General features: G+C 46.4%; 10 protein-coding genes and 1 non-coding gene across 28 annotated transcripts; 5 read left to right on the top strand and 6 right to left on the bottom strand.

Annotated features, from left to right (window-relative positions):
- Positions 1 to 4,931: 4,931 nt before the first annotated feature.
- Positions 4,932 to 104,368, top strand: Ptpra (protein tyrosine phosphatase receptor type A). 7 transcript variants are annotated; one of them, XM_075962170.1, is made up of 23 exons: positions 4,932 to 5,229; positions 17,191 to 17,405; positions 47,726 to 47,804; positions 47,924 to 48,262; positions 55,086 to 55,112; positions 61,815 to 61,899; positions 63,077 to 63,150; positions 63,492 to 63,628; positions 76,161 to 76,251; positions 78,057 to 78,133; positions 80,142 to 80,178; positions 81,524 to 81,621; positions 83,409 to 83,528; positions 84,311 to 84,477; positions 85,145 to 85,280; positions 86,347 to 86,496; positions 88,219 to 88,312; positions 88,562 to 88,638; positions 89,033 to 89,167; positions 93,830 to 94,107; positions 96,595 to 96,730; positions 97,807 to 97,884; positions 103,023 to 104,368. In XM_075962170.1, the coding sequence occupies exons 2-22, from the start codon at positions 17,385 to 17,387 to the stop codon at positions 97,879 to 97,881; spliced, it is 2,433 nt and encodes an 810-aa protein (XP_075818285.1). In that variant the 5' UTR covers positions 4,932 to 5,229; positions 17,191 to 17,384; the 3' UTR covers positions 97,882 to 97,884; positions 103,023 to 104,368. The 7 variants fall into 7 exon arrangements, with proteins under 7 accessions (XP_075818285.1, XP_075818284.1, XP_075818283.1 ...); XM_075962169.1 differs by lacking the exon at positions 103,023 to 104,368 and adding an exon at positions 102,726 to 102,990; XM_075962168.1 differs by lacking the exon at positions 103,023 to 104,368 and adding an exon at positions 101,285 to 102,482.
- Positions 104,369 to 104,995: 627 nt separating this feature from the next.
- Positions 104,996 to 106,606, top strand: Mrps26 (mitochondrial ribosomal protein S26). The gene is made up of 4 exons (XM_075962175.1): positions 104,996 to 105,264; positions 105,354 to 105,500; positions 105,603 to 105,726; positions 106,175 to 106,606. The coding sequence occupies exons 1-4, from the start codon at positions 105,053 to 105,055 to the stop codon at positions 106,292 to 106,294; spliced, it is 603 nt and encodes a 200-aa protein (XP_075818290.1). The 5' UTR covers positions 104,996 to 105,052; the 3' UTR covers positions 106,295 to 106,606.
- A 1,012-nt stretch (positions 106,607 to 107,618) lies between these two features.
- LOC142845267 (U6 spliceosomal RNA) lies at positions 107,619 to 107,722 on the top strand. Its single transcript, XR_012909836.1, has one exon. It is a non-coding gene; the product is annotated as a U6 spliceosomal RNA (small nuclear RNA).
- Positions 107,723 to 125,283: 17,561 nt separating this feature from the next.
- Oxt (oxytocin/neurophysin I prepropeptide) lies at positions 125,284 to 126,169 on the top strand. The gene is made up of 3 exons (XM_075963831.1): positions 125,284 to 125,482; positions 125,742 to 125,943; positions 126,027 to 126,169. The coding sequence occupies exons 1-3, from the start codon at positions 125,363 to 125,365 to the stop codon at positions 126,080 to 126,082; spliced, it is 378 nt and encodes a 125-aa protein (XP_075819946.1). The 5' UTR covers positions 125,284 to 125,362; the 3' UTR covers positions 126,083 to 126,169.
- A 3,427-nt stretch (positions 126,170 to 129,596) lies between these two features.
- Positions 129,597 to 131,693, bottom strand: Avp (arginine vasopressin). The gene is made up of 3 exons (XM_075963833.1): positions 131,531 to 131,693; positions 130,143 to 130,344; positions 129,597 to 129,825 (listed from the first exon to the last, which is right to left on the bottom strand). Exons 1-3 carry the CDS (start codon positions 131,660 to 131,662, stop codon positions 129,653 to 129,655), a joined length of 507 nt encoding a protein of 168 aa, XP_075819948.1. The 5' UTR covers positions 131,663 to 131,693; the 3' UTR covers positions 129,597 to 129,652.
- An 11,802-nt stretch (positions 131,694 to 143,495) lies between these two features.
- Ubox5 (U-box domain containing 5) lies at positions 143,496 to 185,240 on the bottom strand. Of its 7 annotated transcripts, XM_075962178.1 has the most exons (7): positions 182,192 to 182,292; positions 156,594 to 156,753; positions 154,304 to 154,398; positions 152,342 to 153,527; positions 147,694 to 147,855; positions 145,289 to 145,544; positions 143,496 to 144,116 (listed from the first exon to the last, which is right to left on the bottom strand). In XM_075962178.1, the coding sequence occupies exons 3-6, from the start codon at positions 154,355 to 154,357 to the stop codon at positions 145,336 to 145,338; spliced, it is 1,611 nt and encodes a 536-aa protein (XP_075818293.1). In that variant the 5' UTR covers positions 154,358 to 154,398; positions 156,594 to 156,753; positions 182,192 to 182,292; the 3' UTR covers positions 143,496 to 144,116; positions 145,289 to 145,335. The 7 variants fall into 7 exon arrangements, with proteins under 7 accessions (XP_075818293.1, XP_075818294.1, XP_075818295.1 ...); XM_075962179.1 differs by lacking the exon at positions 182,192 to 182,292 and adding an exon at positions 185,146 to 185,240 and having other exon boundaries at positions 143,496 to 145,544; XM_075962180.1 differs by lacking the exon at positions 156,594 to 156,753 and adding an exon at positions 185,146 to 185,166 and having other exon boundaries at positions 143,496 to 145,544; positions 182,192 to 182,289.
- Positions 166,880 to 182,282, bottom strand: Fastkd5 (FAST kinase domains 5). Its single transcript, XM_075962184.1, has 2 exons — positions 182,192 to 182,282; positions 166,880 to 169,793 (listed from the first exon to the last, which is right to left on the bottom strand). The coding sequence occupies exon 2, from the start codon at positions 169,601 to 169,603 to the stop codon at positions 167,306 to 167,308; it is 2,298 nt and encodes a 765-aa protein (XP_075818299.1). The 5' UTR covers positions 169,604 to 169,793; positions 182,192 to 182,282; the 3' UTR covers positions 166,880 to 167,305.
- A 3,348-nt stretch (positions 185,241 to 188,588) lies between the features above and the next one.
- Positions 188,589 to 198,976, bottom strand: Lzts3 (leucine zipper tumor suppressor family member 3). 3 transcript variants are annotated; one of them, XM_075962187.1, is made up of 5 exons: positions 198,844 to 198,976; positions 193,657 to 193,819; positions 192,705 to 193,181; positions 191,566 to 192,357; positions 188,589 to 191,166 (listed from the first exon to the last, which is right to left on the bottom strand). In XM_075962187.1, exons 2-5 carry the CDS (start codon positions 193,726 to 193,728, stop codon positions 190,468 to 190,470), a joined length of 2,040 nt encoding a protein of 679 aa, XP_075818302.1. In that variant the 5' UTR covers positions 193,729 to 193,819; positions 198,844 to 198,976; the 3' UTR covers positions 188,589 to 190,467. The 3 variants fall into 3 exon arrangements, with proteins under 3 accessions (XP_075818302.1, XP_075818300.1, XP_075818301.1); XM_075962185.1 differs by having other exon boundaries at positions 191,503 to 192,357; XM_075962186.1 differs by having other exon boundaries at positions 191,503 to 192,357; positions 198,848 to 198,959.
- An 8,831-nt stretch (positions 198,977 to 207,807) lies between these two features.
- Ddrgk1 (DDRGK domain containing 1) lies at positions 207,808 to 219,899 on the bottom strand. The gene is made up of 9 exons (XM_075962228.1): positions 219,741 to 219,899; positions 218,622 to 218,828; positions 217,246 to 217,358; positions 216,975 to 217,076; positions 213,670 to 213,792; positions 213,285 to 213,323; positions 209,033 to 209,089; positions 208,564 to 208,612; positions 207,808 to 208,238 (listed from the first exon to the last, which is right to left on the bottom strand). Exons 1-9 carry the CDS (start codon positions 219,829 to 219,831, stop codon positions 208,072 to 208,074), a joined length of 948 nt encoding a protein of 315 aa, XP_075818343.1. The 5' UTR covers positions 219,832 to 219,899; the 3' UTR covers positions 207,808 to 208,071.
- Positions 219,900 to 222,001: 2,102 nt separating this feature from the next.
- On the top strand, positions 222,002 to 238,820 carry Itpa (inosine triphosphatase). 2 transcript variants are annotated; one of them, XM_075962189.1, is made up of 8 exons: positions 222,164 to 222,314; positions 224,519 to 224,576; positions 224,672 to 224,736; positions 225,168 to 225,241; positions 227,723 to 227,754; positions 229,270 to 229,385; positions 236,869 to 236,945; positions 238,190 to 238,820. In XM_075962189.1, the coding sequence occupies exons 1-8, from the start codon at positions 222,249 to 222,251 to the stop codon at positions 238,296 to 238,298; spliced, it is 597 nt and encodes a 198-aa protein (XP_075818304.1). In that variant the 5' UTR covers positions 222,164 to 222,248; the 3' UTR covers positions 238,299 to 238,820. The 2 variants fall into 2 exon arrangements, with proteins under 2 accessions (XP_075818303.1, XP_075818304.1); XM_075962188.1 differs by lacking the exon at positions 224,519 to 224,576 and having other exon boundaries at positions 222,002 to 222,314; positions 238,190 to 238,432.
- A 3,786-nt stretch (positions 238,821 to 242,606) lies between these two features.
- Slc4a11 (solute carrier family 4 member 11) lies at positions 242,607 to 255,508 on the bottom strand. Of its 3 annotated transcripts, none has more exons than XM_075962191.1 (20): positions 255,359 to 255,508; positions 254,091 to 254,153; positions 250,257 to 250,421; positions 250,121 to 250,170; positions 249,636 to 249,867; positions 249,474 to 249,555; positions 248,519 to 248,642; positions 246,382 to 246,585; positions 246,212 to 246,305; positions 245,992 to 246,117; positions 245,800 to 245,913; positions 245,581 to 245,713; positions 245,270 to 245,343; positions 244,486 to 244,738; positions 244,224 to 244,330; positions 243,974 to 244,142; positions 243,713 to 243,886; positions 243,334 to 243,529; positions 243,092 to 243,261; positions 242,607 to 242,983 (listed from the first exon to the last, which is right to left on the bottom strand). In XM_075962191.1, the coding sequence occupies exons 2-20, from the start codon at positions 254,134 to 254,136 to the stop codon at positions 242,914 to 242,916; spliced, it is 2,583 nt and encodes an 860-aa protein (XP_075818306.1). In that variant the 5' UTR covers positions 254,137 to 254,153; positions 255,359 to 255,508; the 3' UTR covers positions 242,607 to 242,913. The 3 variants fall into 3 exon arrangements, 2 of the variants coding, with proteins under 2 accessions (XP_075818306.1, XP_075818305.1); XM_075962190.1 differs by having other exon boundaries at positions 255,249 to 255,508; XR_012909709.1 differs by having other exon boundaries at positions 242,866 to 242,983; positions 243,092 to 243,278; positions 255,249 to 255,371.
- Between the last annotated feature and the right edge of the window lie 8,269 nt (positions 255,509 to 263,777).

The following is a 263,777-nucleotide window of genomic DNA, read 5'->3' on the forward strand; positions in this document are numbered from 1 at the left end:
GTTATGTGGGTCAAGAAGCAATGCCTATACCTGGCTTGTAGCTCTGGATATCCCTGAAAGAAAGCTCAAAGGCTGAGGGGGACTTGGTGGCTGGGGGCTGAAACCACCTGAAGGCTTGCTCATTTTTATGTCTGGTTGTGGACCAGAACAGCTACAGCCCGGTGCACCTAACAACCAAGGGCAAGTATGCTCTGCGGGTAGCCAGTGGAATTTGTCACCTTTCTTAATCTAGCATTGAAGTCCAGCCTGTCCCACCACATTCTGACTGTAGTCTTCCAAACCTCCCTCACCTATTGCAACAGGAAATAGTCTCACCTCTTGATAGGGAGTGCAAGGTTCTGGGAAGATTGTGGTCCATTTGAGGAGTAAGTTTGACTTAATCTTCTCTTGGAACAAGCAGACACCTCCAGGGAAGGAAAAGGACCTCTAATTCTGGACACATTCTCTCCCCAGTCAGCCTCACAGGTCTTCACTGCTCGAGTATCTCCTGATGCCCTTTGGAAGATTGCTGCAGACATTTGAGCTCTTAGTGAAAAGCAGTTCTTTCTGGGAAAGAAGAACTAGCCAGTGCTTTTAGAGTGTACATGATAAAGCCTCACTCCCAAAGTAACATGCAAACAGTAAACAGTATACCTGAAATCATAGAAATATACGAGAAATTACAGCAATGGCATATGGATGCAGTTACAATCTCATAAAAAGTACATGTATAAGGCACTGGACTTGTCCATAGGGAGAGTTATTAAAGATTAAAAGCAGAGGACTTTGCGTGAATGCAGCACATACCAGCCAGCCCAACTGAGCCCTTGTCATCTTGACACACAAACATCACTGTTAAGCCATAACCTTTCCTTTTTCATACACTATATTTTGATCATGTTTCCCCTTCCCAACTTCTCCCAGATTCTCCCCACCTCCCTACACATCCAACTTCATGTTCTTTCTTTGTCTCTCCCTTAAAACCAACAAAAGCAAAAAAGGAAAATCAAGACAAACTAAAAAAAAGAAAAAGAAAACACCAGTAAGATAGAAAATACTAAACCAAAAAGTTCATCAAAAAAAAAACAAAACGGGCTGGAGAGATGGTTAAGAGTACTGACTGCTCTTCCAGAGGACCTGGGTTCAATTCCCAGCACCCACATGGCAGCTCACAACTGTCTGAAGATCCAGTTGCAGGGGATCTGACACCTTCACACCAATAAACAATAAAAAATACTTAAAAACAAAAACATGGAGTCAGTTTTGTGTTGGCCACCTACTCCTGGACATAGGGTCAGCCCTGGAGTGAGGTGGATATACCCAATGACACTTGATTTGAGAGAACAGATTTTTCCTTTCCCAGCAGGAATCAATTGCAAATAGTTCTTTGGTTAGGGGTGAGACTGTATACTTACCCACCTCAGGATATACGTAGATCTCAAAGTGCACATTTACTGAGTTTTCACAAGTGGATACACTTAGAAATATTTTTTTAATTTTTATTTTTTTAAGATTTTTTTTATTGAGAAAAAAAATTTCTGCCTCCTCCCAGCCTCCCACTCCTTCCCTCCTCCCCTCACTCCTCTTCCCGTACCCCCACTCCTCTCCTCCTCCCCCCACTCCTCTCCCCCTCGCTCTCAAGTCTGAAGAGCAGTCAGGGTTCCCTGCCCTGTGGAAAGTCCAAAGTCCTCCCCCCTCCATCCTGGTCTAGGAAGGTGAACATCCAAACTGGCTAGGCTCCCACAAAGCCAGAACATGAAGTAGGATCAAAACCCAGTGCCATTGTCCTTGGCTTCTCAGCAGCCCTCATTGTCCGCCATATTTAGAGAGTCCGGTTTTATCCCCTGCTTTTTCAGTCACAGTCCAGCTGGTCTTGGTGAGCTCCCAATAGATCAGCCCCACTGTCTCCGTGGGTGGGTGCACCCCTCTTGGTCCTGACTTCCTTGCTCCTCTTCTCCCTCCTCTTAGAAATATTCTTATCTAAAAATTAGAGAAGTCCTTGTTTTTTACCGCAGCGTAGTACTCTAATGTGTATATATTCCACATTTTCTTCATCCATTCTTCCATTGAAGGACATCTAGGTTGTTTCCAGGTTCTGGCTATAACAAATAATACTGCTATGAACATAGTTGAACAAATGCTTTTGTCATATGATAGGGCATCTCTTGGGTATATTCCCAAGAGTGGTATTGCTGGGTCTAGGGGTAGGTTGATCCCGAATTTCCTGAGAAACCGAAACACTGATTTCCAAAGTGGTTGCACAAGATTGCATTCCCACCAGCAATGGATGAGGGTATCCCTTCCTCCACAGCCTCTCCAGCAAAGGCTATCATTGGTGTTTTTGATTTTAGCCATTCTGACGGGTGTAAGATGATATCTCAAAGTTTAGGATTGTGGTACTTGGGACTAATTCAAAGGCAGAATACTTGCCAAGCATTGACTCTCCAAGTTCTCTATTCCTTTTACTGCAACGTAAAAACCAAAAGTAGGAACTTTTTCTTCTATTTGCTAAACTGAAATTAGTATAAATTGTCTTCTATCTTGAGAATTGTACAAGCAGACCCGTGTCTGTGGTCTTGGGTGGGATCAAGTCTTATCTAATGGACTGGGCAAGTATTCATTCTTGGGACCAAGAACAGAAACACTTCTAGATTGTCTGATGGTGGCTATAGTGTGTTAGGACAGAAAGCCTGTATGCTCTTAGTTACAAAACTTGAGCCAATGACCCTCAGGAGGTGAACAGTGGCCTGAACAGCACTTGGTCTTCATTTATTTCCACTCTCATATTCCCTGGCTTCAGTTTCGTGTCAGCACTTCAGCGAACATTCTTGTGAATTTGGTGTCCGTCTACACCCCAGAGTGGGGCTCCTGAAAGCCGACATCTCTAACTCGCTCCTTGTGGCAGCCAGCACATGGTCTACACCCGGGATTACTGAGAGGACAAACACTGTGTCCCACTCTCTAGACAGAAAAGTGGCTGGAGGGGGAAGTGACTTTCTTTAGGAAACAGTTAACCCCGTCCTCCAGTCCTGCTACTCCAGCTCTCACCTGCAGGTGTCAGTGCCATAGGGAGCGGGGGGGGGGGGGGGGGGGGGGGGGGGGGGCACCAACTTAGCCTTCTCTTGTCTCGCTCCTCTTTTTTTGTCTCCCAAGACAACTCTTGGCTTTGCTGATGGGGTAGGGGTTCTGAAAAGGACCAGGAGTCAAGTAGGACAAGAACTGAGCCAGTTTCACCAGGAAGGCAGCTAGGAATAAGACTCTGTTCTTAAACAAAAAACAACCCTCTGTGTAGTTGTCTACAGTAAACCTTCCTACCCAGGGTGGGTCACTAAAGAACCTTGGTCTGAAGTTCTGTTACCCTATGCAAAAAACACACTGCTTGACTATCATATAGAGAAAAGAAACTTGCAGTTTTCTGAGAATGGGTTACTTTGCCAAGCTGCATGTACCAGGAAGGTTCCAGGAAGAGTCAGGTAGGATCGGGTCATTCACCACAAGGCAGACCTGAAAATCCGGCACTCTGACTTCCACAGCTTACCGCAAGTCCTCCCAAGTGTAGTCAAATCCAGCAGTGTCCTTCACGTGGTCTCATGGAGAATCACTTATTCTATTCCTTTTAATTACGTTACCAAATATTAGTATGGCAAATCCTTTTATGATGCTGTAAGTTCAAATAAAAATAGAAATAAGCAGTGTAGGTTAGGTGTAGATAAGGAAAACTTGATTGATAGGGTTTACTCTAAGGCCACAGGGCTGCTCTCATAGCTAGCCCCTCCTGCACTTAGTGGTTTTCAGATTTTTTGCTTTGTGTCGGGTTTTGTTTATTTTCATCGAGTTCTAGTACAACACCAGAACTTTCATTTAGTTCCTTTTCGATTTTTTTTGTGCTGTGTATTTGCATCCCTGATAGACTTTGTACTTCCCAGGAAATCAGCGTCTTGGACATGTAGGAGTGGCTGGAATCTGACATTTAGGAGACTGGATAGAGAGGTCTCGGGTTGGCTGTCTCTGGGATGGCCCCGCTGAGGGAGAACCTGAGTCACAAACGTTTAAGTCTTACTCAAGGAGGAGTTTTACTACCTACGGGAAGGAAGTTTAAAGAAGGCCCATTTCAATGCACATCCCCAGGCTCTGGCTCTGGTAAGCACACACTTATTCCAGAGTTCTAACTTGGCGCCCCAGGTCTTGCAGCAAGCGAGTTCAACTGGGAACCGCTACCTCCAGAAGCACCGCCAGATGGCTTCGGAGCTCTAGGCGAGGGACCGCCGCCCAGACGTGTGAGAACAGTGTCCGCGCCCCTGAACTCAGGGCTTTCGATCTTCGCCTCCACCACCAGCAATATATCAAAAGGCATCTTCCCCGCCCGCGGCAGAGCACCACGTGCCGTGCTTCGGCCCAGTCTAAAAAGTCAGGCCCAGCATGCACATCTGGAAAGCAAGAGAGATTTCCCTGGGGTTCGGGTGGGGATGATGTGGACTGGTTTATTTAAGATGACATTCGCAGAGCCAGACCCGTCCTAGGGACTAAGCAAATACCTCTCTCCTCGCAATTACATCCTTCGTCCTTTAAGCATCTAGCAGCATGGGTGAGGGAGAGTTCACGGACGAAAGGATCACGTTTGGAAAGGGATGGAGAGGTGGCTTTCAAGTGCCTAAGCTCCCCAGCTGGAAGATACTGGAGTGGCTGTGCCTGGTGTCAGTTTCCTCATCTGTAAACTGGGAAGAAAGCCCATGCCCAGGAGCCTAGGACTGTAGCGAGGTAGAAGACGTTGCAGCCAGGAGACAGGCGCCTCCGGAGGACGGGGAACGTCTAGTCTCCACCCGGAGACCCCCTGGGCTCCTGGGGAACTCCGCGGCGCAGCCCGGCGCGCAGGGGTGGGGCCCGCGGAGGCGGAGACGCCCGCCCAGCGTCAGCGAACCAGCGCCCGTCTCTCAACGGCCAATGACGAAGCGCCTTACAGCCCAGGCCGCGTCGGGAGTGAGGCTGCGGCGAGCGAGGCGCTGACAGGGACCCGCGGGGGTATCTAGCACACCGACCCCTGGACCACGCCGCCATCGCAGCCTCCCGCTCAGTCCTCTCTCCGCTGCTTCTCCTCGCCATGGAGGCGAGGCCGCCGCCGCCGCCGCGGGGCTTCGAGCAGCGGACCGGGCGGCGGCCCTGAGGGGAGCGGCGGGCCGAGACGCCGCCGCCGCGGTGCTGAGGCGGAGCTGCCGTGCGCGTCCCCCGCGGTCCCGCCCAGCGCCGGGCTCGGTAAGCGTTCGCGCCTGCCGCCGTCGGGTGGGCTAGGGAAGGTTGGGATGGCCTGGCCGCGCGTGGGAGCGGTCCCTGGATCCGTTCCCGGAGGAGCGCCTCCGGCTTGTGCATCCTGGCACAGTGAACAGGGGGAGGGGGTCCCGGAAACGTGCGGGACACGGACAGGCTGGAACTTTGCGGACGTCCTCCTGAGGCCCTGGCCAGGGCGCTGCTGTCCATTCTGAAAGGAAAAAAAAAACAAAAAACAAAAAAACGTTGAGCAGCGAGAACGGTATTTGCTCAGGTCCATTTAGTGGGTGGAGAAAGGTGGCTCACGCAGTGATCATTTCCACCCCCTCTTAAAACCCCTTCCTGGTCCTACTCCCCAGCCCTCTCCCAAGCGCGATCGCAACTGTTGTGTTTGCTTAAGAAGGAAAATATGGACTCAGAGCTGCTCAGAATTCAGAACGAGCCACTTGGGAACGCACATCTCTTCTGTTTACTTTCAGCAAATCTTAAAAATTGCCACTTGGTGGGGGGAAGGGACTAACTCCTAATTGTATCTCCTAAAAATAAAAACCATAGAGGCAGAGGTTCGAGTTTTTGTTGTTGTCAGTGATGATGTTTGTAAGACAGGAAAAAAAGAAATGCTCCAGCTCTTCTTAGAGTAATGCTTGCCAAAGCCCTTGGCCAGGATAGGGAGTCCCTGTTGAAAGGCAGTCTCCTGTCCCCGGATATGGCATCTCTTGTTACCTGTTAACTACTGAGGCAGCCAGAGAACCAAAAGATGGATGAGGATTGACAGGGACGGGATAAACATCCTTCTGCCTAGATCCTCCTTTCAAAACCATAGCTCTGACGTTGTCATTTGTGCTCTTAAAAATTCCCTCATTTTCCTCCGCCCGTGAGATGAATGAAACCCCTAATGCGTTATCATTTTCTACAAGGCTCTTGACAATGTTGCCTAAGCGAAATCTTTTATGGTTTCCTGGGATCCTTTCACTTCCTTCTCTTCAGCGCCGTTGTTAGCCATTCAGAGCTGTTTGCCTGATCCTTCATACTTGTGGCGGTTTTTGGTGTTTTTTTTTTTTTCTTTTCTTCCCCCTTTGGCTTTTCGAGACAGGGTTTCTCTATAGCTTTGGAGCCTGTCCTGAAACTAGCTCTTGTAGACCAGGCTGACCTCGAACTCACAGAGATCCGCCTGCCTCTGCCTCCCGAGTGTGTGCCACCACCGCCCGGCTTGGTTTTTGCTTTCTGGTTTTCCCTTTTCTCCCACCTTTTCTTGCCAGGTTCCTGGCTTTCCTTCAGAGCTCTTTTCATTTGGGAAGCTTGAGGACAGGGACGTGTAGGTTCTTAACCACTTGCCAAGAGCAATGTTTACTAGTGTTTTTCCTGAAGGCCTGCTTGGAGTATGGGCTAGGACTTTTATATTCTAATTCCCTCTCTCTCCATCTCTGTGGCACCCAGTGCCCAGAAGTAGTCATCAGGGAGAGACTGGTAGGTTTTATGTCCTACTTCTAATCTGTCCTTGAAAGGCCAAAAACTCAGTTCCTTTTCCCCTCTCTCTGCCCCGAGTGGCCTGATAAGCTCACTCTAAGGCTTGGTTGGATCCAGGAGACTAGTCACTGGGTACCTTTTAGCCACTGACTTAGTATGTGGGTGAATGCAGAACCAGAAAAGCAAACCCCTTGATTCAGTACATTCATATGCCACCTATTTGCCAGACAAAGTACTTGGGGTTCTAAATGAAAGTGAGAAAGTCATATTCTTATCTTTGAGAAGATTATATACCAATGCAGGACGGGTAGATATAAACAGTTACATCATAGGTGCTATTAGAGTAATAATAATTGCTGTTTTCTATTGCCTGTGACAGACTATATAATAAATGCCTTACATGAATTATCTTGCTTCATCTTTTCAATAATTACAAGGGCTCCCTCCTACTCTGCGGGACTAGAAGTGAGTAGACAGGCGAGGAAACAGAATTTGAATCCTGACAGTCCTTCCTCATTAGCACAAAGTATTGTTTACTCTTTGTATCGACATTTCTTTTTTTTTAATTAATTTAAAACGTGTGTGTATATGGTTGTTTTGCCTGTACATATGTCTTTGTACAACTCATGTGCCAGGTGTCTTGGAGGTCAGAAAGGTTGTTGGAGTCTGTGGAACCAGAACCGTAGACCACTGTGAACTGCCATTTGGTTACAGAGAATTGAACTCAGGTCTTCTTGAAGAACAACCAGTGTTGGCATTTCTTATTTTGTTATTCAGCTGTAGAATAAGCTGCTTTGTTATACATAGGACTGTTACATGTATTTGTAACTAGGCTTTATGTTAAACATTTGTTTCTAGGTTTTCTCTTACAAGAATACAATGAATATCCTTCTAGATATTTTGTTATATGTTTGTATATACAATTAACTGAACAATGTATTTTAAGAAATGGAGCTATTGGATCAAAGACCTTTGTGTAGTTTTTATTTGTAGGCATACCAACAAGTTGCCACCTCTTTGAAGTAGTGCCCATTTATTCTGTCCCCTAAACTGGCTCAGTAAATGTAAATCAGAATATCTAGAAGCATTATCTGGGTACTTTTCCTGCATACTATACCTGTTTCCCTCTCCTGCTCCAGCCTAGTTCAGAAGCAGTCACGTGATTTGTGCAAGAAGATCAGAACTGGATGATGGTGGCTTACTTCCTATAGCTCGGGTGTTTGTGTTTGTCTAGTACCATTCATTACTGGAGGACCTCAGCATCGGTTTGTAAACATTGTTGCATTATTTTTGCATTTTCATGTGTTTCACTGTTTCTTGGGATTCTAAAAGTGCCATCACAGACAAATGCTATTCTTTATTTCTTAAAAATATATGCCAGGCAGTGATGGCACAAGCCTTTAATTCCAGCACTCGGGAGGCAGAGGCAGGAGGATCTGAGTTTGAGGCCAGCCTGGTCTACAAAAAGAGTTCCAGGACAGCCAGGCTGTTTATACAGAGAAACCCTATCTTGAAAAACAAACAAACAAACAAAAACAGAAAGAAATATATATGTATAGGAGCTAAAGAGATGGTTGTTTGGTTAAGAACACTGAGTGCTCTTGCAGAAGACCAGACTTTGTTCTTTATTATGCACATCAATTGGCTGACAACCGCATATACAACTCCAGCTCCGAGCTCTGCCGCCTCTGGCTTCTGAGGGTACTTCACTCATGTCCACACACACCATTAAAAATATTAAAAATAAAACTTTAAGAAAAAGAAATATACTAGCCATTAAGAGTGAGCGCTGCGATTGCAGAGAACCAGACTTTGGTTATCAGTATCTACATCTGGCAACTCTCAGCTGCTTGGAACCCTAGCTCCAAGGGATCGGATGCCTTCTGGCTCTTGTGGGGGTGAACGTACGCGCACACACACACACACACACACACACACACAGTATTTTTAAAATTAAATAAATAAGCAAAATAAGGTGGATAGCTCCTAAGAAATGACACCTTAGGTTGTCCTCTAGCTTCCATCGACACAGATATATGTGTAGTTTTATACTTCTACCCATATAGGTACACGAAGAGACTCCATTCCTTGTCTCCCCGTGGGCAAACTAGTCAGGTTATCATTCACTTCTTATCTTGTGGTAGAGTTGATGACTTGAGGATAAGTCAGCGTGCTCTAGAGGAACAGAACTTACAGAATGAATCTCTCTCTCTCTCTCTCTCTCTCTCTCTCTCTCTCTCTCTGTGTGTGTGTGTGTGTGTGTGTGTGTGTGTGTGTGTGAAAGAGAGAGAGAGAGAGAGATTTATTAGAATAGCGTATAGGCTGTGTTCCAGCTAGTCTAGCAATGGCTGTCTACCAACAGAAGGTCTGGTCTAAGAGTCCAGAGGTTATTCAGTCCACAAGGCTGGATGTCTCAGCTTGGCTTCAGCGTGTGCCAGAATTCCAAGGAAGTAGGTTCTAATGCCAGTGAAGAAATGGATTTGCCACTGAGAGCAAGCAGGCAGAAAGCTTCCTTCTTCCATGTCCTTTAGCCTGCCAGCAGAAGGTGTGACTCAGATTAAAGTCGTTCTCCCCACTTCAGATGATTTAATTAAGAAAAAATATCCCTCCTGGTGTACCCAACCACTTGTGTTTAAGTTAATTCCAGATCTAGTCAAGTTGACAACCAATAATAACCATCACAACTTCCATAATTTTTATGCCAATTTTTGCTAGGCTTGGTAGTACATACCTGTAATCCCCAGTCACCTCAGAGGTCGAGGAAAGGGTTAGGTAAGGACAGCCTGGGCTGTATGATGATACCCATTTAAGAAAACAAAACAAATAGCCAATTTTTTGCTGCCTAACAAAGAATATTAAAAAAATATTTGTGGCTGATCTCTTCAAGTAAGGTGGGTTTTTAAGGAATGTTTATTAGTTTTTATTGTTTTATGTGTACGTATGTACAGTGTGTCCATGCAGGCTGTTAGATCCTCTAGAGCAGTGGTTCTCAGTCACTACTGTTGTGCTCTCGTCTCCCTTCAGTACAGTTCCTCATGTTGTGGTGACCCCAACCATAAAATTTTTTCGTTCCTATTTCATAACTCTAATTTTGCTACTGATATGATATCTTAATGTTAATATCTGGTATACAGGATATCTGATATGCAAACCCCAAAGAGGTCGTGACCCACAGATTGAGAACCACTGCTCCAGAACTGGAGTTACTGGCAGTTGTGAGCAGGCAGATGTGGGTGCGCCCTCTGCACCTGTAGAGCCTTCTGGCCCCAGTGGTGCCTCATCTGGCAGTCCCATTAGCTACCTGAGAATGTTCGTTTCTCCACATCCTCGTCAACATTTACTGTCTTTGTTTTTCAGCTCTTGTCATCTTAGTGGCTGTGAGTGGTTTTGATTTGTGGTTTGATTTTACAGATCCAGAATGCCACTGTGAACTGTTACGTCTTTTTCAAAAATTCTCAGAATTTTACATATGAGGAACTTGTAGCCCAGGCTGGTCTTGATATTTAAGCCTTCTGAGTGCTGGGATTGCATGTATGGATCATCACACCCAGATGTGTGTGTTGCAGGGGGTATTTGTGTTACTGTGTGCATGTGGGTCTTCAGAAGTCAACATTGGGTATCTTCTGCACTGTATACCGTTTTTAATGGTCTCTTACTGAACCTGGAGTTGACAGGTGCCAGCCAGCGAGCTCCGAGGATCCACCTGTCTCTCTGTCTCCTCAATGCTGCAATTACAGACACGTGCCACTGCGCCCAGCTTTTACATGGGCACTGGGGATCTAAACTCAGGTCATTATACTTTCGTGTTCTGTGGCAAACCCTTTACTCATTGTGCCATTTCCTCAACCCTATATCCAGAATTAAAGCAGAGTGTTTATGTCATTGAATGAGAGACAATATCACATCACAGAGCTCCTTCCTTTTGGAACCATGTTTATTGTCCATTATAACCAAGTGTTGACTTAAAATCAGACTTCTGCACTGCTTTGTTAAGGAATACTAGAATGAAAGTTTTAAAAGGATGACAAAATAGTTTAGTAGTAGAGTGCTTGTCTGGGTTTAATACCACCAAGGAAAGGAGAGGAAAAGGGAAGGTAGGTTTCAACCATAATGAAAAATATTTAGTTTCAGGGATCACATAAAAATTTTTAATTTTATTTTTGTTATCATTGTGAGTGTGTTTGTATGATGCACGTGAAGAGAGGTACACACGCCACAGCACACATATCAGACTGCTTTGTGCAGTAGACGCTCTCCTTCCTTTACATGGGTTCTGGGATTGAATTCAGGCCATCAGGCTCGCATGGCAAACACTTTACAGCTTGAAGGCTCACATGAAAACATTTAAAAATTTTTTATTTTATGTGAATGAATGTTTTGCTTGAATGTATGTCTGTGCATCAGTTGCATGCTTGGTGCCTGCAAAGGCCAAAAGAGGGTGTCAGATTCCCAGGGCATCAGACCCCCTGAAATTGGCAACTGCATTTGGATCTGTTTTAGTGTGAAGGCGTGGTGATGCATCTGGGACATATGGACCAATATGAGTAAGCAGGAAAAGTGTTAATGGTTCTATATTTGGGGACCAGGTGGTGGCATAGGCTTTTAATCCCAGCACTTCAGGAGGCAGAGGCAGGTGGATCCCTGTGAGTTCAAGGCCAGACAGGTTTACAGAGTGAGTTCCAGGACAGCCAGGGCCGCACAGAGAAACCCTTGGGGGGAAAAAAAGAAGAAGAAAAGTACCAGATTTTGGAAGAGAGGATTATTGGTGAGTGGAGCTTCTGTGTGGAGGAAGAAATTGAAATCCAGCTGTTAGGAATTGTGGTTTCCAAACATTAACTGATGAACTGATACTGCCCATCAGTAAAGAGAATGGATGCCTTTCAAGTACTGTCACTGGAGTGATGGGGACAGTCCAGGACTTGTGATGTTTGAGGGCTGCATATTTCTACCTGGGTGCTTTTGTTTCCCTTCGTTCTTTTTCTGTCTCCGATGATACGCAAGGAGTGAGGCCTGTCAGTAACTTGGTGCCTTTGCCTGTACTGTGGCTACCCTCCCGTGTTCCCTCCTCTTGGCTGAGCCTTCTGGTTTTGTAGCAAGGCCTGAATTCACAGTGGCTCCCAGATAGAGCTTCTCTTTCCCAAGCCTAGTGTTAGCTAGAGAGGGTTTTCTGAGCCCTTAAGTCTGAAATCCTAATAGTTGAGAAGCAGCAGCAGCCCAGGGAGGTTGTCTGTGGCTCAAGTCCTTGCTTCTGGTTTAAGAGGATCCGTTTGTTTCTGCGGTGAGCACTCGGGGCTGTAGTGTTGCTGGCAGTAGTTGTCACCGTGAGTAACTAGGGTGCAGGGCATTTCAAATAAAATAACATGTGGTTTTGTTATTTTTACTAATTTTTTTTTACATTTTGAAATTATATGCATCTTTAAGTAATTATTGCTTTTATATGTTAAAAATATGTAGAGAATTATAGTAAAAGATAATTCCTCTTTCCTCCAACCTCCAACTTCCCTTTTACAAGAGCATCCTTAGGAGTTTGGGGAGAAAGCTCAGTCAGTAAAGTGCTTGCTGGGCGAGCATCAGGACCTCAATTCAGTTCTCTTGGATCCAGGCGGAAAAGCTAGGCATGGTGCCACATACTTGTAAACCTGGCGCTAGGGAGGCAGAGACAGGCGGACCTGCTGCCCTACAGGTTGCTTACTATCATTCATACTTAGTTTTCAAAAGTTCTGTTTTGAAGGAGCTGTCTTGGAGCAGACAGTGGTGAGAGCAGACAGTTCTGTGTGTGGATTGGGAGGGGCTTTTGTGTATAGGAGGGCTGTAAAGGAACTTAGTAAAGTGGCAGTAATGTCCAAGTGTTCTTTAGTCTTGTTGAATTGTAGTTATGAACAGTAGCTTTATAGAAATGGGGAAACTTAATAAATGTTAAAATTTCACAGATGAAATTCTTTCAACCCCCTTGGTCATTGAATTGAGCTTCCCAAGTGGTTTCAAGTGCATTCGTTTATCTATACATTCAAGTCCTGCAGGCACAGCCAGTACTGTCAGGGTGAACCACCTTCACAGTCTCCTTAAGAGTTGAGCAATCTGACTGTAAGGAGTTAAACTTGCAAAAGCAGCAGAGCGGGTTCTGTAAGACCAGGTCTTTTTGTTGGCTAGACCTGAACCACCAACACTTAAAAACACATCCTAAACCTAAAAGTGTTAGTACTGTAGATTTGAAATACTTTGTTTTCTTACTCGCAGCTTGTCTTCCAGGGTTGTAATGTCACTCAGCTTTGGAGGGCAGTTTACCATCTTGAAGAATCAAGGTTATTGGATGGAAAAGACAGGGCTATGATTACAGTAATACAGTGGCTAGGTGTCTGAGACTGGGAGGAGAGACTGGGTGCTCTGTTTATAGGGACATGTGACTCCAAGGGTGGCTGTCTTGAATGTGGCTAGTGGTTGTGCTCTATGCTTGAATGATCACAGAAATTGCTTTTTTTTTCTTTCCTGGTTTTAACAGAGGAAAATTGTAGGAAGGGTCATGTAGGGGGAAAAAAAGGGAAAAGAATTTGGTAAATTAGCAAACTATAGTGTTTACATCTGGAACAGTTTTCCATACATGGCACAGGCACACTGTCCTGTTTTTATCTCTGGTCTCTCCTCACTTTCCTCAGGCCATTTCTTTGACCATTCTTGGACTTACTTAAGTCCATCCTCAGCCTCATGTTTTACCAAACACATTCTTGGAAGGACATGAGTATGTCTATGGTTTCGTGTTTCTTGTAAATTAGGGGGAAAAACTGTCCTTAGATCAGATTTGGTTGATAAACAACAACTTGTTTGTTTTCCCTGTTGAGGTGTTTCCCAGACACCTGCATCAGACTCAGGACGGACCTGTTTTCTAATCTTTGTCTTGATGAGTGGAACAGCCCAGCAGCTACCCCGGAATGTTAGATGTTGTTACTCATATCATTGGTAATATGTTTTGTCTCTCATATTTGCCAGCGTGGGTCTATTTCTTGTGACCCCATCTATGTTTCCCACATCAGTCTGCAGGTAGATATGACATACACATTCTCTAATCATTATTCCTTCCTTGTTCCACATTCTTGATTACATGCTCCCTGGAGAGCTCTTTTTGGTTTCATGATCTAATCTTAGTACTTCATGGCTTAAAGTCTAGACTCATTCACAGAGCAAGCTTTTTTTATTCAACTTGGCTTTTTTTTTAAATTTCTTTTTAAGCAGTTTTATTGAGGTGTTCTAGTTGGTTTCTGTTGCTGTGATAAAACATTCTGGCCTAAAGAAACTTGGAAAGGAAAGGCTTTATTTAGCTTACACGTTCTCAATATAGTCCATCACTGAGGGAAGCCAGGGGAGAACTCAGTCAGGATCCTGGAGGCAGGAAGTGAAGCAGAGACTATGGAGGAGTGCTGTTTACTGGCTGGCTTTCTTGGATAACCTAAGATCACCTGCCCAGGGATGGCACTGTCCATAGTGGTTGGGCTCTTCCACATCAATCATTAATCAAAAAAATGCCCCATAGACCTGCCCATAGGCGAGTCTGATGGAGGCAATTTCTCAATTGAAGTTCCCTGTTTGCCAGGTGATTACGGTTTATGTCAAGTGGCAAAAATCATCACATGAGATATAATGATATGCATTAAAATGTATTTGTTAATTGTGTACAATTTGATGAGATTTACTATGTTAAATGGTACAGTCATCACCATAATCATTGTAAAAGACGTGTCCACCACCTGGAAAAAATTTCCTTGGGTGTGACTTTAATTTTTTTATTTTTATTTTTGTAGTAAGAACACATAAAATGGGTTCTGCCCACCTGCGTTTGTAAGCACATCACACAGTGTTGTTGGCTGCAGGGACTATGCTGTAAGCAGCTGTCTACTATCAGGGGGTTTTATAAAGTTTCAATGAAGGATGAATTCGCCCCAAAGCAGAAGCATTTTCTTCACTGTCTGTATAGCATATTATCTCACTTAGCCCTTTCACCACTCTACAGAATCAGATAGCAAGGCTGAGAAGGGGAACTGTAAGTGTCTGGGCTGGGTCTTGGACTCGTTGCTACCCAACTACAGAGTTATACTTGTTCTCCAGTACTAGACCTCCTACAAGTGTACAGAATGGTATTCCCTGTAAAGAAATTTATTTGAAAAAAGGGTCCTCCCGGCAGATTAAGATGTGTGAAGATGAAATTATTTTGAGTTATTCTGGTGGGCCTAAGTACTCTTATAAGAGACATACAGTACACACAGGTATGTGAAGAAGGAAGCAATATTAGAGTTGTGTCAACATTTATTTTATAAAAATAGATGGTCTTGCTGTGTAGTCCAGACTAGCTTCAAACTCTGTCCTCTTCTGTCTACCTCCCAAGTGCTGGGATTATAGGCATGAACTACTAAACTCAGCTTCTGACAGTATTTCTTCGCTGCTTCAAGTCTGATCTCAGTTTTGGTTCTGTGCTATTTTCTCTTTTTAAGATTTATTTTATGTTTATAAATATTTTTCTTGCATGGATGTATGTGCACCACATGTGTGTCTGGTCCCCAAAGAGGTGAGAAGGTCATTGGAACCCTTGGAATTGTAGTTACAGAGGATTGTGAGCTGCTGTGTTGGTGCTGGGAACTAAAGAACTCAGGGAGATGAACCTGCATTTAACTGCTAAACTATCTCTGTAGTCTGATGTGATTTTTTTTTTTTTTTTGGTCAGGTTACTTTATCAAATTGTGTGGTAGTCCATATACTTGTATGATAATCCACACAACATGTAGATTAAATACTGGCCTTAGAAAGAATTTTATGGGGCTGGAGAGATGGCTCAGAGGTTAAGAAAACTGGCTGTTCTTTCAGAGGTCCTGAGTTCAATTCCCAGCAACCACATAATGGCTCATAACCATCTGTAATGAGGTCTGGTGCCCTCTTCTGGCATAGAGGTGTACATGCAGGAGGAATATTGTATACATAATAAATAAATCTTTAAAAAAAAAAGAAAGAATTTTATGGTCTACAACTTCCTGACACATACTTTCCTGAGGCATGGATTTACATTCCGTGTGCATTGAGTTTGATGGCTGCAGAACTGAGTTCACTTATGTTCGCTGAGCCTTGGTGGCTTCACTTAAAGGACTAAAACTTTCTGTATGGAAAGTAATGTTTAAAAAGAAGTCACCCAAAGCCTGTGCACCACACCTGAAATTCTAGCTCTTGGAAGGCTAAGGCAAGAAGAGTCCCATGGGCTCCCATGGGCTCCCATGGGCTAGAAAGTCAGACCTTATCTTAAACAAACACAAGCCATCCATTAATTCTGTTTGGATATGCTCCTCAGGATTTGAAGTTTGCGGCTAGGCCTGGTGGCCTATCCCTACAATCCTAGCTCAGGAGTCTGAGGCAGGATAGTTAATCCAAGGCTTACCTGGCATGCAGTAACTGCAAGGCTAACCGGACCAAGTTATTGCCAGAGATAGCTAGAGGTGCTCTTCAGTTGAAGAGTACTTGCCTAGCATGTTCAGTATTTCGTCTCTACCAGAAGAAACAAAAGTGTTTGAAGGAATCTTGTGTTGTCAGACAATATTCAAATCTCAAATGCTGCCCTACAGTACTTGAAAACTTTGACTTTTGACTTTTAATGTTTTTTAATTTTTGAGCTAGAATCTTGCTATATTAGTAGGCTGGCCTCGGACTTGAACTTCCCTATCTTGGCCTTCTGAGAGCTGGGATTACAGGCATATGCCACCTAACTTCACTTTTCTTTTTGTTTCTTCCTTTCTATATTTAATTTATTTTATATGTATGTGTTTGACCTACATGTATGTCTGTGCACTGTGTGTATGCCTGGAGCCCATGGAAGTCAAAAGAGGGCACCAGATCCTCTGGAACTATAGTTACAGATGGTTGTGAACCACCATGTAGGTACTGGAAATCAAACCTAGGTCCTCTGCAAGAGCAGTAACCACTCTTACCCAAAGAGCCATCTCTCTAGACCCCTCTCCTGGCCTTTTTGTTATTTTCTTTCTTTCATATACTGAATTTCTTTCTTGAGAACAGAGGTGTGGTTACTTGTTTTAAGTCCCCCCCCCCTTTCAACTCTAACATGATAACTAGTAAGCATGAGTGAGTGGTTTACTCCAGTAGAGCCATACTGACCCCACCCCACCCTGGGTACCATGAGATAGAGTAAACCGTACTCTTTCCTTTTTTCAGCTCACTCAGTAGCTCAGACTGGCCTAGTATGATTTTTGCTGCCTCCACCTTCCCAGTGTTAAGATTACAGGTATAAGCCACTGCTTGGCTTGAACCAGTACTCCTTCTGAAGGAAACAGCATGACCTAATAATAATAAGCATGTAATTTCCGGGTCAGTCCAACAGGACAACTCTTGAAAACAATAATTGTAGAAAAGTTTCATTTAAAGAAAATTGGTAGACATTAACTTGCTACTGAAAATGATTTTGATTTTAAAGTTGTTCGTTCTAATATTTTTCAGATAGTAACTTAGGAAGGCTGTTTTGGGTTTTCAGCCCCTGCTCATTTGGCTCCATTGCTGTGGACCTTTGGTGAAGTATAACTTCATGGCAGCCAGGAAGCAATGAGTGGAGTGACAGAGTCAGAGACAGGGACAGCGTATCTGCCCCAGTGGTCTGTCTTTCCTGTGTTCCAGCAGGAGCCCTAGCCTGCCAGATGGACCCGTGCACCTCTGCGGTGAGTCTTTTTCCCGTGGTTGCTACCATGGCAGTGATCTTGGAAATGCTCTTACAGCCACACCTAGAATTATGCTTCACTGACCCTCAGGTGTCTCTCAGTCCATCAAATTGATAAGTCGCTCTCAAATTGCATTGATCTCTTGGTTACAGCCTTTGCAGCAAAAACTAAAACTAGAAAACTTCTTACATCTCCACCTTTTTTACTTCTGGTTTAGGGACCATTCACTGTTAAGCCCCCTAATTGTCATGTTTCTTTGGTCTCTTTTTTTTTTTCAGAGAATAGCTCTTTGTTCTTCTTTTTAGTAATTTGACTTTTTTTTTTTTTTTTTGGTTTTTCGAGACAGGGTTTCTCTGTGGCTTTGGAGCCTGTCCTGGACCAGGCTGGTCTCAAACTCACAGAGATCCGCCAGTCTCTGCCTCCCTAGTGCTGGGATTAAAGGCGTGCGCCACCATCGCCCGGCTAATAATTTGACATTTTTTAAAGATTTGTTTTTACTTCCTGTGTATGAATATTCTGCCTGCATGTGTGCCTGATAAGACTCCCTCAGAGGAGTGTCTCAGACTTCCTGGAACTGGGGTTATGGACAGCTGTGAGCCACCATGCAGGTGCTGGAAGAGCAGCAAGTACTCACAACCACTAAGCCGTCTTTCTAGCTCCTGAGTGAAACAGCCTGGCTCTCCTGGAACTCATTCTGTAGACCAGACTGGCCTCAAACTCACAGACATCCACCTGCCGCTGCCTCTGCCTCCAGAGTGCTGGGATTGAAGGCGTGTACCACCACCACCGCCCAGTTGATTTGACTTTTTTTTTTTAAGTAGTCTAATTATTTTGTAGGATTTTCCTAAATCTGAATTAGTATGATTCCTCTCGAATAGATTTGAGGATTTATTTTATTTTTGGTTATGGGTATGTGTGTGTGGGTTTATGCACGCACGTGCGTGCGTGCGCGCATGTGCGCGCGTGCGCGCGTGTGCATGTACCCATGGAATCCAGAGAAGTTGGGTTTCCTGGAACTGGAGTTACAGGCAGTTACAAGAATCAAATTCAGGTCCTCTGCAAGAATAGTGCGTACCCTTGAGCACTGAGCCATCTCCATGCCCTCTCTACATCTTTGGCAGAATACCACAGATGTTGTGTTTGTCACGGCATTATACCAGGAACACATGTCCATTTGTGCAGTTACAGGTTGTGTTCAATTTTATCACAGTCAAGATGTTGTCTCATAAACTTTTGGAAAGTTAGCTGAAAAGTATTTTTGTGCTTATTGATAAGTAAATAATACCATTTTGTGGGAGTAACACTTTGAGGTTATGTAAATTGACTGTTTCAAATTCTGACCAACAAATTTTAGTACCCATTGAAGATTTGTGACTGAATCTGTTATTACTGTGGTGGTAGCCAGATGGCAAACTAAAAAACAAATTCATCATTCTTCATTCATCTGGCGTTTCCTGCGAGAAGCTTTCACTTTGTCTTTTTATTTGTAAAATTACCGACATGGTTTTCTGTCTTATTTTATTCCTTTTTGAACTTACTTTGGTGACCAAGTTGTCCTAGATTTAGCCAATGTAACCCTTTCAAGCTTGTGTCCTTCTTGTCATGTGCTCATTATGTTTTCTTTTTGGCATAATCTTGTCCTGACTCAACCATTTTTCTTTTCAAGGAACTTTGGTTCTTTTTAGAGAATATAGTTAGGCATCAAATCTGTGCTCTGCGTGTGCTTCTTGCACCTAGGACGTGATTTCCCTTACACCCTGAGCCCTGAACTACAGTTTGTTTTTGTTGTTGAGACAGGGCTCAGTTATTCTGTAGCCTAGGTTGACTTAGAACTTGTAGCAATCCTCCTTGCCTCAGCCTCCAGGTCTGAGTCGTTACCGCACCTGGCTATGAAATTGTTTTATTAAGTCCCTGGGATCTAATTAATAGGGGTAACTGAGTAACTGCCCAGGTCAGCACCACTAAAACTTCATTATTCTGTAGTTTTCCAAAAGCAGGATGCTCAGCATGCTGTGCAAAACCAAGTGGAAAACCACTAGGTTGGCCATAAGGCAAGGAGCCAGAGACAGACACGAGTGGAAATCATCTCCATAGTGGTGGGAAGATGTTAGGTCAGTGTGTATGAGGGCATTCTAATTTGATTTGTGCTTGCCCTCAAAAACAAAGATGGTATGAATGGGAATAACCTTGGTTCTAATTTTGGCATCTGCTTTCAAGGTGCCAGATGATTAATTACAGAATATTAAGATTATTACAAATAGATTTGTATGTCTGAATATACATGTGCATATAAATAAATAAATAAATAAAGTGGAAGGCCATTTTCCACAGTAATACCTCTAATTTCATTCTAACCTGATAGAATTGTTTCTTTTTTTTTCTTTCCTCTTTTTCTGACTTTGACAAAGTACATCGCTCATCCTTTCCACTACAAACCATATAGATCCCAGTCTTCTGTCTATAAGGCAGTCTCCTTGGCCACCCCACAGAATACCCCCTGCAAGTTTGATAATCTATTTTTTTTTTTTTTTTTTGGTTTTTCGAGACAGGGTTTCTCTGTAGCTTTGGAGCCTGTCTTGGAACTAGCTCTTGTAGACCAGGCTGGCCTCGAACTCACAGAGATCCACCTGTCTCTGCCTCCCAAGTGCTGGGATTAAAGGCGTGCACCACCACCGCCCGGCTTTGATAATCTATTCTTACACACAAACTTTACCCTATCAACCATTAATCAAGAAAATGCCCTGTTGTTGGCTGTTTTTACTCTTTAGGCTTTTGGGGGTCCCACCACCTAGCTCCCAAATCACACATGGAGGCTTATTCTTAGTTGTGAATGCTTGGCCTTAGTTTGTCTTGTTTCTTTCCAGCTTTTCTTAAATTATCCCATCTATCTTTGGCCTTGAGGCTTTTATCTTTCTCTATTTCTGTGTACCTTTACTTTTCTTCTTATCCTGTGTCTGGCTGGGTGGCTACCCCCTGAAGTCCTCCTCCTTCCTCTCAATCCCAGATCCTCTTTTATTTATCAGATGTTTATAACAGGCACAGTTAAGCAAATGCAACATAAACAGAAATAAGACACCTTAAAATAATATCCCCACCAGTGCCCCGCGGGCACATTCACAGGCCATTCTAATGGCAATCATCCCTCAGTTGAGGTTTCCTCTTCTCGTGTCTCTGTAAAGCTGACAAAACGTATGGGCACAAATCCCTGGGAAAGATTTTGGATTTGGGATTTGTTGAGACAAAAGCACAACTCTTGTTTCAAGGGGAAAAGAGAGATTATTCACTCTGGAAACACAGGCTTAGGTTGCCCCAAATTCCATGTTCCAACATGGAAGCAGATTCATCAAGTTTTCATAGTAACTAAACAAAGAAAGTCTTAAGTCAAAGCGCTTTTCAGATACATTAGTTGAAACATTAGGCGAGTATTTATAACACAGAGGAGAGTCTCAGTTGTAGGCGCAGATGCTATCTGAGAGCATTCTTGGCCCTTTGGTTGGTAGACCTAGGGTTTTATTAAATTAATACATTCTAAAGGTTTGTTTATTTTATACAGATATTAGGTTTAACTTTATTTGTTAGTGACAGCATGTCAGGTCTGACACAAAGGGGCACAAGGAGTAGCTATTTTGTAAGTTAACAATAGCTCAAGATAAATTTGAATCTGTCTCCCCACCTGCCCCATTTCACCTCCGTATTACTGAAGTTCTTATCAGTCAACCAGTCTTTGCAGACACAGCTCTTTCTTAGCTTGCTTTCTGTTGTTGTGATCAAGACCATGACCAGAAGCAACCTGGGGAGGAAAGTGTTTATTTGACTTACAGGTTACAGTCTATCACAAAGGGAAGTCAGGACAGAAACTCAAGGTAGGAACCGTGAGGCAGGAACTGAAGCAGAGATCATGGAGGAATGTTATTTGTTAAATGTGGTATTAATGCCATAGATGGACAGACAGCAGCATGTTAGGGGCCCTAAGGAGAGATCGGACCCATTTGGTTGGTCCCTTCTCATACATTCTAGAGGAAATACCATGTGATTAATGGGCAGTCCATAGTACATACTTGCTGTCAGGCTGTCTTTGGTTCCTGGCAGGCAGGTGGGAAAGGAGTCTGTTAGTCTGGGGCCTGTAAGTAAAATAACTGAGAGTGGAGAGAACAAAACAAGTTATTGGAAGAGCTTTAAAAAAATGGCACAAACCTGGCTATTCCAAACTTTTGTTTCTATTAGGTGGAGGGGCAGGGAAGGTAATTGTCATCTTCTTTTCTCTGCCTTAGCATACCCCCCTTGAATATCAAACCGGAAACCTTCCACCCACCACTTAAGATGTGGAAGTAGGAAGATAAGGAGTTCAAGGTTACCTTTGGTTATGTAAGAAATTCAAGGCCAACATGAACTACACTAAAACCCTGTCTTAAAAACAAACAAAATCGGCCGGGCGGTGGTGGCGCACGCCTTTAATCCCAGCACTCGGGAGGCAGAGGCAGGTGGATCTCTGTGAGTTCGAGACCAGCCTGGTCTACAAGAGCTAGTTCCAGGACAGGCTCCAAAACCACAGAGAAACCCTGTCTCAAAAAACCAAAAAAAAAAAAAAAAAAAAAAAAAAAAAAAAAAAAAAAAAAAACCAAACAAAATCAAAAACTAAAAGAAGAATGTAAATGAGATGAATGTGGTATGGCTTATGTTAGGAAATTCCGGTATTTTGATGAGTATATTGAATATGTCATAACTGGGAAATTCTTCAATTTTGACATTTTACAACATATAACACCTGAAAGAGAAGGCCCTTCTAGAACACGCAAGAGTGTGTAAGAATTCAGGTGTTAGTAACATGCAGTTGAACAGTAAAGATACTAAAAAAAAGCCAGTAAACATTTTCTTCATTTAAGTATGATCCATAAAGTAATTATTAGTATAGCTTGTATTGCTGTTTTTCTTTTAAAGATTGAAACAAAGCCAGGCAGTGGTGGTGCACACCTTTAATCCCAGCACTCGGAAGGCAGAGGCAGACGGATCTCTGTGAGTTCGATGCCAACCTTGTCTACAAGAGTTAGTTCCAAGACAGGATTCAAAACTACAGAGAAATCCTGTCTCTAAAAAAACCAAAGAAAAAAAATTTAAACAAAAAATTGTAAGACCCTCCCCTATGGTATTAATTTGAACTTTTCCACAAAGCACCATACACTTTCTCCACAACTTGGCTTAGGACAGGATGTTTGCCTGGGATTGTTGTATATAATAGGCACATTAAACCAACTTAAATTATTCAAAAGCACTCTCTCTCTCTCTCCTGCTCTCTCCTTTCCTTTTTTTAATTGAGGGAAGCAAAATGCTGGTTTCCAAGGATACACATTCTCTCTTGTGCTGGTTTCAGATTGTTGTAGTCATGGAAACTAGGCTAGTAAACTCATTCTTGGCAGCTGGTGGCACTGGTCTGATCTTTTCTTTAAAATGCATTACAATTACAATTTAAAGTAATACATTTGGGGAAGATTAGTGCCTTGTGATTCCATGTCATCCTTATGGGAATCAGGAATGTTGTTGATTTAAGTTAAATAGTAGAAAGTGTCTAAGTGAAACCTCAGTGATTTAACTAAAGGTGACTATATATTATTTAAGCAGAAGAAGTTAATATTTAGTCTTTTTATTTATTGTATTTTATTTGTGTGTGCATATGTATGTGCATGCATGTACTCTGTGTTTGTGTGTGCATGCACACACACATGCACATGCGCTGGGAGGTTGATACAGGGCATTTTCCTTTATTGTTTCTCCACTTTATTCATGAAGCAGGGACTCAATTACATCCAGAGTGTGCAGATACAGCCATTCTCTTCCTCTTACCTAGGTAGATATGATTACCATGTCCATCTAGAGTTCATAGAGGCTTATGACAGCAAAATGTGTGGTAGGAACTGTTTCAGATAGCCCTGGCTACCTAAAGCTAGGGTAGTCCACTGTTATAATTTAGTCAAGGTGTCTATAGAATGTTCAACCTGTCTGCTACTGAATTAGGGTAGTCCAAGGCTGTTTGACTGACAGTCCTTTTGCTCCATGGCAGTAAGGGGAACTCCAGTGGCTGTCAGCTAGGGAGGCAGGCTGCTTCATTCTCCTGCTTTGCTTATTGGTAGGGGAATGAATGAGTATCAGGAGATTCAGGAGTGCTTACAAGAAGTTAAAGAACTTACCATTAACACTAATAGTGGTTTTAGCATTCTTAACACTGCCCCATACCCTAGGGAGAGATGAGGTCGTGTGTCTGTCACACCCTTATGTAACATCTTTTCCGTAATTGTTGGTGGGACCTGTAAATGTGATGGAATTTTACTACAGTGACTATGCTGCATTGCTTCACATTAAAGGAATTTTACAAATGGAATTAAGTTGCTAGTCAGTTTGTTTTGAGACTGTCAAGAGGAGGAGTATACAGCTGGGTCTGACCTAATCACATGAACCAGAAGTCAACATCACAAGAAGTCAGATAATTTTAAAAATGTGAAGGATTTGAAGATGGAGGTTATATGTGAAGAATGTCAGACTTGTTAGGCTCTGAGAATGGCCTCAGGCTGAGAATTACAGAAATAGGGACCTTGACCCTACAGCTGTAATGAAGTGAGTTTTGGTACAGCCTTATGATCTTGGAAGAGTATCCAAAGGTCTGGCAGGCATATTGAGTTTATCTTTGTGAGAACCTAGCAAAGAATCCAGCCATGCAGTACCTGAGCTTCTGACATCTAACTTTATAGTATATAAAATGAATACACTATCAAGATGATAAAGGCTTTCTCTTATTAATTTAATTAGGTTTATTTTATTTTATTTTATTTGTATGAGTGTTTTGCCTGCATAGTGCCATAAGAAGGCATCAGGTCTTCTGGAACTGGAGTTATCAGTTGTTGTGAACAATCATGTGGGTGCTGGGTTCGTAACCCAGGTCTTCTGCAAGAATAGCAAGTGCTCTTAACCACTGAACCATCCCTCCAGTCCCGTCATAGCATACTGTCAAGTTCACGGTCAAGTACCCTTTAGCTTTCCTTTATCAAAATAGTATTGGCATTCTCTCATGTATATTTCACAAGCACTTATGTATTTATATATGTATAAACATAGATCTACTGGAAATCTAATTGAGATTGCACTTAATATATAGATAGTTTGGGGTTGCTGCCTTTGCAACAGTTTCGAGGGTATTTGTGTTGTTTGTTTGAGGTGAAATCTCCTGATGTAACCCAGGCTGACTTAAAACATAGGATCCTCTTGCCTCAGCCTCCTGAGTACTAGAATTACAGCCTGAGCCACCGTGTATGATTTGAGTCTTTTGATCTTTGGGGAGATTGAGTCACTGTTTATTTAAGTCTTTAAGTTCAGCAGTCTTATAGTTTTCTCATACAGGTTTGCATGTCTGTTGTCAAATTTATCCCTAAGTATTTTGTTCTGTGTTATATATGGTATTTTTATTGTACTTTCTAACTGTTCACAGTTAATATATATATACAGTTACTAATAATGTATAATTATACATTGACCTTGTGGTTTTTGATAAACATTCTATCAGATTTATTTGTGTAGTATTTTTTTTAATTTTCTTGGGGGCTTTCTATGGTATATGCATATGTGTCTCTCTGTGTATGGGATGTGTAGTACATTGCCAGAGATTGATTTCCAGGGTCATTCTCATTGCTTTCCATCTTTTTTGAGACACTTTACTGAACTTGGAGCCATTTCTGCTAGTCTGGCTAGCCAGCAAACTCTTGGAGCACACCTTTCCCTGCCCAGTCTGGTTTCTCTGGAAGAGCAGTCACTGTTCTCTATGTTATGTTTTTCAAAGTGTGTTAGTATTTATCCAGCATTTCCAGGTCTTAGTCGCCAAAGAGTTTTAGTTCATTTTCTAGACTGCTGTATTGCTAGCTAGAAAAAAATTAAAGCTATGTGTTTTAACGGCTAAGTTTCTTTATTAGTGTGTATGTCAGGTTTGTACAAAAAGTACTTTTGCCCCTAGAACCGTCCTGCTGGCCCTTAAAGGTTGACTCTAGCATACGGAAATACTGAGTATCAGCTGAAGTATGAAACTACTTTTTCCGTAGTCTTCTATTTAAAATTCTATTTTTAAACAACTCTTGTTCAACAAGTAGATCCAGAACCAGGTTTTCCTGTCTGCTTTCTGAGGAAGCAAAAATTGCAGAAAATTTTTCAAGAACAAAGCCAGTGGTTGCTATAGTAAGCCAGGAACTTCCTGTCGGTGGCTCTGCCGACTGGAGGGAAGGGAACCATTGCATGCCACTATAATTTGCCACAGTTTTCTATTTTTGAAAGCTGGAAGCTGTGGGCTGCAAACAGATTGGTTCCTCCTATTTGGTTTATTTAAATAAATAACAATTGAAAAATCCTTACTAGCTGTATACTTTGTGACAGTTGTGGTATAGTGGAGTTGAGCTTTGACAGTTTACATTCAGCTCCTTTAGGAGAAAGCCCTTTCTCTCAGCCTTAGTGGCCTGCCCCAGTTTAGTCTTCCTGCCCTCAGAGACAGCATGGATTGTGGAGTGGGTTTAACAGTTGAGTTTGGGTCTCTGGGTCTGCACCTGCCGGCTGTTTGTGGACAGTTGTGCTCTGCACCACAGTTTCTTTATCTGAAGAGCTGCAGAATGAAGTAGCTAAACAGTGTGTGTGTCATAAGATACTTTCTTACTTTGTTTTGTTTGTTTTTTAAGACAGGGTTTCTCTGTGTAGCCCTAGCTGTCCTAAAACTCACTCTGTAGACCAGGCTGGCCTTAAACTCAGAGATCCATTTGCCTCTGCCTCCCAAGGGCTGGGATTAAAGCTATATGCTACCACCACCTGGCTGGTTATCAGCTACTTTTTTGGTTTTTCTAAATTTTAACCAAATCTCAAAGTTGTAAGTAGAAGAAGATGTCAGAAAATAAAAATCAAAGTTGTTAAAGCATTCAGTAGTAATGGCAGCTATTTTTTTTTTACTTCTTTAACTTTTTTTTGAGCTATATCTTTTTCTCTGCTCCACTCCCTTCCTTCCCTCTCTCCTTCTACCCTCTCCCATGATCCCCACACTCCAATTTACTCAGGAGATCTTGTCTTTTTTTTTTTTTTAACCTCTCATGTAGATTAGATCCATGTATGTCTCTCCTAGGGTCCTTTTTGTTGCCTTGGTTCTCTGGGGTTGTGAATTGTAGGCTGGTTTTTCTTTGTTTTATATCTAAAAGCCACTTATGAGTGAGTACATATTATATTTGCCTTTTGGAGTCTGAGTTACCTCACTCAATATGATGTTTTCTAGATCCATCCATTTGCCTGCAAATTTCAAGATTAATATGGCAGCTATTAACTATGCTTAATAGAAATATGCTCCATTTCTGCCTAAGCCTTTTTTTCCATACATTTTAAATTTTACAGTTTCTCTGGGTATAATTGTTCATGCCTATAACTTCAACACTTGGGAAGCAAAAACAGGATAATCTTTAAGCCAGCTTAGGCTATGCAGTGAAACACTGTCTCATAAAAATCATTGTTGGTTTTCTTCTCCTTTTAAACCTTACTGTCAAATTCAAGAATAAGCTAAGCTTTTAAAAAAGTCAGCATTAAAAAAATATTACAGTTAAAGTGCTTAAACTACTTACTGAACAGCCGTGAGAACCTAAGTTCACTTGCTGTTGGTTTTTGCTTAGAGGATAAGGAATTGTTTTTACAGTGTGTGTGCACTCACAGGTGCATACATGGGGTGGGGGTGTGTATGTTGGAGGAGTTCACATACATACACATGCCTGTGGAAGTCAGAGGACCGTCTCCTGCGTGATTCCTTAGGCACCTTCCACTTGTTTGTAACAGGGTCTGCCAAGCCAACAGACTCCACCTTCCTACCTTAAGAGCTCTTTCATCCATCTTAGATTCCTTTCTAGTCAAATCAAACACACACATGCATGTGCACACACACAATCTAGGTACTGTCTCTAAGAGAAAATATATTCCTCTTTTACATCTGGTTTATTTCATTTAACACAATGATTTCTGATTCCATCAGTTTTCCTGAAAATTACATGATTTCATGTGTGTGTGTGTGTGTGTGTGTGTGTGTGTGTCTGAATAAAATTTCATTGTGTATAGTGTTCTATGTTGCATTTATCTGTTCATCTGATAGTGGACTTCTAGGCTGGTTCCATTTCCTGGCCATTGTGAAGTGCAGCAATAAGCATGAATGTGCAAGTTTCTCTGGTCCGTGAGCTTAAGAGCCCTTTGAGTATACCCAAATATATCTGATACAGGTTATAGGATAGTTTGATATTTCGGTTTTTTGGAAACCCTCCACACTGATTTCCATAATCGCTGTACAAAGTTGTCATTCTCACTAGCACTATTAAGGATTCTCTTTGCCAAAATCCTTGTCAGCATTTATTGTTGTTTTGTTTTCTTGATGATGGCCATTTTAACTGTGCTAAAACGGAATCTGAAGCAGTTTGAGTCTGCATTTCCCTGATGACTAAGGATGTTGAATACTTGTCAAGTATTTTTACTTCCTCTTTTGAAAACTGCATTCAGTTTGTTAGTCCATTTATTTATGTGTATTTCTTTACTTTTAGAGGTTTCTATTCTGGTGTTTTGTTTTGTGAGACAGGGTCTCACAGTGTACTCCTGACTAACTTTGTAGATCAAATTGGCCTCAGACTCAGAGTTCTGCTTTTCTCTTCCTTCCAAATGCTGGGATTAAAGGCATGGACCACCATACCTGGCCTTATTTTTAATGGTTTTTGTTTGTTTGTTTAGTATGTATGGGTGTTTTGCCTGCATATATATCTGTATACCATGTGAGTGCCTGGTACCTGGGGAAGTGAGTTCAGATCCCCTAAAATTGGATTAGCAGACAGTTGTGAGCTGCCATGTGGGTTCTGGGAATTTCTGGGTCCTCTGGAAAAACAGTTGGTGCTCTTAACTGCTGAGCCATCTCTTCAGCACCCTACTTTTAGGTTTTTGAAAAAGGGTTTCATGTAGCCCAAGCTGGCCTAAACTCTGTGTAGTTGAGGATAATCTTGAACTCCTGGTCCTTCTGCCTTTATCTCTCAAGTGCCTGGGAGTACAGGTGTGAATTGCTACACCAGTTTATATGTTGTTGGGAATCAGACTCAGGATCTAGTTAGTGCATGCTAGTACCAACCAAGTTACATCCACAGCCATGCCCATTTATTTTTATTGACTTTGTTCTGACAATTTTGTACACATATATAATGCATTCCAATTATGCTTATCCCTCTCTCCCTCTGTGTCCCATCCTTATCAAACCCTCTTTTCCTCCCTATAATTCTCATTCCCATCTTCATGTCTTTTAATTTTTGTATCGTGACCCATTGAGTTTTACGAGGGCCATCTGAATAACCACAGGTGTGGAACTATCCAGCAGAGCCTGGTGGGCTCAATAGTGGGTACATATCTGAAGATGATGATGACCTCTTCCCCAGAATCCCTCAGTTTTTGGAAGGGAGGCTCATGAGGTCAAATACTGTGTAGGTCCACTGTCAGCAACCACAGCTTTTATGAGGTAATGGTTGGAATGGCTGTGCCTTGCCCAGAAGACAACATTTTACAGCCTTTCTCCTTGTCTCTTGTCATATCTTCTCCCATGATATTCCATGATAGTGAGTGTTCCATTCAGGGCTGAGCAGTCAGCTGTTTCCTCATTCTCGGCCCCTTCAACAGCCAAGGGTCTCTGCATTCACTGCTGTTCCTAGCTAATGCTGAAAGTAGTGTCTGTGGGTGTGAACATGGACGGTTAGAAGGCAGTCTCATGCCGTGTACCGTAAGTTCTGCTCTAGGGCCTGTGACTTCCCTAGCCGTGCGTATTTGACTAGATTTAAAGAAGCAGTTGTAAGTTCCCTCCTGTGGAGTAAACCTGGGATCCAGTCCTAGAGCAGTTAGTTGCCCCCATGACAGTTGTGCTGCGCTTGCGACAGTGAGCACATCTTACCTGGTGAGTACTATGAGGACAAGATGTGCTTGGGGAGAAGGGTTCTTATTGTAGATGTGAGGGAGAGAACAGCCAGACATCTGAAGAGTCCAGAGCAGGAAGAGACAGTAGTAAAAATCCTCAGTATTGGGATTAAAGGTGTGAGCTCTGTTTCTCTTTTAGACTGATTCAAGGCCCAGGTGGCCTTGAACTCACAGAGAACAGGCTGCCTGTGCCCCCAAGTGCTGGGATTAAAGGTTTGTGCCACCACTACCTGGCCTCTATGGCTAAACTAATGGTTTAGCTCTGCACTCTGATCCTCAGGCAAGCTTTGTTTGTTAGAGCACAAACAAAATATCACCACAGTGTATGCTTTTATTTAACTTTTTTATTTTATTTAATTTTTATTTTATTTTAGTATATGGGTGTTTCATCTGCATATATGTCTGTGTTCCACATGTGTAGGGCTAGTAAAGGTCAGAAATGGGTATCAGATCCCCTGGAACTAGAGTTAGGGATCATTGTGACTCCCTGTAAGGATACTAGGACCTGAGCCTGTGTCCTCTGCAAGAACAAGAAGTACTTTAACCTCTGAGACATCCCCCCATTTTTCTAGATTATTATATAAGTTTTCAAAATACATCCTAATAATCATCTATATTGATTAGAATATATAGTAATTCCCATTCTTTTATCTTTAATTTTATTGAGTTTTTTTATTAGTCTGTGAGGTTGTTAATTTTGTTTATTTAATATTTTTCTTTTTTGTGTGATGTGTATGTAATTGCTGGCATGCACGTGCTATAGTGAGCATGCGGCACCAGAAGACAACTTGGGATTCAGTTCTCCCCTTCCATCTTGTTAAGGCAGTGTTGCTTTTGTTTCTGCTGTGGCTTTTGCATGCTCCAAGCTAACTTGCCCATGGGTTTCTAGGTGATTCTTCTGTGTGTGCTTGTATTGTTCTTTTAATCTCCATAATTAATTTCTGCCCTGACCTTTATTATGTCTTACAATGTAAGAAATTTGGGATTTAGATTGTTTCAGGGTTTTTTTTTAAAGCCCTGTGCTGCATCGTTCTGTTATTTATTTGTGATCTTTCTGTTGTTTTGTTTTTGAGACAGATTCTCACTTTGTAACCCTGGCTAGCCAGACACTTTTTTGTGTAGACTAGGTTGGCCTTGAACTCATAGATATCTGTCTGCTCTCACTCCCAAGTGCTGGAAGTGAATAATGTATGCAACCATGCCTGGCTGATTTTTGTTTTATTTTGTTTGGTTTTTTTTTTTTTTTGTTTTTCGAGACAGGGTTTCTCTGTGGCTTTGGAGCCTGTCCTGGAACTAGCTCTGTAGACCAGGCAGGTCTCGAACTCACAGAGATCCGCCTGCCTCTGCCTCCCGAGTGCTGGGATTAAAGGCGTGCGCCACCATCGCCCGGCGTTGATTGTTTTTTTAATATAAGCACTCATAATTGTAAACTTTCCTCTTAGAACTGCCTTAGCTGTATTTCAAATTTTGTAGTAAGTTTTGCTTTCATTTTCATTTGACTCGAGGACCTTTTTAATTTCCTCCCAGATTTCCTTACCAGTCATCCAAGAATAATTTGTTCAGTCTTTATATTTTTTTTAAATGGTGTAATTTATTTATTTATTTTTTGGTTTTTCGAGACAGGGTTTCTCTGTGGCTTTGGAGCCTGTCCTGGAACTAGCTCTGTAGACCAGGCTGGTCTCGAACTTACAGAGATCCGCCTGCCTCTGCCTCTGCCTCCCAAGTGCTGGGATTAAAGGCGTGCGCCACCATCGCCCGGCTAGTCTTTATATTTTTATAGTTTTTATGGTTTTCCAGTGACTTTCAGTTTTATTGTACTATGAGCTGATAAAATAGAAACATTATTTTTATTCTTTTGTATTTGTTATGACTCAATTTGTGATTTAGAATGTAGTTTGTTTTAGATAAGGTTCCATGGGCCATTGAGAAGAATGTAAGTCCTTTGTATTGAATGGAATAGTTGTGTATCTGTTAAGTCCACTTGATCTGTGGTGTAGTTGAATGGTTGTTGAATTTTAGTTTCCGTGACCTATCTGAAGATGAGAATAGGATATTGGAATTGCCCATTATTAGTGTATGAGGACCTGTCTAATATTTTATGTCAATTACTGTTTGTTTTATGAAATTGGTAGGCTCAGCATTTGGCACATGCATACTTAACATTCGTCATACTTTTTTTTTTTTTAGTTTGTTTGTTTTTTGAGACAGGATTTTTTTCTGTGTAGTCCTGACCTCCTGGAACTAACTCTGTAGACCAGGCTGGCCTTGAACTCACAGATCTGCCTGCCTCTGCCTCCCTTAATTAGTTGTCCTTCTGTTGCTGTGACAAAATATTGACTGACATGAACCAGTTTTAGGAAGAAATAGCTTATTTTGGCTCATAGTCCCAAGATACAATCCACGCCCAGCAGCTTGAGTTTTAGTTGATTCTGGATATAGTCAAGTTGACAACCAAGATTAACCATCATAGCCTTAATCTTAAATCTCTTGTTTTTCTTTCTTTTTTTCTGGTTTTTGTTTGTTTTGTTGTCATTATTTGGTTGGTTGGTTGGTTGGTTGGTTGGTTGGTTGGTTGGTTGGTTGGTTGGTTGGTGTGTTTGATTTTTGTTTTTTCGAGACAGGGTTTCTCTGGCTGTCCTAGAACTAACGCTGTAGACCAGTTAGGCCTACTGAACTAAGAGATCCACCTGCCTCTGCCTCCTGAGTGTTGGGATTAAAGGTGTACACCACCACTGTATCTTGTTCTAACACATTTTTATTATGTGTAAGTAGCAGATGATCCTTATGGGATACTTGAGTAGTGTAGAAATCTAACTAAAATTGCTAACATTTTGAATATTTTTTTATTTCTCTATCAGTGTACATATATTTAATATTCAATGTGTTAGTTGGGTCCCTGAGAAACAGATAGTGGTGACCCTGGAGAGAACATGTTGAAGTGTTGGAGTGGACGCCTGGCAAAATCTGCCTGCCCAGGCTACCTGACAGGAGGGAAATGCTGAAGAAAGGGGTCTTCTAAAGAAAGGAACAGTAGAATGCTCTCAAGCTGACCGTTTCCTCACAGCTGACAGTTCTTTTTGTGTGCAGGAGGAGTATGTTCATGTGGATACATGTGTGTTTATGTGTGTGTGGAGTCTGTGCAGGAGGAGTATGTTCATGTGGATACATGTGTGTTTATGTGTGTGTGGAGTCTGGCAGTCAGCTTTGGATGTTATTCCTCAGGATTCATCTCCTTATTTTTTGAGACAAGGTCTCTTACTGACCTAGACCTCACTGAACAGGCAAGGCTGACTGTGTGCCCCAGAGATCCACCTGTCCCCACCTCTCCAGCACTGGGAATGCATATAACTACCGAATTTGGCTCTTCTATGTGGGCTCTGGGGAATCAAAGTCCAGTCCTCATGCCTAGACAACCGACATTACCAATGGAGCCATGCCCTCACCTGAGTCTTTTTCATTAAGAGGAACGTACTTGGTATCTTTGTGTCTCCAGTTGCCACAAAATTTTGTGTCCTGCATTTTCTAACACGTGCACTTATTTTGAGGCTTCATCAATTTGTAAAATGTATATGTAACATTCCTACAAGAACTTAGCTTATATATCTGTTCCCTAGGTTTCTAAGTTGTCCATATTAGTAAAAGCATAGCAATGAACATCATTGTATAAGGTTCTAAACTTGATAGGATTGTTTTCAGTAGGTTCTCAGAAATAAATAGACTGAAGAATATGAAGGCTCTGGGGCCTTTATATGGAAAGGATATCTCTGTGTGGTGTTCATATATCAATAAAAGGAATAAGCAACTTGTAGCATCAGGACCTCGTAGACTTTTTGTTCTTGTTTTAAACATTAAGACAGGGTCTCTAGCCCAGGCCTGCCTTAAACTCCCTGTGTAGCTCAAGATGTCCCTTCAGCTTCTGATCATCTTGCCTCTGCCTCTCAAGTCTTAGGATTATAGATGTGAGTAAGTCACCACACTATGCGTGCTGGGGCCTCATGATGAATTGAACTGTATCCCCTCAGTAGCCTTTGATCACTATTTGTAAATTAAAGGATATATTAATTCAGTTCATTATCATCATGATGTGTGAACGTGGCGACATTCAGGCAGACATCTTGATTACAAGGCAATAGGAAGTGAATTCAGACACTGGGCAGTATCTTAAGCATAGGAACCTCGAAGCCTACCCCTGAAGTAACACACTTCCTCCAACAAGGCCACACCTACTCCAACAAAGCCACACCTCCTAGTAGTACCACTCCCTATGAGCTTACAGGGGCAATTACATTCGAACTACCATATGGTTTTTGTTGTTGCTCTTCTTTGTTATTGTCTTTTTTGTTTGAGACAAGATCATGCTATGTGGGTAGGTAGGCCAGCATGATCAAACTTGTGATCCTCCTGCCTCAAGCTTTCCAAGTGCTGGCATTACAGGTATGCACCATTACACCTGACTAGATATTATTTCATTAGATATTTGTTTGATTATTTTAGTTGTCTGTGATTTGAAAGAAAACATTTAATCCAAGCTGTCAAAAAGGAAAAAAAAATGAGGCTTAAAGAGATGCATAGATTTATCCTGGGTCACTTAGCCTGAAAATCGATTTCTGTCTAGTGCAGGCCTGAAAAGCCGTGACATAGACATCTCAAGGCAGGAAAGTTCTTTGTTCTAGGGCACTGTCCTGTGATTTATGAGATGTTTAGCGGCATCCCAGGCCTTGACCTCCCCACATGTCAGTGACACAGTCCTCATGCCTTCGTGTATGGTGTTCAAAACCAACTTTAGACATTGCCTGCTGTTGCCAATGGCTAACGGCACACGAACAACTCTACAGCAACACAGTCCAAGCTTTTGAACAAGCAAGCAGTGCCAAAGACCTGCTTGGAACGGCCAATTTCTTGTGAATTCAGTTCTCCCGAGCTCCTTAGTGTTCAGAGCTATTAAGATGGCACTGTGCTCTATAGCTCCTAGAATTGTAAGCATGCCTTTATGAGATAACTTGTAAGGGTGCTGACTTCCCTAGAACAACAGCCCATGGTATTTAAATAAGTTATTTTATGTCTCTCATGCCCCTCTTTGGTAGTAGTTGGCACAGCTTGGGGGAGTCCCATTGTTAAAACTAGTACCTGGACATAGGTGTACAAATGTCTGTGGAGTTGACTGCTTTCAGCTCTTAAAACTGAAATCGTGGATCATACAGAAGTTCTGTCATCCAGGAATTTTTTTTTGAGGGACTACCACAATGTTTTTTTGTAGTGAATGAACTAGTTTACATTCTTCCCAGCAGTGTTGTTATTTTGTTTTCTTTCATGTGTATGGATATCTCCTGCATAGATGTCTATGCACCAAATGTGTGCAGTGTCCAAGGAGCCCAGAAGAGAGCATTGTCTCTCCAAGAACTGGAGTTACAGGTTTTTGTGAGCAACCAAAGGGGTGCTGGGAACTAAACTCCAGTCCCCTAGAGAGCAGCAAGTGCCCTTAACCACTGAGCCATCTCACCAATCCTGCAAGGTTGTTTATAATAGCTTCCATAATTCTTCCATAATTACATTTATACTGTTGGACTTTTAAGTAAACTTTTTTTGCTTGTTTTACTTTTCATTTATTGAAAATAGATTTTTTTCCATACAATATATTTTAATTATAGTTTCTTCTCCCCCACTCCTCCAACACACCTCTACCCCCATCTGAATCCACATCCTCTCTCTGGCTAGAAAACAAACAAGCATCTAAAGAATAATAATAAAATAAAAACAAATCAGAATAGAACAAAACAATAAACAGAAGAAAAAGAGCCAAGGAAAAGCACAGAAAACACATATAGGCCAGAGACATGCTTTTGCACACACGGGACTCCCATAATTTAAAAAAAAAATACACAACCAGAAGCCGTACTATATATGTGCAAAGGATCTGTAAAGTTGGGGGAGGGGGCTACAAAACATTATGAGACAAAGAAACTTCAAGATGTGTGTTCCATCTGCTGATGGGCGTGGGCCTGCTCTTCAGAGTGGTTTGTATCTCCAGTCAGTCTTCCATTGGAGAAAACTATTTTTTCTTTTGCGGGTGGTTTCCAGTTTAAGATAGCTTTGGGGTTAGGGATGGGGGCTTGTGCCTCATTCTCCTCTCAGCACAGGAAACCCTCTCTGTTGTCGCAGTCTGTGAGTTCTTACGTGCATCGGTCCTGCTGTGTTTAGAGGCCTTGTTTTCATGGTGTCCTTCGTCCCTCTAGCTCTTACACTCCTCCCACCTCCTCTTCTGCAGGGCTCCCTGAGCATGGACAGGAGGGATTTAATGGAGACATCCCATTTAGAGCTGAGTGTTCTAAGGTCTCTCACTCTGTAGACATTGTCTGGCTGTGTCTCTGTATTTGTTCCCATCTACCGCAGGAGGGTGTTTCCTGGCTGAGCAAGGCACAGACCTGAGTCTTGCAGAATATCATTAGGGGTCATTTTGTTGCTACGTTCCTTTAGCATACAGTAATATTTGGTTTTCCCCTAGGTCCCTGGCCTGCCTAGTCTGAAGTTTTGGCTATAGCAGTGATCAGGATGGGTTACATCTAATGGAGTGGGCTTTAAACCAGATCAGATACTAGTTGATTAATTCCACAAGCTTTGTATCACCATTGCACTAGCACATCTTATAGGCAGTTCACTTTTCTAGATTGAAAGATTTTGGTGTTTACCTTTCTTCTTTGGTAGTTTACAGAGGCCCCTCCAGTACCATGAACACTAGTACATACATATGAAGGCTCTAGGTTGGCACATGCTCAACTTCTTTGTGTTCACTGGGTTGTATAGGTGTGCTGCCTTCAGTCATAGGACCTTAAAGTCAGTTTTTAGAGAGCAGCCAATAGCTTTGGCAATAGCCTGTGTTGTTTAGGGGTTCTCACAGGGCCCCTTTGACCAACAGCTAGGTAAGATGGGAGCCATTTCCTGTACTGGAAGCTTCATGTGGTGATGAGAGTTGGGCCTGTGTCACTCCTGTTATTTGGCAATTTCATTTAGATCACCTTCATATGTGGTTATATTGTAAGAAGCTTTTACTATATTAGGCTTCAGTACAACCCCTCAAATGGATGTTAACTTTAACCATCCCTTCCCATAGTCCCTCTTTAACGCCCCCCTTCCTTTCCCATTCCATTTTATCCCCCCAATCTTCCATCAGTCCATAACTATCCCCTTCCTAGGGAAATCTATTTCTTCCCCTTAGTCCCTTACTGTATATCTAAACTGTGGTTAAACAGATTATAACTTGCTTATCAAAGACTTAACAGCTAATATCCATATATAAGCAAATGCATAGCATATTTATCTTTCTGGATCTGGGTTAACTCGGGATGATTTTTTTTCTTACTCTGACTATTTAATGATTCTCTTTTTTAACAGCTGAGTAATATTTCATTGTGTAAATGTACTATATTTTCCTTATCCATTCATCCATTGACAGACATCTAGGCGTTGTTTTCAGTTTCTGGTTATTATGAATAAAATAGCAGTTAACATGGCTGACGTAGTGTCTCTGTAGTAGGATAAAGTGTCCTGTGGGAATATGTTCAAGAGGTTTTTTTTTTATTTATTTATTATATATACTGTATTCTGCACCAGATCTCATTCCAGATGGTTGTGAGCCACCATGTGGTTGCTGGGAATTGAACTCAGGACCTTTGGAAGAACAGGCAGTGCTCCTAACCTCTGAGCCATCTCTCCAGCCCCTGCTCAAGAGTTTTATAGTTGGGCCCTGAGGTAGATCAATTTCCATCTTTCTGGGGAATCACCACATTGATTTCCATAGTGGCTGTACAAGTTTGCACTCCCACCAGCAATGAATGAATGTTATTCCACATCCTCACCAGCATGAGCTGTCATTTTTTTAATTGATCTTGTTTGTTCTGACTGCTGTAAGATGAAATCTCAAAGTAGTTTTGATTTGCAGTTTCCTGATGACTAAAAATGTTGAACATTTCTTTAAGAGCTTCTCAGCCATTTGTATTTCCTCTTTTGACAATTCGGTTTAGATCTGTACTCCATGTTTTTAATTGGGTTACTTTTTCCTGATGAACAGTTGTTTTTTAGTTCTTTATATATTTTAAATATTAATCCTCTGTTGGATATGTAGTTGGTAAAAATACTTTCCCTGTCTGTAGTCTGCCACTTTGTCAGAATTATGTGATCTTGCCTGCAGAAGTTTTTTTTTTTCAGTTTCATGAGGTCCCATTTATTAATTGTTGTTCTTAGTGTCTGTGCTATCAGTGCTCTGTTGAGAAAGTCTTCTCCTGTGCCAGTGAGTTCAAGACTATTCCCCACTTTCTCTTCTGTCAGACTTAGAAGAAAGAGTAAATGAGTCAGAATGAAGAAAAACTGTTCACTTTCATTTCCAGGTGTTATTGACTAACTGAAATACTTGGGCAACATGGGAGGTGAGAAAATGCCTGACATACAAGCTCCTCATGTTGCCTTTTCCTTTGTATCCTCAGTTCTCCAAGGTAACACTGGAATTTAATAGAACAGATGAGTAAAGGAGTGTTTGAAATATCTTGGACTATCATTGCTTTACAAGTCAAGCTTACCATCAGTTTACTTAATTTTATTTAATTCCAGGAAGAGATTAAGAAAGTACTTTCTTTGGTGATATTACTAGCCCAAAACTGCTCTGATCGGCTACAGAATTTAAATTTCCCCAGGGCTTGCTGCCAAACCTGATGATCTAAATCCAATCCCTAAACCCAACGGAAGGAGAGAGAGCTGACTCCCGCAAGTTGCCCTCTGTCCTACACATGGATACTTGGCATGTACACACACACACACACACACACACACACACACATACACGCACACACACGTATACACACACACACACACACACACACAATCAGTCTGTGAAAACTTTTCCTTCCCTCTACGCCCACTTTTCACTGAAAAGTTGAGAACCTTGGTGAGTGTTTTCTGACCTCTCTGACATGACAGGGAGCAAATGGGAACCAGTGAAGTTATACTTCCTGTGCCTTAATTTCTCAGTTATTGTATAAGGTTTTCTTTTTCTAGAAAGAGACTGATGTGGAATGAAAATGGATTCTCATCAATAAAAGCAGAGCTGTAAGTGGGTCATCTGACTCTGCCTTTGTGCTCCACATTCACATGGTTATAAAAGGCCTTTCATGAGTTTTCTAGGCTTCCACTGCTGTCAGACTCTCCACGGGCATTGTGAAAGAATTAAGCTACCCACCCCTCCTCCATGCTGGTCGCATGGGCTCTTTCTGGGGCTATTTACAGACTACTTTAGCTCAGCAGGAACTGCTAACACTGAATCATGCACTTCTTTGAGATTAGTGTCATAACCACCAAAGATGTCTGCTGATATCTAATAGAGTGGCTTGCAACCTAAATTTTACCAAATTATTAAGCCATGACTTATTTGTATTAAAATCACTTAGATATAAAATTTGTCTATAGGTAATTTCTGTTATCAGTTGGATTAGAAATTTATGAAAACTTCAGATAACCTAGGTGTATACTCAGAAATTAAAAAGAAACTTGTCTGCTGATGAGATGGTACACATCTATAATCTCAGTACTGAGGAGACAGAAGGAGAAGGATCAGGGTGCAAGGCTGACCTAGGCTATATAGTAAGCTCTTGTCTCAAACAAACAAACAAAAACCAGGAAGAGTTACAGCACTGTTCAACATTGAAATAGTTGTTATTTCAGGTTTTTTGCTGTAGGAGTAGCAATATCAAGGAAAGTATAGAATTTAGAAGGGATCTTTGGTAAGTATTTGTAACATAACTGAGTAGTAAAGTAGCTGTAAAAGTTTGACTTCTGGGGGCTGAGAGGTGCCACCTACGTACTGTTCTTTCAGAGGACCTAAGGTTGATTATTAGTACCAGCACTAGATAGCTCACAGCTGCCTGAAACTCCAGCACCTCCTTCCCGCCTCAGTGAGTACTGCACTTGTGCACAAACCCAGGCACAGACCACACAACACATTACATTTAGTTTAAGAAAATAAAACCTTTATTTGTTTGGTTTTTTTTTTTGTATTTTTTATTCTGTTTTGTGAGACAGGGTTTCTCTATGTAGCCCTAGCTTGTCATGGAACTCACTATATAGACCAGGCTGGCCTCAAACTCAGAGATCTTCCAGCTTCTGCCTCCCAAGTGTTAGGATGAAAAGCATGTATCACCATGCCTGGCCCCAAAACAATAAAATCTCTTTTAAAAGTTATTTACATTTTATTGGCATCTGCATTCTGTTGATGTCTATACTTTTACTATACAAAGTTGGTCATACTGATTTTTCAAAGGTATTTTAGCCACCTTTGTATTCTAAATCACCTGTCACCCACTTCTGTCGGTGCTGCACTGATTCAGCAACTTAGCCATTCTCTTGCCAGTGCACTGGTTTTTACTATTCTAATTTCCTATTATAAAGGCAAAGATCTCTAGTGTTTGCTAGACATGAATAGAAGCCACTTTGGTTTATTTCTGACTTTCAGAGGAATGTTCTCAGTGTTTCCCTGTTAACAATAATTATGTGTTATTTTATTGGCTGGTTGATGGATTGGTTTTGTTGTTGTTGTTGTTGGTTTGCTTTGGTTTGGTTTAGTTTTTCCAGACAAGAGTCTCTCTGTGTAGCCCTGGCTGTCCTGGAACCTTTTTAAAGGAATTTTTCTTCTATTCCTATAAGGATTTTGAGAAATCTTAAATTCATATTCTTTTATCTGTTGTATTTCCGTATCTACTAAATATATGATCTTCTTTAATTTGGGTTAATTATATTGTCTTTGTTTCATTTCTGTTTCTTTGACAAAATACCTTGACAGAAAGCAATTTAGGAGAGAATGGGTTTATTTTAGCTTATAATTCCATGTTATAGACTATCATTGTGGGGCAGTCTAGGCAGGAACTTCAAATAGCTGGTCATAGCACCAGCAGTCAAGAGCAGAGAGAAATGAACGTATGTTCTCAGCTCATTTCTCTGCTTTTAAGCAGATCAAGGTCCGGTATGCCTAGGGAATGGTGCTACCCATAGTGGGCTGGGTCTTCCCACATCAATTAACTTAATTAAAACAGTTTGCAACAGACATGCCCACTGACCAATCTAATGAAGACAATTTCTTGTTGATACTCTCTTCCTAGCTTATTATAGATTGTACTAGGTTGAGGTCTCAGTTAGCTTTCTGTTGTTGTGATAAAACACTGTCCAAACTTGGACAGGAAAGGGTTTATTTTACTTACGCTTCCAGGCAATAGCCCATCATCACTGAAGGAAGTCAGGCCAAGAACCTGGAAGCAGAAACTAAGAGGCCATGGAGGAATGCTGCTGTCTTGCTCCTTATGGCTTTATTTAACCTACTTTTTTGTAGCGCACAGGACCTCTAACCCGGGGTCCTATCACCATGGTGAACTAAGCTGTCACTCATCAGTCATCAATCAGAAAATGGACAACAGTCTTACCTACAGGCCAACATGATATGGACAGTTTCCCAACTCAGATTCCCTCTTCCAAAATGACTCTAGCTTATGTCAAGTTGACTTAAAACTAGCCAGCACAGTTCGCAATTAAAACTAACCAACCATCACATATATTTATAGACTTTAGATTAAAATATCTTTTTAAAACATCCTTAAATATCTTAGATACATTCAAATTGATCATGATTAACTTTTCTGTATTTTACATTCAATTTGATTAGTTTTCAAATCATTTGCCTTAATTTTTGATAATATTAGTTGTTTCATATACTGTGTCTAGATGCTTCTAGTTTGCATTTATCTTAATTTTGCCTTCTGTTTTTAAGTTTATGTATGTATGTCTGATATTTCACTTTAATAGGCATGTGCTGGAATTTACCTTTCCCAGATGATTTAGTGATTCTCACTTTTTTTTCATGTGCTTAATTGCCTTCCAAACACCTTCTCTCATTGTCATTTTTTGGTGTTAGGTCTAATCCAGAGCTTTCTTTTGGGTGGGGGACGAGGGAGGTGGGGTTTTTTTGTTCATTTTTTTTTAAACAAGGCTTCTCGCCAGGCCATGGTGGCGCACGCCTTTAATCCCAGCACTCGGAAGGCAGAGGCAGGCAGATCTCTGTGAGTTCGAGACCAGCCTGGTCTACAGAGCTAGTTCCAGGACAGGCTCCAAAGCCACAGAGAAACCCTGTCTCGAAAAACCAAAAAAAAAAAAAAAATATATATATATATATATATATTAAAAAAACCAAAAAAACAAACAACAAAAAAAAAAAACAAGGCTTCTCTCTGTAGCCCTGGATGCCCTGGAGCTTGCTCTGTAGACCCAAGTGCTGGGACTGAAGACGTGCACCACCACCGCCCAGCTGGCCTAGGATCTTAAAGAGTGCTAAGACAAGAGCTCTGCTGCTGTGCCCTTCCTTTTTGTTCTTGTTTTGTTTGATTTTTCAAGACAGGATTTCTCTGTGTAGTTTTGGAGCCTATCCTGGAACTCACTCTGTAGACCAGCCTGGCCTCAAACTCACAGAGATCTCCTGCCTCCGCCTCCTGAGTGCTGGGATTAAAGGTGTGTGCCTGGCGCCCTTCCATTTTTATTAAAGTATCCAGATCTGGAAAGCAACCGTATATTAGCTAAAATTTTCTAAGATTTTCTTCCAGTTTATGGCTTGTCTTATTATTCTACCTATTCTGTTTTTTAAAATGTTGTTTTATGCCAGGTGTGGTGGATCTCTGTGATCTCAGGACCTGCCTGGCCTGCATTGTCAGTTCTAGGTCAGTCTATGTAGAGAGATCCTTTCTCAAAAAAAAAAAGAAAAACAAAAAAACAAATACATGAATAAAATACTGTTTCTAAATAAAATTCACATTGTTGTGCAGCTATCACCACCATTTGTATCTAAAATTTCTCCATCCTCTTCAGCTGTGCCTCTGTACCCATTAAATACTGACTCTCCATTCCTTCTTCCCAGCAGCCCTAGCAACTATTGCACTTCCTGATTATGATTTTTACTACTCTTAGATTGCACAGTATTTGGCCTTTCTTGCCTGACTTTCTGTTTGTTTTTGTCTGTGTATAGATTTGCAGTTCTGGGAATCTAACTCTGGCTTGCTCTACCATTGAACTACACTCAGTGTATAACCCATAACCAGACAAACAAAACTGAACAGATACCTGCACCGCAAACACTTTCCTGATTGAGCCCTTTACCCAGCCTCAAGCTTTCTAGTTGTAGATCTCACATTTAAACTCATTTGAGCTAGTTCATATGTATAATTAAAAGTAAGAGTCCAATTTTACTCCTTTTCATATGATTATAGTTTTCAAGGCGCTATCCTCCTCTACTGTTTGTGTGTGTATGCGTGTGTGTCTGTAGAACACCCATCAATGTTGGATTTTCCTCTTACTATTTATTTATTTGTTTGTTTATTTTGAGACAATGTTTCTCACTGAACCTGGAGCTCTCTGATTTAGTTAGACTGACTGAAAACATCTGGGTTTGATCCCCAAAACTAAAAAATCATAAATACATAAATATAAATTCAGGCACATGCCCTGAGTCATACCAAGTGAAAAAAGCCAGAGAGAGGTCACATATTACAGGATTCCCAACAATAGTAAAACTCAGAGTCACAAAGTACAATGGCAGTTGCCAAAGCCTGGAGGAAAAAGTGTTGGAGACCTTCCTTAGAAGCACTTCAGCGTTCTCATTATTCTGTTTTCTCTCACCAGCATCTCTGTGTTCCCCTCCCACCCTCTCTCAGTGGCAGATATCAGTTTTCTACTTAACATTCACCTACTTCTTTTTGTTTGTTTGTTTGGTTGGTTGGTTGGGTTTTTTGTTGTTGTTTTGTTTTTTGTTTGTTTGTTTTTGTTTTTTCAAGACAGAATTTCTCTGTGGCTTTGGAGCCTGTCCTGGAACTAGCTAGCTCTTGTAGACCAGGCTGGCCTCAAACTCACAGAGATCTACTTGCCTCTGTCTCCCAAGTGCTGAAATTAAAGGCGTGCGCCACCACCACCTGGCTTCACCTACTACTTGTGCTGGTCAGATGTCTCCTGTCTTGCTTGCTTATTGCATTTGTACTTGATCAGCTGTCTTTGTCCCTCCCTTGGCTTTTTGCTTGACTTCCATGGCAGCTGCTCTGTCATTGCCTGTCTGCTGGTCTGCCCCTTCTGTAGTACTGCACCTTCTGCATATCCAGAACTAAGTTCATCCATCACTTTCCCTGCTGTATGCCCCCATACTTGGTCATCCTTCTACCTGTTGCATTGTTATCCACTTACATCCAACACATGGGCCTTGCCCACCTCCAACATCACATTAAGTCTTTAATTCTGTCAATTCTAACACCTATCAATTCTTATTCTGCCCAAGACAGTCTTAACCTCCCCTAGTTCCTCTTTCTTTAATGGCTAGATTCCTTCTGAAGGCTTTGGTCAGTGACTCCCCTAACTTTACACTCAGCCAGTTGAACCTTGTTACAATCTTCTTGTTAACTGTTCTAAACTCTGTATTGTTCTGTATCCATTCCCTAACACTCTTATTGGTATCCCCCAATTGTTCACTTCTATGTCAGAACTCTTTATTATTGAGGAAAACCAAAAAAATCTTTTGTTGTAGCAACAGTCCTTTGGTGATGTAATGGCTGCCTTGTCTTGCCTCATATACATTATATTCCCTTTGTGTCATCGTCTCAGACACTAGTCTGTTGTGTCCATGTTTGTACTGAGATCCTGCTTGATGCCTGTGTTGGAGTTGTGTACTTTGAGAATGACATGGCCATTGCCATCTTGAAATCTGAGCTGCTATTGTTACCCCTGGAATGTTCACCTAAAATACCAGTCACCACTCCCCTGTCCCAGATGCATATAATCCTGGCCCAACTACACATAGTCTTGTGGGATTTAAGAGTATACAGGAGATGGAAGTTTGGCTGAGGTTGAGATTTCCTGATTCATCACCAATGTCAGGAGTAGGGCTTATTCCCTGGTTCCCGCTGCCTAGTAGTCCCCCTTGCTCCTAGTCCACGTGTAAGCCTTTCTTTGGTCTGTTGGGTGGTCTGCAATCAGCAGGCGTTTCTGTACTTCTTTCCAACTTTTTGTCACAGGTGGTACCAGACAAGTATTTTAAGCTTTGAAGTTCTGACTGCCTACAAGCTGCCTGGTCCTTCTCTTGGCTAACCCGTGTGCTTCAAGTTTTGCTGAAAATACCTCTGTAATTTACACTTCCTTTACTTCATTTTAGTATTTATTGGCTACCTTTTTAGACAGGTTATAACAATTGAGGATTTGAATAGTTTATTTGTGCCTCACTGCAGGTTAATGAAGCCCTTGATAATAGTGTTCAATTCCCAGCACTCACATGGTAGCTCACAGCTGTGTAACTCGGCTTCCAGGGAATCTGATACTTTCATGCACATAAAATAAAGTTAAACAAATCATAAAAAAAATGAGCCTCTGCTCTGGGTCTGAGGAGCTGATACCGAATGGTGGTGAAGGAAGGCTCAGACGGGGCAGTCTGTCGTATTCAGCTCTGTGTTCTTGGAGGGCAGCAGATGAACTGGCCTCCTGAATAGGAATGTCAGGGATAATTTCTCCATCTCTATATAATGATTAGGTTGGCAAACTCTAGTATGTTAAATATTTCACAAACTTATTTTTGTCTGTGTATGAACCCCCAAATCTCTGCCTCCTGAGTGCCGAAACTGCAGGTGGCCACTGCATTCACTTGCCATGTAGGTGGGTTCTGGGGATCAGAAACTCTGGTCCTCACAGTTGCGAAGCTTTATTTCATTGAGTCATCCCCCAGCTCTCCAATTATTTATTTAAAAACAACAACAAATACAAAAACTCGTAAATCATAAACTTTTGGAAATTTGAGTACATAATACCAAGCGAGCACACTTTGGGGGATGAATCATGAAATCTGTCCATTTCCTTAGTATATCAAATATAGTGGCACACACACTGTGTTCGTTCCCTTGTTTCTCCACATCCAAAGAGCCAGCCAAAATGTAGTCCTTACTCATTACAAAAACATTTCTAGCTTATTTTAAATTTTTTCTTATATATACATAAGATTGATCAATTATCAAAATTCAACCGGCACCAAAGCTACAGAGAAACCCTGTCTCGAAAAACCAAAAAAAAAAAAAGTAATATGATAAAAGACCAAGGAAATTTGGGGGGGGGACCCGAAACACCCATGGCTGTCGTCTTGGTTTCTTTTCCTGTTGTGATTAGACAACCACCACCACCACACTACCCCTGAGGAAAGCAATTAAGCAAGGTTTATTCTGGCTCACAGACTGAGATTATAGCCCATTAAAATGGGGATGTCACAGCAGCAGGAGCTCCAGGCTGCAGCACGAATTCTCATTGCTCTTAATAATAAAACCCAGAGTCAGATATAAGGGTTAATGCCGAAAGATCAGAGAAGCAGAGCACCAAGCCCCTAGAGAGTTCTTACCGCTACCAATGCTCAGACCAAAGGGGCGATCCTATCACTATGAATCCTTAGACTGCTCCTGTCTCTACAAAACCTCAGACAGCATCTCTATGATCTACAAATCCTCAGACTGAATCAGAGCTCCGTCTCTTCTCGCCTTATAGTCTCTCTCTGCCCATCCATATCACTCCTATCTCCACCTCCCTAGTGCTGGGATTAAAGGCGTGTGATCCCAAGTACTGGGATCACCTGTGTGTGAGCTCTCTTTTAGACAGATTTAATCTCAGGTAGCCCATGGTGGCCTTGAACTCATAGAGATCCCTCTGTCTCTGTCTTTTAAATGCTGGGATTAAAGGTGTGTGCCACCACTGCCTGGCCTCTATGGCTAACTAGTGGCTTAGCTCTGCACTCTAATCTTCAGACAAGCTTTATTTGTTTGTTATAACACAAACAAACTATCTCTACAGGGGCAGCTGATCACTGTACTCACAGGCAGGAAGTAGAGAGTGATGAATGCTTGTTCAGTTCACTTTCTCCTTTTCATACAGTTCAGAATCCTAGCCCTGGGAATGGTGCCACCCACAGCAAGGCGGTCTTCCATTCATTTAACCTAACCAAGATCATTCCTGATGGGCACACCGAAGGGTCCATCTTCTAGAGTCTGGATCTCATCACGTTGATAACAGAGATAACACCACAATTGTGCTTTTCCCAAGACTGACTATTTTCCAAATGCTCTTAAAATTCAAACTCAGCAGAGCAAACCTGACACATTTTCTATGGGTGTAAATGAAGGTCTGCTTTCCACTCTTTTTTCATTTTCCCTGGGATTTACTGGTGTGGCTTACAGGTTGTGGTCCTGGGGTAGACCAACAATAGCTGTCACTTGACAGAAAGGCCAAAAATCCTGTAATTGTCCAATCTACAAGACTGGATGTCTCAGCAGTCCCAGTCCAGTGCTAGAATCCTAGGATTCCTAAAGAGCTGTTGGTCTTCAATATGTGTTAGAATCCCAAAGAAGTAGTACCAGCGAAGGAATGCCTCAGCAACAGGACAAATGAACTTGCCAGCAAGGGTAAGGGCAAGCAGATTTTATTTGATTCCAGATGTAATCAGGTTGACAACCAAGATCAGTCATCACACACCTGTACCACCAAGCCATCTTGTTGGTCCCTACCTATTAATTTTGGATATAAATAGCATTTTAATGGTAAATAACATCAGTATATTTTTCTTCATATACTAAAGAACACATGCAATTTACTAGAATACAGTATTTATTTATGGGTTAGAGCAGTGGTTCTCAACTTCCCTAATGCTGCAGCCCTTTAATATAGTTAGTTCCTCATGTGGTGACCCCCAACCATAAAAGTATTTTCATTGCTACTTCATTTTGTTAGGGTTACGGATTATAATATAAATATTTGTTTTCTGATGGTCTTAGATGCCCCAACTCAGTATTTTCATATGCCCTTTTTCACTCAGACAGTGGCTACCATATTAATTTAAACCACGGGAAAGCGTGACTTGTAAATAAACTGGTTCTCAATTCTTTCTGTAGAACCTAGATCAGTATTGTACTCAGGTCCTGAGTAGATGAACTTAGGAAATGTAAAGACTGCCTAGCTCTCATACATAGAGATACAGTCTAGCACTAGAATTTTCAAATGGTTTTTAAAGTGCAACCAAGGTTGAGAATTACACTTTAAAAGATATACTATTTAAATTTACTTTTATTTCTATGAAGACACAATTAATAGCTAAACTTCTGGGGCAAACAGCCTGTCAAGCTGTCAAAAGATCCTGTGTATGTATTTAAATAGCTAAGAAAGATGCTACCCAAAATAACTTGCTGTATTTTGACTCATTTGGACATAATTATAATAACGTAAGACTTCATCTCGTGTTTCTCCCTGTTTTCTAGGTCAGCATGGATTCCTGGTTCATTCTTGTTCTGTTTGGCAGTAGTCTAATACACGTCGGTGCCAACAATGCTACTACAGGTAAAAACTGCCATCTGAGAAGACGCGAGGCATTTATTAATGCTTACTACTTTGTGTCTTAACTTTTGAGCTTCTCGTTCTTCATAAAATGTTTCTTTTTTTCTTTTTGGTGTTTGTAGTTTCACCTTCTTTAGAAATTACAAGATTAATTAAAACATCAACAACAGAATCAATTAAGGAGGAGAATAAAACTTCAAATCCAACCTCTTCAGTAATTTCTCTTTCTGGGGCACCAACATTCAGCCCCAATCTAACTCTGGAACCCACCTATGTAACTACTGTCAATTCTTCACACTCTGACAATGGGACCAAGAGAGCAGCAAGCACGGATTCTGGAGGCACTACTGTCTCACCCAATGGAACATGGCTTGATAACGTATTTACGGACTCCAGGACAGAACCCTGGGAGGGGAATTCCAGCACGGCAGCAACCACTCCAGAGACCTTCCCTCCTTCAGGTACCAGAGTTGCTTTCTGCTTGTTCATCTCACTCTGGGCTTATTTACCATTTTACTGTCTTTGTATATATTTTATAGCCATAAACTTCTTGAAATATATGTTTGCCAAGAAAAATAATGAAACCTCAAGAAAGGGAATTTTTAAAGATTTCTTTTAATGTATGTGTCCATGTACCTGTGTGTATGTGCCTGTGTCTATGTATGTTTGCATGCATTTACGTGCAACACGTGTATGCGGGTCCCCTCAGAGGCAAGAAGAGCGTCTTGGATTCCTTGGATTTGGAATTTCAGGTGGTTCTGCACTACCTGATGTGGGCACTGGGAATGAAGTCCATGTCCTCTGAAAGGACAGCAAGTGCTCTTAATAGAGCCATCCTGCCAGCCCCGTCCTGTAAGCATTTTTTTTTTTTTTGGTTTTTCGAGACAGGGTTTCTCTGTAGCTTTGGAGCCTGTCCTGGAACTAGCTCTTGTAGACCAGGCGGGCCTCAAACTCACAGAGATCTGTCTGTCTCTGCCTCCCGAGTGCTGGGATTAAAGACGTGTGCCACCAAAACCGGAAATTCTTAATACCTGGTTAGTGTAGCACTTTCTGGAGACTATTTTTCTGATAGGTGAGATCCTATTAGATTGGTGAGGTCCATGTGTGTTTAAAGGTATTGAATAAAGAGAGGGGAGCTAGTGTATAACCAAAAGACTGAAAATGAAAAGCACAGACTGGGTAGTGAGTTGGCCTTAAGAAGAAGCAGTCTATGAGGTCCATGAGGAGAGAATGAAGATGGAAGTCCCATACGTAACACAGCAGTAGACTGTGGGTACACGAGAAAGGGGCTCACGGAGGCTTACATTTCAGAGCCATTTGTTCAGCCCAGGTCTCTGTCTCCTTGACTTTGAGTCACCAGATTTAAGCAGCAGTAGCTCAGAGGACAAGATCAGAACTCTGGGCTGAGATCAGCTTGGGTAGGGCAGGTTTCTGACTTAATGGACCAGGTTCCTGGTTTGTAGAAGACAAACAAAGGGTCCCTCAGAAAGCTTCTACATGGAGCAATAGCTCCAATTGCTGCATAATGGAAGGTTTTTTCCCCTAGCAAAATTGCTGTTCTCTCATCTATGATTGCATCCTCTTGGCTCAGATTTCTTGTCTGTTTCAGATTCCCTTAGTTGGATCCATGACTCATGGTGGGATTCCAAAAAGTGCTTTTGAAATTTAATCCTATTTGGTACTAAAAATGGTATCTTTCAACTAGACTTTATAGTGCAGACCCAATACCTGCCTGCTTCAATGTCATTGTTTCTGCAATAAAAGCAAGATAGCATTATTAGTTATAGTTAAGAGCATAGTTTGCAAACCCATACTACTTGTTCCTGTTCAATCCCAGTTCTGCCATAAGCTCCTTTATGAGCATAGGTAAATTTACTTGATTGTATCTATACCTCAATTTTTCACATATAAAATTAAAATGAATGATGGTAATAGCTCATACCCATAGAGAAGTTGTTTAATAAATTGATCTAAGATGGGCATAGTAGTGTACACCTTTAATCCTAACACTTGGAAGCAGGCAGATCTTTGTGCATTCAAGGTCAGCCTGATTGACAGACCGAGTTCCAGAACAGCCAGAGTGAGACCTTATCTTGAAAAAGAAAGATAAATAAATAAACTGATGTAAGTCAAATCCTTATTACAGTACTGTACATAGTGATAAGCAACCTTTTTTATGGTCAGCTGTTATAATTGTTACAACTTGTGCTTTGAGGGGGTTCCATAAATTACGTGGCCAGGCAAGGTGATATGTGGCTATAACACCAGCATATAGTAGGCTGATGCAGGAGCATTATAGTTCCAGAGCAGCCTCGTCTCTATAACCAGACCCTGTTTCAAAAAGGTCTGGGCCTAATATGCTCTCAGTGGAGGCACTTGCTTACTGTGCATGAAGCCCTGGATTTAGTCTACTACTGTTAAGTAAACAAATATAGAGTATAGGCAGATTTTTCTTTGGGCTGCTAGCTCGCAAAAACCCACATGGAGACTTACTATTAATTATAAAAGCTCAACCTTAGGGGCTGGAGAGATGGCTCAGCGGTTAAGAGCACCAGCTGCTCTTCCAGAGGTGCTGAGTTCAATTCCCAGCAACCACATGGTGGCTCATGACCATCTACAACGGGATCTGATGCCCTCTTCTGACACTCAGGTGTACATGCGGAGTACTCATACATAAAATTGAATAAAGTTTAAAAAAAACCAAAAGATCAACCTTAGCTTAGGCTTGTTTCTAACGAATTCTTATAACTTAACCCATATTTTTTCATCTACGTTCTTCCATGTGCTTGTTACCTCATCTCCATTTTGCCCATCTTACTTCCTCCTATCTGGCTGGCGGCTTCTTTCTTCTTACCAGAACGCTCTGTCCCCAAAAGTCCCACCTAACTTCTTTCTACCTAACTAAAGGTCATTCAGCTCTTTATTAAACCAGTCACAGTGACACATCTTCACACAATGTAAAGAAATATTCCACAACAATAGAGATGTGTTAAATGTCCATGACTGCCTCTATTCTTGATTAGATTGAGAACTGAAAACAATTTTGTTTTGAATGTTAAAGTACAGATTATGACCCATTCATAAAAATCTGTTTAATGGACTACCATCATTATTTTGTTTGTCTTAGTGACCTTATTCCATTTCTATTCATGTTATGTGTGTGATATTTTGAAACTTTTCTTTGTTATGCACAAACATACATATGTATACTAAGTAACATCATAAAATGTCTTCTGTGAGTTATAGCCAGTGCTCAGGGTAGAAAGGCAAAATAACTTACACAGGCTGAAGGAATGAATATAGAAGGTAGAATTATAAAGTAAGCACAGTTGATTTCAAAGCATGGGTCTCATTCTGTACTGTTTTCCACTTAACAGTTCTTGAGATGACCATGGGTAATTATCTCCTGTTAGTGCATGATGAATTTAAGACTAATTAAGATATTAGACTTGGAAGTAGCAAAGTAGACGTATTTCTCACTTTTGTAGTTTTAACATATTAAGATTTTTCCCAACACACATAAAATTACATAAAATGTAATTTTAAACCTTTAAAAGGTGAAATGAGGGTTGCAGACATAGTTCAATGGGCAAAGCATGAGGACCTGAGTTCAGGTCCCCTGAATCCACATACACCCAGACATGGTGATTCCCATCCATAATCTCATTGCTCCTATGGCAAGATGGGGGTAGAGACAGGAGAACTCCCAGAAGCTCACAGACCATTTAGCCTGGTATACACAATGCAGTGGCAAACAAGAGATCCTGTCTCAAATAAGGTGGAAGGTGAGGACCTATGCTGTCTAATTTTATGTCATCTTGACACAGCTGAGAAGATGCCCCCACCCGATTGGCCTGTGGTGTATTTGATGGTTGTTGTGGAGGGCCCTGCTCACTGTGTGTTACCACCACTGGGCTGGTGGTCCTGCCTTCTATAAGCATCTGAGCAAGCCATGGAGAACAAACGAGTAAGCAGCACTCCTGCATGGCTTCTGCCTCAGTTCCTGCCTCCAGGTTCCTGGATGATGGACTACAAGCTATAAGCTGAAATAAACCCTTTCTTCCCCACGTTGATTTTGACTATGCTGTTGTATCATAGCAATAGAAACCTAAGATAGGCCCTATGTCCAAGGCTGTCCTCTGACTCCACACGTCTATCATGGTATTCATATGCCCCAACTCACATACATGAACATGCATACAGACAAAAGGTGAAACAACACCTTTGTTATAAATTGAATTATCATATATGTATTTATTACTCTTATCATGTTCATGCATGTATATGATATATTGATCATCTTCATACCCTTCTACCCCATCTTATTCTTCCTACCACTAGACTGATCTTCCTCTTCCTAGTGATTCCCCCTTCAGCCTTCATGTCTTTTTCTTAAGATTTGTTTTTTATGTATATGAGTGTTTTGCCTGCATGTATATTATATGTGTATGTATATGTATGTGTGTACTGTGTGCAGGTATGATGCCCATGAAGGCCAGATTAGAGCATCAGATCCCTGGAATGTGGTTACAGATGATTGTGAGCTTCCATGTGTGCCGGGAGCTAAACCCAGCTCTCCAGTGCTCTTAATTGCTCATCCACCTCTCTGGTTCCCTACTTTTCAAAAGGGTTTTTTTGATTTTGCTTTTTACTTAATGCCCAAAAATTTTCATTAATTTTACTTACAGGAACATGTTTGAGGAGTTGTGATATGATTTAGGATTTTTTTCCATTGACGTTTATGAGTGGGTTTTTTTGTTTTTTTTTTTTTCTATGTGAATTTGGTCTGTGTTTTTACTTTGCAAACATGATATTGTTGATGTGTTAGTTGCTAGTGTTTTTATTTTTCATTGAAAGAACATGAAAGTTTAAAGACAAAAAGAAAAAAATTTGAAAGTTTGCATAGCAAACTGCATTTTACTTGTATTTCCGAATTCATCTTAGGAAAGGTTAATTTCCTGCATAGCTGTGTATAGTTCTCATTTTACTTATTTTCATCTCCCTTTTTCCCTCAGGGTTTAGTATTTTATAGTTTGTGTCTTTCCTTCCAAAAAAAAAAAAACCCACTTTTTTTTAAAATCAGTTCTATCACCTTAGCTTTTTTTTTGTTTGTGTGTGTCGGGGGGTGTCAAAACAGGGTTTCTCTGTGTAATAGCCTTGGCTGTCCTGGAACTAGCTCTTGTAGACTAGACTGTCCTTGACCTCACAGAGACCCGCCTCCTCTGCCTCCTGAGTGCTGGGATTAAAGAAGTGAGCCACCGCTGCCCAGCTCACTTTAGCTTTTTATTTTATTATTTTTATCTTTTCTACCTTGCATTAGGTTTATTTTGTGCTACCTATTCAAGTTTTTAAATTAAAGCTGAATTTTTTGTTTTTATATTCCAGACTTACTAATATTAGATAGGTTTCAACATGCTGCATAGGTATTCCTGTAGGTAACTGCTAGTTAGGGTGCTCACTAAGCTGCATTTCAGTTGTGGGCAGAAGGTTTCCTCATCAGGAACCATGGTGTCTCATGCTATGTAGCCCTGCCAACCTAATAACATTCTTCTTATCTGTGTGGTTATGTGTTCTCACCACTGGGAACAAAGGAAATAGAAGCAATTTCTTTTCCAGATTTTGTAACCCACACTTAACCCCTAGCTTTTGCTCATGTCTCACTAGCTGAACTGTATCATGGTCACACCTTGTCTTAGAAGCACAGTGTTTAACCAGACAGCTTTGTACTTGGTAAAAAACACAAAGAGGTGTTTTTATTGTTTGTTTTTATTTTAATTTTCAAATTTTGTCTGTGTGAATTTCCACTTTTATTGTATACTGATGAGAGAATATTGTACTATTTGTTTTAGGGGGTCTGTTTACACTGTAGATATACCACAGGTTTCTTTAAAAATATGTATATTAAAAAAACACACATGTTAAGCCAGGCTGTGGTGGTGCACACCTTTAATCCCAGCACTTGGGAGGCAGAGGCAGGCCGATCTCTGTTCAAGGACAGCCTAGTCTACAGAGCAAGTTCCAGGACAGCCAGGACTGTAGCACAGAGAAATCCTGCCTTGAAAAACACAAAAACAAACAAAAAGTCACATGTTAGTTTATTGGTGCTGGTTGGGGCTGCCGCAGTGCAGGTATGATGGGGTCAGTTTTGCCTTCTATTGTGTAGATTTTGAGGACTGAACTCAGGTTATCTGATGTAGTAGTAAGGGCGGGCACCCGGCCGCCCTCACGGCTAGCTTTACCCGAAATAATTACACAGAAACTGTATTCTTTTAAACACCGCTTGGCCCATTTCTATCTAGCCTCTTCTAGGCTAGCTCTCACACCTGGATTAGCCCATTTCTAATAATCTGCTGTAGCCCACAAGCTGGCTTACCAGGAATGATTTTAACCTGCATCTGCCTGGAGTGGGAGAACCATGGCGACTCTCTGACTCAGCTTCTTTCTCCCAGCCTTCCGGTCTGTTTACTCCACCCACCTAAGGGTGGGCCTATCAAATGGGCCTAGCAGTTTCTTTATTGCTTAACCAATGAAATCAACAGATTGATATATGACACTCCCACATCAATCGGACTTTATGGCATTTGCCTTTGCAGGTTAGCTATCTCACCAGTCCTTCGTAGTTTCTAAAAACAAGCTTTTCTCTATTAGTACGTGAAGTTGGGTATATATAAATTAGATTGGATTTTTGTTGTTTTTGTTTTGTATTTTAGTTTGGTTGGTTTTAGTTTGGGTTGGTTGTTTTTTTTTTCCCGCATCTTATTATGTGGATCTTTTATGTCTTTAAAACTTAAAATTTTCTTTTTTTTTTCTTTTTTTGGTTTTTCGAGACAGGGTTTCTCTGTGGCTTTGGAGCCTGTCCTGGAACTAGCTCTGTAGACCAGGCTGGTCTCGAACTCACAGAGATCCGCCTGCCTCTGCCTCCCGAGTGCTGGGATTAAAGGCGTGCGCCACCACCGCCCGGCAAAACTTAAAATTTTAAAAATTGTCCTTTTACATTTCAAAAGTCATAATGTCTTCTGGTCGCTGATATTTGTGTTTTTCCTTGAATTACTATATTTTTAGTGAGTATTGGATGCTGACTGTGTGCATACTCAGGAGGAAGGAAGGAGACCACTGGCTAAAGCTGAGTAACCCTAGATAATCTTGTTCCCTATTTATGCAGTGTACTGAACGTGGAGAAAATAGCCTACATTCTTGGAGCTTTTTCTTTGTTTTTCCTTAAATTGAATGACAATGTTTTCCTTTAACCTGAGTAAATGTTTCTGTTTTTTACTTGTTGCACAGGTAATTCTGACTCAAAAGACAGGAGAGGTGAGCCAGTCACCCTCTGTGTGTTGTCTGCTGTCCAACCGTGTTTCTTCTGTGTGGGGACCTGGACATCCATGGCTGTGTTGTTGACTGTCCTTCCATGTTTCCATATTTACCTTAGAAAAGGATAAAGGAAACAAGCATTGTATTTTTATATAGATGACAGATTCAATGCATTCTATATATTTTTAAAATCTTATTTATGTATATGTTCTGCTGCATGTATGTCCCTGTATCACACATGTATGCCTGTTGCCCATAGAGGCAGTAAAAGTGCACCAGAATGGAGTCACAGGTGATTGTGAGCCCTCATGAGGGTGCTGGAAATCAGCTCATAGTCCTCATAGCTGGGGTTCTTAGTTGCTTAGCCGTTTCTCCAGCCCCTTTATGTATTTTAATCAACAACAACAACAACAACAAATTGTATATTTGTCATGTCTCCATACTAGTATTTTACTCTTTGGTGATATATTAGGACATAATTTGTTTTATGATTTTTTTATTTTGTATGTATGAGTGTTTTGCCATTGGTTAAGTGGGGGGTATTTATTGGCCGGCTCTTCTCAATTGTGATTTATTTTTCTCTCACAGTACATTTATTAATGTATGGAAATGTTTTTGATAGTCACAGTCAGGATGTTGCTGCTGGCATCTAGTAGTGGAGGCCAGGATGTTTTAAAGACCCTACAGTGCATATTTTAGACTACCACTACAAAATGTCTTGAATGTGAGGTTGAAAAACCTTGGTATAGATGGAAAGAACTTGATGTATTGATAATGGTGAAGTAAAGTGGTGATACTAGAGGGCTTGTGTAGTGGTCTCTTTAACAGGAACGTTATTGCTTTACTAAAATTTCAAAGCCCATGCAACCCAGAGTGGTGGCACATACCTTAATCTCAGTGTTCAGGAGGCATAGATAGGAGGACCTCAGTGAGTTTGAGGCCAGTCTAGGCTACATAGTGAGGCCCTGTCTTGAGAAAAAAGGAAGAACTATGTGTCATTGACATATTGTTTTTGTATGTGTGTATTCTCAGTGAATAATGGATTTATTTATACAAGAATATGGTAATTTTTGCCAAATTTAATAGGAGAGGTTAAATATTTGATAACTTTTATCTCCCCACCTTTTTGTTGTTGTTTCATTTTTTGAGACAGGGTTTCTCTGCACAGCCCTGGCTGTTCTGACGCTTACTCTGTAGACAAGGCTGACCTTGAACTCAGAGATCCTCCTGCCTCTGCCTTCTGAGTACTAGACTTAACGGTGTGTGTCATCACTGCTGGGCTCCCTGCGTGTTTTTAAAACATAATACTATAAGATGAGCCCAGATTCCAACACAGCTCCCAAGAGTGAGTTCTTGCTTGTCTAAAATTATGATAGATATTTGCTGATCTTACATAGATTCAACAAGTCAAGGCAGGATCTTTATGGTCTTTGCACTGAGGCAAATACCCCCATTTAAAGCTGAACCCTTCTGCTCAACTTCTCAACTTGTGCCTTCTGAATCTCTGGATCTCTGGAGACATTGTACTCCACTAGGTTTAGGGTACTTGGGAAAGAGTATTCAGGGACACAGGCTTATACTTGGGAAAGAGTATTCAGGGACACAGGCTTATACTTGAGAAGTGATGTCTTGACTTTGTATTTTTTTTTAAACTCTTGCAACTTTCTATGATAAACTTTCTGTAAAGCACTATTCTCCAAACTAAGTTTGAGGAGGGGAGGCACAACAGCTTAGCCTGTGAGTACTCTGGTCTGACAAGCCAGGTCAGGATGGTCTTCACCCTTTCCTCTCTATCCCAACTGGCACAGCTGAAGCTATTTCTAGCCCTAGACTAGTGAAACTAGTATTTAATTTTCAACTGGAAGGTTTTTGGCTCTGACTGGTCTCTTTAGTAGTGGATTCCTCTTTTTTGTCTTGAAATCCCTCAAAGTTCCAGCCTATGAATGCTGCCCTTTGCTCCCCGCAGACATGTTCTTGTTTCATTAGTAGTTTTATATTTCTTCTATCTTTTTATATGTTTGGGGCACACAGAAAGATAAATTTGTGGTCTAGAAATGTAGTGTAGCCAATTTTTCTTTGGGTCGCCAGCTCACAAATAATGACACAGAGACTTATTAATTATGAAAGCCCAACCTATACCTTAGGCTTGTTCCTAACTAGTTCTTATAACTTAAATTAACCCATTTCTATTAATCTACATCCTGCTGTGTGGCTCATGACTGTTAACTCCTCCTGCATGTCCTGCTTCTGTGTCTGGCTAGCAATTCTGCCTCTCTTCTCTCCAGAATTCTCTCTCTGCCCAAAAGTTTCACCTAGCTATTGACTGTTCAGCTTTTTATTACACTAGTCACAGCAATACATCTTCACACAGTGAACAAATATCCTACAACAGGGGCTGGAGAGATGGCTCAGAGGTTAAGAGCACTGACTGCTCTTCCAGAGGTCCTGAGTTCAATGCCCAGCAACCACAGGATGGCTCACACCCATCTATAATGAGATCTGGTGCCCTCTTCTGGCCTGCAGGCACACATGCAGACAGAACACTGTATACATAATAAATAGATAAATCTTTTTTAAAAAAAAAAAAGTATCCTATAACAGTGTAGCTCATCTGATAGAGTGATGCTTAGTAACCTGGTTTGATCCATAGCACCATATAAACATGGTACAGGGTAGTGACTGTAATTCCAGTGCTGGAGGCAGGAGGATCAGAAGTTCATAATGAACTGCATCGTGAGTTTGAAGCTAGCCTAGGCTATGTGAGACCCTGACTCATAAACAACAACAACAAAATAAGCTTCTGGGCACAGCCATTGTTTGTTTTGATTTGGTTTTGTTGAGACAGGGTTTCAGTTTAGCCCAGGCTGGCTTCAAATTAGTGACAATCCTCTTGCCTCAGCTTCCCAAGTGCTGAAATTATAGATGTGAGCAGTCATGCCTGGCTCTTACTCACTGTCTTGAGCCAGACTTCTCTGTTACCTCCTTATACTACCTCATATACTGCCCTTTATGGTTGGAATTTAGCAAACACATGTTTTCCAAGTAGATCACTCTGTGTGTATGTATTTATTTTGAAACAGGATCTCATGTAGCCCAGACCAGCCTCTCGACTCTTGATCTTTGTGCCCTCCTCCCCAAGTGCTGGGATTACAGATTACCATCACACCCAGCTTCAGTAATTCTTTTTATTCGTTCTCTCACCTGACTCCTGTGTTTGAGATCCTCTGTGTTTTACATTACACAAAGAAATAAAACTAATATGCTTGCCAAGGTGATTTATGGCATAAAGGAGGAGTGCTCATTACCTGTAGTCAAGTAAGAAAATAACTACAAAGTATGAGAGGTCTTATCAAGGGAAATAATGTGTCTCTATGAGAAAATACAGACAGGACATGGTGCACACACCTCTGGCCTCAGCTACTTGGGACGCTAAGGCAGGCAAATTGCTTGAGTCCAGGAGTTCTAGGCTGTAATGCACTGTATCCATTGGGTGTGCATCGATGTGGTGACCTCCTGGGAGAAAAGCTGTTGAAGAACTTATTTCAGAAATGATAAATTTAGTATTAGGATGCCAGAGTAGACCTTCTGGGAAAAGTAATATTGCAAATCAAGACTTGATGAGTAGGTGAACTAGGCAAAGAATGGAGGGAGGCCATATGAATCAGAAAAGTAATTGTTCAAAAGCATAAGAATGAATGCCTTCAGCTTAAAGATACCAGTGATTAAAATGTTAGTTGAAGAGGAAGAGTGGCAGGAGGCAGTGCAGGTGGGAGCTACTTACAAGTTGTTGTAGACCAGGACAAGATTAGGCTTCATTCTAACAACTGTGGCAGTCAAAGAAGAGACAGTAGAGGTCGGGCCTAGACTGTAACAACAGAGAGTGAGAAAGAGGCAGACATCTTTGATGTATTGATTTGTTGGGAAACAATAATCTTAAGTGTCGCACAAATAACACAAAGTAAAAGTAAGGCCGCAGGAGAGTTTATTTTTGCAAAAAGAGTGTGCCTTGGCCCTAACTGGCGTAGCAAACACACTCTTGGGCAAGACGTGCATTTAGTTTTTATTCTAACACAGGCAGTGACTGTGTCTCCTGATGGGAACTCACCCTTACAATCTGACATGATTGGCTGGTCTATAGGAAGAGGAAGGGTGTGATAGTCAAGTCTCAGAAATGTCTAGTGATTGCACATGGACATGTAATGAGATGGAAAAGTTTTGTGGAATGATAACCCTTTCAGGGCCAGCTATTTTTGTAGGAAGAAAAAAAATGTTTCTAAGGGTTTCTAGCCCTAAAAGAAACTGCTTGCAGCTGGGTCGGTTAGAGAAGGTATGCATGAAGAAGTCAAGGGGATTTCTCCATTTCTTCCTTGAGCAGCAGGAGGATTGGAATGCTAGCTGCTGAATGGTAAAAGCATCTGTAATGCAGAAAATTGATGTTGCTTATGAAGCTGTGAAGTTGAAAGTGGAGGTGGCCGGTAGGTAGTTGAGAACCAAGCAATGCAAATATGGGAATTTCTGTCACTATTTGAAATTATAGGCGTCTGATCAGATAGTCGATTGAAAATAAGAAAGTGTCCCAGGATACAATGCTGAAAAGTGTCTGCAGTCACAGAGCACTGCTGTTGTAAAAGGAACAACCCGGCAAAGGAGACAAATGAAACAGCCAGGGGACTTCGTCATAGGGAGAAAATGCTTCAAGGAGGAGGGAACGATCATCCAGTGTGAATGGTCGTTTTAAGATGGGCATCACATACAGCAATGTTTGAAATTTACCATCAATAGAAAAATATACTAGTTCCAGGACAGGAACCAAAAAAGCTACGGAGAAACCCTGTCTCAAAAATAAATAAAAAAAAAAAAGAAAGAAAGAAAAATATGGTAGACATTTCCTATCCCTTTAGGCTGGGATGGTGGTGTTTGCCTCCAATCCCAGACTTGGGAGATAGAATGAGGGTTGTGAACTCTGGGCTGTACAGTGATAACTACTTCCAGTCACACACACCCCTCCGCACCCCACTCCCCCAAAAAACCCTCCACATTTCTCTCCGTACTGTTCCTTTTATTTGCATATATACCCTGATGTAAAAGTCCTCATAAAATGAGAGGGTGTGCTCCTCTCCCCTCTCTCTATCCTTCTTTCATTCCATTTAGGCTTTCTTACCCAAACTCAAAAGAAACTACCCCAAAAACTCGCCAGTAGCTGTCACCTGGGTAAGCCAGTTTCATGTCTGTTTTCATCTTACCCTGTTTGAATCCATTTCTCCTTTGTTGGAGACTGCTTTTGGTTTTCTGCTAGATGACTTCCTACCTAGTGGCTGCTGCAATTCCTGAGTCAGTTTAGCAGAACTTTTAAACAAAGGAGAATTCAGTTATGTCCTTTCTGTTTTAGTCGTCCAATAATATTCTGAATTAAAGCCACACTTGCTGCCATGGCCTATAACTTAAGTTTTCTGGCTCCTGCCTATCTCTCCAGTTACAGCTTGTATCACTCTGGCCTTTATGCTGTTTTTTGAGCCTGCCAAACTCCTTACCAGCTGGTGAATCAGATGAAATTATGACTGTTTCTGTTAGATTTGGTTGCTGTTTGTTGGTCCTTGCTGAGCGGCTTCAGTGGAGCACTAAGTAGGAGTCAGTATAAACGTGTCAGGAGAATCTAAGGGAGGAAATGGAGAACAGCAATGGTGTGAGAAGGTAGCTGAGACAGCAGTGGACATAGTCCAGAGACCACCTGGCAGGATTGGCCTTTGCATAAAAGGGGCATACCCTCACAAAAAGCAAAGAAACTCAGGTGGGTTGTGTGGTTTGTAATATGGAGTAAAAGTGGAGTTCTGACCTGGCCTGCTGCATGAGAAATGTGGCTAGGTACTGAGCTCGGGCCTGTGGAATGGAGGGAAGGCTTGACGCTCTACTCTAGCCAGACTCTGTTGTGGTTGGCATCCTGGCAAAGGGCAGCTGAGGAAAGAAGATACAGAAAGTGGTAGAGGGGATAGGAAGTACATGGCAGTTTTGATGCATGGTGCATGTGGATCCAGCAGCATTTCCTTATTTAATCATACTCCCTGTGCCAGGAAACCACTAGGGTTTATGATAGAACAATCTTTTTTCTTCCTTCTCCTGTTTTTTTTCTCTAGGCGGAGCTCATTGAGACTGGGATGTAGTGTGATGTCGGGCCTACATTCCTGACCTGCCAGTATTTGTATCTCCGAATCTTTGGGTGCTTTTTGTATGCTAAGTTTTGTTTGAGCTCAGATGATATAGCAATGAAAGAGTCTCTGACTTAAAAGACAATTTTTATCCCAATACAGTTATCCCAGTGCAGGAAGTCGTACAGTAAATAAATGCATGGTATATCAAAGATAGGTGGGACCCTACCTCATCCCCTACCCAATGGCCCTAATGTGGCAACGGGTATTCTTTTCTCGTACACGCTAGCACATGTATTTGCTCCTTGCTCTTTAGTGTGCATTTCTGTACACAGCCCCTCTGTTTCTCATTTTGTTCTCTTGATCTCTGTGTGTGTGTGTGTGTGTGTGTGTGTGTGTGTGTGTGTGTGTGTGTGTGTGGTTTCACATCCTACCATCTGCAGAAATCTTTAATGGGTGGTGTTCCCCCACCCCCGCATCGGTGTGTCTTCCTGAGCTTCCAACTTGAGCCCTTCATTGCATGACACAATTATCACCTGTTCTTTTCTCTTGGTTTCAGATGAGACACCAATTATTGCAGTGATGGTGGCCCTGTCCTCTCTGCTAGTAATCGTTTTTATTATCATAGTTCTGTACATGTTAAGGTAAGTATGTTAATGTTACTTCATTTGCTTAGAATATCCTGATAACCCCTGTGTCTCAGTAAGCCCACACAGTTGAGAAGACAGTAGGCTAAGGACAATGTGTAGGGTAAAGGGACGGTGACTCGTGCTAGTGCTTATATTAAAGTACTACTTAGAAACAGTTTCTAAACTGCAGTCTTCCTTAAGACCTAGGCGCTCTCCCTTTGCTTAACTGTCCAGACCAAGTCTCCTAATTCTAGCTGAGGCTAAAGCCTAGAGTAGAGACATGGTTTAGAGATGAAGACTTGGGTACTATCTTATCAGTGACAGGTGTTTGAAGATCTTCAGCTCTGTCCTTTGAAACAACCTCTTAAAAGGCCTCTAGTAAGATTATATGCACACAAAAAACTTACTTTGTTTCTAGCTGAAGCTTTGTCTCCAAACCTCTCAAGGACCTCTGGTCTTTGTCTAGTAGGCAGATCTGAGGGGTTAAAATATTCCTCTGCCTGACCTCTCAGAAGCTTCTAGATAATGAACAGAAGCTAGGAGGGAACCTAAGCGAAAAAAGAATGTGGTTCATTTGTGCTCTTCCTTATGACGATACTGCCCTGATGACCTAGGTTTAACTCTGCTTTATCTTGAACCCAGCCTGCTCTGTGTTCCCTTTGTTCTGCAGGAACTAAGAGAAGGACCTGTGTACCTGGCTCCATTAAACCTGTGTTCACTTACTCTGGAGCTCTGGGTTTCTCCCCATGACTCCTAGGCTGCGCTAAGAAAATACCAGGATTTTTGTTTCATAAAGATCTTATTATCCCATCCTGTCCCACCTATTCTACCGTAACCCATTCTACCATGCTCTTACACACACACACACACACACACACACACACCACTATATTACACTTGTCTGTTATGGCTGAGCACTCAAGTGTGTGATGGAGCTGAAGCTACTCAGAGGAATCAGACGGGTCAGAATATAGTGAGTCTCTGCTGGACTTTCGGATGCTGAGTGTAAGGAAGACCATCCCAAGGTGCTTGGTCAGCACAAGGAGCTGCCTCAGACATGCCTGACTTGTGTCTCTTTTTTAAAAAGTTTGATTTGACAGAGAGATTTAGAAAGGTGTAGTCAATAATGGGAATACAAAGACAGTGATTTACCTCTTTGCTTAGTTTTTCATGATAGATATTCTCTCATTAGGTTTAAGAAATACAAGCAAGCTGGGAGCCATTCCAATTCTTTCCGACTGTCAAATGGCCGCACAGAGGATGTGGGTAAGGCACGGGGAACGTCTGAAGAAGAAAAGCAAGAAATGAACATTTCTCCCATCCTTTTTTATTTATTTTATTTGTGTGTATATATATATATACACAATGCAATTGTGTGCTTGTGGAGATCAGAGACCAACTCGCAAGAGCTGGTTCTCTCCTTCCATCATGTGGATTCTGGGCATCCAGTTGAGTCCTTCAGACTTGCTGACAAACACCTTTTACCGATGGAGACATATCCCTGTCTCTTTTTCCCCATCTTTTTAAAAGAATGAGACCATTAGTCTCCACAAAGGGACTGCATCTATCTCCAGGACACCTAATTTACCTTCCCTCTTATACTGCAGAGCCCCAGAGTGTACCACTTCTGGCCAGGTCCCCAAGCACCAACAGGAAGTACCCACCACTGCCTGTGGACAAGCTGGAAGAGGAGATTAACCGAAGAATGGCTGATGACAATAAGCTCTTCAGAGAGGAATTCAACGTGAGTCCTTTGTTGTTAACAAAGCGGAAGGGAGACCTGAGGTCTGGTCTTTGGAGTCATGAGATATAAAATAGATTTATAATGGATAATGGGTGAGAAATGCTTTTTACCAGGTTCATCTTGCTCCTTTCCTGTATAATTATGGGAAGTTTTTAAAAGAAAGAAATTGCTTCACCTCCCTCATCCTCCCATCCGTTCATTACTGATTAGTTCACTCATCGTCATGTCTAGTAACTCATTTGTTTAATACTTACAAGCTTCTCATAGGTACCAAGTAATATTCTAGGTGCCATGGATATAATACGGAGCAAAAAAAAAATCCCAATCCCAGTTTCAAAGAAATCTCCGCCCTCTCAGGAAACTATTTATAAGAATAAAACTATATAAAGCCAAGCAATTCAAGCCGTAGTCTATAGCGGGGATCTGGACTGTTATATAGCAGGTAATAGGAGTGGATTGATGTAAAAAGTAGTGGCTACAGCGGAATGCCGAGTATTGAGATTGTGTTTTCATGTCTCTCAGGGAAGCAGAATGAGCATCAACCAGCATCTGGTGATCCTGGGTCAGAAGTTTCCTTCCTGAGTGTGCAGCTCAGTGGTAGCTTACCTAGCATGTGCAGGCCCTAGGTTCATTCCTCGGTACTACCGATTTACAGTCATGAATTCCCAACCACTTGGGAGGCTGAGGCAGGAAGGCCACAGGTTGAAGGCCAGCCTGGACACCTTAGTAAGCTGCTGTCTCAGTGGAGTCTGTAGCTAGTATTTAAGCACAGTTTCCTTGAAGAAGCAAGGAGAGTAGAGAAAGTGAAGTGAGGCGACAGAAGTAGCAGGAGCAAGCATCTGGGTGAGAGGAGGCATATTCAGAAGATTTCTAAAGGGCTGCACGGCAAAGGAGCACTGCCGTCTAGGTTCTTCCTTCTAACTGACCTGTTCCGTCGTGAGGAGAGGAGAGAAGATCGTTAGGACTCAGGAAGCCCAGCTGCCTGTTCTCCTTGAGAGAGCTCCAGAGAGGCACCTGGGTGGTCTCTTGTGCTGGGGTGAGCTCTTCGGTGTTTCAGCTGCATTCAAGCCATCCATATTACCACTCAGTGAACTTACTGGTTCACTCTCTGTCTTTGGTACCCTATCTGGCATGAATAGACGTTTATTCATGTCTTCCAAAGAAAGGTCCTATAACAGGGAGTAGTAGGGGAAAAACTGAGAAAAGGCTAGTACACACCACTCAGCTGAGTGAAGCAGAAACCTGTGAACCAACCAGATTTGTATTTTGAAAAAACAAACAAAACGATTCTGTTTGCTATCTGGAGAACAAACTGAGGGGCCAGGTTAGGATCTGGGAATGCAGCTAGTCTGCAACATTTGTTACAGCTAGTAGTAGCTTTAATAATTATCACTTAAGATAATTATTAAAGAGAGGGAATAGATTTAAGGACAGAGAAGAGTAGTTCCAAGACTGTTGGCTTCCCTGGCCTTTTTGCTATGTGTCATCTTATAGGTAGGCTCTTCTCATAATGCCAAAATGACTACCCCAGTTCTAGGCATAATATGGAGGTACAGTCAGGTCCACTGGAAGAAGGATGACTGTTTTAAGTTTCTGGAGATGTCTTTTGCCACATGCTCCTTCTTAAAGTAGTCCTGGGTAGGGGAGAGTTCCTGCAGCTGCCTAAGGTCAGTGCAGATTATCTTTGATCCAAGCATATAACCCCACAGGGGACTTCAGAGTCAAAGAGGAAAAGAGGCTGGGGATCTGGCTCACTCTGTAGAATGTTTGCCATTCAGGTCTGAGGACCTGAGTTTAGATTCTCACCTGTGTGAAAAACTGTTACTGTACTCCTTTAATCCCAGAGCTAGGAAGGTGAAGACCTCCTGGAGCTCCCTGGCTGGCTGGTCTAGTGGCTGTTTCAAAATAAGAAAATATTAAAAAAAAATAGTGATTGAGAAAGACACCCATTATCCTCATCTGGCTTCCACATGCACACACATATATCATACACAGGACAAAAAATTGGAAAGTGGCCATTTAGGTGGTCATATCAACCTCTTATAACTGCTCCACCACTGAAGGGCTTAGGTTCAGATTTATATCTTCAGAAAAATCCCTGACTGGGCTGGAGAGATGGCTCAGCGGTTAAGGGCATTGCCTGCTCTTCCAAAGGTCCTGAGTTCAATTCCCGGCAACCACATGGTGGCTCACAACCACCTGTAATGAGGTCTGGTGCTCTCTTCTGGCCTGCAGACATACACAGACAGAATATTGTGTACATAATAAATAAATAAATATTTAAAAAAAAAGAAAGAAAGAAAAATCCCTGGCTTCAATGTAAGTAGAAAGGAGCAAAGACCTAAAGCCCACATTCATTTACCAAGTAAGAGTTAACAGAGTAATCCAGACCTCTTATTTTGTTTTAAACCATTGGGAAAAGAGCACCATTTAACACTCATTATTGAGAACATTTGGCACATCCCACCAGACAGCCTCACAGATGGGACTGTGGTAGACATTGTACTGTTCTGTAATCTGTAACACCAACTGCTTCTGGATGATGGTGTGTGTGATCCTATTGACATACTTCTTTGTAAAATTAATTCTTTTTGGAAATAATATCCCCTGAGACACCATAATAAAACATTCTGGTAAATTCTTAGAGAGAAGTCCTAAAGGCATGATAGACATATGAGAGAGAGAGAGAGAGAGAGAGAGAGAGAGAGAGAGAGAGAGAGAGAGAGAGAGAGAGAGAGAGAGAAATAGGCATTGGCTAGCATGTTCACGAGCTCATCAGGCCAATAGTACTGGGATAGCAAGGGAGCGTAAACATTGTTAGAACCTAATCTCCAGTGAGATGGTGTGATAGCATACTTAAAGTTCTCTTTGCTGGGAGAATTTCTCCTTACATTCATTTAGAGCTGTCAGTGAAGTATATACTCTCCAGCAGTCTACTTCTGTCCAGCTTGGACCAACATAACACAAGAGTCAACTATACACCAGAGCAGATTCTTTTTCTCTTAGTCATCTCTTGATAGAAACAAGAAGTCATAAATGTCTTTTGAAGGAGAAGGACCTGTGGTATGTGGCAGGTCTTCTGTGTACATTGCTTCTATCTATGGTGAACTCTACAGGGTATATCCAAATTTATAACTTATGAATCACATAACAACTAATTTATGACAGGAAGCTACCTTGTATCAAATAAATAGTTTCCACTCTGCTCAGTCCTAAGCTCTGAGTGTGGTCTTGCAGACAAGACTGTGTACTTTCTCCTTTATGAGGTTTTTTTTTTAATCTTAACAGCCATATTCAACCTTGCTGTACATGTTTTAGAGTCCCACAGAACCTGCTAGGACCAGTTTTGCCTCAGCCTAGATCAGTTCTTTTCTGATCACTCAGTAACTAGATCAGAGAAGGATAGCCAGCATCTACTGTATCCTTTCTCCAAGATTTAAAATGGCCAAACAAGTATTGCTCCCTTACTGGGGGAGAGATGGTGAGGATAAGGAACAAGAGCTCATCCTTTATGTCAGAGAAGGTAGCCTGGCATGTCTACAGCTTTGACTTTCAGAAAACTTGGCTTAAGTCACAAGCCCACTGCGGGTTTTGCTTTGTTCTGTTCTGCTTTTCTGTTCACCGTGCATATCTGAAATCCATAACTTCCTGTTCTGTCAGCTTGGCATCATTAGTGTGATGGTCAGGTTAAGGTCCTATGAGACAAAATATGTGACCACAGCGTAGGTAGATCAGGGCTATTTACCGCTGTGACCACTCTTTTCCTGAAAGGGGAAAACAGCTTCAAATAATGTGTTCAACTTTAAAAGAGCGTGTACAAAGATTAATCCCATTGATACAGGATTCCAGCTCCTTCAACATTCCAGTAGTGGGGGTTCTACGTTAGGAAGGAAAGTTGCTGGAAAGCCAGCTGTTAAGTCTGCAGCTCCAGCTGATAACTGACTCGGTTTATCATAATCTAGTATTGATTTGATTTACTTTCTTACTGTATAGCCCAGCTGTCCTGAAATTTCCTCTTTAGCCCAGTCTACCCAGGAACTCCAGATCTTTCTGCCTCAGCTTCCTGAGTTCTAGCAGGGCTGGAAGTGCTAGGATATAGGCATGCACCATCACACCCAGCTCCTGTGGACCTGGTCAAAGACCATGAGACCTTTATGTTAGTCGTTTGGTACTCTCTCTCTCTTTTTCTTTCTTTCATCTTGCACCCAAGATACAGCTGTGTTTTCCAGACTGGCCTCAAACTCCTAGTTTCAGAAGGTTCTTCTATCTTGGTAGCTAGGACTAAAGCATATATAGTTCTGTATACTGTAGGATACATAGTAGCCAGATGTCCTACAAACTTTTAAATCTTCTGTAGCACTTACATCCCTGCTTATGTAGGGACTTAGGCTTTAGTAGGCCAGCACTCCTGGAGCTTATACTGGCTTTCTCTGTAATCGTCTTTATCTAGTAGGTAGGGAATTCATGTGGATATTCTGCTGTAATAGGTATCCACTAGTGTAGGCCAGTGCAGGCCAGAACCTCTTCCTTTACCTGGCCTAAAAATGCTCCATTGTAAATAATATAAATAACATATCACAGTGAAATTCTAGATTCCCAGAAATTAGTTATCTTAAGGCCAGAGACCGGTATCTCCTAAAAGATGTATTTCCCTTTGCCAGTGTGAGTCACCAAGGGAAATGTGATGTAAGTTCTTAAGATGGAGAGGGTCACAGTATATGAATGTGGATGAGCTTAGTCAAGGTTTGTCCTAGCAGCTTCCTGGCTGTGCTCTAATTGAAGGGATAAAATAGCCTAAGCTTTTAATCCTAGCACTATGGAGGCAGAGGCAGGTGGATCTCTGTGCGTTTGAGACTGGGCCAGCCTGATCTACAGAATTAGTTCCAGGGCAGCCAAGACTACACAGAGAAACTCTGTCTCCAGGAGGTAAAAATACCTAAGCTTAGGTGTCAGGTGAAAAGTGGCATTTTCTCTAGCAGAGTAGGTCCGCTGCAGTGACTTGAGCTAGCTGCCTCCTATTTCCCAGTGTTTTTTTCACCAGTGTGTACAGCAGGACTATGCTATAGATCCTATGAGGGACATAGTGAAGATGCCATTATTTTCCTGGCTTAAAAAGTAGGAAGTTAGCACTCATGGGGCAGAGGATCTCTGAGTTCAAGGACAACCTGGTCGACAAAGAAAGTTCCAGGACAGCCAAAGCTATTACACAGAGAAATTCTGTCTTGAAAATAACAAACAAAAGTAGGAAATCAGAATACTGAGTCCTTGAATGCTTGAGATCCCAAGTTTTACACCCAGAACCAGTGTGGAAAGGCCCAGCACTTGTAATCACCGTGCTTAGGAAGTAGAGCCAGGTGGATCTCTGGGACTCTCTGACCAGCTAGTCTTACAGAACATGGTTGATAACTCCTGAAGCACGGTGTTTACAAGTCCTGATTTTTAGAATACCAGTAAAGAATTCATGTATGTCATGTAACTGGACTAAACAGACACTTGGGTTACCTTGATGAGCTAAAACCCCACAAAGATCAACAAGAATTATGACACAGGCATTGGGTATTCACCATGGCTACGCTCTGGAAGGGCATGAATGGGAAGGCATGAGCTGTCGACTGGGTTTGTATTAGTGCAAAAGGCAGAAGAAATTAAGTACCTGGTAGTTGTGTTCCTTTAAATAGAACTGTTATAGAGGACCTTGGAGAATGCTGGTGACTGAGGTGAATTTGGCAGTAGCAGGGAACTGAGACTTTAACAAGTTCTGGAGATCTCTGGCAGATCAGAGATGCAAGACAGGAAGGAAGGATTGAGAAGCCAAAGATAAAATAAGAATTTTTTACTACAAATACTGCCTTCAGAAAAAAATCAGACTCAGGAAATAAATTATCAGAAATAAAAGCAGCATAAAAATTAATTTTTGTATGTAGGCCATAAAAATCTAATACTTTTTAAATATATCACTTATGTTAGTATCCAAGATGTAAAGTACTTAAGAATAAACTTAACAAAATATTTGCAAAATCTTCAGAGAAAATTATAAAAATGTTTGCACACATTAAAGGAAAACATCTTAAACTAGTTAAGAAATAAATCTCTGGGTCAGGAAACTCAGTGTATGAAGATGCCAGTTCTCCTCAGACTGATACACAGATTCAATGCAATTCCAATAAAAATCCCAACAGGTTCTTTGTGGAACTTGACAAGCTGATTCTAAAATTTTTATGGAGGAGGAAAGAGTCAAGACTAGCCAAGACAATCCTGAAGAAGAAGAACAAGGTGAGGAGAACTGCCTTAGCAGACACAAAGAGTCCTTATAAGACGGTGTGACGTTGTCGCTGGGGGAGACTGAGTAGTGCAGTAAAATACCAAGAGCAGATCCCATGTCTAAATGGAAACAGATTCGTCACTGAAGTGCTGCTGCTTTTTTGGTTGGGGAAAGAATGGCCTTTACAATATATGGCACTGGAACAAGGGGGCAGCCCTGTGAGAGTAAACGGAGTGGGTCGTTTGTCTCAGATAGACACAAATACCAATTCCATTTGGCATAGATACTGAAGTTTAAAGGACAGGATTGTAAAATGCGAAAATAATATAGGAAAATACACACATGATTTCACATGAGAAAGGATTTCTCAAACCTGAAAATGTTGGTAAAGTGAAAGATTGGCAAATTTAACTACATGTACTACAAAAGTTCTGTTGATAACTAGAGACCATAATAGAAAATGAAAGCTCACACATGACTATGAGCACCCAGAATAAAGAAATAAAAGGAAAATTACAGTCCAGTAAAACAACGAGAAAACATTAGGTGAGGCACTGCATAGAGGAGAAAACCCTTTACCCAGTAAGCTGGAAAGCTGATGACCCTGTTGGTCATATAGAAATGCAAGTTATGGTTGTAGTTAATATAAGGTATGACAGTAGCAGATGTGGATGAAGGTACAGCTGGTATTGTAAATGGGCACAGTTAGAGTGAAATAGTTTTAGGCCTAGGAAGATGGCTGAGTCTGAGTTCCATCCTAGCACTCAAGTCAGACAGCTCACAACCACCTCTCACTCCAACTCTCTGGGATCCAGTGCCATCTTCTGGCCTCTCTGGGGACACACATATACTGCATATACTTAAGACAGGCATACACATAGCAAAACTGTATCTGTCATTTATTAAAAAGAACAAAAGCCAATTACAAACAAGAGTCTGAATGAGTTCAGGAACATGTCTTAGTATTGATGCATTAAGAGCATTGCCTGCTCTTCCAAAGGTCCTGAGTTCAATTCCCAGCAACCATATGGTGGCTCACAACCATCTGTAATGAGGTCTGGTGCCCTCTTCTGGCCTTCAGGAATACATGCAGAAAGAATATTGTATATTTAAAAAAAAAATAAAAAAATAAAACACCATGACCAAAGCCACTTGGGAAGGACAGGGTTTTTTTTTTTCAGCTTACACTTCCAGGTTATAGTCCATCAACAAGAGAAGTCAAGGTGAGAGCTCAAAAAGGGCAGGGACTTGGAGGCAGGAGCTAGTGCTTACTGACTTGCTCCTCATGGCTTTCTCAGCCTGCTTTCTTATACTTACCAAGGATCCCAGTGATGGCATTGCTCACAATAGGCTGGGCCCTCCATCATCAATTACTAATTAAGAAAATACGCTGTAGGCTTGCCTACAGCTGGATCTATGAAGGTATTTTCTCAACTGATGTTCCCTTCTCTCAGATGACTTGTGTCAAGTTGACACAAAACTATCCAGAACAGAACATAACGCTGAGCCAAAAGAAAAGCAGGTTAGCGTTTTTTAATTATGCTTCCATTTTCATCACAAAATACATTGAGCAATAATAATAAGGATGCAGTATATGGGGTACAAATTATGACAAGACAATGGTAAGCTCCAAGTTTACCTGTGAAAGGAGATAGAGAAGATCAAGAGTGGAAGAGTCCAGAGTGAACTTGGAAGTTAAAGTGGATGGCAGGTGCACCTTTTAAAAGAATGCTGAGGTACCTCACCTTTGTTCCATTTAAGATTTGATTAAGAAATTAAATGGTCTTTGATGCTACCTAGTGTTTCTGGGGAATTTAATGTCATCTACTCATCCAGGTCTGTTGCTCGTTCTAGGAGCTAGGCAAGCCGTTTCTCAGAGTAAGAGCTAAAGCAGTGTAAGGTCCCCTTTGTTTTATTCTGACATAGGCAGAACAAGCCTTATCGGTTCTGCTGTTTCTTCCAGATGTTCCCTTTAAAAGGCTTTGCCCCCCTGGAGAGTTGTTTTCCTTCCTCATGAGTGGGGTGGTAGCAATTGCTGTCATTCCCTACCCCTCTGTAGTACAGACTGTGTTTTGTGGGGGCTAGAGGTATAGCCTGTTGGGAGACTACTTGTTTTGCATACAGAGCCCTGGGTTCAGTCCCCAAAACCACATAAAATGGAGCATGGTGGCACATTCCTTTAATCTCAGTACTCCGGAAGTGAAGGCACGAGGATCATAAATTCAAGGTCATCTTCAGTTACACAGCAAGTTCAGGGCCAACCTTGGCTAGTGCTAGTGTGGTAATCTTGCTCTTTCACACCCTCTGCTCTCATTTAAGGAAAGAAACATACAAGAATCTTGGGAAAAGGTTAGCCTGGAGACTAAAAAACTGGCATTTCACCTGTCCTGTGCTGAGATGGAAACCTAGCCTAAGAAAAGAAGATGAAGTATAAGTGAATTGGGAAACTCCAGTATTAAATATGTTCTCTGTTTTATATACAAGAGTTGACACACAGGAAAAAAAAGAAACTTACTGCCATGTGCCCACAGCACAGAGTAAAGAGAATTGCCTGTCTTAGTAAAATGACGTGCAGACTCTCTAGGGTTTGAATTTTGAATCTCTTGCGTGAAGTAAGAGTAAGTAGACTGTGAGATTGATTGTCCTTGCCTGTCATGCAAGTCCCAGGAAATAGCCTTCTTCCCCCCTAAAGCGTCTTTCATCTGGCAAAATTAACTGCCCCAAAGCTGATTTTTTTTCCCTTCATTTAATCATCCTTATTTTCAGAAACCTGAGAGCTCTCCTTCATTCTTTTCTCCCCCAGTCTGCCTTCACTTCCTTCCATCTCCAAATGCAGTATTCTAACTCCAGAATATATCTCAGATGCATCCACTTCCTTATGCTGTCATCTGTCTTAGTCACTGTTCTGTTGCTGTGCAGAGACACTATGACCAAGGCAACTCTTATGAAATAAAATATTTAATTGGGAATTTGCTTACAGTTTCAGAGGTTTAGTCCATTATCACTGTTGGGTGTCGTGCAAAGATGGAAACAGACCACCGAAGTCTAGTAAACCAGAAGCAAACTTTATTCAGAAAAAAATTGAAAATTAAAAAAAAATAAATCTGCATGGGGCACAAAAGGCTTATCAGATAGCTGAGACCACAGCCAGAGATGGACTTGTAAGGCTGTGGCAAAGGCCGGTTTCTGACCTCCTCCTTTTTATAGCAAAAAGCAACAAACATTAGGCAATAAAACAGAAGAATTTTTACAATGTCAAGGTAAAACTCAGATACAAATTGCCCTTCTTTGCAATTTTCATTAACAGAGTTTTAGTTAGACTAGTGTTTGTATTTTAGGTCTTTGTTTTTCCCTGACACTCGCTGGTGGTGTTTACCAAAGCTCTGCACTCCCCCTAATGCTGCCAGTTTCACGTAGCAGAGACCATGCATAACAGAAAAGTCACATCCATCCCACCCTCTAAAGGTTAATTCAGCTCATATCCATTATTGATCACGGGTGACTGGGGTGTTATCTTAGGGCTAACTCTCAGTTTGCAGAGCTGATGCTTCGGTCTTATAGACAGATGGTTTGTAAAGAAAGTAACCCAGTGTTAATAGTTAATCCGTAAGCTGCTGGGAAAGCTGCTGACGTCCTGCTCTCATTCTACGAGGCTTACAACTTTGCTTTCCTTATTTATACATTCTTATTTCTGGAATCTGCATTTCTGTATTCTTATTCTTGGACTCTTCGATCATAATAGTGGGAGCATGGTGGCACACAGGCAAGCACTAGAGCAGTCGTGAAGAGCTGCATCCTGATCTGTAGCTTGAGAAGGAGAACCTGGGCCTGGCATAGCTTTTAAAGCCCCAGAGCCCATCTCCAGTGACACACTTCCTCCAACAGGGCTACCCCTTCTAATCCTTTCAGATAGTGCCACTAAGTGCTGTAAGAGGGGAATAAGCGTTCAAATATATCAGTCTATAGGGCCGTTTGCTTTCAAGGCGGGGTTTCTCTGTGTGACAGCCCTGGAACTCGCTTTGTAGACCAGGCTGGCCTCAAACTCGCAGATCCACCTGCCTCTGCCTCCAGAGTGCTGGGATCAAAGGTGTGCAGCACCACCCCTAGCTTGCGGAGGCCATTCTTACTCAGACTGTCACATCATTTTACCTGGTTCTATTCCGTGCTTTGATTCCTGCTTCTCTTCAGTCTTATTTTCCAAATAACAACCAGAGGTATTCACCATGTAAACTAGTCTCATTTTTCAAACCTTCAGTAGTTTATTCACAGACTTAAGACCTAAACTCCCTGTCTTCAGGATCTGCATGAAAATGAATAGTCTCACCTTGCCAAGATCTTCCCACTTCTTACTATCCCTCTTCTTCCTGCCATCTGCACCAGCCCATTTTGTATGACACTCATTGACTTTTCAGGCCTTTATGCCAGGGACCATCTCCTGTCTCTGGGTCTTTGGAGGTACTGTTGTCTGTTCCTAAAATAGCATTTCCCACCTCGTCCTACATAAATGTCTACTTTTGATCTCCGTTTGGCTCTTTCTGATACTTTTTCTAATAGCATTCTGCTTTTCATTACATTTATCATGCTACATATCATATATGTGTACATTTGTATATATGTATTTGTTTATTTGTAATGATGTCACCCACAAGTTTATATTGTACACAACGGCAAGAACTATGTATGTTTTACTCAGTATTGCTTGCTGTCCACCTAGCCTCATAGATCCATAACATATATTTGCTAGAAGAACGAATGAAAAGCCATACGTGAGCTGTAATATACTTCCCCGGTCCCTGCTTCTGAAGTCTGTGTTGTTCTCAGTATTGAGTCATTCTAAAGATGATGAAGGAAATACGTTTACATAGGCATTTGGTTTCCTTAATGTAAATTCTCAGAAGTAGAGTTGCTGGAACAAAAGATAAGACCTTTTTTTTAAAGCTCATAAAAATTTTCTGATCCTTCTTCAGAACGGTTACCCAAGTTAAATTAGTTCCTTTTATGCTTTCTTTGTTTTGAATATGTGGAACACACAAGAGGGGAACAGTTCAGGTAAAATTTAGCATCACACTTTCATAAAATTCTTTAGGTGGGTTTTTGGTTTTTTGGTTTGTTGGGTTTTTTTTTGTTGTTTTTTGTTTTTTTTTTTTTTGGTTTTTCTGTAGCTTTGGAGCCTGCCCTGGAACTAGCTCTTGTAGACCAGGCTGGCCTTGAATTTACAGAGATCCACCTCTGCCTCCCTAGTGCTGGGATTAAAGGTGTGTGCCACCAGTGCTCGGCTTAAAATTCATTTCTTGAAACCTGCTTTTGTACCACAGGTGGCATTCTATCATTTCCTCCTTATGTGGAAAGTATTCTCTCATTGCCGAAGATGGGTAACACAGCTGAGAAAGTTACAGATTTGCTCAAGTTCCTACAGCCAGGCTGCTCATGTCAAGACAGTTTATGCTGACCTGCATCACTCCCTGTTACAGTTGTCCAAAAGTGATGACCCTTCTGTGTCACCTGATCCAGCCCCTGGCTTCCCCGCTGCCACATTCCTGTGAAAATGCTGCCCACCTTTCTTGCTTCCCTGCCCGATGATGCCAGTGGTTAGGTGCCCTGTCTCTCTGACAGACCTCTAAAGGGGATCTGCATCAGCAGACTCTCCAGATAGTTCACACTTGAGTCTCATCTTGTCTTTGCATGGTGGGATAAATAAACAATCAAACAAATAAATAAATGACCCATTTCTTCCCTTTATAATCCCCACTCCCAGTTTACAGGGGTAGTCCATTTGGATCATGCATTGTAATAGGCCCCTAACTAAATAATAATCATATAAAAAGCTTGCATCCTACCCCTGTGGGTTCTTGGTTTTGAATTCTTAAGGCTTGAAGCTCTATAGTTGGAGAAAGGTGAATTTTCTGTGTTAGGCTGCACATGTTCACCCAGGTCTGTGTCTCCCTCCTCTTCTCCCTACCTCCTCCTGGCAAAAAGATAGAACTTCCTACCAGATCAGGGTTTGGTAAAGCAGAATGCCTGCTTGATATTTATCCCTCTTTTTTTTTAATATTTTTTAGGGTTTATTTAGCTTTATTTTATGTGCATTGGTGTGAAGGTGTCAGATCCCCTGCAACTAGATCTTCAGACAGTTGTGAACTGCCATGTGGGTGCTGGGAATTGAACCCGGGTCCTCTGAAGAGCAGTCAGTGCTCTTAACCACTGATCCATCTCTCCAGCCCCAATATTTATCCCTCTTAATAACTCCTTTAATTTCTCTTAACCTTTCAGGCTCTCCCTGCTTGTCCTATCCAGGCCACCTGTGAGGCAGCCTCCAAGGAGGAAAACAAGGAAAAAAATCGATACGTAAACATCCTGCCTTGTGAGTGTTTGCAGGGTTTCTTGGAATGTGTTCTAAAACTACATCTCTAGATTCTTTGAGGATGGGAAGAATCTTGGGGTTGGTAACAGGAGGGCAAAAAGAAGAATGTGTTCCCCCATTCCCCAGGCAACCTCACAGTCAGGAAGGACTAAACTATGGATCACAGTTTTGCATGCCTGTTTCTGAAGACCAGGCAGGGCAGCTTCACGGGACCAGGCAGAAAGTAGGTTATGTAGTTTGTTTGTTTGATACATGCACGCACGCGTGCGAACACACACACACACTACTCAAACTGTAATACAAAGTTCTCTTTCTAGCTGTAAGCCAGGGCACAGTGAAGCCACGAACTAAACCACTCCATTGGTAGAAAGGAAGGTTATCGGTGACTCAAACTGCCAACACTCTGTCTCGGGTTCAGAGAAAACAGTAAGAGCAGAAGAAGCCTTACCAGTTCTAAGGAAAGCCGGTAGTGCTGGAGGGGGCCTGGGAGTCAGGACAGCCTGGGAGTTAGTGGAGTGGGAAGTAGGGTATGGCTACAGCAGCCTGGGAACTAGGGTGGGGACTGTGATCTAGTACAGGCTTATTTGAATTAATGCAGAACTAGTTGCCCATCGCCAGAGGTAGTTGGTTGTAGGGATCAGATAATGGCTTTTCTTAACAGAAACCAACTCACAAGGTTTCTGAGGAGTGCTAAGCTTAAGTAGCAGTACTGTTACTCAGCCCAGATTGTTATCTCAGACATTGTCAACAGCATTGCCATTTTGGGGGCCCACTTTTACAGTAATCGTAAATTTAAAAAAAAAAATTGGGAAGGTTGAAGGGGAAGGGGAGAGGCAGGGAAGGGGACAGAGAAAAATGTTGAGCTCAATAAAAATCAATTTTAAAAAAATTGAGACAGGGTTTTCCTATGTAGCCCTGGCTATTCTGAAACCTACTATATAGACCAGCCTGGCCTCAAACTCAGATCTACCTACCCCTGCCTACTGAGTGCTAAGACTAAGTAACACTTTTAAAGGAAAAGTGTTGGAGGCAGCAAGAAAACTTAGAGGGTAAAGGCATTTGCTGCCAAGCCTACTGACCCGAATTCAATCTCCAGGACCCTCATCACAGAGGAGAGATTTGACTCTTATATTGTCTGCTGAATTCCACAAGCACAACCACTTAAGCACATATGCAGATGCATACAAGTAAATGTTTAAAAAAATGTTTTGGGAGGTTTGAAGAAATGGCTCAGAGGTTAAGAGCACTAGCTGTTCTTCCAGAAATCCTGAGTTCAATTCCCAGCAACCATCTATAATGAGATCTGGTTCCCTCTTCTGGAGTGTAGGCATATATGCAGGCAGAACACTGCATACATAATAAATACTTTTTTAAAAAAAACTGTTTTGTACAATCAAAAAGTTAGGTGCAGTTGTTTATTCCTATAAACCTAACTCATGCGAGGCTGAAGCAGGAGGCTTGCCATTGAGTTCAAGGCAGTCTAGACTACAGTTAACCTGAGCTACCAAGTAAGACTGTGTAAAAGCAATAACAAAACAAACAAAAAGCAGAAAACCAAGTGGTGGGGGTCCATGCCTTTAATCCCAGCACTCAGGAAGCAGTCAGATCTCTGAGTTAAAGCCAGTCTTTCTACAGAGTAAGTTCCAGGACAGCCAGCCAGTGCTACACAGAGAAACCATGTCTCAGAAAAACCAGACAAAATCAAAAAACACTGATATACCATGGGTATCTGGGCTGATCTGCTTCAGGGACAGTAAGAAACAAAACTGGATCTATTGAAATGTGAACTTCTTGTTTTTTTCTAGATGACCACTCTAGAGTACACCTGACACCAGTTGAAGGAGTTCCAGATTCTGATTACATCAATGCTTCATTCATTAATGTAAGGAACTTGTACTCTTCTTGTTTATCCCAGGAAAAGCTATTAGCTGTCATCTGTTCATTCCACCGTAACAAATCTGATTTTTTTAAGTAGCTAATTCTTTTTTTCTAATTCTTTTTTAAATATTGGGTAATTTAAAATATATCTTTTGTTGATTCTCTCATTATTTCCTAAGGTTTCCAGTACAGAAATCTAAGTTTAGTTGTATATTTCTATGAACCCTTTTTTTGATCATTTCAAATGCTACAAACAAAAGCATGATTTACCCTCAGTAGTAAAAATATGGGAGAACAAGACAAGAAAACCTGCTGCCAGGAAAGTCTGGCTAATGGGTCCAGGGCACTGTGAGTCAAGGCCTGAGGGAAGAGAAATAGTCGCAGGACCCTGAGTGGTGGAACAGACAGCAGGAGTTGAAATCTACATTCTGGGGAACACAGGGTTATCTCACCTAGTAATCACAGCCATTGACACACGGACAGGAGACTCCAGGCTAGAGTAGAGCAGCTAGCTCCTCTCTGTCTTTAGAGGCCTGAGGGCACATAAGTCTTCAGAGTGTTTCTCTCTACTGGGAAGAGTGTAGATTCCACCTATAGAACTAGCTTGGGCTCATGGTTCAGGGTTCAGAAACCAGAGACAATGAAGGAGCTAAGGAGCCAGGTTTTATCTATCCTTCTCTTTCCTTACTAGTTTTGCCTTTTTTTTTTTTTTTTTTTTTGGTTTTTCGAGACAGGGTTTCTCTGTAGCTTTGGAGCCTGTCCTGGAACTAACTCTTGTAGACCAGGCTGGCCTCGAACTAACAGAGATCTGCCTCTGCCTCCCGAGTGCTGGGATTAAAGGCATGCACAACACTGGCTAGTTTTGCCTTCTGTTATGCTTTATTTGATTAGGTGATCACTAGGCACTCTTTCATGGAGGTAACTTGTAGGAAACACTCTGGGGCTGGCTTCCACATCCATGTGTATGTCTGTGTTTATTTTTTTAAGCTCTCCGTGTTCCTTGGGAATTTAACAGTGGCTTTTTATGAAGCCAGGAGCATGATGTACTTAACATGTTTCTTAAGAGCTCATCAGTTTTAATTACACATTCAGAACTGAAGCAGAATTGAGCGTTCTGAATTAAGTCTATCTTGATTTTCATGTTGTAATGAAGATTAAAAACATTTTTGGAGGGCTAGAGAGATGGCTCAGCCATTAAAGGTCAGGGTCACAACCAAAAATATAGAAGCATTTCTGAAAACTAAATTCCTGTTCTCAAAGTTTTAAGAAGCCTACTGTTGCTGACTTTAAATGCTTTCTTCTCTGCCAGGAAGCAATTCTGCTGCTCTTGTTTGAACTAGAATAGGAAATGACTTCTCTGATTTAGGTCCTTTGATTTCACCACCGCCTTGGTGTGACCTGATGTCCCCGCAAACCTGCTTCCCATTGCCCATTTTACTGCCGTCTGCACAGAGAGAAAAGAAATCCCTGTCAGTATGAGTCTCCCAGAGGCTCCTTATCTGTTTCGATGGGATCCCCAGTCTCCTTTGCTTCTTGTCGCCCACTGACTGATGGAGGAGTTCATTGTCAAACATGGCTGTTTTTGAAAAGTTTTTACATCTGACAAAAGCATCCTCAAGAAAAAAAAAAAAGCTTTATCCTTCCCAGTTCCAGCCCAACTCCATCCCTGGAACCACCTTATACGCTCTGCTTGGAAGCTCTTACTCCCATTAACACTAAAGCCCACATTGTTGGCTACTGGTAAAACATCAGAGATGGTCTAGACCAGGGGTTAGTCTTTGGATACTCTCCAAGAATTCACCTTGAGAAGACCTACCTAGACCATTTGAATTTTTAGCCTTTGATTCTTCTCTCCAAAGCTAACCCTTCTGGGATTTCTGTAATGGAAATTCTTGTGAATTGCCTAGACTTTTACAGGGGAGGCTTTGTTAACTGGCTGAGAGGCCGACTGGAGAATATCATTCCTGCCAACTTTTGGGTTTCACTTTTCTTTTTCATCCTTTCCCACCCAGGGCTACCAAGAAAAGAACAAATTCATTGCTGCACAAGGTAATGACAATTTTTTTTCTTCTTGGTCTCAACCACAATCTCATAGTGGGTTGAGGGTGTAGGATTTTGCCCAAATACTAAATGAAATAATAAAAATACAGTAGCTTTTCGCTAATTATTACCACCTAAAAGAAATATAAGGGGCTGGGAGAATAGCACAGTTGGTGAAGTGGTTGCTGCACAAACATGGAAACCTGAGTTTAGATTCCTAACACTTGCATTAAAATGCATGAGCACATGGACCTGACCCCAATGCTGGAGAGGCAGAGACTGAAGAATCCTAGGCCCACTGGCTAGCCAGGCTATCTGGTTGACAGGCTCTGAGTTAGTGAGAGAGTGTCTTCAAAAAACTAAGATGGAGAGCAACTGAGGAAACCTTAATAGGCAACATGTGCACCTCTACAGGAATATGTACTTGCGCGCGCGCGCGCACACACACACACACACACACAACATGTACATGCATACTCTCATACACAGAATGCATCTTGCAGGTTTACAACCTGTGACATTCATCTTGATGACTTAGTATTGAAAGGTCCTATTTTTAAAAAGTCCTTTGAAGCTGGAGAGATGGCTCAGGTTCAGAGCGCTGGCTGCATTGGCACACACATGCTGTGGAATACATGTGAAGGGCAGAGGACAACTTCCAACTGTTGTTTCTTCTACTCTGGTCCCAGATACGAGTTTGGCCTCAGGCACCTTTACCCACTGAGCTCTCTTGATGCTTCTTGAGGTTTGTTTTAAGTACATTTGAGGAGTTTCTTAAAACTTCAGTTCCATAGCAGATCCCTAACCCCTGGTGGTTTGGTTGCAAAGACTTCTCTTTACTACACCCTGAGAATTCTTCTAGCCTCTCTGCTGCTAAATCTCATCTTTCTCTCATTGTATACAGCTTCGTTTTTGTTTAGAAACTTCTTGTGGTTTTCTGAGAAAGGCTATATGGAAAGTAAATTTGAGTTCCAGCCTGAGCATGTCGCTCCACCTTTCTGGGATTGATGACACTCACTCCAGAGTATAACAGAACAGAGTAAATGTCATAGCTAGTACGTGGCTTATTGTCTAGATTATTCAGTAAGCAGGCATGACTTTTAATCCTTAACCCTTAGAAAATCACTGTGTTCTTTCCTATTTGCAAGCCTCCTGCCCACAATCCTAATGAAGTGTTTGGTACATACATGGTAGATACATGGGAAATATTCAGTTAACAGGTAGATGAATGGATAAATAGGGTGGGTGTTCCCCTGAAGATATGTAGACACAGAATTCCAAAAGTCAGGAATGAGTATTCTCTGTGTCCTAGCATTGTTTTTCCTATTCTAATCTTCACTCTTGGCTCCTTTAGGACCAAAAGAAGAAACGGTGAATGATTTCTGGAGAATGATCTGGGAACAAAACACAGCTACCATCGTTATGGTGACCAACCTGAAGGAGAGAAAGGAGGTAAGATGAAAACTGAGAAGCAGTCAAATCGGGTAGAGAGTCTGCTCTGCTGGAGCTCTAAACTTGAGCCTTGCTACTTTCTTTTTGTGGTTACTGTAGATCATCCACAGGCTAATGTGTCTCTTCCTGTAGCCTCAGAGGAAACCTCAGAGGAATCTCAGGGCAGGGGATAGTGGTGTCTGGTGTTGAAACAGCTCATTCTAGTTCCAAAGTAACCAGGAAGGAAGAAGTGGACCATTAGCTATTTCCCCTTGCCTTCTCTAGTCCCTCATCCCCTCAGTTTTCTGCAGTATACCCTCTAGCTGATAGAGGGAGCCGAGTGAACTAGCCGAGCCTCTGATAAGGGTGTGGCCAGCAGGAGTACAATGAATCTGAAGCTTGCACCAAGTCCTCTGGCAGCTTCTAACAGCTTCTTTTTCCTTTGTGGCCTGATCAGCTCTATAGCTGGGCCATAGCCAGCACCAAACCTGGGTGTCTCAGTCACCGTTCTATTGCTGTGAAGAGACACCATGACCTTTTATAAGCATCTCTTATAAAAGGAAGCATTTTTTGTTTTGTTTTTAAGATTTATTTATTTTTTTATTTTATGTGCATTGGTGTTTTGCCCACATGTGTGTCTTTGAAGGTGTCAGAGCCCCTGGAACTGGAGTTATAGACAGTTAACTGTGGGTGCTGGGAATTGGACCCAGGTCTTCTGCCATGGCTTAGTGGTTAAGAGCACTGACTGCATTTTTAATTGGAGCTTGCTTATAGTTTCAGAGGTTTGGTCCATTACCATCATGGTGGCACACAGGCAGATGTGTTGGTGGAGAAGTAACTGATAGTTCTTCATCTGGATCTGCAGGCAGCAGGAGGCCTGGCTTCAGGTTCAGAAACTTGAAAGCCCACCCCAGTGACATGCTTCCTCCAGCAAAACCACACCTACCCCAACATTGCCATACCTCCTAGTCCTCAAGTAATGCTGCTCCCTGATGACTAAGCATTCAAATACATGAACCTGTTGAGGCCATTCTTATTCAGGTCCACACTGGACCATAGGTCAGCCCACAGAGACGAATCTTCATTCATGACAGTCTTTCTCAAGGATGGGCCTTCGGTCACCTTGACCCATTGTGAGATTTGGGGTGTACTGCCCAGCAGCTCCAAGTGCATAGAAAGGTAGTTTGAGGCTAGCAGTGGTGGCACATGCCTTTAATCCCAGCACTCAGGAGGCAGAGGCAATGACAGGTAGATCTCTGTGATTTAGAGGCCAGCCTGGTCTACAGAGTGAGTTCCAGGACAGCTAGGGCTACACAGAAAAACCCTTTCTCAAAAAAACATATTAAAAAAAAAAAGGAAGAGGAAGAGTGGTTTGGGGTGGATTTTATGTTAGTATTCTCTAAGCAGACCGTTAGCTCTTGGAAGCTGTTAGAACTTGGTCAACAGGAAGACCTTGGTTTTACCACAAACGAATAATCCGTGTGGGTGCTGTGTGGTAGCTCTGTCACAGCAAACTGCCAATCCCCCTTTCACACAGGCTTGCCCCTAAGGCCTGACCTGGGAGATTGTGGAAGTTCAAATTTTGCAGATAAAACAGTTTCCAGTTTGCCTTGAACTGGGGGTAGGAGTGGAAAATATGTGCAGGTCTGTGACCGAGGCTGGGTACAGTTGAAGAGAGTGAGTTACAGGCACTAAACCTTTAGCTGACGTAGGTGACGGAGGAGATACAGGCTTTGTGGATCCTTTCGGTTCCCTTACATCTGCCAGGACAGTCTTGCATGAGAGATGTGTGTCTGCTTTCTTTATAGTGTAAATGTGCCCAATACTGGCCAGACCAAGGCTGCTGGACCTATGGGAATGTCCGTGTGTCTGTTGAGGACGTGACTGTGCTTGTGGACTACACAGTACGGAAATTCTGCATTCAGCAGGTACAGTCTTCTGCCCCCTTTCCAGGCGTTTGAGAAGGATCTGCTGACTATTGAGAGGTGGGAAGGTCTTGGTGTCAGGAATTGCACAGTATACAATCTCTGTGGGTCCTGACCTGCAGGAATTTCTCTGTCACAACTAAGTGAGCAGTGTTTTTATGACTGGTAGGACCTGTGCAGGTGAAATTTGATCGCCTTGAATGTCACCAGACAGTGTAGAGAGAAGCTTCAGGAAGTGGAGTAGTCTGAGTGTTGTGTTCACCCCTCTAAATACCTCTACCTCCAGGGGTGTAGTGTGACTATTATAAGCCTTCCAGAGTGACCCTGGGCCTGAGCTGGAGTTAGGGGTTGGGGTGCTGAAAAGAGGGCTTATCAAGAATCAGGAGCCCTGCTGGCTGTGGGAGTACATCCCAGCATTGAGAGGCAGAGGCAGAGGCAGGATGCTCTCTGACTAGGAGGCAAGCCTGATCTACAGAGTGAGATCCTGTCCAAAAAGGAAGAAGAAAAGAACTAGGAGCCTCGCATTGTGTCTCTAACCCTGCTGTTTCCTGTAATAGTTCTGGGGCTTAGGCCAGGTTATTTAAGTTCTCTGAGTTTCGCCTTCATTTGTAGCCCAAGAAAATAGCAGTTCAGGCTGCTGTGTGGGAGGATTCTCCATCTGTGATTAGTGCCTCTCTGAGTCCTCCTCACTTTTCCGTCATCATGACAATCACTTTTAACCTTCCCTGCCCTTGTGCTGCCCTCCTCTGGTTATCAAAACAAACACACAGAATCTCATTTCACAGGTGGGCGACGTGACCAACAGAAAACCACAGCGCCTCATCACTCAGTTCCATTTTACCAGCTGGCCAGATTTTGGGGTGCCTTTCACCCCAATTGGCATGCTCAAGTTCCTCAAGAAGGTGAAAGCCTGTAACCCTCAGTATGCAGGGGCTATCGTGGTCCACTGCAGGTCAGTGTGGCCTGACCCTTGCCCACTTTCTGCCCCCTAGGACAGAGCAAGGGAACAGCACAGGGACCCTGACCAAGGAGGCTGACATAGAAGAAATGCATAGCTGGGACCCCAGGCCGCAGTCAGAGAGAATTTTCAAATTCTAGTCTGGGGTAGAAAATGTGATTTGTGGAAAGACAGGAGTTAGGCAACTCACTGTGGTTCTAAAATAACTGTGGAGGAAGACTTGAGCCAGAGCCTGTGTCTTACTTGTAGGAGCTGTCTATGTAGTTATGGGAGAATTTGTTCACTGGTCCCCATTATTTTCAGCATATACTCCTGGCAGTGCATGAGGTAAATCTACTTTGCTATCATACTTGTTGGAGTTAAAGCACCTTTCTTCCTAGTAGGCAGCTCTCCAAGACTAGGAGTGGAGACTCAGCTGGGAAGCCAAGCAACTAGGTCAAGTGCTGGCTCTGTACCCTTGCCCCTTGCAACCCAGGCCCTGATAGCAGAGACCAGGAGTTCTAGCACAGTAGGATTATTGACTCGAGGGCAGGGCCAGTTCTACCCCATTGGGAATTAGAATTTAGCTGCCTGTAGAAAGCCTGAGGCTGTGCCACCCTTCCCTGTCTGCCCCCACAAGTTACTCCTGGCCTCATCCACTAACCCCTTGCTCTGGCTACAGTGCAGGTGTAGGGCGCACTGGTACATTTGTTGTCATCGATGCCATGCTGGACATGATGCATTCAGAGCGGAAAGTGGATGTCTATGGTTTTGTGAGCCGGATCCGGGCCCAGCGCTGCCAGATGGTACAGACAGACGTGAGTGATCCGTGGGCAGGGCAAGGGAAGGGCTTTCTAATGCCAGGACATCTGCCCACTCTGAGGACTCCAGTTCACGTAAACATTACGTAGTGTGTATACATGTGCATGTACACGTGCTTGTAATACGGAATACATGTGTTGGTCACAAAGTGCAAGTTAGTTCCTTCCTTCTGTCACATGTTTAAAGAAACCAAGCATGGGAGCTGGAGAGGTGATTCACTAGTTGCTCTTCCAGAGGGCCCAGGTTTAGTCTCCAGCATCCACTTGGTAGCTAAACAGCCATCTATAATCCAATTCCGGAGATCCAGCACCCTCTTTTGGTGGTGTATATATAAACACATGGTACTTATACATACATGAGACAAAACACTCACACACATAAAATCAATAAAAATGTTAAAAAAATAAAATCTCGGGCATGGTGGTGGCACACACCTTTAATTCCAGCACTTGGGAGGCATAGGTAGGCAGATCTCTGAGTTTGAAGCCATCCTGGAAGTGAGTTCCAAGACAATTAGGGCTGTTACACAGAGAAACCCTATCTTGAAAAACAAAAAACAAACAAAAAGAAAAGAAAAGAAAAAAAGAAATGAAAGATAAAGAAATAATGCATAGAAGAGGAGGTTGTAGCTTTATGGCTGGGAGAAACCCTTATGAATAAGGGGATAGATTTTAATGAATGCAAGCATGCCAGGGACTTCAGTCATTATGCAGCCAAGTCCAAGAGCAAAAGTGAGATGGATCTGTGGTCATGGCACAGATGTGGGGTGGAGGCAGGCTGGAGTCAAAGGCCTTGCAGACTTTCAAAGCCTTCGCGTGTGGCCAGTATCTGTCAGACTCTGGAATCTGGCAGTCCAGGACCCTGTCTCCCAAGCTGAGCACCCCTAGGGGAACTCATGCATTTCGAGTTCTGCTTCACTGTGTTAGGACAGTGTGAACGAATCACTTTATCCCTGCCAAAATCAGAGGAAAAGTAGACTGAGTAAAGAAGGCACTAGGAGTGACCTGGTACTACCAGGGTCATGCTGTTTGTGACTCAGACTTCTGTATGTCTGTATTTCAGATGCAATACGTCTTCATATACCAGGCCCTTCTGGAGCATTATCTGTATGGGGATACAGAACTGGAAGTGACTTCTCTGGACACCCACCTGCAAAAAATTTATAACAAGATCCCAGGAACTAGCAACAATGGATTAGAAGAGGAGTTTAAGGTGAGTTGAAGCTGGGCAACCTCCAGGCTAAAGGAACCACACAGCTGGAAAAAACAATTTAGGAAAAATGTTAGTTCTGTGTGCACCACAGTTAGTGATAGTTGAGTGGATCAGAATTGTACAGTCTTGCTTGTTAGAATTACTTGAATTGTCTTTAAGGAAAATGAGTAGAAAACAGTATTTCTTTAAGTCCCTCAGCATTTCTAGATGATTATAATGTATAGCAATGTAAAGGCCAGGTAAAAAGTCTTTTGGGCTGGGCATTGGTGGTCCATGCCCTTAATCCCAGCATTTGGGGAATAGAGGCAGGCGGATCTCTCTGTGAGTTTGAGGCCAGCCTGGTGTCCAGGGCAAGTTCCACTCTCATCAGTCTCATCAAGAAGAAGTACTCTGAAAAGCTGGCATGGTTTTTTTTTTTGTTTTGTTTTGTTTTTTTAATTTATTTATTAATTGTGTATACAGCATCTGCCTGCATCCCTGCAGGCCAGAAGAGGGCACCAGATCTCATTACAGACAGTTGTAAGCCACCATGTGGTTGCTGGGAATTGAACTCAGGACCTCTGGAAGAACAGTCAGTGCTCTTAACCTCTGAGCCATCTCTCAGCCCACTGGCATGGTTTTTATTTGCAGTGGAGACAAGGGCATCTCTATGAGTTTGAGGCCAGCCTTATCTATATAGCAAGCTCCAGGACAGTCAGAATTATGTAAAAAGACCCTGTCTCAAAAAACAAACAAAAAAGGTGAAGAAGCACTGATGCCTAAACTGAGCCTAGGAATGCAGGCCTATTATTAACAACTATTTGAGAAGCTGAGGCAGGACAAATACAGGACTCTTATGTCAAAATTTTTAAAATGGAATGGAGCCAGGAGTGGTGGTGCACTCCATTAATCCCAGCACTCAGGAGACAGAGGCAGGTGGATCTCTGTGAATTGGAGGCCAGCCTGATCTACATAGTAAATTTCAAAACAGGCAGGGCTGTGTAGAGAGACCCTGTCTGAAAAGAAAAGGTAATATGGTGTGTTCTCAGAGGCCAGGAGCAGACAGTGAGTGTGCAGAGAACCATTCACTTACAGCAGTCCTTAGTGCACTGCAGTGGGCTACTCTCAATAGCAGGAACCAGAAACAAGCCTAAGGGCTGTGGGCAAAGTGCATGCTGCACAAGCACGACAGCCCCAGTTTAGATGTTCAGTACCCGTGTGAAAATTGGGCATGGTGGCATGTGCCTGTGACCCCACTACTGGGAACAGAGGTGAGGAAGGGGGCAGTCTCTGTTCACACAACCAACAGCACACTCCAGGTTCCATGAGAACGCTGTCACAAAAAGTAAGGTAGGGAGTGATAAGGTAGGATGCCCAGCGTCAGCCTCTGGCCTCTATATGCGCACACACAGAACACCCATACACACAAGGAAACAACCTCAGAACAGGAAGGAATAATAAAATTTGAATATTTTTCTAAATGGCAGAAGAGTGGCCCAAAAATTCAAGGCCAGAGGAGTCTCAGGAGGTTCCACAGGAGCCTAAAAGGCATTGCTTTTCAAATACTTTTGACTTCTTACAAAACTTAAAGATGGGAGAATTACATGTAGAAAGGGCGATAGAGCGGTACAGGGAAGAGGAAATGCAGTCAGGGGACCTGGCAGAATAGTTCTAGTGAGTAGCAAGAGTCTTTTCGGATTCATTTGTTGGGAATAATAGTGTCTCACTTCTTACTTCATTCAGAAGTTAACTTCAATCAAAATCCAGAATGACAAGATGCGCACGGGAAACCTTCCAGCCAACATGAAGAAGAACCGGGTTTTACAGATCATTCCATGTAAGCACCCCTCCCCACCCGAGTCTTACTGCTCCAGCCCCGTTTGCTGCACTACTCCAGCTCTGAGTGCAGTGATTGACCTGAAGCCAAGAGTCACAGCACTGCCTCTTGTTCCTCGAAGTGGTTTTAGGAAATAAAAAGCATGAAATCCAAAGAAACATTGATATCTGTGCCCCACTGCCTTGTGAGGTTGGTCAGGGAGTGAACGTTGGTAAGATGCAAGCAAGCCATTCACTGTCCTCCTTGCAGATGAATTTAACAGAGTAATCATTCCAGTCAAACGCGGTGAAGAGAACACAGACTATGTGAACGCATCCTTCATCGATGTAAGTGATGGGTATGTCCCCTGAATCTGTCCTGTGAGGCTTCTAGTACCTCCCCACATACCTGCTTGAGAAAAACATCTTTAAGTCGATCTCTCCCACCTGCCCACCTGTACTAGGTCTGTCTAGCCACAAAGAACAGCATGTAAAGGAGACATCCTACGTATTTCTAGACAAGAACCTTATAACATAGCTGTGTCCACAAATCTAAGACTGATCTAATCTTTCCTGTTTCCACTGTCTTCCTCCTGACTCCGTCCCCCTCCTTCCCTTCCCCTGGTATGATCCTGGGTCAGAGAGCTTATTCTGGAATCCCTGTGCCTCCAGGCAGTCCCTGTCACTTGTCTTTTACACTCACCCCTCCTTGACCAACCTCTGTAATTAACCTGACATTCAGGGCTACCGGCAGAAAGACTCCTACATTGCCAGCCAGGGCCCTCTTCTTCACACAATTGAGGACTTCTGGCGAATGATCTGGGAATGGAAGTCCTGCTCCATCGTAATGCTAACAGAACTGGAAGAGAGAGGCCAGGTGAGCTCAAGAAGACCCCTGGGCTATGAGAAACAAAAAGGTTGGGGGCAACTATAAGGTATACCTGGATCTTTCTTTAACCATGTCCTGGCATATCAGTAGGCTGGTGGTATCTAAGCAGTTCTCAGCTTCTCCCAGGAGTGGAGAAGCAGAGAAGCCTGAACCTCCAGTTGTTTCCAGACATTTCCCACCATTTCACTTTTCTACCCTATCCAGCCTCTCAGACTAGCCTTTACACACACCCTCTCCATCCAACCTCCAGGTAGTGCAAAGCCAGTGGAAAAGAAGTTGTATAGCCAGGCCAGGGCTCTGAAGTAGACGTTTCTGAATGTCTTTAACACAGGCTCATGAAATTTAAGAAATATAAAGTAAAAGAAGACAAAGAAATTTAAAAAAAATAATTTGAGCCAGATATGGTGGTGTGCACACTTTTAATCCCAGTACTGTGGAGGCAGAGGCAGGAGAATCTTTATGAGATTGAGCAAGTTCTAAGCCAGCCCGGGCTGCATAATGAGACCCTGTCTCAAAAACAATTAAAACTAAAAAAATATATCAAGGGATTTCCTCAGGACTAGGGACAAGAATAGAGAATGACCCCAGCACAGGGCCAGCAGTTTTATAGCACATACTTAAGGTTGTGTCTTTTTAAAGGAAAAAGATATAAAGCCAGTTAAAAGTAGTATTGTCTGACATTCCAACTATACAGAGACCTCATTGTAGGAAATTGCTCCCCACTCTATTCCTGATCATACAGCCTCTACAGGGCATCCCTTATTTCAGGCTGAGTTCCCATAGTGCTTATGTTTTGAAGCCTCTTTGCATCAAGGTTGTGCACTGTAGTAAACAGGTGATTCTCTGTGTATCTCTTAGCAGGGATCAGAATCATTAGAGTGAGCCTAGAGAAGTTAGTGTGGCCTGGTAGCAGTTACTTCTAAGCTACAGTAAAGAGTTAGGACTGCATACCAAAGTAAAGAGCCTTTCAAATGTTAGAGAGATGGCTACTTGCTGCACAATCGAGAAGACCAGCTTTGGATCCCAGCACCCATGCAATAAACCAGGAATTCTGCACAGTTGTGTAACCCTGCCTCTAGTGGGGAGAGTCAGGATTGCTGGGGCTTTCTGGTTTCCATCCTCACTGAGAAAGCCTGGGTTCAAGGAGAGACCATGCCTCAAAGGAATAAGTAAGAAGTAAAAGGACACATGATGCCCTTCTTCTGGCCTCCTCCTGTGCACACTTACATATGCACAAACACAGTTAATATTTTTTTTTAGAAAGTACCTTTGACAATTCTAATTTGTATATCTCTTATAAAAAGCCCTCTGGGGTTAGTGAGATGGCTCAGTGGATAAAGGTGCTTGCCACTAAGCCTAACTACCTGAGTTCTGTCCCCAAGCCCCACATGGTGAAAGGAGAGAACTGACTTCTACAAGTTGTTCTCTGCCTCCATGTGCACCCCATGCACCCATATGGAATACAGTATATGAATAAGTACTCTTTTATAAGCAGAACTCTTTACCCTGGCAAGGCAGCACACACCTTAATCCCAGCACTTGGGAGGCAGATATAAGAGAATCATCACTCATCCTGTGAAGAGATGCTGTGACCATGACAGCTCATATAAAGGAGAAAAACATTTAGTTGGGGTGGCTTACATTTTCAGATGTTTAGTCCATTATCATGGGGGCATGTAGGCAGATTCTGGAGAGGAAGCTGAGAGTTCTACATCTTGAGCAGGCAACAGGAAGTGGTCTGAGACACTGGGCATGGATTGAGCATATATGAGACCAAACTACCATACCATCTTAAATAAGTGCACTATTCCCCTATTTGCTCTTGTCACAAGTCTAGAGCTACCGTCCTCCCATCCTTCCACGTTGAGTCTGTTGGTGAGTCCTGATAGCTGCTCAGCATGCCCACTTTCCTGACATGGTGAGGTACTGACATGTGGGACATTAGTGATGCCTCCTGTGCATCCTGCCAGCATAGGGCCTCACCTCAGGTAGCCTGACATCACTCTGTCTGTGTCCTGCCCAAACCTTAGTTCTTCATTTGGCAGCCAAGCATTGCCTTTTGAAAATTATGAATGTACTCATGTCACTCCTTATCCTAAAGTCCTGCTTGAGTTTGTAGAGATCTTACTAAAAATACCCATGTGTGTACAATTTAGGAGTGTGGAGTGGTGACAAATAGTTCCCAAACTTGGGTTCTCCCCTCCCTCACCTCACTTGTTTGTTTATAGGCCAAATCTCATGTGTCTCAGGATGAGCTCTATAGACAGAAGTTTCTGCTCTGCCCAGTCCTGTAGCCATTCAGTCCCAAATAAATACATGGAGGTTTATATTAATTAGACAGTTTGGCCTATTGCTCAGGTTTTTTACTAAATAGTTCTTACAACTCAAATTAACCCATAATTCTTATCTTTGTTTAGCCACGTGGTTTGGTACCTTTTCTCAGTAAGGCATTCTCATATTGTTTTCTCTGTGTCTGGCAGGTGACTGTGTCTCTGCCTTTCTTCTTCCCAGAATTCTCCTAATCTAGGCATCCCGCCTATACTTCCTCCCTGGCTACTGACCAATCAGCATTTTATTAAACCAGTAAAGTGACAAATCTTTACAGAGTGCAAGAGCATTGCCTCACAGCAAGCCTCACGGCCACAGTAAAACCAAGGGTAACCTTGAATTTTTGACTTTCCTGCCCTGCCTCTGGGGTTCTGGGGTCACAAGTGTACACCACCATGACTAGCTTTTTTCTGTTAGGGAATAAACCCAGGGCTTCAAACACACTCTGGGGACGGGGTGGGTGAGAAGAAAAAGCAGGATCCTTTTGCCTCACCACCCCGCATGCTGGAATTCTGGGAATGTGCGCCATTCCTGGCCTGTCCCAGTCCTACGTCACTCTTCTGCGCCCCCCCCCCCCCCCCCCCCCCGCATCTTCATTGTGTCCTCTGTCGGCCTAGTCACCAGCTTCGTTTTCACATCTCCATCCCAGCAAGATCCCTAGGTATTTTTAGCCTGGGCCTCCTCCTAGATTCTTGTTGTTCTGCTTTGTTGGGTTTTTTTGAGACAGGGTTTCTCTGTAGCTTTGGTTCCTGTCCTGGAACTCGCTTTGTAGACTAGGCTGGCCTTGAACTCACTGAGATCCTCCTGCCTCTGCCTCCCAAATGCTGGGATTAAAGGCGTGCACAACCACTACCCAGCTCCCTAGATTCCTTAGGCTCATGTTTTACCCCCTAAGAAAGGTCCTTGCCCCTTGAATCAGAGCAGAGTCACCCCAGTAGATCCCTGATCTGAAGCTCCCCTTTGCCTTCTGTCAACTCCCAGCAGCCACTAAAATGCAGCTGCTGTAACAACTGCCACCATCACCCTCCCACAACCAAGAGGCCGCCTCTAATAGACCCTCTTTCTCTAGGAGCATTTAACTTTGTTTCTTTCATGCTGGTCTCTGATTTTTTTATTGTTGTTGTTGAGCTCACATAGAGAGCTAAATGAATGAAGAATCCTTTTACTTTCACCAAATGAGGAATGCCTAAGTGAAGATAATCCCCTTACATCAGTCTCACCCTATAATAATGCCTCTTCTTAACATCCATTAAATCCTACTCCCATCAAGCTGCCAGATTTATTTCAATGAGCGCACCTTACCCACTTCCCTGTAATAGCTTTTGTCATCTTGAAGCTGATCGTATAGCATGAGTCTGCCCCCAGGTCAGTCAGAACCAAATGAAACCACTTTATCCCATTACTCCCATTAGCCAGCTGGAAGAGGCTTCATGTTTGCTGTTTCCATCCCCCTCCTTACCTTACCTTGACAGGGCCTCTATCTTCTGCCCTCTACCCCTGTAAGTAACTGATTTTATGACCTAAAAGCTGCTAGGTATAGTATTGAGTACCTATTTATTGGTTGGATGGTTGGTTGTTTGGGTTTTTTGAGACAGATCTTACTGTGTACCCCAAGCCTTGAATTCACAGTCCTCTTTGCCTCTGCCTCCTGAATGCCTGAGCTACCATACCTAGCCCTTGATATCTAATTCTCTTAGAATGTCTGATGGTACTGGCTTGTTCTGCCTGCTAACAAAGATAGAAATGCTCAAGCTAGGGGCTGGAGAGATGGCTCAGTGGTTAAGAGCATTGCCTGCTCTTCCAAAGGTCCTGAGTTCAGTTCCCGGCAACTACATGGTGGCTCACAACCATCTGTAATGAGGTCTGGTGCCCTCTTCTGGCCTGCAGACATACACACAAACAGACTATTGTATACATAATGAATAAATAAATATATAAAAAAAGAAATGCTCAAGCTAACAACCTTCAGGTGTTCCTCTAACTATTACACACTAAAGGGCTAAGAGGACGCTGAGGGCCCAGCATGGTAGTACACACTTTATTCACTTGGGAGACAGAAGGATAGATTTCTGTGAGTTTCAAGGCCAACCTGATGTGCTTAATGAGTTCCAGGCCAGCCAGAGCTACACAGTAAGACCCAGGCACACAGGTTGTGTACATACATGCAAACAAAACAATCATACATAAGTAAATCTAAAAATAAATGACAGAAGAAAAGGTCCCTTGCTGTGAGGAGCCAAGCTACTGTGGGTAATCCTGCTGCTCTACCACACATAATATTCTGACCCCTGCCCTCGCATACCTGTCCATTTGTTCCTGCAGGAGAAGTGTGCCCAGTACTGGCCATCTGATGGCCTGGTATCCTATGGAGACATCACAGTTGAGCTGAAGAAGGAGGAGGAATGTGAGAGCTACACTGTCCGAGACCTCCTAGTCACCAACACCAGGGAGAACAAGAGTCGACAGATCCGACAGTTCCACTTCCATGGCTGGCCTGAGGTGGGCATCCCCAGTGACGGGAAGGGCATGATCAACATCATCGCAGCCGTGCAGAAGCAGCAGCAGCAGTCCGGGAACCATCCCATCACCGTGCACTGCAGGTACTACTGACCCCTACCCTCAGAAACCTGGAGAGGTGACGGTGAGTTTGGTCAGACCATGAGGAAAGACAGAGAGACAGTGTTGGTGAGCACTGTGGCATTTGATGATCCAGACGACTGGGTAATCAGCGTGGACTTTGGAGTCTGAATTGTGTGCAGCATGTGCTGAGGAAGTGCTGATATTCAGATCTTGAGGAAAGCATGGGGCAGTGATGCATTCAGGGGAGCAGCAAGAGAGGCCAACACTGGAGAGATGGTTCAGAGGTTAAGAACACTGGCTGCTCTTTCAGAGGTCCTGAGTTCAATTCCCAGCAACCATATGATGAGGCATAGCCATCTGTAATGAGATCTGGTGCCCTCTACTGGCTTGCAGGCATACATGCAAGCAGAACACTCTATACATAAATAATAAATAAATCTAAAATAAATATCAGTGAAACTGAGAACAGAGGCAAGGTCAAGGATGCCTCCCAGGTTTGAGTCCAAATCAGTAGTAACCTTGACATAACCAACAAGAAAACAATGATAAGAAGGGTTATTTTGGGCAGCAAGTGACTCGTATGTCAGATGGAGTTTTAGGGGGAAAATAATGATGGGCTGTGGTATAGTAGAGTACTTGGCCAGCATGCTCAAGGTCCTGAGAAATCCCTAGCACCCTCAGGAGGAAAAAAGTTTATCCTGAGGTATGCCCTTAAAGGTGAAGTCTCATCGGGCATGGTGCATACAGTTAATCCCAGCACTCAGGAAGCAGAACTAGACAGATCTTTCTGTAAGTTGAGGACCAGCCTGGTCTACCTCGTGAGTTCCAGGCTGACTAGAGCTATGTAGTGAGACCTCTCAAAAGATTTGCCCCTACTCTAGGGCTGAGGATACAGCTTTTTGCACCACATAAACCAAGCATGTTGGCACATGACCTGTGATCCCAGCACTCAAGAGGTAGAAACTGGACGTTTAAAAGTTCAAGGTTATCCTTGAATATATAGCAAAACAGCTTAAAAAAAAGTATATCAGTACTAACTTCCAAGTTCTTCTCTTCCCATTCCAGTTATACTATGAACAGTGTGTGTGTGTGTGTGTGTGTGTGTGTGTGTGTGTGTGTGTGTGTGTGTGTGTCGTTCTGATACTCCATTGCAGCTCCCCTCATCTGGATTACATATGTGGTCTCAAGATGGCTGGAGACATTGGCTTTCACACTGGACACAAGCCTCTCATCTCTATGACATGCTTTAATAGCTTCTCTTGTGGTTTTCATCCTCGTGAGCAATTCCTTCTCTGTGCTGTTTCTACCACATCTGTGGCCCAGGCTCTGACTCCCAGGTCAGCAGACAGTGCTTTTCGGTAGCATCTGCGCTCCTTTGCTCATGATGTCCATTGCTAAATCTCGGTCACTGCTCAAGCTCTCCAGATGGTCTGCTGGTGAAAGCACTTGCCGTGCAGGCCTGAGAACCCACGTAAAGCCAGCTGCGGCATCCCTGCATCTCCAGCAGTGAGATAGGATACTGAGCTCTCAGGCCAGGCAGCCTGGTGTTGACTGTCAGTGGTAGAAACAAGACAGAATCAGCCCCAACAAGGTGAAAGGCAAAACCCAGCTTCTGAGAGTTATGTGTACCCTCATACCCTGCAGCCCGTTCACTCACATTTACCTCATACACAAATAAATACAGGATTTTACAAAAAGAATCAGTACGATGAGACTACTCCTGCCTAAACTCCCAACAGGGGCCCAGTATGATGTGAGGTCTCCTTGCTAGTCAGCCTGGCGTACCCAGCATTCTCCTGGGCTCTAATCCATCCCTACCGTTCTCCCTCCCCTTCTGCACCAGATAGAGGTACATCGTTTCAGCACCCTCTTCCTCCAAGGCTTGTTCTCAGCCAGCCAGAGTCTGTCACTGTCACTGTGGTATTGCTTTCAGAGAGCCTTCCTTGAGCATCCTGCCTGGAGCTCTGTTTCCCCTTCTTTTTGCTTATTGCATATCTTATTGTCTAGGACTGCTGAGTTCACAGCCCATGTCATAGAGCTGTCTGGTAAGAGAATCAGCCGGAAATGTTGGACAAAGTGGATTATGTCAAGATGGAAGTTTGAATCCCTTAGAAAGAATGGGAAGGAATCGACAAATACAAGTGCAGAAAATCTGACTCGGCAGTCGGTGAAGACAGCCTAGTCAGTGAAGGTAGACAGCAAGCGGTCAGGCTGGCAGGGTAGTGAAAGTTGTCATCACAGCCCCACAAGCACACCCTTAGTGCACACAGGAATGGCAGCAGGATCCATCAGTCACCTCTCCAGAGCTTTGCTCCCGTAAAACTCCAGGCTGAGAGGGCAGAGGTGAACTTGGGTCTCCTGTTCCACTGACACCTTCCCCTGGCAGCTCCATGGATGACTCATCTTCCCAGAACCAGCCTCAGCCTGCATCTGCTCCTCACTACCCTTCCCCTCAGGATAGACAGCTACAGACAGCAGGTGTGGTAAGTGTGTCTGCTCTGTTTCAGCGCCGGGGCAGGACGGACAGGGACCTTTTGTGCCTTGAGCACAGTCCTGGAGCGTGTGAAAGCTGAAGGAATTTTGGATGTCTTCCAAACTGTCAAGAGCCTGCGGCTACAGAGGCCACACATGGTCCAGACACTGGTACGCTGCACGTCTTTCTGTGACTACACTAACCACAGCTCTTCCCTGTCAGGAGCGAGCCTTCAGAGCAAGCCCCATAGTCAGAAGACAGGAAGTGCCTTGGGAAGCAGGGTCAGAGTGGAGGCACAGCCTGTTACCCAGAAGAATAGAGGATCAATGGGCAACAGCACTTGTTCTCCAAGCATGCAAACCTGAGTTCAAATCCCTGACACCCACCTAAAAGGCTGGGCATGGCTCTCTGTATCTGTAACCCCAGCACTGAGACCAGACACAGGCGGATTCCAAAAGCTCACTGGCCAGCCAGCCAAGCTGAAACAGTCATCTTCCAGTTCAGACCTTTCTCAAGGGCATAGGTGAGAGCCATTGAGGAAAATGCCCTACTTGATGCTCAGGCCTATGGGTGCACAACCACACCTGAATACCCACGTGCACATGCGCAAAGGAATGCCTGAGTAACCCCCAGGCTTTGTACTCTGCTTTGGGTTCTGGTGGGAAGGAGTGGGCAGGAGTGCCTGCCTGTTCACTAGCCCCTCCTGTTCAGAGGTCTGACTCTTGACAGTCTGTATATCCACAAAGGTTTTTCCGAATCTTGTGGGGCTAGAAAGGTTTGAGGGGAAACAGGAGTTTTAGGAGATCTGAGAGGAGAGGAAGCTTTCAGAGTTAGGATTCATCTCAGCCTGACAGCCTGAGCCAGCTGAGGGCCACCTGAGATGCTGCATGTTCGGCCTCACATGCTTCCATCTGACTGAAGGACCGAGAACTGTCCTCACACATCTGCTCGGCTGTCTGTAAATCCACTGTGGTCCACAAACATTGTTCTCTCAGTTTTCCATTTCAAACACTGGGTCTGTTAGGCCATGGTGGTGGTGCACACCTTTATTCCCAGCACTCAGGAGCGGAAGCAAGTAGATCTCTGTGAGTTCTGGGCCAGCCTGGTGTATACAAGGAGTTCCAAGCCAGCCAAGGATACATAGTGAGATTTCCAAATTAAAAAGCAGGCAGGGGTCCATTAGGAACTGGGCTTCAGCAGTCCCTTTGGTGATGAGTTTTCCTCCCTGTCTCTGCTTGTTCTTCAGGAACAGTATGAATTCTGCTACAAGGTGGTGCAAGAGTACATCGATGCCTTCTCAGACTATGCCAACTTCAAGTAACAGGTGACACGGCCCACAGACAGGAGAATTGCCTTTAATATTTTGTAATATTCTGTTTTGTTAATATACCCAAATTGTATATATCTTATAACTGTTTTAGAAATGGCACATAGGCTTCTATTACCTATTAGGTGGAGATTTTGTATGTAAATGTGTTAGCACTGATAGTCTTTTTTCCAGTGTTTTATTGGGGAATTAAATAGTGTGATATTTGGATTGATATCATGAAATCCTCAGCCTGGAAATTGGGCTGGATTATTCTTTTGCTTTAAACATCTTTTCCTAAAGAAGACAAACATAAAACTCATTCCAGGTAGCTCGGTGCCAACTAAAACAAAGCACAAAGTTCTCAGAGCTCTTGAGGAAATGGTCGTCTCACTGTCCCCACGCAGACCTCTCCCTCCCTGTACTGTAAATATCCGTCCCCTCCAGTCCACCCTTGTCTCCCACCATATCCCAGCATGGGGCATAGTGAGACCAGAGCGGTATCTCTGGCACCACACTAGGGATCATCAGGTAATAAAAACTTTTGATTCCCTGAGGAGATGCTGGTCCCTTTGTCTTGGGCAGGGCAGCCTTATTAGACTGGGGCTCTCCTGGGCTAGAGCAACCCTGTCTTTCAGTCCCCTGGCCCCGCTGTTCTGTCAAGTGCAGTCATCCCAGCCACCAACCAGCTTTGCTCCCCAGGATGGACTAGTTTCTCACTGGGTTTCTCTAAGGGAAACACCAGGAGCAGAGGAGCTGGTGCGAACTTGAGCAGAGGCCACTGTGGCCTCCCTAGAGTTTCTCTCCAGAATATGTCTTCAGTTGTTTTCTGGAGATGTAGTTACTTCTGTGTGTAGGTGTGGGCACACATGCCACAACAACACTACTGTTCAGGAGTTGGGTCTCCTCTCAGCTTGCTGTTGAGCAGGGCAGATTAGTCACCCTCCTTGCTGTGGCACCATGACCAAGGCAACAATGTGGGCCTCACAGTTCCAGGGGAGAGTCTATGACCGACTGTCGTGGTGGAGCACGCAGTAGGCAGGCGGGAATAGTGGAAGCAGTATCTGAACGCCCACATCTACCAGCACGAGGCAGAGAGAGATATACTAGGAATGTCATGGGGTTTTGAAACCTCAAAGCCCAGCCCCAGTGACCCCTGCTAATCCTTTTCAAACAGTTCCACAACTGAGGACCAAGTATTTGAACATAGGAGCCTTTGAGAGCCATTTTCATCTTTTTTGTTTGTTTGGTTTTTGGGTTTTATTTTTTTGTTTTTGATAGGAGGACTGGACTGGGATTACAGACACTGCTAGAACCTAGGCCTATGGCTGTCCAGGGCTGTTTTGGAAGTAAGACCTTGCCACTACATCTATCTTTTTGTTTTCTCTTTTTTTGTTTTGCTTTTTGAGACAGGATCTCAACTGTGTAGCCTGGACTGACGTGAAACTCGCTCTGTAGACCAGGCTGGCTTTGACCTCGCAGAGATCCACCTACCTCTGCCTCCCAAACTGTAATTAGTATGCATCACCATGCCCTGCCAGTTCCTCCATTTTCTGATGCCAATATTCTGAGGATGTAATTGTCATCCCCATGATGAGAGGTAGGCCACTGCTACCAGTGTGGGACAGGAAGGAGCTCAGAGAGTGAGCAGCTTCATTTTTACAAACAGAAGCACAAGTTACACTTTCACTGACTACAACCCAGGCGTGTAGCTGCCTGGGGATATTTTGGAAATCTAGCCTTCACTTGCACTGGCAAGGGTGGCAGATTTTTCCCCACACCTCCCAGCATCACAAGCAGGTTCTCAGCGCAGCAAGTGTTCCTGCAGTCACAGAGGGCACAGATGGAGAGTGGGCGTGCCCTCCACTCCTCAGAGGCTTCCGCAGGCACCCTAGTATGTTCCACAGTGGCACATTCAGAAGTAAATGCTTTTGGGCTGCTTGGAGGGGGGAACTTAACTAAACCCAAGGGGTGCTGAGAATTTAGGTGAGTAGAAAGGAAAGGTCAGAGCCGGGTAGTGGTGGCTCACGGATCTCTGAGTTCAAGACCAGCATGGTCTCTGTAGAGTTCCAGGACAGTCAAGATACAAAAATAAAAGGAAAGATAGGAATGAAAGGTCTGTTGAAGCCATCAGGGGCCTTCAAATCCAGACAGGGTTGTGAAAAGGAAACCTACTTGTGTACTAGATATTTATAATATTGACATAAAAGAAGAAATGTGTGGTAGAGAGACAGCTCAGTGGTTAAGAACTCTTGTTGCTCTTGCAGAAGACGTGGGATCTGTTCCCAGTACTCACATGATGGCTCAGAACCATCTAGTTCCAGGGGATTCTTCTGATTTCCTTGGGCACTGGTCAAGCAAATGATACACATACATACATGTAGGCAAAACACTTATAAATAAGCCTAAAAAAATATTTAGACTGGGCATAGTGGCAAAGTGCCTTTAAACCCAGCACTTGGAATCAGAGGCAGGTGGATATCTGTGGGCTCAGGGGCAGCCTGGTCTGCATAGTTCCAGGACAGCCAGAGCTACAGAGTGAGACCTTGTCTAGGAAAAAAGAAAGAGTAAATTAAAAAAAAATTTTTTTTTAGTCGGGCATGATGACGCAGTGCACACCTCTAATCCCAGCACTCGGGAGGCAGAGGCAGATAGATTTCTATGAGTTCGAGGCCATCCTGGTCTACAACGCAAGTTCCACGACTGCCAAAGTTAGGGCTGTTGCAGAGAAGAACCCTGTCTCAAAAAATCAAAACGATAAGGCTGAAGAGATGGCTCAGAGGTTAAGAGCATTGCCTGTTCTACCAAAGGTCCTGAGTTCAATTCCCAGCAACCACATGGTGGCTCACAACCATCTGTAATAAGGTCTGTTGCCCTCTTCCAGCCTTCAGGCATACATGTAGACAGAATATTGTATACATAATAAATAAATAAATATTTTTTGAAAAAAACAAAAAAAATTTTCAAGAGGAAGAGAAAGATGTATGGGAGGAATCCCAGAATACTTGGAGAGCTAAGATAGACCAAGAGCAGCTCTACAGTGTGAGTGTAAGTCCTTGAGCGATTCTGTCTCTCTAGGGCTGGAGCTCTAAAGGGCCTCCAGTACCTTAGATCCTCGGTGTGACCAAGTCCAACAGTGGAGGAGAATGGCTGTTGGGTCAGCAAGCCCGCAGTAAATACAGCACTAAATATCATGTCAGGAACAGCTATCCCGTCTACCAACAAGGAAGGCTGCTCTTGTCTTGCTGAGGCTAGTCTTGGGTGGGGCATGCTGGAGTGTTCTGGATAGTGCAGCTGAGCAAATGTTAAACACACCCGCTTGCCAATAGCTGTCTTCCAGTAGGGATGACCTCAACTCTTTGCTCCCCTTCCGTAGATTTAGCCCTCAGCCTTTCCTTCACTTTTCTTTCTTAACCAGGGCTTCAGTCGCACGAGGGACTTCTGTATGTCCAAAGGAAAATGTGTCTCGCATAGCACAGCCGTGTGGAAAGAGAAAGAGTGACCAATTCATCCATGACGCTCTGGCAGATGAGCTACAGCTGGGTCGGGGGAGGGGTCGGAATGGAAGTGAGCATTCCAGCCTCCAGCACTGCCTAGAGCCCTACCACTTAGACCCTACTTCATTGACTCCACTTTGTCACCACTGCCCCCCAGGTCACCTGCCATTGAAGGCAGGTGACATTGAGGAGAAAAGTGAGCACATTTTTAAAAAATGTAAATAGAATTGGTGCACAATCTGCACAAAACAGGGTGATTATAAGTTCTTTAAATTTACTGCAGTGTCCAGGTCAAGGGACGAAACTGGCACTTGGTGTTTCTCAGACCTTAAGAGGTGTTGTTAGACTCCAAAGCGTTAAGTTGGAGATGCCGCTCAGTTGACAGGATGCCTGCTTAGTGTGTGCAAAGTCCTGCATTTAACTTCCTGCACAACATGAGCTGGTCATGGTGGTAACACATACAAGAGGTGGAACAAAGAGGCTCAGAAGTTCAAGAAAGCCTCTATTAAGAAAAGAAAAAGATTTCAAAAAAAAGTTCCTTGTGGATTTGTTTCCAACATGTCTATATGGTAACTTATCTCTGTTAGTAGAGTTGAAAAGTTCAGGGAAAGGGCTCTGCCTCCCTTTTGACCACCTTGTAGCCATTTTGAGTTTTTGAATATTTTTGTGTGTGTGTGTGTGTGTGTGTGTGTGTGTGTGTGTGTGTGTGTGTGTGTGTATGCCATAGAATACATGTATGGAGATCAGAGAATAATTTGCAGGCGTTGGTTCTTTCCTCCACCATGTGGCTTCCAGGGATTGAACTCACGTCCTCACACTTGACAGCAAGTGCCTTTGCTCATCTTGCAGGTTTACCATTTTAATTTTTTTAATGTGTTATATGCACGCATACATGTGAGTTTCCCTCAGAAGCCAGAAGAGAGTATTGTGTCCCTGGGAAATGAAGTTATAGGGATTTGAGCTGTCTGATGTGGATGCTGGGAATATTTAACCTCACTGCAGGGCCATCTCCAGTGCCATTGTGATTTTTGTTTCAACCTCGGATCCCTTCTATCTATTGCTGTGACGAGACGTTATGAATATGGCAACTCTCATAAAGGATAGCATTTAATTGTGGTGGCTTGCTTACAGTTCAGAGGTTCAGTCCATTATCATCATGGCAGGATATGGCCGTGTGCAGGCAGACATCGTGCTGGAGAGGGAGCCCAGAGGTCTACATCTCGCACAGGCAAAGGAAGTAGACTGAGACACTGAGTGTGGCTTGAACACGTATGAGACCTCAAAGCACGCCTCCACAGTGGCACACTTCCTCCAACAAAGGCACGCCTTCTAATAGTGCCACTCCCTTTGGGGTCCTTTCAGATCGCCACACCTAGGAAGATCTGAGGCGGGGAAGCATTTGTCTGATGACTTAAAATCCAGCAGCAGCTTCACATATGTTCACGGAAGTGGATGTTGTGAGAGGGGTTTGAGTAGCAGCCTGCACCTCCTGTTTCAAGATGTCACTGCACCATGGCTTGGTTGGCACACAAGCCTAGCACTCAGGAGACGGATTCAGGAGTATTACCACAAGTTCAAGACCAGCATGGGCTAAGTTGCAAATATAGGGCCATCAAGTAGGACCCTGTTTAGGTTTTTGTTTATTTGTTTGTTTTCAAGATGTCACTGGATTTGACACCAGAGGAAATGGCGCTCCTGGTCATTAAATCCTAGAGTCGCCCTGCAGCGACCCAGCGGCACCTCCCCCATAATTTACCCCAACAATGCTGTCTATTCCTGTCCTTGCCGCCTGCGCATGGGAGGGTCAGCAGCTGGAAATACTTCTGTCACCACTGCACACCAGTCCACATCACCACAGGCCACTGGGACAGGGAGCAGAGAGCCTGCCCCCTCGTCCTCTAGCTGCAGCCAATCAAAATGTCTGCACACTGCTCATCCATTTTAGGCCTAATATCTCTGTTCTCTGCACTTACACTTAGGAAACCCCCCAAGAGAAGTGTGGGTGGGCGTGGACATCCGAGGACTTCAGCGCTAACCGGGTTAGGGGGTGTCTAGGAAATGTCTTGCATCCAGAAATGCTTTCTTGGCCCAGACTCAAATTGTCTGAGGTGCCGGTTGGCTAGGGTGACCCAGAAAAAGATGTGGTACACACACACCTTTGATCCCTGCACTTAGGAGGCAGTGGCAGGTGGACCTCTGTGAACCTGATCTACATTGTGAGCTCCAAGCCACCAGACTATGTAGTGAGGCTTCTCTCAAAGACGGGGAGGGATGGGCTCTGTGTGGAAATGCGGGGCTCCTGGCCTTCAGAGCAGCCCTGCAGGGGCCAGCTCCAGGCTACAGTGGTGGTAGTACCCTCAAGGGCACAGCAGTGATCTCATGGCTGGCACCCTCAAGGAAAGCAAGACTCCAGCTCACCGCAGGACTCCAGAATACCTTCTGGCATCAAATGGACAGTGGGTCCCCTAAGCCTGAGAGGAAGACAGTGCTATCTGGGACTCCTCCACCAGAACTGGGCCTGGCAGTTGAGAGTAGGATGTAGGCAGCCTTTGTGGTGAGAAAATGTCAGCTACTGAAGCCAGCCCAGGCCACTCATCGCCTCCCAAGTACTGTGGATGGACAGGACCATGGCCTGCTCTTCTCTGCAGAATTTGGTGTTGACGGTACTTGAAGGGACTCCAGCCCGCTGGAGCATGTGGTTTTGGCTGGCTTTGTCCTTCCCCCTCCACCTAGCTAAAAAACCATTAGATTACATCCCTAAAGCTAAGCCATCAAGGTCTATTCCCTTACTAGGACACTTTCTTATGCCAGATTCATTCCCAAGGATGAGTACCAGAGTCCAGCAATCAAAAGCCTTTGGTTCACATAATTAACATTCCCAATCAAAATACACCACCAATTCTAACACAGACCTCCGCTTTCTCTGCAAGGTCGTTTGTTGCCGTTTTCTGACTCGGGCACTTTCACTTTTCTTCCCGGCCTAATAAAGGATCTCTCTGCGAAAACAGGTGTGTTTGCGTGTGGTTTGTGCCTACCCGGTACGGGAGGAAGTCCCTGATGTACGGGGGCGGTAGCGAAGAGGGTGGGTAGTCTCCTGCAATACTGAACAACTGTTTATTCTGGTGAAGAGGAAGGAGTACTAAAAAGCTTCATAAATAAGAGTCGCATCCGAGTCCCTCAGGTTGCTTGACAGTCAAGCCAGTATTTCTCAAGGTGGGCAGGCCCCGAGTCAGGTTGTGAAGAACAAGGGTCACCATCGGAAGGTCATAACAGTCACTGATCCTAAGAACTGTGGCAACCGCAGAGCTGCCCAAGACCACAACAGGGCAGTGCAGTGCAAGGGAATGGTTTGTAGTTTACTAAAAGGTCGTGTGAGCCTAACTTAAGTGGCTATAAGCTCAGAATTTCGTGCGTCCGGCATGACAGGGTAAGCAGCCCGCTCGCCAGTCGCACAGCCAAAGCTTGGGGGCTGTGTCTAAGCTTGGGAACCGGTAGACGGGGCGTCCGGTGGTGTGCGGGTGACGCTGCGGTCGAGCGGTGTCCATCAAGGTTCTCCGCCCCTCCCACTCGTCCCGAGACTCCGGGGAGGCGATAGGCCAGGCAACAAAAGCCCAGCCCCGATGGGACCGCGACTCCCGTGGTGCTCCGCGGCCACTTCCGGGCCGGGCGTGCAGCCGGCCGCCGCTGTCATGTTGCGCGCCCTGAAGCGCCTGGCCCCGCGGCCCGGGTGCCAGCCCTCGACCGTGCTGGTCCTGCCCGCGCGCGGCCGCAAAACCCGCCACGACCCGCCTGCCAAGTCCAAGGTCGGGCGCGTGAAGATGCCGCCCGCAGTGGACCCCGCGGAATTCTTCGTGTTGACCGAGCGCTATCGGCAGTACCGGCAGACCGTGGGCGCGCTCAGGTGTGTGGAAAGGGCAGGCGGCCATCGGCAGCCCCCGGGAGTGTTGGGGAGGGAGGATGGGTGCCGACTTGAAGCCCGTCCCCACCCAGGCAAGAGTTCGCTTCGGAAGTGCGCAAGAAGGCGTATGAGGCCCGGTCCGGGGTCCTGGCTGAGCGCAGGGTGCGGGAGGCCGCCGAGGAGCACCGGGCGCTCATGGCCTGGAACCAGGAGGAGAACCGGCGGCTGCAGCAGCTAAGGTGCGGGCAGGAGTGAAGGGCTGGGTGGACTGGGTGGGCTGGCTGGCTCGGGGCCAGGCTCAGCCGCGGGCCCCCTCACCCTCTGCCTCTCGCCCCATTCAGGATAGCTAGGTTGCAGCTGGAAGCACGGGACCAGGAGCTGCGACAGGCCGAGGACCAGGCCCAGAGGGCCCGGGAAAAACAGGCTTGGGTGCAACTGAAAGAGCAAGAAGTCCTCCAGCTGCAGGTGGGTCAAGGTCATGGGGAGCGTGGGCATTGGGGACTCCGGGGAACGCAGCGCCAGGAGTCTTCTCGCTCCGCATAAGGAGGGACTGTTTGTCCTCGCAGGGGATAGTCACATCAGGGACACCCATAACTGAGACAGCGAAGCTTTCTTCAGTGTAAGAGCTCCTGATGAGCTGGAGAGTCCGCCCCCTCTCAGCAGGTTGTCACGGTTGGTTCTTGGGTTCTGGCTGAGAGATCTGATGGGCGATTGGCCAAGAAGCAGGCAAAGGTGGTCGAGGTCACCTAGTACTATTCTGCTGAGAGAATGACGGGCAGCAAGGCCCGGCACACCGAGATACCCTTCTTTAAGGGCACTTGGAACCTCCGCCTTCCTGGGCTAGAGACGGTAAACTCTGCAGAGCGCCGGCTCTGGTGGAGCTCCCTTGTAGCTAACTTTTCCCTTCCCATAGGAAGAGGCCAAAAACTTCATCACCCGCGAGAACCTGGAGGCACGGATAGAAGAAGCGCTGGACTCCCCGAAGAACTACAACTGGGCCATCACCAGAGAAGGGCAGGTGGTCAGGAACTGAGCACAGAGGCTCCTAAGGGCCCAGAGTAGGGACAGTGCTTGCCAAGGAGCCCCGTGTGCATCCTATGGCAGACGACTGAGCCTTTCCTAGAGCAGCCCCCATCAACCCCAGATTCTGAGCGAACCACCTGACCTGAAGCTGTTCCGACACTACATACAAACTCAGGACAGCATCAGTCTCTGGGAAGTTCCTGTCACACAAAGGATCAAGCTCGACTACATCCCCTCTAGCAGCCAAGCTATCTTCTGAGTCACGGAGGACTGTGAACCAAATGGTTGCTGCTTTTCTAAGTAAAGTTTTACTGGAGGCCCATCTGTCCTGTTCACTGACTGTCATGCGGTGCCCTGGGGACAGGAGTAAGCAGTCACCATAGAGCCTAAACTGCTTGTAAAGCCAAAGGCATTTGTTGTCTGACTTTTTTGGAGAATAAGTTTATTTGTCCCTAACTTTTTGGGTCTTTAGCTGACTAGCCAGAAGCAGCTTTCACCTAACCGGGCCTCTCTCCCTCCTTCCCTCCCTCCCTTCCTTCCTTTCTTGCTTCCTTTTTTTCTCCCTAAGACAAAGTCTCTCTCTGGCTGTGCCAGAATTCCATATGTAGACTAGGCTAGCCTCGAACTTATAAAAACCCACCTCCCTCTGTCTCCCAAGTGCAGAGATTAAAGGTGTGTTCCTCAAGCCCAGTTAAGGGTTCAATTGCTAAAACCTTGAAGTCTAGAACCTGTCAGGGGAACTGGGAAGATGACTCTGTGGTTAAGAGCCAGTACTGTTCTTCCAGAAGATCTAAATTCAGTACCCAGCCAGTCAGCTCACCGCTCCCTGACTCTCCAACTCCAGGGGATACAATGCCTCTAGCCTCCACAGGTACATAGACACAGAAATAGTAAAAACAGTAGGCATGGTGGCACGCTCCTGCCAGCACCTTCCATGTGAGTTTAAAGCCGGCCTCACTTATTTAGCCAGTGTGAGGTCAGCCTGGGCTCCATAAAACCAACTCTAAACCTAGGACTCAGGAGCTGAAGGCAGGAAAACTTAGAATTTAATACTAACTTACATGGAGAACTTGAGGCCAGCCTGCATAAGGCCCTTGCAATGCCAAAGGCTGGGAATGAAACCTGGGTCCTCTGGAAGAGCAGCCAGTGCTCTTAACTGCTGAGCCATCTCCAGCCCTGCAATATTGCCACCCAGCACGCCACACTCAGTTCTGCTACATCTGCTTCTTTGCCCGCTATCACAGCTGCTAAGCAAGTGGGTCTCCTGGGGGACTGAGCATTTCACAAAACCTTTCTCGACAAGCAATCTTTGTTGTTAAAAAGTCAGAATTAATGTGCTCACTTCAGCAGCACATACATTAAAATTGGAGCAATACAGAGATTGGTGTGGCCCCTGTGCAAGGATGACATGCAGATTTGTGAAGCATTCCATAAAAGAGAAGTCAGGATTAAGTTACATTTGCTCTTAGGCAAAATTACATGCAAGAGCATCAGGTGTTTTGAGGAAAACGAGTTAGTTATATACAAATTTTATAGCTTATATTTTCCCAGAATTTCGGATAATATAAATCCTTAACTGTCAAAATATATTACCATCTCAAATTTTATTTCAATCGCCTTTTGGGGAGTTGAAGAGATGGCTTAGCAGTTAAGAGCACTGGCTGCTTTTCTAGAGGACCCAGGTTCAATCCCCAGCACTCACATGGCAGCTAACTCCAGTTCCAGGGGATCCGACACCCTCACACAGACATACATACAGGCAAAACACCAATGCACATAAAATACAAATAAAGAAATTATAAAAATCTAAGCTGTGTTTCAATAGCCTTATTGGGTTCCAGGGTGCAGTTTCATGGTAGCGTGCTTGCTTACGAAGGCCGGGTTCCATCCCCAATACAGGAAACATCCCAGAGTCTTTAAACAACCCTAGCTGGATACTGATGTCTTCTTTATGTTTGCTTCTCAAACAATGTAACCAAAGTGTAAACTTTTTTCTCTGCTCTGTCACGACCATGGTGAGACTTGACAGTGATAGGGGGAGTCACAGACAAGCCTTTCAGAAATTCATGTCCAATTTGATGCCATCTGGCGGCTCAATGGTATGAATCCAAAACCACATAATTAAGAGGGGTTGGTGGCATAGCTCGGTGTAGAGCAAATTCTTGGCATGTGTGAGGCCCTGGATTTGAGGCCTCGAATGAGGACCAAAAAAGCAAAAAGGCATCTAACATGTATGAAGCATTTTCTTTATCCTAGGCACTGAGCATAGTTTTGCATATTGTTCTCCTTTATCACAATAATCTTATAGGCAGACACCGGTAATATTCCTGTCTACTTGCGACAGAACTGAGCCGTGTATTAAGACATACGGCGTGTAACTAATACCAGCACGTGGGAGACAGGCGGAAGGAGGCTGCATTCCGGGCCGGCTTAAGCTACAGAGTGACGTCCTATCTCTTTTCTCTTTGAGACCTTGTCAAGAAAGAAAAAAAAAATGTTAGTAAAGATAGTTGAGAGGGAATGGAGGTGGCTGGGTTTCAAACCCAAAGTGGTTGGGCTAGCGAGATGGCCCAGTGGATAAGGGGGCCTGCTACCCAGTCTGGTAACCTAGTTCAGTGCCCAGCACCCGCATGGCAGAAGAAGGAAATTGAGTCACCAGGCCAGCAACTTCACTGCAGCCTCTCATGGCGTTTTCTCTGGTTCAACTCATGCATATGGATTCCTACACAGAAGCACACAGTAGGCCAGTCAGCTCTCTGTAGTGGCGTAAACGAATGCAGACAGTTTGTAAAAATATATATATAGTTTTAATGCAGAAATAGACTTACAGAACCACCGTTCCCGCGGAGACCAGGAAAGTAGAAGAGGAAGCTCGGAGCACGCTCGCCAAATTTATAGGCAGACATTAGCCCTAGGCGAACACGCCCCCTAAGGGGCGGGACTTATCCCTACATCTCCCCTTTTTGTCTAAATAAGACAGAACTAAACCAAATACAACTACATACAATAACAACAAATAATAAATATAACAAACAATATTGAGAACAAAAGCTTTGCTAAACATTCTATCTCAAGGAGTCCAAATAATGTAAAGAGTAACTACAATTATATAATCTTCAACTCAGTCAAAGATCTGAGAAGGGAATAAACACTACTCAACAAACGAGATATATCCAAAATGTGCAACAATTGACAGACAACTGACTACCTGGGCAATCACCCAAAGTCTCGTTTGCAATGTTGAGTCAACCAATTTTGGCTAAAGCCTAACATAACTGACATACCATTATTAAAGGCAAGGAACTTTTCAAAACTATCTTACCCTGTCTTGGCAGGATATGACAGTCCTGTTTTATCTTTTGATGCACGCTCTGTATCTGTGTCAGTGGTTGAGGTATAGGCATTTCTTTGCCCAAAGGCCAGTTCTGCCAAATAGAAAGGCTCCAGGTGGAGTGTCTTTGGTGCTCAACATTCTCTCGGGAATGGAGTGGTGTTGCCAGGAGCAATTGTGTCTCACTATCACGAAACTCTGAGTTAGATTAAAGGCCATTTTCTACAGCTCTTTGAAGAGGTTGAAGATTATCTATCTATACTGAGTATAATCTCTATATATCTAAAGAACCTGATTAGTCTGATTATAAATGACAAACTTAGATGACTATTTATCTATATAATTCTCAATATCTATCTAACTTAAAGACAAAGACAATAAACAACTGTGTAACAAATGAGGATAATGACCTCCAAATATAAACACTGTACAAATATACATTGCAATATGGTAAATATATATCAATGCACAAACATTATATAAGTATCTTAATCAGAGGTAGAAATGTACATCGCAATATGGTAAATGTATACAATATATATATCAATACAATATATGTCAATATATAAAAATGTTTTAAACAGACATAGAAACATGCATGCATACAATAGTCAATATAATTTAACTTTGTTTCAATATACAAGAATTGATACCAATATATTTGTTTAAAAGCAGTAACTCACAATTATAAATCTATAATCCCATCATTCCCTCTTTTTTTTTTTTTCAAAATGATCCCTGAGCTTATAAAATTCCTCCCCCAACCTCCCAACCCCTAAATGATGTCCCTAAACCCAGGGGTAAACTTTACTGGGAGAGGGGACGTCGTCCTCTAGAATTACTTCCAGCTGTCATGGGGGCGACGTTCTTTCTGGGGGATCCTGTGAAAGTAAAATGATGGTTAAATTTCAAGATCAATGTCTTTTAAAATTGCAAATAGTCTCTGAGTATTTTGTGGAGGTCTGGCCAGAATGTTGTACAAGATGTGCACCATTTCAGCTAACCAAGTTGGGATCGTCTTGTGCAGCTGGTATCCAAAACAGGTCTTGTAGTAGCGCTATCAGTATCATGACGTCATCTCAACCAGGTAGAGTTGTTGTTGTGGGGCCCCATCTTCTTCCTGGAAACTTCAAATGTCACTTCGGGAAAAACTCATTGTTCATTGTGAAAAACTTAAACATTAATCATATAGACATATATATACATACATATATATATTCAATAAAAGGCATGATATATATATTCAATGAAAAGTATGATAGATATGAAGAAAAGCAAGGATGTTTTCTAAACTCATATTTCTTTCTGTCCCATATCATGGCTCTTGACATGAGACAGAAACTCCAGAAACTCTGGGTTTTTCTCTTACTAACAGGCTTGGAATTGGAGAAGGACTGAGCCAGAGTCCAACTTCAAAACCAGCTCTATATATTTATAAAGAAATGTTTAATAAGATATATAAATAAAAATTAATACTTACAAAATGTGTCCATCCATCAGTAATTAAATATTCAGGGTTCCTTAATTTCTTTGAAGATGAGTGTTTTCCTGTGGAGATAAGAAAAGAACCCCGCCTCCAAACCTATCTGTATTTCTTACCATCAGTATGTTCGCCATCCTTATGAAAGAATTGTTATTTATCTTTTCCAAGTGGCTTCTCTTCTTCAAACCGAACCTTTATTAATTTTGATGGTATCCACAATTTTTCCTCACCTGTGGAGATAAGAGCAAAACCCCTTCCCCAACGTAGCACATATCCTGGCTTCCATTGTGAGGTCAGCACATCCTTGAAATAAACTGGTTGATTTAGTTCAGTAGACTTTTCCATTATCCAATGTCTTTCTGCAGCCGTTGTTCCCTTCTCATTAGCGTTGAGAAAATTCAAGGTTAACAAAGCATTATGTAGCCTATTTCTGGGGGTGTTTTCCACCCCTTTCTGTTTGTTCAACATATCTTTTATAGTTCGATTTGATCTTTCTATGACTGCTTGACCTGTAGGATTGTATGGTATACCTGTAACATGCTTGATATTGTAATAATCAAAAAACTGTTTCATTTTCCTAGAAACATAAGCAGGACCATTGTCCGTTTTTATTTGTGTAGGTATACCCATGATAGCCATGACTTCTAATAAATGAGTGATTACTGAATCAGCTTTTTCTGAACTTAAAGCAGTTGCCCACTGAAAGCCTGAATAAGTGTCAATGGTGTGATGAACATATTTTAATTTGCCAAATTCTACAAAGTGGAACACATCCATCTGCCAGATTTCATTCCTTTGGGTGCCCTTTGGATTAGCCCCTGCAGGCAGTGGCGTTTGGTTATAGAAAGAGCAAGTAGGGCATTTCTTTACAATCTCCTTAGCTTGTTGCCATGTAATTGAAAACTCTTTCTTCAAACCTTTGCTATTAACATGATGTTTTTTATGAAATTCAGAGGCTTGTAGCACACTACCAATCAGTAATTGATCAATTTCTGCATTACCTTGTGCTAGAGGACCTGGCAGACCCGTATGGGATCGGATGTGTGTTATGTACATAGGGCAAAGCCTGTTCCTGATCAAATCTTGAACCTGGAGAAACAATGAGGTTAGTTCAGTATCATCAGGTATAAATTCAGCAGTTTCAATATGTAAAATAACTCTTTCTGCGTATTGTGAATCTGTAACTATATTAATAGGTTCTTTAAAATCCCTTAGCACCATAAGAATGGCATATAATTCTGCCTTCTGGACAGAATTATACGGACTTTGTTCCACCTTATCCAAGTCTTCTGATTTGTAACCTACCTTCCCTGATTTATTGGCATCAGTATAGAATGTACGGGCTCCAGTTATTGGAGCATCACGGACGATTCGAGGAAGAATCCAAGAAGTTCTCTTTATGAAGTTAAGCCGCTTGCTTTTTGGATAGTTGTTATTAATGTCTCCCAAAAAATTAGCACAAGCTCTTTGCCATGGTTCATTATCTTCCCATAATTTCTTTAGTTCATCAGCAGTGAAGGGCACTATAATTTCTGCTGGGTCTATGCCTGCTAGTTGACGAAGTCTCAACTTGCCTTTTATAATTAACTCAGAGACTTTTTCCACATAAGTTTTCAGTTTCTTACTTGGTTTATGTGGTAAAAAGATCCATTCCAAAATAATATCATCTCTCTGCATTAAAATTCCTGTAGGAGAAATTTTTGATGGTAGTATGACAAGAATACAATCGAGCTCTGGATTCACCCTGTCCACATGTGCCTGTTGTAATTTTTCCTCAATCATTGTCAGTTCCTTTTCTGCTTCAGCTGTTAATTCTCTGGGACTGTTTAAATCTTTATCACCATCCAAGGTTTTGTTCAAATGAATTATTAGATCAGGTGTTATTCCAATAGCTGGTCGTAGACTGGAAATGTCTCCTAACAGTCTTTGAAAGTCATTAAGAGTCCGTAGGCGATCTCTCCTAATTTGTGCTTTTTGTGTCTTAATTTTTTGCAAACCTATTTTATAACCTAAGTAATTAACAGAATCTCCCTTCTGAATCTTTTCAGGAGCGATTTGCAATCCCCATTTAGGTAAAAGTATCTTTATTTCTTCAAACAGTCTGTTCAAGGTATCCATGTTTGAATCGGATAACAAGATGTCGTCCATGTAATGGTATACTATAGATTTGGGAAATTTCTTGCGTATTATTTGCAATGGTTGGTTCACAAAATATTGGCACAGGGAGGGGCTATTTAACATACCCTGGGGGAGAACGGTCCAGTGATACCTCCTCGAAGGTTGAGAATTGTTATAAGTAGGCACTGTGAAGGCAAATTTTTCTCTATCTTCTTTTTGCAAAGGTATAGTGAAAAAACAATCCTTTAAATCAATAACTATGAGAGGCCATCCTTTTGGTAATAAAGAGGGCAAAGGAATTCCAGATTGCAGAGGGCCCATAGGTTGAATAACCTTGTTGATGGCCCTGAGATCTGTCACCATTCTCCATTTACCTGATTTTTTCTTAACCACAAATACAGGAGAATTCCAAGGGCTGGTAGATTCTTCTATATGTCCAGCATCTAATTGTTCTTGTACCAGCTGTTCTAAAGCCTGTAACTTTTCCTCAGCTAAAGGCCATTGCTTTGTCCATATTGGTTTCTCAGTCAACCATTTTAGAGGCAAGGCTGTTGGTATCTCTGAAGGGACATCAATTGCTTGTTCTTGTACAGCCCGAATGGCCGGTTTTCTCCGTTTGTAATATCTTTTAATATTATTCTCAGAACTATAGGCTCTAGAAGTAGCAGGAATGTTAATTTCGGTATTCCATTGTTGTAATAGGTCACGACCCCATAAATTCATTGCGATATTGGCTACATATGGCTTTAATTTTCCTATTTGTCCCTCTGGCCCTATACATTCAACCCATCTCGTGCTCTGCCTTACTCGAGATAGGGTTCCAATTCCCAGGAGCTGAACATTTACATTCTGAAGAGGCCAATACGGATGCCAAGATTCTGGGGTAATGATACTTACATCAGCACCTGTGTCCAGCAGGCCAGTAATAAAAATGCCATTTACACACACTCTCAGTTTAGGTCTTTGATCATTTATAGAAGTTTGCCAAAACACACGTAACTTATCTTTCTGATCATTATTGCTTGTAACAGTAGGCATGGGGCTTCCTAATTGTCCTGATGAGGCACGTTCTCTGCAGAAACTGGATATGACTGAACCATGTTTGCCATGGGGGCCTGTGAGGCCCCCCCTCTCACGTTTCCCGACTGTATCAGGTTGCCTTGTCTATCTCTTGTAGACCTGCATTCATTCGTCCAATGTCTGCCTTTTCCACATCTTCTACATAAACCTGAAGGCTGAGTCCTCCTATTTCTGTTATTTCTAGAAGATGCATTATTATTATTATTTCTGAAAGATGCATTATTATTATTATTATTTCTGAAAATCCGTTGTCTACAATTCCTTTTCATATGACCCATTTTGCCACAATTAAAACATTTGGTATTCTGGTGTCTCCTTTTACCATTGGAAATTGCTTCTTCTACCCATGCTTCAGTGCCATAATCAAATGTATCAACATTGAGTGTATGCAAGACCCATTCTTCCAAAGGTGCTGATCTGAGCTTTAAAGGCCCCAAAATCCTTTTGCATTCCACATTTGCATTTTCATAAGCCAAAGACTCAATCATTATACGTCTTGCTTCTGGGTCAGATATCCCTATTTGTACAGCCTTAGTTAATCTTTGTAAAAAGTCACTAAAGGGTTCTCTCTGACCCTGTTTAACTCTGACAAATGATTCTATTCTCTGTCCTGGGTCTTGTACCCTGTCCCAAGCCCTTAAGGCTGCTGTAGTACACATGGAGAGTGTGTTTTCATCCAAATTAGCTTGTTCCTGAGGGTCGGAAAAGAGCCCTTCACCTAGAAATTTATCTAGGGAAATGTCAATTCCCTTTGCTTTTTCCTGCTGTTCTAAGAGTCTAGCCTCTTGCCTGAATAAGCATTGCCATTTCAATTGCGGTCCACTCTCAAGTACTGCAGAGCTCAGCTGGAGCCAGTCCAAGGGGGTTGCTCTGTTTGTCGTGGCCCAAGATCTTAGCATCTCTTTAACAAAAGAGGCTTGCATCCCAAAAGTCATGACAGCCTGTTTAATTTCCTTGAGGTCATTCATACGGACAGGCTCCCATGTATCCTCCTTGATGACCCTAGGGTTTCTGGAACCAACCACCTTCTCTGTTGTTATTACTGGAAAGGCAGGTAGAGCTGTCGGTAGAGCTTTGTGGAAATTGTCCCGGAGAGATTTACCCACAGATGTAGTTAAAATTTGCCCTTCTACCCTTTGCTCTTCTTCATCAGAATTCAGAAATTCCTCAATCTTTTCAATTCTATTCACTATTGCCTTCTGCAATGTCTGAATCTCCTGTCCAGAATTATGTTCCAAAGCCTTCATTGAGGATTCTAAAGTATGAAGTTTGTCCGTTAGAGATAACATCTTATCTTTGGACATAATTTTTATGGCATAAAGTGTGCCTTCTTGTATTGACACTCTTTCCATCAATTTGTCATAAGCTTTAGACAAAATCCAATTGTCACATTCAGCAGTTTTGATTCTCTCAGTTAATGTTTCATTTCCTACAGAAAGGGACTGAATCTTATTGTCCAAATCAGCTGTTCCCTCTTCCATAGTAATGAATTTCTCCTTAATATCAGCCACTAATGTTTCAGTTCCTACAGAGAGGGACTGAACCTTACGATCCAGATCAGCTGTTCCCTCTTCCATAGTAATGAATTTCTCCTTAACATCAGCCTGGAGAGCCTCAAACTGATTCTTGAGAAGATTGTTATCAGCCTGGAGAACTTCAAACCGATTCTCGAGAAGATTGTTATCAGTCTGGAGAACTCCAAACTGATTCTTGAGAAGATTGTTATCAGTCTGGAGAACTTCAAACTGATTCTTGAGAAGATTGTTATCAGTCTGGAGAACTTCAACCCGATTCTTGAGAAGATTGTTATCAGTCTGGAGAACTTCAAACTGATTCTTGAGAAGATTGTTATCATTCTCAATTGTTTTTAAGCGTTCTATTTCTGCCTTAAGAATCCTGGATTCATCTCGTAAAGACTTTATCATATTTCTATTATCAAACCATTTGGTGCCAATGAAAACTACGAATCCCAGAAGGATCCATAGAGGTGGCGTGATAGACACCTCTTGTAAAATCTCCCACATGGTACAATTAAAAAAACTGTTAAATTCTTGAACAGTAATGTGTTCAGACATTTTATTTATAAAAGAAAAAAAAATTTTTACCTGCAATGATCGGTTCCTGCCAGTTGTTGGTCTCTGTGTTTTTGGAGCCTGTCCTAGAACTAGCTCTTGTAGACCAGGCTGGCCTCGAACTCACAGAGATCCACCTGTCTCTGCCTCCCAAGTGCTGGGATTAAAGGCGTGCACTACCACGGCCCGGCAGGCCTCAAACTCACAGAGATCCGTCTGCCTCTGCTTCCCAAGTGCTGGGATTAAAGGCGTGTGCTACCACTGCCTGGCAGGCCTCAAACTCACAGAGATCCGTCTGCCTCTGCTTCCCAAGTGCTGGGATTAAAGGCGTGTGCTACCACTGCCTGGCCGGCCTCAAACTCACAGAGATCCGCCTGCCCTTGCCTCCCAAGTGCTGGTATCAAAAGCGTGCGCCACTACTGCCCTGCCAAGTCACTTTGTGTCAGACCAAATCTGCCGCTGTGGCAGCTTTTGTTGCAAAACCGCAGGTACTTAAGCTTCCGCTAATTCAGGCAGTGGGGTTCCGCTGTAAAACTTAGCCAAGGCAGGCAGAATGGGCCTGTGTGGCCGAGTATGTCTCGGACTCGGCACTGGGGCCGGAGTCACGAACTGAAAAACAGCACCCAGGAGGGTGCTGTGTTAGCTAGCAGGCTACCCGCTTGAGTCGAGGGCAAAATAGCCCGACGTTGGACGCCAAAATGTAGTGGCGTAAACGAATGCAGACAGTTTGTAAAAATATATATATAGTTTTAATGCAGAAATAGACTTACAGAACCACCGTTCCCGCGGAGACCAGGAAAGTAGAAGAGGAAGCTCGGAGCACGCTCGCCAAATTTATAGGCAGACATTAGCCCTAGGCGAACACGCCCCCTAAGGGGCGGGACTTATCCCTACAGCTCTCCCATCCCATTTGTATGGATTTCTTGCTAGAGTTAGTGTCTGGACAAGGATGATCACCAGACAAGGTGAAACCTGAGCCTCACCAGCTCAATACTGGGAATGTAGCAGTAATAGCTTTTTCTAAGTTTTAAATGTCACAAGCAGCAATAAAATATTCAGAGGGGAAAAAAAAAAGCAATGTGGCTCTCATAAGGAAGTGAGTGAAATAATGAAAAGGGATTCAGAATAGCTCTTTATAGACTGTTTTGTTCAGTCTTGAAGTGGCCCCTCCCTGGGGGTAGAGTGCTAAATTGCAGTCCCCACCCTGGTGCCCACACCTGGTGCCCACACCTGGTAATAATCTCTTGCAATGTGCAAGTGGGACCCGTAACTTCTTCTAATCAAAAGAAAAACACAGCAAAAGTGGTGTAGGTCCCCCGCACAGTGCACTCCTGGTGTAACAAAGGTGTGACGTCTTGAAGGCTTCTGCTCAGTTTCAGTTCTTTCTTTCTTTCTTTCTTTTAAAGATTTATTTATTATGTATACAATGTTCCTCCGCATGTACACCTCTACGCCAGAAGAGGGCACCCGATCTCATTACAGATGGTTATTGAGCCATTATGTGGTTGCTGGGAATTGTGGTTGCTGGGAATTGAACTCAGGACCTCTGGAAGAACAGTCAGTGTTCTTAACCTCTGAGCCATCTCTCCAGACCGAGGGGAGCTGTTTCTAAGACAGGATCCATGTGTAGCTCTGGCTTGCCTGAAACCTGCATAGAGAACAGGCTGGCCTTGAACTCAAAGATCGTCCTTCCTCGGCCTCCTCAGTGCTGGGGTTAAGGTGTGCAGCATCACAGCCAGCCAAGTGAGCCCTTTAAAGGAGCTCCGAAGTCCAGAGTAATGGCAGAGGCAGCCGGATCTCTGCAAGATTGAAGCCAGCCTTGTCTACATAGAGAGTTCTGGAACAGCCAGGGCTATATAGTAACACCCTACCTCAATTAATTAATCAAGGGTTATATAGTGAGACCATAGATAGATAGATAGATAGATAAAATATGAGCCTTGGCCTTGCCTGTAAATGCTACAGTTCAAATGGAGAGTTGGGAGCCAAGGAAAACCACAACGTCATAGCATACTACAAACCTCACACAAGAGATTTACTGGGAGGGAAAAACCCAGGAGAGTTGCTGCCTCTGCTTGGGTGAGAAGCAGCAGAAAATTGAACAGAAGTCTGGGATTATATATATTTTCTTGTGAGGTTGGGGAAGGTTAAAAAACTGTTCAGGGTAGCCTGGGATTGGAGGGATGCTGTGGCTAGATCTTGGGGCAAACTCAGAAATTGGTGGAATTTTTTTTCTTGTCACTCTCTCCTGCCTCTGCACGGGGAATGGACCTTAGAGCCTTTAGTTAGGGAAGTCTGGGGGCAGGGCCTTGAGGGTTTACAAAGTTTACAAAGGGAATATCTCCCACAGCTGGAAAGCCTTCCCTGCTGCTGGAGCTGGCATGAATAGCCAGCATTCCCATGCTCAGAGACTTGAGGAAAAGACAGTCTTTCACTCTTGCTTCATCTCTTAGGCCTCAGAGAAGCAGAGTCTGGAGGGATGGTTCAAAGGTTAAGAGCACTAGCTGCCCTTCCAGAACACAAGGATTCATTTCCCACCACCTGTATGCCGGCTCACGACTGCCTGGAACTCCAGTTCCAGGGGGATCTGAGGACTTTGAAGAGTCCAAGAATAAGAAGATAGAAATGTAGACTTCAGGAATAAGAATGTAGAGATGAAATACAAAGCTGTGGGCTATAGAGATGGCTCAGTGGCTAAGAGCATTGCCTACTCTTCCAAAGGTCCTGAGTTCAATTCCCAGCAACCACATGGTGGCTCACAACCATTTGTAATGAGGTCTGGTGCCCTCTTCTGGCCTGCAGACATACACACAGACAGAATATAAATAGTAAATAAATATTTTTTTAAAAAAAGAAATACAAAGCTGTAAGCCTAGGAGAATGAGAACAGACTGTCAGCTGCTTTCTCAGCAGCTTGAGGATTAACAGTGGGTTACTCTGCTTTACAACCCATAGCTCTGCAAGGCTGCAGCGGCCCTCTGCTAACTGAGGGTCAGCTTTTAGATAACCCTCCACCCTGCCTCTCACTGTAGCGAGCAGCATAGAGCCACACCTGATGGAGATGTATAATCAACTTCTATGGCTAAAGTCTGACTTATGCCTGATCACGCAATGACCATCAGCTGCTTGCATATACGTGGGCCTATGGGCAGTGCCCACCTGGCAATTCGGGGTTGGTAGCCCATGCCTACTTAAGGGCTGGGAGAGATTTGCCCAGAGAGAGAGGGGAAGAGAGGAAAGAGAGAGAGAGAGAGAGAGAGAGAGAGAGAGAGAGAGAGAGAGAGAGAGAGGGAGGGGAGGAGAGAGAGGGGAAGAGAGAGGGGAAGAGAGAGGGGAAGAGAGAGAAAGTGAATAAAGTCCTGGAATAAACTGCAGTGAGAAGAGCTCCAGGTGTCGCGTCATCCTTGCGGGTCGAGGGTGGACGTGACAACTCACGACCAGCAATCGATGTGAGCTGAGTTGTCTTTTAAATGACGGGATGTACCTGACTTTCTGGTTGTGCATTTTCCCATACCCTCCTCTGCTACACAAAACTGGCGTATCAGGGGAGTGTCTGGTGGTGACCAGAAAGTGCCAGAAGAAGACAACGGGCTAAATACAAACACTAGATTAACTAAAAAGGCTCTGTTAATGAAAATTGCAAAGAAAAGCAATTTGTATCTGAGTTTACCTCGAGATTGTAAAAACTCCCTTGCTCATGCCTGATGCTTGTTGCTTCTTGCTATAAAAAGGAGGAGTTCGGAAACCATCCTTTGCCACAGCCTTACACATTCTTCCTCTGGCTGTGGTCTCAGCTAGCTGATGAGCTTTCTGTGCCCCATGGAGATTTATTTTTTAATTTTTAATTTTGTTTCTGGAATAAACTTTGCTTCTGGTTTAATAGGCTTTGATGGTCTGTCCCCCATCTTTGTGCAACTCCCATGCACCCAACAACTTCTTCTGACCTCAACTCCCGTGCACCCAACAACTTCTTCTGACCTCAACTCCCATGCACCCAACAACTTCTTCTGACCTCAACTCCCGTGCACCCAACAACTTCTTCTGACCTCTATGGACATGTGAGCCAAACACTCATACACATAAATTAAAAAAAAAAATTTTTTTTCAGGAGGGTTTCACTATGTAACCCTGACTGTCCTGGGTAAAGCAGGCTGGCCTCGAACTCAGAGATCTGCCTGCCTCTGATTAAAGGTGTGCACTGCCATCTCCTGGCACAATATCTTAAAGATTTGAGCTGTCACGTGATTTATCGTTCCTTAGCAGAGCTAAGGAACTCACGCCTGCTGAAGACCATGGGTAGAGAAGGCCTGCCCAGACTTTGCCTGACAACTGACAGAATAAATGGATTTTATGTTAAGAGGCTACATTTGTGTCTACTTGTCCACAGCAGCAGAGGACCGGGTGTTCCTCATACATGGGTCTTCCTCATACCGCGGTTTCTTTCCTCTCCTCTCCACTCACAGGTCACCTGAAGGAGAACAACAGAGATGCTCCCTTTCTTTCCGGAGCATTTACCAGTCCTCCACCTGCACAACCTGGGTCTGGAAACCCAAGTAGGGCGCTGAGAGAATGAAGAAGGACGGACACACACGCAGGAAGGCTGGAGCCAGGGGCTGTGTGCAGCAGCCCACGACCTCAGTGCGTCCTTGTGCACAGCACAGGGGGAGGGGCCTGCCTAGGCTCTGGCACAACCACAGGTTGTAAACATCCAGGAGGAGGCTGCAATTTCTATTGGCTAAAGCACACAGTGGTCAACCCTTTGTGAGCTCCAGAACACACTGTCAGCATCTGCACTCAGACCTGAGGAAACTTAATCCCTATTCACCTCACACACACACACCCCGGGGGGGGGGGCTGCTTAATTCTCCTGCGTGTAAGGCCCGTGTCAAACAGTACACATTCACTCGGGATCCAGACAGAGACCTTGTCTAGGCACCCAGCCCGCAGCCTGCCACCAGCCCAGCTAAGTGCAGGTTGCCTTTGGAGTGTGTTGTGCTTGCGCTTTTGTTCCCTCGGTGGCTTTTAATTACTAGAGAAAAAACCCCGATAATTTTTAACTTGTAAAAACAAAAGGTTTAATTTGGTGGATTTTGAGATAGTATCCCATAAACTCCTTCATGGCTTTGAACTCTTTTTTAGCCGAGACTGGTCTTGATGCTGAGATTACAGCTGTGTGCCGTTATGCCTGGAAGAAACGATTTATTTTGGTTCACAGTCTCAGAGGCACCAACCCACGATCACGGTAGGAGCACACGGAGGAATGAACCCCTTCATTTCATGGCTGGGAAACTAAAAGAGACCTAGGAGGGACCAAGGTGTCACTACCTCCTTCGTGGGCATGCCCTCAATGACCTAATGACCTCCCCCTTGGTCTGTATCTTAAAGATCTCGCCGTCTTCCCGATACACCTTCGTAAGGACCTACAATATGACACATGGATCCTTGGGATACACTCAGATTTAAACTAAAGCAATAACCCAATGTAATATGCTTCTTACTTCACATCTTGCCTCCTTCAGTGTCATATGACCCCATGAGAATAGTGATTTTTCTCCTGGTGCTGACACTGTACCCAAGGCTTCGTGAACACAGCCTTGCATTACACTAGACAAGTGTTCTCCTGCTAAGCTGTGGCCCCAGCCTGAGGACAAGGATTCTGTCTGCTGTTTACCCGTGTCCCAGGCACAGATAAGTTGGTGAGCACATGAAGGCATGCTGGCCTCATGAGAGCATTACGTACATATTAGTACATGCTAATTTATGTGCATAGATTACCTTCAATGAGATCACTGTGCCCGCAGAGTATGTGGGAGGTCTCTGGGGCCATCCTGGGTGTCAAGCTCTTGGCCTTCTACGCCAAGAATGCCAATAGGCTAATCTGGATGAGAAATGAGCTGATTTGTAATACAGGTCAACCTGACCACCAACTCAGCGTTTGACTCGCTGAGTTCAACTCACACCAGTGACTCAGGATCAGATGAGCCTGCTTTGCCCCGTTGACTTCAGTCCCTTGTCGAGGAGGTTAACCGTGAAGACAAAGAGCCTAGGGGCTGTTCCACTCTCCCTAGGGCCAGAGAGGGCATGAGCTGATCTCTGGGAGACTGGCTGTCATTTCTTCCTGGAGGCTGCAGGTCACGTCCTAAGGAAGCAGCCTGAAATGGAGTTTAGAACACAGGCCTGGGACCCACCTCTGTGGAAGAGAAGAGACAGACCAGCAGTACCACTGTGCAGATCTGCTGACCTACAGCCCAAATCTGGGGGGCAGTTAGAGGTGCCCAGCGTTTGTAACAAAATGGGCCAACCATTCTCTGTGACCACCTGGGAAGGGCCAGGGCCAGGTGGCTCTCTGCAGCTGAGACCATTGCTGTCCACACTCCACCAGCTGATGACAAATGTTTTCTTTTTTTTTTTAATTTATTTATTTATTACGTATACAATATTCTGTCTTGTGTGTATGCCTGCAGGCCAGAAGAGGGCACCAGACCTCATTACAGATAGTTGTGAGCCACCATGTGGTTGCCGGGAACTGAACTCAGGACCTTTGGAAGAGCAGGCAGTACTCTTAACCACTGAGCCATTTCTCCAGCCCGACAAATGTTTTCTTAAACAAGGGTCTAGGTACCTAGCATGGTGGCACATACCTTTAACCCCAGCACTTGGGAGGCAGAAGAAAGTGGATCACTGTGAGTTCAAGGCCAGCCTGGTCCAGGCCAACCAAGACAATATAATGAGACCTTATTTCAAAACAATCAAATAAAAACAAGAATCTGAGCAATGCGTCTCCTTTCTCTTTTTTTTTTTTTTTGGTTTTTCGAGACAGGGTTTCTCTGTGGTTTTGGAGCCTGTCCTGGAACTAGCTCTTGTAGACCAGGCTGGTCTTGAACTCACAGAGCATCTCCTTTCTTTAAACCTGCCTCTGCCTCTTGAGTGCTGGGATTAAAGGCGTGCTCCACCAACGCCTGGCCTAGTCGTCGTCTTCTTCTTCTTCTTCTTCTCCTTCTCCTTCTCCTTCTCCTTCTCCTTCTTCTTCTTCTTCTTCTTCTTTTTCTTTTTGGTTTTTTGAGACAGGGTTTCTCTGTGAGTTTTGGTGCCTGTCCTAGAACTAGTTCTTGTAAACCAGGCTGGCCTCGGGTTCACAGAGATCCGCCTGCCTCTGCCTCCCAAGTGCTGGGATTAAAGATGTGCGCCACCACCGCCCGGCCTAATCTTCCTTTTAGAATTATTTATTTTATTTCATGCTTATGCATGTTCTGCCTGCATGTATGTATTGCACTATGTGTGAGCCTGGTGCCCCTGGAGATCAGAAGAAGGCAGTGGCTTCACAGCAGATATAGACTACAGTGAAATTATAGATGGTTGTGAGCCAACATGTGGGTGCTGGGAATCAAACCTGGGTCCTCTGAAAAAGCAACTCTTAACACTGAGCCAACTCCCCAGCCCCAAGATGGTAAGATATTTAAGCTAAGGGCCCAATGGGTGGCCTTCCGGTCATTGAGGCAAGCCCTCGAAGCAGGCAGTGAGTCTTTGGTCCCTCCTGGAGATCTGTATTTTATTTCCAAGCCATGAAATACAGGGGTCGAATCTTCCATGCCTTCCTGCCGTAATGTTTTTTCCTTTTAAACTGTATTAAACATGCAAAAAACAGGGGCTAGAGAGATGGTTCCGTGGTTAAGAGTGAATACCGCTCTTGCAGAGGACTGAACTTTGTTCCCAGGCCCCACAGAGATGGACTGACAACCCCCTCTAACTACAGCTCCTGGGGATCCAACATCCTCTTCTGGCCTCCAAGGAAACCTGAAAACACAAACATACACACAAATAGGAATAAAAAAGGGGCTGGAGAGCTGGTTCAGTGGTTAATGGCACAGACTACTCTTCCAGAGGACCCGGGTTCAATTCCTAGCGCCCATATGGCAGCTCACAACTGTCTGTAACTCCAGTTCCAAGGTATCTGACACCTTCACACCAATGCACATAAAATGAATTATTAAAATTATTTTAATTATTAAAAATATAATGCAAAAATGGTTCCCAAAACGCATGATTGCTGTCATGCTGGGGACTGGGCCCGAGGTCTCTCACCCTAGGCAAGCAGTCTGCGAATGAACTGCACGAGGCATCCGTCCTCAGCAAACCTTCAGCTCACAGCTGAAATGTAGCCAGAAGTGCCCAGCAATTGTGCCCAATTGAACTAACCATCCCATGTGGCCACCTGGGAAGGGTATGTCCTCGGGCCAGGTGATAATCTGCAGCTGAGGTCACCTGTTGGGCACACTCAGGCAGCTGATGGCAAGTGTTTTTGCAAACAGGAGTCTAGGCACCTAGCATGGTACTGGATAACTTTTAATCCCAGAATTTGGGAGGAGACAGGCAGGTGGACCACTGTGAATTCAAGACTAGCCTGGTCTACAAAAATAATTCTAATACAGAATTTTAAGCACAAACATGGTTTTTCTTTTGTTTCACTGTGATTTTTCTCTCTTTCTCTTATTTTGGTTTGCTTAGCTTTGACCTCTATTGATATTTTGTCTTACCGTCTAGTCAGAAGAGGGCTGAACTGCATTCAGAAGTTGAAAGAAGATGTGATCATTCTCCCCACCCCAGTTTCGGGGACATGTAAAGGCTCCCACAGCCACTTTCCCTCTCCTGCCCCACCCTGCCGTACTGGACATCTGTGAAAATAGCTTCAGGCTAGGCTGCCCCTCCACCACCCCACCCAATTCTTTCTCTCCTCTTCTAACTCAGGCACCCCTTGCTTTCAAGCTCCAGTCCATTAGCTGAGGCGGTGACCTTGACCCTAGCCTAGACCCTGAAAATGAAGGGCCTGCCTCTGAGTGGTGTGGAGTGATTTGACCCGTAGTGACCCGCTGTGACCAGCCATGCAGTCGCGCTCTTAAGACAGTGCTCCGCCAAGGCAGTGCCCAGATATAAAAAGGCCAGGCTGGGCCGGAGAAACCATCACTTCTGGTGGGTCTCAGACTCAGCACCAGCGCCATGGCCTGCCCCAGTCTCGCCTGCTGCCTACTTGGCCTCCTGGCTCTGACCTCCGCCTGCTACATCCAGAACTGTCCCCTGGGCGGCAAGAGGGCTGCGCTGGACTTGGACACGCGCAAGGTGAGTCTCCCCATCCGACCCGGTCCCAGCAGCGCTAAGGACCAGAGAAGACTCCCGCCCCGCAGAGCATCCCTGCACTCTACCAGTCCTACCCCAACGCATGGGAACCCAAGGCGTTAGGCAGGGTTAGGCTCCCGCTTGACGCCGCGAAGGCAAAGACAACGCCTGAGCTCCCACTGCCCCTCGCCCGGCCACCGTTCCGATACGGGACAGTAGCCCGAGGACCGTGCACTGCGCCCACTCGCTTCCTTTTCCGCAGTGCCTCCCCTGCGGTCCTGGCGGCAAAGGCCGCTGCTTCGGACCCAACATCTGCTGCGCAGACGAGCTGGGCTGCTTCGTGGGCACCGCCGAGGCGCTGCGCTGCCAGGAGGAGAACTACCTGCCCTCGCCCTGCCAGTCGGGCCAGAAGCCGTGCGGGAGCGGGGGCCGCTGCGCCGCCGCGGGCGTCTGCTGCAGCCCGGGTGAGCAGGAGGGGGCTGGCAGGACTGCCTGGCAGGGAGCCTTCGGGTTTGCCGCTCAGGCCACTGACCCATTTTTCTTGCAGATGGCTGCCGCATGGACCCCGCCTGCGACCCTGAGTCTGCTTTCTCCGAGCGCTGAGCCGTCTTGGCGATTCCTTTAGAATTCATCCTTCACCCCCCATGGCCGCCCCAGAAAGAATGACAAATAAAGCAGATTTCCTCTTCACACTTGACTGGTGTCTAATTGTCGGAGGGAGGGAGGACGTCGGGGTTCAAGGGCCCTGGCAATTCAAAGTAAGAACAGCCCAGCAGGCTGCTCCGGGGACAGAGGGGTGCTGCACAGGCTGTCACCACCCACCCTATAGGATAGCCCCGTTTCCCACTCCGTACTGGAGTGGGCCTGCAGCAGACAGACTTAAAAGCAGCATTTAAAAGTCCAAACAGCAACGGTGGACATCTATGGGAAAAGACAAGGTCTGGCGGGACTGACTAAATGGGAGTCAGACAGGCAGGGAACTCATCCAGTCGCTTCCGGATCTGAGAGGAGACTTTAGCCAGAACCTCAGGGGCTGAGGGGGCAAGCCTGGCTTAGAAAGAAGGCTCTTGGCCAGGGGACGGTAGTCGCAAAGCTGGAAGGTTTCCACAGAGCTGAATTCCCACACAGTACCCGAGGAGGCCACAGCTGGAAAGATCGAGAACCAGCAGGTCTCTTCTCTGCTGTCCTCAGTGCCAGGCCTGAGCTCAGGGGCCCCTGTTTCTGCCGCTGCAGGGCAGCACTCTGTAGGACAGTATAGAATCTAAGAGCCTGGGGGCACACACATGACCGCAGAGCACAGAGCCCACAGGCAAACTGAGAAACCCACGGTTAATACTGCTCCTCTGTTGCTCGCTTAGCTGCCAGTGTTCCCAGCAGTGCGGGCAGAGGCAGAAGGCGCAGGCCCCTCCTCTGCTCCCACACAGGAGCACGCGATTCACTGACTTGAGAGGAGCCCAGTGGAGGAGGTCTTGCCCCACAAAGGGGGAAGGCCCTGGGTTCCGTGTCATCTCAGCAAGTAAATAAACCTACAAACAAGCACTTTCTGTGAGACTCACACCCAGTAAAAGAACATGGACGACCCCATCACCACAGATGTGGGCCACACACACAGACAGGCCGAAGGCCAAAAAGATAAATCAAAGAGATCTCCAGATTGATTTGTTGTTTCTTGTTTTGCTGTCTTCATTTTCATTCTTCTGGGGCTGGGTTTTGAAGATTTCTATCTTAGGACTTTTATTCTGCTAAATTTCTATTTCTGTGTCTGTGTCTCTGTGTAAGAAGATGTGCACATGAGTGCAGTGCCCACAGAGACCAGAAGGGGGCATCAGACCCACAAACCCTGGAGTCACATGGGGCGGTGAGTCAACTATCCTGTTTGGGTACTGGAAACAGAACTGGGGTCCTCTGGAAGAACAGTGTACTCTTTTAACACCTGAACTATTTCTCCAGCCTAAATTTTTCTAATTACATCTCAATATTTCTTTATTGTGTGTGGGGTGGGGTTCGGTGCACACACACCACAGCATGCGTGCAGAAGTCAGAACCCCTGGCATCTGCTCATAGAAGCCCCTTTGCTTCTGGAGGCTGAAGAGAGGAGGCAGGTGTTTATTGTGGATTCTAGAAGTGCCCTTCAATGGCTCCGTACCTGGGTAAGGGACATCCTGAAAGGGAGAGAGAATAGAAGGTCCAGTGGGCAGAAGTAATTCCTCTCCTTGAGGAATGGGATGCTGATTTTTCTAGAAGGAGGTGGGGAGAAAGGGGGTTACAATTCTCTACCTGGGCAGAGGAGCAGAATGAGGGGTCTCAGCTTCATCCTGAAGTTGCTCGAATACCAGCCCTGGGAACTGGACCAAGTGTAGCCAAGCCACCAGGCACTCCTAACGCCTTCTGTTCCTTCTTGGTCTGGTCTTTTTCTTTTCTTTTTTTAAAAATGTGTAGCCCAGGCTGGCCTCGAACTGGTGATCCTCCTGCCTCTGCCTCCTTCAGCAAATCCTACAGGCATGCGCCACCACAACCAGCTCTGGTCTTTTTCTGGGCCTAACCCTCGTGGAAGTCAGATCCTGAGAGGGCCACCCAGGAAGGAGGCTGGGGTAGGGGTCTGCCTAGCCCCTGTACCACCTGGTTAAACCTAGACATGCAGAGGTGTAGAGGTGCTGAGGTGGGCAGGGACCTGTAGGGCACCTTGACTCTGTCCAGGGCTGACCATGTCAAGCCACCCAGTCAGACTGACCTCTGTCTTCCACAGTTGCCCCTCAGAGCCTGAGGAGCATCCCAAAGGAGATGCAGCCTCTGTGGCCCTAACCTTGGAGCAAGATGGCATGTGGAGAGGATGCCCGGGATGGATGGGGCGGGGAGAAGGGTAGGAAGCTGGTGGGACGGCGAGGAATAGAAGAGACCAGGAAAGGATGGAAGGCCTGAGAGAACAGCTGGAAAGGCTGACCGAGACAGTGGGGGCTTCCGGGAAGGCCACGCTGCTGAGGGCCTGAGGACTGGGTTCAGGTCTCAGCTTTCACTTGGTGGTTCACAACCTTCTGTAACTCCAGTCTCAGGGAATCCCAAGCCCTTGTCTGACCTCTGCAGACACCAGATAGTTTAGGAGCTGAGCGGAACACACACACACACACGTAGTGCACAGACACACACAACGGAAAAACACCCATACACATAAATAAATCTAAAATTTTAGAAGAAAAAGTAAAGCTAATGAGAAGAAAGGGGAAGGAGGGACTGTGGCCAAGCGCTGGTGCGATCTCTGCTCCAAAATTAGTCGTGCCAATGGGGGAAAGAAAAATGCCTATGTACTGTGTGTGTGCCTTGTTGCTGGACTTGGGCGTTTTTTCTGGGTCTCTAGCTATGGCCGAGGTCATGGAAATGGCCCTAGCAGGTTGTTATCTTTTCCTCCTTTCCCCTTCTCTTCTCCTCCTTTCTCTGTGGTGCTGGGGACCAAATCCAGGCTAGGGAAGCATTCCTGAGCCACAGCCACCTCCTTCTCTGCCTGAGAGCTGTATTGGAATATGTGCCTGTGGGGGACTTGCAAGCTGGGCTCTGGGGAGGGGTCCTGCCTCTCTGCGGGTGGGCCCTGACGGTAGAGCATCTGGAGAGATAACAGGTAGCACTGTCTCCTTTAGGTCTGGGGTAAGTGTCTGCACCTTCTCCCACAGCACAGTCTTGGGCAAGTGTACACTGCACTGGAAACAAGGGTAAGTCCCTCAGGCTGTGTCTTGTCTGGGATGAAATCGGGGCTGAGATGGTCACCTCTAGCTTGTCCTCTTATTCTCTGCCACTCTCGCTAATTCTGTCCCTCATCATACCTTGCTCTGCCTCTCTTGTCCACTAATGTCCCACCTCTTGATTTTATTTCGGTCTCAGCCAGGGAATCGCTAAAGCACCCTCTTGAGGCCTCCCTGGGCCTCAGGCCTTTCCCTTCTTCAGAGCTTGGGGTTGCCTTTGTCCTGAGTATTATGTTGGGTATCCGGGAGCTCCAGAAGGCTTCCCTTATAAGTCTTATGAGAGCGTAGACTGCCCACGACTTTGGGTGCGGGGATTAGCCAATGTTAGAAAGTTCGCACTCCAAGCTTTCCCGTCCCTTTTCCAGAGATAGAGACAGACACCAGGATGCATTTTTTAAAGTTTATTTTCCATGCAACAGGGGCGAGGCGTGGTGGCGACGGTTCAGTAGACCCGGGGCTTGGCAGAATCCACGGACTCCCGCGTCCCGGCCATCTGCAGCAGGCGGAGCAGCAGCGCCCGGGCGGGCCCATCCAGCTGCGTGCCGTTGTTCGGTTCGCGAGCGCGGGTGAGGCGGAGAAAATCCTCGCGGCACTCGGGCTCGGTCACGCAGCTCTCTGAAGAAAAGGCTCTGTGAGCGCAGGCGCCCTGGAGTGGGCGCAGCTCCCAGGTCGCAGTTCCAACGCTGCCCTCCCACCGCGACCCCCCCCCACCCCGCCACGTTCCAGTTCTAGCCCCTCTTCGTTTTCACCCTCCAACTCTGTGTCCCTGCCCCCACCTCGCGTCCCCATCCCCAATCCCCTTCCTAATGCTCCCCCCATTCACCCTCCCAAACCACCCCTACCTCGCGCCCCATGCCCAGCTCCCCACTAACGCCCCCTCCACCCTCACACACCCCCTGTGTCCCCCCCCCCCAGCTCGCCCTCGTGCGCACCATCGCTGCAGCAGAAGCCCGCGGCGGCGCAGCGGCCCCCGCTCCCGCAAGGCTTCTGGCCAGACTGGCAGGGCGAGGGCAGGTAGTTCTCCTCCTGGCAGCGCAGCGCCTCGGCGGTGCCCACGAAGCAGCCCAGCTCGTCTGCGCAGCAGATGTTGGGTCCGAAGCAGCGGCCTTGGTCGCCGGGGCCACAAGGGAGGCACTGCAGGGAAGGACGTTAGTGCGCAGCGGTGGGGACCCAGGGCCACCCTACTGCTGTCCCGGTCTCGCGCTGCAGGGGCCCTGGCGCTCTCCAGGTCGAAACAACAGCCAAGGGCCGGAATGGAAATCTAAAGTGCTAGGTTATCAGGGGGATCAGTTCTCACTAGGAGCTCAAAACCCTCACCTGGGTTGGCTGAGTGTGCCCTGGGCTGCAGTACTTGGGGACCTTGCTCAGCTCTGACAGGTCATTGGTGTGCAGCAAGGGCTCAGAGGCTTCCTTCTCTGACGTTCAGTGGTCCTCCGGTCCCCTCCCTCACCCCCCACGGAGCAGTCCTGCTTCTTAGGAGTACAACATTCACGCCCTTTCTCTCATTTTCTGGCCTTGTTCTTACTCCGGCCCGAAGCTGATGGGCCTCACCTGAGCCTTAACCTCCTGCCAACCTATTATGCCCTATTGGGTGGGGGCAGGGACCAAATTAGAGCGATGTGTGCATAGGAACCTGGCGCCTCAAGCTTCCCGAGGAACTCTGCAAACGGAAGGTGGACTTGCGGGAGCTGCCTATCTGCCTACTCCTGCTTGTTCAACAACTCAAAATCGAGCCACCCGTGGCCTGGACAAAACCGAGCCTGGCGGCTAGATTCCCTTGACATGGGATTCCCTGGACATGCAGACAGGAGATTTGGGTAAAAGGTTGGGGTTAGTTATGGGACATACGCCACTCAGGCATGCACGGAGCCATGGCCGTCTTCTTACGGACAGGAAGAAATTGGCACTGGTGGCTAGAAAAGGAGCCATGAGGGGCTGAGCTGGGTGGGAAAGACCTTAACTTCAGGCTAGAACAGAGCTTTGTATAATCTAGCCAGTCCTGATGAGCTGACACCCGTCCCCTACCCCAGATATGCAGAGGCCTGACCACCCAGTTCCACCTGCTCCCATCCCAAGCCCAGTTAGTTGTTAGGCGCTCATTTTCTGGCATACCCCCCAGATGGAGACAGTGTCTGTTATGTGGCTTCCCGGGCACCTGGTCCCCTTTCGCCCATCTGAGTAGTCCATCCCCTGTGCTCTCTCGCCTCCTTCCAGGAACCTCCCCTAAAGTCCGACTTCTCTGACCATTTGCTTCCCTCTCCTAGCCCAGGACCCATTCCGAGGGCACTGTCGGCCGCCGTGAAATGGACCACAGTGGTACCTGTCTCAGCTCCATGTCAGGCATGGCCCTCTTGCCGCCTCTCGGGCAGTTCTGGAAGTAGCAGGCAGAGGTGAAGGCCAGCAGGCTCAGGAAACACGCAGACAGCGTAGAGTTGAGCATCCTGGCGAGCATAGGTGGGCAGTGTGCGGCGCTGCTCTCCTGGCTCTGCTCTGCTGCCTTGGCGGGCTGTCTATTTATGTCTGCAGGTGTTCCCTAGGAGGCGACAACGTGGCTGCTAACCCCCTCCCTGGTGGCTCCCCAGGAGCCCACAGCCGAAAGGTCCCAAGCTGTCAGCAGTGATTCAGGCATCTGGGGACACACGTGGGCCTGTCTGTGCGGAGCATGTTGGAGGAGGGGGCAGGCCAGCAGGCTGTCATTGGCCACAGTGTGACAGGAAAAACAGTTACAGGGACTGCTGCTGTACTGTCTGGGAGGTGAGCTGACTTGAGGGTCACCTGGAAATCATCTGAGCATCCTAGCTGCTCTCAACAAGCTGGAGGGGTCAACAGGCCCCATCCAGAAAGGGCCATCATGTTTGGAGCAGGGTCAGGACCAGGAGGGGTGGGGCAGGCTTGTTAGTTGTGGGGTGGGATGAGCAAGAGGAACCACACATGCCAGGTGAGCTTTCCAAAGAACATTCCCAATCGCAGCCTCACTGGCCAACAGCCACAGTCATGATATCAAGGGCAGCGCACAGATTCAAAGGTCAGCTGGGTGTGGCTGGCTTCAGGATGCCCAGGATGTTTCTACCCCATGCATGCCCCTATAGAGCCAGGTGTGGGGACTCAGGCTCTGAGAATGGGAGTCTTGGGGATAGTGCCTGTCTGGTCCCCACTAAGGACATGAATTGGGATGCTATTATGGGAAGGAGAACTCCAGGCTCAGTCATGTGCAAAGATCTAGCTTCTCAGGCCTGTGGTCTGAGCTACTTTGTGAAACTAAAGTAGGAAGGTCAAAAGTTCCAGGCCAGACTGGGTAACTTAGTGAGACCCTTTCTCAATGAATAAAAAGAAGACTGGGCGGTAGTGCCGCACGCCTTTAATCCCAGTTCTCAGGAGACGGAGGCAGATGGAGCTCTGTAAGTTCTAGGCCAGCCTGGTCTACAGAGTGAATTCCAGGACAGCCAAGGCTACACGGAGAAACCCTGTCTCAAAAAACAAAAAATAAACAAATTAATACATAGAAGGAAGCTGGACTGTGGTTGCTCACGCCTTTGATCCCAGCATTCTGGGAGGCAGAGGCAGGTGGATCTCTGTGAGTTCCAGGCCTCCCAGGGCTTCATAGTGAGATCCTGTCTCAAAGAAAGAAAAGATGGGCTGGAGAGATGGCTCAGTGGTTAAGAGCATTGCCTGCTCTTCCAAAGGTCCTGAGTTCAATTCCCAGAAACCACATGGTGGCTCACAACCATCTGTAATGAGGTCTGGTGCCCTCTTCTGGTCTGCAGGCATACACACAGACAGAACATTGTATACATAATAAATAAAAAAAAAGAAAGAAGGGAGGGAGGGAGGGAGGGAGGGAGGGAGAGAGAGAGAGAGAGAGAGAGAGAGAGAGAGAGAGAGAGAGAGAGAGAGAGAGAGCGAGCGCAGAAGGCTGAGGCTATAGCTCGGAAATAGTCCTGGGTGAAATCCCCAGAACTAACAAGAGAAAACAGCTGTGGAGAGAGACCCATGCCTTCTAGACTGGTACCATCTCAGGCCTAAGGCAGAAGTGAAAATGAGTGGTTGTTCTGCAGGAGGAAATGGGAGGAACCACAGTCAGACAGATCCAGCCTGGAGGAAGCAGGGTTAGCTCCTGACTTTAAGTTGTAAATCATTTGTTTCTTTGGCAGTCTAATGCAGTCCAGACTGACCTTGAACCTACTATGTAGCAGAAGCTGACTTTGAACTCTTAGTCTCTCTGGCTCCAGCTCTCCAATGCTAGGACTAAAGGCATGTACCACCACACTCCTTTAGCCTTCACAGCCTCCTTTCCTCGGCCACCAGAAAACCCCTCTGGACTTGGACACAGACTAGCCAGCCCATTCCCTCTGGACTGTGTGCACAGGCCTGGACCTTCCAGCTCCCATAGGCTCCTGGGTATACCAGTGTGCTTCAGAGGAGCTCCAGAGGACTGTTTGGCCTCTGCCTCACCAAGTACAGTGGGGCCCGGGAGCCAAGGTGGCCTCTCACACTCAGTCTTTTCAGGAATGACTGTTGGCACCCGAGGCCTCTGTAAGAGGCAGCTGATAGGAAGTCAAGTACTTTGGCTTCTGTGTCTCGAAGCTTCCTGATTGGGCAGGTCACTCCCAGCACAAAGTGATGAAGTAGAGTAACAACGGCATAGGCACAGGTTCTGAGCACTGAGTCACTGACCGTGAAACTCAAGTGCTTGTGTCGTGTCGCGGTCATGTTACGCAACACGGCGCTGTATTACCAATGTCCTCACTAAGAGAGAAGAGGCTGTTTTCCAGAGAGAAAACTTCCTTGGCCAGAAGAAACCCTCTTCCGCTTACGGATGAGAATGAGCCTTAGGATAGACTGTTGTCCTGCTCATTAGTGAGGCGGATGCTGCAGGGGCAGGGAGGGGCAGATGCCTGCTCTGTGGCCTTATTTACCTTCTCTGGGCTTCATTTCCAAATTATCATCTGAAAGCTGATGGAACCTGATTGAAAGACACAAGTCCAGGGACCAGTCTAGGGGTCTCCAGAGCCCTTGACCAGCCATGTGCACCAGGGATGTCATTCTAAGGCCCCTTGGAGAATGCCATGCTCTGTCCCTGGGCATGGATGCCAAAGGTTCACTAGACCTAATCTCCACCTTCTCAGTATCTCTGCTGGCTAGAAAAGGTCCCATGAGCATGCTGGCTCTTCATCTCAGATACCCCACCCCACGTGCGGCATGGACTCCCAAGACACCTCGAACCTTCTATATTTCCCTCATAGCCTGTTTTCCCCAAATAGCTTTTTTTTTTTTTTTTTTTTTTTTTGAGACAGGTTCTCATTCTGTATCTCTGGCTGGACTGGAAATCTCTAAGTGGACCAGGCTAGCCTCAAACTCACAGCCTACTCTGCCTTGGGAGTGTTGCCATTAAAGATATGAGTCATTATGTCTGTCCCACTATCTGTCATTCCTGTTCAAGTCAATATTTACTCTGTAACTCCCTCCACTCAGATTCCTGCCCAGACCAGTCTACCGAAACTCCTTTATTATGACCATAAAGTGTGCTGCCATTTTGGCGGGCCCAATCGTGTCTTTATTCTACACGGCCTCTCCCAGCAGAATTTCACACGATGGAGCCGTTGTCCCTTTTTACAGCACACTTCATCTGGCTCCTCTGGCATGCTTTCCTGGATCTTCCAGAAAAATTCTTTCTGCTTCCCTTTCTGGCTTCACGTTGGCTTCTACACGCTGGAACATCCCAAGACCTGGCACCGTGTCCCTTCTCTTCTTCCTAGGGTATCTTTATACTTTCTACAAATGAATGATGTACCAGTTCATGTCTTCATTCTGAGCATCTTTGAACCGCCCAGTGACAGCTCCCATTGGCCTGGAATCTGGCCTTATGACTTTAACACAGTTCGATGTAGCACCTGGTTTGCTTCCAGGGTTCCAATCTGCAGTGGTGTCATGGTTCAAGTAGCCACACCTCCCAAAGCTTAATACTCACTGTCCCGTCTAGAGCATCTCTCACTGTAAATCATGCATGCTTCTGTATGTCCATATGAGTCCAGGAGTTCCTAGAATACAGGAGAGGGCATCAGAGTCCTTGGGGCTGGAGTTCCAGGCAGTTGTGAGCCATTGAAATGGGTGCTGGGGACCAAACGCAGTCTTAACCTCTCCAGCCCCTCGTTCCTTTTACTCTTTCCTGCCTTGGGTCTGTGTTGATGGGGTCCCAGCTGGTTGATACCTCCTCTACCCTGAAGTTCCTCCCTTCCTCCCTCCCTCTCCACCTGCACCTCTCTCCTTTCTGCGGGGTGGGCATGTGTGTTTGCATTCCTCCTCCAATGAAAGCCCTCGGACATGAAGGACACCATCATCTGTTTTTATTACTATACTGGAAGCTTTTGCCAAACGGTGGGTTTTTCAGTTCTAGAAAAAATGAAGGGAGGTGGGAAGCCCTGGGGACCAGCCTTAGCTCTCTGGGGCATTGCTGTGTGACCTGGGGCAAATCAAATTTGTTTTCAAGGTTACTTATGTGATGTCCAGCCCCACTTCCTCCCCCACTGGAGACTTGAGACTCTGTCCATGTATCCTGGTCTTGCTCTGTCGCTGAATTTGGTCTCGATTCTTTTGTCTTCACCTACCCCGGCGCTGGGATTTCAGGCGTGTGCCACCGTGCCCAATTTCACTGAGGTCTAAGAAAATCAGGTGAGGTGTTCTAGGGTAGGGCATTCAGTTTTTCTGTCTTGTCTTGTTTGTTTTTCAAGACGGGGGTTTTTCTATGTAGTCTTGGCTGACCTGGAACTCACTCTGTAGACCAGATCCGCCTGCCTCTGCCTCCTGAGTGGAGCGCTGGGATTAAAGGCGTGCGATGCCTGCCTCTGCCTCCTGAGTGGAGTGCTGGGATTAAAGGCGTGCGCCACCACTGCTCTGTCTGTCAGTTCGAGGTCAGCCTGATCCGCAGAGAGAGTTCCCAAACAGCCAAGGAGAAACCTCCCTCGTCTCAAAACAAACAAACAAACAAACAAATAAAACAACCCCGCTTCAAAGCAAACAATTAAAACAAACAAGCACTTCACTGGTGGGGGCTGGAGAGATGACTCAGCAGTTTCGAGCTCTTCCAGAGGACCTGGGTTTGAGTCAATAGTCAGCAGTCACTGGACCGTCTCTCCAGTCAGGCTGTACAGGGTTTTGGTTCATTGTTTTTGCTTTTGGTTTTTTGCTTTTGGGACAGGGTTTCTGTAGTCCTGTCTTGAAACTCACTATGCAGACCAGAACTGGCTTTGAACTTACAGAGACCCTACTGTTTCTGCCTTCCAAATGCTGGGATTAAAAGCTTGTGCCACCGTGCCATGTCCTTGTAAAACAGAGTGTATTTATTGCATGCATTGGTGTCCCTCACGCCTTTAATCTCAGCACTGAGGAAGCAGAAGCAGGCGGACCTCTGAGTTTTAAGTGTACATCGAGGGTTTTAGGACATGCAGGGGCTGTAAAATGAGACCCTGTATAAAAAAAAAAATTTAAAAGTTTGCGGCTTCAGCTTCTGCCAACAGAGCTGCAGCAGCTGGGTTGGGCCACATCCCAATCTCCCTGTGGGTTTCTAGGAGGAAACTTTGAGGGTTCAGACACTGTAGCTCATCTCCCTTGTCTCATTAGAGGTGACCTCTCTGAGGCAATCACACGCAGGAGCGTGTGGGTTTCTAAGAGGAAACTTTGAGGGTTCAGACACCGTACCTCATCTCCATCGTCTCATTAGAGGTGACCTCTCTGAGGCAATCGCACGCAGGAGCGTGTGCCCCGGCATCTCATTTTCCGTGTTGCTCATGGTCTCCTTCCCCCCTTGCGTCTCAGGGGCAAAGCTCCCCCGTCTGAGCTCATTCCCCCCGAGGGAGGGGGAGGAAGGCAGGTGAAAGGGGTCCTCTCCAGAGGCTCCCAGCTTGCGAGACAGGCTAATTACAGACTTCCTAATTAATGAGCCAAGGGGGTACATTTCATCAGCTGAGTCATAACTAATGTCTGGGTCTCCCTCTGGGCCCAGAGAGAGGGCACCAAGAATCAAGGAGGTTCCTGGGAGGCAAAGGCCAGCTTGGGGCTGCTATCTGACCCATTTGATTTTCTGCATTTATCCTTCTCATTTTTTTTTTTGAACTTATTTTTTTAGGTTCATGTGTGTCTCTATTTGATGGCAGGTGCCTTGAAGAGGTATTGAATCCTGAGGCCGGAGCTACAGGTGTTTGTGAGCCACCTGACATGGGTCCTGGGAAGAGCGGTGTGTTCTCTAACCCACCGGGCTGTTACTCCAGGCTCCTGCCCTTCCTCCCCCACCCCCTTTTCAGACTTATGTATGTGTTTTATGTGTATGAGTGTTTTGCGCCACATGCGTGCTTGGTGCCCACAGAGAAGGGCCGCAGATCCCCTGGAAGTGGAGTTGGCTGCGGAGCTCTTTCTTCCCAACCCCTTTTTGAGACAGAGTCTCATTCTGCAGCCCTGGCTGGCCTGGAATTTGCTATGTAGACCAAGCCAGCTTGGACGTCATAGGGCTCTGCCGGCCTCCGCCTCCAGAGAGCTAACACAAGAGCCAGTTGCCGCTGCGCTGGACAGGCCTTATTAAAGCCCAGTTGGGAGTCACCGTAGTCCAGCCTTCTTTGTCATGGGCTGTTTCTGGGATGGCTGTCCCCCAATCTGTCCCCCATCTCTCTCCTTCATGCCTTCAAGTTCCACCAGGGCCACACAGGGTTCACTGGGCATCAAGTGACACACACTTTCTCTGCCAGACTCTAGCCCACCTCATCAGGATCCTGACACCCCAAAGCCCTAGACGCAGTCTGAGGACCTTCCCACACCCTCCCACTGGTGAGTGCGCGGTGGGTGCTCTTCCCTTCACACTGGAGCCAGGAGAAGGCCGACTGTCATGAGGCCTGAAGCCGACTCTGCAGAGGGCCTGTCTGGGGAAGCATCTTTATTCTTTGCACCAAGAGGTGTAATGGGAAAAATCTCAACACTGTTCTGACAGTGGGTCATGTGGTTGCTCTTCTGTGTTTAAAGTCTGCTGGGCCTCTTGTTCTTCACGCAGGGTCCTGTAGATCAGTGATTCTCAACCCTTCGGTTGTGACCCTTTTGGGATGAATGATTCTTTCACGGGGTCACCTAGGCCCATCAGAAAACACACATTATGATTCAGAACAGCAGCAAAATTAGTTATGATGATGTAGCAATGGAAATAATTTATGATTGGGGTCACCACAACATGAAGAACGGTATCAAAGGGTAGCAGCCTTAGGAAAGCTGAGAACCATACTGCTCTAGACAGGGTGCCAGCGGCCGTCCACCAGATCAGTGTAGGCAGAGCGGGTCACACTTCCTCACATAACTGAGTCTCATTTTACTCCCCAAACTAGAGTTGATTAAATAATTCATATAAACCATCTACCACAGAACCAGGACATCACCTCAATACATTCCTCTTCCTGCGTATGTGATGCTGGGAATCAAACCCTGGGAGGTGCCTTCAGCCCTCCTTTAGCATTTTAATACAAAGTTGTTTTTTCTTTTTCTTTTTTTTAAAAAAAACCATGGATGCCCCTCAAGGTGTTCATAATTTCCTAAATATATATAAAATCATATATGTCACCTTTTCTTGAGTCTAAACTGCAGTCTGGATGTAGATAGTCCCTCCAGGTAATATGACTCCACGTCCCCCAAAGGACCAGATCAAGCTGCCTACAATACTTTCTGGTAGCAGAGATTTTTTTTTTTAAATTTCCGCCTCCTCCCAGCCTCCCATTTCCCTCCCCCTAGCAGAGAATTTTTATAAACTTTCTTTTTCTATTCTAATTTTTAAAAACGTATGTTATGTGATGAGTGTTTTGCCTACAACTATATCTGTGCACTATTTTTGTGCCTGGTGCCCTCAAAGGCCAGAAGAGGGCATTGAATCCCCCTGGACCTGAAGTTGCTACACATGGCTGTAAGATGCCCCATGGGCATTGACCGAGGTCCTCTGAAGAGCAGCCAGTGTTCTTAACTGCTAGGCCATCACTCCAGCCCCTATACTAAATTTTTTTTTTGTTTTTGTTTTTGTTTTTTGAGACAGGGTTTCTCTGTGGCTTTGGAGCCTGTCCTGGAACTAGCTCTTGTAGTCCAGGCTGGCCTCGAACTCACAGAGATCCGCCTGCCTCTGCCTCCCGAGTGCTGGGATTAAAGGTGTGCGCCACCATCGCCTGGCTCCCTATACTAATTTTTAAAATTAATTTTGTTCTTTGATAATTTCATACATGCATATAATGCATTCTGATGACTCTCGCCTCCATCACCTCCCTCCATCCTGTCACCACCCTCCCCCTCCACCCCTCCCTCCATCCTGTCACCACCCTCCCCCTCCACCCCTCCCTCCATCCTGTCACCACCCTCCACCCCTCCCTCCATCCTGTCCCCCCTCCACCCTCTCCCTCCATCCTGTCCCCCTTCCACTCCTTCCCTCTATCCTGTCCCCCCTCCACCCTCTCCCTCCATCCTGTCACCACCCTCCCCCTCCACCCCTCCCTCCATCCTGTCACCACCCTCCACCCCTCCCTCCATCCTGTCACCACCCTCCCCCTCCACCCCTCCCTCCATCCTGTCACCACCCTCCCCCTCCACCCCTTCCCTCCATCCTGTCACCACCTTCCCCTCCTCCCCTCCCTCCATCCTGTCACCACCCTCCCCCTCCACCCCTCCCTCCATCCTGTCACCACCCTCCACCCCTCCCTCCATCCTGTCACCACCCTCCCCCTCCACCCCTCCCTCCATCCTGTCACCACCCTCCCCCTCCACCCCTTCCCTCCATCCTGTCACCACCTTCCCCTCCTCCCCTCCCTCCATCCTGTCACCACCCTCCCCCTCCACCCCTCCCTCCATCCTGTCACCACCCTCCACCCCTCCCTCCATCCTGTCACCACCCTCCCCCTCCACCCCTCCCTCCATACTGTCACCACCCTCCCCCTCCACCCCTTCCCTCCATCCTGTCACCACCTTCCCCTCCTCCCCTCCCTCCATCCTGTCACCACCCTCCCCCTCCACCCCTCCCTCCATCCTGTCACCACCCTCCCCCTCCACCCCTCCCTCCATCCTGTCACCACCCTCCCCCTCCACCCCTCCCTCCATCCTGTCACCACCCTCCCCCTCCACCCCTTCCCTCCATCCTGTCACCACCCTCCCCCTCCACCCCTCCCTCCATCCTGTCACCACCCTCCCCCTCCACCCCTTCCCTCCATCCTGTCACCACCCTCCCCCTCCACCCCTCCCTCCATCCTGTCACCACCCTCCCCCTCCACCCCTCCCTCCATCCTGTCACCACCCTCCCCCTCCACCCCTCCCTCCATCCTGTCCCCCCTCCACCCCTCCCTCCATCCTGTCACCACCTTCCCCTCCCTCACCCCACTCCAACCCTCTGCCAGTCTCAGTCTCCTCAGATTCACAACTTTTGGGTTGGGTTTTTTGTTTTATTTGTTGTTGTTTTGAAAGCATTTCTCTGTGTAGCCATGGCTGTCCTGAAACTCACTCTGTAGACCAGGCTAGCCTCGAACTCAGAGATTCATGTGCCTATGCCTCCTGAGTGCTGAGATTAAAGATCAGTGTTACCAAGCCCAGTTGGCATTTTCTGTTTGGTTGGGTTTTTTTTTTTGAGATAGGATCTTGTTATGCTGCCCACTCTGATCTTGAATTCAGGGGCTCAGCGGAACCTTCTGCCTCAACATAGGCAGCTGGGGCTATAACCATGCCCTGAGGCAGCAATTCTTTCCATATTTTCCATTAGAATTTTTAGGTTAGAATCTTCGAGGGAAAGTGACTAGGTCATGCATCTACGACTTGGCTAGCCTGTCACATCCCCTCCCAAGAGCCTGTACCCTTTGTGCTCCCTCCAGCAGGACTTAACAGAGCTTGTGAAGGCCCCGCTCACCCACAGGCTGGAGTTAAAACACTGCGACTTCATCAGAACCAGTTTGCCTCTCTTTGACAAGTTGCTCATTCTGTTCCTTTAACCATCCTCACCCTTCCAGTGATTCTCAAACTACTTACTCACATGTTGAAAAGTCCACTAACTGACTTTTTTTTTCCCCTTCTGAGACAGGGTTTCATGTAACCCAGGCTGCCCTCAAATCTGGTATACAATCAAGGGCAACTTTGAACTTCTGATTCTCCTCTCTACCGCCTGACTGCTGGTATTAAGGCCATGTGTCTCCACGTCCAGTTTATGCAGTGCTGGGGATGGAGCCCAGAGCTTCGTGAGCGCTAAGCAAGCAGTCTCCCTCTTTATCGGTGATGTCACCTTTACACTAATTCTCATACCCAATCAGACTTCTGTTTCTTTAATCTATCATGGATTAGTTCTTCCAAAGACAGCCACGCCCGGCTCGGGGCTCCGCTTATTGAGCACACTGCAGTGGACAAAGGGCTGAGCACTAAGCTAGACCGGGCCTCAAACTTCAAGCTTTTCCTGGTGACTCTGGCTGTTCTTCCAGTAACCTTGATAGGAAGAGGGGGCAGGCGTTTGTGCACAGAATAGCTTGTACGCATGCTCTATCTACAGCTCTTGGGGCTGGAGAGGTAGCTCCGGGGTTAGATGCTCTTCTTCCCAGCACCCACTGTCGGCTGGCTCACAACTCCCTAGAACTCCGGTTCCAGAGGATCTGATGTCCTCTTCTGGCCACCACGGAGTGCATGTGTGTACCCACACACTTAGGCACATATAAAAGCCCTCATATTTTCGGCTGGGGTTGTGGCCTCGTAGTAGCTTACTTGCCTCATGTGCCTGAGGCCTGGGGTTTGATTGCTCAGCATGGGTGCCCAGTGGGGTTGGCTCCCTTTAGAGAAGTGTTGGAAGACACAACACCAACATGTTTGGTGACCGTAGTGCCGTTTTGTTGCTAGGGGACACCAGCAGCGGGAACAAGCTGTCCCCTCCTCCACCTTCACCCCTGTGCCCTCAGATGATGAGGGTGGCGTGTGGGGTGAACACTTGCCTAGAATGAGACCCTGGGTGTCATCCAAAGAATGGGGTAGGGAGCAGGGGGCAGGCAGAGCCACTTCAGCAGGTGGAGCCCCAGGCGGTGGTCAAGGGTTAGTATAGAGTGGGGTTCAAGCCAGCCTGTACTCTCCCCCCCCCATTTAGGGGTGTCCTGTCCTAGGAGAAAGGTTTCTATGAGGCGACAGGCAGGCCGGTTTCACTGTTACATCTTGGCCTTGTGCTGTGAGCATGCTGAACTGTGACGGCAGAGCTGGTTCTGTATTCCAACTGTCCAGACCAGGAGCTTACATGAAATGTGGCTTCTCTCTGCAGCACAAGGGCTGGGAATACAGGGATGAGCCATGACACCCAGATTCTAAAAGTCAGTAACTGAAGCTGACTGTTCTGAACTGTGTGGCTTTGGCCAGTCCCCAGCCCAGCTCTCCCCAAGAGAAGACGCTGCACGTGCATGAGGCCTCGAGGCCAGGTGAGAAGACAGCAGGTCTCAATGGGGGCAGAGCGGGGAAGCTGGGGGCCAGGCCCTCCTTAATCCCCACAGGAGCTCTGTGGGAGGCCAACCCACAGAATCCCCACTCCTACCCCGGTGGCCATCACAATGGCATTCAGGACGGCGTCACAATGGCACTGGCAGTGGGAGGCTGCTTTCTTTGTCTGCAGACCTAGTTACAGGAACTCCAGCGTCAGAAACCCTGTTTCTCGAGGGCATGGAAAGGAGCCCAGCATTTGAGTGGCCTCAAGATGGAGACCCATAGGAAGAAGTCGAACAGGTGTGGGGCTGGGTGTTCCAAATCAGCCTCGGGAGCCCAGAACTGCTGGGCCCAGCTGCCCCCCTGCAGGGAGGAGGGGTTCTCTTTGAGCAATGAGCAGCTGCTGTTCTTTTTCCTGGCTGCCTGGTTCTTCTATTTCTTCTGCTTCCAAGACTAATTTGGACAGAGCCTCCCTTCCGCCTGCTCAGGGGGTGGCTGAGGGTCAGAGCCTCGGCCCCACAGGACAGCTGATCAGGCCTCACCTGCTCGCCTAGGGAGTGAAGACCCAGAGCTTATGGTTGCTGTGGCCTGTCACCTCAAGCTGGCCTGCTTCTGGTTCAGAAGACGAGAGGGCAGCATGTCTGCAGCTGGTCTCCAGCCTCGCACCTCCACTGCCTACATGACCCCATTACCAGGCAAAGACCAGGACAGGAAGGCTGCCTGATGAAGGCGAAGCTGTGGCTGAGTCTTCTTGGTCAGTGGAGTTGAGCTCTGCATGTTGACTGGGAAGCTATTTTATGCCTGGTCCCAGGTCCAGTCTCTAATGAGAAATAAAACACCATGGGGCCAAATCGCGTATTTCTTTTTATTTTTGTGTCTTTGAGACAGTGTTTGCTACAGAGCCCAGGCTGGCCTTTACGCTTGCACTACACCAGGCTTTCATTCTTGCGTTCTAGGGAAGAAAACCAGAGCTCTGTGGTGCTGGCAAGGGTGGGGGTGGGGGTCAGATCTTGAAGAGAAAAGCTTAATCATATTAAGGGTATGGGATGATTCCCCACTGGACTCAGGCTAGGTCCTGCCCACCCCAAAGGCTTTCAGACCTTGTCCAACAGAGCAGGACAGACACCTCTGGTAGAGCTGCAGAGTTCTTTGGGGGCAGACATAGCTCCCAACACTCACACTGAGGGGTAAAGGCTGAGTGAGAAGTGGGCTACTCCGGAGACCATGAGAGGTTGTGGGGAGGTTCTTGCCCCAAGCCATGCCCTCTGTAGTTGTGCGGCTAAGGACAGAACACATGGCAGGGCAGCTCAGACGTGGAGTGGCGGTGTGCAGGGGGCCTGTCCGTGCAGACCCTGGTGGTGTGGTGTGTAGGAGAACGAGGTGACAATCCCCTACTGGCCACCTCCGTGGAAAAGTCCCCCGGGAACTCTGAAAGCAGATTCCCTAAGCCTCAGGACTGAGCTCTGGGCCACCTGTAGGAACGAAGAACACGTGGTTCAAGGGGCTGTGATTTGTCTCAAAGACAAGGTGGAGCCTGCCTGCAAGGGGTTGGGGACAGTGTTGGTGACCTGCATAGATATCCTTCTAAGCTGGAAGCTCTTGACAGTGAACAGACCTGTATGGAATCCTTGTTTTCTTTGGGACTCCGTAAGGTTTCATTTTAAATGGGGGGAAAAATGTACCCTCAGGAGCAAAAGAGGTGGTTCAGAGAGTAGAGGAGACTGCCACAGCGCTAATGACCTGAATTTCAGCCCCGCGACCACATAGGCTGGGGAGTGAGCCAACTCCTGAACTGTCCTGACGTCTACAGGCACACCATGGCACCCACGTGCCCATGCGCATACACACAATTTGTTAAAAACGTGGCCTATAAACCAGTATCTTCCTGCAATGGGCTACATAGAGAACAGGAATCTCCTTCAGAGAGTGGCTCCAGGAGCAACCAGACACACTCTGGCACCTGGCCTGATAGAAGCCACTGCCCCTCCCCTGGCACTGACATACCCATGCCAGACAGATCTAAACCACTGCCTGACAGCTGGCAGCAACTGCACATGGCTGTCCTGTCCCGTGTGCCAGGAGGAAGCCTCAGTGAATGTCAACTGCCATTTTATTAAGGCTCCAAGTGTCTGCAGGGGAGGGGGGACACATGGCTAAGTCATGTGCCCTACCATGGTCTGCTTCTGCGTGACCCTGAGGCAGAGAAGGCTGTATGAGGTCCCGAGTCACAGTCTACTGAGCGCCATCCACAAAACTCCATCAGAAGGTTGTGTGCAGCCAGGTGGTGGTGGTGCACACGTTTAATCTCAGCACTTGGGAGGCAGAGGCAGGTGAATCTCTGTGAGTTTGAGGTCAGCCTGGTCTACAGAGCAAGTTCCAGGACAGCCAGGGCTGTTACACAGAGAAACTGTGATACAGACACCATGGTACCGGGGTAGTGCTGCTGAACAGTCTGGCTCTGGTTGGAGAGTGGCAAGGTAGGCCAGGGAGAACAGGGATGTCCCCCCAGCCCAGCCTATGGCTTTATTATCCTGTGTTGTCTAAGCAGGAGGGGGTGTCCTGACCCAGCCCTCGTAATACACCATGAGGTGCTAAAAGCCAGGAGAGAATAGGGCCACTGGGATCCTGCTCTTGCTTCCTTCACCTGCAGGTCTCCCACAAAATGGGGCTTCTTCAGTTGAGGCTGGTCCCTCAAAAATGGACCCGCAGCACATCCTGGCTGGCGACTGGCTGCTGGCAGGCTGCACACATCATGGGCTGGGAGCGCTGCTGCTCACTCAGGCAGGGTCGGCACAGGAGGTGGCCACAGTGCAGCTGGTACACAGGCTCCTTCGTGCAGTAGGAGGAAAACGCTCTTTTGCAGGAGGCACATGCTGGACCACAGACACTCCTGGGGTGCTCTGGTGAGTCAAAAGAACAAGAAAGGGTCAGGTGAGGCTGTTCCTCAGTCAGCTGGGAACTGGCATGCCTCCCTTCTGCCATCTTTATCAATCTTGGTGCTGTCTATGAATGCTTAAGAACTGGCTTCTAAATGCAGTGCATGGGAGCAGACAAAGTGTATACTCCTCCGCCAAAGCTTACCCTGACAAGATTAGCTGCAAGAAGAGGGAAAAACACAATGTGGCCCAAATATCAGGGTCAGAACAGTCACGGTGGAGGGAAATCACCAGAGGGGCACTTCAATCTGTCCTTCTAATCCCTCAGCTCCTTTCTGGAACTGCCCTGGCCTGGCAGTGAACCTGAAGATTCACTACAGATTCCCTTGATGTGATCCAGAGGAAAGGAGGTAAGGTCTACACCATAGGACAGTGGGGCTTTGATTCATACCATGTGAATCTTAAGAGGTGGAACACCTCTGTGATCGTTAGCTGTGAAAGACTCTGTGTAAGGACGGTGGGGATGCTGAACACAGGAGCTGCAGGCAGTTCACAGGGCTGGGGAAGAGGATTCAGGATTGGTACTAGGGTGTTCTTCAGAATCACAGCAAAGAAAAGCATAAAAGGGCTGATGAGATGGCTCAGTGGACAGAAGGACTTCCTGTCTGATGACCTGAGTTCCATCCCTGGCACCCACAGTGGAGGAGAACCAACTTCTGAGAGTTGTCTCTCCACCTCCACATGTGTGCTGTGGCACGTGTGCACTATGTACAGGCACACTCACAAATGAGAGCATACAAGGACCTAATCATGAGTGAGGACACTGGAGCAAAAACGGACTCCTATGGTGAAAGCTTGCCAAGTGGAAGACAGGCTCTTTACCAACACAGGCTCAGAGGGTGCTGGAGGAGAGCTTTGAAAGCAGACAGTGCAGGTCAGAGTAGCTGGAGATGCCAATGAGAAGGGTCCCAGCAGCTGTCAGGGAGGGAAGGAGAGGAAGGGGTCACGAGAGCAGCACTAGGTGAGGGCTCTCACTGGCAGGAACTCTAGCAAGGGAAACTGAAAAGAAATGGCGGAAGTCAGGGAAGAAGCTGCATCGTCTGAAGGCCAAAAGAAAGAGAAGGTGGGTAAAGGCGGTCAGGCTGGCCAATCACACCCCTGGATGCTGCGAGGACAAGCAGCCGTGAGACTGGCAGTTTTCCTGGGCACTTTGAAAGACAATAGTTAGGAAGAACCAATCAGAGTAGGGAGAGTGTGATGGAGACCCAGGTGACAGGAGGGACGGGCTCTGCACCAGCAGGAGCAATCAACAGCCAGCCTGAGCAGCCCCTTCCGGTTTCATTTTGTCCTTTGCTTAAAAAAGGGGACTGGGGAGCTGGAGAGCTGGAGAGATGGCTCAATGGTTAGAGAGCTCTGGTTACTCTTACAGGACCCTGGGTTCAGTTTTAAGTACCCACATGGTGGCTCACAGGTATCTGCAACTCCTGTTTCAGGAGATCTGACACTTTCTTCTGATCTCCACCAGGTATGGACATGGTACATATACATACACACAGGAAAAACATTCATACACATAAAATTAAAAAAAAATTAGTCAATTCCTCACTTTGTATCTACCTTACAATATGACCCTAGATTGTTTTGTTGTTGTTGTTGGGCAAAATCTGGGCCATGAATCTACCTCTGGTGCTTTTCTAGTGCAATGATGAAAATGTTACCAAGAAGAGAGAAGATGACCTCTGAAACCTAAACCTTTCTTCATATGGAGATGAAACAGCCCAGATATCAGACGAAGGGAAGGTCAGGACCATCAAAGTCCCAGGAGAGAACTATGTAGTCTACCAGAGCCAAGTGTGGTGTGCACCTTTGTAATCCCAGCACTTGGGGACTGGAAAGTTCAAGGCCAGCAAGACCCCATGTCAAATAAATCAAAACAAACCTACAGTAAAGGACAGTCAGGCAGAGTCCACAGAATGACAGGGTCAACTAAAGATCTTGCCTGTGCTGAGTCCCATTTCCAGGCAGCCCCTCAAACCCTTCTGGAGAAGACAGAGAAAAGCTCTCTCTCCAGAATGGGAATTACAATAAGCGGGCTGGCTATGCAGACCCACAGCACACGAAGACTAGGCCCAGCATATTCTACAGGCAGATGCTAGGGCTCACTGAGGATTACCGTAGCTGGTGTCTGGCCTTCTGGCAGTACTGCTCCCTCTTGTGCCCAGCTGCTGGAGCTGCCCCTTGGAGAGACGGGCAGTAAAGGAAGGCATAGAGCCAAGGGTGGAAGTCAAGGCGATTTCCAAACTCTGCGACAGCTTCTGCTCATGGGACACTGGACCTGTGGAAGACACAGAGATCATGACATCCAGGAAGGCTCAGCAAAAGAGAGACGGCTACTCATACTTGGAAGACGAGAAAATGACTCTTCCAACTTCAGACATGTGAATATAAAGAAAACCTCTTCCTGTGTCTCCCAGGACTGTGAAGGCAGAACAAAGAGCCAAAGTCCTGGGAATCCTGCCGCCTCCCCACCTAAAATGCTTTCAAAGCTTGAGGCTTTCTCTAACATTCCCCTAAACAAAGTGTTGTGCAGGACAGAGCCATCTGGAGGCTTTGATACAGAACTGCACCTCCTTTTTCTTCCTTCCCTCATTCATTCTGTGGTGCTGGGGATATAGTCCTGGACTTGTGCCTTTCAGACAGCCACCCTACTTCTCAGCTACATCCCAAGCCCGTGTTACATTTTGAAAGGCCTGCCTGCTGGCCCAAGAAATGATGAGACAGCAGACACCAGCTCTGCACAGTACCCACACTCTCTATTCTCTGCCTCAGCGTACTTCCCTTCCCTTCCCCCACCCCTTTCTTTGAGACAGGGGTATCACTATGTAGCCCGTGCTGGCCTCAAACTCAAACTCATGCTGATTCTTCTGCCTCTGCCTCTTGAATACTGGAAATACAGGCATTTGCTACCATACTTTTCTATTTAAAAAAGAAAAGCTAAGTGGTGGTGGCACCTGCTTTTAATCCCAGTACTCAGGAGACAGAGGCAGGGGAATCTCTGTGAGTTCAAGGCCAGCCTGGTCTACAAAGCAAGTTCCAGGACAACCAGAGTTGTTAACAGTGAAACCCCGTCTCCAAAAACAACAAACAAACAAACAAGCTCAAGCACTAGGGAAACAGCTCTGTTAGCACAGTGCTTTCAGTATCAGCATGAGGAGCTGAGTCTGTTCTCCCAAATCTGTGTCAAATATCCAGGAGCACTGATCACACCTGTAATCCCAGTGCTGGGGAGACAGAGAAAGGCAGATGCCTTGAGCTTGCTGGTCATGCAAGCCTGGCAACCCAAGTTCAGTCCCCAGAACCCACAGTGGAAGAGAATAACTAAGCCCTGCAAGTTGTCCTCTGACCTACACACACACAGCATGGTACATGAGTACCTGCGGGAGCATGTGAGTGCGCGCGCACACATACACAAAATACTTGTGAGACGGAGGTAGAAGAATCATAAATTCAAAATCATCCTAATATAGAGAATTCTGGTCCAGCCTAGGTTATATAAGCCCCTGTCTCAACAAAAGGCCGTCTCTAAAACTCTCCATTTAAGCTGGGCAGTGGTGGCACACAACTTTAATACCAGCACTCGGGAGACAACATAGATTTCTAAATTTGAGGCTAGTCTGGTCTATAGAGGGCAGCCAGAAAAAAGGCAATTTTTCTTGATTAATAACTGATGTAGGGGCCCAGGCTACTGGGGAGGCTGCTACCCCCGGGCAGGCGGGCCCTGGTGGTAAGAAAGCAGTGTGACAAGACATGATGAGTAAGCAGTAAGCAGCGCAGTGGCTTCTGTTTCAGTTCCACCCCCAGGCTCTGCTCTCAAGTCATTCAGGGCAGTGTGACCTGAGAACTGGAAGATGAACCCTTTCCTCTGCAGGTTTTAGTCATAGTGTTTAATCCCAGCAGGAGAAATCTAACTAAGACGGTGACTGATCCGACACTGATGATCTGAGCTCTAACTCCGAAAGCTGTTATCACAACAACCCACAACAAAAAGCTTGTAATTGATCTTAGATTCCAAACCCCACTAACTTTTACTTTGCTTCAACATGGCATTTAAAATCTTACTGAGTGAAACAAAGTGGTATAAACCTGTAATTCCAAAACCGTAAGTCAGAGGCAGGAGGGCTGTCCCAAATCTGAGGCCAACCTTGTTTATAAAGTGATTTAGTTAAATGCCAATCAGCACGATGCATTGTAACGGTGATTCCAAAGAAAAGAAAGAAGATAAAGAAAAAGCCAAAGATCTGACCAACTTTGATTTTTCTTCTGGTTGGGTTTTAGTTTTGTTTGATTTGGTTCTTTTGACACTGGTTCTTAAGGTGTACTCCTGGCTGGGCCAAAACTCATCATGTAGACTGGGCTGGCCTTGAACTCACATAGATCTATCTGCTTAAGTGCTAAAATAAAGGTTTGTGCTACTATGCCATGCTCTAAGTTGCATTATGTTTATTTTAAAATAAAATTGTTTTATGCATATAAATGTTTGCCTGCATGTATCTTTGCCTGGTGCCCACAGAGGCCAAAAGAGAGTCAGATCCCCCGGAACTGGAGTTAAAGATGGCTGGAGCACCCATGTAGGTGCTGAGAACTGGACCCAGGTCCTCTGCAAGCAGGTAGTGCTGTGTACTGCTGAGCCATCTCTCTAGGTCTACATCCCAAATTCTATTTTCAAAACAGTCTTTGCCATAAGAGATCTAGAGACAATTTTCCTAATTAAGGCACTAGAATTTCTGCTCAGGTGGTGTCAGATGAAATGACACTTTATATTTCTTTCATTTTAAAAATTATTTATTGGGCTGGAGAGATGGCTCAGCGCTTAAGAGCACTGACTGCTCTTCCAGAGGTCCTGAGTTCAATTCCCAGCAACCACGTGGTGGCTCACAACCACCTATAATGAGAACTGGTGCTCTCTTCTGGCCTACAGGCAGGATACTTGACTGACTGACTGACTGACTGACTAAATAAATAAATAAATCTTTAAAAAAATACTTATTTAGTTTTATATGTACGTATGTGCACCCATCTATGTGGGTTTATGTTTACCACTTGTATGCAGGTGCTGGTAGAGACCAGAGGCCATCAGGTCCCCTGGAACTGTAGTTACAGGAGGATTTTTAGTCCCCCTGATGTGACTGTTTGCCTCTGGAAGAACTTTAAGTGCTTTTAACTGATAAGCCATCTCTCCAGCTCCAATCTTCCTTTCTTTCTTATCTGCCCATCTTTTACAAAAATAACATGTCAGCTGGGCATGGTGGCTGTACTGGCTTGGTTGTGTGTCAACTTGACACAAGCCAGAGTCATCAGAGGAAGGAGCCTCAGCTGAAGAAATGCCTCACTGAGATCCAGCTGTGATCAATAGGGGAGGGGGGAGGGCCCAGCCCTAAGTAAGCCATGGGGAACAAGCCAGTAAGCAGAAACCCCCTCCATGACCTCTGCATCAGCTCCTGCCTCCAGGTTCCTGTCCTGTGTGTGTTTCTATCCTTACTTTCTTCAGTGATGAATAGCAATGCTAAAGTGTAAGCCAAATAAACCTCTTCTTGCCCAACTTGCTTTTTTTTTTTTTATGATGTTTTGTCACAGCAATAGAAGCCCTAACTAAGATGGTGGCCCACACCTTTAATCCCAGCACTTGGGAGACAGAGGCAGGTGGATTTCCATGTTCAAAGCCAGCCAGGTCTATACAGAGAAACCCTGTATCAAACCAACCAACCAAATGACAACAAATGAAGAACACATATTGTCAGTCTGAAAAATTACACCAGACATTACACGGCTTCTAGGAATCACTGGCAATGCCAGAGGGAAAAGGCGGGAAGCCAGGCAGCTTAAATCTCATACTCAGCCACAGTACAACTCACTCACATTTACCGACCATATTTTCTTCCAACCTCACACTCTGTCACTTCTGTTGTGGTACTTCATGGGTGAGACAGAGAGACCCACAGTGCATTTCCATCAATTCCCCTGGGGGGGGCTGGAGAGCTGGCTCAGAGGTTAAGAGCACTGACTGCTCTTCTAGAGGTCCTGAGTTCAATTCCCAGCAACCACATAGTGGCTCATAACCATTTGTAATGAGATCTGGTCCCTCTTCTGGACTGTAGGGATACATGTAGGCAGAACATTTTAAAAAAGAAAAAAAATCCCCTCTGGGAAGACTAGACATAGTACCCCACAGACACATGACATATAGAGGTTTCAGAAAAGAAGACATGGACTGCTTTAAGGGACCTACTGTTTCTCCTTCCAGCAGATCAGAATGGAGGATTCAAGACAGGAAAAGGCATTGATCTTGTTAGAAAAGACATCGGGAACACAAAGCAGGTAAGTCCACCAATGCAAGGAAGAGGACACAGAACATGAAGACGAACTCCAATAGTCAGATGTGGGGCTTACACTTGTAGTCTGAGCACTAAGAGATCGAGACAGGAGGATCAGCACAATTCAACACCGGCCACTACACAGCTTTAAAAAGCTTGAGTCACAGAGTGAAACCCTCTTTCTCTCAAAACAAGTAAAATAAATAAATAAATAAAGATAAAATTTTAAGAAGAAAAAAAATCTCAGGATAATAAGAGAACACACACACCACTTTGGGACTTACAGGTTATTTATGGAGCAAGGACAAAACTGAAATGCCCTGCAAAAATGAAAAGCAGCATGGCCCCCAGCTTCATAAATCGAAGTTAGTAAAGCACAAAGCCAAGAACAGCAGCATCACGTCAGCAGGAAGGCCAGGGATGACAGAGTCGTGGACACGGGGGAGTTACCTGCTGAACAGTCCATATCCGTCAGGCCGAGTTCACTGGGGGCTTTCATCTTCTTAGCAGTGGGCTCTGAGGCAGTGGGTGAGAGCAGAGGCCTTGTGGGAGAGGAAGAGGCATTCACGCCAAGGCTGTGCTCAGCCTGCTCCTGCTTCCTTTTCCTTGAGGGCAGGGTAATGACAGAAGGGGTCATTGCTGATGCAGTTTGTGCTCTCCCAAGCAGATGGCAGCCAGAAATAGGGTGCTGGAGTAGGAAACGGTCGATCCGGGCCTTCAGGGACGGATGAGGTAGCGGGTGGGACTGTGGGGTAAAGGCTAACCCTGTGAACGGGTCACTGGGCACTCGGCCCCAAGTAGCTTCACTGAGGTTACACTTCTCCAGAGTGCTCTGGTCAATGACCTTGCCTGAGGGCAGCAGCATGGGGCATGGCATGATCTCCAGGGTAATCGGATCTAGGAACTCCTCAGGCACATCATCAACCACCTCCGACATCTCCTGTAAGAGACAGGGAGCCTGCTGGCCCTCAGACTGACCCCCAGAGTCACAGTCACTCTCCATGGGCGAGGCTGGGGTGTGCAGACCCAAGTCCTTCGGCAGGCTTCCTGATGCTATCAACAAGACACTATTGATTACCTCCTGAGAGCAGGTCTTGGCTGGCTGACCCCACACCTCTAAACGCTTTATGCAAGAGATGCCACTGCCTGTCACATGGGTGATTCCGATCTTGAGATGGGCCACATGGCTAAGGGAAAGAGCCCCTTTATTCCAGAGCTCCTGGGCTACAACAGCAGGAGAGAGGAGTGTGACTTCCATTGGGCTGAAAGGTGGCCTGGCCTTGAAGCCCCGGTGGCTGAACACCACGTGGTTCTGGTTTTTCAGCAGGACTTTGCCTACCAAGGTGAATGCCTCTTTGTCTGGGACAGACAGTTCCATTGGGTCTGTAGTCCAGCACTCGTGTGAACCCAGAGAAGCTCTGTTAGATAAGGCAGATGTGTATAATTCCAGGCCAGTGACATTCTGGCATCCGCCCGCTGTGAGGTCTATATTAATCCTACAGAGTTCTACGTTAAAGGGAAAGGAAACTGTCACATAGATTGGAGGTCTAATGAAGTACTCTGTCCTAAAGCCATGGCTTCTCTTTGTGAGGTCTTCAGAGATAAGGTTTTCTACTTCATAACCATCAGCTGACACCTAGATTAATGACAAAGAGAAGACACATTGATCCAAATGAAGACAACATGTGTTCAAGAATTGTCACTTACAAAAATACTTGAGATATTTATTTATTTATTTTTATGTTATGTATATGGGTCTTTTGACTGCTTGTATGTCTGTGCACCATGTGTATGCAGTGCCTACTGAGCCAGAAGAGGGTATCAGAGCCCCTGGAATTGAAGTACTAGACGGTTGTGAGCCATCATGTGGGTGCTAGCAATTACATCTGGGTCCTCTAGAAGAACAGCTAGTATTTTATATATATATATATAAAACACAGAAGAGGGCACCAGATCTCATTATAGATGGTTGTGAGTCACCATGTGTTTTTTTTTTTTTTGCCTCCCTCCTGCTAAGATTAAAGGTATTTGCCACCACACCTGACAAAAGTAAGTGAACCTTAAAAACAAAACAAACAAGAGCAACAATAAAACAACAGAAACTGAGAGGGAGGGCAAGGGAGAGGGACGGAGCTAGGGAAAAGGAGATACCAAGTGACTGATTCTACTCTGCTATGACTGTGCATGTGCCATGGATCCACCAAGACGGTAAGTGGATTTTCCACAGAGTCAGAGCACCTCACAGCCGTGCTCTGGGATCCGTGACTGCCCAATACTTGTCTAAATGCTGTCTGCTGGAATCCAAGGGTGAGCACACAGTAGCCTAAATCAAGGCCACACACACAAGGCAGGAAATGGGGAAAAGCACGAGGACACATTACATATTTTTGTGTATATATTTGTTTGGTTTACCTTATTGCAGTGAATTCTTGGTCTGAACTGTGGGAGACAAAGATTTATTACCATCTTTGTGGCTGAAAGAATAGCTTCCAAGCATCAGAAACAGCCTTTAAAAAAAAAAAGTGAAACTTAATATTAGCCAGATACATTATAATTCAGCTTTAAAGCCAGGCATAGTGGTACATGCTTTTGATCCTAGCATTTGGGAGGCAGAAGCAGGCAGATCTCAGTGAATTTGAGGCCAGCCTAGTCTACAGAGTAAGTTCTAGGACAGGCAAAGTAACACAGAGAAATCTGCCTTGAGAACCAAAAACAAACAAACAAACAAACAAACAATGATTGATCAGTTTTAAACTTTCAGGAGTTGAATCTAAAAGAGGAGCAAATAGAGCAGAAGCAGAACTTCTAGTATATTCTCCCAGTCCCACCATTTTCCTTGTGTCCTACTGATGATGGGGGAAATTATTCACTGAAAAGTTAAGAAGGCAATTTTCTTTCCTTTTAAAAACATATTTTATTTAACGTTTACGTGTGTGTCTGAGTGTATGTCTGTGCACCGTGGGTGTCAGAAGAAGCTTCAGACACTCTGGGACTAGGGTTACCGAAGGTTGTGGACCACCATGTGGTGCTGGCAGAACCCAGGTGCTCTGCAGCCAGCGCTCCCAGCTGCAGAGCCATGTCTCCAGGCTGGAGAAGGCGATTTCTAGCTTAACTTCTACAGATGGGCAAAGCGTGTCAGTTCTGCAGGGTCCCACAGGAAGGAGCCAGTGCACAGCAGCAGATAACAAGGCGGTGGTGGTGAATGGGAAGGGTCACAGAACACAATCATAGTGGTGTTGCACACTCAACCCTTGCTATTGCTTCCTTCCACACCTGGAAGAGTCAAACTGTTTTTGAGACGGCTGAGGTGCTTTTCTTGGCTTACAGCCTCTATGTAGCATGAGGGTGCTATCATGCACTCGCATGGCATGGAATCCTCACAAGCATGGCATTTATGTCCATTTATTTAAGTATACCAGAGTCCTTTTTTTTTAATTACAAAATTGTTACTGTGTATTTATACATCCATGATGTGTGTAAGGACACATAGATCACAGCACATGGGAGGTCAGAGGACAGACATTTTCCTCTTTCACCTCTACATGGTTCTAGGTCTCTAAAGCAGGTAGTTAGGCTTAGGCTCGTACTGTAGGCACCTGTACCCTCTGAGCCATCTCACTGATCCCTCAGGTTTCTTCATTTAAGAAACTCCTGTAAGCCAAGCAGTGGTGCATGCCTTTAATCCCAGCACTTGGGAGGCAGAGGCAGGCAGATGTCAGTGAGTTCAAGGCCAGCCTGGTCTACAAAGCAAGTTCCAGGACAGCCAGGACTACAAAGAGAAACCCTGTCTTGAAAAACAAATGAGAGAGAGAGAGAGGTGGAAGTGATGTGGATGTATACTGCATGTAAGGCTCATATACGCCACAGCGTGTATGGGGAGTCAGAGGACAACTTGGCAGGAGTTGTTTCTCTTGTTCTACTAACGGCAGGATTTAGGCCTTCAGGCTTTCATGGGAGTGCCTTTATTGGCTGCACCACCCCACCTGTGCCCAGAGTACTCAATGAATTAAAATTAGGGTGGCTTCTAAGAAAAGGCTCAGAAGTTATTTTTTTACATATATATATATATATATATATCACTGGTTATTCTTCTAGAGTACCTAGGTTCAATTCCTAATACCCACAGGATGGTTTACAACCAATTTTAACTCCAGTCCAGGGATATCTGGTGCCTTCTGGCCTCTTCGAGCACCAGGTATGCATATGGTACAAATACCATGCAGGTAAGACAACCATACACATAAAATTTAAAAATTAATGTATGATAAAGAAATGTGGAAGTCTTTTTTGTTTGTTTTGTTTGTGTTTTTGAGATAAGGTCTCTAGTAGCCCAGGCCATGAACTTCTGATCCTCCCACCTCTACTTTTCAAGAGGTACATGCCACCACACTGTTATGTGGGAATGAAGATTAAATCAGGGATTTCCTACATGCTAAGCAAGCACTCTACCAAATGAGTTACTTCCCCAGCCTGACCCATGGAAATCTCGATTACCCTTTCCAGCATATACTGGATCAAGTCGAGGGGAACTTTAATGGGCCCTGTGCATTGCGACTGCCTCTCCTTTCCCGTGTAAGAACCTTCTAGTCAAAAGTCATAGAGCTGCTCCAAGTTGGTCAATGGTAGCCAGCTCCACGAGAACATTACTGAAGCCTGAGCCTAGGACAGCAGCCCATGGACCGCCTTTCTCCGCAGAGCTTACTGAGTTGGAAGGAACACACAGAGGCTGTCCAGTCCATCCACATTAAATTCTCTTCATTGTCAGCTTCAACGCCACCTCTTGCTTTCCACCTGGTAGTGGCAGATCTTATCCCATACTACTACTACGTCACAGATTTCTCAGGAGTTTGGATGATCCTCACCTATAGCAAAAACAAATGGTAACACATTAATACAATTTTAGGGTTGTGGGTGGACCTCAGTGACGTGCATTTGCCTAGCTAGCATGCATGAGGTTCTGAGTTCAATCCCAAGCACCACAAATAACTTTAAAAAATACAAATTAGGGCTGAAAAGATAGCTTAGTGGTAGAGAGGTTGAGTAGTATTTGTAAAACTCTAGGTTCAATTCCTAGCACTGGAAAATCTAAAATGTGTAAAAATAACTTAGTTGCTATATATGTGATCTGAGTGAGAACGGCCTCCATAGTGCTTATGTTTGGATGGCTGGTCCCGGCTACTGAAACTGTTTAGGAGGATTTGTTGGAGGTGGTGTGTAACTGGAGGAGGTTTCAAAAGCTCACACTAGGTCCAGTCTGTGCATTTCTGTCTCTCTCTGTTTCTATCTACCTGTAACTGTGAGCTCTCAGCTATTTCTCCAGCACCATGCCTGCTACCATGCTCTGCCAAGATGATCAAGGCCTAAGCCCCTGAAACTGTAAGTAAGCTTCCAAATTAAGTGCTTTCTTTCTATAAGTTGCCTCGGTCATGGAGTCTCCCTCTGCAATAGAACAGTAACTATGGCACTGTATTAGTCTGCATTTTGTTGCTGGAGAAAGAAGGGTTTAGTCCATCACTGTGGGAAGTCAGGAAAGGAACTAAGAAGCAAGCTGGATGCAGAAACCTGAAGCAGAGACCACGGAGTACTGCAGCTTACTCGACTTCTAAACTTCACGACTTAATCCACTTAACTGCTTTTTATATTCCTCAAGACCACCTGTCAGGGCTGGCACTGCCCACTGTGGGCTATACCCTCACACACAAATCATTAATCAAAAAACAAAAACCCACAGATTTGCCTACAGGCTTACCTGATAAAGGCTTTCTTTAGCTTTTGAGTCAGGGTCTCTCTATGTAGCTCTGGCTGCTCTGGAATTCACTGTGTACACCAGCTGAGTTGGCTTCAAACTCAGAGATATTTGCCTGTCTGTCTCCCCAGTGCTGGGATTAAAGGGTGTGCCACTACAGCTGGCAGGAGGCTTTTGTTTTGTTTTGCCCACATGTATAACTGTGTACCACATGAATTCCTGGTGCCTATGGAAGCCAGAAGGGCATCTCAGATCCTGAGACAGAAGTTACAGATGGTTACAAGCTGCCATGCAGTGGGTCCTCTGGAGGAGCAGTTATTTTCTTAACCACCAAGCCATCTCTCCAAGCCCCAATTTCCCCAACTGAAGTTCTCCCGTCTTCCTAGAGGACTCTAGATTGTGTAAAGTTTATCCAAACTAACCAGCACAGTAGGACACAGGTGGCACAGCACGCCTTTCCTCAGCTGGCCCATCTCTACGACCACTCCAGCACACGCGCATGCACCTAACTGTTCCAACACTGTGCAGAGACCACAGTAAAGTGGGACGTAGTTTTCTTAAGTTAAGACAATTATGCTCTACTCTACCTGATATGCTCCTTTTGAGATCCATGAGAAATTTTTCCCTTGTTTTCTATATTAAAATAATTGTTTCCCCCAAGAAACTCAATATCATTAAGGTATGACAAGGGTCCTTTACTTCAGCTGCTATGAAGCAAGGATAAATCAAGTTTGGTGGCACAAGTCTTTAATCCCAGAACTAGAGGCAGATCTCTGAGTACCAGGACAGCCAGGGCTATGTAGAGAGACTATGTCTCAAACACCAAAAACAAATTAAAAATAAATAAATAAAAAGGAATAAAGAAAAAGCAGTAAAAAAATCTGTAGCCTGGCACTTAAATATATCTGTCTAAAATATTTATGTCATAGAGCATAATATTGCTTTGAAATAATTTTCAAAAAGGATAGATAAAGTATAATTCAATAGTAAATCATCTCCTGTAGCTGGCCTCAAGATCACTATGCAGCAACGACACACCTGACTCCTGATCTTCCTCCTCCACTTTCCAAGTGTGCTACCACACCAGACCTGAGAGAAACATTTTAAGTAGATTTTTGTCTTTCCCCATTTAGTCTTAATTCAGTTTACATTTTTAACAGATTCCACATGCTTTTAAATATTTCAATTATAATAAATTGGATCTCTCATAATGTTTCATTGTCTAAAGAAGGTTGGCAAGTAGCCTTGCATTCCTGACCCTCCGGTTTCCATGGCCCTACTACCGGGGTTATAGGCATGCACCATCACGCCAACTTGCATTAATTTTTGGGGCCAATTATTCTACTTACAAGGAAATACACATTTCAGGGCCTTTATATGCGATCAGTTTATTTTTTATTTTATTTTTGGATTTTTGGTGGTGCTAGGAGTTGTGCTTCATGCACCCTAGGCGTTCTACCACTGCCCAACATCTGCAGGGCTTTAACTCACTCAACCTAACAGATGCCAGGTAGATTTACTTGGGGTTTTACAATATCAATAATAGTGATAGTACGCTTTTCTGAAGTGATAATTTCTTTTTTTTTTTTTTTTTTTTTGGTTTTTCGAGACAGGGTTTCTCTGTGGCTTTGGAGCCTGTCCTGGAACTAGCTCTGTAGACCAGGCTGGTCTCGAACTCACAGAGATCCGCCTACCTCTGCCTCCCGAGTGCTGGGATTAAAGGCGTGCGCCACCATCGCCCGGCTGAAGTGATAATTTCATGTGTGTGTTTAACAGTCCTGGAAATCACTCTGTAGATCAGGCTGGCCTCGAACTCACAGACAGAGATCTGTTTGCCTCTAGTTCCCAAGTGCTGTGTTAGGTAATTCTTATTTTTGTCTCTGTAGTACTACAACTTTCAGAATTCTATAACAGAGTTGCTATTCTTATTCATTCTCATAAGAAAATGCTTTGTAAGAAAATGAAAGCCTTGGGCTGGAGAGATGGCTCAGAAGTTAAGAGCTCGGGCTGCTCTTGCAGAGGTCCTGAGTTCAATTCCCAGCAACCACATGGTGGCTCACAACCATCTGTAATGAGATCTTGTGCCCTCTTATGGCCTGCAGGCAAACATGCAAGCAGAACACTGTGTGCATAATAAATAAATAAAATTGTTTAAAACAAAAAAGAAAAAGAAAGCCTTGATATATGGTTCAGTGGGCAACAGCATTTCCCACCAAACCTGATGACCTGAGTTCCATCAGATAGGAGAGAAAACTCTCTCTCTCTCTCTCTCTCTCTCTCTCTCTCTCTCTCTCTCTCTCTCTCTCACACACACACACACACACACACACACACACACACACACACACACACTGTAGCAGACACCTCCCCCAAGAAATTTAATACATTTTTTCATTATTTGTTTTTTGAGACACAGGGTTCCTCTGTGTAACCCTGAGTGTCCTAGACTGGGCTGGTCTCTGCCTCTACTTCCTAAATGCTGGGATTAAAGGGATGTGCCACCATACCAAGCATTAAGTTTTTTGTTTAAAAGAAAATGCCACTTTAAATACAATGTTTATTGTTCAACTGATATTTTTATTAACATCACAATTTTTGTTTTGTTTTGTTTTGTTTTGGATTTTTCGAGACAGGGTTTCTCCGTAGCTTTTTGGTTCCTGTCCTGGAACTAGCTCTTGTAGACCAGGCTGGCCTCGAACTCACAGAGGTCCGCCTGCCTCTGCTTCCCGAGTGCTGGGATTAAAGGCGTGCGACACCACTGCCCGGCTATAATTTTTGTTTTTAATTATTTTATTTTATTTGTTTTTCAAGACAGGGTTTCTCAGTAGCTATGGAGCCAGTCCTGGAACTCACTCTGTAGACCATGCTAGATTTGAACTCAAGAGATCTACCTGCCTCTGCCTCCCGGATACTGGAATTAAAGGTGTGCACCACCACTGCCTGGCAATATACTAATTCTTACATTTTCTTGAAAATTCTGAATTACATATATGCAATTATGTGTATATGTAATATATTTCTTTTTATCTTATCTGACAGACCAGGATATACTAACCTATTTTTTTACTTAAACTTTTTTTTTTTTGAGACAGGTTTTCTCTGTGTAACAGTCCTAGCTGTACTAGAACTAACTCTTGTAGTCCAGGCTAGCCTCAAACTCAGAAATACGCCTACCTCTGCCTCCCGGGTATTGAAGAATTAAAGGTGTGTGCCACTATTGTCCAGCCTTAAACTATCTTTTTAATTCCCAAAACAGGCTCTATGTGGCTTGAGACCATGTCTTATTTTGTAGCCCAGGCTGACCCTAAACCTAAGATCCTCCTGTCTTAGCCTCCTGAAGACTAGGATTGCATACTCTACCACTGCACACAACCAAACAGTTCTTTAAATGGACAATTGAATCCTACTGTACATTCATACACTTATAAATCCTTCACAAGGCACTGAGAGACAGAGAGGAAAATGAAGTAGCCAGGTGGGAACATTACTGAGTATTATTGCAGCGCTTAGATACACAACCTCCTAAATCTGGTTCCACCAATGCTGGCTCTGTCAAGGTCTTTTGCTGGTCTAGTCTTATGAGCTACCTAGTTTCAATACCTTGATCTTTAAAGGTCAAGAACCTCCTACCTTAATGCTTTATGGGGGCAAGGGAATTCAACATACAAAAAAGACAAAGAGCCTCGCCAAGAAAAACAGCTTTCCCAGTTCTGCCAAGGAAATGGCCTTGCAACCCAAACTTACTGTAAACTCTGTCCAGTAAAATACTTTCAAACTGTAGCCTCCTTCGCCAAATGAGATCTCAAAATACAAACTGGGGGCCCCATATCATAGTTAAAGTAGTTGGCTGCCCAAAGAAGTAGCTTGGCCAGATAACAAAGGAAGCCTAGTTCAATCCCTGTGATCCATGTTGTCAGAGGCGAGAACTGACTTCCACAAGTTGTCCTTTGACCTCCACACATGCACCATGGCATGTCTGCAACTCCCCAAAAGTGTTAGAAGGGAAGAATAATAAATAAAATAATAAATAATGAAATAAAATATAACTACTGGGCAATGAACATGTTAGGTCACACAAGGCTACATACTGAGACTTTGTCTTACATACATGCACACAATGAAAAAAAATAATAGGGAAATGAGTGAATATGACCAAATCATTGTGTAAAATTCTTAAAGAACTAATAAAAGAATTAAAAGAAAAAGAAGAGCCAGGTGTGATGGTGGTGCATGCATTTAATCCCAGCACTTGGAAGGTAGAAGCAGGTGGATCCCTGTGAGTTCAAGGACAACCTGGTCTACAAATAAAAGTTCCAGGAGAGCTAGGACTAAATAGTAAGACCCTGTCTCAAAAACAAACAAACAAACTTCTTCCAGAGGATCCTGATTTGATTCCCAGCACCACATGGTGGCTCACAACCATCTGTAACTCCAGTTCTAGGGGGATCCAATGCCCTCTTCTAACCTCTACAGGCACCAGACATGCATGTCATCCACATTCATACATGTAAGCTAAACACTAAAACACATAAAAATAAACATTTACATAGAAGAGGCAAGAGCACTGGCTCAGCAGTTTAGATAATTTGTTGCTTTAGGACCAGGGGTCAATTCTCAGTACACACATGGTGGTTCACAGCCACCTCCAACTCTAGTTCCTGGGGACCCAACACTCTCCTCTGACCTCTACAGGTACCAGGCACACATGATACACATCCGTACATTGAGGCAAAACATACACATAAAATAAATCAATCTAAAAAAACCCAACAATATCACTTACAGTGTGTTGTATTCATTTGAAACAGGGTCTCTCCATAGCCCAGGCTGACCTCAGATTCATGGGCTATCCTCCTTTCTCAGCCTCCTTAGTGCTAGGATTACAAATGCAAGCCACCACACAAGCATTTCTTTTAATTAAGTAGTTTAAAAATGAAACACCAGAATGCACCACAGAGAAAGAGTGAGCACTGTTTTCAGTCAGGGTGTGTGTGTGTGTGTGTGTGTGTGTGTGTGTGTGTGTGTAAATATACATATACTCATTTGAGCTGAAGATGTAGCTCAACTGGTAGTGTTTGACTCACATGCATGAAGTCTCGGATTTGACCACCAGCAAGTGCATAAACTGAGTATGGTGTAACTTGCCTATAATCCTAGCACTGGAGAGGTAGAGACAGGAGGATTAAGAGTCAAAGGTTCTATTTGTCTACATAGGGAGTTTGAGATCAGACTAGAATATATAAGGTCCTATTTCAAAACAACATACACACAAGGTTGGTAGGATATATCAGTGGGTAAAAACTTACAATGCAAGTCTGATGTCCTGACTTTGATTGCTGGAACTGAAAGTGGGAAGACAGAACTCATTCTCAAAAGCTGCTCTCTGACCTCTACATGTGCACTGTAGCATGTGCATGTCCAAACTCACACATACATAACACACACAGAGTACAGTAGCAAATTAAATTGTAAAAAATTTAAAAGCCACATAAAATGTGGTGGTTTGAAAGAAAATAGCCCCCAAATGGAATGGCACTAGTGAGAGGTGTGGCCTTGCTGGAGGAAGTGTGTCATTGTTGGAGGTGGGCTTTGAGGTCTCCTATGCTCAAGCTTCACGCAGTGAGACAGACCACTTCCTGTTGCCTGTGAGTCAAGATGTAAGAAGTCTCAGCTCCTTCTCTAGCACCATGTCTGCCTGCTGCCACCTTGCTCACTGCCATGACAATAATAGACTTAACCTCTGACCTGTAAGCGAGTTACCCAAATTAAATGTTTTCCTTTATAAGAGCTCCACAACCATGTGTCTCCCACAACAATATAAACCCTAACTAAGACATTTACTTACTTACCCCTGCATTCAAGGTTTGTATGTGAAAGGAATTTTTTCTAAGGTTTGTAGTCAATGAGAAAGTGGGCTGAAGAGATGGCTTAGTTGGTAAAGTGAGTTCAGATCTCTAATACACGCATAAAAAACCATGTGTGGCTGCACACACCTATAATCCACCTTGTACTAAAGAGGCAGATATAGGAGGTCTTGGGACTTGCTGGCCAGCCAGTCTATAACCAATTGGTAAGCTTCAGGCTCAGTGAGAGACCCTATCTTGAAAAATAAAATAGGCAATGGTTGAAGAAGACACAACTGATATCACCCTATGGCCTCCACAGACACCTACATGTGCACATACCTACATGTCCATACACAGTAATACACATACAAAGAGCTGGGAATATAACTCAGTTGTAAAGTGGGAGGCCTATCAGTTACAAAGGTCTGTATTCGATCCCCAGAACAGAACCAACACACACACACACACACACACACACACACACACACACACCCCAAAATAACTCTTCAAATTCAAGTTGGTGATGTTGCGCCATTTGCAGTATCCCTGTCTAGCATATACAAGGCCCTAGATTTGACCCCTTTCCCACATAAGCCTGCAGTGGGGATACACACTGTAAATCCCAGTATTCAAGAGGTGAAGGCAGAAAAAAAAAGGGGTGAAGGCAGAAATATCAGTACTTCAAAGTCATCCCTGGCTACATGATGAGTTCAAAGCCAACCTAGACTGTATGACAACCTGTCTCAAAAAACAAACAAAAGAAATTTAAAAGCTACTGGTCATAGGTAAGTAATTGAGGGCTTATAACAAGGAAGATAAAGGGCATTAATGAGATTGGCCATTAATCTCCTAGATGAACCACTTAGAAGCAATTCAGTCTTCAAAGGGCTCCTCTTTCTTCTGGCTGAAGGGTTCTCACAATCTTTCTATTCTACAGAAAGGACATGAAGACAGAAACAATAAGCATTAAGGTACAAACTACTCAGATAAAACCTTTAGTTTCATGTTTTCCTCTGATATATTTTCCCTCTTGATTTTTTTTTTTTTGAGGGAGGAATACTATCCAAAAGAAACAAGGAACATGGACTATGTTTCATGTATTACTGAGTGTACTGAAAAAAAAATCTCAAAGCTTCTAAGAAATTGGTTGGAGTTATTTTGCCTTTTTTGAGACAGTCTTACTCTAGCTCAGGCTGGCCTGGAACTCAGTATGTAGCACAGGAGGGCATGGAATAAGGCACTCCTACTTTAGCCTGACGATTGCTGCTAATCATACGTATGAGCACTATGGCCAGCAAAACTGCATACCAATTTAAAAATATTTATATGTGGGGAGGTATCACACAACATGCCACTGCATGTGTGGAGGTCAAAGGTAAAGGACATCTTGGGAAGCTGACAATTTAGAGTTCAAGGTCAGACTGGGCTACATGGTGAGTCTGTCTTCAAAAGGGGGGACACTTGCCTCAAGTGTTAGATCCCCAGCACCACAAAAACAAAACCACTCCATCTAGGAATGCACACATAGTTTGGAATGTGAGTTATGTAGAAATTAACTAGACTGGACAGTTAAGTTTGGGATGTTTTCCTTTCTGTACTTATAAAGTTGAGGTAAATAATTAAACTCTGGACTGGATTCTCACAGGTGTAAGGACTGAGCAGCTACATCCATACTCTGGGTAGGGACAAATCTGTTTCTTCTGCCTTCCTGTGCTCAGGCTTAGGAAGGGAGTTGTCAAGAGGAATTATCTGTCTACTAGGTACTGCTCTATCCAGGACTGAGGGACTTTCTGTAATATGGGACTGTCAATTCTGAAGTGGGGAAAGTCCTGGGCAAACAGGATGAGTCATCGTCTCTAAAAGGTAGCTGTCTGTGTGCCCCAGAGCTTGAAGCAATCACACTGACTTTTTGTTGCTGAGGTTCAAAACCTGGAGGTGGAGAAGCATAAAGAGCTACTTTGGAAGAGATTAGGGTGACCATGACACTCGGAGCACTTCAACACCCATTTGGGGCCTACACAGAAGTAGATGACTTACACAATGGAACTTCTGAGTTTTACAAGAATGTAATGGGAAGTAATTCTAGAAGATACATGTGTTTTAAAAGAGAAGGTACAAACAGGCGAGCGGGGAGGTGGGGCTATCTGTCAAATCCTGGAAAAGCACTTAACCTTACAGTAGGTGAAACACCGCAGCAGTGAGCAATTTCAGAAATTGGACACTTTAGCTTTTAAAGACACACAGTACTTCTTATAATCTCTAAACTGAGTTACCTGTCCATCCAAGAAAGTGTGACTTGCAACAGTTTTCAGAGCAAGTTAAAATGAAAGACAGCTCTCCTAGCCTTTTCCATACAATGCCCACCAGGAGAGAAAGACCAAACTCAGGTATGAGCCTAAAAGATACCTACAACTTGATGCTATGTGCAGGCAAGTCAAAGGCTTAGTGTTTGAGACACTATAGGAGGGACATGTGAACAGTTTTATATTTGTGGTGGGGATCAAACCCAGCACCTCACATACGCGTGGCAAACACACGGTCACTGACTCACATTCTTAGCCCCGCTTTTGCTCTTCGGGGGGAAAAAAAACATGAGTAGTTTTTCCTCTTAGAAAACTATCAAGATTAACAACGGCTATCAAGATAACAGTGCTTTAGTAACTCTGGATGAAAACTCTGTGGGGTCCTGAGTAAGCCGAGGAGGCAAATTTGACCCTGACCTTGTCACTTCTCTTCAGGGCCTTATTTCATGTGCTCTTAAGTTTCACTTGAATTTTTCAACTTAAATCTCTGCCTACTGAATCCTAACTTAACACAATTTCATTCAGATCTCCTCTGTGACCCTAAACCCCAAGATACCAGTTGTGTACCATCTGTGTTTCCAGACTTAACAAACAACTTATTAAACTGCTTCAGATAAACAATGATTTTTTTTTTCAGACTTAAGACTGTCCCAGTGGCTAAACATAGTGGCACTAGCCTTTTAAAAGCAGCCCTTGGGAGGCAGAGGAAAGTAGATAACGCAGGGAGTTCCAAGATAGCCAGGGCTATAGAAAGACCCCATCTCAAAAACAAAAACAAGTCAGGAGGTGGTGTTTGCACGTGCCTTTAGTCCCGGCACTCAGGAGGCATAGGCAGATGGATCCAAGTGAGGTTGAGTTCAAGGCCAGCCTGGCCTACAGAGAAAGTTCCAAGACAACCAGAGCTGTGATACAGAGAAATACCAAAAGGCGGGGGGAGAGTGCTTACTACTCTTGCAGAAAACCCAAGTCTGGTTCCCAGTGTACACGCACCGACGTAATAGGAATTAAAACAGAAACAAAACACCACCTCAAAATAACTGTAACTTAAGGTTAACAGATAAAGAAAAAAATGCATAAGATTTTGTGGCACAAGGTCATTTTGAAGATGCTTATTTATTCTGAGCAAAATATACAACTACAGCAGCTTGCCACTACCATAGGTTAGACACACTCTGTAGTAGCATTATAGCTACAGGCTCTACAACAGAGAAGAGTATACCAACAGCTACTCAATAGATGGTTTCATTATCCACCTACATTCTGACTTTTATAATTACTTGATTGGAAGACAGGTTGAGAATCCCTCTATCAAATACTTAGGACCAGAGGTGTTTCAGATTTCAAGTCTAAAGTATCTGCATGGACTACCACTTGAATATTCCTGATTTGAGATTTGTCAGTACTCAGTTTCAGATTTTAGAACATTTCTGACTTTGATTTTCTGGTTAAAGATGCTCAACCTACAGGTGTAGGGTGTGCACCTATTGCGTTTATGAGCAGAAATGCCCGTGAAGGCCTTTCAGAGAGCAGAGGTGAACACTTTCTCATGGAGGTATGCTAGCTTTTCTAAGCGAGTCCGTTTCAGTAGTGGAAGCCACTCCCAGTAAGATAATTCCACCACGCGGTACCCAATTCGAACCAGCTGCCTCCTCTTCATATTGTGCAGTCCAAGCAGATCCCTGGTACCATAGCAATACTGATTCTTGTTTGTAAACTGAATAGCTAGCTTCACTAGTGGGGGCTGAATGTGGGCTATAGGGCACAGTCCATCTGTTCCCACATTCCCCGATCTATCTGGCACACTGCACGCAGAGTCCACTAAGGGTCCGGCTGTCTTCTTTCTTAACTCCACAGGTGGCTGGCCAGTCTCTAATTCAGTTTCCCCCTGGAGATATCTCTTGGCTTTTCCCTTTAGCAACCGATTCATCAAATCATCTGTAAGGCTGACTCCCACCTGCTTAAACTGTAATCGGGCTGCATCTTCCGTTGGTGTCACTTCACTGTTAATTGGTAATGGCTTCATGTTAGCATCAAGCTGAACCTCTAAGTCAGAAGACCGGGTGTGAGGCAAAATCATATGGTGCTTGATGTACTGAGGGCCACCTAACATGGTCTCAAGTAAAGAGAGAGCTTCTAGGAACTCCGGTTTTGACCTCATATCCTTGCATGCTAAATTCCACAGCATTACAGATGCCTCTTGCTGAAGGTAAGGATTAAGACGACTGCCCTTATAATCTGGACACTCAATGGCAACTGTACCATCAAGTGTATACAGTTCCTTCGTGAGTTCAAACTTACTACTCTCTTGAGCTAATCTGACAAACTCTGGACTCAGAGCAACATTGATGAACTCAGTCGGAAAGTATTCAGAAAATGCCAGGCCAAGCAGGCAGGTCAGAAGATGCTCTGGGTACCGGCTGAATTCAGGCATCTTCCTGCGGATTTCATTTATCAGACTGGAATAAAATTCTTCTGTGTTGGGTGGCTTATAGTTCAGCGTTCCAAACGACCACAGAATTTTGGCAACGTCTTTACTTCGACAGTGTGCTACCCTTGGAGGCAAAGAGGTAGCTACTGCATTCATTACTCTTTCATCCAGGATGCGTAAGGCCGAGCAGGCAAGAGTGAGGTGCATAACACCCTGAACCCCCAAGGAAGGAATTCGCTGAGGAGCAATTTCTCCAAACCGCTTCATGAAATTCACGTGTTCTACATGAGTGAAGCGGAACATTTTCAGGATGTGAACTAAGGTGTGGCTGCTGACATGCTGCATGTTAGCACAAGCCAGGTCACCAATTTTCCGCATGACAAATTCAGAGAGATTACTACTTGATTTAAAAAAACCCAAACAGATTGTACCAATCTCCTCCAAATTTACCAGATCGATATACTTAAGGATCAGTGATTCCAGTTTCTGCATTAGGTCCTGTGGTACCTGACGATTTTCACCTATAATATAAATCAAGTGAATCAGCTGAGACAAGGAGAGCTCTTTCCAGTGTAAATGAAGGTAACTAAAAAAAAAATTTAAAAAACGAGGCACTCTGTGGCCTAAGTTCCGCCAAAGATCAGCAACCAGGAGAAGCTGGTCCAGATTCATCTCCCACACCTGACGGCAAAACCTGGTTTCATACACATCTAGCATGGAAGGGGAGAGAGGGATTCGTAAATCAACAAAGGCTTTCAAAATGCTGATCAGATCTGAGGTATCAAAGAGCTGAATGTTTTTCACACTCAGTTGGCAGAGCAACGCAAAGCTCTTACTGGACAGCAAACCAGAATGCTGTTCCACTGGCAGAGAGCTCAGCTTACAAAAGTAAGTAGTAATGACTTCTGGCGGGAGTTTATTTTGATAAACTCCGACTTTGTGCAAAATTAGTCCACCTTCTGAAACAGACAGGGGTTGGCGAGTCTCAGACCTGTTATAGCTGTGAAGCTGGTACTCTGGCCTTAGCTTTAAGAATACTCGGGTTCCTCCGAAGGCATCAAAAACCTCTACATCCTCTTTACCAACTCTTTCGGCACTAGGTTTGTCTGGATGCAATGTGTTGGCTTTAGGGGCAAAAGCTTTGTTGATTTCCAAACCCAGGTGGGCACTGCTGGTTGTGCAGATTCTCTGAGACAAGGTGATATCACCAATGTTCTTAACTTCTCGGGCAGGATGGCAGGAGCTATTATGTTCAGGAAGGTTCTGTCCCCCATGATGAATGATGTTTTCCATATTCCAATATGCCATGCTTTGGGCTGCACAGTAGGCAGAAGGATTACAAGATGCTTGGTATTTTAAAAGTCTTAACAACTTGAGAGTGGCTGCCATTCTGGAGTCTGTACTGATCTTTTTGGCAGTCAGAGCACAGTCCTCACACGTGTGATTAGGCAAGTTCTTGTCTATGTGGCGCTTGCTTAGAGACGAACAGAGAGGTGGTCCACAGAAACTGCCTGTAAATCTTCAGCACACCACAAGAGTCGTGGGCCACAAATGGTGGGGCCAGAATTGGTGCCAGATACTGAAAAAAGGGTAGATGAAGAATGAGTGGCTTCTACCTATAACACAACATTTACACGTTATAAGAAATAGGTACAGCCACGCATGGTGGTACACACCCTTTAAAAGCAATACTTAAGAAGCAGAGGCAAGAAGAACTATGGGAGTTTCAGGCCAGTCAGGACTATCTTCTAAGGCCTCATCTCAAAACGCAAAAGGAACAAAAGATAAAAAGATGCAGGTTGTACTACTGTCCATGCAAGTATGCTCAAGGTTAGTGAATGCCCAAAGCACAAGCCATCAAGTGTAAAGGACAAACTCTGTGCTTTGCAAACCAGAAAACTTCGTATCAGAAGCATCATTAGGTGGTTTCTAGACTGCAGCTTGATATAAATCACTTCCTTGTACGGAAGGACAAGATGGGGAAGGCAGATTTCCAAAAGGAAGCGGGGAGTAAAAGTAGGCAACTCATTCCATTTCTTTATTTTATTTTCATGGGTGTTTTGCATACCAGAAGAGGGCATCAGATCCCATGGGACTACAGTTATACATGACTATGAGCAGCCATGTGGGCACTGGGAATTGAACTCCGGATGTCTGGAAGAGCAGGCAGTGCTCTGAACTGCTGAGCCATCTCTCCAGCCCACAACAGGCACTTTGTGATTCTATTCTTCTAGGTCAAGGTTTTTTTTTTGAAACATGGTCTCACTACGTAGTCTTGGCTGGCCTAGAACTCACAGAGATCGTCTTCCTGTGTCTCTCTCTCTCACAAGTGCTGGGATAAAGACTCAGATCACTACATCCGACTGAGGTCCAGGGGTTTTTTTTGGTTTTTTTTTTTTTTTTTTTTTCGAGACAGGGTTTCTCTGTGGTTTTGGAGCCTGTCCTGGAACTAGCTCTTGTAGACCAGGCTGGTCTCGAACTCACAGAGATCTGCCTGCCTCTGCCTCCCAAGTGCTGGGATTAAAGGCGTGAGCCACCACCGCCTGGCGAGGTCCAGTTTTAGAATGGAAATAAGCTAGGGTTAAGTAGAAATGTGAATGACAGAACTAAGCAGAAAATTCCAATTCAACTCCGAGATGATTCTTTCCAGTAGGAAGGATCAGGGACTAAGAAAAGTCAACAAAATCTAAATAAGGAGGCCTTTCATTTTAGAGGATATGAAGAAAACACAGGAGAAATCCTGAACTCCAGGCACTGCTTTGGGAAACTTTAATGCTGGCATGGAGGACTGTAATCTCAGCTACTCAGAAGGTTGACCATCTCCAGTCCCTTACTTAGCTTTAAAGAATTATAACCACAGTAACCCTCACAATCCTTTCAGTACAAGCTCAACTATAGAGCCCTGGCATCTGGGTGCTATTCCTCTTAGGAAGGGCTGAGTACCCTCTTTAGGCTGCTCTGGTTTCTGAGTGGTCTTATGTAGCTTAGACTGGCCTCAAATTCATAGGATTTCTGCCCCAGTCTACTCCCTAGATGCTGGGGTTGCAGGTGGGTGCTCGTCACAGAGTTTGGATCACTAGCACAGATCATCAGGAGCTGGGAAGCAGACTCAGAAACTCACACATGGAGTGGGCGGAAGCAAAGTTCAGAAGCCTGGGCACCGCTGGTCCATAGGTAGAAAAGAGTCAAAGCTGTGCTTCAAGGTCCAAAGAATCCCAGGTCACAGAACTGTCCTGCTGACCAGTCCAGAGACAGCACGAGACTCCTCTGGAGGAGGCAGACGGGCAATGCTGCCACTGAACCAGGCACTAATTAGGTCCTCACTTGGCTAGAAGCAGTACAATTTTCATTTTCCTCCCATGGAAAAAAAAAAATGAGCAGGCCATGAAAGTGACTCTCCCGTATTTCTCTACCTCCTCTTCACAATATATATATATATATATATATATATATATATATATATATATATATATATATATATATATATATATATATATATATATATTCCTGCCAGGTATGGTGGCACATGACTTTATTCCTAGCATTCAGAAGACATAGGAAAGTGTATCTCTCTGAGTTTGAGGCCATGCTGGTCTACATAGTGGGTTTCAGGACAGCCAGGGTGACATGATGAGGTTCTGTCTCAAAAACAAAATAGCAGGGCTGGAGAGATGGCTCAGAGGTTAAGAGCATTGCCTGTTCTTCCAAAGGTCCTGAGTTCAATTCTCAGCAACCACATGGTGGCTCACAACCATCTGTAATGAGGTCTGGTGCCCTCTTCTGGCCTGCAGTCATACATACAGACAGAATATTGTGTACATAATAAATAAATATTAAAAAAACCCAAAAAAACAAAATAGCAAAAGATTTATCTTTTCATTGTATGTATATGGGTGCTTTGCCTGCTTCTACGTCTGTGCACCATTTGTGTGTGGTGGAGGCAAGGTGCTGGGTCCTCTGGAGCTGTAGTCCTCTGTAGGAGCAGCAAGTCCTGTTAACTGCCGAGTCATCTCTCCTGTTCATATTCTTTCTTTCTTCAATGCACATTCTTTTTTTTTATATATACTTACTAGCAAAGTCCAAAGGGATGTAAGCAGTCAATCAATGGACCATAGAGGGTTACTGCTGCAGAATTTTCATGAATGATCTGAAATCTCTTCCTCTGTGCTTTTAGCCTGTTAGGTCTCAAACCCTGGACAACCGGCTGAGGTGCCTACTTAACATATCAAAGCACACTTGGCCACTAGATTTTCTCAGCATCCCTCAGTCCCTACCTGTTCAGGGTCCTCCTGGCTGGTACACCCCCCCACCCTAAACTTCTCCAGGTCAGAGACTGGTTGCACTTCCCCCCAGAGGCTCCTCCCTATATAATCCAGACATTTCGGTTACCTGCTCTTCTTGAAACCTTTTGCCCTCTTGGCTGCTGCACCTGGTTTCCCCCTCTCATTTCTCCCTTCCCCTTCCTGCCTCCTCACATGGCTCAGGGTAAAGTCCACTCTGGACTCTTCTATATGTCTCTGCCTCTGGCAATGCTCCCCCTTTTTATCTATAATAAACTTTCTCCTCAACCATACATAAAAGCAGTCATGTCCCATCAGGGTCCATACAAGAGGACCAACAGCCAACATTAAACTCATGAACACAGCTGGACAGTTGGTAAAGCCACACCTGAGTGAGCCTTGGAGAAGCAGAGCCCCAAGGACTATGAGTCCTGAGGACCTCCTCATGCTGTTATTGAGCATAGCTCTCACGGTTGCCCTAGTGGTCACCACGTCCCTCATAACCTCCTATGGGTTGTATGAAAACTCTCAGTGGGTGTCTAGTCCTTCACTGGGCAGTGTTACTGGTACTTAAAATAATAGTGACAGATTTTTTCCAAGCATTGCTGCTGGGGCAAATTAATGATTCAACCACCACCCTTAGAAAGAATTTAGACATGTAGAATTGTTAGTAAGGTTAGGGTAAGATGTTTTTGTTAATGGCTTTGAGGTAGAAAATCTTGGGGAACAATTTAAAGTTTAGAAAGACAAACAGTTGAGCAAGGGACTCCCTGAGGTCAGAGAACAAAACAATGGCAGCCTGGCTAACGCTGGCTAGGATGGGTTGGTGATCAAAGGTGACTAATTCCTTGTACCCATTTCTGCCCTCAGCTTCCTGATATAAAAACTGTTGATGAGTGGGTATGCACCTTGAGGATTTAAAGTAGAGATGACTGATTTTTTTTTCTTATACAAACATTTAGATTTGTGATTCTTAAGATTTTTATAAGATCACCTTTTGAGCTGGGTGGTGGTGGCTTTAATCCCAGCACTCAAGAAGCAGAGGCAGGCGGATCTCTGAGTCTGAGGTCAGCCTGGTCTACAAGAGCTAGTTCCAGGACAGGCTCCAAAGCTACAGAGAAACTCTGTCTCAGAAAAAAATAAAAAAAGATTACCTTTTAAGATAAGTTATAAAGTGATTGACCCTTTCTTTGTAACCAAAAATGCAGCCTGTCAGCAAAAGAACTAGCTGAGAAAAATACCTTGTTTGTTTGCCCTCTGTTAATTATAACAAATTGCTTGAGTATGAATGTATGTGGGTTCTTGGGACAACTTGTTTTTTACCTGTAATACATAAAATGTTTAAATGATGTAAGGGATATGGAAAACATGTTTTACTGGTATTCATTGTAATCATTTACTTGGAAAACAGAATGTAACCACTGTAATTTTTATACTGCTTGAGAGACTTTGCTGCAGTACATAAGCTATAAGGGAAACAATAAAGTCATGAGAGAATGAAAACACCAGGAAAGATATAGAAGGGAAGCTGCAGAAGAAGACATCAGGAAGTAGTTAGCGGAAGACATCAGGAAAGACACAGAAGGGGAACACCAGACTAGATGAACGAAGCAAAAAAGAATAGAGTAGAACAAGAAAAAATAACAAAGAAGCTTTCATCCCTTGGACAAGAAGTCTGTGTGTTTTTCTCACTGACTCTGCATCTTGCTCCCAGTCTCTCTGCACCCTCTGCAATGTCCTTTCCTTTTTATTTATTTATTTTTTAATTCAACTGGTGCCAAAACCCAGGACCAGTGATGTCCATTCCTTTTCTATTTCCTTTTTTCATGCAGTCTCTTCTTTCTAGAGTCCATAAAGAGCCAGGACTGAAGGGCAGGCCAAAGGACTTTATTCTGCCTACCAGGTTTCTTTCTCTGAGAGAGAGGAATGAATGTTCTAATTTTATACACTGGGTTCCTTTTAAGACAGGATCTCACTATGTGGCCCTGGCACTCATTAGGTAGACTATAGTGAACTTGGATTGAATTTAGAGCTCCACCTGTCTCCAAGTCCCTAATGCTGGGGCAAAAGGTGTGCACCACCACACCTGGGGCTACATTTGGTGTTTTATGTGCCCAGCTTCAACTGCTCAAGTGATCCCAAACTACATCCTTAGGCCCAAATTAAGCCCTGTGCCTGGTTTTCACAAGTAAAGCTTTATCTGGACATATCTCATGTCTGTGTTAGCTTTCTCAATACAAGAACCGAGTAAGTAACCGTCTCAGAGACTGTATGGCTGTAAAACATAAAGTGTTTCTTTATTATTAGTATTATTTATTATGTATACAATGTTCTGCCTGCAGGCCAGAAGAGGGCACCAGATCTCATTACAGATGGCTGTGAGCCACCATGTGTCTGGCTGCTGGGAATTGAACTCTTCTGGAGAGCAGTCAGTGCTCTTAATCTCTCTGAACCATCTCTCCAGCCCACATAAAATGTTTCTTATCTGGCTCTTTACGGAAACAGCTCACAGTCCTCTGCTGCAGACCACACATTAACTGCAACTAAAACTGTTAATAAGAAAGAACACAGCAATTAACAACAAATCCTGTTTACTTTTATATATATATATATATATATAAATTTTTAATTATATAGGGGTGTGTGTGTGTGTGTGTATCTACAAGGGCAGAGCAGTCAGATCCCCTGGATGAAGCTAGAGTTCATAGGTTCTTTTGAGCTGCCATATGGGTGCTGGGAATCAAACTCCCGTCTTTCCCGCCCCCCCCCATTTACTTTTAAATCACCTCTGCAGTTATTTTTGTTTGTATTTGTTTATTTTTTCCAAGTAAGATTTTATAAAACACACGCTGGCCTCAAGCCTACGATCTTGCTTCCTTCACCTGCTAATACAGGCATGTGCTGTTATATCTAGTTTATAAATGTTCATTTCTAGGGGTTTTTGCTTGTCTGTTTTCTGAGAATGGGTGATGTCATTCAGGCTACTATCAAATTCACTATGTAGTTGAAGATGGCCTGACCTTCTGAGTGTCCTACCTCCCACTCCTAATGCTTGAATTACAAGTGTGTGCTACAATGCCTATCTTATGAGGTGTTGGGGATTGAACCCAGAGCCTCCTGCATACTAAACACACACTTGACCAAATGAGCTCTATCCCTAGACCAATAAACAGTAATTTTTAAAAATCACCTCTCAGCCGGGCGGTGGTGGCGCACTCCTGTAATCCCAGCACTTGGGAGGCAGAGACAGGCGGATCTCTGTGAGTTCGAGGCCAGCCTGGTCTACCAAGGGAGTTCCAGGACAGGCTCCAAAGCTACAGAGAAACCCTGTCTCGAAAAAACCAAAAAATAAAAAAAAAAAAAAAATAAATAAAAAAAAAAAATCACCTCTCTATAAAACAATGGTTAAGTGCATTTGCTGATCTTAATAGAGGACCCAGGTTTAGCTGTCAAGACCCATGGTGGCTCACAGTGGATCTGACATCCTCTGTTGGCTTCTGTGGGCACTAGGCATGAACACACCACACACACATACATGCAAGCAAAAGATAAAAAGAAATAAACTAGAAAAAAAAATTTTTTAATATTTTTTTCTTCTTCTTTTTTTAAATATTTATTTATTTATTTATTATGTATACAATATTCTGTGTGTGTGACTGCAGGCCAGAAGAAGGCACCAGACCTCATTACAGATGGTTGTGAGCCACCATGTGGTTGCCGGGAATTGAACTCAGGACCTTTGGAAGAGCAGGCAATGCTCTTAACCACTGAGCCATCTCTCCAGCCCATAGAAAAAAAAATTTTTTTAATTACCTTTATAAGCCAGGCATGGTGGTATACACCTTTGATCCCAGCACTTAAGTGGCAGAGGCAGGTGGATCTCTGTGAGTTTAAGGCCAGCCTAGTCTACATAGAGTTCTAGGACAGTCAGGGCTATATAAAGGGACCTTGTCTCAAAACAAAAACAAAAGGAAAAAAAAAGGGAGGGGATTACCTCTATAACTGGACATGGCAATGCACATCTGTAATCTCAGCACTGAGAGGGCAGAGGCAGGGGATCTCTGTGAGTTGAGGCAAACATTGCCTACGTAGTTCTAGCTTAGCAATGATTCCATACTCAGACTTTCATCTTAAAAAAAAAGAAGGCTGGGGAGCTGGAGAGATGGCTCAGAGGTTAAGAGCATTGCCTGCTCTTCCAAAGGTCCTGAGTTCAATTCCCAGCAACCACATGGTGGCTTACAACCATCTGTAATGGGGTCTGGTGCCCTCTCCTGGCCTGCAGGCAGACACACAGACAGAATATTGTATACATAATAAATAAATAAATATTAATTAAAAAAAGAAGAAGAAGAAGAAGGCTGGGCTGGAGAGTTAACTCATCAGTTAGCTCTTCCAGAAGATCTGAGGTTCAATTCCCAGCACCCACATGGTGGCTTACAACCATCTATAATTCCAGTCCCAGGGATCCAATACCCTCTTCTGGCCTCTACAGGGACACAGTGCACAAACATACATGCAAACAAAACACCCAAACACATAAAATAAGTAAATAGAAGGCTGTGGCTACATGAAACCCCGTCTCAAAACAAAGATAACAAACGAAATTAAGTTCTAAGATGAAAATAACAAGAGCCCCGACTATTTTAGGGTCTCTTCTGTACCAATGCTATCTTTTTTCCTTGTCCTAATTAAAATTTGCGTTAATAAACAATAGGTTTTTAAATTTTTAAAACATAATTATTTTTACAATTTTTTACTTAATGTGTGTTTGTGTATGTGGAGACACACATACCATGGCACATGTGTGAAGATCACAAGACAACTTGTAGGAGTCAGTTTTCTTCTGCCATGAAGATCCTATGGATTAAACTCAGATTGCCAGGATTGGTAAAAAGTGCCTTTAACCATTTCGATGACCGAAATAAAAGGTTTTATTTATGACATGTCTGTTTTTGTACATCATTACATACTGTTCACATTCACACACACACCCGCCACTATATTTTCTTGTCCCCATTCGTCTTGTATGTGTTGTACACATGTGGAGATGAGCTCAATCTGGTGTCTTCCTCCATGGCTCAACACTTTATTTTTGAGACAGGATCTGTCACTGAATCTGAGGGTCACAACTGGCTAGACTGGTCAGTGAGCCCAGGGTATGCTCCAGCCTCCACCTCCCAAGAAGGCTAGGACTACAGGCACGTGACACTTCATATCCAGCTTTTTTTTTTCATTATTATTATGAAGGTTCTGGGGATCCAAACTTGGGCCCTCAGGCTTGTGGGTCAAGCACTTTACTCACCGAGCCATCTCCCAAACATCCTGCTTTCATGGATAGTCTAGATTCTGCACGAGACAACATACAATCTGTCGTTCTCCCCACCATTATCCTCTCTAGTTTCCTCCTCTCCCTTCAAGGCTTAGAGTCCTAAATGAACTATTTGATATGCATCAACCCCCACCTCCCCTTTAACTTTCTGAGACAGGATCTCATGACGCAGTCCTGGCAGGTCTGGAACTTGGGAGAGATCCACCTGCCTCTGCCTTCCTAGTCCTAGAATTAAAGGCGTGTACCACCACATCCTGCTTAGTTCTCATTCTAACAATAAGGTAGGTTTATTATTTCCATATTATTTATAAGTAAGAGATTTTATAAGATTAAGGAAATTCTCACAAGAAAAAAAGAAATCTTTCATATGGTACAGAGCCAAAGGACTGAGTAGAGCTTGCTCTCAGACTCCAAAGGCCACACTACTAGAATACAGAGACCGCAATACAATTTAGAAAGCAGAGGTCCAGATTTGGGGGCAGGGCTGAAGAAGCGACTCTCCAGATTTCCAGATGCCAGGAGTTAGAGTCACTGGGTCAGCTCAAGGGCATCTCCTGCCTATCACATCCTCGCGTTCCAGTTATCACTACAGTTCACCCTACTTATAAAAAGAATAAAGAGAAGACAAAAGGACTGACAACTATATGAAAGAATGGGTTTCGCAGAACATTCTAAAATCAAAGAAAGAGGACAATAAAAGACCTGAAAGTTGGCAGGAGATATTTGAGAAGGAAACATGAAGACGTCTCGTGGCCGAGGGACTGGAGAGTGGCGCAGTGATTGAGAGCACTGGCTGCTCCTCCAGAGCAGTTTACCTGCTCAAGCAGATCAGTCTTGCAGACCAGGGATTCCCAGAACCCACATGGCTCACAACCATCTGTGATTCCAGTTCCAGGGGCTCTGATGCCCTCCTCTGGGCTCTGCGGGCACTGCATGAACATGATACATAAACATACAAGCTGGGAAAATATGTGGGCACATGAAATAAAATAATTCTAAAAAAGAATAGGTACAGCCGGGCGGTGGTGGCGCACGCCTTTAATCCCAGCACTTGGGGGCCGAGGCAGGCGGATCTCTGTAAGTTTGAGGCCAGCCTGGTCTACAAGAGCTAGTTCCAGGACAGGAACCAAAAGTTACGGAGAAACCCTGTCTCGAAAATTAAAAAAAAAAAAAGAACAGGTGCACTTGGGAGGCAGAGGTACGAAGTCTCTGAGTTCAAGGCTAGTACACAGTGAATTCCAGGATAGCCAGAGCTACAGAGAGACCTTATCTCACAAAAACAAAACACAACAAAGCACATATACACACACATCAAATAAATAAATAAATAAATAAACAGTTTTAAGAAAGTTGGCTCAGTGTTTAAGAACACTTGCTCTTGCATAGGACCCTAGTTCATTTCCCAGCACCCACAATGGTGTCTCGGTTCCAGTGAGTCCAGTTCCAGACGATCTGATACTCTTTTCTGAACATTGAGGACGCCAGGCATGTGCATGGTCCATAAACATACATGCAGGCAAAACATTTATACATGTAACATAAAATAAATTTAAAGGAAAATTTAAAAAGAGTTAAGTTTTGAAATGCGCCCGGGTGGTGGTACACGCTTTTAATCCCAGCACTTGGGAGGCAGAGGCAGGCAGATCTCTGTGAGTTCAAGGCCAGCCTGGTCTACTAAGGAAGTTCCTAGACAGCCTTCAAAGCTACAGAGAGGGCTGGAGAGATGGCTCAGTGGTTAAGAGCATTGTCTGCTCTTCCAAAGGTCCTGAGTTCAATTCCCAGCAACCACATGGTGGCTCACAACCATCTGTAAAGAGGTCTGGCACCCTCTTCTGGCCTTCAGGCATACAGACAGAATATTGTATACATAATAAATAAATAAATATTTTAAAAAAAGCTACAGAGAAACCCTGTCACACACACACACACACACACACACACACACACACACACACACACACAAAAGGATGTACATCAATCTGAATTTGAAGCCAGCCTAATCCACACAGCAAGTTCTAGGCCAGGGCTATGCAGTAAGACCCTGTCTCAGGAGGGAGAGTTTTAGTTTTAAATTCAGTGAGGTGGCACATACCTACACATACCTGTAACCCCAGGCAGGACTGACACATGTTCAAGGCTAGTCTAAACTAAACAGACTTTCCAAATTAACAAACGGATAAACAAAAATATTTAAGAGCTCAACACAGGAGAGAAAAAAAGAGAAAACTCATAGTAAAAACAGAGGAAAGATCCCAGGACAAGAGCTGTGGCCAGACAAAAAGCACAAGCAGTGCATGCTGCAAGAGATGCATGGGCATGGGCAGTGTCTGGGAAAGGAACATCCAATTGATAATCTAGGGATGGACAGACTGACAGAAAAATAAGCCAGTAAGAACACTAACAGAAATTATTGCCAGGTATACATTACAGCTGTAGTCTGCATATAACCCCAGCACTTAAAGAGTTTGAAGCAGGGGCTGGAGAGATGGCTCAGTGGTTAAGAGCATTGCCTGCTCTTCCAAAGGTCCTGAGTTCAATTCCCAGCAGCCACATGGTGGCTCACAACCATCTATAATAAGGTCTGGTGCCCTCTTCTGGCCTGCAGGCATAACGCAGAAAGAATATTGTATACATAATAAATAAATAAATAAATATTTTTTAAAAAAAAGGAGGGAGGGGTCTGGAGAGATGGCTCCATGATTACAAGGATCTGAGTTCAGCTCAGAAACATCCGTAAGGGAGGGATGTGCTTGCTGGCCTTGGCAGGCACACACATACACATGGCACTTACTCACACATATATACATAAATAGAAGTAAAATAAAATTAAGAGTCTTTGTTTAAAATCAAAACAGAGAGAGAGAGATGGAGAGTGAGCAACACTAGCTATATGATGGCTCATACCTGAAATCTCAGGTACTCAGGATGCTGAGAAGAGATACAAAATTCTACCTGGGCAACATAGTGAGTGAGTCCAGTCTCAAAACAACAACACTGTTAAAAGCACTTGCTGCTCTTTTGGAGGACCAGGGTTCAACTCCCAGTACCATCAAAGTGGCTGACAACCACCTATAACTCCAGTTCCAGAAGGTCTGATGCCCTCTTCTAACTTCTGTGGGTACCAGGAGAGCATGTAGTGCATATACATTCATTTAGGCAAAACACTCATACACATAAAATAAATCTAAAAACAAAAACAATAAAAAGAGCCCGTGGGTGTAGCTCAGTAATTGTTCGTTGCCTGCCATACAGAAGCCCTGCGTTCACTACCCAGTGCCACATAAAAGCTGGAAGGAAGAGAGGAAGGAAACGCAATACAAATGTATACGAAAGCAGCTGCTCTAAGACTTCTCTTAATCATGATGCTAAAATACTAAATCAAACCTCAAAGAAAAAGAAACCAACAAATACCAAAAGGAACAGACTGTTGAAAACGATTTTGGGGAACAAAAGTGGGGGAAGAAACTGGAAAGAACTGACAGTGTCACAAGTTCTATTGAACTATTTAAATCACAAACAAGCACAACTTCAACAAAACTTAAATTTACAAAATACGTATGTTAGAGGTGTGGTGGTGCACGCCTGTAACCCTAGCACTTGTGAGGTGAAAGCAGGAGTCACGGTCATCCTTAACTATACACTGAGTTTGAAGCCAGGCTAGAATACATGTGACCCTGTCTCAAAAACAGAAGCCAAGTCTAACTAGGCGTGGTGGTGCAGGTCTTAATCCCAGAACTTGGGAGGCAAAAGCTCGCAGATCTGTGTGAATTCAAGGTCAGCCTGGTCTACAGAGTGAGATCCAGGAAAGCCAGGGCTGTTATACAGAGAAACCAAAAACAACGACAAGCCAAGTCTAGTGGTGCACAACTTTAATCCCAGTATTTAGAAGGCAGGGGCAGGTAAAGCTCTGTGGTTTTGAGGCCAGCCCGGTCTATACAGCAAGCTCCCAGCTAGCCAGGGTTATACAGCAAGATCGCCTGTCTTTAAGAGAAGAAAAAAGTAGGGAAGAAGAGAAGAGGCAGAGTAAGAGGGCAGGGAAGAAGAGCATTGCAAAGGAGATTGCTGCTAGGTAGAGAAAACAGGCTGAGGGAGTTAGTTAACTTTTCTTTCCCCGAGGTTTCCCAGAGCACAAACGAGAAAGCTGAAAATCAATTAATTAACTAATTCCTGGCTCCTAATTAAAGGCTCCAACCTGACGTCACTGCACTAAGCTCCCTGCCTAGTTTCAATTTTCTAAATATATCCTCCTCTCTATCTCCTCCTTAGGGCCGCTAATAGACCACAGCACAGCTTCACGGTGTTGGCATCTCCAAAAGGCACTGCTCAACCACCCAGACGATGTGATAACACAGAAGCCAGAAGTCTTACCTTTTTATCTTCCAGATACATGCCTCAGCAAGGCCATCTTAAACCACAGTCCAGAAGTTAGAAAAAGGGAACCGGGCAGAAAAGGGCAGCCGTGGTAACTGTAAGTCAATTAAGCGTATGACACATTTAGTATATACAAATTACCAACTACTCATTCTCATACTGTCTTTTCTCTTTTGCAGTGTTAGTAATCAAACTCAAGGCCTCATCAATGCTAGGCTTACTACAGCCTTAGCTCCTAACTTTTTCTAGGGGCTAAAGTCTCCTGATGGGAGTTTACCAAAATTTAAAGCCACAAAGGCTTATAAACTGACAGTAATGACCCTGAGCTGTCAGTGAGATGTTAACTAGGTTGTTTCTTCCCTTCTGCTCCCATGTACCAGTAGTCTAGGAAGGTTAAGGCACACTGCAAACTGCAGAGGTCAAGGGAAGGGTCTATGAACCAAGCCAAAAGAAAATCAAAGCTGGGGGGAGGGGAGTCCAAATCTAGCACAAACCATCCGTCTTTAAGACAGGGTCTCAGTTGGGCGGTGGTGGCATATGCCTTTAGTCCCAGCACTCAAGAGACAGAGGAAGGTGATCTCCTTGAGTTTGGGGCCAGCCTGATCTATGGAGGGAGTCCCTGAACCACCAGAGCTACCCAAAGAAAAGGTGTCTCAAAGAAACCATGTCTTAAACAAACAAACAAGCAACAACAAAAAGACAGGGTCTCATGTATCCTAGAATGGTCTCAACTCTGCAGCTGAATGCTGGGGGTGGTGAAGACATGCCTGCTCCTAGGTCTGGGTTGAGGTTTATTGTAAACATGAAAGAGAGCATAAGGAGAAGCACCCGGAAGTCCAGAGTGAACCTGGCTGACAGACAGAACAGGGCCATGTGGGACAGGTGGGCGGGGAGAGGTAGAAGTCAAGAGGCCAGGAGTGTGGGAACTAAGAGCAGCAGCTAAGAGGAAAAAGGACCCTTAGTGAAAGGGTAGGTAGTCAAGATAGCTGAGGTTATGTAGAAATCAGAGAAGCTGGGAGTTTAGGGTAGGAGCAGGGTATGGCAGCCAGGATGACTCTGTGTACTGAGGGATGCTGGGAGGACCTGGCAGCCAGGTCCACTTTGATATGTTAAATTTGCACCTCAGTCAGTCATTTAGCTTGACTTTGAGAACTAGCAGTAGCCAGCAGAGGCAGGCCTTGCACTCCAGTGACAGGATGATAGGCACAGGCCTCCATGCCCTTCCCTCCACTTTAGAGGGTGGCTAAAGAGCAGGTAAAAATAAATAGAAAGACCCACACAGACAAGAGAGAAAATTCCCAACAACAATTCCAGTCACATACAACCAAACACCTAGGTTTTTATTGTTGTTTTAGTTTTTCACCTGTTTTTCCAATTTTAAGGTTTCAAAAATAAGAAACTTCAGATTTCCGTTTTTGTTTTTTTTTTTCTTAGAGGGGTGGAGAGAGCACAGTCTTCCTATAGCCCTGTATGGCCTCAAACTCACAGATGTGCCTCCTTCATTTCCTGAGTGCTGGAATTAAAGATGTGCACTACCACGCCAAGCCAGAATTCTTTTATATAAAAGTTGACAAAAAAAAAAAGTTGACTTACTGGTCAGAAAGACGGCCCAATATTTAAGAGCACTGGCTTCTCTCTCAGCCCACACTTTGGCTCACAACCAACTACAATTCAAGCCCCAGGAGATCTGACATCCTCTTCTGGCCTCCTCCAGCCAGACACATGGTGCACAGACACGCACAAAGGCAAAACGCCCAGACACAGAAAACAAAAATAAAGAAAAAACCTTAAGTTGATCTATTTACACAATGAATGCCAAGGCTTCATTGGGGACCAGAAAACAATAAACCACTAAGTATGGTAGACATACAGACACAGCAGCCCTGCACAACTGCCAAAAGTGACCCAGCTTTCTCAGCTAAATGAAGCAAGTGGTAGTCGTGAGATTTCATTTTGGTCTACCAAGCAGGACTAAATCACCTAGGGCTAGCCTGTGGCAACTGAGGGCAGTAGGCCTAAGAACCTAGTGCTAGAAAGCTGCTGTTTTGAGTACTCACAGTGTGGGCAAAGTACAGAAAACATGAACACAAAATACCAATTCTTTTTTACATTAAAATTCCTAGATAGGCGCTCCACAGGATGAAGCAAAGCCCAGATGTCTACACTGAGTGAGCAAGGAAGCCCCCAAGAAGACTCATAAATGTATCAAGTAGAAAGGCTCCTATGCAGAGTTCCTTCCTTGAGTTAGAGCAACGAGATGTCATGATTTGAACAGAAAAGGGGCAGTAATTTCCTGTTCCTGGGAGAGAGAGGAGACAAACGCTATTACCTCGACTTGGGCTTGTACGACCAGAAAGTGCTAGAAAATGAAGGTATGTTTCACTGCCTCACCCCGTCCCAAGATGCTTTCTGGCGAGAAGCTGGTTAAGAAACACCGACTCGGCCGGCCGATGGTGGCACACGCCTTTAATTCCAGCACTCGGGAGGCAGAGGCAGACGGATCTCTCAGTTCGAGGCCAGCTTGGTCTACACAGTGAGTTCCATGACAGCCTGGGCTACACAGAGAAACCCTGTCTCGAAAATCTGGGGGGCGGAGGGAGAAGAAAGAAAGACCTGCTCTCGGGACCCACCCAAAACCGGCTAAGTCACTTTCTAAGGGCTTCGCGTGGACGCTAGGATGTGGAGTGGGACCGAGCAGAATGTTTAACAGTCCTGTGAGGTACATACAGTCACGATCTCCACTTCACAAGGGCTCAAAAGCAGCTTTCAAAGAAGTCTTTTGCCCTCAGTCACAGCAGTTTGGAGAGGCGAAGGTGGCCCAGATATCTAGGGGCTCTCGGGTGGCGCCCGGGTCGCCGGCTTGGAAGCACTGCCTTGGCGGAGCAGGCCCGGGAGAACCGGTCGGCGGGGCCAGAACGCAGGCAGCACGTCCTCTCCGGCCGCCCACTCACCTGACACCCGCAAAGGTAGCGCCCCAGCTCCAGTCCCGGGCCGCAAAAGGTAAGTCAACACACACAGCCCTCCAGCAGCAACCGCTCCACAGCCCACTTCCGGGCCAGCGGCCGTCTACTTCCGCCTGCGTCAGTCCCGGAGCCGGAGCCGCGGAGGCTCAAAAAACTCCAGACAGCGTTTTCCACTGGCATTTTCTAGCGTCAGACGTAAAGAGGATGCCTAGAACGAGCAGAGGGTAAAATAGTACGCTGGATGGATCACTTTGGTAGTAATTGAGCAGCTGTGCACAGGTTCGAATCCTAGGATACCATCAAGATTTTATGATTTTGGAAAATCACATAAACTTTTAAAGCCTTGTTTGTCATCTATAGAATGAAGATAATGATGCATTTCCAATAGTGAAAATGTTTATGTTTTCAGAAGAGGAACTAGCAATGGGTAGATGAAAAATTGGCAAAAGAAACTGGGAACTGGGCATATTATGCCTTTAATCCAGGCGCTCAGGGGGCAGAGACGGGCAAATTTTCTTTTTCTTTTTTGTTTTGTTTTTCGAGACAGGGTTTTGCTCTAGGTTTTTTGGAGCCTGTCCTGGAACTAGCTTTTGTAGACCAGGCTGGCCTCGAACTCACAGAGATCCGAATGCTGGGATTAAAGGCCACTACCGCCTGGTTTAGGCAAATTTTCTTGAATTGGAAGCCAGCCTGGTCTACATAGTGGGTCCCAGGATAGCCATGGCTATGTAGCGAGATCTTGCCAATAAATAAATAAATAAATGATACAGAAAAATGGATACAAGTCGGACATGGTGGCGCACGACTTTAATCCCAGCACTCGGGAGGCAGTGGCAGGCAGAGCTCTGAGTTCGATGCCAGTGTGATCTACAAAGCACATTCCAGCACAGCCAGAGCTGTTATACAGAGAAACCCTATGTAGAAAAGCCTTTAAAAGAAAAATGGATGCAAGACGCTGAGACTGGAGGAGGGTAAGTCAGGATGGTCTTGTACCCCCCCTTAGGAGGGCCTCCCACCTAGGCTGGAAGATTCTCTCAAGCCCTTTGTAGTAAGAAGGCCCTGTCCCAGGCTACCATCTATTTGAAAAGCTGTGGAAGAGAATGGAGACCTCATACTCCTCCAGGGCACTGGTGGGGAGACAGGATAATGTAAGAGGTGGTGACAAAGAAGTTCTAGCCCAGCATCCAAGCTTCTGAGTTCTATGAAAGGCAGTTTGCCTGGGTGTGAACATTGTGCCCCTAGACCATTGGTAACAGGGTTTATACTGGTCAGGGACAAATAGCCGAGGTGCCTAGCCGCCAGGTTCTCCCAGCATCCCTCAGCCCGTACCTCAACCCCTACCCTAAACTTCTCCAACCCAGCAGCTGGGCTGCTCTTCCCCCACCTACCTTTCCCTATATATATAAAATCAACCACTTTGGTTACCTGGCCCCTTTTTGTCTGCTTTCTTTTAGGCCTCTTGGCTGCTGCACATGGTTCCCTCTCCCTTCCCCCTCTCATCACATGGCTCAGGGTTATGTCCACTCTGGACTCTCCCAGAAGTCCCTGTCTCTGACTGTGTCTTCTTTTTATCGACAGGAAACTTCTCTACCATGCCTAGGAGCAGCCGTGTCCTTTCCTTTTTCTTTCTCTTACCTGATTACAACCCGCCTGCAAACCCAGGGGGAGAAATCCCACACCCAGGGGCAAAATCTTGATTGCTCCTGGGCAGCCACCATAGTCCAGGTTCTCTTTGCCAAGTACTGTTTCCTAGTCTCCTCTGAAGTGCGAGGAGCTTCTGGCCCATCTCTAGCCAAGAGGACTGGAAGGGAAGAGCTATGGCATGGTTCTGGGACCTTTTCTTGGTGTGTGTGTCTGTGTAGGCCAGTGGGCAACATCAGGTGTCTTTCTCAATCACTTTCCATCTCACTTTTTAAGGTCGTGTTTTTCACTAAAACTGGAGCTCGCGGCTTCAGATTCAGCAATACAGACTAGCCATGAACTCCAGGGACCCACCTGTATTCTGGTGGCCCCTGTGCTGTGGTTAGACAGAGACGGGGCCTCAGGGCTTGCTTTTATGTGGGTGCTGGAAACGCAAACTCGGGTTCTCATGTATAGCAGGCACTTTCTTTTTCCTTTCTTTCTTTCTTTGTTTGTTCTTGAGACAGGGTCTCACTATATAGCCCCAGCTGTTCTGGAACTTACTGTGTAGACCAGGCTGGCTGCCAACTCAGAGATCTGCCTACCTCTGTCTCCTGAGTGCTGTGATTAAAGGCCTGTGCCACCACATTTAGCCTCAGAAAAACTTCAATCCCCACCTCTAGGGTTTCTCTGTGTAACAAATAGCCCTGGTTGTCCTGGAACTAGCTCTGTAGACTAGGCTAGCATTGAACTCACAGAGATCCACCGGCCTCTGCCTCCCAAGTGCTGGGATCAGAGGTGTGCGCCACCACCGCTTGGCTCCACAAACCTTTTATATCATGATAAAGTGGTACAAACCAAACTCATCAGAGAGCTATGCCACTCTGTGGCAGAGGAAACAAGGTAGGATTTGTGGGAGGATGAAAAATCTGGACTCTGGAGCAGTGATTCTCAATCTTCTTAACACTGACCCTTTACTAGCTCCTCATGTTGTGGGGACCCCGACCATTAAAGTATATTTGTTGATAGTTCATAACTGTAATTTTGCTGGTATGAATCTTAATGTAAAAATCTGATATGTCACTCTGTGTTTGACCCCAAGAGGTCGCGACCCACAGGTGGAGAATCATTGCTGTATCTCTACAAGGAGGTGTCTGTGACACCTATATCTAGAGGTATGGGGTAAAAGGAAAAATAAGCCACTCTTTATAAGTATAAATCTAGGCCAGGCAGTAGTGGTGCATGCCTTTAATCCCAGCGTTTGGGAGGCTGAGGAATGCAGATCTCTGAGTTCGAGGCTAGACTGGTCTAAAGAGTGAGTTCCAGGAAAGTGTAAATCTAGTTGTGATGTTTACAGAAAACTAATTTTTACTGTGAGGCTTTGGGAAGACTGAAGGAACTACCATAAAGGACAGGTCACCTCTTAGAGCATACATGGGTCTTTTTGCCATTAACTGGAAACTGATTCTGTGATTCTATGGTACTCACTGTGAAGTATTTTAAGTGGCTGCGGGCGGTACTTAGCTATCCTGTATCTCCTGCTTTCGGGACAGCAGCCCAGTGCACAGCTCCTGACCTAGAGCCAGCTTGGTAACACTGCTAACAGCCTGAGCTGAAGAGGAAGTTGTTGCCTCCCCCCGCCCCCGCCCATTGGTAGGAAAGGTAGAACCAGACTCCTGGACAAACATGGAAGACTTAAGCTTTGAGCCAATCTCCTCACACAGCACAATGAGTCCTCTGAAGAATGTTTGTTCCAGCTTTGCCTACACCCCCAAACCTTACCTCCCATACTTGCAAAAATACAAGCTGGCCACAGAATGCCATTTAAGAGGCTTTCTCCATTTTATTTCTTTGGGAAAATGAAAAGTCTTTCCATCACATATGGTAGATATATATATTTATATATTTATACATTTATATATAATTTATTTTGTGGTTGGACATTCCAAAGCTGTTCATATTTTTTTCTCTCCCCCCCATCTCTGTTTTGTTTTGTGTTAATTCCTTCTCCCAGTCCCTGTGGCCCAGGGCCTGGTGCAGGTACGGTGAGGGATTAGAGGAATGGGCAGTGCTTGCCAGAGTGGCCTCCAATCAAGGTCAAAAACCCATTGAGGACCACCCCGAAGGAGCTGTGCCGAGGGTTGGAGGGCACAAGAGGGCACTCCTGCTTTTTGTGGGGGGTGCACAGCTCGCTAAACAGTCACCAGTCATGGAGGAGGCTGGTCAGGGGTTGGGGGACTTGCTCACAGTAGTTACCAACCCTCTCCACCCAGTCCCCAAAATTCCATCTTGGGGCTGGAAGAGGGAGTGAAAAAGAGAAATACAAGGACTGAGGGCCAAGTCTCCTCTGATTGTTATTGCTGGTGAATTGGAAATTTACTTTCTTAAAAGAGAAATTAGAATTTCCCTGCCTGTCTTGGGGGGGGATAGCCTCTGAGAGATCCTAGATAAGGAAGTGACACTGACTGTCCCAACCCATGTCAGTCATCCCTGCCCGGACAAACGAGCCAACTCAAAGTCTGGCCAACAGCCAAAGGGTCAGCGATCCTCAAAGGTTAGCCTTGTTCTTTAGGGGTAGTCACATCCAACCCTGACTGGCCACTCAAAACCAGGGCCCGGGGCTCAGACTTGGGCCAGCGGAGCTGGGGAGTGAGCAGTGCACCAAAAGTCAAGCAGAGCTCTCTGCTGGGCGCAAAGGTGAGACTTGGAAGAAAAGGCAGCTTGGGAGGATGATGTGAGCGTGAGAGCAGGAGGCTGGGGGAGACAGTGAGGGAAAACACAGGAAGACATCAGACATCCAGCTGACCTCAGATTGAGGCAAACAGAATACCTAAGAGGCAGGTCGCACTTCATAGCTATAATTAGAGCTGACCAGTGACCCTGGGTATGGCGGGGTCAACAAAGCAGCAGGGGATATATAGCCTTGTAGGATCCTGGCCAGAGGGTGAGGGTGGGGCTGAGAAGCCTCCAGTGACCCTTTCCAAGAAAAGGAAGGCAGATCTCCCCTGGGTACTGAGCTTCCAGCCCCAACTCTCACCTCCCTCAATATACACAGAGGGACACATGCTCAGGACTAGTCCAGGCTCTAAGGCCTGAGCCAAAGATACCTTGCTGGGGGAGGGGTTGGGCAGGTAGCCCTCTCAACCACAGGCAGGCCATCTGCTCCCACTTCTGCTAATCTGCCTGGGGAAGGAAAACACTACATGAAGGAGAGAGACCAGGAACCTAGGGTCTGTCAGCATTGATAGACCCACGCAGGCTCCTTCAGGCTGTGTGGCCTAGGAGGAGAGCACAGACAATAGCATTGGACACAAGGTGACCAGCAGCGGTGGCCCAAGATCTGGGAAGGGGGCTGGGGTACTTCCTGGCAACGCACGCCTGCTGCCTCCATCTCCAACAAGAGGCTTCCCAGAAGAGGAGCATGCTCCCCGCACCTGGGACCTCACCCCCACGCACTCTGCCCTCCCCCACGTTCTCCTTGGCAGGAGGGTCTCGAGTGGCTACCCACAAAGGCAGTGCTAGAGCTGCATGGACTGAGGATAATGGGGCTGGTCACAGCTGCTTTGAGAACCTCTTTGGTCTGGGGATATGCAGCGCACATGGGGAAAGGAAATGGATGGAAGGGGACATTGGTGACTCCAACCTTCAGACAGGGCACTTGTCAGAAGGTTGTGCACGCAGATAAGAGAATCAAATTTCTGTGGACTCGATGCGCTCGAGGCGGGAGGGGGTCCAGGCTTTCTTCTCCTCACCATGCTGGGGTGTAGGCGTGCTGGCACCCCCCGCTGCCCCACGCTCCCGAAGTCGCCGCTCCAGCTGCTGGTTGCGCTGGTACATCTCCACGTAACTCAGCTGGAGCTGCTTCTGGTACTCAATGACCTTCTCCTTCTCCTCCAACCACACCCGGCGCTCCTCTGCAAAGCTGGCACCCTGGCGCTCCCGGGCACGCCGCTCAGCAGCCAGCTCAGCCTGCAGTCTCCCCACCTCCCTGCGCAGGGCCCGTGTCCCACCGTCTCCCGCAGCATCCACCTCCCCATCCACAGAACTCAAGGAAGCTGCTGCTGCCACCCCAGCCTGGCGGCGCATCTTGGCCTCATCGCTCTCACAGGAGGCCAGGGCTTCCTGTGGCTCGGCCAGGTCCACAGGGGTCAGTGCAGGCTTGAGGCAGGCAGGGGGCAGCTCGCCTTCACTCAGCTCCAGGCTGGCCTGTTTGCTGCCGAAGGAGTCCCTCAGGCTGAGCAGTTGTTCCTCCTTCTCCCGGAGTGAGGCCCTACCCTCCCGAAGTTGTGAGCGCAGTCCCACGATCTCACTCAGCTTCTGCGACACATCAGCCTGGGAGTCCTTCAGTTGCTGCTTCAGGAGGGAAATCTCGCCGGCCTTCTGGCACACCTGGATAGGGACAGGCAGAAGCAGAAGGCAAGGTAAAGGCAGAGCAGACGGAGTAAAGGCTCATCTCAACCCAGCTCCCGCTCCAGGGGCACCGAGCTTCTGCTGGACTCAGGCTCAGATCCACAGGGGGCTCCCGCCTTACTCCGGACAGAAGTGACTCCTCTGCTACAGCCCAAGGGCAGCTTCTGTTCTCAGGGTCACTCTAAACTGATTTGGTCCCCTTCCCTGTCACAACTCCCCCCACTACCCAGTAGTAAGTCGTGGCTCTGAGGTCTCCAGAGGAAGAGGAGTTGAAAGGACGCCAGAGAGGAAAGATCTAAGCCCCCCAGCCCGCACCTCCCACTTAGTTTCCTCCATCCGGGGCAGGAAGTCGGCCTGCTCCTTCTGGCAGGCGGCCACCTTGTCCTCTAGCTCTTCCCGTTGCCTCATCAGCTGGGCTGCCTCCTCCTGCAGCTGCTTCTTGTCCTGCTGTAGCCGCAGCACCTGCAGCTGTAGGCCCTGCTGGGCGCGCTGGGCACGGCGGGCCACCTGCTGCAGCTTCCCACTGCAACCCTGCCGGAGCTCAGCTAGCTCCCGCTCCCATGCCTTCTGCCGCTCCTCCAACACCTGGGCCACCGCGGCCTCACTCTGCTCCAGGCTGCGCCGCAGAGCCGCCACCTCCTGCTCCTTCTCCCACAGCCGCTCCTCCAGTTCCTGGATCAGTGCGCTGGGCGAGGGTGGTGAACAGGCTGCAAACGGCAGGCCCCCGCTTCCACCCTCCCCGGACCCCAGGTGGCCTGACCGCCCCATGGACGATGATGACCCACTCTTACTGGAGGCCCGCCCACTGTCAGAGGTCCCCAGATCTTGGTAGCCTGACCCCCCACCGCTGCTGCCACTACTGTAGCCCGCCGTGCCAATGCGGTTGATATGGCTGGTGGAAGCACTGAGGGGCGCCAGATGCTGGCTGTAGCTGGAACTATAGGTAGGCAAACTGGTGAGTGAGTTCCGGCCCGAGTCTGAGAGGCCACCCCCACTCCCACCCGCCGGTGTCATGGTCCGAGACTTGTCCAGTCCGCCTTTGAGGCCAGCAGGGCCCTGGCGTCCCTCAGGGGTCCCATTGGTCTGTGGAGGACACAAGTTCTGCATGGAATGAAAGTTCTTGGGTACAACAGGCTTGAAGGCTGATGGCCGGACTAGTGGCTCTGAGCACTGCATAGAAGGAAGGGGGGGGGGGAAGAAGCATCAGATTGAGATCTTATCCTTGGCCCCTCCTCTTCCTTATGTCCAAGACTTGTTCAAGAACCCCCTTCTGCCCCAATTTTATCTCCAAACCGAGTCTCCCCTGAGGCTCCACCTCTAGTCTCTCCCACAAGCCATCTCTGTCCTGAATCCACACGTGACTCGGCCCCGGGATTGCACGCCACAACTCCCCATAATGCTTTTCCTCCCAGTTCCCGCGATTCCCCCTGAGAAGTCCCACCTTAACCTCTTGTCTTGGTTACCCACCACCACCACTCTAAATTAGGCTATGAGGCTCTCAGGTCCTGGGGACTAACCTGGTCTAGCTTGCCAGAGGTGGTCAGGAGCTTGGGTGGGTGATTGGGTTCACGGTATTGTGGTGGAGCCTTGTCGCTGCCCCCGCTGCTGCTGCTGCCCCCGCTGCTGCCCACCACGTTACCACAGACATCTGTGTGGTCACTGCCCCGCAGCTCGCCATTGAGGTAGAGAGAGTTGGCGAGAACCTTGTCCTCTGATGGGTAGCGGCCGGGTCTCTCCCTGCTGGCCCCACTACCACTGCTTCTTGGACCAGGGAAACTACCCTGGCTGCCCCCACCCCCTGTTCGAGTGCCCACGCTTTTCATAGGGAACTCCTGGGCATGGGGCACCCCACTACCCACACTGCCCATGGTCAGGCGGGGATCTGGGGGTCCAAGCTCAGAAGGCCGGGGGGCAAAGGCCAGGAGAGGATCCCTCCCTGGATCAGCGCGCACAGGTAACGTCTCCAGCTTCGCCATGGCTAAGCCAGACGGGCACTGTGGGCACAAGTGGGAAGGTAGAGAGGTCAGAATTCACCCCCAGCCCCAGGCAAGTCATCCCGGGCCCCACTCTGTCTCTCTGCGTTCCTTTCAACGGACACCAGAGTAATCAGGCTTCCAAGATGAAGGAACAGCTGTCTTTGTCCCAAGGCACCACCAGGCACATGCCTTCTCAGCTGGGCTCACTCCTTAACCCCACTCCACCCACGAGCCTCCCAGACTCAGTGACTTCCCTGTGCTGCAATTCCCAGAGTTTAGTTTTCACTGAATTTACCCTGGGTCATGATTCCTATATTCCAGCTTCCTGGACTGGGAAGGTGGGATTGGTTTCCAGTAGGGGACCTCAGAGGTTGAAGGAGAGACACAATAACCCTACACAAAAAAAAGCTGACAGTGCGGGTCTTTCCCAGACCTCTGATCTAAGGTGGTAAACAAGGTGAAAGCTAACTACAGGGGAGACTTCTCTCCTTACCTTTCCAAAGAGGTGGGGGGCGGGCGGGTCCTCAAGCTTGGGACCCTCCGAGGCCGAGTCTGCAGGGGCCATGTGGATCACTCTGGAAATCCGGGCTAGGCCCGAACCAGCTGCATGACTTTGGACTAGCCGACCAAGCCATCCCGCACTACAGTTTTCTCCTCTGTGAAATGGGAAGAATTAAAAACCGAGCTGCCGCGCCAGGCGCCTGGAGGCGGCAGGCAAGGGAAAAAAACCCAGTCTCAGAGTTGGGTGGGCGGAGCTGCCGCTGCGGCCTGCGCCAAGGTCGCCGGTGGGCGCAGCCGTAGTTCTGCAGACCGACTTTCACAGGCTGCAGGCTGCAGCAGGTGGCAAGGAAGCCTTCCCGGAGGTTTTCCTAACTTGGCCTCCTGGGAGCCTGGCCCCAGAGTGCCCCACTCTCTGAGATCAGTACTCCATAGCAGTCCCTAAACTGGCAGAGACCCGGGCAGGGACGCAGCAACACCAAAACACCAGCAGCCAGCTCCTCACCCGCCCCCCTCTGGCTTTTCCCACAGGTGGGTGAAGGAGGGGCGGGACTTGTGCAACCAACGATGATGACCCCTGAGGATGCCCTGCCTGCTGAACCCTGCTAAGAATGCAGTACCACCAGGAAGAGTTCTTGGATTAGCCATTCCTCCACACCCCCCTTTCCCTTTGGACCTTGACCCCGTTCAGTTGACCATGAAGTCCTCTGAGCCAGTTCTGTTGGGTGTGCTCTCTCCCACGGAAGGGGGAGCAAGGCCCTGCTCAAAGAGGCCTAGCTTGCTTCCTGGTTCTTTTGTCTCAAGTCAGCACCTTGGAACACCTGTCCCGGAAATCTGTATAACACAGGTGGGCAGGAATCCCGGGCCAATCCTAGCCACTGGCATGAGGCTCTAATAGTTCAAATACATGCGCCAGTTCTGAAAGATGGATGCTCTTCAGGCCTGTAGACCCCAGAACCATGCAGGGCACCCTTTCTCCCTATTAAAATTAAGAGGTCCTTGAATAATGCTTCTACTGAGATGCCTAAATCTAATGTGGCATCCTTCCTGTCAGCCTCCAACTGCCAACAGGGAGGCTGCCAACATGTGTGCCCTTCAATTTCTTCCAACCACAATACACATTGTGGCTCTAGGTAGTGGGTACGTTCCCCAGCAAACTGGTCATTGACATTGCAGAAATGTATTCAGTGCCTATCCCCACAGGTACGAAAAGAGCATAGTTGCCACCCTCCTCCTTTGGGCCATTCTGTGCCCATGTGCAGCCTGACAGTGGGCATGGGATGCACCCAGGGAATCGCTGAAATTCAGGTGTGCCACCCAAGAGTGAGGTCTCTTTTGCTTTACACTAGTTCCTGAGGTTTCCACTTGGGAGACGCTCTAGACCGCTAGCCCTCAACCTTGAAAGCCCCTCCTACCCTGAGCATCGCCCCTCGCTCATCCTACTGAGTTCAATGGAGGGGATAGCTGGGACTGGCAGGGTGAAGCCGAGAGGGAGGCCTGGGCATGGTTACAGGAAGAACTGGCAAATCCTCAAGCAGCTGGAGCTCAGGTGGAGGGAACATGAGAAGAGGCTAGGGCACCCGTGTGGGTGTGACATCATTAACATGACAGGGAAAGATTGCTTAGGAGAAATAGGTGTTTCTGAGAAGACCCAAAGATGCCTCTTCCAGGGTGGAAAGGCTGAGATTGTTAGCATCTGAGAGTGGTGTAGGTGGGCCTAGCAGCAAGCAAGGGTGGTGGAGCCCCATAAGCCTGGGAGGTAGTGTGGGAGCAAGAAAGAGTCCAAGAGACCCTGTGCCTGGAAGCCAACATGGGGAGGGGGTTCAAAACAGCCAGCCTGGAGGCCTAAGCCCATAATCTTGTCTACTCGGGATTCTGAAGCAAAGATTACAAACTCAAAGCCAGCCTGAGCAATGGAGAGAGACTCTGTCTTAAAAAAGAAAAAAGCGAATAGTGATTGCCTACTTCCCTAGCAAGTGAAGACCCCAGATTCAGTCCCTAGTACCAAAAAAAAAAAAAAAAAAAAAAAAATCAAGAAGAAGAGGATGAGAAGGAAGAAAGGCAGGCAGGGGGAGCAGTGGAGCAGCTCGAGCTACTTGGGGGGAGTCACTTGAGCCCAGAAGTTTGATACAACTCTGAAAACCAAGAAATTGCATCTTAAAAAACAAAGAAATAAAACAAAATGAGAGAGACAGAGAGGGAGGGAGGGGGAAAGAATACAAGGACAGTTTCTAGTGTTGAAAAGAAAAAGGGTCCAGAAGGTAAAACTGAAACTGAAGAGTGTGGCCTGGAGTTAGCAGCTGAAAACCTCATCGGGGTCCATGTCAGAGCGGCCTTGGGAAAGTGGTGCAAACAGACGCAGACAGACCACAGGGGTGGAAAGGCCTGAGCAGACAGCTGAGGTCAGAGCGGGACTGGAGAGATGGTGCAGCGGCTAAGAGCATCCTCTGCTCTTCCAGGGGACCCAGCTTCAATTTCCAGTATCCACATGGCAGCTCGCAGCTGTCTGGGATAGTCACACCCTCACACAGACATACACTTGGGCAAAACACCATGTACATAAAATACAAAAATAAAGTAGCCGGGCGATGGTGGCACAAGCCTTTAATCCCAGCACTCAGGAGTTCAAGGCCAGCCTGGTCTACCAAGTGAGTTCCAGGACAGGCTGCAAAGCTACAGAGAGACCTTGTCTCTAAAAAGAAAGAGAAAAAGAAGTAAAAAAAAAAAAGAATTGTTGGAGAAGAAGAGGACAGAAGAGGCCTTCACTTAACAAAGTTTGGAATCAAAGGCCTTTTGCTTTTTCTTTTAAAATTAACCCCAAAAGCTTGACATGGTGGCATGGAGGCAGAGGCAGGAGGATCAAGAGTTCAAGGCCTGCCTTGAATACATATTGAGTTTGAGCCCAGTCCAGGCTTCATTAGATCTTGTCAATAATAATAATAATAATAACAATAATAATAATAAACAGGCCGGGAGCTTCTCAGTAAGAGAACCTGCTGATGAGTATAAGGACCTGAGTTTAAATCCCCAGCAGCCACACAAAAAGCCAGGTATGGCTGTGCAGTGCCTGGAACCCCAGCACTGACGGAGGATCGCTGAGATTTGCTCGCTGCCAGCCTAACTCTAGGTTCAGTGAGAGACCCCGCCTCAAGGGAATGTGGCAGAGAGTGATGGAGCAGGACACCCACCATTCCTCTCTGAGTGCACTAATGGCTTCACCAAAAAACAAAAATTTTGATAGGAATTTAAAATTTGATAAAAACAGTGAAGGCAGACGCCGCTCGCGAGAGGCAGGCAGAGGACTAGCAAGGGAGCTGCACCAGAGGCTGGGGTGGAGGAGGCACAAACTACAGGAGTGACTATGTTGATTCTGAGTGACGAGAAAACGTAATGAATGCTTGGGAAGATGTTTTATAAATAACTGCGAAGTGCACGCCTTTCTGGAACCCAAGGAAGGAGGACCAGAGCACAGTCTGGAGGTGGTCATGGGCCACCCCACGTCACTCTTCCTCTAGAGTGGGTCTTTGTTAGACTCAGACGCTTAGGGTCCTCGGCGTTGTCCCAAGCCCTCCTTCTTGTGCTCTCCATGAGGGCTGCTCTGTAGTCAACCAGCAGGCAATTCCCATAGAGTTCCTTGTCACGACTCTAACCTGTCCTAGTCAACCCTTTGGAACTACTCCCTGTCCCTCGCCTCTTCCAACCGTGAGCTCCTGCAAGTTCTTTCCTCGAAACCCTGGTAGAGAGCTGGGAGGACAAGGCATGGAATACAGTTCCCTGGTAAGTAGGAACTGAGTGGGGAGGAAGGGCTGAGCTCCCTCTGTAGACCAGGCTCCTGGACTGGCCTAGGTAGCTGTCATCTGCAAGGGCGGTTGAACAGCATCACTCTGGGGTGATAGCTGGTGCCCGAGCCTGTCTCTGTTTCTGTTCCATCAACCCTCAGTGCCTGTGATATTATTACTAGTGCTCAAAGGGTCCAAGTGAACACTGGCTAAACCCTTCCCTGAGCAGGGTGCTTGAGTTCCTGCAGCATACGCTCCAGGTGTAAATCACAGCTCAACTGATTAGGAGGGGGAACCTCATGCAGACCGTTCCACCTCAGATTCTCACACCTACCTTACAGCAATTTGAAGAAGGGAACATATAATGTGTCAAATGCTGGTGTTCTTTCTGGCACCCACAACCAAACAGAGCTTGTAGCAGAGTCCCTAAGGCCTCTCTTGACAGCCATTCTGTATTCCTCCCAACAAGAGCGCTTCACTCCACATACAACCCATTCTCAGCTCTCTGCCCAGGCTATATTCTCCTGGAACCAGTCCAAATACTGCTTTTCAGCAGAGCATCCTTGATACCCCAGGGGTCTTGGAGCACTTAGCTCAGGATGCCCCAGGGAGGTTGCACTGTGTTGCTTCCCCATCGGAAACCAGTGTTACCTCAGAGCGTAAAAGATGTCTTTAGGGGGTCTCTGGGCCCTGACATCAAGAAAATGCAAGGCAAATGCATGTGGGAATGTTGGTTATGAGCAATGCAAGTAGGAAATGAATTCAGACAGAGAAACCAGGAAGGGCTTCCAGGAAGGATTAAGGGAAGGGATTCACGGGGCAGAACTTCTTGGTTGGGATGTATGAGAAGAGATTCCTCTTTCCTTGGAAACGTGGGCACCTGCAGGGGAAGAGGCCCATCCCCTGGATTCCGGCTCTGATGAAACCAGTGCTTAAGGGCTGAGAGTACCGACAGCACACCCCCACCCACCCGCTTACACAGGAGCCTGCCTCTGCTGTGCATGTGTGTCAGAGTGTGTGTGGGGTGTCGCCATCTACTAGCACATAGACCCCAGCCACAAATCCTCTGCAAAGGTGCTACAGAGGTCTCTGCGGTTGGAGAAATTCCACCCAAACCTCCTTCGGTCCCCACCAACGCGCGTGGCCCCCGGGGGTGGGGGCGGGGTGCAGAGAGAAGAGGTGACATAATCCGGGCCGCACCCCCTCCGGCCGCCACCCCCCTCCCGCCGCCGGGTGAAGCGTCCATGACATCATCGGCCTCATCCCCCCAACTCCCGGTACCCTAGCAGCGGGACGCGCCCCCTCCCCAGCTTCCCTCCGGCTAAAAGCGGTACGCGATGCAGCGGGCATGGTGACCTGAGGGAGAACCTGGAGGGTCGCCCCGGCAGGCCTGTATCACTTACTCACTGCCTCAGAGTCCGGCGCAGAGGCTCAGACACCGGCGACAGCTGCCCCGCTCTCTGGCGCAGCCCGAAGCCCGCCCCGCTGGGCGCGCGGCGCGGCCGGGCTCTGCTCTTGGCCCCTCCCGCCCCGCGCCCGCCCCGCCCATCAGCGGCTGCGGCAAACGCGGGCCCGCCCCCCAACCACGCCCCCTGGAACCGCCAATCCTGGACGGGGGCGGGACTCGGTGCCTTAACCCCTTTGGTTGCTGAGCGCTGGCCCGCCTGCCCCACAGGCTGGGTGGCACAGACGCTCGGCCTCAGTCCCTTTTAAACTCTGTCGTGGTGGTGGTGGTGGTGGTGGTGGTGCACGTCTTAATTCCAGCACTCGGGAGGCAGAAGCAGTTGGATCTCTGTGAGTTCGAGGTCAGCCTGGTCTACAAGAGCTAGTTCCAGGACAGCTAGGACTGTTATACAGAGAAACCCTGCCAAGAAAAACAAAAACACTGTACCAAATTTTGGGGGTCACCCCCAGTTTCTGCTCTCCAAAGTAGTCCAGCAGGTTTCTAGTCTCTCTGAACCCCACATCTTGAATAAAAATATGAACCCTTTCGTTTGGGGACAACCCCACTTGGATTTAACTCCTGCACCAGCTATGATCTAAAGGAGAAGTCCTGAATCCTTCAAATCTGGGGCTGGAGAGAAGGCTCAGTGGCTGCTCTTCCAAAGACTCTGGTTTAATTCCTGCCACCCACATAGTGACTCGTTTCAACCGATCCCTTCTTCTGCCCTCCGTGGGCGCTGTACAAATATGCGATCGGAACAGCGATACACAGAATATAAAAATTTAAGGAAAACAACAACAACAACACAAACACCTTAAGACCCTTCAAACCAGCCACGGTGCTTCCGGAGTGTGAAGGCACCTGTGGTTACCATATCGCTGGAGAAAAGCGCCAGTAAACCGGCCAATTAAAAATTTGTCGCTACAGAAAATATGTATTTTATACTCCAGGGGGGTTGAATGTTTTCACCTTGTGCTCATGTAAAACTAACAATCTTCTTTCCCATACCAAAGAAGCTGAGTGGTGTAAATACTTGATCTTGACTCAGATCTCCACCTGGGCAAAAAAAGCACATGGCGTATACTGCAGTGAGAGCCAGTGGCCCAGAAAGACTGCCAGAAGACTGCCTTGAACTACGGCCTTGGCATGATGAGAATGGGACCCAAGCTAGACCCAGACTTCCGAAAGCTAGGCCCAGACTTCAGCAAGAGGCTGGCATGTGATTTAATTCATAATATCTGTTGATACCTGAAGAGTTTCGCCTCCTCTTCATACTCATCCTATGTCCTATTCATACTCATCCTATGTCCTATTCATACTCATCCTGTGTCATAGTTTTTTATTTTTTGCTTTTTTCTCTAATTTTTTTTGTTTTCTATGGTTACTTCATTAATGCCTGTTTTTAACTAACTTCCTATTTCACAAGTATTAGTCAATGACAAATCACTTTTATGTTCTGGAACTCTAAACCAGTGTGTCATGGGATTTGCAGTGATCCTCCTGGCTTGTGGCCACCAACCATATCACGAGATAAATTCATTTTTTCCAGTCAGAGAGGTAATGTGCCTGCATGCCGCACTTGCTTTAAACAGATAATCCCCGATCTGCTACCTTTTCAGTGCGTAGACAATGAGGAAAGGGGGGGAATATGGAAAGACTCTCTAAGAGCCGGGCGATGGTGGCGCACGCCTTTAATACCAGCACTTGGGAGGCAGAGGCAGGCAGATCTCTGTGAGTTCGAGACCAGCCTGGTCTACAGAGCTAGTTCCAGGACAGGCTCCAAAGCCACAGAGAAACCCTGTCTCGAAAAACAAAAACAAAAACAAAAACAAAAACAAAAAAAAGAAAGACTCTCGAAGAGAAATTTTCTTTTCCTTTTTGATGGGGGCATTGAGGCAGGGTCTCTCTAGCCTGGCTGTCCTAGAACTCACTTGGTAGACCAGGCTGGCTTTGAACTCAGAGATAATCACCTACTTCTGCCTCCTGAGTGCCAGGGTTTCTCTGTGTAGTCCTGGCTATCCTGGAACTCACTCTGCATTCTTCTGCTTCCCAAGTGCTGGGATTAAAGGTGTGCACCACCACCACCTGGCAAAAACCTGTTTCAAAAGAATTGGGTCGTTCATAGCTATGTGTGGTGGTCCATGCCTGTTGTTCAAGCTACTCAGGAGCTTGGGATTCAAACTGAAAATCAGTTTGGACAATATAGTAACACTCAATTCAAAAAAGTAAATTAGGGCTGGAGAGATGATTCAGCAGTTGAGAGCACTGACTGCTCTTCTAGAGGACCCAGCACCCACATGGCAGCTCACAATAGTCTGTAACCCTAAGATCTGACACCCTCACACAGACATACATGCAGGCAAAACATCCATCCACATTAAAAACCAAACACCACAAAAGGTGTCACATCCTCGTAATCCCAGCATTGGGCACTGGGGTAGGAGAGAAGCAAGAAGATTGCCACAAGGCCAGCCTGGGGTACATAATGAGCTCCAGATCAGCTAGGGCTACATAGAGAGATGGTGGCTAAGAAACTTAATAAAACAAAAGGGAAAGCAATACCTGAAATTGTGTGTAGTGGCCCTCTTCTGTATACCTAGCATTTGGAGCTGAGACAGGCAGATCAAAGTTCAAGGCTAACCTAGGTTATATACTGAGTTCTAGGTCAGCCTGGACTACATAGTGAGATACAGTTTCCAAACAAAGAATAAATTAACTTTAAAAATTTCCCAAGCCAGTCATGGTGGCTCAAGCCTATAAGCCCAGCTCTTGTGAGTCTGAAGCAGAATTACTGTGACTTCGAGGCCAAGCTGGGTTACATACTTTCAGGCCAGCCTGAGCTAGACAGGGAGATCCTAGGGAGGGTAGAGAGGAACCCTAATTGATCACAGCTGATATTAAGACTCAGATTATGTACTACCTTGATTTTGGTAAGATCAGGATGGTGTAAATGGTCTAAGGACAGGCTGCCCTCCTACTTTGTGTGAATAAAGCTCCAGGGCTCAAACTGGCCAATCACACACATTACCAGAGGTAGAGGGCACCCCGCCATCTTGTTATTAGGATGGTTGCCTCCACAGCTCCTAAGCGCAACTCCAGTGCAGCTGTGCCTGGCCCGCAGCATCGTCTTCCCGTGAGCTGTGGGCACACCTAAGGAACACACGCTATCAACCTCACCTGTCTAGTGTCAGGTGTTCTGTTTGGCAGCTCCTGTAACTTTAGGCTTGGGAATCCCTCTCTTATCAATGGGAGAAAGAAGAGCCATTAAAAACAAAAGTCAAAAGAGACGGATGGAAAAGAAAGGCAGGCAGGCAGGAAGGAAAAGAGAAAAGACTGATGGTTGGGTCTGGAATGGTGGCATATTCCTTTATCCCCGTGCTGGGCAGGCAAAAGCAGGTGCATTTCTCTGAGTTCAAGGTCAGCCTGTTCTATGTGTTAAGTTTCAGACCTGACAGCAGCGCAACCTGCTAAAAAAGAACACTAATGTGGCATGGTGCAGTGATCCCAACACTGGCAGTTCTCTGAATTCGAGGCCAGTCTGGTCTACAGATCTAGTTCTAGGATGGCCAGGGCTACACAGAGAAGCCCTGTTTAAGCAAACAAGAGAGGAAAAACAGAAGGAAAGCTAGTTTGCTATAGAAAAAAGGCCAGAGAGAATGACATAATTGGTTTTACAGATGTAGGACAACCAGCAAAGAGATGGGCCATTTCCTGAAAGGAACTCAGTTCTATCCTGTAAAACCTATGTTGGAGTTCTAAGCCTCGAAACGTAATGAGTCTACATTTGGCTGTGGCTATAACTCAGTGCGTGCATGACGTCCTGGGTTTGAGCTCTATCAGGACATAAAACTGAGCAGGCCTGCACACCTGCCATCCTAGCACTTGGAGTTAAGCAGGAGGATCATACGTTCAGCATCGGTACAGCTATACAAGGAGTTCAAGGCCAGCCTGATATAGGAGAGCACATCAAAATATCTACGTACATAAACTAATGTGTTGTTTCCTAGCACAGGCTTTGGGTAAGACATCACGGCAGCGGTGAAAAAAGACACAGAAGGATGAAAATTGTTGAATGGCGAATAAAATCCCAAAGGCCCCAGGTCTACAGAAGAACAGGCAAAGAGATCACTCATAGAACCCAGATGGCCACTCGGAAGTGGGAAACTTTCAGCTTCAAAGGAGAACTTGGGGCTTCTTCTGTGGGAGGACTGTGCCTCCGAACACAAACTGGTAGATGATGAACTAATTCACATCTCAGTCTGGGCATTTGTGTGACTTACATTTGAGTCAGGGCAGTGTGGTGCACATGCAGACGTGGGGTCTGGAGGCCATCGGGTACCTTCCTTGATGGCTCTCCACCTCGATCGCTTTCCACCTTGCTTTCTGAAACAAGGTTTCTCACTAAAGCTCTAGCTCATGGATTTGGCTAGACTTACTGGCCGAGCAAGGATCTGCATGTGTATGCGCCAGCCTGCCCCCAGTTATAGACATATTCTGGCACCTGGCATTTATATGGGCACCCATTAGACACTTTACCAGCTGAGTCACCTATATCAGTATGAGGGTGTTTTTTTCCTACAGTAGTGCTTACTTAATGAGAAACTAAAAATCTCTGAAATTGGACAAAATATTTATGAAAATTACCTATAAAGGTTCTTAGAACTAAATAGATCAATATAAAACTATAACTGAAATAGGGACTGGAGAGAAGGCTCAAGGGGGTTGAAGAGATAGCGCAGTGGTTAATAGCACTGACTACTGTTCCAGAGGACCTGGGTTCAATTCCCAACACCCACATGGCAGCTCACAAGGAATCTGACACCTTCACACCAGTGCATATAAAATAAAGTTAAAATATATATAGTACAATCTTTTTTGAGACAGTTTCTCTGTGTAATAGCCCTAGCTGTCCTGGGATTCACTTTGTAGACCAGACTGGCTTCGAACTCACAGAGATCCACCTGCCTCTGCCTCCCAAGTGCTGAGATTAAAGGCAGACGCTACCACCGCCCGGCTTGGTACAATCTTTAATAACGTTTTATAAGCTGATTTTACATGTGCACACACACACAGTGCACGAAAACCAAAAGGTAGAGAAAAATGTAACACTATATTCCTGACTGAATTCGTATTACTTTTTAACTAACTGCATATCTCACCTAAAGTAGATAGTTTTTTACTCAAGGTCTCAATGTTCAGTGACGTTTTTGTTTTGGGAGTGGTGGCACACACCCTTGATCTCAAGCTCTGCAGAGGCAGGTGAACCTCCACGAGTTCCAGGCCAATCTGGAGAGAGTTCCAGACCTGCGAAGTGAAACTTTGTCTCTAAATAAACAATAAAACAAAATAATTGATGGATTATAATGCCAAGGACCACCTGTACTTGATCACTGTAAACTCCTTTGCAAGATACAAAGTAAAAAGAAAGACCCATCACTACCCTTAAGTAAGTTCTCTGTCCTCACAACTGTTTGTGAAGCAGAAGAGATTTTTCTGTTTTGTTCTGAAGGAAAAGCCTCTGGTTCCACAGTCTGGCTAGAGCTTGCAATACAGCTAAAGAGAGTCCTGGACTCCTCATCTGGTAGCTCTTATCTGCTGGGGTTACAGAGACCCAGCCAATTTCATGGAAGTGCAGACTTAAAACAGTTCTAAGTTCTGTAATAGTTGGCTGGAATAAATCAACCCAGCTCAGCTTTCTTCGGAAGCCTGTCCTTTTTTTTTTAAGATTTATTTATTATGTATACAGTGTTCTGTCTGTATGTGCCTACAGACCAGAAGAGGGCGCCAGATCTCATTATAGATAGCTGTGAGCCACCATGTGGTCGCTGGGAATTGAACTCAGGACCTCTGGAATAACAGGCAGTGTTCAACCTCAGAGCCATCTCTCCAGCCCTGTAAGCTTGTTTTACAAAATTACTACAGACAGATTTGGTGACAACCTAATGACACTTTCATTATCCACCTTTGTGTCTTTCACTTTGCTCAGTCAACTTCTCCTTTCCTGAGTTGTCACTCAGTAGGGACAGTAACTGAGTTGTAGAAACAATTTCCTGAAGATTATGGACAATATTCTTAATAATATTTCACTTATTAATTTGTATTTGTTACTCTAGTCTACTCTAAGACAATATGCACAAAATAAAAGGACATTTAGGCAGCCAGGCATTTGAGAGGCACAGGCAGGATAAAAAGTTCATGCCAGTTTTGAATGAATTTGGCCTCCATAGGCTCACATATTTGCATGCTTGGTCTGCTGCTGTCAGAAAAGGGTTGGGTGCTAACCTTGTTAGAGTGGATAGTTAGTTGGAGGTGTCGCTAGGGTTGCTGGAGGAGGTATGACAAGGACATAGAGCTCTCAACCACCGTTCAGAACCTTCCTGCCTGCTGCCATATTCCCCTCCTTGAGAACGGACTAACCCTCTGAAACTGTAAGCAAGACACCAATTAAATGCTTTCTTTTATACAATTCCCTTGTGTGTTTCTTCACACAGCAATATAAAAGTGACAAAGAGAGCCAGTATGGTCTATGTAGTGAGTTCCAGGGAAGCCTGAGTTAGACAGACAGAATAAAAATGAACAAACGAAAAGGGCTGGAGAGATGGCTTAGTGGTTAAGAGTACAGGTTGCTCTTCCAAACAGCCTGGGCTTGATTCCTAGCATCCAAATAGCAGCTCATAATTGTTTATAAATCCAGTTCCAGGGGATCCAATGTTCTTTTCCGTTTTCCATGGGCACTATGTCTGTGGTATACAGACAAAACACACACACACAGTTATAGATGTCTCCTTTTACACCAAGCCCTTGGAACATCATGAATTAAAGGCTGGGGCCAGGTGATGTAGCTTGGGCTACATAAGACTTTGTCTCAAAAAAAAAAAATCAATTTTAGAAGATGTCAAACAGCTGGGTTGCCGGGTGGTGGTGGTGCACGCCTTTCATCCCAGTACTCGTGGGCAGAGAGGCACGTGGATCTTTTTGAGTTCGAGGCCAGCCTAGTCCACAAGAGCTAGTTCCAAGACAGGCTTCAAAGCTACAGAGAAACCCTGTCTCAAAAAACAAGACAAAACAACAACAACAAAAAAATCTGGGTGGTGGTGGTGGCGCATGCCTTTAATCCCAGTACTCGGGAGGCAGAGGCAGGTGGATCTCGGTGAGTTCAAGGCCTAATTTACAGAGTGAGTTCCAGCACAGAGAGACCCTGTCTCAAAACAAAACCAAAAAGGACTTGGTGCATGGTCCTGAGAATGGCCTAGCAATGCCAGAGCTGCATCTCGCAACCTAGAGACAGATGTGGAAGGATGTGTTAGGTAGAGGTAGGGTACTTGAGCTGCTGTCTTGGTCTGAGAAGCCTCTCTTGCTGGAGGTTTTTTTGCTATTTGTGTGTGTGTAAGTAAATGTGGTTCTGCCGCGGAGCCTGTGTGGTGGTCAGAGGACAACTTTCTGGAGCAGGTCTCCATTGCCACTTGCTGAGGCAGGATCCCTCCTGTGTCTGCTGTGATGCTGCATATTCCGGGCTAGCAGTCCACCAGTTCTGGGCTCTGCTACCATCTCCCTGCAGGAATCCTGAGATTACACACGCATGGTAACATATCTAGCTTTATATGTGATGTCAGGGATTGAACCTGAGTCAACATGCTTGCGTGGATAGTGCTTTTACCTGTTGGGCCGCCTCCCAAGCCTCCACTGTGTAGCCCATGTCTTCCTAGGCTTTCAGCCTTGCTGCCCTTGGCCGTGTCCTGCTGATGGACTCTGATGATATAAAGATTCTGTCTTAACTGGCCTTGGGGGAAGTCTAGGGGGAAAGTATTAAGAACCCCACAGGTTGTTCTAATGTATAACTAAGAAAGGTAACCACTGATAAGCTGACTCCACTGTCACCTAAGTCTCTCCTACCCTACCTCTTACCATGGTCATCCGTATTTCTTCCTCTCCTATTAAGACTTGGGTATACTTCACCTTACCAACAATGAATGCACCCTTTTTTTTACTGACTAAAAATGCCTACTGTCTCAAAAAGCAAGCAAAAGAGACTGTACATGGTGGTGTGATTTAATTCTAGTACCTAGGAAGCAGAATCAGGCAGATTTCTGTGAGTTCAAGGACAGCTTGGTCTGTACAATGGCTCTAAGTCAGCTAGTGAGATCTTGTACAGACACACAGGCACACACAGACACACACACTCACTCACCAAAGTAACAAACAAGAGGCCAGAGAAGAGATGGCTCAAAGGTTAGGAGCACCAGCTACTCTTCCAGAGTATTCAGCATCTACATGGCAGCTCACAACCCTTTCTAACTCCAGTGCCAAGGGATCTGATGCCCTCTTCTGGACTCTGCAGGCATGTACACGGTGCATACAAACCACACAGGCAAAAACACCCATACACATAAAATAAAATAATTTAAAAATGTGTCTTATTCTCAGTATAGTATGACAGCCCACGGGGACCAGAGCAAACGACCCTGCAAGAGACACACATCTCATCCCACACCCACTTCTGAGCATATGTTCCTCATCCTCCTGCGGGTGGAATCACCCACGCCACTCAGAACTTTTTTGGTTGAGGATTCAGGGCTGAGTCCATGTGCTGTGCGGTCAGAACAATGACACCCAGTCCAAACAGGCTTTCTTCCTCTTCCTGCCTCAGAAGCAGCTGACAAGTCCTTCTTCCAGAGACCTCCCTTTCAGAAACTACAGAGTGAGACCTAGCTCTCCAGGTCTCTATCCTTGGCATTTCTTAGTAACTCTTCTCCCCAGGGCTCCTGGCTCTACTTGGAACTCCTGGGTCTGTAAATAAGACGGTGAGACTTCACCAACTGGAGGAGATATGGCCTCAGAGACTCTCCTATCTGCACTTTTCTCTGCCCCAGAAGGGAACTCATCGAGGGAGCTGGGCTTGCAGGGCACAAATGAATACAATAAATGTGTAATAGTTTGTTTTTAATGAAACGGGACTCCTGCCACCTCATAAGGGACCCTCTCACCTCTAAGATACAGCCCGAGATGTAGATTTCATCTGCTTCTCTGAGATCCCAGGCCAGGCCTTCTACACCAAGCCACAGAAGTTCAGTAGCACTCAGAGGCCTCTAACTCACAACTTTCTGGTCATATTGCATCCCTGCCCCAAGATGGCAGGAAGTCTAGTGATGCTTGGAGGCCACAGGATACATTCAAGTCAAGGCTGGAGTCAGACTGAAGCCTGGGCAGGAAGGTCCTGGCCCCAGGAGATGAGGGAGTTGCTGGCCTGGGCAAGCTCAGTGATGGACACCCGGCCCCGCTGTCTGATGAAATTGGCCACGGCAGCCAGTTCCTCTGGGGTTATGTAGATGAACTTGCCCCGGTCGTCAATCACACCTGTGGGGACATGCACGTTGTAGGATTGAAACCCTTTCCCTACCTAGGCTGAAAATGCCCGTTTATCCTTTATAACTGATTTAGAGCTTTTTGGTTTTCCTGTCAGCCTGGCCCTTCCTGGTATATCAAATCCCACCTAGATGAGTCAGGCTGAGGCCTCTATGTCTTCCTTGTAACCAAGTCCAATTCTTCAGTGTCCCTTATTGCTTAACCCTCCCACCCTAGAGAGGCCAAGCTGCCTTTGGAACAAGCCCCAGTAGCCTTCTGTGGTCACACACTCCCCTAGGCCAGGCTGTATATATACAGGACTGACTTGTTCTCTCACCTGTTAGAGTTCCCTCCGAGAGTAGGTCTTGGATGCGGTTTATGGTGTCCTATGAGGGAAACAAGTCTCAGAGCTTGTCTTGTGGTTCCCACGCCCACAGACCCATTATCCCTCTACCACTACAGACAGCTTGTCCCCTGGCTGTGACCATGCTTCCCTTTGGAGGGAACTCTCAAGTGGAGGGGCTCTGATCCTAGGATCTGCCAACTTGGAAGAGGTAACTGGATTTGGGCTGCTTTGGTCACAGGGAAGGCTAAAGTATGGCATTTGAATTTCCTTTTTCTTTCCTGTTCTTTTCATCTCTGTAGAAATGTAGGATTCCTGGGATGCCAAGAAATTCCTATACCCTGTTCCCTCTTGGCTGGAGTCAGCCTGGGGGCATCACAGTTTACCAAGCTCAGGCCAGCCCCACTTGCCACACAGACCCTCTAGCTGCGTTCCACGTTCCAACCCACGCTCCAGGGCTTACCTGAGTCCGCAGACCCATCTGGAAAGCCAGGTCTTCCAAAAGCACAACCTTGGACTGCTACAGATAAAATGAAGAAGAGGGAGAGAGGCTGAGACCACTTAGCCAGCTCTGAGCCAGTGAGATGACCTTGTTTTTAAAGAAAGGTTTTCTAGGTTTTTTTTTTTTTTTTTGAGACAGAGTTTCTCTATGTAGCCCTGACTGTCTGGGCTAGCTTTGTAGACAGTTTGGCCTCGAACTCAAGAGATCTACCAACCTTTATAACTTTATAACTTGCCTTATAGTTCTGGGATTAAAGGTGTGTATCACCACCACTTGGTTTACACACCATTTTTTTAAACGAACATTTTAAAATTATTTAGAGAGAGAGCGAGAACACACAAGGAGCAGTTAGAGGACATGCTCAGAAGTGGCTCTCCCCATTCACCATGTGACTCCCAGGACTTATCCAGATCTTGATGTTTGATAGTACGCACCTTTACCTGCTGAGCCATCTTGCCAGCCCAAATGTTGGTCTTTTTGTTTTTAAGCTTTTAAAAATAAAAAATGGTGAGGCTGGAGTGATGGCTCAGAGGTTAAGAGCAGTGGCTGTTCTTCCAGAGGTCCTGAGTTCAATTCCCAGCAACCACATGGGGCTCACAACCATCTATAATGAGATCTGGTGCCCTCTTTTGGCCTGTAGACAGAACACTGCATAGATAATAAATCTTAAAAAAAAATAAAAAACACCTAAGTAAGATGTTGTGGTACAAACCTGTAATCCTAGTACTTCACAGTTAGAGGAAGGAAGGTCAGTTCAAGACCATTTTTGGCCATGCATTGAGTTTAAAGCCTGTCTGAGCTATGAGACTCCATCTTGAAAAACAAAAAACCAAACCAAACTCATCTAGACCTGTGTTTGCTGAGGACCTGCCAGCCAAGTCATTAAGAAGGTGCAGAGCTGAGCTGGAGAGGTGGCTCAGTGGTTTAGAACTTGTACTCTTCAGAGGACTCGGGTTTAGTTCCTAGCATCCATGTGGTGGCTCACAACCATCCCTAACTCCAGTTCCACAGAACTCCAGGAATACAGGCATGTATGTGGTGCAATACATTCATGCAGGCAAAAACATTCATACACATTAAAGGGGGGGGGGGGGTTGAAGGAATAGGAAACAAGAAACACAATTCCTACCCCTGAGCTAAAAGCCTCTCTGGCAAACAGAAGTAAAGAAAAAAGGAAAGGAAAGACAACAGGCCTTTCATGAGGGACCATGGAGACCACTCCTCCTTTATATTTGTTTCCCACCCCTTCAGACTAGATTTCCGTATCCCTGACATTTTCTTTTCAGTCATCCTTTTCACACTGTCTGAGGTATGGCCACACAATCATCACTTGGGATAGAAAGATGGCACCCGGTCAAGTGCTGTCCAATCCCCAGACTCACACACAGACTCTGGGCATGACTGAAGTGGCAATGTACGCACTCAGGAGGCAGAGACAGAGGCAGAGGGATTGCTGAGGGTTCAAGTCTACACAGTGAGACTCGAACCTGCCTCAAAAACAAACAGCTGGGTGTGCTGACACTGTGCACTTGAAACCTCAGTGCTGGAAAGGCAGAGACAAGGAGATTAATGGGGATCACGAGCCGGCCATGTAGCCTACTTGATGAGTTCCAGGCCAGAGAAAGACTGCACATCACCCCCTCTCCTTTGATAAAAAAGAGGGGGGCACCGGGTGGTGGTGGCGCATGCCTTTTTTTTTTTTTTTTTTTTTTGGTTTTTCGAGACAGGGTTTCTCTGTGGTTTTGGAGCCTGTCCTGGAACTAGCTCCTGTAGACCAGGCTGGTCTCGAACTCACAGAGATCCGCCTGCCTCTGCCTCCCGAGTGCTGGGATTAAAGGCGTGCGCCACCACCGCCCGGCTGGCGCACGCCTTTAATCCCAGCACTCGGGAGGCAGAGGCAGTTGGATCTCTGTGAGTTCGAGGCCAGCCTGGTCTACAGGAGCTAGTTCCAGGACAGGCTCCAAAGCCACAGAGAAAACTTGTCTTGAAAAACCACAAAAAATGGGGGCGGGGGGGGGAATGACAGACAATACCCAAGGAACCAACAATACCTGAAGCCTCCTGAATATGTGCATATCCACGTACACAGGTGCACGAACACACACACGCACCCCCCCCCACAAACACACCAAGGAACTATATTAGCAGTGGAGAAAGTGCTCTCTGCATGCAGTCCTATGTCCCGTACACAGACACACCCACACACATACAAACAAAGTAACCACACTAGCAGCGGAGAATGGGCTTTCTGTGCCATGTTTCACGTGCTGCGCTCACATCCTCAGGAGAAACTCTAGCTTCCAGCCGTTCAGTCAAGGAGTCACAGCTGGGTCCATACATGCATCTGCCCCACCTGTGCCGCATATAGCATAATCTTTGAGAGAAGGCGGTCCTTTGCATCTCTCTGAATCTTCCACAGGAAATGAGCTGGGGGAGTAATGACATGGTGATTGCCTCCCCAGCTACGTATGGCATGTGACTTGTCAGAATGCTAAACCGTATGTACAAGCAGGGGTGCAAAGTGGGGGTGGGAGAGTTGGGGAGGATACAATCATGAAGCAGTTGGACCAGGGATCGGGCAAGCACAGGTGATCTGGCCAGCAACTTCTACCTATAAAGCAGACCAGGCACTCAGCTCTCAGTAGCAGCTTGGGGCAGGACTGAAGTCACCTCTTGGGGTGCTGGCTCCTGAGGATTGGGCCTGGATACTACGAGGGTCAAAAGTGGGTTTGAGCTAACAGATATACCTAGCCATGGTAGAAGTAGAACAGACATCCTTACTATTCGAGTGAAATCGAGCTGTGTGCAGAAATCCTCCTCCAGCTCTGAAATTGTGTCTAAAGGGTCTGGTCCCTTGGAGTGAGGAAGAAGCTAGAAGGAATGGATTTCAGGAGTCCTCTTCCTTCCTTTAAGACGGTAGCTCCAAGGGAATAAACCAGCACAGGGTGAACAAATTCCTAAGCTCCAGGAGTTTGTAGAACATCAAGATGATGGTGGCACAAACCTTTAATCCCAGCACTCAGGAGGCAGAGGCAGGCCGATCTCTGAGTTCAAGGCCAGTCTGGTCTACAGAGTGAGTTCCAGGACAGCAAGAACTACTTAGAGAAACCGTCTCAAAAACCAAACCAAACCAAACCAAACCAAACCAAACCAAAACAAAACAGGAATCTCCAGGGAGCCACCAAAGCAAGAGCCAGACCTACCTGGACACTTTCTTCTGGCCTCTGCAGAAAAGAGGGTAACCTGCAGCTGACCTCTAACCCACCTGGGAGGCCTCGTGAGGCAGGGACAGGAAGTTCTCGCAACAACAGCGGCACAGTGTGAAAAATTTTGCTCAGGGCAGTGTGCCAGGGTGGAGTGTGGGCTTCATTAGGGAAATGCTCACAACCTAAGGGAAAAGGACCTTCTGGAAGAAGCTATCGCTTCTCCTTTCTAGGGAACCTGGGCCCTAGACATGTGCCCAGCCCCTCAGTGCTGCTGGGAGGCATCTAAACTCTGCTCTCTTTTAGGAGAGGTGGGGGAGGATTATGCAAGCCCCAGCTACTTGGCAGCCCCTGATACCACCCCCACCATCGCCCCCGCTCCCTCTGCACTTCTTCCCTCAGCTGCCTCTGCACCTCTGAGCTGCACTTAAAAACCTCTCCCCTTCTCGCATCCTTTGTGGGAGAGAAGTTGCTTAGCAGCAAAGCAGATCAGGATGTGCTTATGCAACCCAGAGCAACATCAGGGCAGCCCGTGAGGTGGCGATGGATGGAGGGACACTGCTGGCTACCCTAGGTTACGATGGAAACGCCATCCTACTTCTTCTTGAAGGCCCAAGTTCCCAGGCAGGACCACAGAGGACAGGACATTTGTTCCAATTCAGTGGCACCTCAGTGTGACAGAACTGACAGAAAACACATGTGAATTGACTTCAAAATACGATGACTCATTGAACGTGGGGTCTGAAGAACTGTCAAACCAAGAATGAGGACGCCATCAGAGGCTGGAGTCTCCCACACAGACCACTGTCCCTTCTCTACCTTCTGGGTCTGAAGGGAAGGGACTTTCCTGGCCAAGAAACAGTAGCTCAAGCCTTCTGGACCCCATGCCCATTCCAGTCCAGGACTGACTGGGACAGCCCTTACTTGGTCCTGAAAACTTACACAAAATAGCACAGATACTTATGCACACTCACATGGCAGAAGATACCAGAGTTCTCTGAGCCTCTTACCTTGATGTAATTGATGAATTCTGTCAGGAAGCTGTGAGACTAGAGAGCAGAGAAACCAGTGAGTACCAGCCCTGGCTGGAGGCACAGAGTTGTGTGCCTGGCCCTAGCTAGCTACACTCCTGGCTCACCCGCATGCTGCTTGCTTGCAGGCTGTCTTGTGTTCCCACCCCACCACCTGCTTTCCTGATGGGAAGCGCCTCCCGGACTAAGGGACGACAGGACAACACTCCTTGTGGAGACCAAGGCTACAGTCACAGGGGTCTACACTTACGGGCATCCAACCTGCTTCTCGGCACACAGTCAGAAGGATCTAAGGTGGTGTGAGTGGCCTTGGACCTAACACACACTATCCCTGTGGCACAGGTTTCCCAGGGGGTGGGCCCACCTGCTCCTCGGTCATGGTTTCGCTGACACCTTCCTCCTCTACCACGAAGGCCTCTTTCAGTTTCAGGTACTCCTCATGCTCCCGCCGGGCCTGCTCCTCCCGAGCCTTCCTCTCTTCCTCCTCCTGCGGACGTGGAGAAAGAAGAGGTAGGTATTTGGGGCAGCTGCCCACTCACACCTGCTCTTGTCCCTGCTGTCTCTGCAGGACACAAGCACGAATCACCAGAAATGCTGCTTCTCCAGGTGCTTCTCTCACCCCTTGGTCTCAAGCTAAACAACAGGCGGAGGCTCTCTCCTCGCCATCACCCTGGCAATGCTGCTTAGACCTTCCCCTGCCGCCATGCTCAGGAGATAGCGTAGGAAGAAAATTCTTGAAAATGTCACAACTTTCCCTGGTCACGTCCAGACACAAACAACCAGCAGATTCTACTTCCTCCTACTTATGCATGCAGCCAGCCCGCTACAGTCTGGCTTCTGAAGCACCTGCGTAGACAGCCTCACCTGAAGAACCGTCCTGACCGCCTTGATGCACGTGGGAAGGCCCACCTTCCAGGAGCAGCCCAGACAAAACGGGCATGTCAGAGGAGATCACCTTGCCTCTTGGTCAGACTCTTTGCTCCCCTCCCCCTTGTCCCTCCTGAGCTGGGGATACTGGTGTTGGTGTGCCGCCTGATCCAAACTCTGGTCCTCTGACAGAGCAGTGAGCACTCTTACCCAGTGACCCGTCACTCTAGATCCAGCTCTCTATTTTCTAAATGCAGCAGAACAGTGACTGACTTCCAACAAGTATGTGAAGACGGGAAAAAAACAGTAAAAGCAAAGAGTAATAGTTCAAAAGTGGAGCACTTCCCTGGAAGGCACAGGCAGTGTTCAATTTTCAGTCCTGGGAAACAAAACCAAACCCAACCCCATTCTAACCACAAGACAGACACCGGTCACTCCAGCATTCTGAAGGCAGAGGTAAGCAGAGTATAAGTTGGGGACACCCTGTTGAGGGTTGAGGCCTGTCTTTACATAGTAAGACCCTGTCTCAAAAATAATAATTAATTAATTAAAAAGAAAAGTCAGGCTGGAGAGATGGCTCAACAGTTAAGAGCACTGGCTGTTCTTTCAGAGGACTCAAGTTTGGTTGTTAGCACTCATAGGGCAGCCCTTATTTTTTTAATCTAAAAAAAAATAAATAAAATGAAATAAAAACCAGTCAATCCAAACCAAGGTACAATCTGCAACTACTTTCCCAGTACTCTTCAAATCTACCAAGAGGATAAACAAGGAAAACCTGACAATTGAATCCCACAGAGGCCTAAGCAGAAATGACAAGTAAATGAAACATGGTACATTAGGTATGATCCTGCAAAACAAAAGTACTTGGGCTGGAGAGATGGCTCAGTGGTTAGGAGCAATGGCTGCTCTTCCAGAGGATCTGGGTTTGATTCCCAGCACCTACACAGTGGCTCACAACAGTCTGTAACTACAGGTCCAGAGGAATCTGGCGCCCTCTTCTGGCCTCCAAGCATATGTACAGGCAAAACACCCATATAAAATAACTGGCAAAAAGCCGGGCGTTGGTGGCGCATGCCTTTAATCCCAGCACTAGGGAGGCAGAGGCAGGCGGATCTCTGTGAGTTCGAGACCAGCCTGGTCTACAAGAGCTAGTTCCAGGACAGGCTCCAAAGCCACAGAGAAACCCTGTCTCGAAAAACCAAAAAAAAAAAAAAAATAACTGGCAAAAAGAAAAAAGAATACTAGGGCTGGGATGAATGCAGCTCAGTTGGTGGGGTCTTTGCCCAGCAAGCATGAAGCCCTGGGTTTAATTCCCATCTAAACAAGGCATAATGGTGCACCTCTCCTCTCAGGGCTTGGGAAGGAGAAACAGGAGGAAAGAATATCCTTGGCTCCACAGCAAGTTCAAGGCCAGCCTTGTCTCAAAAACCAAAAAGAATAAAAAAAATCTGAAAAAGTGTGACCCTTAATCTAAGGGTGTGCTACTATTGCTTTGAGAAATGTACCATATATACAGCTGCTGAGAAACCTAAAACAGGGAGGAAGTCAGAACCTCGAAGGTATATTAGGCATGATCACTTCCTCTGCTCATGCCTCCCACTGCCACACCTCCATGGTTCCTGCAGACAGGGAGCTCTGGAACAAGGCCTGCCAGAGATCCTCTTGTTTATGTACCCTACATGTTTGCACTTTCCCCTTTCCTGGAAACATAGATCTGGAATAATCTGGCAGACAAGGAACCACGAACCACCTTTCTGTGGTGGCTCCAGTTCTCCAAGATCACTTCTATGCCAGGCCCTGGACAGATTCACCCATCTCTTCAGACTGTGGAGAACCTCGAGGTCCTTGGGACCTAGAACTGCCCTATTTCTCCACCTCCTTTTCTCCTTGGTGCTTTCTCTGTCCAGATGCTCTGACCATGTTCAATGTTCTGCAAATGTTCTGTTCTTCGCAGCTCATGGTCACAGCATCCCCAGCTCTGGGCTGGAGCGTTTGCTCAGCAGTTAAGAGCATTGGTCACTCTTCCAAAGGACCTGGGTCCCAATCCCAGAACCCACATGGTAGCTCACAGTTATTTCTAACTGCAGTTACGATGTCCTCTTCTATCCTCCATGGGCACCAGGCACACACAGAGTGACAGGGTGCACAGACACGCAGGCAAAAGACCCATATAATTTGTTTTGTTTTGTTTGTTTTTCTGACACAGGGTCTCTTTATATAGCTCTGGCTGTCCTGAATCTCAGATATCTGCCTGCCTCTGACTCCCGAGTGCTGGGTATACACCCACCATGTCTGGCTTTTTATTTTTTAAACCCCAAAGACATAATTTTTTTTTTTAAAAAAAGAGCCAGGCATAGTGGCACATACCTTAGTCCTAGTACTCAGGAGTCAGAGGCCGGTGGATCTCTGAGTATAAAGTTAGCCTGGTCTACAGAGTGAGTTCTAGGACAGCCGGGGCTACATAGAGAAATACTATCTTGAGTACAACAACAACAACAACAACCCTCAGTTCAAACCCATAGTGCTTCCACAGGTGATATTTTAAGGCCAGGGGAAAGAATAAACAAGGGCAGGCCCCTGCACTGGATCCACAGACCATCTTCTGTTTGGTAGATAGGAGTTAGGTAGTTAGTCCAAGATGACCTACCTCAGCTTCTCAAGTGCTGGGATTAGAGATACGAGCCACCACCACACCCAGTACGGTACCGTGGCCTATCTTGTAGAATGGAGACATTTGGGAGCTATCCAGGAGCAAGGCTAGGTTATAACAGGTCAGACGACAGTGTCTGGAGTCAATCTCACCTTCTGCTCTTCCTGCAGGCGAAGCCGCTCCTCTTCCTTCTTCCATTCGGCTTCTCGTTGGGATTCTAGGCGTTTTCGTTCCTCACGTTCAGCCTCCTCTGCCTGGAGAGAGGTTTCTTTATACACATCTCCCCTTCCTCTGCCTAGTCCTGTGCCAGGACATAGGCTAAGACTGCAGGAGACAAAGCCAGGCAGACAGCGAATACCAGCCTAGCATCAAAGGGACCCCAAAGACAGTCCCTCGGGAGCCGTGCCCCATCCTCTTGCTTGCCTCACGCTGGGCTTTTCGAGCCTGTTTTTCCTCTAGCTTCCGTAGTTTCTTGGCTCCAATTTTCCCTGTTGGGTGAGCTTCTGCTGGCTTCTCAATGCCTTCTTCCTCCTGGGCTGGGTATGGTCAGACAAAAACAACTGAAGCCCTAGGCAGAACTCTTTCCCCCTCCCCCGTTCACCTTCCTTAAGGGATGGATGGATGGGGTGGAGTGGGGTTTCCGCCCCCTCTGCCTTTCGAAAGCGTCTACCATAAATGTGCACGCACACGTGAGTGTGGGTGTGAGAACATACACGTGTGTACTTGAGGGATTTGAAGGCCACGGGGACAAATGAGACTTTAGATACTGCACAGCTGCAAGATGTCAACCCCTGAACGTTTGTGGCTCACAGGTGTCTGTACCTGCAGAAGTCTCTGTGCCAAACCTCCAGAGAATGATGGCACTGTGCATAAATCTATTCCAACTGTAAATTCAACCAGGATTCTCCCTTTACCTTAACAGAGACAGACTGAAAAAATAACCCCAGCCTGAGGACCACAGGGCCAGCTGAAAATGAATGATATGTAGATGTTTGAGCCTCAGAGAATATGACCGAACTCTGAGACAGGAAGGCTGGCGACGAGAGGCCTCTTCCCTGTTGCTTGTATTGCTTTTGTTTTTGTTTTTTGTTTTTGTTTTTTTTTTTTGTTTTTTCGAGACAGGGTTTCTCTGTGGCTTTGGAGCCTGTCCTGGCACTAGCTCTTGTAGACCAGGCTGGTCTCGAACTCACAGAGATCCGCCTGCCTCTGCCTCCCAAGCTTGTATTGCTTTTGAAACAGCTATATTACCCAGATTGGCCTGAAACTTGCCATGCTCCTGCCTCTGTCTTCTGATGTAGGAATTATAAGCACGTAGCACACATTCACTATCGCGTTCTTTTTAAGCCAAAAGGGCTAATAATCCCAAGGCAAATGTTAAACCAAGGGAAAAGTCCCAAATGGCCTAAATTCTGAGTAAGGTCTGGCAATCTCATCTTCACCCTGAAGTCAGACTTCAAGTACCAGAGAAGAGACATTCTTTCCTTTCATACTGAGGACTTCGTGAAACTCCAAGCAGCTGACATATGGAGGTACATGTCACCAGGAATGTCTCTATCCTCGAGCACTTATTCTAGGGTTACAGGTAACCCCACTGAACCAAGATGAAGGGAGAAAGGGATTGCCTGATGGAGTACGGATTGGGCTAACAAATGTTGACTTTAAGGACCAAAGTCCAGGCCCAAGACTCTGGCCCCACCACTAAACGTCCTTCCTATACTGTGGCTTCATACTCCTTGCCCTTACCTACTCTGGGTAACCCCCAGAATTCAGTCCCCTCCCCCCAGGCTGGGCCCTCTCACCTGGAATAACAGCTTCATCTTCATGCTCATCCACTTCTGCCCAGGCCACTCGCTGGGCTCGACGCTGGGCCTGGAGACGGCTGCCCAAGTCCCTCCGCCGCCGTGGCCGGCCTCCAGTTCTCTGCTCCTCAGACTCCCGCGGCCCTGGCTGGGCTATCTGGCCTGCTGCAGCCCGCTCTTCCTCATTGTGCAGTGGTTCACCACCAGCTTCGGGGAGGGAGGAACCATGACACTGTCAAGCAGCCCATCCTCTTGATAGTGTGGAGGAACAGTATTGTGGGAGTCTCGGCCTCCCCTGCTCAACCTCCTTCCAGACAATAGCTGCCCAAAGCCCAGTGTTCCAACTTTGGTCAGTCAAGCCTTTATTATTTATGCTTTGGTCTGATGCTGCAAGCTTATTCCTCATTTCCTACCCACTTTAATGCCTTCATCTCCTTTCAACTCACTCCCCTCCGCTTCGCGGGGGACCCACTAGGATGCTCTCACCCCGAGCTTTACAGATCGCACTCGATGTCCACTGCAAGATGGCATTTATTTCTTAGCACTATGCTATAATTTTAGAGGGTACTCCAACCAGAAGCCCATTTCACTGTCAGGGGCTGAATCTCTCCTCCCTGGAAGATTTGCTGGCTATCACCTTTACCTCAGAGACATTCTGAAACTCCTAAGCATACAAGGAGTGTTAGTAAGGAGGACTGTTTCATGCCAGGCCAACGACACTGCCTTCTGAGCCAGGTGAAGGGGAGGCCGAGCAGCGAGGGTGACCCTCTTTGATGGGGAAGGAGACGCCTTCAGAATTTCCTGAGGCTGCCTCGCTCTCCAATTGCCAGTAAGCGGAACACACAGGGCAGGATTAGAAAACTTGCAGCCTCTCCTATTGGTGCAGAGCAGAACCACAGGCTTGGTCCCCAGGTAGCATCCCCAACCCTAGGCTCCGTACTAGTCCCGAGTGCATCCACACGCGCGTGCGCAGAGCTGTCCCAGGTCCGCGCACGAGCTCCTCGTAAGCACGGCAAGACACGTCAGTGCATGCGCACGAGTCGCGACGCCACGGCCTACCAAAGCCCAGGAAGCCTGAGAAACGGACTCCTCCAGCCCTGGGACGGCGGCACCTCCTACCTGCTGCCGCCCGACCCCGGCTGCGAGTTAGGAAGAGGATAAGGCCGATGAGCAAAACCGCCGCCGCCAGGTACACCCACGGCCCCACCATGACGACAGACAGCCTCGCCGTGAAGCTGGCGCGCCCGCGGGACCCGGATCGCCAGGCCCCGCCCACTACCGTACGCTCTGCCCAGCCGCACGCTGTGCTCCGCCCCCGCCCAGGGGTGACGGGACCTCAGTTAACCAGGTCCGTGCTGCCGCCGCGTGCCTGTCAACCCAGCGTTCGGGAAGTGGAGACCCTAAGATCAGCATTTCCGATGCAGCTAAGAGCATTGGCTGCATTTCCAGAGGGCTCGGGTTCGGATCGCAGCACCCACATGGTGGCTCACAACCTTCTGTGATTTCAGTTACAGAGGATCCGATGCCCTCTTCAGACCTTCTCTAACCCCAGGCACGCACGTTGTACACAGACATACATGCCCTCCAAACACTCATATACATAAAACAAATCTTAAAAAAGAAAGAAACAAAAGAAAAGAGCGGGGGTGGGTAAGTGGGGATCGATTAAGCTGGGGTTGTACGTTGTAGTAGCATATGCACGGCCAAGGCCCTTAGTTTGATCGTGAGCACCGAGAAAAGGCAACGTGTATTAATATTTTACTAATAACTTAGGCATCTATTGCGTTATTTTCTGTAAATTTTGAATATTTAGAAATTTATTTTTCACTCCAAAGCCACAGAGAAACCCTGTCTCGAAAAACCAAAAAAAAAAGAAAGAAATTTATTTTTCAATGTTGATAAACCTAGGGCCTTCCAGGTGTCAGCACGTGCTGTTACAGTAAATGAATCTCTAGCACCTACATTCTTTGTATTTGGAGATTTAGACCCGTGTTCTCATGCAGGCTATGGCTATGCAGGGAGTTTTATCTCAGCACAGGCCCCTACTTGAGTTGTTTTGTTCTGTTCTGAGACAGGATCTCTGGTAGCCTAGGTTGGCCTCAGACTTTCCCTTTACTTCAATCTCCCTAGTGCTTGGATTAGCTGGGATGACAGGTGTGTACCCTGAGACCCAGGCCCTTCTCTGTTTTTTTGTTTGTGGATGGGTTGTTTCTTTGAAACAGGTTCTATAACCCTGCCTAGCCAGGAACTCACTTGTAGACAAGGCTAGCCTCCAGCTTAGAGGCAGTGGCTATCCTGTGAGGACAGTTCTAGAATTTTAAAAAATCAGTAGTGTACTGGGCATGTGGTTCAGAGGTACAGGGTTTCCGAAGTTCCATAAGCCCCCAAGTTGCATTTATAGCAACACACAAATACCCAAGACTATAAGAGATCAATAATACTAAGCTAAACAATCAGGCCGGATTAGGATTCCATTGTTTGTGTGTGTGCATCTAGGGTCCAAACCCAGGGCCATGCTATACAAATGTTCTACCATTGAGCTACAGCCTTGACACAATATATAGCCCAGGCTAGCTTTGATCTTCCTGTTTAAGACTGAGTGCTGGGATTACAAGTGTGCACCCCCTCTGTCTAGCTAGCACCCTGAACTTCTTTTTTTAAAAAAAAAAAAGATTTAATTTTATGAGTATGAGTGTTTGCCTGCACATGTATGTGCACAATATGTGTACCTGGTGTCTTCAGAGGCCAAAGGAGGGCAATGGACCCCCTGGAACTGGGGTTACACACATTTGTAAGCCGTCATTTGAGTGCTGGAAACAGAACTCTGGAAGAGCAGTCAGTGTTCTCACCTACTGAGCCATCTCACCAGCCTGAGTTTACAACTTGCAGAGAACCTAGCTTTGGTTCCCAGCATCCACATCAGGCAGCTCAAAAACCACTTTGTAACTCCAGTTCCAGGGGACGTGACGCCCTCTTGTGGCTTCAGCGGGCTCACGCACACACATGGGAGGGCTAACAGGGGCATTCTAATCTTTGCTGTGTTCCCAATGCAGAGACAGGGCTGAATGTAATGTCCCCGGGGAAGGGATGGGGTCTGATGAGCGGGGCAAGAGAAAAAAAAAAAAGAGAAACACTAGCTCCCCGGTCTAAGAGATGGGCAAATGTGGTTACGCTGTTTAAGTTCGCAGTGAAGTAGATGGATCTAGCCGGCGAGGTGTGGGGCTGAGGCAAGGTTAGGACAGAAACCTAGGCTGGGAGCCCTTGTCCAGGAGATAGTTTTCCATGCCCAAGTTGGGGTTCCGAGGGACGCACGCCGCCCAGGACACAGGCGCGGCTTCTCGGCTCCCTCCTTGTCCAAGCCCACAGGGGTGCGTGGCAGAGGACCCCGGCGCTGAATGGCCTCTCCCGCCCGCAGCGGGTCCCCAGCGCCCAGCGCAACACTCGCTGCGGGGAAACTCGTCTGCCCCGGCTGCCACCTCGCTGTTGCAGGTAGCCGCAGCCTGGGGCACGCTTTAGGGTTCGGTAGGGCCGGAAATTGGGGCTATCTACTTCCGCCTCCAGACGGAAGTGTCTTACGGTTCCCCTCAAAGAGCTTCCGGGCATACTCGGCCGTAACCAGCCCCTGCAATGGCCTCGTCTTTGGTGGGCAAGAAGATCGTGTTTGTGACGGGAAACGCAAAGAAGCTGGAGGAGGTGTCGTAGGGTTTGGGGACCCTCTAGAAGGCGGGTGGGAAGCATGGGAGAAGGTGCGAGGAACCCCGGGAGTTGGACCCTCGGGGAGCTTGGATAGTCCCTGTGTGGAAGGGCTGGGCTTGGAGAGAGATCTCCGTGGAGTGCGGCGCCCTGAGGTGCGAGAGGATTTAAGTATTTATTATGTGTACAGTGTTCTGTCTGCATGTGTGCCTCCATACCCTCAGAAGGCACCAGATCTCATCATAGATAGTTGTGAGCCACCACGTGGTTGCTAGGAATTGAACTCAAGACTTCTGGAAGAGCAACCAGTGCCTTTAAACTCTGAGCCATCTCTCCAGCCCGATTTTAGTTTTCTTATTATTTGGGGTCATGTATAGACCTTGTTCTCTTGACCCTCCAGTTTCCCAAGTTCTAGGTCTACATGCATGGCCCACCACACCCGTTTTGGTATGAACTGGTAAAGTCACCGGACTGTGGGAGCTGAAGTAGTGGCATCTGTGGCAAAGATCACCCCCTAAGTTCTGACACCTCTGCGCCTCAAAAGTAACGGCAAACAGAAGTGTGTGGGGTTGATCCAGACTGTGTAGTCCACACCCCGCTATGGTTCACTACCCTTAGGCACTTCCCATATCTGAAGTGTGCGGTACTTCATAGGATTCCTGGCTGCCGACAGTACAACAGCAGCCAGGTTAGCGGAAGAAAAACACAAGTCTGCCAAAGCTTTACATGCTACAGCTTTTAGAATGAAGACCCAAAGACGGTAGGTGCCGTGGATCTAACCCAGGACTTACAGGATTGCTGTCACTGCCCTACTTCTGAACTACACGCCTAGCCTGAGGAAGCTGTTTTCTATGTAGAGTTGATGATGCATTACTGTAGAACTGATCAGAAAGGGTATGGCCCAGCGCTAACAGACTGCGGAAACTCAGGAGGTCCGTCCAGATTGGGCATTTCCTTGTGCGTTGTTTCTGCCCTGCTGTATGTGGTAGGACTGTTTCTGAAGTGAGGACAGGTCAGATAATTTCCTTTTTTGTTTTGTTTTGAGAGAGGGCCTTGGTACGTACATATGTAGAGCTGGCTGTCCTATGTAGACCAGGTTGGCCTCAAACTCACACAGAGATCCCCCTGCCTCTGCTTCCCAAGTGCTGGGATTAAAGGTGTGCGCCACCACCACCTGGCATGGATGCTCATTCCTAGCCCAGTTAGTCTTTCTTATTTTCCCCCATCTGTGAGAGGAGATAGTGACGCTCTGACAGGTGTCAGCTCTAGCCACAGTTGAGTTTGCCCTTCTTCAGTCAGCATTGCTAAGTCACGATGGGGACTCAGAGGCTGACCAATTGATACAGCAGGAGGACCCTCATCATTTGAAAACAGGTAGGACTGCCATTTCTGTACAGGACCAGGGTGGTCTCTGAAAGCCCCAAGGCCAGGTCAGTCAGGTAGACAGGCGGTGCCATCTGAATGGAGTCAAAGAACAGTCAGTGCTGAACCCCAATCCTCTGACTGAGCACATGGCCTTGCCATATTAAAGGGCCTGAGGCTAGTGGGTAGTGTATCAAGTGGAGCACTTGCTTATGCTCGTACAAGTCCCCTCATTCAACTTTGGTGGTGCCCAGAGTTGAATGAGGGGACTTGTACGAGCATAAGCAAGTCTCCCGGATTGCCTCTGCCTCCTAAATGCTGGGATTAAAGGCATGCACCACCACTGCCCGGCCTGGCTTGCCTTTTTAGAGTTCTGAAAGGAAAAGGGCGTTCCAGATGGAAGGGTGGGGGAGGTAAAAGACAAAATGGGGGGTGCTAGAGAGAGGTGGCTCAATGGTAAGAGCATGACTGCTTTTCCAGAGAACCTGGGTCGATTCCTAGCACCCACATGGCAGCTCACAACTGTCTGTAATTCCAGTTCCAGGGGACCTGACCCATGGCAAAACACCACTGGACGTAATAAATAGATAAATAGACAAATAAAAGCAAGCCCTGCAATCAAATAACAACAACAAAGCAGAAGTTGGAAGGGAGAAAGGATGCTAATTTAGTGAGTCTCTGAAAGTTGGGATGAGGCTTATGGGCCCAATTGGATAAACTTTAGGGGACTGATGGGAACATGAGCCAATGTGAGAAAGGTGACAGCACCTCGCATAGTCACAGGGAACTGGTGGAGAGTTACTAGCAAATGGCTTGACAAATGTTCTTTCATTTTGGAACAGGTCATTCAGATTCTAGGAGATAAGTTTCCGTGCACTTTGGTGGCACAGAAAATTGACCGTATGTTTCTGTTTTGCTTCATTTCTAAAAGTGGTTTGATTTAACTGCCTTCCTGTGTCCTGACTATACATCTGTGTGTCTGTTTCCCCTATAAGTGCCTGAGTACCAGGGAGAGCCAGATGAAATTTCCATACAGAAGTGTCGGGAGGCCGCTCGCCAGGTACTTAACCATCGTGGTCTCCCATTCAGTCTTCTGGTGGGCTCCTGGGGCCTGTGCCTTGTGGGGGCAGGCAGAGAATAAGTAGTTTGTTGGGACACTGCCTCTTCTGTTCCAGCTCTCGCCTTTCTGGTTCTTAGTTCCATACATTCCAGCCATACATCTTCCCTACACATACCCACCCCTCCCCACCCCTGTGGGGAGGAGCCCATTAGAGAATCGGGCTTCCAGCAGATTCCCAGCACTTCATTGCTCTGATGTCCACATTGCTAAATGGAAGACAGAGAGCTGAGTTGTGTGGCTCCTGATGAACCTGCACCTGCAGAGCTCACCCTCACCTAGTTGTGGGCTAGGCCCCAGTCTGAGTAGACCCAGGGTCGGGAATGAAGCCTACCTCTGGTAGAAATCTCGGGCTGTGTGTCGTTGTGTTACAGGTGCAGGGTCCTGTACTAGTGGAGGATACCTGTCTGTGCTTCAATGCCCTCGGGGGGCTCCCTGGCCCCTACATGTGAGTACTCTTACTACACCTCTGCCCTGCAGGGCCCCATCAATCCACAAAAGTGCTAGAATAGTAAGGTGATTAGTTACCTGATGTTATGGGTCTTTCACTATCTTGCCATCAGTGCCAAGAAAGGAGTAAGACTGTTGAGATAGGGCTGGAGAAGTGACTTAGTAGTTAAGAGTGCTCGCTACTTTTCCACTAGGCCCAGTTTTGATTCTCAGCACCTAAATCAGGTAGCTTACAACTGCCTATAACTTCAGCTTCATGGAACCTGATCTTGTGGGTACCCGCACTGACATGCACACACCATACAAGCAATACGCATGCACATACATAATTAGATATATCATATTCTAAGAAAAGAAGAGTTGGGTGTGATGGTGCATGCCTTTAATCCCAGAACCTAGGAGGCAGAGGCAGGCAGCTCTCTGAGTTTGAAGCTAGCCTGGTCCACATAGTGAGTTCCAAGCCAGCTAGAACTATGCAGTGAGACCCTGTCTCAAAGAATATAGAGGACTGAAGAGAGGACTCAACCCTTAAGTGTGCTTGTTGCTCATTCATGAGAACAGGAGTCTAGATTCCAGCATCCACATTCAATTTACAAACTCCTGTAACTCTAGCTCCAAGGGATCCAACACCCTCTTCTGGCCTCTACAGGTACCTGTATATACATATGCACATACATTCACTTAGATGTGTGTGCACACACATAAATAAGTCTTTTAAAAAGAGGGGCTAGAGAGATGGATTAGCTGTTAAGAGCACTGGCTGCTCTTGAAGAGCACCTGGGTTCAGTTCCCATCACTCACATGGCAGCTCACAACCATCTGTAGCTACCTTTCCAGGTCGCCTGACCTCCTCTTCCGCCCTCTGCAGGCAGCAGGCACATATGTGGTGCATACACATATATGTATGCAAAACATAGACATACATAAAATAATAATAACAAAAGAATAACAGGTGGGTGAGGATGTAACACCCTTGTTAGAGTGTTTGCCTTTATTGCGCCATAAAGCCCCGAGTTTAACTCCTACCTGTGTATACTAGGTGAGCAGGCTTGGTAGTGCATGCACTTGCAAGATGGAGACAGAAGGGTCAAAAGTTCTGGGTCATCCTGGGCTACATAGGGAGTTCTAGGCCAGTCTAGCTACATGAGATCCTGTCATAAACCAACCAAACAACCAGAGATACAGTTTTCTTTAATTATGAGAGTGTGGTTCTTTGAGATTGAAAAGTGGTGTTTGCTCATTTCTGAGATGATATGGCACCTGTCTCAAAAAAGAAGACAATAAAAAGAGATTGCTCTGTTTTGTCAAAGCAGGACACACCTTTAACCTGCAGCCTGCACTGCTCCACAGCCTCACCGGCACCGTTGTGACTTTAATAGTTTGCAGTTTCGGGAATATGTAATGTTACCATGTGCTTGCTTGGTTTGTTTTCTTGAGAGTATGCCTCTCTCTAGCCCAGGCTGCCCTGGAACTTGCTATGTAGCCTAAGCTTGCTCAGAACTTGTGGTCTTCCTGTTTCAGCTCGGGTCTTTCCCTAGTCCCCTCTGAGGTCCTTGCCTTCCTTTGTATATTGAGCCTTCTGTCTGTACCTGTTTGGTCTCCGTGTAGTAATATGGGCGGCGGCAGGGTTGCGTCCCCAAATCCCCAGCCGCCTGCCCGGCTCGCTTATGCCCCAAATAATTACACGGACACTGTATTCTTTTAAACACTGCTCTGGCCCATTTCTAATCATCTGTGTAGCGCCCCTAGGTGCGCTTACCGGGAAGATTCTAGCCTAAGTCCATCCTGGGTCGGAGCTGGGGCATGGCGTGCGTCTTCCCTGGAGCGGGTAGCATGGCGTATCTCTGAAGGCGTCTGTTCTGGAGAGGAGAGCTGTCGAGTCTGACCTCACTTCCTCTTCCTCCCGGCATTCTGTTCTGTTTACTCCACCCACCTAAGGGTGGGCCTATCCAATGGGCCTAGCAGTTTCTTTATTGCTTAGCTAATGAAATCAACAGATTGATATATGACACTCCCACATCATCTCCGTTTTTTTCTTATTAGACTCATATTTCTCTCTCTCTCTCTCTCTCTCTCTCTCTCTCTCTCTCTCTCTCTCTTAAAGATTTCTTTATTATGTATACAGTGGCCAGAAGAGAGCACCAGATCTTATTATAGATGAGATGGAAGGTTGTGAGTCACCATGTAGGTGCTGGGAATTGAACTCAGGACCTCTGGAAGAGCATCCAGTGATCTTAACGGCTGAGCCATCTCTCCGACCATCTCTCTTTCTCTTTCCTTTCCTTCTGCCTCTGTTTACTCTCCCTTTAGCTCCCACTCTTCCCCCTCTTCTCTTTTCTTTGCTGCTGAGCTATACCTTTGGCTTGAGACATTCTTTTTCATTTCTCTTGCCTTTGGGAGCTCTAGTCCTATGGAGTAGGCAACAGGGAGATCAGTCGCTCTTACCCATGGTACTGACTCTCCTTTCTTTCTTTTGCAGAAAATGGTTCCTCGAGAAGCTAAAGCCTGAAGGTATGTGTCCCTATGGTTCTTCCCATGGGTCTTTTGCACTGAGTTGGGGAGTAGTTCCCACTTAGTAACCGCTGCTCTAGCCCCTGCCATTGACCTCCATTATCTTCTCTGTTTGCACACTGGTAGCTTAGAGTTCACTCTTTACTCCAGAAAGCACTGTGGTGGACAGTTGGGGACAGGCGATAAAAGCTTTGAATTTGAGGGACAAAGGAGCCATAGCTGATTCTGGTTATCAAGGGACTTGACCTTAATGACTGTGGTTCTTCGCTTCAGCCATGGCCTAGCCTGGTCCTCAGGGAGGGAGCTACCTTTTCTAGGCCAAGAATCTTATCTTTTTACTTGTGAGTGTATCCCCAAATCCCTCTTTAGGTTTTTCGGTTTATTTGTAGTTTTGTTTGTTTTTTGAGACAGGGTTTTTCTATGTAGCCTTGGAACTCGATCTGTAGACCAGGCTGGCCTTGAACTCGCAGAGATCCCTCTGCCTCTGCCTCCCAAGTGCTGGAGTTAAAGGCGAGCACTACCACCCACCACCTTGCCCTCTTTAGATTTTTTTTTAAAGCATTTTAAACCAGGCATAGTGGTGCATTCCTATAATCCCAGCCCTTAGGAGGCTGAGGCAGAAAGATCCAGAGTTCAAGATCAGCCTGGGTCACACATAAAACCCTGTCTCAAAAGAAAAAAATGAGCTGGAGAGCTGGCTCAGCAGTTAAGTATACTTGTTGCTCTTGCAGAGGACCCAGGTTTGGTTCCCAGCACCTACAAGGCTGCTTACAGCTGTCCATCACTTTAGTTCCAGAGGATTTGGCATCCTCTGGCCTCTGTGGGCACTGGTGCACATGCATGTGACCAAAACACTTCTAAATGTAAAAATAAACAAATCTTAAAAACAAAGCCCATTTTACTTTTTGGATCAATCTTGTGTCAGCCATGCGTGGAGTCACATGCATGTGACCCAGCACTAGGGAGACTCTGGAGTTCAGCCTGGGCTACAAAGCAAGATTCTGTTTTAAAAACAAAAACAAAGCCGGGTATGATAGTCTAAGCCTATAATCCTGAGAGCTGTAAGCAGAATGTTCAGAAGTTCATCCTCAGCTATATAGTAAGTAAAGGCTAGCCTGGACTACCTGGGATCCTGGTCTCAACAACAGCAAAGGCTGGGAATGTATTGCAGTTGGCAGAATGCTTGCTTAGCATACATGAAGTTCTGGATTCAGTCCCTAGTGCCACATAAACCACGGGTGGTGATGCGTGCCTGCAATCTAGCGTTCCAGTACAGCCTGGGTTACAAAGTGAGTTCAAGGCCAAGCTGGGTGTTCTACTTGAGACTTTAATCTCAACAAGAACCTTGTTTTAGTTTATGTCAGAGCCTGAAGAGGGGCTTCAGCTCCTTCTTGAGGATTAGAGGGCAGCCCTCGCAGCCTCCCACCCCAACACAGTCCAATTTGGAGAGTTCTTGCACACCCTTGGATTTCTGGACAGCATGGACTCACTGACCCTCTCTAACTCTGCCTGCAGGTCTCCACCAGCTCTTGGCCGGCTTTGAGGACAAATCAGCCTATGCACTTTGTACATTTGCCCTCAGCACTGGGGATCCAAGCCAGCCAGTCCTCCTGTTCAGGGGCCAGACCGCGGTGCGTACCCACCTGAGCAGCCAGTCCTCCTGTTCAGGGGCCAGACCGTGCTGCGTACCCACCTGAGCAGCCAGTCCTCCTGTTCAGGGGCCAGACCGTGCTGCGTACCCACCTGAGCCGCCAGTCCTCCTGTTCAGGGGCCAGACCCCAGACCGCGGTGCGTACCCACCTGAGCCGCCAGTCCTCCTGTTCAGGGGCCAGACCGTGCTGCGTACCCACCTGAGCAGTCCTGCAGGTCATCAGAGGACTCTGCAGGAACAAAACAAGAAGATGCTAGACTTAGCAGGGGCTTTTGGGCACTATGCTTGCTGTGAGACAAACCTGGACACTACAGTGAGAAAAATGTCAGTCCCCAAACCTAATTGACTGCTAGATTTATGCACTCAGATCTTGCCAGAGAAGGTCCAGGTAAAATGCATGTGCACAAACACCTCAAAGCCAAAGTTACAGATCAGCATGCTGAGATGGCCTTATTCCTCTGCCAGGACCAGAGTCTCCTCCCCACTCAGGTTTTTGAGATTGGGATAGTCTTTCATTTATCCCAGGTTGGCCTTGAACTTGCCATGTGGCCAAGATGGAGCTTGAACTTTAGATCCTGTGGCCTCTACCTCCAAGTGGTCTTGTGTCATTATGCCCATTCTGCAGCGCTCCTGCAGCCCTGTTTTTTTTTTCTTTGAGACAAGGTCTTTATTATGTAGCTGTTAATATCCTGGAACTCACTATGTAGATTAGACTGGCCTCAAAACTCACAGAGATCCACCTCTGCCCCTAAGTAGGCGTGTGCCACCACGCCTGGCCTACAGCCTCTGTTGATTGTCTGAATTTTCTCATTCACATAAAATTTTAATCTTGTTCTGTGGTGTTCGAGTGGAAGTTGGAGCTTTTATGTGCTGTATAAGTGTTCTACCACGGGGCTACTTCTCCAGCCCAGAATTTCAGTTCCTAAGTTCATTTTTCTGCCAATGCCCATTCAGCACCCCCTGAGGTTGCTTGTCAGACCTGAGGCTGACTTTTCTGAGCTTTTTGAGTTGCTTTTCTGCACGTCCACCAGACTACCATTAGAGCTGCTCCGGCCAGTGCCCAGTCTTTCTTCCAGCATGTCTGTCTGTCCTGTCCGTAGTTCCCCAGTTGGACTGTACATAGATGTTTGTTTCATTTTGTTTGGTTAAATATTTTGGATAGTAGTAAAACAAAAGCAAATTCCAGACACAACCCAAAGCCATCTTTTTTTTTAATTGTGTGTAGGTTTGTGTGTGTGCATGTGGATTTGTGCACACATGAGCACAGGTGCCCATGGAAGCTGAAGGCAGCAGATCCCCCGAGCTGGAGGTACAGATGATGTGAGCCATCAGATGATCAGATGTGGGTGCTAGGAACTGAACCCCTGTCTTTGAAAGAGCAGTAAGTGCTCTTAACCACTGAGTCATCTCTCCAGCCCTACAGACCCATTTTAACTGTTCAGGGTACTAAGTGTTAAGTGTATTTGTATTTACCCGGACTACAGAATGTTTTCATCTTAAAAGTTTGAAATTACACATTGAGCAAACCCCCTTTCTTTCTTCACCTAGCTCCTAGCAGCCACCATTTTCCTTAACACGTCTAAGAGTTTGACTACTCTACTACTGTTACTGTTTTTTAAGTTTATTTTATGTGTATGGATATTTTGCCTGCATGTCTATTTGTCCACAACATGTAATGTGGTGACCATCAAAGCCAGGGAGAGCATTGGCTGCCCTGGAACTGCAGTTACAGAGGGTTGTGACTGCCGTATGGGTGCTGGAAATTGAACCTCGGTTCTCTGCAAGAGCAGCCAGTATTTTTTTGATTTTTTAAAACAGGGATTCTTTGTGTAGCCCTAGCTGTCCTGAGCTCACTCTGCAGACCAGGCTGGTCTTAAGCTCACAGAGATCCGCCTGCCTCTGCTTGCCAAGTGCTGGGATTAGAGGCGTGGGCCACCACTGTTTACCTGTCCATTTGTCGTCATGTTCCCCCCCCCCCCGCTTCTTTTGTTTGTGTTTATTTTGGGGACAAGGTCTCACTAAGAGGCTCTGGCTGACCTGTCTCAGCTTCTTGAGTACCAAGATTTTCAGGTGTGTGCCACCAGGTCCCTGCTTCAATATTTTGTTTTTTTTTTGTGCCTGGTTTAGCTCACTTAGCTGGTTTAGCTCACTTAGCTGGTTTAGCTCACTTAGCTGGTTTAGCTCACTTAGCTAGTTTAGCTCACTTAGCTGGTTTAGCTCACTTAGCTGGTTTAGCTCACTTAGCTGGTTTAGCTCACTTAGCTGGTTTAGCTCACTTAGCTGGTTTAGCTCACTTAGCTGGTTTAGCTCACTTAGCTGGTTTAGCTCACTTAGCTGGTTTAGCTCACTTAGCTGGTGTAGCTCACTTAGCTGGTTTAGCTCACTTAGCTGGTTTAGCTCACTTAGCTGGTTTGCTCACTTAGCTGGTTTAGCTCACTTAGCTGGTTTAGCTCACTTAGCTGGTGTAGCTCACTTAGCTGGTGTAGCTCACTTAGCTGGTTTAGCTCACTTAGCTGGTTTAGCTCACTTAGCTGGTGTAGCTCACTTAGCTGGTGTAGCTCACTTAGCTGGTGTAGCTCACTTAGCTGGTTTAGCTCACTTAGCTGGTTTAGCTCACTTAGCTGGTTTAGCTCACTTAGCTGGTTTAGCTCACTTAGCTGGTGTAGCTCACTTAGCTGGTGTAGCTCACTTAGCTGGTTTAGCTCATGGTGTTGGTTTAGCTCACTTAGCTGGTGTAGCTCACTTAGCTGGTGTAGCTCACTTAGCTGGTGTAGCTCACTTAGCTGGTTTAGCTCACTTAGCTGGTGTAGCTCACTTAGCTGGTGTAGCTCACTTAGCTGGTTTAGCTCACTTAGCTGGTGTAGCTCACTTAGCTGGTTTAGCTCACTTAGCTGGTGTAGCTCACTTAGCTGGTTTAGCTCACTTAGCTGGTGTAGCTCACTTAGCTGGTGTAGCTCACTTAGCTGGTGTAGCTCACTTAGCTGGTTTAGCTCACTTAGCTGGTGTAGCTCACTTAGCTGGTTTAGCTCACTTAGCTGGTGTAGCTCACTTAGCTGGTTTAGCTCACTTAGCTGGTGTAGCTCACTTAGCTGGTTTAGCTCACTTAGCTGGTTTAGCTCACTTAGCTGGTTTAGCTCACTTAGCTGGTGTAGCTCACTTAGCTGGTGTAGCTCACTTAGCTGGTGTAGCTCACTTAGCTGGTGTAGCTCACTTAGCTGGTTTAGCTCACTTAGCTGGTGTAGCTCACTTAGCTGGTTTAGCTCACTTAGCCGGTTTGCTCACTTAGCCGGTTTAGCTCACTTAGCCGGTTTGCTCACTTAGCTGGTTTAGCTCACTTAGCTGGTGTAGCTCACTTAGCTGGTTTAGCTCACTTAGCTGGTGTAGCTCACTTAGCTGGTGTAGCTCACTTAGCTGGTTTAGCTCACTTAGCTGGTGTAGCTCACTTAGCTGGTTTAGCTCACTTAGCTGGTTTAGCTCACTTAGCTGGTTTAGCTCACTTAGCTGGTTTAGCTCACTTAGCTGGTTTAGCTCACTTAGCTGGTGTAGCTCACTTAGCTGGTGTAGCTCACTTAGCTGGTTTAGCTCACTTAGCTGGTGTAGCTCACTTAGCTGGTGTAGCTCACTTAGCTGGTGTAGCTCACTTAGCTGGTTTAGCTCACTTAGCTGGTTTAGCTCACTTAGCTGGTTTAGCTCACTTAGCTGGTTTAGCTCACTTAGCTGGTGTAGCTCACTTAGCTGGTGTAGCTCACTTAGCTGGTTTAGCTCACTTAGCTGGTGTAGCTCACTTAGCTGGTGTAGCTCACTTAGCTGGTGTAGCTCACTTAGCTGGTGTAGCTCACTTAGCTGGTTTAGCTCACTTAGCTGGTGTAGCTCACTTAGCTGGTGTAGCTCACTTAGCTGGTTTAGCTCACTTAGCTGGTGTAGCTCACTTAGCTGGTTTAGCTCACTTAGCTGGTGTAGCTCACTTAGCTGGTTTAGCTCACTTAGCTGGTGTAGCTCACTTAGCTGGTGTAGCTCACTTAGCTGGTGTAGCTCACTTAGCTGGTTTAGCTCACTTAGCTGGTGTAGCTCACTTAGCTGGTTTAGCTCACTTAGCTGGTGTAGCTCACTTAGCTGGTTTAGCTCACTTAGCTGGTGTAGCTCACTTAGCTGGTTTAGCTCACTTAGCTGGTTTAGCTCACTTAGCTGGTTTAGCTCACTTAGCTGGTGTAGCTCACTTAGCTGGTGTAGCTCACTTAGCTGGTGTAGCTCACTTAGCTGGTGTAGCTCACTTAGCTGGTTTAGCTCACTTAGCTGGTGTAGCTCACTTAGCTGGTTTAGCTCACTTAGCCGGTTTGCTCACTTAGCCGGTTTAGCTCACTTAGCCGGTTTGCTCACTTAGCTGGTTTAGCTCACTTAGCTGGTGTAGCTCACTTAGCTGGTTTAGCTCACTTAGCTGGTGTAGCTCACTTAGCTGGTGTAGCTCACTTAGCTGGTTTAGCTCACTTAGCTGGTGTAGCTCACTTAGCTGGTTTAGCTCACTTAGCTGGTTTAGCTCACTTAGCTGGTTTAGCTCACTTAGCTGGTTTAGCTCACTTAGCTGGTTTAGCTCACTTAGCTGGTGTAGCTCACTTAGCTGGTGTAGCTCACTTAGCTGGTTTAGCTCACTTAGCTGGTTTAGCTCACTTAGCTGGTTTAGCTCACTTAGCTGGTTTAGCTCACTTAGCTGGTGTAGCTCACTTAGCTGGTTTAGCTCACTTAGCTGGTTTAGCTCACTTAGCTGGTTTAGCTCACTTAGCTGGTGTAGCTCACTTAGCTGGTGTAGCTCACTTAGCTGGTGTAGCTCACTTAGCTGGTGTAGCTCACTTAGCTGGTGTAGCTCACTTAGCTGGTTTAGCTCACTTAGCTGGTTTAGCTCACTTAGCTGGTGTAGCTCACTTAGCTGGTGTAGCTCACTTAGCTGGTGTAGCTCACTTAGCTGGTGTAGCTCACTTAGCTGGTTTAGCTCACTTAGCTGGTGTAGCTCACTTAGCTGGTGTAGCTCACTTAGCTGGTGTAGCTCACTTAGCTGGTTTGCTCACTTAGCTGGTTTAGCTCACTTAGCTGGTTTAGCTCACTTAGCTGGTTTAGCTCACTTAGCTGGTTTAGCTCACTTAGCTGGTTTAGCTCATGGTGTTCTCAAGTTTTGCTCATGCTGTAGCACACAGAGCTCTCAGAGCTTCCAGGCTGAGCGTTTGTTGTTTATGTACACCGTGTTATACCTTTCTTTCTTGTTTTCTTTTGGTTTCGAGTCAGGGTCTTCTGTATCCCCAGGCTGGCCCCTACTTACTGTATAGCTGAGGATATCCTTGAAGTTCTGGTCCTCTTGCCTCCACTTCCCAGGAGCCTGGAGTACATGTGCCCCTCCCGTGGTCTACCTTTTCTCCATTGGCTTCTTTGTTGACAACCTCAGGTTGCTCCTCTTGGATCTGTGAATGATGCTGTTGGGACCCAGGGGTGCAGAGGAGTCAAGATCCTGTTTCAGCCCTTTAGGTTAAACATGCAGTACGTGGTCGGGGCTGCTGTCCCAGCCCAGTTAGAGTTAATAATTAGTGCTGCCACCTGTGGCTTTCCCAGAAGGCTCCAGTTAGCCACTTCCTGCACTGACTAATAGCAGCTGCCTTAGACTGGCTGGTACTGCAGTCCCTCTGGATTTCCCGTCAGCTTTGGCTGCCCATGCACTTTGCCGTCTGTCAGCTCCCATGCTCCTTGAGGTGGTCTTGTTTCTCATCCTTGTTCTGTCTCCCTGTGTACTCGTTGTCCTTGGTGTGCTTGTCACACATTGTCCAGAGTGGCAGCGAACAGCATTTTCCTGGGAGTAGCTGTTGGCTTACAGCATCCACTGTAGGAGAAGTCTGGGTTTGCTGTGGCTCAGGCTAAGAATGTTGGCCTCAGGCAGTATTGAAGTTCAGAGCGCCTCGGTCACTGGCTTTGGCCACATAGCTCCCCACAGGCAAAAGCATGATTTCAACTTTGGCACTGTCCAACTTATGTGCTTAATCGCTATCATTTATAGCCACACTTGCCACTGTCTGTGCCTTCTTCTCTCCCCCACACACCAGATCCTCTGCATGCACTCCACCATTGGGCTATATTACCAGTCCTTTTTGTTGGATTTTGTTTCGAAACAGGGTCTTGCTATTGCTTGTGCTGGTCACAAACAACAGATTTGCTTTGAACTTGCAGTGCTCTGCCTCAGCCTGGGACCGCGATTCTATGAGCCTTTCTGTAATTACACCTCCTTCAGTTTGTCTTGCTTTGTCCGTAGTGGTGGTGTTACTGACCGGATCTTGTACTGGCCCAGCTCTCCCCTTGAGCTTCATCCCTGATCCAGATCAGACTCGTTACTTGATAACGTGGCATTTCATAACACTGGACACGACACTGGTTGTCATCTTTGTGACATTTCTATGTTTGAATTTGTGTGCCCTTCCCCTTCTTTCTTTCAACGGTTTCACTATGTGCTTGGCTGACCGGAACTTGCTGGCCTTGAATGCAGTGACCCGCCTGCGCCTGCCTTCTAAGTGTTGGGGTTAAAGGTGTGTGCCATTGTGCCCTGGTGGCCTTGAAGTCTTGCTTCTTCTGTTTTGCTGCCACCACCTTGCTCTATTATAGGTGTGAGTACTTGTTATATAGTTCAGACCCTTCTCAACCTTATAGCCGAGGATGGCCTTGAACGTGTGAAGATCAGGGTACAGCCTCAGGTGCTGCTCATCTTGGGGCTTGTTTACAGGTTCTCACTGTAGACTGGGCTAACCTCGAACTCAGAGAACATCTGCCTACTGAGTTCATATTGGGTTGTTTTGGGGGGGAGGTTCAAGACAGGCTTTCTTTGTGTAGTCCTGGCTGTCCTGGAACTCATTCAGTAAACCAGGCTGGCCTTGAACTCACAGAAATACAGAAATCCGCCTGCCTCTGCCTCCCAAGTGCTGGACTAAAAGGTGTGCACCAGCATGCCTGGCTCATCTTGTTTTTTTACACAGTCTCCACTGGCCTGAAACTTGCTAAATGAACTAGGTTGTTTCCCTTGCCCTGGGATTACAGGCACTACATACACCACTGTACTTGGCTTCTTTAAAGTTTTTTATTGTGGGTTCTGGGAGTTTAACTCAGGTCCTCGTTATAAGACAAGAGAATCACCAGCTGAGCTGTCTCCCTCGCCTCCTGATGTTTTGAAGACAGATCTTACTTTGTAGCCCTGACTGGCCTGGGGACTCAGCAGTCCTCCTGCCTCAGCTCCTCGTGTTCTCATTGCAGGCATGCCCTCACAGCCCGCTACTGTTCTGCACCTTGCTGAGGTGCCTAACAGACATTTATCGGTACTGCGGATCCTTTGAACAAAAAAAGACATTTTGAGTAATTCAGGTTTAGTCAGATTTGCAAACTAAACAAACTCACTCTGGTTCAGTACGTCTCCAGTTACACACCTGCCCTCCCTATTACAGGGCCAGATCGTGATGCCGCGAGGCTCCCGGGACTTTGGCTGGGATCCCTGCTTTCAGCCTGATGGATACGAGCAAACGTAAGGAACCCACATTTCTTCCCTGGTGCATGGGCTTGGGTGGGCCCTTTGCCGGTGCACAGTCATGCGGATGTGGGCAAGGCAAGCTTTGTTCCAGCTAAAGCCATTTCTGCTGGGATGGACACAAGGAATCCAGGTGATCTAGTCTATGGTAGGGCAACACAGGTTTCCTAGGTTCCGCTCTCAAGTCACTTGGCCATTTTATGTCAAGTGACTCTTATCCTCTGGCCCTGCTTATTAAGGTGCATAAACCTTGTGGTTTTGTTGGATGATACTAGCTCCATCTGGCTGGGAAAATGCATTCTTTAGTAGCGCCTGCTCATCATCTGAAACCCACACAGCAGCACACATGCTTAGCACTTCACATTAACAGCGGCCTCTCATTTGTACATATTTGTACGGCACCGTTACTGGACCAGGCTTTCCAGACTGTAACTCCCCCACCTGGCACCTCACGAAGCAGCCCTAGTCAGCCCGTCCGTGGTTGTCTGCTTGGGTGGTCACAGAGCCTTGGAATTTAGCTAGATGAGGAACTGGGTTTACTTTTATTCTGTTTATTTATTTTATGTTAATAGGTGTTTTGCCTGTTTGCACCACTGTGCACCAGATGACTGTGTGGCCAGAGGTCAGAAGGGCCGTCAGATTCCGGGAACTGAGCCACCTCTCCAGCCCCATTTTCATTCAGTTGTAATTAATTTAGCCACGTGTAGCTAGTTCTGAAGCCTAAAGGCCGGGGGTTGGGGGGTGACCTCTCACCTCTTTAGTAGTGTCCTCACATGGACAAAACTGGCCCGGCCAGCTGCCTGGACCCCAACCCACAGTACTGTTTGACCTGACAGGCTCCATTGCTTCCTATCAAACACCTACCTCATTCCTGTCCCCCAGCTTCCCTTAAGAACTTAGGGACACATTAGGGTAGATTCAGCTTTTCTCCAAGCCCGTTACTGTGGGTTTCTATCTTACAGAATTTAAAACTGTCTGGTATAACAGGCTGAGGAAGCTGGTGGCCCATTGCCTGATTTTCTGGCTTTCTCGGGGTGGAAGGTCATTTGCTTAGGCCCAAACATAGAGTACTGGGGCCTGTCTGTCCCTTGCATCTGCACAGGTTCTCGATATTTTTACCTACAGAGACCTCCCCACCCCAACAGAATCACTGGACTGTGGGCTCCAGGGTGACAGTGGGGTGCCCATCCTCCTGGTATCTGGGTTCCCTCTTTTCTGAGCTACTTCTCTTTGCCTCTTAGGTATGCAGAGATGCCAAAGGCTGAGAAAAACGCCATTTCTCATCGGTTCCGGGCCCTGCTCAAGCTACAAGAGTACTTCAGCGTGACTGCTGGGGCTGGTGACCAGTAAAGCCGTGGGATGGGGAGGACTAGTGTAGAGTTCCCCAGGAGGCAGGCACTCCTGGCAGGTGTTTCTCTGGGTTTCCCTCTGCCAGGGGATCCAGGCAGCTTTAGTAGCCAGGTCTGGAGGAGCATTTTGCTCAGTATAGGGGAACTCTGGGCCAGTTGTTACTAAACTCTTGCCCTTTGGGATTCATGAGTTTCCTTTGGCCTGGCATAGTGGTGCACACCTTTAGTCCCAGAATGTGGGAGGCAGAGGCAGACAGAGCTTTGTGAGTTCAAGGCCAGCCTGGTTTAGATAGTGAGTTCCAGGGTAGCCAGAGCTACATAGTGAGATATTGTCTCAAAAACAAAATAAAAAAAAAGTAGAGTTGCTCTTGCAGCCTCTAAGATCCTGAGAGAACTTTGGGTGTTCACACTTCTTAGCTGGGTTGAGGGTTGGCAAAGAAATACACAACTTTGATTTTATAAGGCAGCAAATGTAAATTCTGGAAGGCATATTTCCAAAATAAATGGTATATCTGTTTTGAGCCTTGTCTGTCTCTTGAGTGTCCTTTGACAGGTGGGAAGCCATCCTGATGGTGACCAGAGGGGCAGTACTGTATAGGGGGTGTTCCCCTGCCTGGATAGCTGGCATCCTATGTCTCTGAGTTATTGTCCTTAGAGTTGTGACTCATGGCCTGTCCTCTTTCCCTTGTCACCTTCATGCTGGGGACGAGGTGGTGTTGTTGTAAGCGGCACAGCACACATTATACGCTGGCAGGCTACCTGAGTTCGGTCCCCGAGCCCATGTGTGGGGGGAGCGAGCTGACGCTTGGAGCTTGTTCTCTGACCTCTGTTTGTATGCCATAGCGTGGACCCTGCGTCCACAGCACAAATAAATGCTAAAGGCCCTCTCTCAGAAACCCGACAGGACTCCTGCCTAAGCTGCCTTGTCCCATATGCGTACCCCCTCTTCCCAAGCCATTCCCCGGGAGGGTTTCAGGGCTCAGGACCTGCCTTGTGGTTCCTGCAGCTCTTGATGAGAAAGGATGTGCTCAGGAAACACGGAGGAAAGCAGGCTTCTGTGCCCAGGCAGTCCTGGGAATAGTCCGTCATGCCCCAGACTGGGCAAGGTGGCCTGGGGTTCAGCCATTATGCTGAAGGCATTTTTCCTGACCCCAGGCCGGGTATGTGGCTGAGTATAGAACACCCCTCTCCCTGCCTGCCTCCCCAACTGCTTGCCTGTCCCGGTGCTGCCTGACTCCAACATGGAGGACTTGGGGGTGGGGGTGGGGTCTCTCTGCCCCTTGCCTATGATTCTGGCAGACTTTCTCCTCAGGGAATGCCCAGGCTGCTGAGGAAGTCCACCCCTCCCTACTTGAATTGCAAGTGTGGATGGGTAGGTGTGTGTACGGACAGCAGACAGCGTGGTATTTGCTGCTCAGCTCCTTCCTGAATTTCTCCCATTCTATTGGCCCATCTCTACAAACAGCTATGGAGAACAAACTGTACCTGACCCCCTAGTGCACAGTTAGACTCAGGTCCACACCCGTACCTAAAGCTCATCCTAGCGCGTCCAGCCTGTTGACTGCCAGCTCAAGTCTAGGGATCCCTTTTGACTTGCATTTCCCATTTCTTTTTTCTTTTCTATATGGTGGGCATTCTGCAGAGCCACGCCCAGCCCTACTGAGAGGGTTGAGCATCTGCCATTCTTGTTATGCTTCCTCTTGCTGGTATGCTGGGCCTGTGTCCTAGTATGGAGGTGTATGGTGGGTGGTATATCATTTGTGTTTTAAAAAATAAAACCTGCCTGAAGATCAGAATGCAAAGTCAGCCATACAGGCCAGGGAGTGGTGGCACACACCTTTAATCCCAGCAGCCATACTAGTTTGGGGTGATGATGGTGGTGGCGCACACCTTTAATCCCAGCACTAGAGAGGAATATAAAATGGGAGGAGACAGGTCTCAGTCTGAGATTCATGGAGGCAGGATCGCCCATTTCAGTCTGCGGTAGAACCAACAGCTGGCTGCTTTGTTTTTCTGATCATCAGCTTGAACCCCAATATCTGTCTCTGGGTTTTTATTATTCATGCTACAAAGGTGTTAGCATCAGGCACACCCGGCCCCACCCTCTTGGGGACCTTGCAGGCTCACCCCTGCATTAAGGCTGCATGCAGGGCAGGGAGTAGTATCCTGTCCCTTTAAAAGGCGAAATCCAGGCTACATTTTTCTCTTTTTCCTCTTTCTCTTTTCTCTGCCTCTTTCTCTCTCCCTTCTCCTTTCCCTTCTTCCTTCCCTTCTCCCAATGAAACTCCCCATGTAAGTTCTGTCTGCATAGTGTGTCTGTCTCTCACTGGCTGCGGGGCGTTACCCGACATTGACTTGGTATTTTGTGGAGCTGGGAGCCAAACCCAGGGCCTTGCACAAGTCAGATCACTAACACCGCGCTGTGTCTTCAGCCCCGGTTTGTCTACTGTTCCCAGCAGGGCCAGCGCCCACTCTTGGAGGTGACGACACAAAGATGTCATCCTGGGGACAGAATGACAAGCACAACACCAGGAGTTTTTCTCCACACTTTACGTAGAGATGAGTTCAGGACCTCACACCACGGCTCTGTCCATCCTCGTTACACAGAGGTGACACAAGTCACTGACGGGACATGCGAGTGCCCCTGGAGAAGCCACCATGGGGGTGTGAAGGTCAGGTGTTGCTGTGGGATGTGTGGGAGGGAAGTGTATGGCTGGGTGAGGCACAGTGATACCCACCAAGGTGCCTGAAAATGCTAAGGAACAAACAAAAGATCAAACCAGATGACCCTAAAAGCCATAGAAGGTTGCCAGGAGTTACCTCCCAGAGAGGCCCATGAGGCCCCTAAAACAAAAATGGCTCTGCCACAGTTGCTGATTGCCTTCCAGAACCCAGTGACAGGACCCTATTGCTGACGAGCCTACCCGATTGGAGAAATAGCCGGGCCTGGGCTAGAAGTGTCCCCTCCCTGAGAGCTAGCTCCTGTAGCGCCAGAAGTTTCTACTAAGGATGCTGAGGAAATTAAACCTCGAAGTCCTGCTCAGCTGTGGGTCCTGCATGCTTGGCGATGAAGTGCCAGGCAACATGCACTGGTACCCAGAGTGCCCACGTGGCTGTGGATAGAACCACGTTTCTGATTGGACTGGAGGTCTGCTTCACAGGGAGAAATTCATATCTGGCACAGAGAACAGACAATCTGTGACCAGGGAAGTCAGGGGCTCCAGGAGAGAGCAAGTGCTCTGGACCGGAAGGTGCTGGCCCAGAGTTTTCTACTGTAGGTCACTGCAGTCTGTATCCATTCTGCTAGTCTTCTGTTCCTGTTTTTGCCCAGACTTGTCAACAGCTGTGTTCCAAAGACAGAGGAATGTCCGGAGGGTACCAGGGTTCAGAATTTCTGAGAATAGCCAGACATCTCTCTCACACCCCCAGAACAGCCCCAGTCTCAGGGACCCTTGAAAAAGGAGGCAGAAGAGCCGGGCGGTGGTGGCGCGCGCCTTTAATCCCAGCACTCGGGAGGCAGAGGCAGGCGGATCTCTGTGAGTTCGAGACCAACCTGGTCTACAAGAGCTAGTTCCAGGCCAGGCTCCAAAACCACAGAGAAACCCTGTCTCGAAAAACCAAAAAAAAAAAAAAAAAAAAAAAAGGAGGCAGAAGGAAAGTAAGGGTAGGTGGAACGGGCGGAGGATAATCTGTGACTATCCTCCGGGTCAAACCCTGCTCTGAGAGTTCACTTCACCACGTGCAGATCATCCCAGCTGGGCGTGGTGACTCCCCCACCCAGAGGGGTGTGGGGAGCAGAGCCCCTCACCCGAGTACCCAGCTCTCTATTACTCATACGCAACTTTACCCCCAATGCATGTGGCCTGGGCAAGGGGTAGAGCATGTGGAGAGGGACTTGTAGAGAACGGCTCCATCTGTGTCTCTGTGATCAAGCAGAGGCATGGCCTCTTCTTCCTTCTTCAGACTAATCAGCCCTTCTCCCAAGTCTCTCTGAATCACATCACTGGCCGTACAGGGCGTTCCTGCTCTCTCTCACCCCCGCCATATGCTGGAGCCACTTTCTTCACCACACAGCACCTTGCCATACCCAAACCTCTTTGATCCCAGAACGCATCCCTTGCAGGAGCCTCTCACCAGGATGACACAAAGGTCTGGTTTGTCTACTTCTCACCATTGGGCCAGCGGCCACTGTTGGCGTTGACAGCATACAGATGCTACTCAACAAACATTGGTCCCTTTTGTTCTCCTCCCAGCGACTTTGTTTCTGTCCCCAAGTCTGGGAGAGTGGCAAAGATGGAGGCAGCATGTTGAAGTACAGAAACAAGACTTTTATTCGCTAATGGTGCACAGTGAATTCCTTACACAATCAAGGAAATGGGCTCGCTCCTGGGCATCAACTCTTTTATCAAAAGAAAATCTACACTTCTTAGCCCCGTGCTGGCAATGTCCCTGGACCCCAAACTAAAGGTTAATGGGGTGAGGGGTGAGCACACACCACTGAAAACCACAATGCCCCGGGGACTTTAAGCGGCAATGGGGCTGGGTCTGAGCCAGCTCATACCTCCCCTTACAATGTCACAGAACAGGCCTGAAGGCATGGGGGAGGGTGGCACACGTCAGGGTCTGTGCTCAGCATCCATGACATCCAAATACTTCGCTTCAATGATTCGGGGTAAGAGATTGTACCTGCAGAATAGAAGGAGACGCAAACTCAGTGATGGATGGTTATAGCAGGTCCACACTGAGCCCAGCAGTGGGGGGAGCCCTCCCCACAGCCACCCAGCCTGGGCATACCGGATGGGGATCATGGCAATCATGATGACAGGAAAGACCATCTTCATGTAGGACAGGGAGCTCATGCCAAAGGCACAGAGCAGCAGCAGCTGCAGGATCTGCAGGCCTGTGAAGTAGTGGATCTTCCTCTGGGGCACTCTCCGGACGTAGTGGGTGGGTGGGTAGGATGTCTGTGGGCAGCGGCAACCTGGTGGTCAGGGACGGCTGTGTTCCCACATTCCCTCCCTGACCCAGGCACCCACCTGCTCCTTGAGCAGCAGGGCCACTCGCGAGAAGAGCTGGTTGCCATCCAGGGAGGTGAGCGCGATGTAGAGGAAGAGCCCATAAAGCACGGGCTTGGGGATCCACTGCAGTGGGAAGGGCAGCAGCAGGAGAGAGAGCCCTACCAGGACACTGGCGCCCAGCGCGGTCAGCCGGGTCTCCTTAACATTCACAATCCTGCGGGGGGGGGGGGGGCAGAGCAAAGGCTACCTTTGGGTCTAGCTAGGGCTTCGTTGCCTCTGAGCCCTTATCTCTAAGCCACATCCTTTCCTAGGTCACTTGCAGCCCAAGGTTGTCCCCCTTTGACCTTCAGGTCTACGTGGCTCTTGCCCTAGGATCCTAGGGATCACTCGTACTCACGTTTCATAAATGTGCCCGTTCTCCACACGTTCCTCCACTAAGGCCAGTGCCCGCACATGCAGCGGGGAGTGGGGGTAGGCGGCGTGGATCCAGGGTAGCCCGAATAGAGACAGCCCCGTATTGATGATGGCCAGGAGCAGGAGGTCCCAGTGATAGGCAGTGCCCTTCACCAGCCTGAGGTAGGTGGGCACACATGGACAAGAGTCCTATTGGCCATCAGAAGTCTGGGACCCTGCCCCACCCTCCCACAGCCCTCAGTACCTGTTCTCTGGAGCATTGACCAGGGCAGCCACCAGGTTCTGCTCAATGAAGAAAAGCAAGGAGAGCAGGAAACCAAGACCCATGGTGCTGCCAATGGCCTTGAAGGACAGAGAGCGGATCTGTGCCATCTCAAAGAGGCTCTCGCTGGGGTTGTATCTGAACTTGCTCACTGCAATATGGGACAGGCTTGGCCCACAGTTCCCAGGGAGCAAGGCCATGCCGCCCCCCAGCTCATCCCGTCCCCACTCACTCTCAATTTCCTGGAAGCCATAGGAGCCGATGAGAGAGAAGGAGAGCACAGCGATGGGCAGGGCACAGTCAGACAGGGTCTCACGGACCCACGGGTGCAGGTAGGGGCTGGAGGTAATGGGGGTATCAGCGTGGCTCTGGGGCTGGCCGGCCCTTACCTCCCACCCACGGGTCCCCTCATTTCTTCTGAGGGGGTCTGGCTTCAAACTTGAGATCCTCCTGCCTCCGCCTCCCGAGTATTGGGATCAAGGGTGCTCCCTTACCTTTTCTTGAACTGGTAGAGGGTGTAGCCCAGCCAGAGTGTGCCCAGCATGATAAGGAGACTGAGCACGGCCGTAGCCTGGCCCGAGTGTGTGCTGCTGGGAGCTGTGGCCATCTCAACGGGGCTGGGCAGGAGGCTGGTGTTGAGCCCAGAGTGAAGGCTGCTGTTGGGGCTTCTGCCAACATTCAACAAGCTGGCCAAGGATGAAGTCTTTTTTGTGTGGTAGTGGTGACCATGGTAGTACTTCCAGAAGACTGTGGGACAGGTCAACAGAACTAAGCCGTCTGGGATCTGGGAGGCTGGAGCCTAGCTTCCTTATTGATATAAGGTGGAGGGTGTCCTAAGTGAGGTAGGGGATGCTGAAGGGAAGGGAAGGGACCATAAAGGGGGAGAGCTCTGGCCTTTTCGGTCAACCAGGAACCATCTCATGGCCATCTACCTTTTGTCTCCCAAGTCCACTATTGCCTCTGCTGTAGCTGACGACACCCCGCCCTGCCTGGCCCATGCCTCTGTCCCCTCTCTGGTTTTGCCTGGAGAAGCTCCTCCCCTTCAGCAGTACTGGTGCTGCTGCTGCTGTGCCACCTTAGCTTGACACCCTCTTCTCTGCCCCATCGAGCATAGCTGAGAGCCTTCCCACCTCCAAGCAGGTCCCTCTCTGGGTCAGTATTCACTTGGTCTCACTATATAGCTTTAACTGCCCTCAAACTGAGAAATCCTCCTGCCTCTGCCTCCTGAGTGATAGGGTTAATTAAAGGCATGTACCACCACACCTGACTTGCACTCACTTTTGGCCATGCCCTTGACAGCATCCAGCACAAAGGTGATGGAAATGAAGAAGGCAATGATTTCTTCTGTTGACCTGCAAAGCAGTGATAATGCCTCAACATGGTTGGGGTGGGGAGGGGAAGTGATTACTGAAGGAAAGGCTTGCCTGAACTTCTGCATGGACCATCGCCATGAAAGAGTGCTCCCCCACGGGACCACGCCCAGGAAGTCCACCTCGGCCTATGGGAAGCACACTATCTATCCTGGGGTTATAGGGCCCTGGCATGAGGCTGACCCACACCCCCAGACACTGCAGCCCAGGAGCAGTCACCTCTTAAAGAGACTCATAAGCAGGCTGAGGTTGAGGAAGGCGTACAGCGCGAGGAAGAAACTGTTCCACAGGCCTGTCCATGCATAGAAGGCATTGAAGTCAAGGTTGTAGTCGTCACAGATGACTCGGATCACTGCAAACAATGGGGCAGGATGTGCCGTTAGGGCTGGGCTGGGCCGCAGGACTTGGGCCCCATCTCCCATTTCAACCCCACTGCACCCTGGATGTAGATGGCCAGGGGTGCGGTCGTCAGCAGGATCACCAGCGGCTGCCCAGAGAAGAGTGCATACAAGAGGCCTCCGATGCTCTGCCCAGCTATGGTCTTCTGCACATCTGTGGAGGTGACATGGTCAGGGCTCACCCACAGCCCAGGGTCCGGCCTGGTGCATCCCTACCATCCCAACCCCTCACCGATGGCCCCGTTCGTGTTCTCATCATTGAGGGATCCGAAAGCAATCGTCGGCAGGAGGCAGGCGAAGTAGAGGAAGAGCGTGGTGGTGACATATTTGCCCACAGTCTTGCCTTTCCCGATGATGCCTAGGAACGCGGGACAGACAGCGTTTGCTGGAGATGCTGGACGGGCACCCATGGACTCGGGGCCTGAAAGGCTGAGCTCTGGCTAGGCACATACCATCGGTGAAGTCCAGCGGGTACACAGGGAACCGGTGCGTGATGTCCGCCCAGATGCCCTTTCCAAAAGGGAAGAAGTCCTTGCACTTTGGAGGCTGGGAGAAAAGACAGACTCCCATGTTAGCTCTGGTTGGCCCGCGCCCCTCCCACCGCCCCAGCTCTCTTCTGAACCTGAGGGTGTTTGTGAGTGTGGAGGGAGCTCATGCTGTGTCCCGTCGCTCTTGGCATCGTCATGGTGAGCAGCTGTCTCTGATGCACCAACTCCTCCTTGAATTCCTCTTCCGTGCGCGTCGTCAGGAGCTTCTGGCGGAAGGTGATGTCTGAGAACATGGTGGCAAATGTGCGTGCCACCTCCATCGCAGTCTTGGTGCTTTTCTGGGAACAGAAGGTGCTGCGGTTACACCTCCAGCTCCTGTAGCGGAGGACGCCCTGTCTTTGCTGAGTGCAGTCCCGCACAGGCAGCTGGCCGTAGGTTGTTCCCCTAAGCTCAGACATTAATGCACCTTGCCACTATTCCCACTAGGAACTGCTGTGGATCTCACAGATAGCTGCCTGCCTCTGCCTCCTACGTGCTGGGATCAAAGGTGTGTGCTACCACTGCCCACCTGTTTATTTTTAACATTTTATAAAAATATTTATTTATTATGTATACAGTATTCTTTCTGCATGTATGCCTGAAGGCCAGAAGAGGGCACCAGACCTCATTACAAATGGTTGTGAGCCACCATGTGGTTGCTGGGAATTGAACTCAGGACCTCTGGAAGAGCAGGCAATGCTCCTAACCTCTGAGCCATCTCTCCAGCCCCCTATTTTTAACATTTTAAATGATTTATTTATTCTTATTTTATGTGCACTGGTGTTTTGTATATATGCCTGTGTGAGGCTGTCAGATCCCCCGGGAACTGCAGTTACAGACAGTTGTGAGCTGCCATGTAGGTGCTGGGAATCGAACCCAGGTCCTGTGGAAGAGCAGCCAGTGCTCTTAACCACTGCACCATCATATTCTGCTCTGCTCCACAGCCGCGGAGCCAGCCAGCTACGGACTGAGACCCTGAACTGAGGTAAACCTTCCCTCCTTCAAGCTGATTCTGAGTTCTCCATCACATGGCTTGTTCACTCTCTAGCACAAGTCTCAGGAGGCCCCTCTGTCAGCTGCAGGGCAGCAGTCTGGGCTGTGTCTATTGTGTGTTCCTGAGCAAGAGCTCCGTGCTGGTGCAGCCTGACTTGCCTCAAGTGACTGGGTATTAAGGCTATTGCTCCTTCCAACTGTTCTGGCCACACTGCCAGCTGCCACCCCTCTAACTCGTGAGGTGCTCACTTCTCTTCTAGCACAGGAATATGATGGCCAGTATAGCTATGAGAGGACTGGAAGGGAAGCCTCCTATTCCTGTACCCAGAGAATCCCGAGCAGGCTCCAGAGCCAGGCAGAGTGATCCAAAAGCTAATGAAAAGGAATGCTGTGGAGAAGGCCATAATGCCAGGAGGACTGGGAGTTCGAGGCCAGGCTCCAGTCTGTTTCTGAAGAGGGCAGGTGTGGACCAGTGACAGAGCACCTGGCTCGCCATGCATACACAAGGGCTCTGAGGTCCATGCCCAGCACCGGGGGAAAAACAGAGCACAGTGGCTGATGAAATCTTATCTATTGCATTAAATATTTAAGGCCCTTCCATAGTTTTGGGCAGAGAATTACAGTTGCCTATTCAGGATTTTAAACCTTTCTCTTTATAGGGAGAACTCTCAGACTGGACCAGCGACAGCCTCCACAAAAGCAGGGTATCCGACTGGGTGGTGGACGGCTTGGGAGGCAGAGGTGGGTGGATCTCTGTGAGTCTGAGGCCAGCTTGGTCTGCAGAGTGAGTTCCAAGACAGCCAAGGCTACACAGTCTCAAAAAACCAAAAGGAAAAAAAAAAGAAAAGCAAACAAAACCAGCAGGATCTCCTTGCCCAGGTAGCATATGGCCCAAGAAGGGCAGGAAGCCAGCCAAAGAATGGTCTAATGTGTATAGTCATTCTATTGGGACTTGAATCTGGAGCCTTGTACATGCTGAATGCATAGTGGGTCTTACCAGTCTACACTGCCAGCAGCCTGAATCTGTAATCGTTAAAAGCCCGCTTTTCAGTAGGAAAAGGCAATCTTTTGGGCATTTCCAGGGAAATTCAGATGCAATGGGGACTTTGCAAGAACATCTCTAATAAACATTGGATAGAGAGGAAGAGCAGGCACTAGGAAGCCTGTAGAGAGGTTTCCAAGGAAACGACAGAGCAACCAGGAGACCTGCCTCACAAGGCACCTGAGACTGAAACTCACCATCTTGGGCGGGGCCAGCACCAGGATGACAAAGCGGACCTCACAGGAGTTCTCCCCCCAGTTCTGGGGTCGAACCAGGCGGCTGATGCACACGTGCCGCTTCTGTAGGGCCTTCAAGGTACAGCTGGGTAAGACAGGAGAACAGACAGTTGCCACCCTGCAGAGCCTGTAACAGAGGTTACCAGGGAAAACAAAAAGCAGCTAACAACGCATCAGGAACTCTGGTATCTGTGGTATGTGTGTGGTACACATACATACATGTACACACAATACCCAAACACATAAAAAAAAAAGATTGAGCTAGAGAGATGGCTCAGAGGATAAGAGCACTGGCTACTCTTCCAGAGGTTCTGAGTTCAATTCCCAGCAACCACATGGTAGCTCATAACCATCTGTAATGAGATCTGGTGCCCTCTTCTGCACAGGGATACATGTAAGCAGAATAGTGTATATATAATAAATAAATCTAAAGAAAAAAAAAAGACAGGAGGAGACAGTTCTCAGCTAGTATCATTCTGAGGATTCCTGAAGGCAGGAACACCATATTCAGACTGTGGTAGAGGTAAGAGGTAGTGGCTGGCTGCTTTGCTTTAAAAAAGAGTGAGGGGCTGGAGATATGGCTCAGTGGTTAAGAGCACTGACTGCTCTTCCAGAGGACCTGGGTTCAATTCTCAGCGCCCACATGGCAACTCACAACTGTCTGAAAATGCAGTTCCACAAGATCTGACACCTTCACACCAATGCACATAAAATAAAGTTAAATAAATCATTAAAAATTAAAAAATAAATAAGTAAAGATTGAATAGGACAGAGTGTTCATAGCCTCTTTTCTCAAAGTGGAGGTGCCACAGTTGTGGCATTATGTGGAGGTTCGTCTCTGCAGGGACGTGGGATCCCTGGCTAGCTGCAGGGAAACAGTAGGGGAGCAGGTGTGGTGGTGGTAACGGCAACTCACACGATGCAGAGCCATGACTGCTGGTACTGCACCCCTCGGACGGTGGCGGTGACTCCCTGGATGGTATCCGAGAGCAGGTGGACTGAGGATGGAGGAAAGGATACAGGAGAGTCAGCCGAGCTGGCAGGGCTGTCACATGACCCGGCAGGGAGCTGGCCTTACCTTTGCTCTCCGTGGGGGCCCCAGCATCTGTAAAGAGCTTGGCCATGAGCAGGTCCAGGTCACAGTCGGGTTCTGCATGGTTGGGGTCCTGGGCGAAGCGGCTCAGCATAGTCCGAAGCACGTCATCCAGCGAGGTAGCTGTCTCGTTCAGGATGATGCTGGCCTGGGCCAGGAAGCCGTCTAGGTCCCGGTGCGCACGGACCTCTTCCTCGAAGTTCTTTAACTTCAGATACTGTAGGGATCCCAGGTGCAGATGCACAAAAGCCTGAGTTAGACCCTTGTCTCTCTGGCCCCCACCTGCCCTCTATGACGGTCTATGAATGCCCCTGCCCACTAGGAACGATATCCAGGAGAGAAGGCTCAGGCTTGGGTTAGTTTGAGCTATGAATGCCTGAGAACGTGGGAACGGCACAGCAGATATAAGGGAATCAGCTTTCTTAAACCCTGACTGGAGACCCAGCACAGCCCCGCAGGATAGGCCTTACCTTGCGGGAGGTGTGGAGGAGCACACAGCCACCGGTTGCTGCTTCAATGTCTGGAGGAACAGGGAGGAGAGCTCAGTATGCTGCCAAACCTCTTCAGGGCTCCTTAGCAGAGCAGGGCCACCTACAGTCCCCATACCAGATTTGGAGGGCTGCGCATCAAGGTTGACGTTGACAAAAAACCGGATGCTCTCGCCAGACACAATGGAGGAGTTGACGGTGTCGAAGGCCTCATCCCCCAGGCTGTCTTCCCGGACTTCAAGGGTATCATCCACCTCATTCTTGAAGTATCCCTGAGTTGCAGCTGTCACCAGGAGAGACCATCTATCAGTGCTACACACCATAAGGAGGGCTCTAAGACCCAGGCATGGGTACCTCTGCTCCATCACCTGAGTGCACCCCTGATAGTAAGAGGCCTCCTACCAGTCAAGGAAGGAGCTTTGGTTAAGGGAAGCAAATGCTGGTCCTACCTGGTCCCACTCAGACTGTAGCAGCTGGCACACAGAGCTGAAGCTCATACCCAGGGGTCGTCTGTACAATTTTTCAGTTTTATTTATTATTTGAGACAGGGTTTCTCTGTAGTTTTGAAGCCTGTCCTGGAACTAGCTCTTTTAGACCAGACTAGCCTTGAACTCAGAGATCCACCTGCCTCTGCCTCCCAGCGCATTTTTCAGTTTTAAGAACCAGGGCTCACTGGGTGGTGGTGATGCAAGCCCTTAATCCAAGTACCTGGGAGGCAGAGGCAAGGACCTCTGAGTTCAAGGTCAGCTTAGTCTTCAGAGTGTGTCCCAGGGGGGGCGGGAGAGGTGGCTCAGAGGTTAAGAGTACTGACTGCTCTTCCAGAGGTCCTGAGTTCAATTCCCAGCAACCAGCAACCACATGATGGCTTACAACCATCTGTAATGAGATCTGGCACCCTCTTCTGGTGTGTGGGAAGCAGAATGTTATACACATAATAAATAAATAAAAAAACAACAACAAAAAAAACAAAACAAAACAGTGTGTCCCAGGGCAGCCAGGATTTTTTCACAGAGGAAATCCTGTCACCAAAAGCAAAAAAACAAGACAAAACAAAATAACAACAAAAAAAGGAACCAGGGCTCTCTGTACTATTCTGATCCTTCAGCTTAAGTTTAATCCTAACATTTGAGAAACAGGCAGACAGATCTGTGTGAATTCAAGGACAGTCTGGTCTATATACAGAGTCACAGGTTAGCACATGCCTCTAAGTTAGAACACAGGAGGCTGAGGCAGGAACGTCAAGAGTTTAAGGCTAGCCTGGGCTACACAACGAGGCCCAGTCTAAGAAGAAAAACAAAAACAAACAAATGAAAACAACTACAAGGCCAGGCGCGGTGGTGCACACCTTTAATCCCAGCACTGGGTGAGTTCAAGGCCATCCTGGTCTACAGAGTGAGTTCCAGGTCAGTTAGAGCTACACAGAGAAATGCTGTCTCAAAAAACCAAGCCAAACAAAACCCAACTTTGTGCAAGTGGCTCATTCCTGTAAAGCCCAGCACTCGGAAATCTGGGGCAGAAGGGCAGCAGGAGGTCCAGGCCAACCTGGGCTATATTTCAAATACAAAGAAGTGGGGCTGGGGAGATGGCTTAGTGGTTAAGATAAGTACATGTTGCTTAATCATGAGAACAGGAGTTCAGGTCCCAGCGCCAATGCTGGGTAGCTCACAGCTGCCTCTACTGCAGCTCCAAGGGATCTGACACCCTCTGCTAGCCTCGTACACATATGCAGTAACACATAACACAAACATATGCTCAAATAAAATCTCATTGGTGGACACTGGGCGGGCGTGGTGCATGCTGTTAATTGTAGCACCCAGGAGGCAGAGTTCTGAGTTTGAGGCCAGCCTGGTCTACAGAGCGAGTTCCAGGACAACCAGGGCTACACAGAGAAACCCTGTCTCAAAAAGCCACATTTTGAACGTGTGTGTATGTGTGTGTATGAGTATGAAAAAAGATAAAAAGACTGCTTTCTTCCAGAGTTCTCAGGCTGGGAACCCCAAGGAAGGTGAAGTTGCTAGAGATCCAAGCGACCCCCACCTTCCCTCCCTCATTGGTGCAGAGTTTACAGCCTCTCCTCCCAGGGAGGGCAGGTGAGACTGAGGGAATAGCGTCAAGGCTGAGACTAAGTTCAGCAGTTGAATAACACCCAGGAGGCAAGAAAGCCTGTGAAACAGTCAGAAGATGGAAGGCCTCCTTAGTCCGGCTCCCACCACGCCCCTTCCAAGATGCAGCAGGAACTCCTGAGCACAGGGGCTGTGGTCAGTCCTGTGGCTTCCACCACCTTCCCAGATCCTTTACATGAAGGTTTCCATAACATGCAAATCACAGCCTGAGCCAGCCTGTGACCTTCCCCTAGGCCTTGGTGCTTCAGGCCACTCACAGTCAGACCTTGGGCTGACAGCTAGGGCCATAGGCATGCCCACTCTTGCCCTATGTGCCAGCAAAGTGACTCTCCCTCCAGGGCCATCTTTAGGCTCATCTGGTACACTCTTCCTAGACAGAGTTCTGCCTCTTTTCCAGCCCAGCCAGAACCTCTTTCAGACCGTCTATGGACACTTTTAGAAAAAAGGTCTTTGTAATTCAGACCCCACTAGTGACTGACAAACACCTGCACAGGGACAAGTCAATGGCATGCCCACACCTGGCAGCCAGTGACGCGCCCTGACTCACTTCCACTCCTGCCCTTCAGCGTCGCCGGCACACCGATATCCTGATGATCACCCTACCCTATCCCAGGCCCGGGACTATTGAGCATATATTGTAGAGGACATGGCAAACACCCTCCTTAAGGCAAGCCTGGGCTGGGGACGGGAGCCAGGTGGCACAGCCCTGTTTAAGAGGCAAGAGGATCAGAAGTTCAGCGTTCCTCAGTCACATGAGCTAGAGGCCAGCCTGGGCTACACGAGACCCTGTCTAAATAATTATCCACCCTCCAGTCCCAGTCTTGCATCTGCTGTCATTCTCAGCCCAGTACTTCCTTCTCTACCTGGAGCTGTTTTTTTCTTAGTCTTGGCTCTCAGACCCCTTAGGTCTCCGCAGGCCTCCTGCCATGCCATTCCACATAGCAAAGCCGCAAAGATAACCTGCCAGCAAAGCCAAACAGTGGTGACGCAGAGGCGGGAGGCAGAGGCGGGCCGATTGCGAGGCCAGCCTGGTCTACAAGAGCTAGTTCCAGGACAGGCTCCAAAGCTAGGGTTAAAATATAACCTGCCAGCTAGCGACATGACACAAAGGCCCCTCATGCCCTGGGCACCTGGATGAAAACACAGCATCAGGATGCCTAAACACTGTGCCACTAAAGAACATGGGAGAGCTGGGATCCAGTCAGTGTGTAGAGTATGTGCCTACCTCGTGAAACCCAAGAGTTTTCAAACCCCAGTGCCCGATAAACCTGGCTTGGGGGCAAAAGCTTGTAATCTTAATACCTGAACATAATTGGAAATTCAAGATCATATTTGGCTACATAAGGAGTTTTAGGCCAGCCTCGGCTACGTAAGATTTCTTTCTTAAACAAAACCAAATTAAAACAAAAACCATAGAGTAGACATGGCAGCATGGAGCCAAAGGCAGGGAAGAAGCTAGACGAGTGGAAGCAGGGACGATAGCAGCCTCTCTCTTCAGGGCTAAGCGGGGACTGAGCAGTCAACGCATGCATAGCGTGTAGCATAGCCTAAAGCTGGCCAGATATGCAGGGTCCCGGAACAGTGAACCACAGGAGAAAGCAGCAAGCCGTGCGGGTGGCCATCCGCCTTCCCCGAACTTCAGCACCCTTGGATGCTGGCCACTGGTCAGCTTCATCAGGGGTGTGCCCAGCAAGCCACACAGCCTCCAGGAGGGCGCTGACCGCTTCAGTACCAGGCTACACAAGCCACTTCTGCTTGGCATTTCCTGGCTGGTGCATGGGCGGAGTTCTCTAGAGATTTCTAATCATGGGCGCTTTCCAGATACGCACCTGAGAAGTACTCACTGGGGTCGTCAAGGTGTCCATTCTGTGACATGGCCAAAGGACAGTCTTCTACAAGAGAAGCCAAAGAATTGTCACCACCCCCAGACAGTCTCCTGTGCCCTCTTCCACTCAGCCCTGCCCACTCCTTATCCTTCCTAGGAAGACCAGGCCAAGGGGCAGGGGTCTCCTGCAGTACCTGGGGAGGCCAGTCTTCATCTAGGGTACTAATCCCTTAGCTCCTCTACTAGAGGCTGCCGAGGTATGCAAAGAGCGTGAAGGGTGCTTAAGCGGGTCAGTTCATCCCTAAATCATCAGTACTCAGCTCACTAACCCAAGCATCTCTGACTAAGCCCTGTCCAGCTCTGGAGGAAGGCAACTGAAACTCGCCTCCTTCCTGGATCCCGCCCTGCCACGCCCAGCACTTTGGGGTCGGGGGAGTGTCTTTGAGCCTCTCAGATCTGCCCTGGACCCAGGGCCCACACGTGCCCATCTCAGGAGCTGTTTTCCCGACCTCCCCAATCTCCAGGGGTCACCTGGGGGACCGACCCAGCAACAGCCTCCATCCCACCGTGGTCCTGGGCCTCCAGAGAAGAGCCATTGGCCCAGAAAGTAGGGGGCGGAGTGGGTATGCAGAACACACTGAGGTTTGTGGTACTATCCGGATGTTTGTGCGAGGAAGGACTCAAAGGAGGGGCCGCATGCACGAGAAAGGAATATAATCCACACTCGCAGGCCCTGAGAATGAGGGGACGGGCGGGATTCGGAGGCATTAGGGGCGGTAGCAAAGAACAAAGCACACCAAGAGCAGGTGAGCTACCAGACGCACCCGGCTCTGGTGGGTCTTGACTCTAGGCCGTGGCACGCTCGCCGGTGCTGAGGACACCGCAGCGCCACCCAGCCTACTTCCTAGTTCCCCACCCTCCGCCGCGCCGGTTACGTTTACATCTTTCATTCAAATATTGAAGGTGTGTCCAGGCGGCGAACGCAGAACAAATAGCAACGGGATGCCCACGGCGTCCCCGACCGCCCCTTGCCACGAGCGCGCACTGGGGCTCGTGCCGCCTTCGGTGGAACCCCGCCGGAGGCACGAAGACCGCACAGCCTCTCGCCCACCCGGGTCCGCGCTGGCACACACGCCTGGTGGCTGTGCCCCGGGCTTCTCACCCAGGACTCCGCCGTTCCGGGTGGGCTCGCAGCGGTAGCCGATGATAAACTCACAAGCCGCACCGCGGCCCGAACCGTGCGGCCGCTTCCAGCCGAGGTCGCGCGCTCACCCGCGACGTCTGCTCCGGATCCGTGGCGCCTCGCGTGCGCAGGCCCAAGCGTCGTGGAGAGCGGGCCCGGGATGGACTACGAAGTTTCGGAACAGTCCCAAAGCGCGGGGCTACTCATCCACGCCCCGAAGGCACGGGCGCGTCCGCCTTAAAAGCGGACGGAACTCCGCCCCTACCTTAGCGGGCTGCAGAGCCGCCCACAACCGCCCTTGCCGCGCCCCTTTGCCCTTGCCACGCCCCCGACTGCCAGGGCGGTCCCCGGCCCCAGCCCACGCTGCTTTGTGCACTTGCCCGTGGGCTAGCGCCCTAAGCCGCCCCCGCTCGTTCTGCTGCTGGCGCCCGCCAAGGTTTCCTCATCTCTCCCTCAGGTTAGGACACGGTGGCGGGGTCTCTGGAGAGCAGGCTGCGGCGAAGCACTTGCGGGTTGCCAGCACGATGAGCACCTCTTTCCCCGACCCCACTTCACCCCCGGCCCGAGCCTTCGAGGCTTTCAAGTAAGAGATTCTACAGACCTCGAGCCTCGCTCTGACCCTGGGGCACACCTGCCACCCCTCTACCACTCCGCGGTAGATAGGCTCCGCACAGAGTAATTTCCACCGTCGCTCTACCGTGAGAGGGGGCACAGAAGGCAGGCATTTAGAGTGTTGCGGGAATTGGTATATAAATAGGTATGATGAACCAGGCAGGCATTAGGAGCAAAGGCATGGTGGGCCCCCGAAGTCTCCCTTCCTCACTTGCACCCAATTCCAGGATCCCCGCCCCAAGAACCCTGTTAACTCAAGGATAGCCACAGGCTGCTTTGGTTGGGGGTTAAGCTTAAATCCCTGGGAGGAGAAGAAGCTACAGGCCATGTTGCTCCACCTATCCATAGGACCTCCTTTCACTATCTTCTAGCGTTCCAGCCGTATACAAGCTTGTGGAGTTGCAGGATGGAGATTCAGGAAAGCTGAAGAGCCAGGTAGGATGGCAGACACACGTCCTGGATCCTTCTTTCCCCCTCTGGCGACAGGGGGAATGACTTCCCCACCTCTCTCCCTACGGAGGAGAAAGCTCATTTCGCCGCACGTGCCTGTGACCTCCTCAGCACACGTCTCTCTAACTTAGATGAACTGAGGCACTGAACCCCCCACCCTTCAGCCTCCTAGGCAGCGCCTGCCCTGTGCTGTGCAGACCAGAGACTGAGGGCAAACAGATGCTGAAGTCCTCCTGCCTTTGCTTTGGTGATAATATGAGCAGGCAGGTCGAGGGACCCCAAAATAGACACACATCCCCTCTCATTCCCCCTCTAGTCTCTGACATCACTGTATTCCAGGCAGTGACTTTCCAAGTACCTTAAACTCTGCCTGCTCTTTGCCACTTTTAGACTCTGGGGTGAGAAGCAACCGTTGAGTATCTCATTAAAAAAAATAAAACAAGAAAACAAGACAGATGTGGCAGCACACACCTTTAGTCCCAGCACTCTGGAGGCAGAGGCCAGCCAGGGCTACAGAGCAAGTTCCAGGCAAGCCAGTTACACACTGTGAGATCTAATCTCACAACAACAAAACAAAACAACAGCACAAACAAAAAACCCCACCAAAACTAAAAAAACAAAAGGGTGGAGAATCTGCTCACTAGTTAAGAGCACTTACTGCTCAGCTGGGCTGGTGGTGGTGGTGCCGAGTGCCTTTAATCCCAGCACTTGGCTGACTGAGGCAGGAGATCTCTGTGAGTTCAAGGCCAGCTTGGTCTACAAGAGCTAGTTCCAGGATGGGCTCCAAAGCTTCAGAGAACTACAGAGAAACCCTGTCTCAAAAAACAGAAACAAACAAACAAACAAACAAAAGAAAAGACAAAGAAAAAAAGAACACTTACTGCTCTTGTAGAACGCCTGGGTTTGGTTCTCAGCACCCACACACTGGCTTGCAGCTGATGCCTGCTTCTGACCTCTGCAGGCAGTCATGGTGCAGGTATGTAATATGCAGGCAACACCTCCATACACATAAGATAAAAATAAATCGATCTAAAAACCACTCAAAACAGTAAAACCTTTTATAATGGGGGACTGACAACATGACTGAGCAGGTAGTGGCTCTTGCCGCCAAACCCAACGACGTGAGTTCAATCTCAGGAGCCCACGTGTGGAGGGAAGGAACCAATCTCACAAGCTGTCCTCTGACCTCGACCCTCCACATGCTCTGTGGTACATGTTTCTCTCCAAAAAATAAAGAGCTTTCATAAAGGGGGGGCTCAATGTGTAAAAGTGCTGGTCACGCAAGCCTGGTGACCTCTGGTCACCTGGAGCCCACACAGAGGTGAAGGGAGAGGACTCACTCCAGAATTGGCTTCTGAGTCAGGCACACAGCTCCTTCAAACCAGAAAGTCACCTGACTCCAAATCCAGGAACAAGCCTTACCTTTTCAAAACAGCTTGAATTGGCTCATTTGCATCTCCAGCCTTGTCCACTGTGTCTCCACCTCTGTCATTCTGTAAGCCACTTTTCCTTCTGGTGATTTCCCTCCCACTCCACAAAGAGAATCACACTCTGTAACCTGGGAAGTGGGGCTGCTACCCAAGCTGGCTGCAGCCTGCCCCTGGCCTCATCCTACCTCCTGCTCCTAGGGACGTCACTCCACCTACAGGGACTGTCACAGCCCCTACACCACTACTGGCTCCAACCTGCCTTGCAGCCTCAGGAGCTTTGACATGACCCCGTTCATTCTTCAAGTCTCAGAGGCTTTTCGTTCATCTGTCCTAGAGCCTTCCTTGGCAGGCTCTCCTGGTTCCGGGGTGGGAATACAGCCGCTCATGCTGTCTAGCTGCTGTCTGGTTCCATCTCCCTGGCTAGGCGTGAGTGCCCGACAGCAGCCTGTGTTTGTCCTTCCAGGGCACAGGGTGGAGAATAGGAGATGTGTAATAAACTGATGATGTTTTGAACACACAGCGTCTCCCCATATACATATTCAGTCTCATGCCGGGCTTTCATGTCTACATGGCTTGTTAGGGAAAGAGTCTAAACAAAGATGAAGACAGTTCTGGCCTACACCTATAATGCCTGGTGGTATTTCAAATCAGTGATTCCTCCACTTCCACTTAGGTATAGGTTGCCAGCTGTAACCCAGGTAGAGGTGGAAACAGAGGCAGGAGGATTATTAACAAGTTCAGGGTCATCTTCACCTACAGAGAGTCTGACACCATCTTGAAATATGTGAGACATTGTCTCAAAAACAATGTGGGCCAGACATGATGTGGCACAGGCCTTTAATCCCAGTACTGGGGAGGAAGAGACAGTCAGTCTCTGTGAGTTTGAGGCCAGTCAGGTCCAATAGAAAGTTTCAGGACAGGCACAGCCAGGGCTATGGAGAGACCCTGTCTAAGGAAACCAAAACCGACCAACCGACCGACCGACCGACCAACCAACCAACCAACCAACCAACCAACCAACCAACCAACCAAAAAACCTCCACAAAAAACAAAATGCAACATAAACTAAACAAAAAATGTTAAAATGGAGGTGTGTGTGTGTGTGTGCATGCGTGTGTGTATGCATGTATGTCAGGACTGGGAGGGAGTTGTGGACGTGCACTAATGTGGACACACATGGAGGCTAGAGGTCAACCTTGCCCATTAAAACTCAAGTGCTGTCTTCCTTGTCTTTGGGAAAGGCCGCTTACTGACTGGTACCCGAGGTTGCCAGTTAAGCTAGGCTGTCAGGCTCTGCCTGCCTCCACAGCCCAGTCAACTCTGGATTACCAGCTCAAGACAGGATACCCAACTTTTTGCTTTTTACGTGGGTGCCCTGGAGGGAACCCAGGCCCCATGCTTGCATAGCAAACACCTTATTGACTGACCCATCTGTCTCCCCAGTCCCCGGAAATGAGTCTTTAGCTAGAAAATTCCACGAAGATTTTAGTCTCAAACTGAAACAGTGTTCCTTATCGGTCCATCTTTCCTTTTCCTGTTGTCCTTATTTCTCTGTTATTTGTACATCCAGCCAGGCATGAAATTTCAGAGATGCAGTTTCTCAAAAACGTGAAACAATGAGGGGAAAACTTAACTCCTTCAGGAAAGCAGCAGCCACTGCGGGGTAAGGTGGACACATATTCAAGTTGCCGGGTTCTTTTCTCCTTTGCAGGTTTTTACTGATATGAAATAAAAGTCCTTGTGCCTCAAGCTTCAAGTTGACCAATTTAGCAATTCAGAGGCTTTGAAGAGGGAAAGGAGAGTAGTTTGTTGATAAACACATTTATTTTCCTTCAGATTTCTGAAGAATGAAACATGTTTGGCAGTGTGTCAGGAATTAGGTTTTTTTCCGTTTTGGCTTTTTCCACTTTTACCTCCAGGTCATCCCCTGGGCTCAGTCTGGCCAGTTGTCTTGTCATCAACTGTTCCTTCAAAATGGCTCCTTGTTTAGTACACTTGTTACCACCAACCTGGGGCAACAGGCCCTGCCTCCCCCAGATAAGTCTATTTAAAGGGACAAAAAGGATTGTCAAATAGGCTCCCCCAGACACTGGTGCACTGGGTGTACAAAGGAACGATACAGTCAGGTAGTGGTGGCCTTTTCTCCATCTGTGGGATGGTGGTGAATTACTTTGCTTGTCTGACATAGGGTCGATGTAGCCCTGGCCGGCTGGAACTCGCTGTCTAGCTGAAACTAGCCTCAAACTTAGAGATTCACTTACCTGTGCCTCCCAAGTGCTGGAATTAAAGTTATGTGCCACCATGCTTGGCTAATTTTAATGTACAGAATAATAATAATTATTCTATTTATTATATGTGTATGTGTTGCCTGCATGTATATCTGCACCAGGTTGATGCCTGCAGAAATGAGAAGAGGGCATTGCATCCCCTGGAACTGGAGTTACAGATGCTTGGGAGCCACCATGTTGGCGCTAGGAATGGAACCTGGGTCCTCTGCAAGAGCAACAAGTGCTCTTAACCACTGAGCCATCTCTGCAACCCTATTATTTTTGAGACAGGATCTAATGTAACCTAGATTGGTTTTGAATTCTGTGCTGTTGAGGATAACTTTGAAGTCCTGATCTGCCTGCCTCTGCCGCCCCTGGGTGCTGGGATTACAAGTACCACCATGCCCGATTTATTTAGTGTTGAGGGTGGGACCCAGGGCTTCTTGCCTGCTAGGCTGGTATAACAACTCTATGCAACCCTACCCTGAGAATGATGTTTTCTGGCGTGTGTATGCTAGGCTGGCACTCTAACAACTCTATGCAACCCTACCCTGAGAATGATGTTTTTGGTGTGTGTATGGTGGATGTGCCTGTGCTCATGTGCATGTGTGTGCAGGTCTATGGCAGACGTCTTTTCCACCCACCAGCTCCCAAGTAACTGACTCAGAGACTGAATCTTAATCATAAATGCTTGGCCAATAGCGCAGGTTTGTTACTAGCTAACTATTACATTTACATTAATCCATTATTGGGGGCTGGAGAGATGGCTCAGTGGTTAACAGCACTGGCGGCTGTTCTTCCAGAGGTCCTGAGTTCAATTCCCAGTGACCACATGGTGGCTCACAACCATCTGTAATGAGATCTGGCGCCTTCTTCTAGCGTGTGGGCACACATGGAGGCAGACTATTGTATACATAATAAATAAATAAAAATTTAATTCATTATTCTCCCCCCCCCCTTTATTTTTGGTTGTTCGAGACAGGGTTTCTCTGTAGCTTTGGAGCCTGTTCTGGTACTAGCTCTTGTAGACCAGGCTGGCCTCGAACTCACAGAGATCTGCCTGCCTCTGCCTCTCGAGTGCTGGGATTAAAGGCATGCGCCACCACTGCCCGGCTCATTATTTCTTATCTACGCTTTGCCACGCGGCTTGGTACCTTTTCTTAGTATGGCACGCCCGTCTCGCTCCTCTCTGCCTCTGTTCACGACTCCTCAGCTCCGCCCTTCTTCCCATCACTCTCAGTTTGACTCTCTCACCTGGTTATAGGTCAGTCAGCTTCTTTATTAAATCAATCACAGTGACATATAGTCAGACAGTGTAAAGGAATAGCCCACACAGGACAACCTTCCTCTGTCAAGTTCATCAGTGTCATTCACTCCCCCACCCCCATCAACCCCTAGTCTCTTGCCTACTGGAACTAGCCAAGTAGACTAGGCTGGTTGACTGGCTGGTCAGTGAGCCTTGGGGATTTAACCTGGTTCCACCTCTCTGTGTTGGTGTTGCACGCATGTGCCACCATACCCAGATTTTTCTTTTTTTATGTGTTTGAGTGTCTTGCCCGCATGCCTATTTGTGCCACCATGCCTTTAGAAAGCTTTGAGTTTTCCTTTCCTTGGTCAAAAATCATTATAATCGTTAGCACAATAAAAAATCAAAACCAGGGCTGGAGAGATGGCTCAGTGGTTAAGAGCACTGCCTGCTCTTCCAAAGGTCCTGAGTTCAATTCCCAGCAACCGCGTGGTGGCTCACAACACTCTGTAGTTTGTATTTGTGTGGTTGGCTCTCCCGGGACTGGAGTCACAGACGGCTGAGATGGCTGCTCTGTGGGTGCTGGGGATCAAGTCCAGGTTCTCTGGAACAGGAGCCATCTCTCCCTAGCCTTCTAGGTGGCTGAAGAACCATCTTTTTGATCCCAGATTTTTTTTTTAAACTTGAGTTCTGGGGATCGAACTGAGGTCCTTAGACTAAGCCATTTCTGAGAATTTCATACAATGGATTTTGATTATATTCTTTCCCCTTGCTCAGTTCATCCCAGATCCTCCCCCTCACCCAACTTTATGTCCTCTCACATGAAAAGCAAAGCGAAAAAGCACACGCAAGACTTTGTGCAATGATCTGTGCTGGTCAGCTAATTACTCCTGCCACAGTGTTATAGAGACAAAGACTCATATAGCCCGGCCTGGCCAAGGCTGACCTCCTGATGCTACTGCCATGTTACCTGGATGACAGGTGTGTGTCACCATGCCTTTAGAAAACTTTGAGTTTTCCTTTCCTTGGTCAAAAATCATTATAATCGTTAGCACAATAAAAAATCAAAACCAGGGCTGGAGAGATGGCTCAGTGGTTAAGAGCACTGCCTGCTCTTCCAAAGGTCCTGAGTTCAATTCCCGGCAACACTCTTCAATTCTCACAACACTCTGTAGTGAGATCTGGTGCCCTCTTCTGGCCTGCAGGCAGACATGCAGACAGAATACTGTATACATAATAAAAAATAAAAAATCTTTAAAAAAAAAAATCAAAACCAAAACCCCCTATTCTTCCTCTAACTTGTACTAGGGAAGACTACCAGAACACAGTGTTTTTGAAAATCAGTCAGGGATATGAAAAGCCTTACTGGAGATGCGGAATGACGGCCTGGGAGCAAGCCCTTGACACTCACTGTTTCTCCCCACCCGATCTTCCTGGACCTTGGGTCTCTCTAGCCGGCAAGATGTGAGGCAGGAGGCTTGGGGGTTAGGGTTACTGCTGTGGGCCTTTCCGACATCCATCGGACCTTTCCACGTACAGTGGCGTTTAAGTTCGAGACCAGCCTGGTCTACAGAGCTAGTTCCAGGACAGGCTCCAAAGCCACGGAGAAACCTTGTCTCAAACCCCCCCCCCCAAAAAAAAATAAACTCCCAAGCGCTCCGCACTGCTTTAGGAAGCTAGCCCTCAGCACTTCTTTGGGCCAGCTCCCAAAGCTGCCCTTGGGGCACTTCCGTTTGCCTCAGGTCCCTGTGGGTAGGACAGGAAGAGCCTGGAGAGGTGTCCCTCTAGGATCAGCTTTTTTCCCTCCTCTCAGCTTTGGGGGTGGGAATGACAGGATAGAGGGGAGCCATGGGAGGCCCGAGCCATGGGACCCAAACCCCATGCCAGTGCCTCTGTTTTATTCCTCTAGTGCTGCAAATACTCGGGCCAACTCTGGAAGCTCTCCGTCTGTGCTTCCACAGCCCCACTCCACAGGCTCTTCCGGACTTAACTGGATGAGACCAGCGTCCCTACTGCCATGCCAGTTGCTCTGGCACGTTCGTCCACATTCCTAAAGTGAGAGTGAGGGGCTGATCAACCTGTGAAGGCGCTGCAGCAGCTAAGCTCTGCCAGGTGCTCAGGGGAGCGTGAGGAGTGTGGCAGCACACGCCTATACACCTACTACTGTGAGAACAGAACAAGGGGTTCTAGGCCAGCCTCTGTTACACAGCAAGTTTGAGGCCAGCCTGGGCTACACGACATCCTATTTCAAAATCAACAACAAAAAGGAGGGTAGAGGGACTTGGGGTATAGATCAATGATGAAGCCATATGGCCAGCATGATCCACCCTGAGCCTTGCAATAAAACAAAGCTGGGAGGTGGAGAGGAATGGGCAGGGAGAACCTGGGGGTAGGGCGCTTTTCTTTGGGACAGTTAGTTCTGTGTACCTTGCCTCCAGCTCCTGGGCTCCTCAAGTGTTTAAGCCAGGGGAGATGACTGTTTTTTGATTTGTTTTGTTCAAGA

The sequence above is a fragment of the Microtus pennsylvanicus genome, chromosome 2 (genome assembly GCF_037038515.1).
Source record: "Microtus pennsylvanicus isolate mMicPen1 chromosome 2, mMicPen1.hap1, whole genome shotgun sequence".
In the NCBI taxonomy this organism is placed as follows: domain Eukaryota; kingdom Metazoa; phylum Chordata; class Mammalia; order Rodentia; family Cricetidae; genus Microtus; species Microtus pennsylvanicus.

What these genes read in the sequence shown, in the direction of transcription:
- Ptpra (XM_075962170.1), top strand. Translation starts at nt 17,385, where the DNA reads ATGGACCCGTGCACCTCTGCG. An exon ending in TGGCCGCACAGAGGATGTGG is followed by an intron (nt 63,151 to 63,491) that starts GTAAGGCACGGG and finishes CTTATACTGCAG; the next exon opens with AGCCCCAGAGTGTACCACTT. An exon ending in GGTTTTACAGATCATTCCAT is followed by an intron (nt 88,313 to 88,561) that starts GTAAGCACCCCT and finishes TCCTCCTTGCAG; the next exon opens with ATGAATTTAACAGAGTAATC.
- Mrps26 (XM_075962175.1), top strand. Translation starts at nt 105,053, where the DNA reads ATGTTGCGCGCCCTGAAGCGCCTGGCCCCGCGGCCCGGGTGCCAGCCC. An exon ending in CAGACCGTGGGCGCGCTCAG is followed by an intron (nt 105,265 to 105,353) that starts GTGTGTGGAAAG and finishes GTCCCCACCCAG; the next exon opens with GCAAGAGTTCGCTTCGGAAG. An exon ending in CGGCGGCTGCAGCAGCTAAG is followed by an intron (nt 105,501 to 105,602) that starts GTGCGGGCAGGA and finishes CGCCCCATTCAG; the next exon opens with GATAGCTAGGTTGCAGCTGG.
- Oxt (XM_075963831.1), top strand. Translation starts at nt 125,363, where the DNA reads ATGGCCTGCCCCAGTCTCGCCTGCTGCCTACTTGGCCTCCTGGCTCTG. An exon ending in TGGACTTGGACACGCGCAAG is followed by an intron (nt 125,483 to 125,741) that starts GTGAGTCTCCCC and finishes CCTTTTCCGCAG; the next exon opens with TGCCTCCCCTGCGGTCCTGG. An exon ending in GGGCGTCTGCTGCAGCCCGG is followed by an intron (nt 125,944 to 126,026) that starts GTGAGCAGGAGG and finishes TTTTTCTTGCAG; the next exon opens with ATGGCTGCCGCATGGACCCC.
- Avp (XM_075963833.1), bottom strand. Translation starts at nt 131,662, where the DNA reads ATGCTCGCCAGGATGCTCAACTCTACGCTGTCTGCGTGTTTCCTGAGC. An exon ending in CTGACATGGAGCTGAGACAG is followed by an intron (nt 130,345 to 131,530) that starts GTACCACTGTGG and finishes CCTTCCCTGCAG; the next exon opens with TGCCTCCCTTGTGGCCCCGG. An exon ending in GGGCTTCTGCTGCAGCGATG is followed by an intron (nt 129,826 to 130,142) that starts GTGCGCACGAGG and finishes CCTTTTCTTCAG; the next exon opens with AGAGCTGCGTGACCGAGCCC.
- Ubox5 (XM_075962182.1), bottom strand. Translation starts at nt 154,357, where the DNA reads ATGGTAATAAATCTTTGTCTCCCACAGTTCAGACCAAGAATTCACTGC. An exon ending in CAAGAATTCACTGCAATAAG is followed by an intron (nt 153,528 to 154,303) that starts GTAAACCAAACA and finishes TCATTAATCTAG; the next exon opens with GTGTCAGCTGATGGTTATGA. An exon ending in AAGGCCAGACACCAGCTACG is followed by an intron (nt 145,545 to 147,693) that starts GTAATCCTCAGT and finishes TTGACTCACCAG; the next exon opens with AGCACCCCAGGAGTGTCTGT.
- Fastkd5 (XM_075962184.1), bottom strand. Translation starts at nt 169,603, where the DNA reads ATGGCAGCCACTCTCAAGTTGTTAAGACTTTTAAAATACCAAGCATCT.
- Lzts3 (XM_075962185.1), bottom strand. Translation starts at nt 193,728, where the DNA reads ATGGCCCCTGCAGACTCGGCCTCGGAGGGTCCCAAGCTTGAGGACCCG. An exon ending in CCTCTGGCAAGCTAGACCAG is followed by an intron (nt 192,358 to 192,704) that starts GTTAGTCCCCAG and finishes CCTTCTATGCAG; the next exon opens with TGCTCAGAGCCACTAGTCCG. An exon ending in TGGAGGAAACTAAGTGGGAG is followed by an intron (nt 191,167 to 191,502) that starts GTGCGGGCTGGG and finishes GTCCCTATCCAG; the next exon opens with GTGTGCCAGAAGGCCGGCGA.
- Ddrgk1 (XM_075962228.1), bottom strand. Translation starts at nt 219,831, where the DNA reads ATGGTGGGGCCGTGGGTGTACCTGGCGGCGGCGGTTTTGCTCATCGGC. An exon ending in CCGGGGTCGGGCGGCAGCAG is followed by an intron (nt 218,829 to 219,740) that starts GTAGGAGGTGCC and finishes CCCTCCCCGAAG; the next exon opens with CTGGTGGTGAACCACTGCAC. An exon ending in AGATGGGTCTGCGGACTCAG is followed by an intron (nt 208,613 to 209,032) that starts GTAAGCCCTGGA and finishes TTTCCCTCATAG; the next exon opens with GACACCATAAACCGCATCCA.
- Itpa (XM_075962188.1), top strand. Translation starts at nt 222,017, where the DNA reads ATGGCCTCTCCCGCCCGCAGCGGGTCCCCAGCGCCCAGCGCAACACTC. An exon ending in GTCGGGAGGCCGCTCGCCAG is followed by an intron (nt 224,737 to 225,167) that starts GTACTTAACCAT and finishes GTTGTGTTACAG; the next exon opens with GTGCAGGGTCCTGTACTAGT. An exon ending in GGGCTCCCTGGCCCCTACAT is followed by an intron (nt 225,242 to 227,722) that starts GTGAGTACTCTT and finishes TTTCTTTTGCAG; the next exon opens with AAAATGGTTCCTCGAGAAGC.
- Slc4a11 (XM_075962191.1), bottom strand. Translation starts at nt 254,136, where the DNA reads ATGTCACAGAATGGACACCTTGACGACCCCAGTGAGTACTTCTCAG. An exon ending in CCCGCTGGACTTCACCGATG is followed by an intron (nt 246,118 to 246,211) that starts GTATGTGCCTAG and finishes CCGCGTTCCTAG; the next exon opens with GCATCATCGGGAAAGGCAAG. An exon ending in TGGCTTCCAGGAAATTGAGA is followed by an intron (nt 244,143 to 244,223) that starts GTGAGTGGGGAC and finishes CCCATATTGCAG; the next exon opens with TGAGCAAGTTCAGATACAAC.